Source organism: Plecotus auritus (genome assembly GCF_963455305.1).
Source record: "Plecotus auritus genome assembly, chromosome: 1".
In the NCBI taxonomy this organism is placed as follows: Eukaryota; Metazoa; Chordata; class Mammalia; order Chiroptera; family Vespertilionidae; genus Plecotus; species Plecotus auritus.
Window position 1 is genome coordinate 225,738,301 of NC_137770.1, and position 288,358 is coordinate 226,026,658.

Consider the following 288,358-nt stretch of genomic DNA (forward strand, 5'->3'; position numbering starts at 1 on the left):
ATTACTCTACCCAGCAAAGCTATCATTCAGAATTGAAGGTCAGATAAAGAGCTTCACAGATAAGAAAAAGCTAAAGGAGTTCATCAACACCAAACCAGTATTATATGAAATGCTGAAAGGAGAGTATTATATGAAATGCTTTAAGAAGAGGAAGAAGAAGAAAAAGGTAAAGATAAAAATTATGAACAACAAATACATATCTATCAACAAGTGAATCTAAAACTCAAGTGAATAAAAAATCTGATGAACAGAATAAACTGGTGAATATAATAGAATCAGGGGCATAGAAAGGGAGTGGACTGACAATTCTCAGGGGGAAAGGGGTGTGGGGGTTGCGGGAAGAGACTGGACAAAAATCGTACACCTATGGATGAGGACAGTGTGGGAGAGGTAAGGGCAGTGGGTGGGGTGGGAACCGGTTGGAGGGGAGCTATGGGGAGAAAAAAAGAGGAACAATTGTAATAATCTGAACAATAAAGATTTATTAAATTAAAAAGAAGACATTGCAAAAATAAATAAAATAAAATACAAGGAGGCAAAGCTATTTAAAACAGATTAAGTAATTATTATTGTGTTATCACCCACAATTTTTAGTGTTCCATGTTAGTGCAAGCCTTCTCTCTCTCTCTCTCTCTCTCTCTCTCTCTCTCTCTCTCTCTCTTTCAATCTCTCTCTCTCTCTCTCTTTCTCTCTCTCTCTCTCAAAGGTGGGGAGGAGGGGGACAGAGACAGAGGAGAGAGAAAGAGAAACATCGATGTACACATTATTGATTGGTTGCCTCCCGCATGGTCTCCTCCTAGGCAGGAATCAAACCTGTAACTCAGGTACGTGCTCTTGACTGTGAATCGAACCCGAGACCCTTCAGTGTGCAGGTCGATGCTCTATCTGTAGTGGGCATTTAGATAGACACGAGCAGAACAAGGAGAATGGGCCAGGTACAGAAGATCACTATGGCAGAACATCCCAGACACCTAGGAATGAAAAACACCCATTAGAGTAAATATTGGAGATATCCAATTCAAGACCTTGATCCTAGAACTTCTATCCACCCTACAATGCCTCCGGTCATGCAGGTGAGATTCTCCTGACCGTTTCTCTTCTGGCATGTGGTTAGTCACGTGGTAGACCACCCCTTAGAGGAGAACATAGGGGCTGGAGGAAACCCCCATCTAACATCCATGCAAAAACGGACGACAACAGCACAGGCCCTGATAGGTCAGTTAGAAGAAGAAAGCAGTTAACTCCCCTCCGAGGGTTTCATAGGAATCTTAGCCCACTCCCTCTTCGAGCTGTCAGCTTGAAATTTCTCTTCGAGTATACTTTCTCTTTACTTGCTCAAAAGATTTTCTCTAGTGAGTTTGAGTCTTGATTGAATTACTTTCTTAGCCAGAACTCAAGTACCGAGGTTGCTGAACCCAAGTTTGGTCTGATCCCACTGGTCTGACACCTGGTGCTATTCCTGCTGCCTACAACATATCCACTAAGCCATGCTGGCCAGAACAGTGTAAGCATTCTTTTAAAAATCATTCGAAAGCTGACCAGTGTAGCTCGGTGGTTGAGCATCGACCTATGAACCAGGAGGTCACAGTTCGATTCCTAGGCAGGGTACATGCCCAGGTTGCAGGCCCCTTCCCCAGTAGGGGGCATGCAGAAGGCTGCTGATCAATGATTCTCTCTCATCATTGATGTTTCTATCTCTCTATCCCTTTCTCTTCCTCTCTGAAATCAATAAAAATATATTTTAAAAATCATTCAAATAACCAAAAAACTGGTGGAGATAACTCATTTACACATTTAGGGTGAATGAGAAAAAAACAACTTCTTAATATGAAGCAAGTGGAAATATGGTTTGTGATAAAATTCCCGGTGACAGAATCATAAAAGGATTCAGGAAGTTAGATAGTCAAAAATATAGACAGATGTGAAGAAAATATGCTCTGAAAAAAACCCACTGATGATTCAAAATGTGGCTTTCATGATGAAGTCACTGATGTCAAGCTGCATGTTATAATTTGAATAAAACTTTAAAAAATATAAATGGAAAAGGCAGTCTTTATACATTAATGTATAATTTTACTTTTATATTTGTTTACCTAAAATGACAAATTAAGTATTAAGTAAATAATTAAATAAGTAGACAGGACCATTTTATCTATATCCCTAAAATTTTATATTTGGCAAAAATAATAGTAGGTTTTCTTTTGAGAACAATGAAGAGATTACTTTAAATTCTGTTGTGTAAATAATTCTGGGTATCAGTGACTCAGGCTTGAGTGGGAAGTGGGATTTGAACCAATCTTGAAGAATCATTGGAAAAAAGAGAAGTAACTATATTAAGGGACTTGACTTTTCTAGGGCCTTAGATATGTAATCATATTGAATTCTCATAGATATTATTATTCCCAGTTTACAGATGGGGAAGTTGAGGCTCAGAGAAATTAATGAGTTTGCTCCCAATGCCACAACCCACACAATTAACTTTCAATTCCAGCACTGGGCTTTCCCCGGGAGGCAATCTCCAGCACAGGGTGTATCTAGAAGACTGTGTTGGACTTCTCTCTCCCTTACCATCCTAATTGGTGTAAATTGCTCAACCTCTCTTAAGTTTCTTATCACAGGGATAATAACATCATCTCTTCAAGGAGCTGTTGAGATAATTAAATGAGCTTTTACAAGTAAAGTGCTGGGAATAGCAACTGGCTCTTAAATGCTCTGTGGGTGTTAGCTTCCATGATGCAAGGAAAAGGTGAAGGAGAAAAAGGAGGGAGGGAAGGAGAGAAGCAGGAGGACTTTTAATCTCTCAGATCGCCTCTGTCAGAAGCACAGGGCATTCTGGGTAGGAGGGGTGGGAGGAGCAGAGATGCCAAGTCTGGCCAGGACAGAGCTCTACCTGCTGCTTACTCAAAATGGAGGAGCCGGTGGGAGTGGGCATTTTGGGGTAAATCCAGCTTAGATGAAGATGGCTGGGTATACATACTCCAATTTGGCAGTAAACAGATTTTCATACCTCAATTCTTAATTTTCCTATTTTGTTCCCTGAATGCCCCACTATGAAGGCTGCTACATAAATAATTTACAGCCTAGTTATGTTCAATTTATCTATTATTTATTATTTAACCTCTTTAAGTCTCAATGAAGCCTATATTTAAAAAATGGCGAAAAAATTTCCAACTCATAGAGTTGTTGTATCATAGAACATATATGTTAGATATTTGCCTAGAATCTGGTATGATTAATAAAAGGTTGTTTTGCCATATTTCCTTTACCTTTTATTTTCTCCATATACTAAGGTTCTTTTTTTAAAAAAATGTATGTGGACAATTGGACTCTTTTAAAAAAAATGTTTTTATTGATTTTAGAGAGAGTAAGGGAGAAGGGTAGAGGTAGAAACATCAGTCGGCTGCCTCCTGCATGCCCCCTCCTGGGGATTGAGCCTGCAACCTAAGAATGTACTCTGCCCAGGAATTGAGCATGACCTGTTGGTTCATGGGTCCACTCTCAAAACACGGAGTCACACAGGCTGGGCATACTAAGGTTCTTAAAACCAGAATACATCTTATAACCAATGTATACATTCAATAGGGAGCTTTTTTATTTTTATTTTTTTCACTTCCCAGAGCTATTATTAAATCATCGCTGTGCCTCACACAGCTCTGAACTTTATTTCCCCTCAGAGAAGACTAAATACAGAAGTTGTATTGTATGTACTAAGCACTGTATTCTCAAACTATTAAAAAGTAAGTGTTCAATAAATTTTTTAAACAATAAATGACTGAATGATAATCAAGGAACTAAGATATTGTTACAAAGAGGCACAAAGTCCAAATTAGTTTACAAATTTTACTAAGAGAAGTAACTTGATAAGACAATGCTTGATATTCTGAGACATATAACTGATGTAAGAGTTTTTGTTTATTTATAACCCACCTTATTCAGAAAGGGATTTAAGATGGCTTACACAGATAGAAATAAATGAAAAAGCATGTGAGAACTCTGAGAGGGAGAAAAAAACACACCACCCAAACAAAACAAAACAAAAACACAAAAACAAGGATACGGACTTAAAATGAATATGGGCTTAAAATGAAGCCAGGAAAGAGGCAAATAAGTAAAATTCTACAGGAATCCAAAGAAAAGAGAATTCCTGAGGTTTAGAAAATGTCAAGAACACTTCCCTGGTGGAACTTGGATTTGCTCTGAAGTATTGGTTCCAGCTCAGCCCCACCTGGGGCTTGGTGTCTCTGGAGCTGCCAGCCGTTTCAGAGCCTGGGGAGCAGGAGGGTGCTTTCTGGTGCCCAGGAATTTTTATGAAGATGAGCCTCCCAAGGGCCTGGGCTCCTGGGAAGCCTTCCACACGCTGGATCTCACCAATTATCTCATTTTCATAATAAGTTCACCACTTTCCCTAATGGCTCCACTTCCATCGACAGGTACAGGGGAAAGATCAGGACACTGCATCTTTCAAGGGAGATAAATTCAGGTAAGTCTGTGAAGAGATGATTATTTTAAAAATAAAGCCCAGCCAGTGTGGCTCAGTGGTTGAGCCTCCACCTATGAACCAGGAGGTCACTGTTGGATTCCTGGTCAGAGCACCTGCCTGGTTACAGGCTCCTTCCCCAGTGTGGGGCATGCGGCAGGCAGCCAATCAATGATTCTCTCTCATCAGAGTTCTTTCTCTCTCTCTCTCTCTCTCTCCTCCCTTCCTCTCTGAAGTCAATAAAAATATAATAGCAAATAAATAAATAAAAATGAGGAGTTGGCCTTTGAACTCATGGCAAACTCTGGTACTGGGGGGTGGGGTGCACAGATTTTTGTTTTGTTTTTTTATCCCTTATTTTCTTTTGCTGCCTCCTTATGATCACTTCAAGAGCACAGTGTCAACTCCAAGGGGAAATGTCTTTCCAGGCTCTAACAATCTCAGGTGCAGGCAGGACTGGGGCATGGTGGTCTCTCCTCTCCAGCGGAAAAGTCAAGAAAGGGGAATTTAGAATTTAGAGGCTCTGTTTCTCAGGGGACAGAGTTTAAATCTAAACTGAAAACCACGTTCAGTCTTTAATGCTCTGTCTGCTCTGGCAAGTTGCTCTGCGTTCTCAAGACGCACTCACTAGAAAATGGGGATAATCACCCCTTCCTGACAGGGCTGACTTGCAGGAGAATCCAATATAATGGGCTCGGCTTAACAGTTGGCACGGGGCGTGGTGAACAGATTCCCGGGCCCACGGAATGCAACTCGACTAGAAGCAGCCTGGGAAAGTGAGCGGCTTAGGTGAGTCTCCAGTTTGGGGAACGCTGAGGCCACCTGGAAAGTACAGTAACACTAATAATCAGTGGTGGTGAGGTTCCGCGCAACTGACAAGAAACCCCCAGCAGGGCGTATGAATAAACCCACTGGCTGGCAGGAGCGGGGGAGCGGTCACGGGCATCCTCCTCCCGGGCGGGGACTACCCTTGCGCTCTCCACGCCGGGACGCGCCCTCGCAGCCTCCCCGGCCCCGCGGGTCGGGAGCTCCGAGCCGAGGTGCGCCAGGTGCGCGGGTGCCAGGCGCGGCCAAGTCGCTGCGCACTGAGTCAGCCGCCCAGCTATGCTGCGGAACCAGGACGGCCGGCTCGGCCGCCCCCGCCGCTGAGCCCGCGCTGCCCCCGCGCGGGGCGCCGGCTCCCCGCCCCCGCCGGCCGGGAGGAAGCGGCCGAGGCGCGGCGCCGAGCGGAGCACCTGGGCTGGGCGCCGAGGCGGGCGCGGCGCTTCCGGAGCTGCGCGCTCCCCGCGCTCCCGCCTCCAGGTGCGGCGGCCGCGGCGCCGGCGAGTGACAGCGCCGCCCGCGTGGCCGCCGTCCGGGCTGCAGACGCCGCGCGGGCAGCCGGCGGGACCGGAGGAGGCCCTGCGCCTGGGACCGACGGGTGAGGACCCTGCGAGCCGGCGGGGAGAGGCGCGGCCCCCGGGCTCCCCCTCCGCCCGCCTCGCCTCCCGAGCCTGGCGGCTCTCGCGCAAGGCGAGTGCCGGGGGCCACGGGGTGGGCTGGGCGGCGTGGACCGGGCCGAGGTGGGAGGACCGTCTCGGGTTGGGTCTGGGCTTTTCGGTACTTTTTTCGGGTAAATTTCCAGAACGCCAAGTGCTGGACTCTGGTTTCAGCCCCTTGGATTTCGTTCCCGCGTGTGGGCGTCTAAAAGGAAACCAGAAGCGGGTAAGTGATACAAAAAACCCACTTACTGAGGCGCGTTGGCCCGGGAGGGTGACAATCCGGACAGTTAGAACCGTCCTTCATCCCCCCGCCTCCAAAGGAAAATAAACGGAAAGGAGTCGCCCTGTAGCGAGTTTCAGGCACCAAGTTATTTTCTCGGTCGAGATAATGAGTTTGCTCTGATCTTCGAGCTCCCCCGCATCCTGCTCCTTGTGCACGGGGGACGACAGGCCTGTAAATACACGTTAATTGCTGTCATCTGACTTCCACCTGCCTCCGCTGTACACCTTGCGCGGGCGACCTGTGGACAGTGAGTTGACCAGATTGCTCTTTCTCCTCTCCTATTGGAGACAGGTCTCTTGCAGGGGGATGGGTGCCCATCTCATTTAGAAAAGTAAGTTCGTCCTGGTTTGTTTCTTGAACACTTCCCCTCTCCTCCTTGCAGCGATCTGGAGCTATTTTGCTGTTTTGCTGTGGGGGAAAGCGTCGTGAAGTTATATTGTGAACTATAACCTTTGATAATTAGAGGAAAATGGAAGCTGGTGTGTGTGGAATAGTGTGTTAGGCTCTTGCAAGTTTGTGTGGTGATAGCAACACTTTTAAATTTTATTTTCTGCACGTTTGCCCTTGAAGTAGACTCCTTTTGGTTTAAAAAAGTGTACTGAAACAGGAACTATTTTTAAAATTACTTTTAATCGGATGTCATTGTGATTACCAATAATAGTATTGTACTTACAAGCTCAGTATTGATTTTCCCGCACTTAAGCACTCTACACCCCAGAGAATTTGTGGAACGTTGCCCACAAGTAATTGGAAGATGAAGTTATGGCTTTTTTTTTTTTTTTTTTTTTTTTTTTTAAGGAAGCTAACTTTTTTAGAAAAAAAAAATAAAAGAGAAAAATACCCTTAAACTTTTAGTGATGACTTTCATGCACGTACAAGAGAAATATTGAGGGAAAATTCTCAGGACATTCCACTGTTTAACTATGTTTTAAAAAGAAAGAAAAAATAAAATGGGTCATGGAACTAGGCTAGAGCTTTAAAGTGGAAATATCTCCTTGGCTCCTTTTTAAACATACGGGGTGGGGCTGAAGTAGGTTTACAGTTGTTTGTATGGAAATTATGACAAGAATTAATAAACAATAATACAAAAGTGAATTGTGTTTCCCAAACTCAAAACTGTAAACCTACTTTTGCCCACCCCTGTATACTATTAAATACACACGTAATATATCTTAACACCAGGAGTGTTTTATATGGAGTTGAGTTGTCATTAGTACTCAAAGATTTATTTTAAATACCTGGAGCGTCAATCAAAGGATTTAAACTTATGTATGAGGGCCTATATGTGGTTGTGTTTTTTCCTTCTTCTGTAAGCCTGTTAAATTTTATATGTTGTCCATGAAAGGAGAAGCTGGTGGTACATTTAAAAATATATATATTTCTGTTGATTTCAGAGAGGAAGTGAAGAGAGAGAGAGAGAGAGAGAGAGAGAGAGAGAGGGAGAGAGAGAGAGAGAGAGAAACATCAATGATCAGAGAGAATCATTGATCAGCTGCCTCCTGCATGCCCCCTACTGAGGATTGAGTCTACAACCTGGGCATGTGCCCTAACCTGGAATCAAACCGTGGCCTCCTGGTTTACATAGGTCAATGTTCAAGCACTGAACCACACCAGCTGGGCTGATGGTACATTTGAAAACAAATTTGTAATCATCTACCACTAAAACTTCCTAGCAGTGTGAGGCTTACAGATAATTCAGTTAATAATTTTCAATTTCACTACTCTTAGTTACTGTGGTTAAATATAGGATTCATTTTATAATAAATTGCTATTTTCTTGTAAACTCTGAGACTATGAAGGTTTAAAAACCTGCTTAGACGGAAAACAGTATGGAGTTTCCTTAAAAAATTAAATATGGAACTGCTGTTTGACCCAGTCATCCCACTTGTAAGAATATATCCTAAGAAACCCAAAACACCAATCAGAAAGAATGTATACACCCCATGTTCGTAGCATTCCTATTTACAATAGCGAAGATCTGGAAACCGCCCAAGTGCCCATCAGTAGATGAGAGGATAAAAAAGTTGTAGTACATTTACACCATGGAATACTATGTTGCAGTAAAAAAAAAAAAAAAAAAGGATCTGTCCTCCTTTGAGGCAGCATAGAGGGACCTGCAGAGTAGTAATGCTAAGTGAAATAAACCAGTCATAGAAAGACAAGTATCACATGATCTCATTCATATGTAGAATCTAATGAACAAAATAAACTGATGAACAAAGTAGTTCCAGAGGCAGAATCATGGAACAGACTGTCCAATCTCAGAGGGAAGGTGGGGGTGGATGGTGGGAAGTGGTCAACCAAAGAACTTGTATGCATATATGTATGACGCATGGACAGAGACAATAGGGTGGTGAAGGCCTGGGGCGGGGCATGGGGGTAGGCTAGAAGGGGTCAATGGGGGAAAGAAGGGGACATATATAATACTTTTAACAATAAAGGTTTTTAAAAAAATAGAAGCCTGCTTAGGATTCTGGGTTATAGACCTCATGATATCAAAGAAGGTATTTCTTCTTTTGTACTTTCTACTCCATGTCCCTGCAACTTGGAGAAAGTTTGGTGAAAGATGCTATGAAAATGTTAAAATGGAAATTGCTGTTAAAATCTTATTTTAACAAAGGTTCCCCCCCCCCCCCCAATTCATTTACTGACTCATAGGATCCAGTATTTTCATTACTCTAAACAGAGGGATTTAAAAAAATTCTCTGTGAAATATTAATTAGGTAGGGAGAACTTGTTATTAATGTTGGAGATATTTCTTAGCTTTGACAAGAAGTGATTGATGAGAGATTGGAGGCTAGGAGATGACTTATTCACCTTTTTTGTGAAGTCCTAGACCCCTGTGGTTGATTATTTTAGGTTTCTTTTAAGCATTAGCCAGATTAAATATTTAATGATAGGTAAACCATTTTGCTTGCTTATTTCCTTAATTTACTAACAGTTAATGATACTGTCTTCACATGATCTTTTCTAGTTAGAAATTTGATCTGTTAATTTTGTACAGTTTTGACTCAGCATAAACTTACTTCCTTACTCATGCCATGGAGGAAACAAAGGAGTCCTGATCTGGGTTGAAGAAATCATTTTGAGCAGCTTCAGGGATAAAACTACCGGAGAAGTAGGAAGAATTATGTTTCTGTATTATACCATTTGTGTACAGAGGTGCATGGGTAGGTGAGGGAATACTCAGGGAAGGAATACTCAAGATAGTGCATCTGCCTTCATAGTTCTCACAAAAATGGGATGCAGAAAGGATTGTTATATTACATAGCTTTAGGAAGAGAATGGTTTAATCCTTTGGAGTTGGAGAGATAATCAAGAAAGAGCAAAAGAGAAGTATTGTCTCCATGCTGATTACCAGGAGACTTGGACTTGCTGGGGTGGTGATGGTGAAAGTGGTTGCCAAGATGCTTTCACAGTATCTTGATGAAGTTGAGAATTTTTAGTCTGCCCTTGAAGGCCCTGCATCACCAAGTCCAGCTTCCTTTTCTGGCATCACCTTTTATTATTAGACTATTGGTCCCTCCCAGGACTCTCATCTTGCTATTGCCTGCAGACATCTTCTCCCTCATTGCTCCCTTTATGGCATTCCTTCTACTTAAGATGCTTTTGTCTCCTTTTTGCTACATTTCTTCTTCACATCCTCTACAGCTCCTTCATTGAGCACTCCATCCTCAAGGATCAAATTACTGCATCTTTCATTTATATTCATGAAGCTGATTGGAGATTTTGAGAGTTCCCCTGGCATTCATGAAAGATGTTGGTGCTACTTCTCTCTGTACTAAAAAAAAACCAAAAAACAAAACTTAAAATATAAACCATGTGAAAGTCAAGGTCACACAATTTGATTTTTCTTATTATTTAAGTGCTATTTTGGGTACACCAGAGTCTTCCAATTTTTGGTGCTCCTTCTGTATTGGTACTTCTTGCTGTAGCAAGGAACTGACTGTTCATAGGCATGCTGTTTTCCTTCGGTTGTAGTCATGTCCAATCTACCCTTTTTGTTTAAACTCTTTGAGAGAAGACATTGCATCTTTACTTTCTTTGTAGCACTTTAACACACTGTTCTCAAATGAGATAAATAGGTGCTGCTATCTTGAACTGCAAATATTTCCCACTATTATCTTGGAGAGAGTAAATTGTGTGCCTTAAATATTTAGGGAATGAATAATTATAAATAAATGAATCAATAAGTTGGGAGATACTTGCAGAGATATCCTCTTTTCCTAAGAAAAAAGAGGCTTTGACAATTACAGAACCCCTAGGAATAAGCCCTCAAATTCAGTTGGAAAAGAGGTCAGGGTGCTATTTATAAATGCAGAGAGAGGAAACAGTTCACAGTAGGCTATTTTGAAACATCTGGTTGTTAGACTAAAAATGCAGCTCAAATTCAGAGGAATGGTGGGGCACACATTTGTATTATATTTTCAGATTGAAAATAGAATGTATGTATGAAAAATGCACATATTCTAAGTGAACATTTTAAAATCTTTTTATTGAACTATAATGATCATGCTAGTTTTGATCTGAGTAAATCAAACATTACAGCTATGTTCATTGTAGCATGCACTGGAATAGAGTCCCGAAGAATATGTGCCTATGTTCATATCAAGGGTTCTCAGGGGTCTGATTTTTCTTCTTCCTGTTGGATGTGGCCAGATTGCAGAGGGGGTGGGAGGGGGCTGGTACTGGGCAGAGGAAGCTGTCCAGGTGTTAGGGGCACACAGCTGGAAGGCCTCCATAGTGATGCAGGCTTCCACTTATTATTACTTTTAATTATCCCCACTTCTGCTCTTGTAGGAACTTAGGAAGATGAAATCTTTCTCTGGTTGCCCAAGATTTATGGCTCTACTTTAAAGATTTCTAATGGAAAACAAGTCTCAAACATTAGCCAATTAACTTAAAATGTAGGTGGACAGCTTGAAAGAGAAGCTGCGTGAAGCTGAGGAGATTATCAACCATGTAACTATTGAGATAATACCTAAAAACTCTAACCTAGATACTACTTAAGCCACTAGTAGCTTCTCATAACAAGTAAAGGAATTGCCATTTCTGGCCTTCGCCGGATGTGGAAGTGGGTATTAAGTTTTAGATTTTGAAAGAGTTGTATTTTTCAGGTAACAGTAAATAAAATAATCAAAACATAATGTAGAACAGTCGTTTTCCTTTGATCCAAGCCATGAATGCTTTTGCCCAGAGCCTGGCTGTTTCAAACCTCAGCAATGCTTGTTAGTTGCCAGGGTCTGTTCTAAGATCTCTATGTATATTTACTCATTTCATTCTCAAAACAGTCTTGTGTTGTAGGCGCTATTGTCATCACTGCTTACACATGACAACAGTGAGGCTCAGAAAAATACAGGAACTTTCCCAAGGTCCTGCAGCTGGTACACGGCAGAGCTGGGATCACTGATAATCACTGTGCTCTGTGTCCCAAGTCTAAAGTCTTCAGTAAGATCATCGTTTTCACTACTCTAACCACATCTGCATTTTGCTAAATTAATAAAACTGTGTTTACTGCTGTGATAGGTGCTTTGTAGGTTTATTAGGAGAATAATTTACAGTGTTATTTAAAAGAAATGTAATTTTGCTAGGCAGGCAGTAATCTATTATGAATATGACCAAGTGCAGTATTGTATACAACAGATGAAGTAATAATAATAATAGCCGACTTTCTAATTCATGTCAGGTACTGTTGTATATACCCTATAGTTTTCACTTGTTTAATCCTAATAGAAATCCTGTTAGGTCTGAGGAATATTGTCCTCATTTGACAGACAAGGAAACCGAGCTCCCAGGAAGATAAATGGTGTAATCAAGGTGCACGGTTAACAAGCGGGAAGGCCAGCTTGGAATTCAGGCAGCCTGACTCCAGAGCATTTTGCTCTCTTCCTGTACTGCGGACGAGGTAGAATTAATGAGGAATCGATAAGGGGGAATGGAATAGGTAGGGAAGATTCATGGATGTGGCGGAACACACTTGTGAGACTTGAATTGCCCCCAAAGGAAAGGAAAAAGCCAAAGTAGGTACGGGGAGTTCCTTTTGAATGAAAGCTGAAATGTTGGCCAGAATCTTCTAGTCAATCTCCCTATCTCCTTATTGTGGTAAAAACACACATAGTAGTGAACTATTTTTAGGTGTATAGTTCAGTGGTGTTACGTATGTTTACACAGTGGTGGAAAGGATCTCCAGAACTTTTTCATCTTACAGAACTGACCCTCTCTATCCATTAAACACCTGCCCCTCCACTCCCAGCCCCTGGTAAACACCATCGACTTTCTACTTCTATGAATTTGACCAATTTATATATCTCATGTAAGTAGAATCAAACAGTATTTGTCCTTTTTAGACTGCCTTTGTTTATTTAGCATAATGTCCTCAAGGTTCATCCACGTTGGTAGCATATTGCAGAATTTCCGTCCTGGTTAAGGGTGCATGGTATTCAGTTGTGTATATAGCACATTTTGTTTATCCGTTCATCCATCAACACTTCCATTCCCTGACTTCCTTTGTATCACGTTTCCAGTTAAACCTTTACAACCATGGTTAAGTACCTTTTGAAACAATGCTTTAATACTTTTTGCTCTAGTCAAGCAGTTGTTTTGTTTTTTCACCCCATCACCATTGACTACTCTGGTGAGCAGTGAAATCTTTGGCTGTATTTGAAGATTTTATTTTGCCTTCATATTGTTTACTTACTGTATCAGTTGTCCTACATAGTTCTTTCTGCAGTCATAGATGCAAAATAAATTTTAATAAACTAAATTCTGTATTAACATTTCTTTATATAGTAACTAGAGGCCCGGTGCATGAAATTCATGCATGATAGGATCGGGCCTAAATGGGCAGTCGGACATCCCTCTCACAATCCAGGACTGTTGGCTCCCAACTGCTTGCCTGCCTGCCTTCCTGATTGCCCCTAACCGCTTCTGCCTGCCAGCCTGATCACCCCCTAATCACTCCCCTGCCAGCCTGATTGATGCCTAACTGCTCCCCTGCCAGCCTGTTTGCCCCCAACTTCCCTCCTATGATGGCCTGGTCACCCCTAATTGCCCTCCCCTGCAGGCCTGGTCCCCCCCAACTGCCCTCCCCTGCAGGCCTGGTCCCCCCTCAACTGCTCTCCCCTGCAGGCCTGGGTCCCCCTCAACTGCCCTTCCCTGCAGGCCGGTCACCCCCAACTTCCCTCCTCTGCCAGCCTGGTCACCCCTAACTCGCCCCCCTGCAGGCTTGATCACCCCCAACTGCCCTCCCTTGCAGGTCTGGTCCCTCCCTACTGCCCTCCCCTGCTGGCCATCTTGTGGTGGCCGTCTTGTGTCCACATGGGGGCAGCCATCTTGTGTGTTGGAGTGATGGTCATTTTGCATATTACTCTTTTATTAGATAGGATTTCAAAGATGTTCTCCCTTAATGTGTCATTGGCTCTTAGATCTCAAACAATTAAATGTAAATGAATGTAGGCTCCCATATTTAAACACTTACATGTACATATATACCCACAATCAAATTGAAAAAGTATATAAAATTTTGGCTTGTACCCTTGCTGGTTTGGCTCAGTGGGTAGAGCGTCAGCCCCTGGGCTAAAAGATTGTGGGTTCAATTCTGGTCAAGGGAACCTACCTCAGTTGCAGGCTTGATCCCCAGCCTCCCATGTGTGAGGCAACCAATCAATGTCTCTCTCTCACAACGATAATTCTTTCTGTCATTTCCCTTCCTTTCCACTCTCTCTAAAAATCATTGGGAAAATACCCTTAGGTGAGCATAATTAACAGCAACAATAAAAACAAACAAAGAAAAAACTAGGTCTTGCAAGGCCTACTATATTTAAGTAGCATTTCTTTAGTGACTATACGTACTTAGCTAGACAGAGGAGATAGAAAATATGAAGTCCTTCATATCCCTCTACTGTTAAGTAAGTTGTATAGTCTTAGGCAGCATGGGCGGTGGAGTCTGACCCTTAGAATTCTGGCTCCATTGTGTGGCTTTTGCCATAAGACTCCACCCAAGGGAGCTATGAGGATTATGGGAGATCCTCCACAGAGAGTTTGTTAACACTCCACAAATATGGCTATTATTATTAGCAATAAAATTCTGAGCGAGAATGAAAGAGGGTGGATGTGTTTTGAGGGTGGAAAGTAGTAGTGATTAAGGTAGAGAAATTGGAGGCGGAGGAGGTCAGAGCACAGGAAGTGGAGGTGGCCACAGTGAAGAGTGATGGCCAGATTGAGGAAACTGGGCTTCCTGTAAGGGGTTTAATGAGGGTAGTGTTGCCCCAAGGTAATGTAGGTGAATGGATGGCAGAGAAGAGGGATACTAAATGGCCAGTTTTACCGTGTTCTGGGGACTGAGTACTCTGGGTAGAACAACAATAAGTTATGATCCTTGACCTGTGACCTTTTGCAATTCACTCTATACTGTGGGATGGAGTAATATGACAAGTATATTTTCCTCAAAACCACTTCCTGTTCTGCATGGCTGTGGGGAACAAAGTAGAACATGTTGTTTTTATGAATATTTAGAGTTTAATATGTTGATATTAAACAGTGTTTTGCTTGATGTGCAAATACCATGATACCTATTTCTCGTGATTATATTCTGTGCTAATGCAAAGGTGGAATTCTGTTAAGATCTGTTAAGCCTGAACTAGTTCAGCAAGTTATCCATATGGAGTGAGCCCCCTAATTTTTTTTTAAAGGATTAGCTCTTTTCCACAGTAAGTTTATTAGCAATTTAAAGGCAGGGGTACATCTCTTACCTATAGCACCAGGCACCCTCCAGGGGTGATTAGTTGTAGAGAATTGGAGGAGTAAAAATGGTACCTGTAGGATGTCATAAATCACCTTTCCTATCTACTGGTGCCACTCAGCCATTATGACCAGCAAAAGCATTTTTTTTTCACGTTTCTGGATTTCTCCCGGGAGGTGGTTCCACTCTATTGAGAACCATCTCATTGTATTCTGGAATACAGTAAACTCCCATTGTTCTTGTAATCTGTAAGACTTGTATTGATAACATTATAAAGTTTCACTATTCATGTGGCCATTTAATATATTTTATTTGTGTTTTTTCCCCCTGAGGTTCCTTTCAGTCCTGTGATTCTGTGATTGTTAAACCTATTATTTTAACACATTTGCACTTTTGAAAGTCTCTAAGGTTATACTTCTGATTTTAAAATGGTGTGCTTTTTAAAAAATGGATTGAAGTTAGCAGCTAATTCAATTGTACTGTGTTAATTTTTCCTTCCCATAAGATATTGGAGTCAGGCACAGGTGATTCCAGAAGTTATCAGCACTGAATAATTAATGACCTTCTGGTAAGCACCCAAGGTTTTACATGTTTTCTTTCCTAGCTCAACTAAGGGAAATGACAAAAACCCACTGGTAATGGCTGGGGGTTAGGGGCTGGGGGTGGGGAGTAGATCGTTGTGGTGGTTTTCCTTACTTTGGGGCATTGGGACAGGGAAGGCTCTCCCAACCTATGAGATTTTTAAAATCCCATGAGTGGTTTGTATGTTTCCAGCTGCCCCCCTGCCAACCCCTAACTCCTGATTTGATCTCTTTTTTGTGGTTAGATGGATTGGAGAAATCTGTCTTTGGATCCTGTCCCTGCTCCTGAGAATTTTGTTTATCTTAACAGACAAAACTTTAAAACTATGCATGTTTTCCACATTTCGTCTTAAATCTCCTCAAAGCGGGCAAGCAGTTATTCAGCAAACATCTATTGAGCACCTGCTATATGCCTGATAGTGTTCAAACTTAAGGGCTAGAGCAGAGAACAGTAGACAAGATCCCTGCCCTCTTGCAACAGTCCACATATGTCAGGTATTAACAAATGCCACGGATATAGGTAAAGCAGGGGTAAGGAGCAGTGAGGCACAGGCATGCTTATATACATAGGGAGATTAGGGGAGGCTGCTCTAAAGGGGCCCATTTGAGCAGAGACCTGCTAAGGTGATGTAGTGAACCATGAGTTGTGAGTAAATGTTGGGGAAACAGATTTGAAAGAGATGCAAGGACGAGAGGTAAGGTCATGAGGTGGGAACAGGACTGAGACCAACCTGAGTGATAGAGGGGGAAAGCCAGAGAAAGTTGGGAAATCTCAGGGAGTGACTTTTATTATCAAATATGTCATCTGGCTGCTATATTGAGATATGCTGTGGGGAAGGAGTAGGGGTAGGAGACCAGGGTAGAATCAGGGCTATCAGTCAGGAGGTTATTGCAATGGTATGAGATAGAGAAGATAATGGTGTGGACTAGGATGTGAGCAGGGCAGGTGGTGAGAAGTAGCTGGTTCAGGATATAGTTCAGAGGTAGAGCTCAATAAGGTAATAAGATCATGTTTATTAGTGATGTTGCAAGCCAGGCATGTAGCAGGTGCTTCTAAATGCTACTTCCCTTCTACTTAGGATAGGATGGGCAAATGCACAACCACATCTGTCACGCCCACTCTTTGTATACTCTCTAAACATGTTCTGCATGTACATCACGCACTAAGTTTATAAACAAATAATTTGACTAGAATTTATTGGGCAGTTTATAAGGGCTGGTCATCATCTTGGAAGAGTCATTAGTTTATAATAGGCTAAGAAAAAGTAATTACAATGGCAAACAGTTACTTAGCATTTGTTGTGTGCAGTTGGTGTTCTAAATCCTTTACGACAGCCCTGTGAAATAGAACTATTATTCTTCTCATTTTCCTGATGAGGAAACTGAGGCACAGAGAAGTCAAACACTTGTTCAAGTTCACAGAACTTAAAACTGGAGAAACTGGGATTTGACCCAGGTTTTCCAGTTCCATCACCTTGGCGTTTGTATTGTGCCACTTCTGTAGGTTACTATTAAATGAATAAAATATAATTTAATCCTCTGAAGTAAGTGCTGTGGGGAGTATAAAGGAGAGGGTTTATTTCTTGTTCAGTAGAAACCTTGTGAAGGAAATAGCATTTGAGTTAGACTTCAAAGAATGGGAAAGATTTCAATTGTGGGAAGATAATGACTGTAGTGATGAAAAGAAATAATTATAATGATGGAAATGAATGTTTGTTAAGCACTTATCATATGCCAGTGATTTTCAACCTTTTTCATCTCACGTTACACATAAACTAATTACTAAAATTCTGTGGCACACCAAAAAAAACACATTTTTTTTGGCTGATCTGACAAAGTATAGGTATTCTTTTGATTGATTTATAAAAATAATAATAATAGTAATTACCTACCTTTTTTTCTCCATAGTGACTTTCTAAAAAGTCAGTTGCCGCCTTAGCTGGTTTGGTTCAGTGAATAGAATGTGGGCCTGAGGACTAAAGGGTCCTGGGTTCTTTTCCGGTCAAGGGCACATCTCTGGGTTGTTGGCTCGGTCCCCAGTAGGCGGTGTGCAGGAGGCATCCAATCAATGATTCTCTTATCATTGATGTTTCTGTCTCTCCTTCTTCTTTCCTCTCTGAAATATCCTTTATAATCCTATATAATAAGAGAGGAATATGCTAATTATCTGTTACACCCTGAGGCGTGACAACCCGCATAACGACTGGATCATGGACCTGCAGGAGTTGGGGCAGCGAACCGAACTACAAGCTACAGGGGCGGCAGAGAGCTACAGGAGGGGCAGGGCAGAAAGCTATGAGGGGGAGAGAGGGGAGGGGGATGGGGGAGCTACAAGAGGGTGGGGAGCTACAGGAGGGCAGCAGTGACCTACTGGCGCACGGATTTGTGCGCAGGGCTACATACATACGTATATATACATATATATATGTATGTATGTACACCCTATCTAATAAAAGAGTAACATGCAAATTAACCACCACTCTGCTACACCACAAGCCATGCCCACCTGCCAATCAGGAGCAAGTATGCAAATTAACCCAATCAAGATGGCTGCAGCCACGGAGAGAGCAGGAGGGAAGCTTAGGTTTCCCCGGCGATGGATGAAGCCAAGCTTTCTGCACACTCTGGCGGGCCCAGGCCTCCGCTTAAGGCTACAAAGTTTCAATTATAGAAGATAAATTAATCCCAACAAAAATGGCAGCAGCCACGGAGCTGGAGAGAGCAGGAGACTAGGGTTGCCCCTGGCAATGGAAGAAGCCAAGTTTCTGCAGCCCTGGCCTGCTTTGGCCTCCGCTTAAGGCTACAAAGTTTCAATTGTAGCCGATAAATAAATCCCAGATACCACTGCCTCTGCTTGGGTCACCAGGGGGCGTGACTGGCCTGAAAACCACCACAGGCCCCTCGCCCAGGCTGCCCCACGCCCCAAGAGAACCCCCACCCTGATCTGGGACACCCTTCAGGGCAAACCAACTGGCCTGCACCCGTGCACCAGGCCTCTATCCTAATAAAAGAGTAATATGCAGATTGACCATCACTCAGACATACAAGATGGCTGCCCCCATGTGGTCAAAGATCCTGCCCCCATGTGGACACAAGATGGTTGCCACAAGATGGCCAGCAGGGGAGGGCAGTTGGGAGGGACCAGGCCTGCAAGGGAGGGCAGTTGTGGGCAATCAGGCCAGCAGGGGAGGGCAGTTGGGAGGGACAAGACCTGCAAGGGAGGGCAGTTGGGGGTGATCAAGCCTGCAGGGGAGGGCAGTTAGGGGAGACTAGGCCGTCATAGGAGGGAAGTTGGGGCAAACAGGCTGGCAGGGGAGCAGTTAGGCATCAATCAGGCTGGCAGGGGAGTGGTTAGGGGGTGATCAGGCTGGCAGGCAGAAGTGGTTAGGGACAATCAGGAAGGCAGGCAGGCGAGCATTTGGGAGCCAGCAGTCCTGGATTGTGAGAGGGATGTCCCACTGAGATCGGGCCTAAACGGGCAGTCAGACATCCCTCGAGGGGTCCCAGATTGGAGAGGGTGCAGGCTGGGCTGAGGGACACCCCCCCGTGCACGAATTTTGTGCACCAGGCCTCAGTATATAATGAAAGCATAATATGCTAATTAGACAGGACAGCTAAACAACCTTCCAGATGTCCTTCTGGATGACCTTCCAGACTATGCCAGAGCCGCGAGGGCCAGCCGAGGCTGCGAGGGCTGGCCGAGGCTGCGCGGGTCTGCGAGGGCCAAGCCCCTTGCACAAATTCCATGCATAGGGCCTCTAGTATATATAAATCCTAATATATTAAAAGTCAAGGGCCGTCATGACCTAAATGACCGGACGGATGACCGGACAGCAGGCTGCTGGTGGGAGGGAGCTCTGGGCCCCTGCTGGGACACAGTGGCAGGAGGGAGCCCTGGTCCCTGGCCGGGGCTTGGCGGAACTCTGAGTCTCGCGTGATCGGGGGCATGGCCAGCCTTCAAACTGGACCCTGACAGGCGGGAGGAGGGAGCCCCATTCCTCACAGAATCGGCCGTTGGTCAGCTTGCTGTCAGCAGCCTGCCAACTAAGAATCCCATTCCCCTGCACCCCAGACCCTGACAAGAGGGAGAAGGGAGCCCCATTTCTTGTGGATACGGCCATTGGTCAGCTTGCTGTCAGTGGCCTGCCAACCAGGAATCCCATTACCTTGTACCCCGGACCCTAAAATATTTCCTCTAATTAATTCCCTTTTAATGTGCATGAATTTCATGCACTGGGCCACTAGACTAGTGTGTGTCTGTGTACACACACACACATACACACACAGAGTTGCCTATACTTGTATATAAAGTTTTCTGGTACCAAGATTTAACCAATCACATGCAAACTTGTTATGCAATGTGACCAATAAAATGGTGGAACTCTATTAAATGACCTATATACTTATGGTCCAATACAGGGCATTCACACTAGATGGCTATTGTGTTCACTCTTGTCATTTTTTTATTCGATAGTCTAAGGGAAAAGAGCTCAGTGCCCATGACAAAATAGTCAGTTATTGCATGCTTTAAAAATTCTTGTGGCACACTGGTTGAACATCGCTGCCATATACTAAGCACTATTTTAACACTTACAGATGGATTATCGCATTTAATCTTTACCAGTGCTGAGGTACCTGTGAGTGTTTCCATTTTATGGTTAAGGAAACTGACATACAGATATGTGCCTGTGTTACCACTGGTAGAAAGTGCGGGAGGTAGGATTTGCGTTGGACTCCGGACTCCTGGGCAGAGTGTTGGGGAGGGGGTGGTTCCAGCCTAGGGGAGGAGAGTGATGAGCTTAGTCTCAGGTGAGATGGCATAAGGCACATTGGGGAGCATGAGGAATTTAAAACTGTAATTACCCAATTTTGTTGCGCATCCCAGTCATCAAATTCAGATTCCTGGGCCTGTTATCAGCACTTGTTGCTGTACAGCAGATCCACAGACTAGCACCTGCAGGGCTACTGACCTAGAGCATGGCACACATGCCATTGTGCCCAAATGGAGGTCAGAACATGGAAGGCTTCTATTTCATATTAAGCATACGTTTATAGTTAGGCGCGTCCATCCCTTGGCCTCTGATGAGTGCATATGGATTTTCAGAAGCCTCTAAAGAGCAAGTGGTTCTATGAACATCCTGGGGTGGTAAGACAGCTAAAGAGTCAGGTGACTGGGGGATGAGCTGATATTCAAGTACACAGGATTGTGGGGCCTTTGGAAGGGAGCCTCTTCTGGGCCAGGAAAAGGAATCGGGTTCACTAGCCATATTCAGCATGTTGACTGAGAGTGGAGAAAGGTGTATAGGGGTAGAATATTTGATGTATCCATCCCCGAGTCTGCCACTGAGGAAGTATATGTACATACTGCAAGAGAAGGAAAGTATTAAAACACTTACACACCAAAAAACTAATGAAGTGGACTCAAGCAATTCTGCCACCCCACCAACCTCTCATCTCATCTCTTAAACATGTTCCAAGCACTTCAAGGATCCTACTTATATATTGAAAAAGGAGCTATTCTATCTAAGGTCAATAGGAAGCCTTCACAGAGGAGGTAATACCTGCCTACTCAGAATTTTAAATAGGCATAGAACTTTGCAAAATGTGTAGATCTGCAGGTAGATAGAGCATATGAAAGAGGTATGGGGCTATTAAACAGTTGTTTGCCTTGGGAACAATAATTAACAGTGAGCTAAAGTGCGTGAAGGATGTGGGTAGAATGTTTGGCACAGGTTGAACTTGAGCCTGGAGTGAGTACATAGGAACACCTACGTTGCAGGAAATATATATGAGGTATGTTGTCTGGTACATAATTGCTGTTTACATCACTAGTACTGTTATTATTGTTAGACCAAGACCGGACTGTGTTTATGCCACCATAAGAAACTTAGACTTTATCCTGTTGAGGATGTGGCTTTATATACCAAATTTGGATTTCACTGCTACATGGAGACTGGGCTGAGAGATTTGTTTAGAGTGTTGCAGTAATCCAGGCAAGAAATATTATAATGAAGGTCTGAACCAGGGCAAAGGCAGTGAGGATGGAAGAGTGTATTAGTCAGTTCTGGCTGCTGCAACAAAATAACACAGACTGCCTAGCTTAAACAAGACATTTATTTTCTCACGGTTCAGGAGGATGGGAAGCCCAAGATCAGGGTGCCAGCAGATTTGGCAATAATGATTCCCCTTTTGTGACATGCCAAAAAATTGGAAAATATGTTCATTTACAAAATAAATGTGTATAACAAGAGTGGTATATCAGAGATCTAGGTTTGTATGTGGTGTTGAGGTTAAACTTTCTACTTTTTTTTTTTACTGACATTTTGTCATTTTGAGTGTGATAGAGGGATGTCTTATTGATAAAGGCATTTCCTGCCTTTCATCTCGTTGTATTTTTATTTCTCTGCTTCTGCAGTGCTGCCTAAATATATGTACCTGCCCTCTTATCTGATACCTGCTTGTCAATATTTGCTGATATTTTAAATAGTTGGGGCAATAGTTTCTGGGTTGTTGGCATGTAAGACATGCAGTGTCTGAGAGGTGCCTTTTGGAGAGCTATTTTGAGACGTGATCTCCAGAAACATTGCATCAACACTTGTTCAGATAAATTTCCCTTGTTTGGGTGTGTCTCATTTTACTCCTTCGTTATATGGGTGTTATGCGTATTCTGTACTTTTTCCTTTTTATTAAAGCGTAATATTCAGAAATTTGCAATATGCATTTTCACAAAGTGAACATAGCTATAAAAACAGAACCTAGATCACTAGACTTTTTAAAAAGTTTATTGATGTCATTTGGGAGAAAAAAGAAGCCATGCGAATCTGCTGTGTATAAAGGAAAATGTGACCTTTAAACGTTTTCCTTTTACTTTCATATGAACTTACTTCCTGTTATATAATGATTTAAGAATTAATCATTCAACTAGTCTTATCTTACATGTCAGTGTTGTACATATCATGCTGATGCTTTTTTGAAATGAAAATTATTGACCTGAAAAATAGGTTCTAACTGTGCTTGTTAAGAAAGTCTTTGAAGAAAGTGTAGTAAAGGAGGAAGTTGTTCATATCTGGTTGCTGTTAAGAGAAATTATCTAAAACTTGGTAATAAAAAAAATATATACAGCATGTTCATTCAATGCATTGTTAGGGGTACTGTTTAACCAGCCCACCCTCAGGGTATTAATTCTATTTCTTGTGTTCCACTTTCTGGTTAAAGCCCAGGACTGGCAAGCTACCTATTATTCACTTACAGATTTTTCTCCAGTAGATAGACAACTCTAAAGCCTGTGATTTTTATTACCCTGTAGGACATTAACCAGTTTGTTTTCAGTTTGTTTTTTTAAGTAACCTACCAGTCTTACTCTACGACAGAGAGAGAGAGAGAGAGAGAGAGAGAGAGAGAGAGAGAGAGAGAGAAACATTTTTGACACAAGTTCATTTTGTAGTCCTGTGAGAGTCATTTTTTGCCTTGTTAAAAATCATTATTTGATGCTTCCATAGCATTTCTGTCCTGTCCCTTCATGCTCTACCTAGGAATTGACTTTCCAGGGCATCACAGTAAATGCACAGAGATTCCAAACTCTCACTGGGTGAAAGTAATTATAAAAATAATGTTATAGTTTATAATGTAAAACTAGGTTTTAATTACTAAAATTTCCTAATAAATTAATTTGTTTTTCTAGGCTGAAGCACATAAAGCATTCACTATGGAGCAAATACCATTTTGAGACATTTTTCCGCTGCCGGTGAGAGAGGAAGAACCAATACAGAAGCGCACCCTCCTGTGTGTGTGTCTCATTGTACTGCTTTTTGTAAAGCAGCTTAGTGATGAAGCCACCATTATGTCCTCAGTCAGTGAAGTAAATGTCGATATCAAAGATTTCCTAATGAGCATTAATTTGGAGCAGTATGTCTCACACTTCCGTGAGTTTGGTTTTAATACCGTGAAGGACTGTGCAGCTATAGATGACAGCGTGCTACACAAAATTGGAATATCACCTACAGGACATCGGAGGAGGATCATTAAACAGTTACAGATAATCTTGTCAAAAATGCAAGATATCCCAATATATGCAAATATTCATAAAATAAATAAGAATGATGAGACTTCAAAGGGTCACCCCGCTCCATCTTCTGGCCAGGATACTTGTGTAGAACGTTCAGGTTCATCTAGTGTTCAGACACCTAGCCCAGCGCAGTTGGAGTCTGTTACAAAAAATCTTGATCAAAGTGACATTAGTGTGGAAAACAGCCAGTTTCTTAAATCAGATGATGAGCTGTCTCTTCCTAGACACAACTTCCCCATTCCAGAAGAAGGACACCATCTGAAATTAGGTTCTTTTCAAGATTCTTTATTGGGTAGTGAAAATATTAAAATAGAACCTTTGATTACAAAGGAGACTGTGGATTGTACAACTGAAGAACAACAAACAGGGAAAGTTGGTTTGAACGCAGAAGACGTGAACACGCTTCCGCATGTAGACCCTGACGGCCTTTCTTCCCTTGGCTGTTCAGTATCGGAAGCCAATTCTGGACATGGAACGAATGGTTTATTAGAAGGATCACCACCATCCCCTCTCTTTAACTTTCAAGGACAAATGGTTCTAAATGATTTGTATGTTCCATCATCACCATTCCTGACACCTATGAGAAGTCGTAGCAAGTTGGTTTCAAGGCCATCTCGATCTTTTCTGCTAAGACATCGGCCTGTACCTGAGATTCCAGGGTCGACAAAAGGAATTTCAGGGAGGTAAGAACTTTTATGATAAGTTGTAAGTGTATTCAATTTGGAGGGATTTAGTTATTTTAAACAATTATATTTTCAGTGTTTAATTCTTCCTAAATTTGACTTCTATTAATTTACCTGTTTAACTAACCTTTTCTTCTCTTTTAAAACTTTTTTTGTTATGCCATGTCTCTTGAACACTATTTCCCAGAGTCTGTGTCCAACTTGTAACTAACTGCCTGGAACTCTTTAGCTTTTGACAACTTAATCTCTTTATTTTATCTGGATATTCCTTCCCATACCTTTCCTCCACCCCTGGTTTTACATTTTTCCATGAGTGCTGTTTTCGTATTTGAATTGCTGACTCTGTCTCCCCACTAAATTATTTGTTCTTTGGCAGGGGCCATGTTTCTAATGTTTGTACTTCTACTTCCTGGTACAATACTTGGCATGAATTAATAATTCAACAGACATCTGATGAATATCTACTTGGTACTCTTGGTCATTGTGCTAGGTGTGAAGGAGGTAGTATTTAAAAACAAAATTCAGCCAAGTAAATTTGAAGATCTAATTGGCTTTGCTCAATGATTAATGAATTGGGCGGCACCCCATTTAGCAAATAGAAAGGAGCTCTAAGGAGGTGTACACAATGGAAGACTTTTCTAGGCAGATGGAGGCAGGGCGAGGACTTATTCTAGCAAAGAATGGATTGTTTCAGGCAAGGTCACGTTCCTTGGGGAGTGAAATCGGGGCTGTCTTACAGATTGCCTTACTAGCGTCGCACAGTTAATTCTATATTATCTAGCTAAAGGTTTCATTCCAGGGAGAGACTGAAATTGCAGTTGGGTTAGGTCTGTGGTCGGCAAACTCATTAGTCAACAGAGCCAAATATCAACAGTACAACGATTGACATTTCTTTTGAGAGCCAAGTTTTTTAAACTTAAACTTCTTCTAACGCCACTTCTTCAAAATAGATTCGCCCAGGCCGTGGTATTTTGTGGAAGAGCCACACTCAAGGGGCCAAAGAGCCGCATGTGGCTCGCGAGCCGCAGTTTGCCGACCATGGGGTTAGGTTTTTTGGAGCTTAGCATGGGTGACTCCATTTTGAGTCTGTTGTTTCTTTTCTTTTTTCTTTTTTTAACGATATAGAGGAATAATGGAGTTTGAAGTGTGGTGTAGGAGACAGATGTAAAATGATGGTAACAGTACATACAGTATGAAACCAGGTTCACTAGAGATGGAAACTCTAAAGAGGGGTCTGACCAGAGTGTCTGGTCATTGGTAGCATGAGGTAATTGCGGAGTCTGAGTTGAGCCGACTTGCAGCAGAGAGAGCTTTTATCTGTTTCTCAAAGTTACGCCTAAAATAGTCGTGGTTTTTCTCTAGTATTGCGGTGGAATATTTTTTTCACTAAAAGCTAACACTTGTCTCTCTGCTGGGAGCCATGAGGCTGTTCAAGTTTGGCTGTTGCTGATGTGATACTGAAAGCTATTACAGATTTATTGCACTGGCTGGAGGCTGGCATTTCTGCAAGATTCCCCCTCCCACATACCCTCCCCACCCACCACCATCTACTCTGAGCTCTTGCTCTTAGGTACCTTTGGTAATTACAGCCTGAAATGGTGGTTGTATTTTCAAGAGAAAACATGGAGATTTAATATTTGCAAGAGAAAACATGGCAATTTATAAGACTATTAATTTCAGTAACTCCCATCAGAGCAGCCACTCTTTGAGGGCAGAGGCCCTAATTTGTTTGTCTACCTTGGTATCCCTAGTGCCAATCGCAGTGTGTAGTATTTATTGGGAAATCAATAATCATAGTGTCATTTATTAAGTGCTACATTGGATTATAATTTTCCGTGGGTTATCTAATTCTCACAATGGCCCTGTGAGGTAGGTAATATTCGTCCATCTTCTTACGAGGTAACTGAGTCTTACGAGGTTAATTTTCCTAGGATCCCAAGGGTAGTGAACTGGATTTCATTCCAGTAAATCTGACTTGTATATAGAGGTATACCTTAGGGATATTGCAAGTTAATTTCCAGACCACCCCAATATAGGGAGTCAAATTCTTTTTGTTGCTGGAGGGTCTTGCCTTCAATCTGTAAAAAGAAAAAGAAAGGCAACATCTATGGAGCAGAAAAAGCTAAGTGCCTGTATAAGAACTGGGATATAATTTAAGAACGTAGAAGGGGACTAATTTTGGTATGACCCGTTAGCTTTAAAAATATTTTGCTAATTTTAAACAAAGTAATCTGAGAAGGGCCTACTGTGAGTTACGCACATTAAAATTGCATCTTTGCCAGAACAAAATCCTTTTGGGAGCCATAAGGGTAACTTCAGATAAGAAACATTTGGCTTAAGTTTTAAGTAAGATGTGCTAGTTTTCATAAATTGAGAGGCTTGTTATTCCCATTATGACCATGAGTCCTTGAAAATGAGAATTGAAATAATGTTAAAATTGGTAGAAAATAACTTGGTAGCTGCATTACAGCCAGATTACCTGTTGTAACCTTTCTTTTCTTTGATTACAGCAGTAATGGTAGTTACTCATTCGTGGTGCTTAAAACATAAAAGAGAAAGTAATTAAGTTATTTTAAGAGTTTACTGTTTATTTTTACTTGTGGTCCTCACCAGAATTGCAAATAATAATTGCAAATTTTAAAAAAATATTACAATTTGATATTTAAAATAAAATTGTGAATTCTGTAAACTGAGATTCTCTCCAATCAAATAACATCTAAATGATATTTAGTACATTCCTTGATGTATCAAAAAATATTTTTTGTGACCAGTGCTTTCAGCTAATTTCTTTACAAATTAAACTTTTCATATAACTGTTGAAAGGAATATGATGCTAGAAGTGCTTTTCTGAGGTGAAGCCCTTGGTGTTCCCCCTTTATCTACACAACTGAATCTCCAGTCACAATGATTGTTTTCCTCGGCCTTGGGCATTTTCCATCACTTCCATTCCTTTTCTCTGGACAGTTGGGCGGGGTGGTGCTGTGCTGAATAAGGAATCTCAAGATCTCTTTTAAACTTCTGCCTCTTGAGGGAGAGGTTAGGACTAGGCTGGGAGAGCCAGTTTCTTCCTTATTACCTTCACTTGGAGCTCTTCCTAATGCTGTGGAAACCTCCAAGCAGAAGCCAGTCCAACCAGCTGTCATTTCCTTGGGAGCCATAGGTGTGTCCTGTGATCCTTACGGGAAGATCCTCCATAGTGCTCGAGGCAAGAAGGAACAGGTATCTTTCTTATTCTCCCCAGTTGAATGATTTTATACATCTTGCATGCAATTATTTTTTCCTTGGCACAACTCAAAGAGCCCTCTCTCTTTTTTTTAAAATATATTTTATTGATTTTCTTACAGAGAGGAAGGGAGAGGGATAGAAAGTTTGAAACATCAGTGAGAGAAAAACATCGATCAGCTGCCTCCTGCACACCTGCTTCTAGGGATGTGCCTGCAACCAAGGTACATGCCCTTGACCGGAATCGAACCTGGGACCCTTGAGTCCGCAGGTCGACGCTCTATCCACTAAGCCAAACCAGTTAGGGCGAGCCCTTTCTTTTTTTTAGGTGTTTTGCCTCTGAATTTTTGGGGGGACAGAAAAGGACGCAGAGAGAGGTCTTTGGGGAGAAGGATAGCATGCAAGGCAGCATGATGATTGGAGTATATCTATTACAACTTACCCTAAGACCGAGGTACTATATTGGCTGTTTGAGGGCTTTTCAAAAGTTTGAAATTTAGCCCTAGCTGGTTTGGCTCAGTGGATAGAGCGTCGGCCTATGGACTGAAGGGTCCCGGATTCTATTCTGGTCAAGGGCACATGCCCAGGTTGTGGGCTCAATCCCTAGTGTGGGGTGTACAGGAGGCAGCCCATCATTGATTCTCTCTCATCATTGATGTTTCTCTCTCCCTTTCTCCCTCTCCCTTCCTTTCTGAAATCAGTAAAAATATATTTTAAAAAAGGTTTGAAACCTAAACCTGAATTCTCCAGTCTTCTTTGAACTTTTTAAAAAAATAAAAATCTTAGATATTTTTCTCTAGATGTACATAGACATGATACAGACATTAGAAATGAGTAGCAATATTTTAGACTTTAATGTCAAAATGTATATGAGCAAAAATGTACAGGAAATAGCAATTGTTGGCTGCATTGAATTTTTAAAAAGTACAGAAACTCATCACATCTTTTTCATGCTTAAGAAAAACTTCACATTTCATGTTATACCAGAAACATGCTTAGCAATCTAAAATTCAGATTTTTTTTTCTTTAAAATGCCCTTTTAGAAAAATATATATTTTTTATTGATTTCAGAGAGGAAGGGAAAGAGAGAGATTGAAACATCAATGATGAGAGAGAATCACTGATCAGCTGCCTCCTGCACACCCACACTGGGGATCCAGCCTGCAACCCAGGCATGTACCCGACCAGGAATCTAACTGTGACTTCTGGTTTGTAGGTTGACACTCAAGCACTGAGCCACGCAGGCTGGGTTTTACAATGAATTTTTATAAATTCTATGAAAAAATAGGCTGTGAAATTTTGACTTGAACATCTAAATAAATCAAAGTTTAGATAATAGTTTGATTTATTGTTAGAGGATAAAGATACCTTTCTGCTTGTTAATTTTTACAAGAACACATTATGCTTATACTTATTTTTCATAATTAAAAAAGGCCCACTTTGTTTGAAAAAATATATTTTTGTAAACTAAAAATAACTTCACACTGTAATAAAAAATAAAAAGCATTAATTTGAGCAAAAGAAGTTGCAGCTCTGGAGAGACTGATTTAGGTAGTAACCTCAATTGTATTCCACCCCGAGAAAGGGGAGGCAGTCTTTTACATACAAAGTTTTCAACCAATTAGGTCCATTTTATGTAAATGAGATATTCAAATTTAGACACTTATATTTGTCCAAATCTCAAAATCCTTTTGGTTGGTACTATGCGTTCTGATTGGTTATTATGGAATAGTTCTGATTGGACTTGGTAGGTCTTTGTCCATTGGTCCAAAGATAAAACTAGGAACTCCTTTTTAGTTCAGTTCTGTAATGACCTGTACTCAGCCTTTTATAGTTAGTCTGTTATGAATTGTAAGCACTGAAATTTCTTTTTAGACAAACATTCTGTGAAATGACAGACGCTTTATGGTCCATAAATGATTATTTTTTGTTGTATCTGCCTCACTTAAGTAATAGGTAAGTGTAAATCATAAAGAGAGATTTTTGACATTAATTAAGCTGTGTGCCACTGCTTTTCTTGGCAATTTTAGTGATTAAAAATATGTGAAAAAATAGCATCAGTAGGTATGATGGGGATTCTCTTTGATGATCAGTTATTCTTTTGCAGTTATTCTATATTGGTGTTTCATTTAGTATTATTTTTAAGATTTGTCTGCATTGATGCACATTATTTTGTGCAATAACTCCTGTGTAGTATTTTATTAAAAGAAATAAACATATTTTCCTACTAGGTTGTTTACACTTTTTCACTATTACAGATGAAGAGTGTTCATTCTCTTAAGGGCTTTAAAAGTTTACCAGGAGGATCAACCATTATTTTCTCTAATCTATAATAATAAAAACATAATATGCAAATTAGACCGGACAGCCAAATGACCTTCTGGACGTCATTCCGGACGTGCTTCTGGATGATCTTCTGGATGACCTTCCAGATGAAGCTGTGGTGTTGGGAGCTGAGGCAGAGGCGGCCACAGCAGTGTGCGGGGGCCAAGGCAGAGGCGATTAGGGGTGATCAGGCAGGCAGGCGAGCATTTAGGGGCGATCAAGTGGGTAGGCAGAGTGGTTAGGGATGATCAGGCAGGAAGGCAAGCAGTTAGGGGCGATCAGACAGGCAGGTGAGTGGTTAGGGGCGATCAGGCAGGCAGGCAGAGGCAGTTAGGGGTGGTCAGGCAGGCAGGCGAGTGGTTAGGGGCAATCAGATAGTCAGGTGAGCAGTTAGGGGCGATCAGGCAGTTAGGCAGAGTGGTTAGGGGTGATTAGGCAGGCAGGCAGAGGAGTTAGGGCAATCAGATAGTCAGGTGAGCAGTTAGGGGCAATCAGGCAGGCAGGCAGGCAGAGGGGTTAGGGGTGATCAGGCATGCAGGCAGGTGAGAGGGATGTCCGACTGCCTGTTTATTTTTTTTATTATTTTTTTAAATATATTTTATTGAGTTTTTACAGAGAGGAAGGGAGAGGAATAGAGATACAGAAATGTCAGTGAGAGAGAAACATCGACCAGCTGCCTCCTGCACAACCCCTACTGGGGATGTGCCTGCAACCAGGGTACATGCCCTTGACTGGAATTGAACCCGGGACTGCCTGTTTAAATTGGCAGTCAGATATATCCCCCAAGGGGTCCTGGATTGGAGAGGGTGCAGGCCGGGCTAAGGGACTCTCCCCACCGTGCACGAATTTTATGCACCAGGCCTCTAATCCTATGTAATAAAATGCTAATATGCAAATTGACCGAACGGTGGAACAACTGGTTGCTGTGACGTACACTGACTACCAGGGGCAGACGCTCAACACAGGTGGTGTGCTGCTTATCCAGAAGCTGGGTTCATGGCTGGTGAGTGCAGCAGCAGTGGCGGGAGCCTCACCCGCCTACGCGGCAGGACTAAAGACCCCTTGGGGGATGTCCGACTGCCGGCTTAGGCCCGCTCCCATGGAGTAAGCGGGCAGTCAGACATCCCCCAAGGGCTCCTGGACTGTGAAGAGGGCACAGTCCGGGTTGAGGGAACCCCCTCCCCCCGAGTGCAGAATTTTGTGCACTGGGCCTCTAATAAAAATAATAATGATTGGGTCATTCTGCTGCGTGTTTGCATTGTACTTGAATAGGGCACAACTTACGCCCTTTAAATGCATTAATTCATTAATTCTCATAATATTCGTAGACTGCAGTATTTATTCTCCTTCAATAAATGGGGAAACCAGGCTCCAAGCTGTTAGGTAACTTGACCAAGATGACAAAAGCATAATAATAAGGATGATGACTCCTGCTTTTCTGTATGGGTTTTTAAATTTCACAGATTAACCATGCTTTATATTTAAAATTTAAAAGCTATCTGCAGTTTTCAGGCTAACTGGTGGGAAAATAATAAGGCAGAAAGGAATAAAGAACATGGGTTTTGTTCTCATCACAGACTTGACCTTGACTTCTGGCTTTGCCTCTTATTAGCTGTGGGACTGGGCAAGGAGAGCCTCCTTTTTCATTATTGGTACGATTAGGACACCAGGTCCTACCTTATAGGGCTGTTGTGAGAATGAAATGTGAGATGTAGATATGTAAACCCCTAACATAATGCTTTGGGCATAATAGGTTTTAGAATATAGAATCGCTTGTGATAATTTATTCATAGATAAATAAGAATATAAATTGCTAATCACCAGTTTTCAAAACAACTTGCTTCCTATATTGAGTGAATCTTTGAGCTGCAGTAGATCAAATGAACTTGTTTGGTAGAGTTGGTAATCACTTGCAGGTGGATATTGAATATCGAAATAAAAAATGATCACAACTATTTTTACAATTTATGACTAATAGTAAAACCAACAAAATATGCTTTAAAATACCACTAATGGATGTACTTAAAATAGTTCAAAATCTTTTTCTTTAATTTGTGTATTTTTTACAGGTAAGGTGGCACTTATTAAGCACTGTAGTTTAGAATAGAGGTTATGGAGCTGAGCTGACTGGGTTTGAATCCTGCTGGTTACTTATCAGCTGTAAAAGTTACTTAACTGCTTTATATGCCAGTTTTCTTATTTAAAATGCAGATAAAAATAGTTTTTACTTCTTTGGGTATTTGTGACTATATGTATGTACAAATATATCTGTGAAATTTTACATATGTATGTAAAATTCTGATACCTATTTCTGGCATATAGTAAGTGGTCATAAGAATTACCAATATTTATTATCAGAGAAAGTTACCAAATATGTAGAAAATTTGAGTGCTGCTCTACGAAAGGATTCAAATCATTAATATGTGCATGTGCCAGAAACATACAAATTTTAGGAAACAATTATAGCTGTATAACAGTATAAAAAAGATAACTTTTATCTTTTTTAAAAATATGTATGTATTTTATTGATTTCAGAGAGGAAGGGAGAGAGATAGATAGAAACAGCAATGATGAGAGAGAATCATTAATTGGCTGCCTTCTGCACGCCCTGGGACCTTTTAGTCTGCAGGCCAACACTCTATCCACCGAGCCAAACTGTCGAGGGCCAGCTTTTATCTTGACTTTAAATATCAATTACTTTCTTTATTGAAAAAAAAAGTTTACCTCTTAAGTATGCCTCAAACAATTTCTATATCTAATTTCCATATAAAATAGACTCATTTTAAGTATACTTGTTGATGAGTTTTGGAAAATACATATATACCTGTATGACCACTACCACATCAAGATACAGGACATTCAGTCACTCATCCACTCCGCCCTAAAAAATCTCCTTTGTCCACTTGAGGTAAATTACTCCCTGTATCCGGCAACCACTGATCTCCCTATGCCAGTTTTGCCTGTTCTAGAATTCCATATACATGGAATCATATAGCAAGTAATATTTTGTATCTGGTGTCTTACTCAGCATGGTGTTTTTGAGACACATCCATATTGTTGCATGTCAGTTTGTTACTTCTATTGTTGATTTGTGTGAGTGTCCCATAACTTGTTTATTCATTCACATGAGGACATACACTGGGTGGTTTTATTGATTTATTTATTTTGGAGCATATCTATAGGTGCATGTCTGTGGAGTATATTCTTAGGAGTAAAATTGCTCCTAAGTGTTATTGGATATGATTGTCTTCCACTTTGGTGGGCAATGCAAAACTGTTCCTATAAAGTGGTTGTGCGTTCCTTTTGTTTCAGACCCTCTACCACATTTGGCTGTGTATATAGGTGGGTGTATAGTGATATTTTATTGGGATTTTAATTTGTACTTTCTGAGGACTAACAAAATTGAGCACCTTTTAATGTTTTTATTGGTTAATGACCATGCTTATATCTTCTTTTGTGTGGGCCTTTTCAAGGATTTTACCCATTTTTTTTTTTTTCTGTTCGTTGTTTTGAATTACATTTTCTTCCTTTCATAATGATTTTTAAAAGTTATTTATGGACTGTGGTTATGAGCCTTTTGTTGAATATATCTTCTCCCTTTCTACCTCTTGCTTTTTTTACTCCTTGATGGTGACTTATGAATAAAAGTTTGTAATTTTAATTTATTCAGATTATCAATACTTTCCCTTAGGGTTGAACATTTTGTGTCTTAAGTCACATGAGGATATTCTATTTTACCCTCTAGCTTTGCCTGGCCTGTCACTCTGGGATTTATAATCTGCCATTGAATTGGTTTCCATATATAGTTTGAGATAGGCATGAAGTGTTGTTTATACAGTGTGGATATCTGAGTGATCTACTTATTAAGAAGACCATGCTTTCCTCATTGCTCAAGATTGACATATTTGTCTTAAATGAAAATTGGGTCTGTTTATGGACTCTATTCTACTTTATACCTGTCTTTATAGCTATCTACTACTTATTTATCCTTTTATCAGGAACACTAGAAGCCCGATCGATGCACGAAGATTCCTGCTAGAATGGGCTTTCCTTTCCCTGGCTGCCGGCACCGCCATTCCACTCCGGCCCAGCCCCTTTCCGCTCAGGCCCGGAGCCGCCTCTTTCTGCTCTGGGAGCCTCCTCTTTCCGCTTCGGCACCGCCTTCCCACGCTGCCCAGAGGCCCTGAGAGACCGGGGGTGGGGCAGGACGCCTGCGTCATTGCCATGGCGACAACGCAAGTGTCCTACCCCAGTCACTCGGCACCTGTGTATGCAAATTAACCTCCATCTTTGTTGGGTTAATTTGCATATAACCCCTGATTGGCTGGTGGTGTAGCGGAGGTACGGTCAATTTACATGTTTGTCTATTATTAGGTAAGATAGTGTATAATTACTGTAACTTTATAATAAATCCTGATACCTGGTGGAGCAAGCCTTCTCGTCTGGTCTTCAAAAGTTTCTCAGTTATTCTTGGTATGTTGCCTTTTCATATAAATTTTAGAATTGACTTGTCAAATTACATACATATGCGCACAAACACACTCACATGCACACACACATTCACTCACCTCTGTAACTTTTTTGCATTGGCTCTATAGATTAACATAGAAAGTATTGGTGTCTTTGTAATATTCAGTTTCCCATATATTCTTCCATTTGATTAGATTTTCTTCAATTTTTCTCAGCAATGTTTATAGCTTTCAATGTGCAGATCTTGCTCATATTTTAACAAATTTATCCCTTAGTATTTTACAATGAAAATTGTCTCTTCAAACTATTTTTCAATTGTTCACCGCTAATATTTAGAAACTAGAGGCCCGGTGCACAAAATTTGTGCACGGGGGGGTGGGGGGTGTCCCTTAGCCCAGCCTGCACACTCTCCAATCTGGGACCCCTCAAGGGATGTCCAACTGCCCGTTTAGGCCCGATCCTGGTGGGACAGTCGGACACCCTTCTCACAATCCAGGACTGCTGGCTCCCAACTGCTCGCCTACTTGCCTTCCTGATTGCCCCTAACCGCTTCTGCCTGCCAGCCTGATCACCCCCTAACCACTCCCCTGCCAGCCTGTTTGCCCCTAACTGATTAATGCTTAACTGCTTCCCTGCCAGCCTGTTTGCCCCTACCTGCCTTCCCCTGCAGGCCTGGTCACCCCTAACTGCCCTCCCCTGCAGGCCTGGTCACCCCTAACTGCCCTCCCCTGCAGGCCTGGTCACTCCTAACTGCCCTCCCCTGCAGGCCTAGTACCCCCCAACTGCTCTCCCCTGCAGGCCTGGGTCCCCACCCACTGCCTTTCCCTGCAGACCCAGTCACCCCCAACTTCCCTCCTCTGCCGGCCAGGTCACCCCTAACTTCCCTCCCCAGCAGGCTTGATTGTCTCCAACTGCCATCCCTTGCAGGCCTGGTCCCTCCCAGCTGCCCTCCCCTGCTGGCCTGATTGCCCACAACTGCCCTCCCTTTCAGGCCTGGTTCCTCCCAACTGTCTTCCCCTGCTGGCTATATTGTGGTGGCCATCTTGTGTCCACATGGCGGCAGGGTCTTTGACCACATGGGGGCAGCCATCTTGTGTGTTAGAGTGATGGTCAATCTGCATATTACTCTTTTATTAGATAGGATAGAGGCCTGGTGCATGGGTGGGGGCCAGCTGGTTTGCCCTGAAGGGTGTCCCGGATCAGGGTGGGGGTTCCCTTGGGGCGTGGGGCGGCCTGAGCGAGGGACCTGTGTTGGTTTGCAGGCCGGCCATGCCCCCCGGTGACTCAAGCAGAGGCCCTGGTATCTGGGGTTTATTTATCTTCTATAATTGAAACTTTGTAGCCTGGAGTGGAGCCAAGCCTTCTGCTTGCTCCGTGGCAGCAGCCATTTCTGTTGTGATTTATGTATCTTCTATAATTGAAACTTTGTAGCCTTAAGCGGAGGCCAAGGCAGGCCAGGGCTGCAGAAGCTTGGCTTCCTCCATCGGCGCGGGCAACCCTAGCCTGCTGCTTTCTCCAGCTCCGTGGCTGCCGCCATTTCTGTTGGAATTTATTTACCTTCTATAATTGAAACTTTGTAGCCTGGAGTGGGCCAGCCAGGGTGTGCGGAAAGCTTGGCTTCCTCCATTGCCGGGGAAACCCAAGCCTCCCTCCTGCTCTCTCCGTGGCCGCAGCCACCTTGGTTGCGTTAATTTGCATACTCCTGATTGGCTGGTGGGCGTGGCTTGTGGATGTAGCAGAGTGATGGTTAATTTGCATATCACTCTTTTACTAGGTAGGATATTATTGAACTTTAAAAGTATTTACCGTTTATCCTTGGGCCTTGCTAGACTTACTTTTTTGAGAAGCTTTTTAGTATATTTAGAATTTTTGGCTTACCTGGATATCTTTTTATTGTAAGATATCTTCCAATCTGCATACCTTTTATTTCTTTCTCTTGTCTTATTGTACTGGTCTGGACCTCTGAAATGAGGAGAATATAGGTGGGAGAGCAGACCTTCTTGCCTTACTCCCAATCTTAGGTGAAGCCATTCAGACTTGAGCCATTAATTATGATGTAGGTTTTTCATATATGCCCTTTATTAGGTTGCAGAAGTTTCCTTCTATTCCTGTTTGCTGAGAGTCTTTTTCATGAGTGGATGTTGAATTTTGTCAAGTGTTTTTTTTCTGGATCTATGGTCATGAGCATGTGATTTATCTCCCATATTTTCTTAATTTGGTGACTTACATAGATTTTTCCATGTTAAACATATTTTATTTCCTGCCATGTGCTTATATTATTCTTTTTTGTTTATTTAATCCTCACCTGAGGATATGATATATTTATTGATTTGAGAGAAAGAGAGAGAAAATATCGAACCACAACCTTACTTGGTAGAAGAGATGACAGGCCAACCAACTAAGCCACCCAGTCGGGGCTGTCCTTTTTACATATCTCATTGGATTTGATTTGCTTTTTCTTAATTATTTTTGCACTCATGTTCATGGGGAGTATTTAACATTTATATGTCGTTTTGTTTTTTACTCGTTTTGGTATCAGTAATACTGGACTTAAGAATGAGTTGGGAAGTACCCCTCCTCTATTTTCTGAAACAGAATTTGTGTCATTTTTTTCCTTAAATGTTTGGTGGAATTCCTCAATGAAATATCTGGACATAGAGTTTTTTGTGGGTAGGTGATTAATTACTAAACTCAATTTCTCTAATAGATATAGGGATATCAAGATTTTCTATGTATTCTTGTGTCATATTTGCTAATTTGTATCTCAAGGAATTTTTCAACTTTATCTTATTTATTGGCATAAAGTTTTGTTAGTAATCTGTAGTTATCCCTTTCATGTCCATAGGATTTGTAGTGATGCTCCCTCTTTCATTCCAGATATTGGTAATTTATGTCTTCTGTCTCTTATTTTTCCTTCTCTGAGGTTGATCAATTTTACTGATCATTTCAAAGAACTAGATTTCAGTTACAGTCACTTAAATTTTGTTCATATTCTATTTTAATGATTTCTGTTCTTTTTTTTTATTATTTACTTTCTTGTAGTTACTTGGACAGATAAGTGTATAAGGACAGTGTCCAGACCTTTACATTTAGAGGGAAAACTAGATAGAAGTCTTTCATATTGTGGTGGGTATTCTTTATCACCTGCTTCCATGATGTTTTCCTCTGGCTTGCTGTTAGGTTGTATACTAACGAATTGCTTGTAAAGTCTCTCCTCCAAGACTATCAGATCTTTGAGAAAAAAAAGTCTTGTGTATTTTGATATTGTGCTCATGGAGCCAGGCAGGCTTTTTATTCCGTGTGATAAAACTAATGACTACATATATACTGAAATCTAGTTAGAAAAATTGTTTCTCAGATGGGTATGGATGGGGTTTTGAAATTGCTTTATGTTCATACCAGCATTGGGCAAATATGTTTGCTTTTGTGAGTTATGAATATGAGAAACACTTGTAAAATTCTTTGAAATATCTTCCTTTACGCTATTCAGAAAAACACATTTGTGGAATTTGCCCATTCTGTTTATTTAAAATCAGATTTACTTTTGAATATTTGTTTTGCTAACTAAAAGAATGTATGTCTCTATAATTAATCCTTTTACATATCTATTTTAACCTATTTTTTCCTTTCCTTTAAGCTATTTCCGTGAGAGAAGAAATGGTGCTACCTCAACTGGAAAATCTGTGACACAGCACAGTGAGTCTTAGCATTTCAAGTCTCTGTAAATCATTAGCACTCACTTGATGGATTTAAATGTGTTTAAATCATGATGGAGAAGGCAGCCCACCTGGAGAATAGGGACTAATGGGAACACTCTCTGCTAGGGTTCATACTACTTTGGACACCTTTAAAAGTGAGTGAATGAAAGACAGTAATACACACACAGACACCTGGAAATTTGCACATGGTGATGTAAAAAGATCTTTTTTAATACAGGCTTCATTTATCATTAGCCACAGTTGAAGGCATTTAACTGAATTAAGTGGTTTCTGACAGTTTGAGCTACAGAACATAGATTATGGAAAGTAATTTTTGCCATGGTAACAGGAAAGGGCTGACATCGCTCTGGTGAATTGACCATTGACAAGGGCTTTTCTTTCTTTCTGAAAATTCTGTTTTCACAAGTTCAGGAACATTCAAAAACAAGATGGCAAACAAATACTTGCTACTGAGCCTTTAAAAATCGTTTTGCCCTATCAGAAAATGAAAGTGTTGAGAATTCTTTCTTGTAGATTGGTGTAATTCAAAGATGGTGGCAGTGCTTTTGAAATGATTTATTTACAGATGTATTAGTAGCTATGGAATCAGAAGGATTATATTAAGTGGATTCTGGTATTTTGAATCCTATAACATCTAGTTGTTCTGTTAGTGAATTTTTAATAATTACTTATTGAAAGTTATAATAGAATTAAGATTAATTTTCTGCTGTTAATACCATTCTCTTATTTAGGCCTGGTGCACGAAAATTCATGCACTTGTGGGGTGGGTCCCTCAGCCCGGCCTGTGCCCTTTTGCAATCCGGGACCCATCGGAGGATATCCACCTGCTGGCTTAGGCCTGCTCCTTGGGGGATCGGGCCTAAGCTGGCAGTCAGACATCCCTCTGGCAGCCCTGTTGGACATCCTTAGCCCTGCTGAGGAGGCAGGAGAGGCTCCCGCCACTGCTGCTGCTCTTGCAGCTGTCAGCCCTGCTTATGGCTGAACGGAGCTCCCCCTGTGGGAGCGCACTGACCACCACAGAGCAGCTTCTGTGTTGAGCATCTTCCCCCTGGTGGTCAGTGCGTGTCATAGCGACTGGTCGTTCCTGTTAGTTCCACAGTTAGGGTCAATTTGCATATTATCCTTTTATTATATAGGATTGACATTAAAAATGGCATCATACTGTGGGGAGGTGTGGGTGGAGGTGGAAGAGGTATGGGGGAAACAATGATGGGAAAAATAAAATAAAGGAAAAAAATGGCACCATGACAATTTCCATTGTATACAGTGGGAAATGTGCTTGGTTATATTAATGTAGATCTTAGAGGTTAGCAAGGACATATAGATCTGACACATCATACTTTAAGAAATAGTAAATTTTTACTATTGTACAAGTGAGGGGTATATATAGTGAGTGCTACATCATGAAGACCATGGGGTGAGTTTATTGGGGGGTAAGAATTATGAGCATAATTTTGGACTCTCAGAGAATAAAACTTAACTTGTGATATTGCTTTAACATAAACACATGCCTTTTAAAAAAAACAATAATTCCCATTATTTACATATTTTCATTTTCATCTTATAATTTCCCCAAAAGATTCAAATGAGGAGAATTCATCTTCCATCTTTCCTTATGGAGAGACCTTTCTCTTCCAGAGACTAGAAACTTCCAAGGTTTGTTCCAATCATTTTATTTTTTTTCATATTATTTACTCTTCTGTTTATATTTGCTGCTTCATTTTCCTATATGCTGTTTGAAGACTGTTATGTTGAAGAATGAAATTATCAGTCAGTAAAATTCTATTCTGTAAAATCATGATAAAATTTTATCTTTAAATATATATTACAAAAACAAAATTTCAGTTTGATTTCAGAAATAAGGGTTAGTGTGTGTTCATAGTTTTGTGCAAGAGAAGTTACTTTAAAAAAAAAATAAAAAATCATAACAAGCTAAAGCAAACAACCCCTCCCCACCCTTCCCGATTGCTTTGCATTATACCCAAATACAGACTTCTAGTTAGTTACATATCTTAATTACTCAGTTTCAGTCTTTTCTCTTCAGTATATATGCTCTTTGCTATTTTATTTCTTGGTCATGATAAAAAAGAAATTAGAAGACAAAAAATATTGGGAAAGTAAAAGTAAATAAATTTTATTCTTGGTTAGCATATTCTGTTTTTTCTTGAAATGATGAGTTATTAATGATTGAAATTAGTTCTTGAAAAAGGCATCCAAATGCTATTGTTTAATGTAGTCTTCCTAATTAGATTGTTTTTACTGAAAATTGAACTAAGCAATTAGATATTTGGTTTATAAAATTCAACCCAGATATTGTGGATCTTTGTAGAATATTGAAACCCTAAAAAAACTGTATGTATTTTTTTAATAGAAAAAGTCTATAAGGAATGAATTTTGGGCCCATGAAGAAACACTCAAAGGGAAAGCAACAACTGAAAGAAACTCTTTTTTTGTCAAATCAAGGTATGAAGTCATGACTAATGATGATTAATTCTTTTGAATTAAATGTTACACAGTGTTGACTTCTTGCTCATATTATGTTTCTAAGAAAATAGTTTACATTGGTAAGTTCAAATCTTTTTTGATATTTTTTTCCATTAATTTTTAGAGATTGGAAGAGAGGGAGGAGAGAGAGAGAAACATCGTTATGAGAGAGAGACATCGATTGGTTGCCTTCTGCTCGTGCTCTGACTGGGGCCAAGGATCAAACCTGTAACCCAGGTATGTGCCCTTGACCAGGAACTGATCCTTCGACCCTTTTGTGCAGGGCCCAGTGCTCTAGCCAGTGAGCCACACCAGCTAGCGCATCAAATCTTTTCTTTTTTAATGCGTCAATAGCAGAACTTGATTTAATAATTGCATTTAGAGTCTGTAAATCAAGTGTGTTCTGTGACAGATTACTTTGGTCTTCCTCTAATTTGAAACCACTCTCCCCTTCCCAGTGTGGCAAATATGTGGTGACTCTGATTGCAGTTTAAGGATTAGAAGAAGTTAGTTAATATGAAGGAGAAAGGAGCAGTGCAAAAAAACTCTACGTGAGTTTTCACAAATGTAACTTAGTATCTTTTTATTGGAAGGTCATCATTGACAAGTGGCTTGACAATTATCCACTTATTTGGATCACCCATGAAACTAATCAGAATTTCTAAAGCTCCAACATAAATGTTATTTTTCATCTCTATTAGGACTTGGTATACTGGTTCATTACTTAACATTCGTTTTATCTTCTATTTTATCCTTCTTTTTTCAAAGGCTAACACTGTTGTGGGTTTCCCTTCTATAGTTGAAACTAAACTTAAGGAAAATACTAAAACTTAAGGAAGATACCGAAATACTAGTTCAGGAAGCACTTGATATGACCCTATTATAATGCATAAAGTGCAAGGGGCCAGGCTAAATCATTCTTTAAGGAAGTGTACTGGTTTTTAGAACACTGTATCCAGAAGAATGTAATTGGACCCCCTGAACATATGTTTTATTGATTAGAAAAAAACCCTTCTTTATAGGTTATGGGTTTTATTATACATAAATTACTCAGTGACTCTGTTTTGTCATTCCTAAAATGTATAGCAATATGCTTAGCTATTATGAATGTGTTCCAGTAAATATTAGATGCTACACAGCTCTTCTTAGTGTAACCCTGACCCTTTCTCATTTTCTAGCTAGCAGTGTGGTCTGCTTCTTCCTCATTAGTGTTGCAAAATCATACTAAAGCTGTCATCAGTCAGAAGTACTCCCTGTCCTATTACATTGTAATGGAACATGAGGTCCTGGGAGTGGAGAGTCAAAGAAGAGTCAACGAGTTTAGAAGAAAGATCTCCAAAAACATAAGTTAGTCATTCATGATGTTGCCCAGGGACTAGAGGTTGGGCTGGCCAGTTAATGGTGCTGGTGCAGATGTTTAAATTGTGTTGCAAAGAATACAGCCAGTCTCCATCCTTACCACCTGTACCCAACCCCCCAAATAAACAGATAGGATTAAATGATTCGCAAGAAAAAATATACTACTTCTAGTAGTGTTCAAATAGGTCTTAGGATAATGAGAGATTTGTATTTAATTTTCTTGGAAGAATTTTAAAAATTATCAGGTGGATTAATTGAATGCTAAGATTTTCCTGGTCTTAAATTTCTGTGATGGGTTGTTTATAAATGTAAAAAATAACCGATGGCTTAAATGACATAAGCACTTTGAAATGTTTACACTATTCTTTTCCCTTTAGCATATATGATAACAGGAAGGAGAATGTAAGTGAAGACAAAGTGGAAGATATTTGGATACCTCGAGAAGACAAAAACAATTTTCCGACTGGCTGTGCTGCAGATTCAGAATATTCAACAGTAGAAGAATGCTTTCAGAGTTTAAAAAGAAAAAATTCAAAGGCATCTAAAGCCAGGACTCAAAAAGTATTGAACTTGGACCCTGTTAATAGGCACAGTTATCCCTTAAGCTCAACAAGTGGAAATGCTGATTCATCAGTCATTTCCTCAAGTCCAATATCTCCTTATGCCTGCTTTTATGGATCATCTGCAAGGAAGGTTAAATCGGGATGGCTAGACAAACTCTCTCCTCAAGGGTATGTACTTATTCATTTATTTTAATAAGTAGCATATTTTCAAAAATTCAAGTTTATCCATTTCTAAACCTGCTAGGTTGCTAGTAGCCCCCTCGTTTACCCCTCCTGGCCATGCATATATATAGTTTTTCTGGACTTTCAACATGCTTTTGCAAAAGCTGTTGTTTAGACATAAGAGAAGCCTGTGGAATGTGCTAAATGGAATGAGGGGTTAAGGTGCTGAAAAGCAGATTAAAACTGGAAGTTATGATTTAACCTCTAGAACCTTAGGGTTAGTTTCTAACTTTGCACCAAAATTCACTATTGTGTCCCAATTTGTAGCAAAGAAAAACAACACAGATTGAGTTGGTATTACTCAGGCCACACTGTTTGGCTTTTGCTCATCTCATAACAGTGTTCTGTGTGGGAATACAAAGCTTATTGTAGTTAAGGGAAAAAACGTCATTGTTAGATTTCGGGCCTCACTGTTATTGATATATTGTTTTGATTTTTGTATGTTGCACAGGAGGTCAGAGTCCCTTGAATATTATACTTTTAAAACAGACTTGTCGTTTCTGTTTACGAAGAAACTTCTGTCCCTTAAGCATTTTATGAGTAATGAGAAATCTTTGGGGAGGGATTACGTTTAATTAGAATGGTTTTCTGGCATCTTGATTTTGGATGTCTTTTTGCAATATTTATTTGAAATGTTCCTCATGAATCATTATTTTTGGATTATACCTCTACTGTTTAAGTAATTAATGTGGTGGATCTCTACAATGTGCTGGTTTTCTCTGCTATTTCCCCCCTCCCCCCGCAAATGTTCATCATTTCTCGAAGGCCTTGGTTTGACCCGAAATAAATTTTATTAGCAAATAATTACCAGAAGAATGACCAGTTGCCTAGTGGGAGCAGGTGTGGCCTGTTTTAAGAAAGCCAAAAGACCCCCAATGCTTTTGTGGCTTTTAATTATATGGTTAACATTTCATATGATTGCATCCTTTTTAGCAAACTCGATGTTGAGTAAACCGAAGCCCAGTACTTCTTGTACCAATTACTTTGTCTCTCTTCTTCCCGGTTGCATTAGGATGATAAAGTAGTCAGCTGTGTCTACTTTTCATCAGTTACCAGTGTTTTTGGTAAATAGCAAACGTATGAGTCAGCACTCAGATCATACACACTGGTGGAATGAAACAGTGAGCTCGCATATTCTCAGACCTTTCATTTCTGTAAAATTAAGTGTTCAGGGAGATCCGAGTGGGCTTTCCAAATATCGCCGGAAGGTTTTGCAGACTCTGGGTACAGAGCCCTCAGCAGCCGTGGTTTCCTGCGTAATCTCTGGCGGCACCTAGCTCTTTTCAGGGTTGGCATGTTTATGCTCCAGGCACAATGAGAACGCGTTACCATTATTGGCCACCCCTGGGACAGGTAGAACATTTCCTCCCTTCTCTTTGTCAGAACTCTGGCATTTCATTCTTTCTCTTCTGAATCTGCCTAAGGTTAGGTGCTGTAAGGTTTCTAGATGTATATCTCTCCATTTTAGGAGAAATAATTGAGTTTTCTGGCTTAAATTGTATTCTCCCGAATACCAGGAGGAATGGATATAGGAAAGTAGACAAAGGAGCTTGTTATATCACCAAGGCATTTTTAAAAAATTTCTCCATGATTATATTGCCATGACTGGAAAGAAACAATGTGTAGCTGACCAAGAAGCATGTATCAGACCAGAAGTAGAATCTGAATTTTTCCTTTTCCTAATTAGACTCCGGCCATTGGGAGGGTGTTTAAGATGCTCATTAGTTAGACAATGGATACCTGCCCATTCCTTATGCAGAGGTTACTGAGCTGTGCTTAACTCATGGTCACATGTTGCTTTGGTGCAGGTTGCACTGATTTAGATGACATTCTGAATCCAAGAGAGAAGGTATTAGCAAACTTTTTTCTGTAAATGGTCAGATAATACATATTTTAATCTTTACAGCCACAGTGATCTTTATGGGATATCAGCAACTCAGCAGCTGTAGCGTGAAAGCAGCCATAGAGAATATGGAAGCCAATGAATGAGGCTTTTTCAATGAAACTTTATTTATAAACACAGACAATGGGCCAGATTTGGCCTGTGAGCCATAGAGGCACAAAACAGATTAGATGGTTGGCTAAAATCTTACACCATCTTCTTCAATCTCCCCTGGGCCCCAAATAGAAAATTATAACCTGACAGATCACAAAATAGAGAAACCCCTTTCTATGACTCTGTAGAACTAGAAGTAATGAGAAGCAGGAGCCCCCTCATGACCTTTGCACTTGTTCTTTCTGCCTGGAATGCTCTTACCCGGAGACTAATAGGGCTTGTACCCTACCCCCCTTAAGTGCTTGCTGTAATGTCTGTCTCCTTTGCTTTGAGGCCCTGAGCACCCAAATTTCAAGTTATCACTGCCCCTCCCCCACCACCCAATTACTCCCTTAGTTACTTTCGTTTTCTCTGGGCGACTCTGTACTAGATGACTTACTTATTTCTTACACGTTCCCTGGGGACAGCATCTAGCTTGGCTTTTGTTTACTGCGGTATCCTCAGTAACCACAATGTGGCACGTGATAGATTCTTTAATATTTATTGTCGACAGAATCAGTAAAAAAAACTAGCATTAGACATAATTTTTTCTCTGCATTTTTCTAAGGATTTTGTAAAACTGAACTCTGAACACTGTTGAAAATCTGCAGGTGCCATTGGTGGTGCTGGTGTACATTTCCAGAGCAGTGGCCTCTCAGTGTTCTCCTTATAATTCTGTTTGCTCCCTGAAGACACTTACATGTGTTGTCAAAACACAGTTTAAAAATAAATAGCCACACTCAGTTATCCTTCTCCAAATATTGTTTGAAACGGTTCTCAGTCATGAGTGACATTAAACAAAATAAATTCATAGTCTGGATTTAATTCACATGGTTGAGTATCTATTTGCTTTTGAAATGGAAATGCCAGTTCTGAATTAATGAACAGTATGTAAAAAAACCCACCAAATATTTAGTAAGAAAATAATTCTGTAACATTATGCAACTAAAGAAACCTGAGCGCGACTGGCCTGGCTCAGTGGTTGAGCATCAGCCTATGAACCGGGAGGTCACGGTTCGATTCCTGGTCAGGGCACATGCCCAGGTTGCAGCTCTATGCCCAGTGTGAGGTGTGCAGGGGGTGGGGTGGAGGGTTGATCGATGATTCTCTCTCATCTTTGATGTTTCTGTCTCTCTCTTCCTCTCCCTTCCTCTCTGAAATCAATAAAAAAATATATTTTTAAAAAGAAATACTGAAACATTTCCAGGTGAGCTTAACATATGAAGTTTATTTAAAATTTGAATGATACTATATAATAAAAGGCTAATGTGCAAATTGACCAAATGGCGGAACGATCAGTCGCTATAACATGCATTGAGCAGCAGGGGGCAGATGCTCAACGCAGGATCTGCCCCCTGGTGGTCAATGCGCTCCCACAGGGGGAGCGCCGCTCAGCCAGAAGCCAGGCTTACAGCTGGCGAGCGCAGTGGTGGGGGCGGGACCCTCTCCCTCCTCCGCAGCAGGGCTGAGCAGTCAGTGGGAAATCCCCCGAGGGCTCCCGGACTGCGAGAGGGTGCAGGCTGGGCTGAGGGCTGAATTTTGTCCACCAGGCCTCTAGTCTAATTATAATGTAGCTTGATACTATTGGTTTACAAACTTTTATGGAAGAAACTTGATAGAATGTTGAACTGGAGTCTGTTATTACAACTAGGGCAAGCAGATGATAAACTTAATAAATGGTACCTGTTTTAAAATACTGAGTTTAGAGGATATAAAACAAATATGCCCCACTCACCTTTTCTAGCTGTAATTAATAAGCTCAAGCATTTAAGCAAATCTGAAAAGATGCAAAAATGAACAATTGGATATAATTTATTCTAGCATTTTCCAAGTATGTAATTCAGAGGAAGAATCCTGTGAGCTCTGTAAAGAGGAGAACGTGGTGTAACGTCTGTAACCTTTATGGGAGATGCACATATCGAAATAGCCAAGAATGTCTGCAATAAGGAGACTCTTTTGTCTTTAGTTTGCTGTTTTCTACTGATGTTTGTTGCTCAGCATAATACACTGAGCATAGTTATAAAAACTACAGTGTATCTCCAAGAACTCATAGTTTACTTCATAAGTTGCTTTGGACTTCCTTACTTAGATAAATTCTCTTTTTTTAAAAAAAATTATTAATTTTTGAATCATGGAGAAGCATCGTGTGGTTATGTTAATCTGGGGCAGCAGAAGCTGAACGCATGAGGCTCATTCAGCAATTTGAATGTACGCTAGCTTAAGAATTTATGGAGGAATGCAAAGATAAGTGAGATGTGTGCGGTCCTTTTGTGTGTCTTCCATTTAGGAAATTAAAAATAAAACCGAAAGGCAGAGTATACTAATAATAGCACAGACAGGTCAGGTTCATAGAGTACAGAATTGTGGGCTTACAAAGGGATTGTTGAGAAAACATATCTTCCAAGACCTTGTCCGGAGAAGTAGCAGTTCAGTTGGTCTTTGGAAAATGGATACATTTTGAACTGGCATTTTCAGATGAAATACTTTCTGGCTAGAAGGAGGAGAGGAAGGACACTGATTTGGGGCGATACCTGGAGGATCCGCAGTATGTGAGATGGATAGCAGGGGTAAGCTGGGGTTATTTTATGGGAGATGCAAGGTTGGGCACTCGGATGAGGAGGGAGAGACTGCCAGTGTCTTGCATGTTCTGGTTGGACAGAGGACTAGGGCAAAGCCAATGGCCAAATACCAAGACAAAGTCAAAGCCCAGACAGTGGCTAGGCATCAGGTCACCCAGAAGCCAGTGGCCCATGTTAAATATAGGGATTCTAGAATTCGTGGTACTTTGGTATTGGACTTCCTGTGCCAAAATGCTGATAAAATATATAGCTTTTTCATTTCTGGGAAGTTTCTTCAATTATACTTTTGAACCTACTTTTGTGTTTTGTCATCCTATATTTAACATGGAAAGCAGTTTCTCACTTTAGACTGTTCTTTCTATAGTATGCTATTATTGTTCCATGAATACAATGTACTCTCTTCATCTCTTTGAGGATATTCATATGTTGTTGTTTTTCAAGTTTTCTTCTCCACTTGAGTCTGTTTCTTTTTTGGGAGGGAGGGGGTCATTCCCATCTTTTACCTTAGAGATGTTTTCCTCAAATGTTTTGTTCATCTTGGGCTATTCCTTTTTAAAGTGAGATATTACAAAGCTTATTGGAACAGCCTCTGATGGGTATGGCTGTCTGTTTTTCATGAGATGATGTTCCTAGCTCTTTACTAACATGTTTCCTTGGAGACTCCTCATGCCACATCGTTTAAATGAATTCCCTTCTTGAGGGTGATAAAGCGATAAACAACTTTTTGGGAACTTAATACGGAAATTGGACTTTGAGTATAAATATTTATGACACAGACTTTCATTTTTTTTCTTTTTTTATTTATCCAGGTGACATTGGTTAATAAAATCATATAGATTTCAAGTGGACAGTTGTATGTATGATACATCGTCTGTAAATTACATTATGTGTTTACCACTAAAGTCAACTTCCTTCTGCCACCATATATTTCACCCCTTTTACTCTTTATTACTTCCCGTCTTCCTTCCATCTGGTAACCAGCGTACTGTTATCTGTGTCTGAGTGTTTGTTTGTCTTTGTTCATTTTTTGCTTTTAGTTTTGTATCCTGCTTACGCGTGAGATCATAGGGTTCTTGACTTTTTCTGCCCGACTTATTTTGCTTAGTGTGATATTCTCAAGATCCATCCATGCCGTCACAAATGACAGGATTTCATATCTTCTTATGATGAGTAGTGTTCCCTTGTATATAGGGACCACATCTTCTTTATCTAATTATCTACTGAAGAACACTTCAGTTGTTTCTGTGCCGTGGCCTCCGTGAAGAATGCTGTGATTCTGCTGTTCTTAACGTTGTCCCCTACCTTCCTTCCTGTCTCAGTCTCCCCGTGCAGAGCCCTGAGTGATATTCCACGTCGAAGAAACTTCCTTTCTGTTGAGGAAGGACAGTTTTCCAGCCCTGCACAGCGAGGGAGGGATACTGGGATGCAGTGAGAAGGGCACACGCCTCTTTAAATGGCCTTTCAACAAATGTTTCTATCCTCAGCACCCCTTCATAGTCGCTTCCACAAGTGTCTCCACCTCCTGAGATTTTTCTGAGATTTTGTGGGTAAATTGGTTTTCCTCTTGCTGTGATCACTCGCAGGCTTAGCAGTCAGCTCTCTGAAACCTCCTAAGGCAGTTCCTGTCCTTTCTTCTGCTTCCCAATTTCTAAGTATTGCTGCTATCATCTACTCTGGTCAGTGTTGGTTTGTAGATATTTTTATTTGCTCTTTTAATTGTTTGAAATTTTGGGAGAAGTAGAGGTAAACAAGCTTTTAAGTGATCATCTTAACTAGAAACTGGTTAAATGTTGGATTTAAAAAAAAATAAAGGATGAGGCCACAAAATAAAGAGGTGTGAATCTTTTAACATAGCTTTTCATATGCCATATCATGTAAACACTAAGTTCTTTGTAAATATTGTAAAAGTTGATTTTCACACACACATATTCATGCTTTTTTATTGACTTTCCAGGGTCCTTTTAGCACATATTCATGTTTTATTGGCCCCAATTCAATTTTGGCTTTATAATCTTAGAAACTCTCATTTGGGTTTGCTTAAAAGTGAGGAAATGCATTATTCTGTTCTAATAGAAAAGTGCTGGTGTTTTAGGGAAATATAGCTCCTTGGATTTCTATCTATAAAATACTTTATAACTAATACTGCATCATTAAAAGCCTCAGACTTAAAATAAAATTAGGTAAAATAATAATTAGCTAAGTAAAAATGAGTGAATATATCAATAAAAGTCTATATTTTGGGTAATTATAGTAGTCTCAAAACATATTCAGTCTAGTTAGGGTTAGAGCAGAGAATAAGATACAATGTGCACATAATTCTATAGGATTATGTAAACAAAGCCCATGAATCTGGTAAAGCATATTAGTATCTTTGTTCTTAGACATTTTGTAGAATGAGCGAGAAGTACTTTTGTGATGATTTAAGTATCATGAGTAATAAAAAAGCTATCAGATGTAATCTTAAAAAATTCTGCTGGTACTTAGGAGAGATATTAAATAGAAGTGCCTCTGTGTGAGCACTTAATAAATACAGTTTTAATTGTATATGCACTGTTGTTAAAAAAGAATTTTAAGATACATAATTTTGAGACAACAAAAACTGACACCAGGTGGTAAGGAGTGTTTGTTTATGAAAGCCGCTGAAACTTTACACCCCCTGCCCTCCCAGAGCTCCAGGGAAGAGTTTGTAGAAATCCGTTCAATAACACTGCACAAGCCTTCGAAACTATTGTAAGAAATGCTTCTTAAAGAAATGTTTCCCTTTAGAACCCTAAAAACAAAGTAGGATAAAACCTAGGCTAATATGTTTTTTGTCTGCTTTACCTTTTTTTCCTAAAGGAATTCTGAAGGGCTTCGTAAAATTAAACTCACATATAAAAGGGTAGAGGTCAAATGTTATTGCTGCCCAAAGGGAGGTTCAGGATTTCTTGCTATAAATTGTACTACAGTCAAGCTTAAGTAGTGGCTAAGAGCACAGCTTGCCTGGGTTTTGACTCCCAGTTACTCTTTACTTATGTGATGTAGGCAAATTATTAAACCTAGCAGGGCCTCTGTGCCTTCATCTGTAAAATGAGAATAATAATAGTTCTTATCTGGTTATGTGGAGGATTAAATGAATGAATAGTTGTGTATGGCTTGCAACGGTGCCTTGAACAAGTGTGTTTGTTGTTTGTTCTTACCAAGATTATTGTGCCAAATAAATTGCTAATTGACTAAGGCTTTAATATCTCTTCTCTGTGTAATAATTCATCACTATTTCAGATCTAATTGGTGTTGTGTGATGATTGGTGATGTTGCATTTTATACCTTGTCTTTTTTTTTTTTAAACATTTACTAGCTGTTAAAATATATTTAAGGGAAAGACATAACTTATATCAGAAAAAATGTTTAAAGTACTTTAGCAGCCTCTAATTGTGTGTAGTAGATTAATTTTACATAATTCCAGTGGAATTAGTTACCTGATATCTAAAAGACTTTTATAAATACGTGAGAGAAATATTTAACCGTTGCTCAGAAAAGATAATTCTTAAAACTTTAGTATTTACCAATATATTTATTGATTTAAAATTGTACATTGACATTTAGAAACAATCCTTCTTAAGCTATTTCTTTTAATATTTAGTTGAAATTTTGATTAATTTGTAGGGTTTAGCAAATCAAAATTTCATTAGATAAAAGGGGGAATAATGTCAAAAAGGATCTAAGTGTAAGTTCTTTAATTAACCAGTTATTAGAATTCACTATTAAAGTTCACATGCAGAAAATAACTAATTGAATGTTGACACATTTAATGAGCAAAATAGGTTGTGTATATAAATTTAGTTTTAGAAACATCTTAAATTGACTAACTTGCATTTTAAATAGGAAAGTATCAAATGAATACATTTTAAAGAACGTATTTTTAAAATGTTTAACTCTAAAATATATTTTAACATCGCATGGAAATTAAAATGATCATTTTTTTTCATGTTTTCTGTAGCGTCTAATTTTTCTTTAATAACGAGGTAGTTTTACAGAGCTTTTATATGGTCATTTCAGGACCTGGTCTTTAGTATTTGAAAAAATAAAAAAAATAAGGAAATTAAAGATAAAGTGTTTTAGTAATGTTTATTTTCTCTATATGAAAGCAAATTGGAATATTTTTCACTGAAAAATACATTTGTTAAATATTTGTTAAGCACATTTTATATGCTAGGAACTGTGGCAATTGCTAGTTTTACATTGATAAACAAAACAAATCTTTTCTATATTCAAGTGTCTAAAGATCTGTCATGGGAGATGGATAAAGCAAAACAGATATATAATTACAAAATCTGTGTAGTCTGATTCAAGAAATGGAGCAGGAGACCCAGGGGACCTGAAGGATCCATCTGGTGGTCAGGGGTGGCTACTCGGAGGGAGTTACTTTCAAGTTGAGATCTCACGGATAAGGAGCCAGCTACATAATCATGTCACTCATTCATTCCACAGATTATTATTATTATTTTTTTTAGTGCCCTATTTCTCTCTGGGTTAGTTGCTGGTCCTACAGTAGAGAATGAAACGTTCATGAACTTTGTCCTTGTAACACATGAGGGCTGGTGTTACAAGGAGAAAAGACGTTAAGCACGTAGACAAATATACAGTATGTTTATAATGGGAGATTGTATTCAGAGCTATGAGGAAAAAGAGGGAGAATAATTTTGTGATCTGCTCTGAATTGGCTTATCAGGGGAGGAATGTCTGTGTAGGCGGTATAGGTGAAATTCTGAAAGATAAGGAGTAGTTATTTAGCAAAGGGAATGGAGCGTTAGTGGAAGGTTCTAAGGCCTTTATTGCCCATAAATGTTGATTACTTTTATAAACGGAATATTTTATGTTACAGAGTTTGTTTTTTTTACCACCATTCTCAATGTAAGGCCGGCAGGGCTCAAACAAATCTTGTTTTACAGAATAATGTGTGTTTACCTGCCTTTAAGTATGACAGAGAGCAGCATGAAAGGAATGCGCAGTGATCTTGTTCAATGTATTATTATTGTGTTTGCTTAATGTTCTTTACTTTTTAATTTTAATGCTGGGAATTTGGAGAACCCTTGGGTTGCTGAAGGAAGTGAAAACCTGGTGGATGTTGCAATGTTAAGAAAACCAACTGCAGACCATTAGAAGTTAAGAAGCCGAAAGAAGAGGGAATAAGATAGAAAGAGGGCTGGCCAGTTAGTTGTGGTTCTATGATCGTAAGGTCTTTACACGTTCTTAAGATGTCATAATTCAGTGCTTATATGTGAGAATGTTGTCTGCACTGATGAACTTTGAAACTTTTCTCCATTTGATCTGATTTTCTCTAATTTTATTTTAAGCGGAATAAATTGGCTAAGGATGAGTGTGGGAGGCATAATGGATGTGTGGTACTCAGGGAAAAGCCCAGAAGGAAAATTCTCTACACATTCTGAATTTTTTTTCTATCTTTAAATCTTCTAGAAAACCACATAAAGTCATTCCAATTCCTTATCTTAAACACACCAGAACAGTGCAAAAGGAAAAGATAGACAGTGGTTTTTCCCTCTTTGTGTAGAGGTGAATTTTTTCAAAAAGTTAGTTTTCATATCTGTGTTAAAAGCTAAAAGTATCTGGATTGTGTCAGTCCACACTGAGAGGTCATGTAGAAAGTAGGATCTTCAAAGCCTTCAGGATTGTCTGTCTTCAGGAAAGGAGACGAAAACAAGACAGAACAGAAAAAAGACCAAGTAGAAATGTTTTTTTACTTTTCCCTTGTAGCTAGAAAAAGTTGTTTTTTTTTTTCTTCTTTTAAGCTTAACTTGGAAACCCGTGATGCCATTATTTTGCTTTGTTCCTCATCTTAATATCCGTTTTAAATGGCATTTGTCTTTCATATGATTCTTTTTCAAAACATGTTAATGAATTTTGGGTGATTGTAAATGATTCTCTATGTGGACAGGGCTTTTTCAGCTTATTAGATCATAATTAAATAGTTTATCTATATAAACCCAATTGACAAAGCTTTATTATTTTAGCAAAATATTATTCATTCTGCAAAGCAGAAATGGAGGTAAAATAAGTGTTTTAAGCTTAATGAGGGATGAAAGTTCTGTTATCTTTATGAAGGGGAATAGGTATGCTGATAGGGTGTCTGACAATACTTTGTTTTGCACTCTACCTTACAGATGTGGGTGACAACACTGTTAACAGTGGCAGTGCTTTAGACTCCTATATAGGTGCTTAGAAAGTGCCATCACACATATTTTTTCTCTTTGCGTACAATTGCCAAACTGTGCATTGTTATAGCCTATTGTTTTCTGCACTGTTTAACAGCAAGTGGGAATGCACTCAATGCAGTCACATTACAAACATATTTAAAATTCCAGTTCATGGTACTTAAATAACAATTTCATATGTTTTACAGAAAACGCATGTTTCAGAAGAGATGGGTGAAATTTGATGGCTTTAGCATTTCTTATTACAATAACGAGAAGGTAAGTACATTTTACAGTTTTCAAAGATTGCTTTACGCATCCTAGGCGTACTTCAGTGAACCAAGCAAGCGACATTTGTTTTTTTGAGAACATGAGTTGGATTATCGCATGAAAAGAATTATAATAGGGTAAAATACTCTTTATAATTTAACTTTTTCTTGAAACATAAAATTGGAATAAAAAACACACACCTTAGGTAAATAACAGTTATTTATGGACCATCTCGTATAGCCTACAGGAATTGCTACGAGTGATATACAGATGAACAAGGAAATGCCTTTATCCTAGAGAGCACCAAGCAGTGTTTGCAAAATTACATCACGGTAGGGGATGGCAAAGCAAGGAGAGTTACTCTGTATTCTGAAAGGGCTTGTGGAAGAAACAAAGGTCTCTTGCATGGGATTTCATTTGCTGTTTGTCTTGAAGAAAAGAATGTTTGTACATGGAGAAAACAGAGAAATGTTCGTGTAAAGAGAAATTAGTGGGAGCAGGACTTGATAGCAGAGAGAACAATGAGATGCTCAGATGGGAAATCCATTCTACTATGGATGTAGTTTTCTCCGATTGGGGGATAGTGTATGTTAAGGAAACTTTGGGAGATGAAACTGAGAAGGATGTTTGGAGTTAGAACTCACTGAAAATCTTGACAATTATGTTACAACTAGAGGCCTGGTGCACAAATTTATGCATGGGTGGGGTCCGGCTGGCCCACCCCGATGGGGGCCCATCGGGCCGAGCTGACAGGAGGGAGGGGCCGTGGGTGGTTGGCTGGCCGTCCCTGTCCCCGATTGGGGTGGGCGGACTGATTGGGGGCAGGACTGGCTGGGGGGAGGGGCCGTGGGTGGTTCGGTCCTGCTCGATTGGAGTATTAGGGGCTGATCCGGGTCTGGGCCAGCCAGGGTGGGGGGCGGGGGGGCGATCAGGGCCCGGATCAGGCTGGTTGGCTGCTGCAGTGCATGTCATAGCCACTGGTCATTCCGGTTGTTGTGGTTGTTGCGCCGTTCCGGTCGCTGGGCTTTTATATATGTAGACTAGAGGCCCGGTGCATGAAATTCATGCACAGCGGGGGGGGGTCCCTTAGCCCGCCCTACACCCTCTTGCAGTCTGGGACCCCTCAGGGGATGTCCGCCTGCTGGCTTAGGAATGGGCCTAGGCTGATAGTTGGAAATCTCTCTCGCAGTCTGGGACCCCTTGTTCCTTACCTCCCACCTGCTCGCTGCTCCTTACCAATCGGCTTGCTGCTCCTTAGCGCTGCCACGGAGGCAGAAGATGCTCCCGCCACCGCCACTGTGCTAGCCAGCCATGAGCCCTATCTTTTTGTGTAGTTGTCTGTGGGCCAACTGCTCTCTTCCTTCTCATTTAGGGCGAGCAGCATGTGAGGGCAGAGTACGCTGTTGTGGAACGCAGAGGGCTTCCCGGAGCTGTGGGGAGTGGCCGAGCATACAGGGTGAGAGGTGGACACAGAGGACACTATCTCACCCAGTTGTGGGGCAGGCTGGCCGGCCTTCATCTGCCTGACCCCACCCAGGGAGGGACCAAGCAGGGTGTCCGCTTCTCCATTCTCCATCCTTCTATCTGTGACACCTGTCACCCTGGCCAGGCCTCCCCCAGAGTGAGTTCAGCTCAATCCCTGAATGTAAAAGGGCGGCAGGGAGCACCTCCACTCCAATGCCTCCTGATTCCCGTCGACAGGACCTGGTCTCAGAACGGTGGCCACAGCTGCAGAACATAGATCTGTTTCAAGAAAAGTTGGGAATGCAGACTCTGGTATGAGCCCCTATTTCAAAAGGTGGCAGTTTATTCACATTGTGGCAAAGACACCTTCAAGAGTAACATAAGTGGGTAAAGTCAGGGCCAAACTGGGCCAATTCCTCATCCAATCTCTCTGAGGTACGTGGACAGAACCAAGTCTCAGCTCTTCGCAGGACACTTCCAGGGTTTTTTTAAGCCTAAAGGACAGTAGTCTGTCTCCATTATTATTCTTTGGGATTTTTTCATCGTCAGACAAAAGGATACATACATTGGGGCAATCCTCTCGAGATACAATATTCCAGTTGCACCCATGTGACAACAAGCGCCTCTCAGAGGGAGGGAGCCAGCAGATGGGGAGCAGGGAATTCTGAAAACCAGAGCAAAGGTTCAGAACACGGAAGAAGTCCTGGTGTTCTGCTGAGAAACTTGGACTCCTTCCTCTGTGGTCACACAACTGTCACACGCCAGGCAGTCACTCAGAAATATCTTGGCATCAGCCAACTTATGGAATTCTCCCTTCTCTCCATTCTCCTGAGCTGGACTCCGGACGTTACTGCGCCATTCTCTTGGTCATTCTTTTTTTTCCCCAAAATGTTACAAAGTTTATATGAATTTAACATACAAAGATGCAGCCTTCTTTGTAGGAACAGGGAAGGAAGGGGTGGTTAAGTAAGGCACATGGAGCTGCAGCAAGCACCAGCTGTGGGGAGGGCCAAGGGGGAGAGGAAGTTGGTACTGGGGAAGTAGGGATCCCCTCGGAGTGCCATGTTCTAAGGGTGAACTAATTGGTCAGACTGAGGCAGAGGTGGGTGGCCATATCAGCCATCTTTGGTGCTGTTTACCCTTTCTCATACCAGCTCTGTTGTAAAACCCTAGAGCCCTGGATTCCAGAGGGCCCATCCAGAGCAGAGGCCCTGGAAGGGGGTGAGAGGAAGTGAGTAGGGCAAGTTTGAAAGCCGATATGCCAGTGTGCTGAGGGATGGTGGAGACAGAGGTGAGAGGTAGCAGGGGAAGGGCTCTTACACATACCCTTCTGTGGGGGCCACAGGTGAAGGAGGCCAGGGAGTAGGGTAGGGATGGAGCACCATGGCCCCAGCCTCTTAGGCATCCCTGTCTGTCCTCTGCAGTGTACATGGGGGAAAGGAGCTGCCTCTGAGGAGGGGCCAGGCCAGGTGACCATCTTGAGTTCTGGCTGAGGTGATGGTCCTCACCCTAAGATGCCGTCTAACTGGTGATGGACCCAGGACTGACTCCCACCGCCGCTGCGGCCAGGACCCAGGATTGACTCCCGCTGCCGCTGCAGCCAGGACCCAGGACTGACTCCTGCCCATGTAGCCTGCTGTTCAGTCATCCATCTGGTCGTTTAGGTCATGACGGACCCTGGCTCTTTATATATTAGGATATTTGCACAAATGCATAGTTAGATAAAACAAAAATTACAATTGTCAGATCTAAGTGGAGGATACGTGGGTATTCATTGTACTGATCCTTCAACTTCTTTGTGTTTAAAAATTAATTTCCTTAATCAAAAGTTGGAACCTAATAAGTATACCATATTTTAGTTAAATGAAATCGGATAATTTTATAGTCTTAACTGTATCCATTATTTTAACATACTCATTTAACACTTATCCACATCCTCTTATTTGTAATATAACATTATTTTTCCATTCTTTAGAGATTTCCACTGTCTAATATTGGTGATATTTGTGGCTTGACTAGAGATTTATATTCCCTTCCATATATTGGTTCTTCAGTGCTGCAGGGCAGAAGGTAATATGGCTTTGGACAGAAGATAGCACAGGGCACAGTACAACACTAAGAATGATAGAGGGCAAAGGGCAACCCGCAGGGAGCTTTTCTGTAATAAAACTTTGTTTTTGCTTAAAAAAAAAAAGAAGAATAGTCTAGAGAAGTGCTAATTGCTTGGTTTTCACTTTGCAGTGATCCAGATAAAACATCAAATAGGTTTCAGTACCCTTGGAAATTTGCAAGATAGATGAATATTTTTTAATGGCTGGTTTCCTGCTTTACGGTTTTTAGTTTATTTTTGTATTTAATTATTTTTATTTTTTAAATATGTTTTTATTGATTTTTAGAGAGAGAGGAATAGAGAGATAGAATCATAGATGAGAGAGGAACATCATCCATTGGCTGCCTCCTGCATACCCCCTACTGGGGATGGGGCCTGCAACCTGGGCATGTGCCCTGATCAGAAATTGAACCCGTGACCTCTTGGTTCCTGGGTCAATGCTCAACCATTGAGCCACACCTATGGGGCTATTTGTGTGTTTGAATGTTGAGACAGTTTCTTTGCCTGAGGAGGTACAATGTGGTCTCTGTATCTGATGGAATATGACCCCTAGTTTTCTTCAGTACCTCTGCCCTTCTCTGGTCTCATTGGAATGAGGAGGAAAACTATTCAGGAATGAGACAGGCTTCCATGCCATGAAGCTCTGTTGATGGTGGTGTCATTATGGCCATTTCGGTGAGAGACTTCCTAGTATCTATGTCCAGCTGGACTCACTCTGTCCTTTTGAAAACTCATTTCCAGTGCAGTGAGGCGATGAGGGCCTGTCACATTTTTAAATATTGATGTAATAAAATTGATGCAACTTCAGTTTAAAATTGAGGACAAAAGTTCACATTAAGCCCCAGCTAGTTTGGCTCCATGGATAAAGCATTGGCCTGCGGACTGAAGGGTCCCAGGTTCTATTCCAGTCAAGGGCACATGCCTGGGTTGTAGGCTCAATCCCCGGCGCGGGGTGTGCAGGAGGCACCAATCGATGATTCTCTCTCATCATTGATGTTTCTCTCTCTCTCTCTCTCTCTCTCTCTCTCTCTCTCTCTCTCTTTCCCTTCCTCTTTGAAATCAATGAAAATATATTTTAAAAAAGTTTGCATTAAAATGAATTATTATAAATCCTTTAGCTTAACATCAAATTTTTAAAAATTCAAATTGTTGTTCTCTGTGATATTTTCCCCCTTTACTTTTCAGATGATTTGGTTTATCTTGGTGAAAAACAAAACACTGGGATGGGTCTTTCTAAAAGGAGACAGTTTTCTTTCCCTCTTTTTATATGGTTAAAAAAAATATGTATATTTAATTTTTTTCTTTATTGATTAAAGTATTACATATGTGGCCTTATCCCTCCATTGCCCCCCGCCCCACTCATGCCTGAACAAAAGCAGATCCAGAGACAGAGAAGCATCTATCAGATTGTAAAATCTCAGAGGGAAGGTAGGGGAGGGTGGGGTAAGGGGGAGAGATTAACCAGAGGATTTGTATGCATGCATATAAGCCTAACCAATGGACACAGACACCAGGGGGGTGAGAGTAAAATATATTTTTATTGATTTCAGAGAGGAAGGGAGAGGGGGAGAGAGATAAAACATCAGTGATGAGAGAATCATTGATCAGCTGCCTCCTGCATGCCCCCTACCGGTGATCGAGCCCACAACCTGGGCATGTGCCCTGACCAGGAATTGAACCATGACCTTGTTCAATAGGTCAATGCTCAACTGCTGAGCAACATCAGGCAGGCAGGAGACACAGTTTTTGTTGTGACCTTTCTGGCAGAAGAGATGAATTGGGAAGAGGGTATTTCAAGACCAGGGAGTAGAAGGCATGGATGCAGTCTTAGCTCCTGCGTCAGTAGGTGTGCAGTTTCAGTGGTCATGTGCACATCTTTCCATGTTTACATGTGTACTTGGGGAGCATGTATTGGGCTTTCAGGAGGCAGTGTGCAGAGTTGCCTGTTTCCCTGGTTTCCTTCCACTTTTCTCAGCACTGCTCAATCATGTCTCCGCAAGGACTTTTCATTGTGTTGCTGAAAATGGCAACATCCCCATAGCCTTGATATCTTATCACCTGCCAAGAAATGGAGCTCACCCCCATTCTCACTCAGCTGTGGGCAGAATTGCCCTGTGGTCGTTTCATTGTCTGAAAGTGGTAGATAAATGACAAACTTGACCTACATATCTGTGTGTTACAGGCTCAAGGGATGCTTTAAAATTTCTTCTTTTAAGGAAAATTTCACACTCTGAAAAACATAGTCATTTTGAGTCTGTTGTCATTGAGTTGTTATTTCTAAATTGTCTTTAGTCTTTAGTGTGTGTTGTTTGGAGAGAAACATAAATGCAACTCCACAGTGTTAAAAATTATGAGATTTATCTTGTAATCTTCCCATGACAGATTATAAATAAGCCATTAGAGAAACTACAACTTCCTGAGGTTAAAGTGACACAGTATTTAGCATGTTAAGTACATTTTGATCATTTATGGATAATTGTTCTTCTATTACTCTTCTATAGATACTTGTTAGGTATAATTTCATTATTACAGGCATGTAGGGCAGTTGTTACTTTTTTAATGACTTGTTTTTTTAATCACTTTAAAGATATCTAGAGGAAGGAAAAAAATCTCCTTTTTAAAATTCCTGTTTCTTTTTTTATAATGCTACTTGATTTTTTTTCTACTGAAAAATGAGTTAATAGTAATATTTTATTCAATAAATAATCATTTTACTGGAAATATCCTATCTAATAAAGAGGGAATATGCTAATTGATCATCACTCCATCACAAAGATGGCTGCACCCACAGCTGAGGCCAAGTTCCCATAAGGAGCCTTAATGAGCAATCAGCAGAGACCTGAGGCCGCTACACCCTCCCCCGCTCCTGTGGGGCTTGACAGGGGACCTCAGGCCATGTCCCCCACCTGGCAGGGCTTGACAGGGAACCTCAAGGTGTGCTTCCCATCCTGGAGCTGGGCTAGGGGACCTCAGGCTGCTTCCTTCCCCCCCCAGCGCCAGGATGGGGGACCTCAGGCCGTGCCCCCCACCAGGTGGGGCTTGACAGGGGACTTCAGGCTGTGCCTCCCACCTGGTAGGGCTTTACAGGGGACTTCAGGCCGTGCCCCCCCACCCTGGCACCAGGCCGGGGGACCTCATGCTGCACCCCCCCCCCCCCAGCGGGGCTTGACAGGGGGCCTCAGGCCGTGCCCCCCACCCAGCGGGGCTTGACGGAGGACCTCAAGGTGCACCCTCAGTACTGGGTCGGGGGAACTCAGGCCGCACTCCCGCCCAGTGGGGCTTGACTGGGGACCTGAGGCTGCGCCCCCCTCCTGGTGCTGGGCTGGGGGACCTGAGGCTGTGCCCCTCCACCTGGCAGGGCTTGACGGGGGACCTCAGGCCATGCCCCCCACCCAGCGGGGCTTGACAGGGGATCTCAGGCTGTGTCCCTCACCTGGCGGGGCTTGACGAAGGACCTCAAGGCATGCCCCCCGCCCCGGTCTGGGCTGGGGGACCTCAGGCCACACCCCCTGCCCTGGCGCTGGGCCAGGGGACCTGAGGCTATGCCCCCTGCCCGTCAGGGCTTGACAAGAGTGGGACTGGCCGGGTCTGGATCTCGCCCAATGTGGGGGCCTGGCCGGGTCTGGGTCTCACGCGATTTTGAGGTGCATGTGGGTGGGCAGGGACTTGACTCTGGGTCCTGTGGTGAGCCCAAGACTCTGACAGGAGGAAGGTTTTCATATACATTTTACTAATTTTCTTTCATCTCTGACACTTCTATTATAGAGAAAGGGCAAATAGCAATATTAAATTATTTCCTCTAATCCCCTTTTAATGTGCACGAATTTCGTGCCCTGGGTCACTAGTACCTTTATAAGCTCCTATACCTAATTCTTAGGCAAACTGAAATTGGAGAATGGATCACCTAAAGGATAGAGAACAAATGTTTTGGACATTCTAGATTTTTGACTGTTTAGTCTCAACCACTTGCAGCCAAGAGAGGCCCTCACACTGTCCACAGGGGTGCTGTGCCCTTTCCCAGGCCTTAGCTTGCCTCACAACAGGGAGACATCCCCCAGAACCCGTCATTCCTGGAGCACTTAGTGATCTAGTATTGCCTGGTATTGCCATTGTAACCCACAGTTACTGGATTTCCTTTGTTAAAGCCGGTCATTTCATTTATTTCTTGGCAATGGCCTTTTCAATAATATCTGGACACACTGTGGGAACCTGGCGCATGTCTTCTCCTCTCCATGTTTTTGCTCTTTCCTCTCAACTTTCCTGTCCATTGCCATCCATGAAAACCCTGTACAGACTTCTGGACCCACCTTTTTACCCTTCTCTGTGAACCTGTTCTTTTCTCCAACTGTGACAAACGAACAAGATGCACGAAATGTTAGAGGGAAGACAAGCTGAAAGTGAGGAGGCAGACCAGGAGGTGTGCAGTAACTCAGGTGCTCCTTAACCAGGTGTGGGCTGTATAGGCCAGTGGAAACATATTAAACACTAGAGGCCCAGTACATGAAAAGTCATGCACTGGAGGGGTGGTCCCTCAGCCCAGCCTGCCCCCTCTCACAATCTGGGAGCCCTCAGGGGCGGGAGGCGACCCGGCAACCAGGGGAAGGTGATGCCCCATCACACCTCTGCTGCTGCCACTGCCGGCAGCACAAGCCTCGGCCGGCCCTGGTTACCTGCGCCTCGGGCGGCCCTGGGCGGCTGGGCAGCCACCATCCGAGACTTGCCTGTGCCTCGGGCCAGCCCTGGGGGGCTGGAGGGCTGAGGGGACTGGGGAAATCCGGAGGCAGAGGCAGTTGCACTGAGTGGCTGAGCACCTGCCACCCCGGCAGTGCTGAGGGGACTGGGCGCTGCCATCTTGTGACTGTGGGTGCTGCTATCTGCCATCTTTGAGGGCGTGGCAGTCAATTAGCATATTCCCTCCTTATTGGCTGAGGGTGCTGCCATTTCTGAGGGTGGGGCAGTCAATTAGCATATTCCTCCTTATTGGCTGTGGGCACTGCCATCTTTGTGATGGCCTGAGGATCAATTAGCATATTACCTCTTTATTAGATAGGATGAGCTGTCAGAGTTTGATTGGACATAGAATTCATTCATTCAGAAAATATTTATACAAAACTGATTTGTGAAAGGTGGTGAGGAAAAGAGACGTGTGACCACAGTCTGTTTGGGGAGACTGTATTAATCAAATGGTCACACAGTAAGTATAAAAACCATCATTTGAATTTTATTTAGTACTTTTTATAAAGGAAAGGTACCGGTTGCTATTAGCTTAAATTAGGGTTACCTGCCTGGGCGAGGATGAAGGACTGAGAGAGGAGGCTGGTCAGAAAGGCTTTCTGCAGGAGCATGTAATATGCTGAAATGCGAAAAGTCATAGGGGCATCTTTAGTTGTGTGAAGTTGGGTATGAAAACCATTCCTCGAGAAAGAAGTCAGACAGAAAAAGTTACGAACCGTATGATTTCACTGATGTGGCATATAAAACTGACAGCAACTAATGAACAAATAAGACAAAAACTCATAGACACAGGCTGCAGCATGGTGGTTATCAGAGAGAGTGGGTGGGTGGGCAGGGTGGTAAAGGGTGTAAAGGGGGTCAAATATATGGAGATGGAAGAAGATTTGACTTTGGCTGGTGGGCACACAATGCACTATACAAATGATGTATCATAGAACTGTACACTTGAAAACTATATAACTTCATTAACCCAATAAATTTAATTTTAAAAATACTTTAAAACCATTCCTTGAAGAATAAACAGAGTATGCAAAAGGTATGTTTAAGGGACCTCAGGACGGTCACTGTGACTGGACAGAGTGGAGTCAGGGAGAAGTAGGGAACAAGTTGACACTGTAGCTGAAGGGAGAGTCCCAAGTTATGTGGGTCAAAAGGTCAGCACAGGTCAAAGACTGTTCTGTTGAAGACTGATGGACTAGAAGAGTAATATTTTAATGGACAGATATAGAGGCACAATATATTTTGAGGAGATAGTTGAGTTTTAAAGTTTGAGGTGCTGACGGTACAGTTATATGATGACATATGGGAGTGAAGTTGACTGAAATGGATAAGGAAGGAAGGAGCAGATTTTGGAATACTCTGCATGAAATTGGTAGTTGAAATAGCAAGAAGGGAAGATAGAAAAAGGAAAATAACAAGAAGAAGATACTTTGTAAGGGAAGATACTCATTTCCCTCTTCTTTTTTCTGAGAAGTTGCCTACACATCTTTCTAAATCACAGTTCAAATAGCACATTCAGTTTTTAAAAAATGTTTTTATTGATTTTTAGAGAGAGAGGAAGGGAGAGGGATAAAGAGATAGAAACCTCGATGAGAGAGGAACTTCATCGATAGGCTGCCTCCTGCATGGCCCCTACTGGAGATTGTGCCTGCAACCTGGGCATATGCTCTGACCTAGAATCAGTCTCTTGGTTCATGGGTTGATGCTTAGCCACTGATCCACACCAGCCAGGCTCACATTCAGTTTTGGTAGGATTTTGATGGATCCATAAAGGGATGGGAGATTGGAACAGAGGCTCTGGAGAAGAAGAAACTGTCAAAGAACTAAGGAAATGCCACGGTAGTACAATATATCCTCTCCACTAGCAGAGGATAAAGCTCCCAGAGGACTGCCGTGTTGTTGACAGTGACGGTCCCTTGCCTGACTGTCCCTTGCTGTCTGCTAGGTACAGCAGTTTACCCCTGGGGGAATATGAACTTGGCTTTTGTTCTCTGCGTGGAATGGTTGAGTACATTATTCTCCTAGATTTTTCTTTCCAACACAGGGCCCATTAAACACTGTACCCTTCAAACAATAAAATATATATATATATATGTATCACTGAAAAAGAGAAAAAACAAACAAACAAACAAAAAACACTGTACCCTTAGTAAACAGCGGACTTTATGTGGCAGTCATTATGCCAAATGGTTTAGGATGGTCCAGGTAAATGAAGACAGAGTTACCAAGAGCCTTAAGAATGATGCTCTTGAGCAAAATTAGGATCTGTATGTATATATCGATTGCAAACAGCCACATCCATATTTTTTCTTTTTTCTTTTGTCATTGGAGAATAAGAAGTGAAGTGATGCAGTTATGAGATTAAGATCATCATCATCAGAGCATTGAGGAATATGAGTAATTGATATAATCCAACAGTCTTGTTTCTTAGATATATTATTGTTGTTCATAATAAGTAAGAGCAGTCATTTTGAAATGGTTCAGTTACAGTACCTGTTATGGCCAGCAGATGCCTGCAAACACCATAAAATCATTTTGACCAGATTGTTTTAAAGACCAAACCACTGTTCTTTGGAGCTATATATATATTGCTGGTCTAGTATGATTGTTTGTATCTCATTCTTTGACTTTTAATTCCAGATGTAGAGATTGCTGAAGACATTTTACTTGAAAGGAACATTTTATATTTTCTTTTCTGGGAGTATTAAGTGTATATAAGGAGATCTACTATTTGTATGTCATTTAAACAATGTAGATGAAACGGTGAAAGAGAAGCACTTGTAAATGTTGTGCCATTCTCCCCCCCCCCCCCAATTAAGATCAAAAGAATTTTAATGTCTTCTTTTGTGTATCTTTTTCTCTAACCAATATAGGAGAAGTATTCAAAAGGAATAATTCCCCTTTCTGCTGTATCTACAGTACGAGTTCAAGGAGACAACAAATTTGAGGTTGTTACAACACAAAGAACTTTTGTTTTTAGAGTAGAAAAAGAAGGTAAGATTATTTCTTTGTCCCTATGAAAAGACTCGCAGATATTCAAGAAATCTTTAAATATGTTGCTTTTAAATAATTTACATTTTATGTTAATTTTTTGAATGCCATAAGCAAGTTGACAAGTATTTATTCACTGTTCTTGCATGCAGCTAACACTTAGTGAGGATCTACTAAGGGTCAAGGACTCTTCTAAATTCTGAGTATACAGCAATGAAAAAAAGTAGACAAACATCTCTGCTCTTATGGGTAGTAATGCAAAATAATTATTTAATATGCAAAAATTCGTTTTTCTTACCATCCCAAGGTTGGTTTTACAGCAGGCTTTAACTGAACGCACAGGCACAGTAGTCGTTCTAACATACATTTTGCAGCATCTTTTCTTTTTCTTGAATATTTTCACCTGCATCAGCTGCTACAGGTCACTTGATGGTGAAAATTGATGTAAAGGTGGTTTGGGGATATAATCTAAACCTTTAAACCTTCTCTGACTTTTTGGGTGGAAGAGAAGGAGCTAGAGCCAGGGGAATTAAGATTTTCTGTTGTGTATTTTGATTGACTGCCAATAGCATCATTACTTTAAACACCACTACTTTTAAATATAGATAAGGTTCTATTCATTAATTAAATAGGATTTTAACTTATTTTAAAGCTCATTTTTAGGATAGATTATAACTCAACTAGATTTTTAAAAGTACTTTTACTTGTTGGTACTTAGTTATTTGAATAATGGTGATATGGAAAACTTACTCATTTTCACAATAGTTTTGTGATATATGTAGTTATTGCAATTATTATTCCATTTTACACATATGAGCATTCATTTTTTATAAACTACAACAATATTAACTGTTACAGAGCAATGTTTATTTATTTTTAAACTGCTAGATTCCTAGAACATGCGCTTGGGCATGGCGCATAGAAAACATTCCATAAATATTATTTCTAGAAAGCTTCCTATATTGCTTGGGATAGTCAGTAAATGAGTAAGTCCCAGCCGCTGTTTTTACTGGAGCAGCTTTTGTCCACCAGTGACTCACTCACCACTTGAGAGAGCAACTTAGTGGTTTCTAATGGTATAACAAAAACAAACAAACAAACAAACAAAAATACCCAAACAAAACAAAATACCAAACAAACATAAAAAAGAGTAAGAAATACCAAAGTACATCGCTTCTGGTGCGTCTAAATAATTTATTGTGAAACATACCGACGCATATATTGTACCCATGCAATGTGAAAGTGTTTCTTACTTGCTATTAGACAAATGTTGAGCGCTTTAGCCGGGGTTGACACAACATGTCCAGGTGCCTAAGTGTGGCTCACAGCTTGTTTCCGTGCACACAGCCTTGTTAGATCCCAGCCACCGTCATTCACTGACATCTCATCTTGCAGCTGTCTGTGCCTCAGTGGCAGTGTTGAGCTGTTGCAGCACAGCCTGTATGGCCAGGAGAGCCTGAGATATTTACGGTCGGCCTCTTTATGGAAAGAAAGCTCACCAACCCCTGTCCTGTCCTAGAACACTTTATATAGACCTGCTGCTTATGTGAGAAGCCACTTTTTGTGATTCATTGCCTAAAATTCAGAAAGTTATCCACAGTTGTGATACTCGATATGGAACTTGTCTCTGAAATCATGGTTTTCTCTTAGGTTATTTCTTCAAACACCTGGCGTCGCTGCTCTTGGCTGGCTCTCAGGGTGATCTTTCCTTCTGCTTTGGTTTCCAGGGCCCCGAAGGTGACTGCCTGTGTCTTTGAAGTGCTTATCACCTTCCCCTTGGCCTGTCAGAGTGAATTCCACATTTGCCACGTGGCCTGCATTTTAAGATAGACATGCCAAGTAAAGTTTCCACATTGGTTAGCCATAGTTACTTGCTGCAGTTAAAAGTTAAACAGGCACATTTTCTTTAAGTGGAATTTGTCAACCCACACATTTAAAAGTTACGTGTTTATAGTTGACCCTTGAATCATCTGTGATACATAGTTCATCTTTGTGATAGGAACTTAGTATAACAATTTCATTAACTTTGATATAAATTATTTGTTAAATAAGTTTAGGTCTTTAATTTTTGAAAGCGTGAAAATACTGCTTTAGTGAAAATGGAGACTCTATTCACATAGAATTACTGAAGGTAATTTTCAAGTTATTTTCATTGAAAGTCATTTTTACAGAGGAACAAGTCACGTTTTTAAAGGTGAGTGGATGTAGCCGGTCACAGTGGCTCAGTGGTTGAGCATCGACCTATGAACCAGGAGGTCATGGTTCGATTCCTGATCAGGGCATATGCCTGGGTTGCGGGCCCCAGTGGGAAGGTGTGGGAGGCAGCTGATCAACGATTTTCTCTCATCATTGATGTTTCTATCTCTCTCTCCCTCTCCATTCCTCTCTGAAATCAATAAAAATATATTAAAAAAATAAAATAAAGATAAGTGGATATAGCGATGTGTGTGGTGTGTGTGTGTGTGTGTGTGTGTGTACGTACGTGTACATGTACATATACATAAATGCTATCTGAGTGTCCATATCTTTAGTATGGAACCTTCAACAAGATACTAAATATGTTTCATTAAGTGTTGTTTTCCTTCCATGTATACAAATGATTACTTTTTATTTTGTGGGAACTGAGAAATCAATCAAATGAAATATGGTTTAGGAAAGATTTGACTTAATGAATTTTAAGCCAAATTAAACTTTGCTTCCATCTATTCATCATTCAAGACCAACATTTGGAACAAAAAGAGGAAATGGTTTCCTCTCCTAACAGAGATGAATTCTGCATTTCGGGCAGGAAGGTTCTGAGTGACCTACGTACAGCAGCTCCCCGTCTCCCCTGAAACCAGTGTCACTCCTTCCAAAGTGCTGCGTAGCCTCCTGCTAATACCAGGTTACAATTTGGCCTCTTTTCCCCACACATTTTCAAAGGCTCAATTCCCCCCGGTTGCCTAGTGCAATACTGTCATTCTCTTAGTTGAAATAATAACATTTTAAAAGTGCTCTTCCTCATACGGAAAATGTAGTCTGATTCTTTTTGTCCTCAAGCAGAGCCATGGGCACTGGTCATAGAAGCTAATGATCTCTTCATTTAGTCTGTATCCTCTCGGCATCTGTGGACACATGCAGATGTGTTACTGCACACACTCAAAACGCAGGTGATGTTTGAGTGCACAGTTCTCAGCGTTAAAGCGGGGCTTGAGAATTCCACGGGGTCCTTCCCCTTCCCAGGCCACTTGCAGCACCGGCTCTCAGCGGGAGGTCCCGTGTTCCTATCCATCTTCGCCCGTTCTGGACTCCTGGGGGACAGGAAGTGTCATTCTCCCAGCCATGTTTAGTCTGGAAATCTAGACTATGCCACACAGCCCTCCAGTGGCCACTGCAATACCGCAAGGCTTCCCTCTCCCCCCCTTCTTTTCTTTTTAAAGAACACGGGCTAAAAAACATAAATTCCCCTTGTTTTGGGCAAGCAGACTTACCTGTTTTGAAATCGCCAGTGTTTCAGAAGCAAGGCATGGAACATTTTCTCCCTGGAGGGAGAGCCGGGTGATAAACAGTTCTCTGTTGCATCCTTTGATAGGTTTTTCATGATATAGTTGGCCACACACTGTGAGTCATTTTCCTATCTTTTTCTCTCTCCTATATCACATCCAGTCCATCAGCAAATCTTATCAGTTTGAGTTTGGAAATATGTCTGTATTCAGGCCAATACTCAACAGCTCCGCCACTTCCACTCTGCTAGTAGTACAAGCCACCACGTGTGTCTGGATCATTATATGAACCGCCCTTGATTGACGACAGTCATATTCTCACTACAGCTGTCAGAGCAGTCACTTAACAAGAAAGTCCGATCGTGGCAGTCCACTCCAGGTGGTCTGTGTCTTTCCATCTCACTGAGAGTAAAGCCCTTAGGATGCCCAGAAGCCCCATGTGGGTGGTCCTGGTCCCTCTGTCCTTACCTCCTGTGCTCTCCTTAACCGGCCAAACCTGCTGTTGCTTTGGGGTCTTAACACTTGCTGCTTTTTTGTGTGTTTTTTTGTTTTTTATTCCAGAATGCTCCTCCTGCAGCCTTCCTCCTGACACGATCTATTACTCCCACTTCCTTTCGGCTTTTGCTCCACCATCACCTTCCTAGGCCTTTTCTATTAGTCTATACAAAATTGCACTTCCCTGTATCCCTCATCTTATTCTTTATTTTATCCTGTTGCACTCCTCACTGTGTAACAGACTTCTCTATATTTTATTGCCTTCCTTTTTGCACAGAGTGTGGTGAACTCCAGCAGAGTGAGGCCATGATCTGTCTTGTTCCGTCTTCCATTCCCGGCGTTCAGAATAGGTCTTGGACTGTAGTGGGCACTCAATAAATATTTGTGTGAATGATTGGTTATTGATTTCAAGAACAAGCCCGGTGTGCAATACTTCCTTCCCTAAAATTGATCATGGGTTACTTGGAGGGATTTAAAAAAACAGTGTTATCATATCAGATTATATCAAAAGTAAGGGTTCATTTAAACTTGGTTAGATTCTATTATTAATCTGTCACACATCCCTTGCATAGTAATACCTAGTGTAATATATCCTTTGTTGCTAATATTTATGCCTACTACTAAATCCAGTAGTCTGAAGAATATTAAGTCTCTGCTGTTGAATTTTTTTAAAATTTCCTTTTTTGAGTAGTATACCACAGTTGGCATTCCTGAACACCTCAAGTACTAATTTGAGGTTTGAGGGAATTCCTGTTATCTTATACTTACATTCTAGCATAATTTCAAGAAAGTGGCAATTTGTTTCCTCTACTCTACCCCCCACCCCTTTTTTTTCTTTCTCCCATCTGAAATATTCTACTTTGAGCAGGGTCATATCTAGGTATGATATTCTCAGAAGGAATGGTGCATAGACACTCAATATCTGTTATTGGAAAGAATAAAAGTACCTTGGTGTGAAGAGCCGGCAAAAGCTTGGATAACATCTAGCTTTGCCCAAGACACTTTGCCCCAAAGAAAAAAAAAATCATTATTTGTTTTGGAATATTGTGACTTACCAAGCATATTTACCATGTCTAAGGAAGCACACATCATACAGCCACATACCAAGTGAAATTTGTAATCCATTTTGTTGTGTTTGAATTATCTGCATCATTGTTTATCTCTATTGGCGTAGGTTATTAGAATAAACTGAATATCACTATTAATTCCTAGTCTTCTTCCTGGCTGTATCCTTCCTATTAGTAGATGAGGCCTTTAGGAGCGAGGTGATTCTTATAGGCTGTAAGGGAACTATTTGTTGAGATGCAGCCATAATTTGCTTAAGTCCAACAGGTGCAATTGCCTGTTTCAAATTATTTCCAGACACTGAGACCTATGCTAATAGTAATCCAGAAGCCACAACATAAAATTATAACCAACATTTCAAACTCAGTGACTTAGGTGGATGAACACAACCAAAACTTATATTCTATTTACTTAGCAGGGATATCATGTGTGAAACTAATGATCATGAGTAATAACCAAGTTAAATGGAAGGTCTGTTGTCATAACTGAAAATATAATAAATTATTACTATAGAATCAAATACAAATGTAGAATAGACACCTGTCAAACATATTCAAATGTAGAATAGCTGCTGCCTGTTGACATTGACCTAGTTACTGGAAGGTTTCACATCTTTCAGTTTATAATGATGCTGGGGAAATTCAGTAAATATTTTGTCCTGATATATAGGAACAAGCACTGTTACCTGGGGATTATGTAACACTTACAATACACATTGTTGAGTGAGTGTTTAATAAATATTTTGGTTTTGGCAATTAAAGACACAACTGTTCAGTAGTCTTGAAGATGGGCAAGAAGGAAGATAATTTTAAAATTAAAACATATTATGAAATAACTGTTTTTAGTGGTTTCCAAGGTGAGCAAATACAAAGATAATTTAGAATTAAGGGTTCTATTATGAAATAACTTTGGGCTCATGTTTTAATGTGAGCAAGTCTAATATGGAAACTATGTAATAATTCAATTTACAATGGAGTTATTCTGGCAAAACCTGTCTTAGAAGTCTCTGAGACATTGCCCAGTTTCCCAAGCTTTGGTACAGAGTATCTTTCTCCTTCAAAAATTTTTCTTCTGGGAATTTTGTTTTGCCTTGATATTCATCTCTCACTCTCTCCTTTTTTTTTTTTTTTTTGCTAACCAATTTTCCAGTCTCATAGATACAGTTGTAATTGAAGGTTTGTCCATTTCTTCTTCTTTTACATTAAACATTTATCCACATTCCTGGGTCTGTCTGCTCTGGTATAAATTGCATTCATTTGCATGTTGCTCTCAGTCTTTCTAGAAGCTCATGGACACTGAGAACCTGAGGAAGTCTGTTAATAAAATGGAATTTTCAATTCATGACACCAAGGCACCTGTTATTCCGAGTAACTTAATTTTTGTGGACACCTGTCAAACATATTCAAAGCCTCAGCTACTTTTTACTCCTTTTAATGTGTTATTTTGTTTCCAGTTTCATTGTACTTTTAAATCTCTCTTGCCTTATTCCTGAATCTCCAAGCTTCCTTTTGGTCTACCTGTCATCATCCTAATCATGCCCCTTCCTTGTTAAGAATCCTGAATTTCCTTTGCCTCTGTAATAAAGACAAGATTTCTTGCATAGACACTGGAGAGAATCTATAGCCCTTTTTCCCATTATTTCCTTGTGTGTTTAAAAATTATAAATATGTTCATCTATAAGTTGGTCCTTGAATAGATGTTGGTTTGTTTTGCCTTTTTTCTTGTGTTTTCCTCTGTTTAGAGTTATAATAATCTGCTCTTCTGTCTCCTATCCCAAACCTGTTTTGTCTTTTCAATTGCTCTTCATTCTCAAGACCTATCACAAACCCCCCTTCTTTCATAGTGCCAGCAACAATGGTCTGACAGTGAAAACATTTGATTCTCTTTATTTTAACCCTAACTTGCTGTATGACCTTCAGTAAATCACTTACCTTCATTAAATTGACATTTATTATTTGATACTATTCGATTGACATTTATAGTAACTAGAGGCCCGGTGCACGAAATTCCTGCACAGGCCGGCGATCAGGGCCCATTGGGGCCTTCCTTCAGGCTGCCAGCCAGGTCCTTCCTTCGTTCTGTGCTGCCCCCTGGTGGTCAGCGCACGTCATAGTGAGCGATCGAACTCCCAGTCTTCCGGTTGAACTGCTGAGGGGATACTTTGCATATTAGCCTTTTATATATGTAGATTTTGTGTTTCATTATGTGTTTATATCTAACTTGCCTTATAGCTTTGTTTGCTCTTTGGGGAGTAGATCAAATTCTTGTGCCTGTAACAGTGTGTTGCACATAGATGAAGGTCACTTAGCTTTTGTGGAAAAAGTGAGAAACCCAAATTTCAATTTACCAAATGTGGTGAGATGGAATGGGTGAGAGAATATCAGGCAACATACCCTTTAGGTATACATTCTCAGTGACAGAAAATAAAAATTTTCTGGGCATTTGAGTAACTTCATTGCGCAGACCAGTGGTTGGCAAACTGTGGCTCGCGAGCCACATGCGGTTTGCTGCTCTGTTGACTAATGAGTTTGCCGACCACTGGCCCAGACAATATGTTAACTCTTTGGTCACATTATGACTTTCTTCTATTAAAAGAAGAAAAATCAATCTCACAAATAATCTAAAAGAGTGCTTCTTAAACATGAACATGTCACCTGGGGACCTTGTTTGAAGGAAGATTATTTTTTTTACAAATATATTTTTATTGATTTCAGAGAGGGAGGGAGAGGGAGAGAGAGATAGAAGCATCAATGGTGAGAGAGAATCATTGATTGGCTGCCTCCTGCCTGCTCCCACACTGGGGATTGAGCCCGCAACCTGGGCATGTGCCCTGACTGGGAATTGAACCGTGACCTCCTGGTTCATAGGTTGACGCTCAACCACTGAACCACACCGGCTGGGCTGAAAGGAAGATTCTTATTCATCATGTCTGGGGGCGGATCTGAGAGTGTGCATTTCTGATCAACTCCAAGGGGGAGCCAGTGTCACTTGTACAGGACAACTGAGTTGTGTTTTTTATTTGCTTTTCCTTACAGAATTGAGTATTGGCCCAGCATGCACAGTGTACTGGTGGGAAAGAATCTTGGCATTATCTGTTGTAGAGAGAGTAGGTTCCTGGTCCCTGTTCCTGTGTGTGTATAATGTATGTAAGTACGGATACATGTATTTTGTTCCCCTCTTTATTTTCAGAGGAGAGAAATGACTGGGTCAGCATACTACTAAATGCACTGAAATCGCAGTCCCCCTCCTCGCAGTCTCAAGCAGTTGCTGCACCTGAGAAATGCGGATATCTTGAATTGAGAGGGTATAAAGCCAAAATTTTTACTGTGTTAAGTGGAAACAGCGTGTGGCTCTGCAAAAACGAACAGGTAAGCTGTGTTACAGCAATTGCGGATCGCAGTCCCTGCTTACATTAGCAGCTGTGCTCTGTTGGCTGGTTAGTGTTTTTACTTACAGTCCTGCTTGTGCCTTGAGTATTCCACTAAATGTAACAAAGCTGTTTTGTTGAATTTTCTCAGTTCATTCAGCAGCAAAAAATGTCATCTATATTAGAGTTGAGACTAGACTTCACCTTTCTAAGGGACTGAGGAATAGAATCTTTGAAAATAAAGTTTAAAAAGTATTCCTTAGTGGAAGTAACGTTATAAAACTACATGAGAAAGTAATTAAGAACAAATTACACATTACAACTGTTGATGAAATAGGCACCTGTTGTGTTTCTTTTGTTTTTGTGACAAAATTATAAAGCACATATTTTCTTGAGTTTACAGAAAATATGTGCTTTATAATTTTGGCTTTTGTTTTGAGCTTTTGTTTTGAGCAGATAAGTTGCTAGCAGAGGAAATAATTTACTAGAAACAAGTGATTGATATACACGCATTCACACATATGCACATAAATACATATCACATATATGTAAATAAAATAGGCTTAACTTGTTATTGAATTTGGTTAATATGGAAGGACTCAATAGAAAATGTCAGTGTTATGAGAGACTGATGTTAAAATAAAGTTTTAATAAATTTCATTAACTTCATTTGATTCTGTAGACCAGTAGTCGGCAATCTCATTCGTCAACAGAGCGGCAAACCACGGCTCGCGAGCCGCAGTTTGCCGACCACTGCTGTAGACTTCTCTTTCTCTAACATATCTTGGTTTTAATATGTATAAGAAAATTCCTTATCCCTTTTTGGGAATTAATTCTTCCTTAATCTTTCAGCTTAGAATATATTAAATGCTTAGTAATTATTTGTGGAATTAAAGGTGTGTTTTGGATAGCTGATCTAAAATGAACTCATTGTATGATACAGTATAATGGGTTATGATATTGTGAACTATGAATGCTGACTGTTTTCATAACAAAAATAGTGAAATAAGCTCAAAACAAATAGTTTCAAAAAACATTAACCCTAGATCTTTATCCAAGGCATCCTCTGGAACTTCAGTGCGAACTTAATCATTACATTTTTTGGGATAAGATTTCTTAGCCAATTAACTGTGGACAGCATTGATTGAACACTCTTGGCATATTAATAACTTGGATAGTTAGCCTATTTCTCAAGAATAGTGATGTGCAGCTTAATAACGTGTATGAACTCAATATGAACATTTTCCGTTTGTGAAGTTAGATGATTAAAACTTTTCTTATTGGAATGGTGGTTAAAAATGCATAATTTGCATATATCAGTATGGTAGTTCCTTTGTTAAATGAATTCCACAAAATAATTGAGGTATTCATCTTTAGTTGCATAGACCTGATGGGCTTCAAATTATTAGTTTAATTGCTTACATTCGTTAGACTGAGTTTGTTATTCTCTAGAAGTAAAGTATAATGCTTTTAAGGTTTTACTAATATTTTCTGATTAGCAAGAAATATTTGAAATTTTTGCTTTAACATTAGTATTTGAGTATAAAAAAGGATAATAATGACTACCATTTGTTGAGTACCAGCTACTGTGCTAATTAATTTATACACATTCCCTTTAATCTTACCCACAAATATGGGAGGAAGATATTCTTATTCATGTTTTATAGCTGAGGAAAATGAGGATTAAGTAACTTGTTGAGTATTTCAGTTCATTATGCAGAGTTTAATTTAAAACCAGAACTTTGTAACTCTAAGTCTAGCTTCTTAGCCGCTTTAGCAAACTATCTTTTTAAACTGTATGTTGAAAAGAAAATTTGTGGCCTGTGACCTTTTAGAAATAGACGGAGATTCTTTCCTTGAATAATTTAGTTGCCTGGAAGGTTCACAGTGTGCATTCAATAAGCATTATACCATGCCAGGCACTCGAAAAATGATGCGCTGGCTGGAGGACACAAGTCTTCCAGGAGGAAAAGTCAGAGAAGACCAGTGTCCGTGATAGATGGTGAGCTCAGGGCTCTGTCAGGCTTGTGTAGGAGTTACAGGGAGGTGCAGAAAAGGGCATCTAATAAAGTCTGAGAATTAGAACACTTCCATGTACACAAATAATGAGTATATTCTCCATAAAATTAAAGCATAAATACTGGACCCCTCCTCATCTTTTCAGAAATAAACCTCTTTTTAAAAAAGTATGTTTTTTATTGATTTTAGAGAGAGAAGAAGGGAGAGGGAGAAAGAGAGACAAACATCAATGAGAGAGAAACATTGATTGGCTGCCTCCTGCAGGGATTGAGCCCACAACCTGGGCATGTGCCCTGACCCCGGAATCGAACTGCTGACTTCTTGGTGCATGGGGCGATGCTCAACCAACTGAGCTACACTGGCAGGACAATAAACCTATTTTTGATGGATGTATATTTCAAGACCTTTTTAATGCATTAACATATGTGTATGCTACACACACACACACACTCACATAGACACACACGCTTGCAAAGTGCGTATTATTGTTTGTATGTGTGCTCTTAAAAACTTATATCAGATTCATCATGTTGTATGGAGCCAGGTCTTAAGGGACTTAGTCTAAAGAACTAGTTGGCTAAAGACTGGATGAATAAATCAAGGATGGCCCTTTATGTTTAGGCCCTGACATACTCTTCCAATTGTATTTATTTTTACATCCCAGGGCAGTGGTCGGTAAACTGCGGCTCGCGAGCCACATGCGGCTCTTTGGCCCCTCGAGTGTGGCTCTTCCACAAAATACCACGGCCTGGGCGAGTCTATTTTGAAGAAGTGGCGTTAGAAGAAGTTTAAGTTTAAAAAATTTGGCTCTCAAAAGAAATTTCAATCGTTGTACTGCTGATATTTGGCTCTGTTGACTAATGAGTTTGCTGACCACGGCCCCAGAGGAAAGTTGCCCATTGGTTTGCTCACATGGTTTAGCAAATTGTGCGAAGAATTTGGGTGACATGCTAAATAAGGAGTCTTTCTTCTGAATGGGCAGGGCTTTAAGCTAGTGTTTTAGGAAAAGTACTAAAAGATAATAAAATATTTTGATGTAACTTCTAAAAGTTTTATACACACACGACACAAAGTAATCTTGTGGTTTTTTAAAAAAAGATGATGGAAAAATCTCATCAGAAAAAGGGGTGTTTGATTTGAACCTCTGTATCTTAATTTATATTGGCTCTCATTTAGTTCCATGTATCAAAGCTTAATTATTTTCATTTAAAAAATTTAAGACTGAATTTATTGCTCACATATCTTATAATTGGACTAGAATAAAAAAAAATAAAGAACATCGACTTAACACCACCCTAACATGAACAGTTTTCACTCTCCTTTTCTCTGTTTGTACATAGTCTTACTAATTCACTTGGAGGTGACTAGCGTAAACAGAGGATAGAGGTGGAAGGTAGCTCTTGCAGCATCTGTGGAAGGGCTATTATAAAAGAAGCTTGGGAGCGCATTTAGAACAAAGACGACTGGACTGCACAGGGCCAGATCGGGGTTTTCATTCTTGATCTGCTGTTAACTTGGTGCAGGTAATTAAGTTAATCTCCTTAGATTTAAATGGCATCATGTGAAGAAGAGAGAGAGAGATTACTGTTTCCAAGGCCATTATTAAAATTCAGCTATCTGAACTCATTAGACACATTGACTTAGGATTTCTGGAGATGGTGTGTTGGAATCTGTATTTGTAGAAAGTATCCTAGGCGAGTCAGTGACAGGTGATCCAAGACCACACCCAGTAAAACACTGCTCTAAGCTCTCTCTTCTGCAGAACTAGAAGCATCCATAGTAAGTGAACAAGATATTTCTGGAGTTGGAAAATGTGTAAAAACAGCCTTCCAGAACTTTGAGTGGTTCTTTAGTTCATCATTCATTAACTTGAGGTTGCTAAACTTCTTTTTGTGATTGTTGCATTTGTAAGCATATCATTTTCTTGATTGGACATTTTGAAATGTGCAACATTTAAGTGGAAGGTTGCTAGAATCATTGTTAGTGGTAATATTTTTTTAAGTTTGAAGAACTGTTGCTAATAAGTTATATATGGTTCTAAACTATAGCTACTGGGTTTTTTTTGTGTTCTATTTTTTTTTTTGCTAAAAAATGTCAATAATATTATATAAATTTTAATTTTTCAGCTTAAAGTCCTATTATTATTTTCTTCACATAGACTTCTATTAACAGGAGAATGCTTTATTGGAGAAATTAAAACTCCATTTGCAAAGTCAGCATAAAAGAAAGTGTTTGAAAAACAATTTGAAACTGTTATATCCCATATGTTCCTATAACTCTGTGTATATCCGGAAATTGACTCTAATTTTGTTGATTATTGCTCATCTTTTCTAAAGCTGTTTCTCTGCTTCTAATAGGTGTCCCTAAGATTCCATGTGAAGCATCCCTACAAATATATTTTTAGTAATTCACTTTTTCTGGATCTGTCCCTTCTGCTGAATCAAGAACTTGCATTTTCTAAGTTTAAATAGAAATTTCTTTTCTCTCTCTCTCTCTAATTGACTTCAGACCTAGAGGAAAAATAGGGAGAGAGAGAATCATCTATGTGAAAGCGAAACATTGAACAGTTGCCTCCTGTATGCGCCTCAACTGGGGATTAAACCTGCAACCTGGGTTTGTGCCCTGACTGGGAATCAAATCTGAGACCCTTCAGTGCCCTGGAAGATGCTCCAACCGAGCCAAACCACCAGGGCAAAACTTCTTCTAAGAGAAGTGGCATTATAATAGCAAAGGGGATGCCAGTCTTCACATTCTCTTGTTTCACTGACAAGTCTAAACTCTGGAATCAGCACGGATTTTTCTTTTTCTCAGATGGACAGTTCCAACATTTACTTTTTTCATCTTTTTCTTTCACCTTCAATACTTAGCAGATTGTAAGAACTGAAACTTGAAGTAGATCTTGGCTAAGTAGGAGAAATGCCTATAGGGAATGTTACTTGTTTGTTTTTTTTCCAGATAGGCTGTAAAAGTAGAAAAGAACCACATGGAGATATCAAAACATTTGTTAGAGAGTAAGATAGCAAAGTAGACACTGATACTAAAATTATCTTTTAAAGTTATTTTTCATTAAAATTGATATACAGTATTATATTAGTTTCAGGTGTACAGCATAGAAATTCCTCATTTATATACCTTACTATGTGATCACCATAAGAAGTCTAGTGACCATCTGTCACCTTTAGTTATTACAGTATTATTTACTGTATTCCCTATGCTGTGCATTATATCCTTGTGATGTATTTTTTAACTGGAAGTTTTGTGTTTCTTAATCCCTAACCCCTTTTCCACCCATTTCCTCCCCTCTGTCAAGCATCAGTTTGTTCTTTGTACCTATCAGTTTGTTTCTCTTTTTTTCTGTTTTTTTTTTTTTTCTGTTTTGTTTTGTTTTTCTTTTAGATTCCACATACAAGTGAAATCATATTTGTCTTTTTCTGTTCAAATTATACTCTCTAGGTCAATTCACGTTGTCACGAATGGCAAGCTTTCATTTTTTATGGCTGAATAGTATTTCATTGTACACATGCACCACTTTATCCACTCAGCTATTGATGGACACCTAGGTTGCTTCCATATCTTGACTTTTGTGAACAGTGCTGCAGTGAGCATAGGGATGCACATATCTTTTTGAATTATTGCTCTCATTTTCTTCAGATACACACCCAGCAGTAGAATTGCTGGGTCACATAGTAGTTCTATTTTTAATTTATTTTGGAATCTCCATACTGTTTTCTGTAGTATAAAATGATTTCTATTTACTCATTTTCAAAACACTATGGTGCTATCATCACAGAAATTAAATATCAACCCGTTAAATATTTAGCACCATCTCACAGCACTACCCTCCAAAGTGTTTAATTTTTGCACATTTCGTTCTGTTTCTTGTCTTGGCTTACATTTTATGTGCCTGTAATGTAGTTTAATTATGATAGTTTTTCTCTATTGTTACTTCATCTTTGTATAAAATGAGTTGTGTGATTGAGTTTGTATAGGTTATACTACAGTTCACTCTGCTTCTGTATTTATTCATCTATTTTACAAATTTTTATTGGGCACCTTCTCATTTTTGGGGACTGCTCTAGGCACTAGGGGTCCAGTGGGAACCCAAAATATCCCTCCTGTTTATTATGTTGTGATAAGTCAATAAGATTTCTGGAGCCTTTTGTATGTAATCTTTGCCTTTTTGATTACTTTTTGGCAAGAATATTTATGACCTTTTTCTAAAGAATTGTTTATATTTAAAATGCTCTTAGCCATGTGAATAGGTCAGTTTCATTTTAACCTTAAAAGTGTTCTGTTATTTTCATATTCCCCAACTAATGGATAATACTTACTTTATTCACTGCTGTGTCCTGAGGAGTTTCACGCAGGTAGCCAGCAGTTAGCAAACATTTCGTAGAATGAACTTGTTGAATTCATGGTCATTTACAGCTGTTTTCTTGATTAGAGAGTTTAAAATATTTTTCTTTTAAAAATCTTCTCTATGAATTGTCTTTGTATTTTCTTTACTTATTTATTGGGATTTTGTCTTCTGTTAGAATTTCTTTAAACTCCTCATATAATATTAGTCCTCATTTTCTACAACTGTTTTTCTGAGCTATTGCTTACTTTTCATTCTTCAGTTATTTGTTGTATAGAAATTTTGTTTATGTGATTAAATTATTTTTGTATTAGTTCAAAGCCTATAGATTTTCTGTATTCTGGAAAAATAATTGTTTTTATAAATTTATTAATCTTGAAATAATATGGATGTTGAACGAAATTTCTGCCCATGAATATAAGACAAATGTAAGATATTGGGCTTTGGTTTCCATTTGTTATGTTGTCCTGAAAGCCAATCTGCCATCTTTTCCTAATGGGTGTTTTTGAATATCATGTTAATATTAGCGGAATCATAACAGCCAGATGTCTTGCTTGGTGGTTTTGCGTATCCATTTAGTGATAATTGTGGCATTGAGGTTTTAACTACATAAATTTACTCGATTAAACATTCTCAAATCAGGGTATAAAAAGAGGCTCATTCCCCCCCACTCCCCCAGCATAATGTTCCCTGGTGTCTGGCGTGGGCCTGAAACTCTGATAGAATTTAAATAGACCTCATAGGGCTACGGGTTGTGTGGTGCAGAAAGAAGCGGCAGGAAGTAGGTGGTGGCCTCCGATTCTCTGGGTTCTGTATCTGGCCAAACTATGCATCTGGTGTTTCCCAGGAAGCCTGGTGCCAATGTCATACAATGCCACATCTGTTTTCAACAAATGTCTAAGCATTAAGTTCTTAAATTCCTGGCATGGGGACCTGGCATCCAGTATGTCTCAAAATAGGCTTTGAGATTTCAGCATATTTGGGGTTAATAGACTCTTCTTTATTTTTTCTATTTAGGAATCAAACTTTTGTTTTGCAGTCTTCACTATATAGTTTTAAAATGTAGATTCAACCAGATTTTGTTGTTTCAGATTTGTACAAATAACCCAGTATCTCGGTAAATACTTAACCATTAATTCTAATGTGGATATTTAATATGGAGTCATTGGTGTGACTACTTTCAGTCATTCTAAATAAAATGGAAATGTTCTTATTGAAGACAAATTCTGGCTTTAGAACCCTCAAATGCAAGGATGATCTGGATATATTAGACCCTCAATTTTATATTCATCAATTTTTATAATAATGCATATATGGTAGATATTGCTGTATTTTCATAAATGAGAACATTGAGGTCTAGATAAACTAAATGACTCACCAGCAGCTAGTCGTACAGCGAGTGAGTGGCTCAGCCAAGGTTGTCCCTGAGGCCTGACCCCCAGTGCCTCCTGGTCATCACCACTTTTGCAGTCATCCAGGCCTGCACTGCCAACCACGGCATTGCTACAGCTGTCCCGCTGGGGGATTCGTGCTTTCTGAGATTCCACATTCTCTGACAGCAAATTAAATGTAAAATATCGGTTACTCCACAATCTGTGTTTAGCTTTATGTTTTCTAGAATAATATTCTAGGCATTTCATTTTTATGGTATTGTGTGTGTGTGTGTTTGTTTTTTTCAGTCCAGTTTATGGCATTTTAAGGGTTGGAAGTTTGGCTTGTTCCGGACTTGTGTCTGTTTTTCAAAATGAAAATAGTGCTGACAATCAGATTGCAGTTAGTGGGTAATTTATTTTAAATTTTCTTGAACGTCTAACATTCACATTCCATCACATTTGAAAAATCTACACATGCTTATTATTTTTATGCATGTATTCTCTGGTAATTAGCTTTTTAGTAGGTAATATCTTCAATTGGCTTTAAAGTTAAGCAGGTAGAAAATAACACTTGCTCCCCAGAACTGTGTAGCACCTACTCCGTACCAGGTGTGTATTCTTCTAAGCCAGTGGTCGGCAAACTCATTAGTCAACAGAGCCAAATATCAACAGTACAACGATTGAAATTTCTTTTGAGAGCCACATTTTTTAAGCTTAAACTTCTTCTAACGCCACTTCTTCAAAATAGACTCGCCCAGGCCGTGGTATTTTGTGGAAGAGCCACACTCAAGGGGCTAAAGAGCCGCATGTGGCTCGCGAGCCGCAGTTTGCCGACCACGGTGCAGCTAAGCATTTGTAATGGTGTGAATTTAATGCTCCCCACAGTGGTGCAATAGCTACTACTGTTATCTCCATTTTACAAATGAGTGGACTTCAGGAAGCAAGAGACGTATCACGTATCAAGCTGGTCCAGTCAAGTGTCACTGCCTCTGGAAAGCCTCCTATGAACACAGTTCCTCTCTGGGCTGGATTCGGCGCTTCCCGACAGGCGTCTACGCACTTTTCTTCCAGTGCCTTACTGCAGTTCCCTCTCATTCTCGCCTTAAACCGAAACTTCTCCGAGGCGGGCACCCTGCCTTAGGCTTTGGGGCTGACCCAGGACTTAGCACACTTTCGGGCACTTGCTAAGTACTTCATACACGCCGTTTTGCCAGGTCAAATTTTCCCATTTTAAAAAAGAGTATATCTGCTCTGCCTTCTTCACAGAATTCTTCAAGAAAGCAAATGAGGGTTCACAGCTGTCTGTCAGCTTCAGAGCACTACACAAATAGCTACGAAGCCGATGATGGAGTGCTCTGCATGTGCTCCGTGAAAACTGATGATTTCAGGCCTCTAGGTATTAGCACAGGGATTGGCTCCTAGGACAAAGAGGTTCTTGATAAAACCCAATGTGTCACTGAGTTCTGACCAGCCTCTTTTTACTATTCGTCCTAATGATTTCAAATGATTTTTGTATGATTTGATCTTGTGCTTTTTTGGCTTTACAGAAAGAAAACTGTTTATATCCTGATATGTGAATATTGCAGACTCATACTGTCTTGATTCCACCACTGGTTCCGCTCTCTCATTCAGTGTTTCTCAGTATTGGCGACATGTGAGAATCACAGGCTTGTAGTTTTGCTTTGCTTTTTAAAATTATTATTTTTTAAATATATTTTTTAATTGATTTCAGAGAGGAAGGGAGAGGGAGAGAGAGAGAAACATCAATGATGAGGGAGAATCATTGATGGGCTGCTGCCTGCACGCCCCACACTAGGAATCGAGCCTGCAACCCAGGCATGTGCCCTGACCAGGAATCAAACCGTGACCTCCTGGTTCATTGGTTAACGCTCAACCACTGAGCCACACCAGTCTGGAATTTTCTTTGTTTTTCAATGGAAGATTTTTAGACTCTACTTTCTGACTCGTGGAATCAGAATCTCAGGTGGGAGGGAGACATCTACATGGTTAACTTCGATGAGCATCAAGGAATGAGATCTATTCTAAATATGTTCTAAATACTGTCTGAAAAGATGGCTTAATGTCACCACAGATATTTTTAATAAGAAACACAGTTGTTTCTTATTTAATAGCTCTCGAGAGCACTGACATTTATCTTGTTCCTCTGCGGTACATTTCACAGTCCATTTGTGCTGGCGAGTTCAGTGGGTCCTCTAATTACTCCAAACCATGTGGCCGTAGCAAGCGGCTGATAAATGGGTTGTAATTTTTTTTTCCAGGCTAAAAAATCATCTTTGCCTTGCTCAGAAGAAGTGTGGGGCCTTGAGCCAATCCTCACGTATTTTGTTTTTAACAGAACTTTCAGCGTTGTGAGTAGACCTCTCATGACTTGCTTGTAGAAAGGAAGGGCATCTATTCAGGCTGGAGCCTTGAAGAGGCCCATCCGTTTCCATAAAGGCTGCAGTCTTCCCATCTGCTGGTCTGATGGCTGAGTGTGCACTCTGCCCTTAGTAACCCCCGGTGCCTGCAGGCCAGACCCCCCTCAGAAAACACAACCGGCAGCGATCTGATAGCCAGCTCTTGTCAAATGCTTCATTACTCACAACTGTTGGGAGGACATGCCGTTTAACAATTTTATTCTAGAGTTATCCCTGTATCAAGCTGAGCCATCAGAAACCCTTTTCAAAAATATCTTCTCTTCTTACTACCCCTGCTTTATTTCATTTTTTAAAAGAGAGGTACGTTTCCAATCCCATGCATTGGGGTTTCTCGAACAGTTGCATTATCCAGCTGGTCCTGTGCTATGATAATTGAGAATTTGATTTTAATTTAATTAGTAAGTATAACACTGAAACAATATGCTGAAACATTGATATGGAGCATGTTGGAAAAGTTTGATTCCCTTTCTTCTGTCTGTATAGGTCACGTTAAACACTAATTTTTGTTAAGTGGGTTTACTATACAAAGTAGAAGTATACCACATTCTTCTAATTATTTTACAACACTTGGCATATCTCTACATCTTTTATATTATCAACTCAATTTTTAGCTTGTTTCTCCTAGCAAAAGGAGTCATTTGTTCTTTCATCAGAAAAGTTTTTTAATTGATGATTTATTTTATGAGTAATTTTCTTATCCTAACTAAAAACTTTTAAATTAAAAAAATAATCCAAAGAACTTATATGCATATATCCATAATCCATGGACAGACAGTAGTGGGGTGAAGGCCACGGGAGGGGGCGTGAGAAGGGTGGAGGGGGTGAATGGGGAAAAAAGGGGAAATCTGTAATACTTTCAAAAATAAAGACAAATTTGAAAAATGAGACTTTCTGCAATTTGTGATGGAAAGTCTGAATACCTTTGCAAGCGGGAGGAAAATCTTTTATTTTATTTCACTTATTTTATGTCAGGCATGCATTAGTATCAAACTCCTGAAGGACAGCTCCGTTGTAGGGATTTATTTGTTTTAACAAATCTCTTGGTGTAGGCAGTGGCGAGCGGAGGCCACCAGGGAACAGGGTTCTTTCTGTTTGTTAACTCACTCCGACTCCTTAGAGTCCAGGAATCTGTCCTCGGGCTCAGGCTAAAGTGGCTTCTTGGATGTTATTTCCCAGGAAGATGGAAAGGCAAGCATTTCCCTCCACCTTCCTGCCCCAAGCCAGGAATTATTTATATTTATTGACTAGAACTATGAGATATGGCCCCTCCCACCTGCAAGCAAAATGGGAAAATAGTGCTTTTATTTTTGACCCTTGTGGCAGGAGAGACAAAGGGAAGAAGTCCCATGCATTGTTACTGTCACAGTCTGCCGGAGGTGCCCTTATGGGAACTGGGCCCGTGTTTTCTGCAGTCTGCCTTCATTATGGCTCCTTTTCCCAGCCATAATTTAATTTAGGAATTCAAATCACAGCTATTCTGCATCTGTTCACACAGATACTTTCTTTTCTTGAGGTACAGATTAATTATATTTTTAACGTGTTGAGCTTATTTATTTGATAAATCAAATTCCCAAGCCCTTCTGACTAGACAATATATTGCAACCTTTAATATTTTGAAAATGCAGACTGTGTAGCTTTTTGAGCAATTTCTAATCTTGGTGAGACAAACCAAACATAGTTGCCGTAAGTATTGAACAAAAGGCAGTTTTCAAACCAAAATAGCAATGGAAGAGCTTCTTCAGAATCTGACTGAAGAAAGAGGAATGTAATAAAATACTGAAAATGAGATAAAATTGTAAAATACACTGAGTGGCCAGATTATTATGATCTCTGAACACATAATAATCTGGCCACTCAGTGTATGTGTGTGTGTGTGTGTGTGTATATAATATATATGTACATATATATGTAAATATATATATATGTGTGTGTACATATATATGTAAATATATATCCTATATAATAAAAGAGTAATATGCAAATTAACCATCACTCCGCTACACCCACCAGCCACGCCCACCAGCCAGTCAGGAGCGAATATGCAAATAAACCCAACCAAGATGGCTACGGCCACAGAGAGCAGGAGGGAGGCTTGGGTTTCCCTGGCAATGGAGGAAGCCAAGCTTTCCGCCTGCCCTTGCCGGCCCAGGCCTCCACTCAAGGCTACAAAGTTTCAATGATAGAAGATACATGAATCCAAACAGAAATGGCAGCAGCCACAGAGCTGGAAAGAGCAGGAGGCTAGGGTTGCCCCCGGCGATGGAGGAAGCCAAGCTTTCTGCACACCCTGGCCAGCCCAGGCCTCTGCTTAAGGCTACAAAGTTTCAATTATAGAAGATACATAAATCCCCCCAAAAAATGGCTGTCGCCACGGAGCAAGCAGAAGGCTTGGCTCCACTCCAGGCTACAAAGTTTCAATCCCAGATACCAGGGCCTCCGCTTGGGTTGCCAGGGGGAGTGGCCAGCCTGCAAACCACCACAGGTCCCTCACCCAGGCCACCCCACGACCCAAGGGAACCCCCACCCTGATCCGGGATACCCTTCAGGGCAAACCAGCTGGCCCCCACCTGTGCACCAGGCCTCTATCCTATCTAATAAAAGAGTAATATGCAGATTGACCATCACTCCAACACACAAGATGGCTGCCCCAATCTGGTCAAAGATCCTGCCCCCATGTGGACACAAGATGGCCACCACAAGATGGCCAGCAAGGGAGGGAAGTTATGGGTGACCAGGCCTACAGGGGAGGGCAGTTAGGGGAAAACAGGTTGGCAGGGGAGCAGTTAGGCATCAATCAGGCTGGCAGGGGAGTGGTTAGGGGGTGATCAGGCTGGCAGGCAAAGCCCACTGGGATCAGGCTTAAACGGGTAGCTGGACATCCCTCGAGGGGTCCCAGATTGGAGAGGGTGCAGGCTGGGCTGAGGGACACCCCCTTCCCCCGTGCACGAATTTCATGCACCGGGCCTCTAGTATATATATATACTAGAGGCCCAGTGCATGAATTCATGCGTGTGTGGGGTCCAGCCAGCCTGGCCAGGGGGAGGGGACATAGGCGGTTGGCCAGCCTGCCTGCTGTCAAACCTCTGGTCAAGGGGACAATTTGCATATTAGCCTTTTATTATATAGGATATACACTGAGTGGCCAGATTATTATGCGTTCAGAGATCATAATAATCTGGCACTCAGTGTAAGTAACGCATACATTTGAGAGTAAATGAGAAACAATGTGACAGAACAGAGGTGACATACAATAAGCACAAAGGAAGAGCAAAGAGATGGCTTGGGTTTCAGCCTCTTTCCACCATGGACAACTGCACTTTCCATGGAACCATCTTTCTGTGCCTTGACCTCCCCTTCTTATTACATAAATAGTAACTATAGCAGCCTCACAGTGTCTTTGGCTCCCCCACCTAGAAAACTGCTGGGCACTTGGTAATAAAGCCAGGTGTGTGTAGCTCAAAGATGTATGTTCTACTCAACTTACGTTTCATGTGAAAGAAACCCATACTTGACTAATAGCCAGTTGTCAAGCTTAGAAGGGACCTTGTTATCATGTATTGAAAGTGACTACCTAAAATAAAACTATTCAATGCATTTTTTAAGTGAATTGTTTAATTCCATTCATATGTGTGTAGTCAAATTTAGTAAGATATATTGGGTTTTCGAGAATGTAATTGTACTTTTGAAATTCATATTTTTGTTTTATCATTTTTTTAATATTTTTCTTCAAACTAGGATTTTAAGGGTGGACTTGGTATTACCATAATCCCGATGAATGTAGCCAATGTAAAGCAAGTGGACCGGACTGTGAAACAATCTTTTGAAATTATCACTCCCTATAAGAGTTTTAGGTAAGCTGTACTTAAATATTTTGTGTCTGTACTACTGCAGGACAGCTTTGGGGAGCCACTTTTACATTGCTAGTGGCAATTTTATTTCTTGTAGGACATTTAGTAAAACAATGTTTTTACTTTGCATTCTGTTTAATTTCTTAGCCAGTCTCTGTAAACACCTGTGAAAATGATTTGAATAATCACAAGACCTGCAGATACTAATTTCATGAAATTTGAGTTGTTTTTTTTCTTAAAACATCTTTGTCTTAGTGGACTTAGTACGTTCATTTTTGTTACCGACAAATATATGAAAACTTCACATTTTGAAAGAATAAAGTAAAAAGGGAATATTATGTTGTCTTTAGGCTGTGTTGTTGTTTACCTTCTTTTAGCCTAATCAAGTATAGTCCCTCCTTTAAGATCAACCCCTAATTATAAATGTTCTGTAATGATTTCCTAAAAGGAGTTCCAGTTTAAAATGATGCTGAATTTAATGGATCTCCTAGCATTTGCTGATCAAATATTTTAGTGCTTTGTTATATATCTTGTATTATGGTATTCTAGTAATTGTTCATTATCATAGTGAAACTCAATATATGTTCTTCATATGTGTCAGAATACTTTATAATGACTCCTTAGCTTTAGTACACAGAAGAAGTCTAAGTCAATATCTGCTGAGTTCAACCACATTAATTCAATTGTCACAAATAATCAACATACCTCAGGGTAGTATAAAGGTCAGAGGCAATTGTCAAAGTTCGTTAAGGACTAACAATTACTTACCAATTTCAAAAATACAAGTTTAGTACTCAGTTTATCTGTCAAAATATGTCTGCTGGCTCCAATTTTAGGAACAATCAAAAGACGTAAGGAATAATAAGCTTTATTTTCACATATGCAAATTCATGCTTCAACTGAAAATGTAGACGTTGACTGAGCTGTTTTTACTCACAACACTCTGACACCAAATCTGTGGGGTTTTCCTCATACCAATCAGTTTTCCAACTCTCTGGACACCAATCGGGTGTTCTACAATTCAGTTCTATTCTGCCATACCAGAGTGAGCATCAGACCCCGCAGGCTTATGGCTCAGTCCCACAAGACTGTCCTCCAGATACCAGTTGCAAGTATTGGGTCTCTGGGTACCCACACTTTCCCTGACTCCCTTTCCCCCAGATTTGATAAACTGGTAGCATTGTTCACAGAACTTAGGGAAACAGTTTAATTACCGTTACCAGTTTATTATAAGGAATACAACCCTGGAAAGGCCAGATGGGTGAGCTGCAGAGGGCAGGGCACAAGGGATTAGTGGTACAGAGCTTCTGTGCCCTCTCTGGATGTACCACCCTCCTCAGAACCTTGTTGTTTAGGGATTTTTAATGGAGGTTTCATTCCAAAGGTATGATTGATCAAATCTTTGGCCATTGGTGATTAACTCAATTGCTGCTAGTCCTTCCTCCTTCCCAGAGGTCAGGGGGTGGGGCTGGTTGAAAGTTCCAGCTCGAATCAAACGTTGGTATTTCTGGTGTCCAGCTCTAGACTACCAGCCATAAGTTATCATATTAGCATATAAAAGACACATTTATCATTCCAATGGTTTTAGAGCTCTGTACCAGTAAAGGCCAAATGTCTATTTTCCATTGAACCTTATTGGCTGTGACCAATCTCTATATAGAAAGAGAAACCACTAAGGAATGTATAACTATTATAGTGATGATGGCATCATAAAGAACTTCAACAAAAATCCACACAGGCCACTCAGTTTTCTTCCTGATTGTGTAAAACATGCTAGTCGTCTGTATTTTCATTGTATTTCAGACCATTTTCTTCTTCAGAACAGAAAATAGTAATGCGAAGCATTGTTCTGTGGGTCATTGACTGAGTATGGCACATTTCTGGGCACATGATAGGTACTCAGTAAATATTTCTTAAAGGAGTTTAAGAAACTGATGTTTAATGTTTTTATTCTTTCACTGAGGCACCCAATAGACACTAAGATTTAGAATAAATCAAAACATGGCTAAAAATGAGTTAGAATTCTGTTGAATAGTAATCACTAAAAACTTTTGATTTCTCAGTTTCTTAAAGCCATCTGTATATTCTTTAAATGACATAAGAATCTATTTTTAGTACTAAAAATTTTAAAATTTCTGGTGGATAGTTTTGTAGTTTAGTTTCAGACTACCCTGGCATTCTTTCTTGGGGAAATAATCCTATAAATCTGAAACTCTGACAGTCTCTTGTTGATTATTATATAACCACTACTTAGGAAACAGGGCCTCTCATTTAATCTCTTGACCTAACAAGACAATTTTTATATCCTGGTCAGAAAAATATATGTGTTAATTTTGCTTCAAGATATATAAACGAAGTGATAAGCAATGTGAAAAATTAAAGAAAAAAATAGATTTCTAAATTAGATAATTAACAGAAGAAACTATCCAACTGCCTGTAAGGCATATTTTTCAGCTGCTGTTTAACGTGTGAGTGAAATGAATATGCAAACTGGACGTACCGCTTAATTGGCCTTTACCAGGGAGATCAATAATGCAGAAACGTTAATTGTTTCAGCTTTGTAGCCGAGTCTGAAAAGGAGAAACAAGAGTGGATTGAAGCTGTGCAGCAATCGATAGCAGAAACTCTCTCTGATTATGAAGTAGCTGAGAAGATTTGGTTCAATGAGTCCAACAGGAGCTGTGCAGATTGCAAAGCCCCGGATCCGGACTGGGCATCCATCAATCTCTGTGTCGTCATCTGCAAGAAGTGTGCAGGTAATTAGTGATAAGTTATGCTCATCACTGTCTGGTGGCAGAGTGGCACTGGATGCTCTTTATTTGTCATATATGATGTATCCCAGCTAATGGTTGTGGAAAATAAAAACACAGAAAGCTTATTACATTTAAATCAATTTTAGAAATGCAATTCTGAATTTCTCTTATGCATGGCTTAGGTATCAAAATTGATTTTTAAGCATGTAATTATTTTTTGTGCCTACTGGTCCACGTATGGATTATAAAAAGACAGCGTCAACATTTTTAGATTTTAGGTGAATGTGTTTCAGAACACACGGTGAACACCTTGCTCTTTGTATGATTTGTCCTTTTTTCTTTGGTCATATTTTATAAATCCTATTTTTCACATCAACGTTGTTCAGAGCTCTAAACTTGGTATACCAGGTCCGGTACCTCTTCTAGTGAGAATTTTCATACAGAAGCATTTTCCACGTGTAGTGAAATTTATGAAAGCAACCAGTGCCATGACTGGTTTTCCTGTTGTAGCCTTTCACCTTATAGACTGCTAGTTCATTGCATTGGGAGCTCACACAGTTGTCCAAGTGCATGCAGGCAGTGGACCCCAGCTTAGGTGTGAAATCATGGGGATCTTGGAGGAAGTTAGCCCCAACCCAAACTTGACTGCATCTTTTTGCTCTACCAGGTACTGTGCTGTGCCTAGGAATTAAAAAGATGTAGAAGGCATGGAATTTCCTGCAGCAGCATATCAATAGTGGTTATAATAGAGGAGGATAAGGGCAAGAGTAGAGTACAGGTTTCATTGAGTGACATGGAGGAGAAGCACCTAAGTCAGCTGGAGCCAAGACAAGAACAGTTGCTTTAAACCCTTAATACTCTCAGTGCTACCACATTTCTCATCACCACAGGATAGATTTCCCAAACAGCTAATTAACAACATTAATAGCAGCAACCAAGAGCATCCATTAATCCCCCTCTACTTTGCATATGTTCCTTTCCAGTCTCAGGAAGACATAGCCTTTGTGTTGTCCAAGGCTGTTCTTTCTACCTATGCTCCCTTTCTTTCCTTTCTTCTCACTCTCTATGTAGGTGTTCAACTATGGTTCCTTCTGTTTCCATATATAAACCAGCCTTAGTCTGTCCTGTTAACGCCAGCTTTCTGGAAATGTAACCATTCCCTTCTGTGTATCAATCTTTGTCCCTTTTTTCTGTAATAGACAAATGCTTTGAAGAGTAGTCATCTGCATGGGTTTTCTTCATTTCCTTAACTTGCTAGTTTTTCTTTAGCGTCTCTAATCAGTCTTCTTCTCTCTCTGCTCCAGTAAAAATATTCTCCCCCCTTTTACCAATGTATTCTACCTCTCCATGTCTGTGTGGTCAGTTCCAGTCTTTATTGTCTTCTGTGATATTTAACAATCTGACGCTTTATGACTTCCCATCCTCCCTCAACTTCCAGGAGACCATTTCCTTGTTGTGTGCTCTTTCTACTCTGTCATCCTTTCTTGGGCTACTTTTCCTCTGCCTGCTCCTGAAATAGGTGTGTTCCCTGGGGTTGCATGCTCTGCTGTCTTCTACTGGATGTTCCTGAGGGGTGATTTTTATCATTGGAATTCGGCACTCATTTTTATGCCGATGACTCTGTTGGAAACCACACTCTTATATCTACCTACTAGGACCTCTTCTTAGGTTTGCCCAAGATCCCTCAAAAATAACATCTTAAAAATGGAGCTCTCATTGATGGCCAGCTCATTACGTAAAACTGCACTTTCTCCTATATTCCAAATCCTGGTCGGAACAGTCATGCCCAATCTGTAAAGCTTAAAATCCCAGAGATCCTCCTGACCCATCCCCTTTCCTCACAGGCCACCGGGTCCCATCAGTTTCATGTTTGCAGTATTTCTAAATCTGTCCTCCACTTTGTTTCTCTTTCTGTTACCTTAACTCAGATTCTGTCATTTTTTGTCTAGGCTACTCTGTCCAATTCTTCCTACTTGGTTCTCAGTTTGACCCCAATTGCTTTTAGGTGTTCTTTATAAATGCAAACCTGTGCAAATTTCTGCCCTGGGAGTTCTAGGGCTTTATGTTCTGAGTAGTTTCCATCTCAAAGACCAGAGGAAAGGAACCTTTTTAAGGTAGAGAGAGGAACTCTTTCATGCTTTAAGGAAGAAGGTTCTTAAGATCAAAGGTAATGTCATGTGTCCCTTTTCCTTCTCAGGAGCTTAGACAGTAAAGCATCTGAATATGCCTGGGTGCCTAGTAATGACTGAATGTTGATTTATACAGCAGAATTGAACTGATAATAATAGAATGCTGGGCTGTTACTCTGTACCATGCATACAATAGTAGAATAAAGAATCCACTGAAGCCCGCTGGAGTGGCTAAGTGGTTGAGTGTAGGCCTTTGAACCAGGAGGTCACGGTTCAATTCCTGGTTAGGGTACATGTCTGGGTTGTGGGCTTGATCGCTAGTGTGGGGTGTGTGGGAGGCAGCGATGGATGATTCTCTCTCATCATTGATGTTTCTATCTTTCCCTTTCCCTTCCTCTCTGAAATTAATAGAAATATATATATATATTTTAAAGAATCCATTGAAGATTAAGTACCCATTTATTAGAGTTGTAGCTAGTTTTTTTGAGTAAAGGGATAATATCTGTTTTCACATACATGTAATTTACACAGACCCATTATAAAATATTTTCAGTGAACTACTATTTCTAGTTAATTACCAAACGATGCAAAAATTAGATATGTATGTATATCCATACATACATACATGCACACATATGTACACACATGCACATGCACATCCATACACACCTTTGAGAGTATAGTTTTATGCCAGTACAGGATGGTGATGAAGGTGATTACTGTTAACTTCGCTGTGGTTGGTTATGATTTCTGTATAAACACCATTACTACTTCTGGGTAGAAATAGACATCAGTGTGTTTTCAGTTGAAAAAATATATAAACACACACATCCATGCACACATGAACACTGTTTTAAAAAGGTAAATACATTTGCGTATGAATTAAAATAGAATGCAACTGTTTTGTTTTGTTTTTTTACTTTAGGACAACATAGATCTTTAGGACCAAAAGATTCCAAGGTTAGAAGTCTAAAGATGGATGCAAGCATTTGGAGTAATGAACTCATCGAGGTAAGCCCGGTCTTACTGTGGTGGTGGTGAGCAGAGGTCTGGGAGGAGAGATGCCAGTTAGGAGTTTACGTTAGGGACTCCTTGATCAACTTCTCACCACATTAGAGAAATGGCTTATAGCTTCTTTGATAGTAGCAACTTTCTACTTTAACTTTCATAATGCTTCCTAAGTGAGATAGTTGTTTTAAAAATAAAGAAGTACAAGGAGCTTTAATTGTAATAACTATTTTTAAGGGCTTGGCAGCTCTTCCATTAAGCCAGAATTTACTTTCTTTTTAACCCAGCATGGATATAATATTAGAAAAGTGATGAAAACATTGGGCAAAAGTTGCCATTCTTTATCTTGGCCATGCTGTGTCATTAACTGTGATTATGTCTAACTTGCTGTCTCCCAGTTTCATTTTCTGCTTCGTTTCAGCACCACTCTCAGCCACGTTAGTCCACCTACTCAGCCATTTTAAATGAATCTGTCTCAATGTGAGCTTCAAAAAATAATCATGCTTTGGCTGCAATTTGTGTGGCTTGCAATTTCCTTCCTCGCTAATCTTTTACTGTTATTAAGAGCAGCTAGACTGTATTTAAAATAGAAATCGTGTCTGCTTTCACACTCCATCTTCCTGAAAAAGTTGGATCTTTCTTGTGTTTTTGCATATTTTATACTAAGTTATGCTTTCATTTATCATGTGAGTCAGTTTTCTGCAGATTTAAGTAATATTTTAGGAACTGATATGTCTTGTAATTTTTTGATAATTCAGCTTTTTATTGTCATTGGAAACAAAAGAGCAAATGACTTTTGGGCTGGTAACCTTCAAAAAGATGAAGAATTACACATGGACGCGCCAGTAGAAAAGAGAAAAACCTTCATTACTCAGAAATACAAAGAAGGGAGATTCAGAAAAACCCTTTTGGCATCTCTCACCAAGGAAGAATTAAATAAGGTATCCAATAAAACATAACAATAGACATGCATTTTTAGTATCTTATTAAATATGTGCTAAGGATTTTGGAAAGAAAAAATATTTTGCTATTTGATGAAATTATTGTTTAATCTCATTTTATTTCCTTTTGTGAGACTGTATCCATGGTTTCTCATTGTTTCTCTTAAAAGAGTTGTCATCAATGGCAGATAAACTCTCTGTCCACAAGATTTCAGGCATATCCGATTATTCTTAAACCCCTGACAACTTTCCCTATTTTAGGTGACAGGTCACGCTTCAGCTCATACTTTGCTGACTTGCTGTCACCAGAATTAACATTATTTACTTCATTTATTGTTACAAGCAATGCTTTGCTTAGTGCTGCTGATTTGAACTGTCATTTGCTTTTGACTGAGTGATTCCAGGTCTTTTGTGACCATTTTATGCTACCCACTTGATCTTCACTCATTTAATGATGGACACTTAGGTTGTTTCCATAGCTTGGCTATTGTGAAAAATAATGCTGCATTGAACATCAGAATGCAGATATCTTTTCAATATTCTGTTTTTATTTCCTTTGAATATATATATATATATATATATATATATATATATATATATATATATTCAGAAGTGGGGTTGCTGTATCCTATGATAACTGTATTTTTCAGTCTATTGAGGAATACTTATGCTGTTTTCCAACGTGGCTGAACTAACTTGTATTCCCACCAGCAGTGCACAAGGGTTCCCTTTTCTCCACATCCTCATCAACACTTGTTATTTCTTGTCTTCTCCAACATAGCCATTCTGACAGGTGTGAGGTGATATCTCATTGTGGATTTCATTTACATTTCCCTGATGATTAGTGATGTTGAACATCTTTTCATGTACCTATTGGCCATTTGGATGTCTTCTTTGGAGAAATGTCTAATTTGTTTCTATGCCCATTACTGAATCAGATTTTTAAAAATTGAGTTGTATGTGCTCTTTATATATTTTGGATTTTGGATAGAAACCCTTTGGATAGTATATGGTTTGCAAATACTTTCTCCTATTCATTAGGTTGCCTTTTCATTTTGTTGATTGTTTTGCTGTGCTGAAGCTTTTAAGTTTGATGTAGTCTCACTTGCTGATTTTTGCTTTTGTTGCTTGTACTTTTGGTGTCATATTCAAAAATCATTGCCAAGACGATTACTGTATTACAATATCAGATTTTATTTTTAATTCTTTAGTACATTTTGAGTTTTTTAAATCCTTACCCAAGTATATATATTTTTATTGACTTTTAGAGAGAGAAAGAGAGAGAGAGAGAGAGAATCATCTGAGAGTGAAACATTGAGTGGTTGCCTCCTGTATGCACCCTGACTGGGAATTGAACCCACAACCTAGGTATGTGCTCTGACTTGGAATCGAACCCGCCACCCTTTTGGTGCATAGGATGACACACCAACTGAGCCACTCTGCCAGAGCTTGAGTTAATTTATGTGGAGTCCAATAAATTAAGATAGGGTCCAATTTCATTTTTCTGTATGTGGTTATCCAGGTTCCCAGCCTCATTTGTTGAAGAGAATATCCTTTCCCCATGGAGTGTTCTTGGTAAATAGATATTTATTGCATACTTAAAACTTGCTGGATTATCTTTTAGTGTCGAGGATACAATTTGTAGATGAGCTTATTTCATTCATGAGAGTGAACTTCAGTAGGAAAGACTGACCATAAACAGATGAACTTCAATAAATAGGCCATAACAAATCTAGTGTTGTGAAGGATAAGACTAGGATGATGAAAGAGACAAGACGAAGAAATACATATGATTACAGTGAAAAGCAGTAAGAGTGGAAGGGACATTAGCTGTTACATGTTCTAACACCCTCATTTTTCAGGTGTGAAAATACTAAGACCCAGAGAGTTTGGAGAAAGGATTGTCCAAGGTCATCTAGATAATTAGTGCCAGGTCAAGAATTTAGGCTTCTTGATTCTGAAGCGAAGGAAATTCTGGAGGTCAGCTAGACCATGGTGGGAAAGAGAAGTACTTTTTAACTAGTAGACAGGAACTGTGAATACATTCTGAGACTCCTTGGCTGCACACTCTGAGCTGCCCATTGGGGTAGCTAATGAGCAATTATCCTGAGGTTGCAGTGTGGAGGGCAAGTTAATTAGTGATCTGTCCAGATGCACCACGTCAGAGAGAAGGTAAATGGTGAGGCTGAAGTCAGATGGAATCAGGGTGCAAAATCAGAGGACTTGGAAGAAAATGGGAGGCCAGTGCCTATTGTTCAATTCAGGGCACACATATAATGATATCTTTTAGTTAAGGAATACAAGCTTCATATCGTACATGGACAGACTTTCTCTCATTTTAGTAGCTGGAATTGCGTTTTCTTCCTTTAAGAGCTGTGTTTTCTTTCCATGGCCAGGCTCTGTGTGCTGCTGTGGTGAAATCGGATGTTCTGGAAACAATGGCTTTGCTGTTCAGTGGAGCAGATGTCATGTGTGCAACCGGAGACCCCGTGCACAGCACCCCCTACCTGCTGGCCAAGAAGGCCGGGCAGAGTCTGCAGATGGAATTTCTCTACCACAACAAATTCTCAGGTTAGCCCCCATCCCTTCATTATCCTGGTTTCTTCTGATGTGTCCCTAAATGGACAGAAGCCCAAATCTGTTTATTTCTAACATGAGAAAAGCCATCAGAATGAGGGAAAATGTGAGTACAAAAAGATGGAAGATGCGTCAGAGTACGTTTTATTTAAAGAAAAAGTTTAGGAAATCTTTTATGTTTCTCTAATCTTACAAATGGAAGATTAAAACAGTTAATCCTACATTATCATTTGCACCAAAATCAAATCCGATTTTCATATATGAATAATAAACAGAACCTAAGTGCTTATTTTTGCAAGTTTTATGCAAAGTAAAATAAATATTTCTGTGTATTTATGCTGTGGTATATTTGAAGTAGTTTTTCTTCTAGCTCCAACCTCACCTACATATTCATAAGCAAAGGGAAAGTTGTTTACCTTTTAGATGTCAAATGCATTATTTCTGTAATTTCTCTAGATTTTCCTCAACACGACGTTCATTTCGAAGGTGGATTAAGTCAAGAGTCCCCCCAGTGCACGTTCCTCTGTGACTTTTTGTACCAGGCTCCTTCTGCTGCTTCCAAACTCTCTGCAGAGAAAAAACTGCTGGAAGGTATCTTTCCTGCTGCTGTTAGATTTGGTTACCTGATAAAACTGTCTTTCATTATCGGAACAATTAGGTTTACATTTTGATATTTTTTCCCCTTAAGATATTAGATTTGATCTTGTAGTAGAAAAATAATGTGGTTTTTTTTAGGATTTATAAATGCTTCCAGGCACAGATAATATTTCATGAGCTGCAACAGGGATTTACCACTGGGTTGGGATGCTGAGGGAATTCTCAACAGAATTCACTGATGTCTACCATAGGGCCACCCAATTCTGTTTCAGGATTTAAAGGTTATTCCAAAGAAACATGAAACTCAGCCCCTTCCCTTAGGGACTGACACCCTAACAGGGGAGATAACGTAGGTAAATGTGAACACACAGGAATAAGTGACAAGTTTTCAGTGCTTATTTTATCAGCATACTAAGGAATATTAGGTAGTTCAGTTTGTTCTGGTGGTAACTGTGTGTGTGTGTGTGTGTGTGTGTGTGTGTGTGGTGTGTGTAAAATAAAGCTTAAGCATGATTTCCAAATACTGATGGGAATTAATTTGATTTGGCAACCTACATTCTAGGTTTGGGAATTACCTGAGCCAAGACCCTGTAGGCATTTATCCGTCAGCTCCTTGTGTCAGGCGTGTGCTAGGCAGGCATTGGAAATACCAAAATGAAGCCCTAGGCGGTTTGGCTCAGTGGATAGAGCATCGGCCTATGGACTGAAAGGTCCCAGGTTTGATTCCGGTCAAGGGCATGTACCTTGGTTGCAGGCACATCCCCAGTAGGAGGTGTGCAGGAGGCAGCTGATTGATGTTTCTCTCTCATCGATGATTCTAACTCTCTATCCCTCTCCCTTCCTTTCTGTAAAAAAATCAATAAAATATATTAAAGAAAAAAAGAAAGAAATACCAAAATGAAAAAGACACAGGCTTCATGCTCATGTGACAAATATTTGAGCTAATTTTAGAAATATATCAGGAAACTATGAGATCTGTCTTCCTGGAACAAAGAGAATTTAAGAGATTAAGCTCCACAGGCCCATTGATGGTGGGCGTTCCGAGGACCTGGAACCTGACGTTAGTTCCCTGGGTGCTGTAATCCAGCTCTATTATTCCAACAACGTGTTCATCTGGATTCTTGTGCACTTGAGGTGATTATTTCAGTGTAAATGCTTTATTTCCAAAAAAGTATTTCCCCAAGCAGAATTCTATTGGGATTAACTGGACTTCATTAGATTTTTCTGAAAACAGTAGCAGCCCTTTAGTAAGGCTTTAGGTATTTACATACATTAATTGTAATCCTCATAAAAACTCGGTAAGACAGTTGATATTATGCTGATTTGCACATGAAGAAATGGAGAAATTCAGCAAGCAGCAGTGTTTTCCATCTGAGCTGTGTTATAATTGTTATTGTAGCAATTTGGCCAGTGGCAGAGCATTTTTATCCTTTAAATTTAGAAGTTTTTGCTTCTTTCAACAATTGGTTTTTAATGTCTTCCTTAACTCACCCTAACTCAATAATCAATGATGAATTTTACAGAGATTTTCTCATCTTCTGTTCCTCCTTACCAGTGTTTAACCCTTAAATAGTCCAAACTTGACTGATCAGAAAGGAGAAAGTACCTGAATGATCTGTAAATTGACTACAGCAGTTATCTATAATAATAAAAGCATAATATGCTAATTAGATTGGACAGCTGAACAATCTTCTGGATGTCATTTCGGACACCCTTTTGGATGAAGCCGCCATGGCGGGGGCAGAGCTGGTTAGGGGTGATCAGGCAGGCAGGTCAGTGGTTAGGGGTGATCAGGCAGGCAGAGTAGTTGGGGTGATCAGGCAGGTAGGCAAGCGGTTAAGGGTAATCAGGCAGGCAGGTAGGCAAGCGGTTATGGGTGATGAGGCAGGCAGGTGAGTGGTTAGGGGTGATGAAGCAGGCAGGCAGGCAGGCAGGCGAGCAGTTAGGAGGTAGATGTCCCGTACGGGATCAGGCCTAGACTGGCAGTCGGACATCTCCCAAGGGGTCCTGGATTGTGAGAGGGTGCAGGCTGGGCTGAGGGACACCCCCCCCCCGCACGAATTTTGTGCACTGGACCTCTAGTTAAGTAATAATTGAATAATAAGGCAATAAATATACTTGCAAGTAAGTTTACAACTTTTCTAGAATGTTTCCTCTAAATGGTAGGAGATCCTAGACATACTCTTCAAACCATTGTAGGAGGTTGAAGTAGGGATTTGAAATAGAAGACTTTCTTCCTGAAGCTTTCCAATAAAGCATGAGCACCCTGCAGGCTGAAAATAAGATTAGTTATTTTTTGACAATTGTGGTTATACTATTTATAGACTTCCTTGAAATATGGTTTGGTTTTTTTCTTAATCACTTGAGGACTGATGTTGTAAACTATAACTAAATCATTGTTTCCTTTTTATCTTTTAAAAATTAACTATAGAATTTTTTTTTTTTTGGTTAAAGTTTATTTTAAAAAATAGAAACTGCTGCATTCTCTTAGCAATTTAATTAGGGATGTTTTCTCATTTTGGAAAAATCTTTTTTTAAATGATATGAAATTGAACTTTTATACTTTGGCTTTATAACACACATAAATTATTTTATTAGATATAATCTCCTGGCAGGCTATTCTTTGATGGTCTTCATTTCTTCCATCCAATATTTCAGCAAGGTCTATTATTTCAAACTCAAAATGGGTTATGAATCAGTTGGCTACTCTCCATCTCCCCTCATAGTCTAGCCCCGGCACCATCATATCCTACCTGGGCTGTTACAGCTCCCCTATTTGTCTGCCAATACTTACTCTACCTCCCTCCTAACCATTCTCCAAAAATCAGACTCTGATTATTAAAAATGTAAAGCAGATCATGTACTTTCATTGTTCAAGTACATTTAGCATCTTCCCATCCCAGAATATATTCCTTCCTTTGCTGCATCATGCCTGGCCATACCGGTTTCCTGTCTATTTCTACAATATGCCATGTTCTTTTCTGCCTCCCTTTGCAATTGCTGTTCACTCCGTAAGGAGGCCCCTCCCCATTTTGACTCCTTGTCCTCTTTCAGGGATCAGTTCAGGGCCACCTACTCAGAGAGGCCACTTTGGCACTTTGTTAAAGTTTGTGCCCACTGCCAGTTGCCACTTATTTCCATCGTAGCACTTAGCGCTTGAAGGTGATCCTCCTTCATTGATTTGTTTCTCTTTCCCTCTGGAGTGAAAGCCCAATGAAGTATCAGCATTTTCTGGTTTACTTGGGATTATCAAATCTTTGGTGCCTAAAACTGTGTCAACACATAGTAATCATGTGATAACTACTTGTCCAGTAAATGACCATTTCTCTAGTCACAGTACTGCCAGTGTAAAAGTGTAAGTGACTTGTTAATATTTTGTTTTTCCCCTGCGTATAAAAATGTATAGTTGCTGGCAAAAAAAGCATATTTTGTTCAGAAAGAGCCTACTTAAAAATGAAGCAGAAAAAGTTGGACTACCAAGAAGCATAAAGTTCTAGTGTCTTTGTCTTTTCCTTTCTCGCTTTGCCCTCAAGATCCTGTAGTGGTGTTACTCCTATTGAGGGCCAGCTTTATGGGAAGATTAATTATTTGGACAGATTTAGAGATTAAAGTGTGGTTGTCACCTTGGCCTCTGAATGGCAAGCGCCTGGGCCGCACACTCCATCAGTGCTTGTCCGGAAGCCATGGGGCAAAATGATTAAAAACCAAGAAAAAGCCAGGGAATAAAGTGCATGCGGTCCTTCAGAGAGTTACAGAGGCTTCAAACTGTCAAGCTCAGGTTTCCAGGGTTTGAAGTTCTTTCAGCCTCTGGTTATGAAGACTGATCTGTATTTTTCTTTTCCTTTTCAATTTAGTGTTCATGGAAAGAAAGATGGATAGCTCGTGTTAAACCTAAGTACAGAGCTGAAGAATAGCATCCTGCCTTTGTTTTTTGTTTTCTCCCCTCAACCGTATTTTTCCCTTTTAGTATCTTACTTTGATTTGTTGACACAGTGTTTGATTTCTTTTTATTTAAATCCTCACCTGAGGATATTTTTCCATTGATTTCTAGAGAGAGAAAGTGGAAGGAACATTCTCTCTTTAAAGAGAGAGACAGAGAGAGAAACATTGATGTGAGAGAGATTCATTGATTGGCTGTCTCCCACATATGCCCGGACCAGGGCCGGAGTCTAGCCTGCAACTGAGGTACAAGCCCTTGACCAGAATTGAATTTGAGGCCCTTCAGTCTGCAGGCCAATGCTCTATCCACTGAGCCACACTGACCAGGGCCAGTGTTGGATTTTTAAAAAGAAAGTCATTGATAGGGTTTACTACTAGAAACTATATCATTTACTTATATTTAATTTCATAGATTAGCATTGAGGATTTTTGATGATCTGTTAAGTGCCTAGCTTGTATAGTTTTTAAAAGTTTCTTCAAGCCCTAACCAGTTTGTCTCAGTGGATAGAGCATCGGCCTGCGGACTGAAAGGTCCCAGGTTCGATTCCGGTCAAGGGCATGTACCTTGGTTGTGAGCACATCCCCAGTGGAGGGGGGTGTACAGGAGGCAGCTGATCGATGTTTCTCTCTCATCGATGTTTCTAACTATCTCTCTCCCTTCCTCTCTGTAAAAAAATCAATAACATATTTTTAAAAAAAGTTTCTTCAAGGCTAAAACACATTTATTTAAAATGAAAAGGATATGTAGTGTATATTCTTAGTTTCAGTAGAAGCTGAATACGATCAGGTTAGGAAATTCTTCATCAGGAAATGACTTATTTATGCTTTCTACAAATAATAGTTTTACCTGAATTATCTCAGACTTATTGTGCACATAGGTATTAGAAGGTATGACCTCCACTCTACCCTAACACATTGAAAATTGGGCATATGTGCTTCAGATGTGTAACAGGCTCAGAGAGGTAGTATGTGGAGTAGTTACGACCATAGCTTCACGAACTGACTGCCTGGTTCTACCTCCAGCCCTGATGCTAAGCCCTTGTGTGACCTGAGGAAAGTCAGTGGGCCTGTCTACAAGATACAAGGAAGGGGTTTGTCATAACAGGAATGACCTAATAGGGTTGTTCTAGGACTCAGTGAGTTAATGTACATCAAGTGTTAGAAGAATGCCTGGCACATAAATGTGATGAGGGGACCATGAGGAGGAGGAGCAGCAGCAGAGGGCCTGCTTCCAGTTCCAGTTGGCCCTTGAGTTTAGATACGTTCTTCCGGCTGTAGGTAACAGCCCAGGTGTCAAACTATGGTATCATATCACTCCACAGTCCAGTTTCAATAGGTCACCTCTGGAGTCCTTTACCTGTGCTTGAGCACATTCTAGTAATGTTTGTCTTCCCTGGTCTAAACATTAAGATAGAATAGAAGGAGTGAACAGCCCCTCTAGTCAGTCCACCACCGTACCCATGGCCTCTTATCCATTAAACAGTTTACATTCTTAGGGTTATTCGTTGAGAGTGGCCCCTATTTTGTTTTTGGTGGATATATTTGAGTAACTGAGTAATAGTAAGGCTACTTCCGTAGCCAACAAGGTGTCATGGATGGTATTGACATTTCTCAAGGTCAGAGTCTGCAGACCATGTCCAAATGGGCCTACGCAGACCAATGCAATCCGACATAATTTTGTTAAAGCTTTTCCTTGCTTCCCACATGAATAGGAGTGTCAAGATTTGCTGTCCCAGATTTGTTATTATAAATCCTCAAAGGTAATATCTCTGCCTCCCTTGTCTGACCTCTGGCCCGTTTTCACTTATAAAATGAAGCTAATCAAGGGTAGTAGTGATGATAATGCAATAGGACTAGATCTTCTTAAGCCCATATTTCTAACTGGAAATGAGTTTGTACTCACCTTTTTAAAGAGTTCTGTCATTTGCTTCCCATTAGAATTTGCATAATTAGATTCCGCATTTACATTTATTTTATGCATCATGTATCTGGCACTTTTTGTTTAAGACTGTCCAAGGGCTCCCACTTGTCTGCTGAGAAAGGCATGAACTCCTGAACACCTGTCATGTGAGGCTCCAGGGGCCTGGCCTCTGCCTTGAGCCTGCAATTTTGCTTCCCTTTCCCAATTTCACGTGTAACCTGAGTCTCCTGCCAAATCAGCTTTCAGCACTTTCCCCTTCCTGTGACTTTCCTCACGCTGTTTCCTCCCAGAATTATGGAATGACTGCAGTTCAGAATGCAATTTTTGCTACTTTAGAAACATGCCTTTCCGTCATAAATGCCTATTTCAAAAGCTGTGTTTTTCTATGAAATTCTTCTTTTCAGACTGAGGGTGGCTTCCCTCCATGAATGATTCTCACCTGAAAGGGCCCACCTGATGGTTGTTATTCCAAACACAGTTCCCCTTAGATTGGATTACAGACACCTGAGAACCGGGTGGAATTCCTAAAATGTGCCAGTGATCAGCTGTGTACTGAATAAATGTACATTTTGTGCTTTATTCTCTATGAATTTATTCTAGGCATCTGAGTACATTGTTTTGAAATCATTTCATAACTCCAATTGATAAATTCTTTAACTTTCGTTTTTCTTATATTTTAGAAATCTGCAATAAATATTCATTTAAACATAATGGCCTTTTGTGACTTCCATGTAAGTGTGCAGAGTATATATTCTCTGTGACTCAATTTGAGGCCCCGGAACGGTCTATCAGGAATCGATTGGGTCTTGGTTAGCTTCTTTCCCAGGACCCATAAAGCAGTTCTTGGTGCTGTCTTCTTCTGCCAGTTTTCTTAGGTTGGTTATGATTCAGCTCTTCATTTGGCTGTCAGTTTCTCAGAATTCAGAGACCCTACAGCTCTCAGGGGTCTACCTTTGGAGTGTTTCTCCTTGTTGCCGGTGTTTGAGGCTAAACGCTTCATCTTATTTTTCTTTTTGTTCTGCTTCTCAAAACTACCTATGATAAAGGGAAATTTAAAGAATGACAATACATATTTCTTTAACTTTTAATTTTTAATCATTGTAACATAATTTCAGACCTACAGAAAAGGTGCAAGTATAGTACAAAGAATTCCCATATAGCTTTCACCAGACATCGCAAACATTAGCATTTTACCTGTTATTCATGGGTATACATATTCTCAGAATTACTCAGAATTACTTGATGCCCCTTTCGTCCTAGGTACCTCAGTCTGTATTTCTTCAAAATAAGGACATTCCTCTGAAATATCCAAAGTATGACGATCAAAATTAGGAAATTTTCAGATCTACAGACAGATCCTCTCTATTACCTCATTATTTTGAATACCAACTGACATTTTTTTCAGCCCTTATTTTATTAGATTTCCTTGCTTTATGTAATAGCAGCAATCATTCCTTTTTTAAATACTCTACCCCTTTTCTTTTTTATATACTGTCTCTTCTCATTTGCTTTATTGCTTTCATGGAACCCTCTACATCTGTTAATATGTATATAATTATTAATATATATTTATATATAATATAATTTTTATATAATATAAATATAATTATTAATTTTAATTAAAGTATAATTGACAACTCCTTACAATTTTAATTTCCCTAAGAGAGTCTCCTTGGTTACTTATATTTTCAAATAATACCTACATTCTATAGACTTTCTAGGTATCAAGACCTTTGTTTGCTCCAAGATGCAAATCCACATGGTAATCACCTAATATATATCTCTACTTGGATTTCCAGGATATCTCTAATTCAGTGTTCTAAAAGGAAATTCATATTACATGCACTAAAACTCTATTTTCTTTTAAATAAAGGTAGATATCACTGTCTGTTTTGTAATCAAAGCTAAGTAGCGTCACCATTAATTAGTTCCCCCTACTGCATCCAATCAATATATGTTTATGTCCTTAGAACACATGCATGTACTCATTTCTCTCTCCCTCCTCCCCTTCTCTCTTTCTCTTTTCTTCTCCCTACTACACTCCCACTGGCCTGCTTTGGGCTGTTTTCATCTCGCAGATAGACTTCTGTCAACAGTATCCTAACTAGTTTCCTGCCTCTGGCTTCATCTTCTCAAGTTCATTTTCACAGTGAGCAGAGTGTGTAAGACTCAAATCTGATGATAATCCTCTGCTGAAACATTTTAATGGCTCACCATCAACTGCATATCAAAACTCAGCAGACTTCTGAAAAGTAATATTTTGAGCTTTGTGGGTCAGGTAGTCTGTGCCAGGACTCAGATCTGCCCCTGTAGCGGGAGAGCAGCCACAGATAGTCTGTAAATGAATGGGCCTGGCTGCATTTCAGTGAAACTTATTCACAGAAGCAAGTGATGGCCTGGATTTGGCCTTTGGCCTCCAGGTCATAGTGACGAATTTAAGTTTCTAATTAAGGCGTTAGGGAACTGCCTGTTCAGACCCCTTCTTCCTTTGCACACCTGAGGTCAGCCATAGTCCTACTTTTCAAGTCTATATGGATCTCTGTCTTTGCTGTTTCAGTGTTTTCTGCAGCTGTCCTTTTTGGTTCTGCCTGATTCACTGGTCATCAATGTCATAGCTATTTTTGTCTTGTATACCCTGTGCTCCTAGATTATAAATTTTTTGAGAGCAGAGTATGACAACTTTATAAGCCATGAAGCAATAGCATGCTCTTTACACAAAATAGAAAATTAGTAGATTTATTTGAATCCACTCATTATTTAAACCGTGTATTTTTTAAAAATTAGAGTTGTGATGCAGTTCAGTTGATTATTTGTTTTGTTTTAAATTCTTAGAGACAAATAAAAAGTGGTGTGTTTTGGAAGGAGGCTTCTTGAGTTACTATGAAAATGACAAGTCTACCACTCCCAGTGGCACCATTAATATCAGTGAAGTCATCTGCCTGGCTGTGCACAAAGAGGACTTCTATATAAACACCGGGTAGGTCTATCCCTCCACGGGCAGGAGGTGAAAGCATGTCTGTTATCTGTCATACCAGGTAATAAGAGTTTCGTTATGTGGTTCTTCCATTGCTTATTGTGGAAGGGTTGAATGGTTTCTTGAAGCCCACTCATTTTGCAGCTTCTTAAAGTTCCTTAGGGAATTCACTAAAAAGTGAAAATTAAAATATTGCATTAGGTAATATGAAAGGCTGACGTGTTTGCATCTAATCTTAAGTAAATTTATAGTAATTCATTCATGACATGTAGTCCTATAACTTTTATGACTTACTCATTATTTAAAATAGTGGAGTAAGGGCAAAATTTATGCATCCGTTTAAGGCACCATGGTTCAAATAGATGACATACGAAAATATTTGTTGATGATTTATTCACATTAATATCAACAAAATACTAAGTATATTTAGTAACATATGGAAGTGCTAAATTTCTTAAAGATCTACTTTGACATTTTAATTGTCTCAAAAAGGTTGCAATTCAAAGAATACGCATTATTTAATATATCGTCTCACAGCACAGTTAAACAGAAATTTCTATGAGGACTTTTAGAAACAGAGCATCAAAGATTTTTGTTGTAGAAGTTACTCATCACATTTTGTGATGAAATTAATGAGAAAATTCAAAGACCAAATCTGCAAAAGTTAACTCTAAAGGAGCATAGTATTTAATGAAAATTCTATATTAAAAAGAGGAGAGATTTGCACAGCTTTTTCATTACATGAAACATTATTAAGTAATGCTCAATATATTCTAGTTGTGGTGACTGTTATTTTCTAATAAATCTAGTTTGATTTTTTATGTAAACAAAATTGATTATTAGTTGTTTTTATTTTAATTTAACAGAGCTTTTATGCTAAATGAATTATCAGTTTACTGTGTCTTACTGTGGAATGTTAAAATAAGTGCATTCAATGCATTGAGATACTTAATTAGTAAATAAAATATAATTTAAAATAATATGAGTTTATGTCAGCATATAGTTATTTAAAAATGAAACATTCTTGGTAGAATGATACTGATACAAATAGATATTCAGGAGAAAGCATCTACAGTATAATTGTTGCAGCCATATTCTGAATTGCCTTAAGTAGCATATTACAGAGTTTGAACTCAGTAATGTAGGCACTGAGGAGAAAGCTGGCTATAGTGGTAAGGAAGAGTTTGGAGGAAGAGAGATCCTAATTACCGAGATTTAGCTAGAGAAAGAGATTATTTAAAAAAGTGGGTTGAAAGAATACGACGTTTGATCTAATAAGATTAAACATCTGACTAACTAGATAAAAAACTGACTGACGGTAAAGGGAAGAATAAATTAAAGGAGATGGTTTTGAGCTTATTGATGAGGTCAGTTGGAACATGAAGGCTATGTAACAGGCTTTGGGTAAAAAAGAGGAAAAAGGAAGGTACTACAAGATACAGGGTATTTTATTGTCTTGAGTTAGCAGCAGCATATGTCCTTAGCATGTTCCATGAAATAGTTTAAATTGTGGATAAGAAACCAAGGGAAGAATTCAGGACAAGGGATGTTACTCTGTTTATCTATAGCAGTGGTCGGCAAACTCATTAGTCAACAGAGCCAAATATCAACAGTACAACGATTGAAATTTCTTTTGAGAACCGAATTTTTTAAACTTAAACTTCTTCTAATGCCACTTCTTCAAAATAGACTCACCCAGGCCGTGGTGTTTTGTGGAAGAGCCACACTCAGGGGGCCAAAGAGCCGCATGTGGCTCGCGAGCCGCAGTTTGCCGACCACGGATCTGTAGGAAGGAGCTGACAAACACATTTATTCATTTGAATAAAATACATACCATCAGCAGAAAACTGAGAGATTGATTTCACAGCATTATCCAGTTTTCAGAATGCATGTAATGAAAAACTTGACATTCATGTGATTTGTTTTCATAAGAGCCAAACATAACCGTTGGTATCGTTTTATTCGTGTGTGCCATAGGCCCATCTTTACCTTTGAGATCTATTTGCCCTCAGAACGTGCATTTTTATTTGGAGCTGAAACATTTCAAGCCCAAAGAAGATGGACAGAGGCAATAGCTAAGGTATTTAAAGATTGCATTATTCTCCTAAATCCAGAGACGTTTCTCAACTTGGGGACTATGGTTGAGCTTTAGAGGTCCATGCAAATTTTATACAAGATTCTGGGAAGAATGTCCATACTTCATTAAGTTTTCAAAGGTTATAATCAAAGAGGTTAAGAGCTACCTTCCTAGAGCTCTAAGCAGAGAAGAAATTAATATAGGACCCTGGGGAAATTATTCTTCAAATAAAGGTCATGTTTTGATGATTAAGGTTTTTTTCAATATTGTAAAGTCATTTCTGTGAATGTCTTTTTATTAGTAGTTATCTTACTCATGATATACACAAAGGGGAAATGGCAGATTCAGCAAAAGATGCAAGTGAAGACAGTGAAGGCTGACATTTTGGAAAATACCACACATCAACAGAAAGAATGTCTTCTTCTTTCAATTGTATATATATATATATATATATATATATATATGGAGAAAAATGGTTTAAGATGTTGCCACTTGAAAATGCGTTAATAGCTGTTCACTTTTAAGATAGAGAGCAAGTTTAAAAAATTATTCTGAAATTTAGGTTACTTCTAAATCTTTAAAATATAAAATCAAAGATAATTTTCCTACCTTCCCTTCATATCTGCAGATAAGGGAGGGATTTCCTATATTCACTGTCTTTCTTACTTTTCTGTATTTGTCTTAACAGCATTTTGTTCCCTTTGTTGCTGAAAACTTAACTCAAGCTAATTACGATTTGATTGGTCAACTCTACTACAAAGACTGCCATGCCCTGGATCAGTGGAAAAAAGGCTGGTTTGCTATGGGCAAGTCTAGTTTGCGTTTTTGCCTTCAAACGCAGGAAGTTCAGGAAGATAGAATGAACTTAAGAAGACTGCAAGAGCTAAGTAAGATTTTTTTGCCCTCTTCTTATATTTTGGACACAATTTTTTATTGCATATGGTAATGGTAGCTTTTACATAAAATTATGAGGACTCACTCCAAAACATATGACCAAGCAGTATTAATAATTGTTTCTTTATGGGTATTTAGTAAAATGTTCCTAAGAAATATGTTGATGTTTTTCTTTTCTCCCTCTAGCTATTAGCACAATGGTTCAAAATGGGGAAAAAGTGGATATTTTGCTCTTGGTAGAGAAAGGGAGGTAAGTGCATTTTTGTCTTTGACTCTTTAATAATTAGGGAGTGGAATATTCTGTTTATCTTCTTGGGAGAGAGCGCATGATTTTATAGCCTGCTAGACATTTCCTGAATTTTATGTGTGTGTCTGTATGTGTGTACACGTATATTTATATACTCTTCAGTAGAAAGAGTATATGAGTGAAACTTACATATTGTTTGTATTTGCTATGAGAAACTCAGTACCATTAATTATTGTAATTTTCTATAGACCTAGATGCCTTTGGGACATTCACATTTAAGCATTCAGAAGCACTTTGTTAGTGGTAAATATATTTTCTGTGTAGATATATGAGGAATAAATAATACCCTGAGGTATTTTTGCATGTGATTCATGCATAGCTAATTTATTCACTTTTTTCAATAAATACAAAGCATCTACTGTGCATCAGGTTACTGTTGAGGATGTGGTGATGAATAAAATAGACATGGTCCCTGCCTTCATGAAGCATGCACACTAATGGGGGGAACAGAAGAAAAGCAGAAAAGAAAATTACATTTTACTGTGTCCATCAATTTTAACTGCCTTAAAGCAAACAAGTAAAGAGAGAGCGGCTGATGGAGAGTGTTCTGTTTTAGGTAGGGGCAAGGGCAGGCATCTTCTGCGTAAAGTGAAGAAGCAAACGATGCAGCAGTCTTCATAGTGTTCCAGGCATCAGGTCAAGGTTATTTTGAAGACCCTACCCTAGTGCATTGTGCTTGGCATGTTCATGGTCCACAAGGAAGCTGCTGGGGAGATTTGAATGAATAGGAGAGTGGGAAGTAATGATTTCAGAGATACTCCTGGGCCAGATCCGATAGGGCCTTACAGGTCATTAAATGTAATGTGATGGAGCCTTGGTGAATGCACATCATTTTGGAGGTGGGGCAGTTGTCAGGAGGAGTAGCTATCTTGGAATATTAAGCTAGTTTACCCAGGGAGTGAATCCAGAAACCAGGAGAGAGTGTCACAAAACCTAGAAAGAGCATATCAAGAAGGAAGGAATAGTCAGAAGCGTCAGGTGCTGCCTGATGAGGACAGATACTCCATGAGTAAGTGGTGCGGACTGAGCCTGCTGACTTAGAGAAGCGCAGAAGTGAGAGAGCAGAAACCGGATTAGGTACAGGCTAGGCACCGAGTATACTGAAACAGTTAGTGAGAACAGTTTGTCAAGGACACTGGAGCTTACTTAGTAGGATTATCGAAGTAGAAGGGATTTGACCTAGAAAGGGAATGTGTGTGCAGTTTGTTTTTAGATGGCTTGGACTTGTAGAGCTTTAAATTTGGATGGGAAAGAGACACAAAGGAGGAGAGATGGAGTCAACAATTTAGGATTTCAAGCATATAAAAATTTTAATTCAGGAAGGTCCAGGTTTATTCAGTAGTGTGCCATTTTTGTTATGGGATTACATATACATTTGTTAGCCACCTAAGAACATAGATTTTTTTTCCCCCAAATAGCAGTCCCAACAAGTTAAATCAACTTTCACAAAAACACCCACCACATTGTGTGTATTTAGCTTTGAGTCATGATGGTTTTCACTTTAAAAGTAAGAAAAGGGCCCAGATAGTCATAACCCAAAATTTCAAAATAGTTTGTGATTCAAATATTTGTCTGAAGATAAATGATTTCTAATATTGTGACCTTCACCTCGAATTCCAATGGGTCCTCTCTTACATGGCCATAAGAGAATTTATTTTTTTGTCTCGACCAATCTTTGAAACCATAGAGATAAGACTGATGTTTAATAATTATAGTTTCAGAAATACAGCTTATTCTATGTTGGTTAAAGTTTTATGATCCTTTTCTGAAAGAAAAGAAGAAAGATGGAAGGTATGAGAGAGAGGACAAGAGAACAATTATAACAGAAAGAGAAGAAGAATTGATGAGTGGTTTTGATGTGGGTAGCTTTCTAGATTTGGTGGTAGGATGGTGAGAGAGACACCAGTTTGATGGTGTTCAGTTCTTTGTAAACTAGGAGGTAAGGTGACTCCTAAGCCTTTGGCCTGGGTGACTTATGAATGGTTGTGTCATTAGTGAATAGACACTTCTCTTTCAGCACTCAAACAAGCCCATTAATTATAGGCGTGATTGGTTAAGAGCTGTTTTAATGTCATGTCCAAATAAGAGAATTTCATTGCTGTGCCCTCTCTCTCATCTCTCTTGTGATCTATTAGCCCCTTGGGGAATAACGAGTGTTAAAGTAGATTGTGTTAGACTTGTCAGTGACAGATAAAATTGTGGCTTTAGGAAATAAAACAACTTCCAATTACTCATGTTGATGACATAGAGAGATAATGAATAATTGGAAAAGCGAGAAACCGACCAGCTGTAAGTTTTAAACTTTTTCTTTTTTTGCTAGTAACTGCTAGAACCAGAATAGGAAATCATAAGTAAATTTAATGAATTAATTTCACATTTTCCCCTTGTCCTTGTCTACCTTTGATTAAAGTGATAAAATATATTAATGTTCCTTAAAGGCAAGGAGGAGAAAGAACCCTCTGAACTGGAACAGTTCATAAATTGATAATCATGCACTGAATATAGTCACTATTTAGATATATATTGTAATCTTCATGGTAATTTTCTCTGTATGCAGAGCATGAATGCCTTTAGACAGAAAAATATTGCAATAATATTTTCCACATACAGAGCATTTTTGCTCTAAAAAGCTCTAAACAGAAGGTGTTCCAGATGGTGTCGCTTTAATATGTATTCTTTGTATACTTTAAAAATTACTATTTTGGAAAAATAAAGCTTTCTTGATTACACTTAGGGTTTTCTGGCATGCTATTTGGTGCTGTTACCAGGACTGGATCCTGTGCTTCTTTTTTACGCCTCAGTCAGAATTGCTGTATGGAAAAAAAAAAATCATTTTTCTAAATATTGTTTTTCAGTGAATGTTCTAGATCACAAGGTCAGAAGGCATTTTCCTGGACAGTAGGTTATATATTCACTTTATGTTCAATCTTTAATAGATTACAGCATCCTTTTCTTAAAATTTAGAAATTTTTTTGTACTTTAGCCCACACTTCTGCATACCCCTTTCTGATAAATAAGCTACTATGCTCACCATCTTCACATTTCATAACTGTGCAACCATTTGTCAAAGACACCTATAATTAAGCTTTTACTGAAAGGTTGTTGGTTGCAATAAATACAGTAAACATGAATGAGTAACTCATCTGTGTTATCAGAAATAGAAAAGACTGGTATCTTTTTAGTTTCATTTTGCTGTTTTTTGTTTGTTTTTAATCCTCACCTGAGGATATTTTTTCATTGCTTTTCAAAGAGAATGAAAGGGAAGTGGGAGGGATGGAGGGAGAGAAACATCTCTGTGACAGAGACTCATGGACTGGTTGCCTCCCACATCCATGGGGGGTGGGAGGGTGGCGGGTGCTGGGAGCAAACTGCAACCCATGTACATGCTCCTGACTGGGAATTGAGACGTTCTAACCATGGAGCGCACCGACCAGGGCGGTTTTGTTTTTTGTTTTTTAAGATTCCTTGGTTGACCTGTAGTAGAGCATAAAGCACTTAATGGTTCCAAAGCCTGACTGCATTCACTTTTAATTGCAAATTCCAGACATAGAGAAGGTATCACCGGGGAAAACACATTTTACCTATATGTTCCACAATTATGAAACAGACTACTTCTCTCAATTCAGGAGATTAACAGCCTAAGTTGAAGGCTCTTATTTCATATCAACTTACTCCATGTTATATTTTTCCCTCCTTGAGTTCTGTTTTCTGGAAGCTATGTTAGCAATACTCCAGAGGGTGAATTATCTTAAAGTGGTTTCTAAATTGTGCATGTAATTGCAAATTAAACAGTAGCCGATTGCCCACAATATCAGCTTGACTGCTTTTATAACTTTCTGATGATTTAATTCAAAGAGATGCTTTAATTTGAATGTTGCCAAGGTAAACAAGAGATTCTCTTCTCTTACTACCCCCCACAGGTTTTGAAAAAAGGAAGAGTATTCAAATTTACATTATGAAGTGATTTTCTTTTTGTTTTGTTAAAGGGAATATAGGACTAACAAAAGGTGAATTTTAAAGTATATATTTGCTTGAAAATTTATTTCAATCAATTCAAAGCCCCTTCTATTACTAAAATGTAAGCATACAAACATGAGATACATGAAAAACAAAAGGATTTGAAGATCCCTTCGGGATAGATAAATAGGATCAGGGTAATGTGGTGCTTTTTGTTTATTTGTTTGTTTGTTTAGAGTAGTATTTTTAACTGGATCTCGAATTTCTAGGTAGAATTTCAGTAAGAATAATTGAGATGGCTGAGAGACTAAGGTATTCCAGGAGGTGGAAACAGTAGATTCAGAGAAATAGGATGGGCTAGGGAACAACTTCAGTTCAGGTTGTCCTGAACCTTAATGTCTTGAGGAGGATGCATGAACCAAAGGGCCTAGAACCGTGGTCAGCAAACTGGCTCGTGAGCCACATGCAGCTCTTTGGCCCCTTGAGTGTGGCTCTTCCACAAAATACCACGGCCTGGGAGAGTCTATTTTGAAGAAGTGGCGTTAGAAGAAGTTTAAATTTTAAAAATTTGGCTCTCAAAAGAAATTTCAATCGTTGTACTGTTGATATTTGGCTCTGTTGATTAATGAGTTTGCCGACCGCTGGCCTAGAAGATAGATTGGTATTCTATTAGTATTGCCAGTTAAAGTTAATGAACAAGTTGCCCTGTTCTGGAAAGGATTGCAGGCCCTTTACAGGGGTATAGAAGACTTTTTTGAAAGGGTGTTTATTTTAAAACTATTTTAAAAATTATTTTTAAGAATGAGGATTAGGATTCATTCAGCAGCCAGCAGAACACTATGAAAGGTTTTGAGCAGCCCCAAAACAGGGCTGTTTCTCTCATTCCTATAGGTAGTTGCCTAATAATGTGTAGAGATGAGACTGAAAAACTGGAGACCTTGCCTTTCTCAGGAAATCAGGTGCCCTGACACTTTTTATTGTACTGTGGGCTTCAAAAGCAACAAGCTACTTAGGGTAACATTTTCTACCATATTATTCTTGTGACACAGTTTCCGCATCTGCAGATTTTCTTAATAATGTTTCGCCTGTTTCCGGCCAAAATTCGACCTCTATGCAAAAAATAAAAAATAAAAAAATAAATAGTGTATCTTTATAAACTAAAATTAGGGTGATTTGTAGATGCAATGACTAAATAAAATTTGCCAGACTCTGATTTCTGGCCATGAATAAATAGCTTTTTTCCTGGTACATGTCTTTTCAGTTCAAACAAACTAAAAAACTGGACAAAATAAATGAATCCATCTTTTTTCAGGCTTTGGGACGACAGGCATTCCAGGATTGTGAGGAGGGAGAGGAGGGAAACCAGTGAAGGGAGCATTAAGATCAGCTTGGCTTCCTATCGGTAGGCACTTTCCAGTCCATGGAACAGGCAATGGGGAGACTCAAGCAGAATGTGGCGGTTTTGCTCCACAGAAGAGGTAGAATGGGGAGTTCAGGGGATCCATAGTCACTGAAATTTGCAGGATGGAGTAGCAGAACAGAGGGAGACATGTAGAGAAGTGTTTCAGAAATCTCCATAGGAGTTCACTTCCGTCTGGGCTCCATGCTCATCTGCATATTTTCAGGGTGAAACTCCAGAAGGCAGCTCCCAGGGGTGTGCTGTGGGTTGAACAATGCCCAGAGCATAGGGAGTGTTGGGATATGTGTGGAGATTCCATCCATCCGTGCTAGACAGACCTCATTAAACACAGAGGGCATTAGTAAAGACCCCAGAGAAGTGACCACATAGCGTAAAGGCCAAGCCAGCCTCAGAGTAAAAGCTGCTGTATTTCTACCCGACTAAGCTTCAGGGGTCCTCAAACTACGGCCCACGGGCCACATGCGGCCCGCTGAGGACATTTATCCGGCCCGCCGGGTGCCGCTGCCTGTCCTGCTGAGCAGCTGACTCGTCCCGGGCCTGCAGTGCGCATAGGAATTTGTTCATAGTTTTTTTTAAAACTGTAGTCCGGCCCTCCCAACGGTCTGAGGGACAGTGAACTGGCCCCCTGTTTAAAAAGTTTGAGGACCCCTGCTTAGACCTCTGAAGGATCAGGTGCTCTACAAGCAGTGCAGTGGCCAGGGTCAAACAGGCACATGATGTCCACACAGGCATCAACATCTTGAAAGGAAGACAACACAATCCTGACACTCCAGTTAACATTCCTAATGTCTGGCATTTGATTAAAATTACTAGCGATGTGAAAAAGCTGCAAATCAGTTGGTAGGAATTGACCCAGAAATGAGAAAGGTAATGGAATTAGCAAATACTCTAAGCAGTGATTTTTACATATTGTAAGTCACAAATATTTTCAAAGATGTAAAGGAAAATATAAACAATAGCAAGAAAAATATGGGTAACTAAAAAACAAACAAATGGAACTTATAAAGCCAAAGAATATGGTATCTGAAAAACTTTCACTAGATTGCCTTGACATTAGATTGGACTCTATAAGATTAATGAACATGAGGGCATGACAATAGAAATGATCAAAATTTAAGCACAAAGACATAAGACTAAAATCACCAGAGCCTCAGTGACCTGTGGGACAATAACAAGCAGTCTCAGTATAATTAGAATACAAAAATGAGACAAGAGAAAGATGGCTAAAAAAATCTTTGAAGAAGTGTGACCAAACATTTTCTGAATTTGATGAAAACTCTAAACCCACATGTACTAAAATCATATCTCAAGCATGATAAAGCAGACCACATCAAGACACATGGTAATCAAATTCCAGAAAACCAGTGTGAGGAAAAAAAGTCCCAGAGGAAAATACACATTAAACATAGGGCAAAAGATGAGAATGTCTTGTTAGAAACTGTAAACCAGAAGGTAATGAAATTTTTTAAATTGCTGGCAAAAAAAATTAAATAAATAAAGGAAAGAAAAAAAACAAAACACAAAACCAGCAGCTCTTAATCTAAAATACTCCAATCAGCAAAAATATCTTTAAGAAATGAAAGAAAAAGAAAGTGTTTGTAGACCAAATAAATGCTGTTACACTAGAAGATTTGGTGTTTTTATTTTTGTTTAAATGCTTAGGATATTATCTGTTCAGTCACGTTTGTGCAGTCTGTTATTCACTTTTTAGAATTTTTTATACAAATTTATTGATTCTGTTATTTGTGAAGACACTTCTGGTTCTTGTCAGTAGACGAGGCTCAAATATGATAGCCTGCACTTTGTGGTTATTATATTGCAGTTTTGAGAAAATAGTTTTATTCATCCTGGCACTTGGTTTCTGGGTCTTACTGAACTGATTTGATTTGTTATAGGATATAGGGATGTTTCTCTATATGACTTTGAAGTACCCTTTAACATTTATGCTTGGGAAATGGACAATTAGAATAATTCTCTCTGTACTTAGAGTTCTTCAGATGTTCGCATTTTCAGATGTTAGGGATATAAATGAATGTTTCTTTGGAATTCTCATCCAGAAAGGTAGCGTGGTTGTTTGGTAACACTTGGAATCACAAACTCCACCAGCATTTGTGCTGAAAATACCTTTGATGTTTTGTTCAGTGTGCACAGAGTTTAGATAAGCATCAGAGAGGAAAGTTGTTGGATTGATGCAGTTAAATGTCAAGCATCCGCTGCACTAGATGATATATTTAAGGATTCAGTCCTTGACAGGTTGACTCAGGAGTTGTCATTTGTTCTAACCCTCACTAGTTCACAAGGAGACAGCTAAACCTGTCATCATGGGATTTCTTCTTACTACAGAGGAAGTTTGACGTTTGGAACATTCACAGTTGATGGCAGAATTACAGTGGTATTGTAGGAGGGCCATTGCATTTTGGATTTGTTTCACTGCTTGCTGAAATACGCACCCATTAAAGTACTTTGTTTAAAAGCAAACAGTTTTAAATATTTTATGGTAAACTTAGAGCTTAATCATGAGATTAAAACTCAAAAAATAAAGGCACAATTTTCTCTTTACCTAAACTCCTGAATTTAGCAAGATGTTATTTTAGTTAGGTCTAACAGTGTAGGGGCTTGATATTTCTCAGGAAGATTAGCTGAGTGATACAATTTCATTTAGATAAATATACCAAGCAATAGAATGCTTTCAAGCTAAAGATAATGTAAGGTAAACGAAAAGGCAAAAGCATGTCAGGAATCTTAGAGTGGCAGAATTCTTCAAAAAGAAAATTACAAAACCTGGAGGTCACGGCTGCTATAGTGATGTGGAAAAATAAAAACAATATAGAAAGAAAGCAAGAGATGAAGATGCAGACATGACTGAAGTACCTGTAGTTACTGCGAGTTCAGAAGATGTGGATGTAAGCGTGGTGAGGTGCCAGTCTTAGAGGAGCATTTCAAGAAAAGAAACGAAAGGAAAAAAGGCCTTTTATTTTCGCTTTAAATTAAATTAGGGCCCATCTATTATCAGGGAAGTAAAAGATTACCTTCCCCCAGAAAAAGAACAACAACAACAAACCACAGCAACCCAGAGTTTGTGCAGGTCATGCCTTTCTCTTTGTTTGAATCCAAAGTAGCCCTCTCTTAGTTTGAAATGGAGATTAAATCATTATACTTTCGTGTAAATATACTTAAGTGGTACATCAGTGAATACACTTAAATTAATTTTTATATCTAGTGTTAGGACTTTAAAACTATTATGTACCTACTAAATGTCAGACACTCTGCTAATGACAACAGATACAGAAATTCTTTCCTTGGTCGCCTGGGTGATGTTTGGATCTAGCAACTAAAATATTCTCAGACACGGAGCTGGAGGTATACTGCAGGGCAGGGGGGCTGCTCAGGATTAAGAGGGACACCTGTTACCACTAAGCGTCGGAGGGATATCAGGGTAGAGTGTCAAGGAGGATCACCTGGAGTAAACCTTGGGGAAGACTTGGAGTGGCCAGAGAGCAGGAAATATTTATTATCAAGATAAGGCAGTGTGATTGTTTAGTGTGTCTTGAGTGTAGGGCAATGGCAAAGTTGAAGGGGAATTATGGGCCAGACCACGAAGGCCTTTTAATCTTGAAAACTCCAGGGTTATAGACGAACAATGACCAAGAAGTGACATCATTAGCTTGGCATTTTAGAAAGATCCTTCTGGCAGTCCCAAGGAGCAGGGGCTAGGGAGGTGGAGCACTGGGAAAGGAGTTCCATGCAGAGGGGTGTATCAGCTCAGGAGTAATAAGACCTGAAATAAGGCCCTCTTGGAACAAAGGGGGCAAAGCGAGTGTGTCAGAGAACCAGAACCAACAGCATTTTGTGACTGAATGCATGTGGCAGTGACGAGGTGGGGGCGGGGACTAAATCTACCGTTAATCCTAAGTTTCTGGTGGGATAAATGGAGAATTGTAGCACTAGTTTGTTGTGAGGAAGTAGGATGGTTTGAGATGCTTGTGGCACATTTTGGTGAAAGTGTCCAAAAATTGATATCACTTAGTATTACGGTTTACTACTTAGTTTTTCATATACATTTATCCAGCGCTGAGGCAGGTACTATTCCCTTCATTGGGCCAGTGAGGAACCTGAGGCCCAAAGAAGGTTGATAACTTCTCCCGGGTCACAAAAGAAGTAAGTGCAGAGCTAAAATTTGAGTTCTAGAAGTGATTGGATTCCCCACTCAGCTGTTTTAAGCTTCTAAATATATATATATATATATATATTGATTTCAGAGGGAGAGGGAGAGAGAGATAGAAACATCAATGATGAGAGTGAATCATGGATTGTCTGCCTCCTGCATGCCCCATACTGGGGGATCAAGCCCACAACACCGGCATGTGCCCTCACTGGGAATCAAATCCTGACCTCCTGGTTCATAGGTCAACGCTCAACCACTGAGCCACACCAGCCAGGCTGTTTTAAGCTTTTACTTTCTGATTACATATAGATCTGGTTTGTAAGACAAAATTATAGCCTGGAGATAGGGATTTGGGAGTTAACCAGTTTACATACCGGGATTGACACCACTGTCCCAGGAGAGGCCTGGGAGTTCATGTGAGTTCACCAAGGTTACAGCTTCATTCTCAGAAGGTGTAGGTGGGCTTGGAAAAAAGAAACTGACCAGAAAGATAGGAATAGCCAGAAAGAATTGTGCTACAATGCCAAATTAGGTAGAATTTTTTCCCCTCTCTTTTTTTTTTTAAAGAAATGAAATCATAAACAGTTCTAAAATCTTGGAAAATACAGCCACATATATCCAATAGAAGTCACTGGTGATGCTTACGAGAACAGTTCCAGTTCATTTACTCAGAAAGAGAATAAGAGGGGCTGGGGAATGAAAGGTGAGACCACCAATTCAGAGAACTGCCTCCCCTCTGTGCAGGAAAAAGAGGCATTTGGGGTGAAAGATGGAGGGTATTTCTTCTCATGGGTGAGATAAGATCACCTGTATATGGATTTAAGGATCATCTGTCTAGAAGTAAGAGTTTTTTTAAGCAAAACTATAATGTGGAATGCTCTTTAAACTTCACAGAACATTGTACATCCACGGGCACACCAAGTTGGATTTCACAGTCTGGCATGCTGCAATTGAGAAAGCAGCAGGTACAGATGGAAATGCTTTGCAGGATCAGCAGCTCAGCCAAAACGACGTTCCCATCATCGTGAACAGCTGTATAGCATTTGTTACGCAGTATGGTACGTATCGCGGAGTTTTTATTCAACCCCCAAACTCATGGTATCACTCTTACAGTTTTTAAATGGTACCCATTGGACTGAATGAGAGCCTTTTATATTTGTTAAGTATATCAGTGAAAATATAAATGTAGTCACTGTTCAGTTAAATGCCATTCCTTTGCCCAGTAAAACTCATTTAAATGGTATAACGTACTTTAACTATTTTCTGCTTCCTTTACATGCATAAACATTTAAATAACATATTGAAAGAATATATGTTGTGAAATGTATATTAAAAATAGATTAAAGACTATTTTTCAGATTTTACAAGCCCACAGTGAAACCTAGGGGAATGCAGTGTGCTGCCACAGCATGCTTTTAGAAGTGGTAAATGATGGGACAGCATGGGAAAGAATTTTTTTAGCATGCATACCAGTGTGTATGTGTTTATTTTAGTTACCGTATGCTCGGTCACCTGGATATTGATTTGTTAACAGTTTTGACTTAATTATAACATTTCCTTTGAATAGTGTACAGGTAAAAATAAACAAACAGCTCGATACCTACATGGTCCAGTTTTATTCTGATGTGCTGCAGTAGTATTTTAGATATGCCTGAGGAGTGAAAGTATGCCTTTATTCTTCATGTTCAGTTTCAAATTCCTATGTATTCTTCAAATTCCTTTTTTCTGTTACAGATTTCCTTAATACTCTAGAACAGCCGTGGGCAAACTACGGTCCGCGGGCCGGATCCGGCTGTTCTATCCGGTTCTCTTGCTCTCCCCTCCGCTCCTTTACTTTGAATTTATATTAGTTCACACAAACACTCCATCCATGCTTTTGTTCCGGCCCTCCGGTCCAGTTTAAGAAACCATTGTGGCCCTTGAGTCAAAAAGTTTGCCCACCCCTGCTCTAGAAGATAGAAAAGTCTTAACTACATTTTTAGTATAAAAAATGTTTCTACTTTTAATTTGCAGATAAATGCCATTGAGTTACATTATAAAGGTAGAAAAGGGTAAAATGATTGATCTGGTATTTTGGAAGGTGTAGTAAATTTTTTTGTTCTCCTAAAATTAGAAATGTGCTTGGGAGTTTTTAATTTGAAAGAGAGTATCTCAGGGAGAGAGCTGCAGTGAAACGCTGTGTTACTGGCTCCTTACTTCCTTATTGGGTGTCTGTTGTGTGCCAGCCGCTGACCTTGGTCCTGGAAATGCAACATAGGAGTAGGAAGTGAAAGACAAATCCACGAATCACGTGTTTCTGCATGAGAACTGACAATAAATTGATTGATATGTACCAAAATACCAGAAATAAAAAGAAAAGAATTTCTGAAAATTTATAATATGTCTATATTAATCTACTTTCTTCTAAGAAGAACACTATCTTAACGTGTTTTTACTTATTTCATATGTAATCCAAGAAGAGTTGTCATTAATATTCAGATTTGTTGTGTTTAAATTATACGTCTACTGTGACTATGTATTTAATCACATTACGTGGGCATTATTGTGAGGTTTCTTCCCATGATGATAACATGTGTATGTATCTTATCAGCTATAATCATCTGTTTAGTTGGAAATGGGGGAGAAAGGCGGTCATCATCTTCATTTTATTCGTTACTCAGTATTAGTGCGCTTGCATTTTGCAGGTATGAATGAAATGCACACATTATGTTTTGGCATGAGCATAACCTCACTGGGAATTTTTACATCGTGTTAGTTTCATAATGGCATAGAGTCTCTCGTAAGCTGACAAATGATTAAAATAACTCTAACTCGACTACCTCCAGTGTATACAATTTCATGTTTCTCTAGGGAAATCAGAAGCTACTTTGTGATGTTTGTTTGAGTTTAAAATCATTAAGCACTAGATTGTTTTCAACTAAATTTCATACATTATGTCTACTTTGTAACTCTAACACAAGGTACATTAACTTGCATATTAAAGTAATAGAGCCAGTAAAAGACGATTTTTTTAATGTTTTTAATGAGCAAAACATGGGGAAAAACCCAATCTTATTAGAAAACGTCTAGTGATTTTAGGATGTAGGTGGTCAGCCCAGAGCCTTTTAAGTCACACTTATTTTGAACTTTCTGACTTTTGGGTTAAAATTTAAAGGCCACTTTGTGTGTGTGTGTGTGTGTGTGTGTGTGTGTGTGTGTGTGTGTGTTTTCATTGTGTCAAGATTTGAACTTGACAGAGTTCACAGTATAACTTTTAGAATTTTAATTTTTTAAAATGAGTTGCAATACTTAGTGCTTGGGGGAAATTAATTTATGTAATTCACATTCAGTTAACTTATTATTTGATTACCAGCTATTAGAAATTCACTTAACTAGGATTATAGTATCTTAGAAACTTAGTCATTATTGTTTTTTGTAGAATTTTTGCTTATTCTTGCATTAAGGGGTCACTCATTGAATATCTGCTGAGTTCTTCTAGGCACTATGTAACTACTATCTACAGAGAATAACCAGGACTCTGCCTTGTAGGACGTTACAGATTTGTGGATCAAAGACAAACAAGTGGGCAGTTATATCTCAAGTGTACAAACCCCTGTGGCAGAGCGGGTCTGGGGTTGGTACAGGAGTGAGTAAATCGCACCCAGAGTAGGGGTGGTCATGGAGGGCTGCTTGGGTGAGGCGGTGCCTACCCTGAGTCTTAAGAGAAAATAGGAGCTTATTAGAAGGTAGAGGAGGAAACGGTGTGCCCATGTGTGGAGTCATGAGGGGCATTGTCCGTTCAGGGAACTTTGTGTCATTAACTGTGCCCAGAATTTGGTGTGAGAAGAGGGAAAGATAAAAGAGGCGGGAGGGTAAGGAAAATTCACGTAGGGACTTACATATTGTAATTAAACCCTCACATTTGCCTCGTAGGCCTTGGGAGGGCATTATGCAGGTTTTTAGTCATGTGGTGACACTGGTGGACCTACATCTTCGATCACACTGGCATTGTCGAGACAGACTGGGGCTGCACAAGGATGTGGGCAGGGAGTTGTAAAAACCTAGTAAGGAACGGAAAGCACAGAATAGCAGCCTGGAGGATGGAAAGAAGGGGGGTCATAATGAAAAACCTATGTGACATAGTTGTTCGTTTGTTTTTGGTTTTTTAAATCTGGAATTGAGAAAGAAAGGTTCTGCGTTGGAAAGTATTGGGGAGAAGGCGATGCCATATATCAAGATAGAGGAACAAATAAAGAACAGGTAGAGGTTGGGAGGTGAGGTCGTGAATGGGGCAGGGAAATTAATTTCTTTATTTTGATTGGTCCATATGTGTAAGTATGGTATGTGTGTGTTGTGTGTGTGTGTGTGTGTGTGTGTGTGTGTTGCAAGTATATGGTACATGTTTCTTAAAATATATCTGTGTGTGTTTGGAATCTTAGAAATTAAAACCTGGGTGAAAAAGTATATGTAAGCGGTTAAAGTAATGAGGCTAGGTGGGTTTACCCAGATAATTTTGTGGGGAGTGGGGAGTGAAGAGCATTGAGTCTGGCTTCCGGGAATTACCAGTAAGTACTAGAGCAGAAGTAAATGGAAGGGTGGAAGAGTAGCCATGGAGCAGTGGTTCTCAGCCTTCCTAACGCCGCGACCCTTTACTACGTGCCTCATGTTGTGGGGACCCCCAACCACAAAATCATTTTCGTTGCTACTTCATAACTGTAATTTTGCTACTGTTAATGAATCGTAATGTCAATAATCGTAATGTAATAATCGTAATGTAATAATCGTAATGTACATCGTCATGACCCATAGGTTGAGAACCACTAGCAGGGTCGCCTAAGACCGTCGGAAAACACAGATATTTACATTACGATTCATAACAGTAGCAAAATTACAGTTATGAAGTAGCAACGAAAATAATTTTATGGTTGGGGGTCACCCCAACATGAGGAACTGTATTAAAGGGTCGCGGCATTAGAAAGGTTGAGAACCACTGCCATAGAGGAAGAGTTGGGGAATATGGTATCATTATGCCATGAAGGCCATGAGATTAACATAATTTTAATGCCATTCATTTGGAGCGTCAAACACTGCAGGGGATTCTCATTAGATAAAAACCAAATAGCATCTAGAAAATAGGTTTGTCATTGATATTCTTGAGGAAGATTGTCCTGACAGAGTGGGAATTGGGCCTTTGATGAATCAATGACTTTGTAAAAAAGAAGACCAAACTCTTTATCTAGAAGAAGGTGAAGGTGGGAACAGGCAGACATTAATATGCAAATATGAGGGCAGAGGATTGAGGAAATTTATACTAGGGAGCCGCACTTTTGTCAGTGAAATTGGAGGCAAGTTTGTATCCCAGGGACTAAGCGAAGATAGAGCACTGGATGTAAAAGAACAATTTAAAAAGATACTATGAACAGCTGGGGAAAGGGCTGACCAGAGTCTTATTAAAGGCCAAGGATGGAATATTTCATCAGGCTTACCCTGTAAATACTAAAATTGGGGGGACAAGCCTTTCCCCCTCAGACATGTTTATATTAACTCAGGTAACCATTTCTTCTTGCTCATCATCCCAGCACAAAAATGTGTTCAAATTTTTAAGGTATCAAGGTGGATTTTGATTTTAGACTTTTTTTCATATAATCTTTTTTCCTTTTAAACAAAGGTTTAGGGTGCAAATATATCTATCAAAACAATGGCGATCCTTTGCATGTAAGTGAACTCCTGGAGAGTTTCAAAAAAGATGCAAGAAGCTTTAAATTGAGGGCTGGAAAGCATCAGCTTGAAGACGTGACGGGCGTGCTGAAAAGGTTTCTGTCTGACATCGACGATGCGCTTCTCACTAAGGAGCTCTATCCATATTGGATCTCTGCTTTAGGTAATACACATAATGTCTATAATCATAAAGGCTTGTCTTTTAATTGGCTAGCTAGGTTTTTAAACTCTTCTTTGATGATCTGAAGTTTTAATTGAAGGCAAAAATGTACATATGTCTCAGAAGAAAAATTGTGTAAATATCAGCAGTTGTTTATATTTACCTAAAAAGAAATTTATAGTAATAATTGCTAAATAAAGTTTTATATACTTAGTTTTGTGTGGGTTTCTTAGTTCTTACTCTGCTTGAAGTTGTGAAGTGTTATAAGCAAGTTCATGTATGCTGTTCATTTCTCATTAAGGTTAAAAAGAAAGTTTCAATACAAGGTTGGTTTTCTAAGGTTTTCCTATATGGCTCTTTTGGCTTTTCTCTGTCATTTATTCTTCCTCTTTGGAGTACATAATGACAATTTTTTACTCCATTATTTTCTCTAGATTCTGTTTAATGAAATTAAAAAACTTTGCTACAGTGTAAGAGAACCTATGTAAGAAATTACTCTAGAAAAGTAGTTCATTAAATGACTAATTTGGCCAAAATGATTTCTGTATTTATATCTAGTAATTCAAAACAACTCCTTTTATAGGAACATTATAACAATACTTTCAAATACAGTGTCTTTAATCCTATCTTTCTACTAGAACTATTTTTACATTTTATTTTATAGTTTTTGCCCCACACCTATAACCTATATATAAATCTTCATTTTATTAACAAATCACAAGCATTTTCCATATATTTACAATGCTTTCAAAATGATTTTCAATATTTTTTCAATTTTTAAAATTTATAATTGAATTATACCATAATTTACTAATATATTTATTTCTTACACATTAATCTGTTTTAAAATTTGATAATATATTCCTTTATTAAGGAACGGGTATTTTTTCTTTGAAAATATTTGTTTATTCTAAAACATAAATGTGATATTTGAAGGGATTAATTTTGAAATAATCTTACAAAACATTCACAATTTGAAAAATTATCCTAAGAATGACCCTTACTAGTGCCAGCAGGAAGAGTAGTATTATTAAAATAAAGCTTTCCAAATTTTACATAATTCAGAAGTCTTTTATTTGCTTTCTAGTATTTCTCAAATCAATAGGTTTTTAACTCGAATCACAAGAAGAGTTGATTGTATAATTCTCTGGGATATAAAATACGGAATTAGATGATGCATCTCTGTAAGCCCTGTTAACATGCCATCCTCAGTTTTGTTTTAAAAAGATTTTATTCTAACTTATAACCATGAAATTATTTATAGTATCTGTCTTATAAATACTTACAGTGTGTCTTTATTATAAAATTAGTGATAAAAAATCTGTGACAAATATGTTTTTGCTGAAGTTTCAGATTCCCTGACAAAGATGTCTTTGATGTCAGTCTGTCAGGAGGAGGGAGGTAGGAAATGACAGCGTGTGTCAGAGGAGAAAGCATTCACCTTTCACTTGGATGTGAATTATTTGAGAATTGACTTGGAGAAGGCTTTGACTACTGAGTCAGATAGCCTTAAAGTCCTTTTCGTTTAAATCCAATATAGCTCTCACCCTGACCTTTCAGAAGGGCCCTGTGCTGGATCTGACCAGGCTCAACCAGACTCTCTGGGTGACCTCCTAGGAGAGCTCTCTTGGGTCCCGTGCAGCCAAGGCCAAGAATGCCTTACAGTGACGTCGCACCTGTTTATATGACCTACGATCTATTCTTCTAAGAACGCTATTAAATTGTCTGATATCTGTGGCTAGTTGGGTAGTTCATTATATGTTCTCTGTGACCTGAATCTATCTTAAGCTTTGCATTCTACTTTTTAAGCTTTATTTTGAAAATGCCGTTTATTTTATTTTTATAAGATTTATGAAAATTTACTATACTTGCCTGACTTCTTATTATAAGTGTAGTAATATTAATTACTTTGTACTGAATAATACACTTACTCCTGCAGTTAAAAACTGGATGACATGAGGGTAAAATGTTTGATTATATTAGGGATGATAGTTAAATCTTAATCTATTATAATCTCTGAATGTAATTCGGGCGTTTGCCCCGCTTGTTTTTAGAGAGGCATTCACCTACCAGCGCAGGTAAGACGGTGTTTACTTGCATAGATCTCTGCAGGCTAACTCGGTACAAAGGAGCTCTCAGGTGCAGTTTTGAATAGGAGTGCATTTCAAAAACATGTCACAGAGTTTCTTACCTCCCCAAGGATCCCAATGCCCTTTACAGATGACCATGTACTTTGAAAGATTCATTAATGTGCTGCTGACTCTCTGTGAATAGAATAGGCAGGGCTAAACGGAAAATGAAGAAGTCTTGTTTCTAAAGGTAGCTGGGAATTGAGAGGGAGTATGCAAGTGCAATCCCCTTGAGTTACGAAGTCAGCATAAGTTATTTATTTGGAGAAAGGTCTTTTATTTCCCCTGTGAGCTAGTAGGTTAGACCAAACCACCACTACATACCTTCTTCAGACGAGAACTTTGGGGGTTCCTGTGTCTAATTTTTCCAAGTATTTGACTTCCTGGAGTTGGGAGAACAGAGAGAAATTTGTTCCTGCCCTCTTTTCCATGATTAGCCAAGTCTGTCCATGCTTTAGGCACAGGGTCCATCCTGCTCTAAGTTAATATCATAGTTATCTAGTCTATTGTCTGCTTTCCTTTTCCAACAAATTGAAGGTACTGGGGCTGCTGGGTAATTCACAGTTCATAGTTCTTGGATGATTTTAGTTTGGGGAAGATTTTTATGATTTCACAAGAGAAAAACAGAACAGAAATGTCATTCTAACATACAAATAGTGAAATCTTTCCATAGCCAGAGTTAAACTTTTTAAAAAATATATATTTTTATTGATATCAGAGAGGAAGGGAGAGAATCATTGACTGGCTGCCTCCTACACCCCCCCTACTAGGGATTGAGCCTTCAATCCAGGCAGGTGCCCTAACAGGGATTCGAACCATGACCTCCTGGTCCATGGGTTGACGCTCAACCACTGAGCAACACTGGCCCGTCACAGAGTTAAAATACGTTTTGCTTATCTCTTCAATTTTCACTCCACTCTGAGTTATTGACTATATTTCTATTAGGTGAAGTTCAGTAGTCCAAACAGTAGAAGATAAAATACAGCCCTGGGTTTTGAAAGTACTATATTTTTAATTAACAAAGTATAAGAAGTATAGCATATAGCCATGGAATGTTTATGTAAGTCCCTTTCCAGAATTATAGAAGTTTACATATTTTTATTGAAACGTGCTTATATCACTTAGTGAAATACAATTGTAATATTGTTTTATAATACTGTTAAAAGGCAAATTTGTAACACAGATTAGTATTTTAGGCCTAAAGATTTTTTTTTAACCTCTAGATACCCAAGATGACAAGGAAAGAATTAAAAAATATGGAGCATTTATAAGTACTCTTTCAGGGGTCAACCGAGCAACATTGGCAGCTATAATTGAACACCTTTACAGGTGGGTGGACTCATGAATTTTCTAATTTATTTTGAACATGGCACTTGATAAGTCATTATTTCTGAATTTAAAGTACTGTGGTTAACTTTCTACATGTGACTGCAAATCGTTCACTATATCTTAAGAATGGTTTCAAAGTGAAATTCCCACTAAATATCACTTTAGTGTCTCTGTAATTAAGGTGCATTTCAAATAAATAGCACTAGAGAGTTTTTTAAAATAAGTTAAAAGAGATCATGTATAGCATCCTCAAGTGCGAGAATTTGGAAACTCATTTAAGAGGGAAGTCGGAGAAGAGAAGGAAGTCCAGGGGCCAGACTTCTTTAGCAGGACTCTGTGTGAGTCCTCCTCTCATGGTGGACTCTTCCTAAACTCTTATTTCTTCACCATCAGTTGGCATCTAACCTGCCTCTAATATGTTGGTGTCAGACTGTGGATCAGATGAGGGCACTGTAAGAGCCAAACTCATTTTCCATGTCAAGGCATGTAGTCCTCTGCATTTGGGAGGGTAGGAGGAGGGTATAATGGTAGCTTGAGAAATGATACCTGAAGGAAGAGGATGTTTGAAAATAACCTTCCAGGTTAAAACCAAAGGTTTGTTTTGCTATCAGCGAAAATTAATTACAAAAACCTCACTAAGTATAAATATTGCTTAAGGAATATATTCCTGCATGGATGCAACACCCCCTTGAATAAATTTCTGTGAAGCTGAATTCTGCTCAAAGTACTTTGTTTGGAGTCTGTATTCAGAAATCCTCCACAATTTTTTGTCTCTTCACTTTTTCCAGCTACCGCTTCTCATGCACATAAACTCTATTACTGTAAAACTAATTTTCTTACTGTGCCATATAAATATAGTCCTTGTAGTCCTATCTTTGTGCCTGTGAGACATTGGGGCAGATTATTTTTTCTTCAAAAATTTTAATAGTGATCAGGCTCCTACAGTTTATTAATGAGTTACATATCATTATATTTATCATTCTTAATTCAGATTTGAATTTGAGATAATGAATTCCTTCCCATCTTTCTTCTTGCTCTCCTTTCTTCAACTAACATATATTTTACCTTCTATTGTGTACAAGTCAATGCCTATTCAGAGTCCATGTGAACAGAAATATTTGATAATCTATAACAATAAAAGGGTAATATGCTAATTAGACTGGACATCCTTCTGGATGACTTTCTGAATGAAGACACGGTGGCAGGGCTGAGGCAGAAGCAGTGTGTGGCGGCGGCGGCGGCAGGGGCCGAGCCGCTTGCACGAATTTCGTGCATCTGGCCTCTAGTAATATATAAATGACAAATAAAATCCTAAGTCTGCTATTCCCAAACTGAGCACCAAGGAGCCCTGGGACTTCACAGTGAACTCGCGGGGTGCTGCAGGGTATTTTATATTTCCTAAGGAAGCACAGCAACATCAGGACAGATTTTAATACAGAGAATTTACATGAGGCATGGGCTTACAGAGGAGGGGTTGAGGCATTCATTGTGTGTTGAGGTCCAGATATGCTTCTGATTTAAAGAGATACGAACTGGGCATGAAATACTAAGACATGAGCAAAGGGTGTTTTCTAGGAAATAGGTGTGCTGGGAGACAAGATGGTTTGTAGTTGTCGGGCAGGAGGTTGTGAAAGGCTCTATCCATCATGGAAAACATGTTGGATTTTATTCCTTTAAGTGATCAGGAGTGACTGATTAAATCCGCTTTAGGATAATAACCCCTGTAATGGGATGGGTTGGGAAGAGGTTAGAGTAGAGGCAGAGAAACTAATTAGGAAACAGTTTCCTTGGGCTTCTGATGAGAAGGCCTGAGTGAGAAGACACTGAGCAAATAGAATAGGAAACACTGGGGGATGCTAACCTGTGGGAGCTGGGACATAAAGGAAAATACTATATTGTACACACTCTTGCCAGAATGAAGGCAGCTTCAGAAAGTAGAGAGAGATGAAGAGTACCAAAGGAGAATGCTTTTGCGGAGGGAAATCTCGAGAAAGGTGGTTATGTCTGTTAGTGTCGTCAGAAGTTTGAGGTCAGTTCGGATAGGGTCAGGTTGATTTAGCACTTAATTCCATCTTTGCCCTAGAAAAAAGATCACTTCCCCATGACTAACATCTCCTTAAATCCATTCACAAGATATTGATTGTGCACTGTAGTGTGGTTCAAGCAGCAGTCTCCGACTATGAGATGCCTGGATTCTAGGAACAGAGGCAGACATGCAGATAAACTTTCCAGATGTTCACACCATAGTGTGGTAAGAGTACAGAAGTAGTTGTGAGAGGGGTGTCCACAGTTACTATATTCTTCTCTATCAACTTGTAATTCTTTGTGCATCTTGTAAATCCTGTAGGAGGGAGGCACTTGCTTCATCTCTGCTATGCAATTTGGCATTTTTTTGTTTCTTACATTTTCATATGTATTGTTGTCATGTTTACTCACTTCTTGTACCTGCTAGAATCTCTGTTCTTACAGGCAGGTGTACCTTCCTTAGCCTTGCTTATTCTTTTGATGGAGTTGGTCTCCCTTGTTTAGTATGTGTCCTTAAAGTTTGCAAATGTCATTAGGCTATTAAGCAGCTGCTATATGTACAGCCAGTGTCAAATAGAGAGCATTAGTAGATACTTTCCTGTGCACGACTTTGTGTTCTCATCTCATGCACTTTTATCAGTGCAAATGTTCTTTTATTATGCTGATAACTATATATATTTTTTCTTCATCTTTTTGAACTTACATTTGTGACTACTTTAAATAATCTTTATAGGACTCAAGTATGGTCTACTGATTGAGAGATTTGACTCCTATTCAATTCTGTTCCTTAGAAGACATTCTTGGTTATAGTCAAGAAAAGTGTAGTTGTATTTTTAAATTAGGTATTTGTTTTTTGAGAGCTAATATCCTATTTTGAATAACCATATAGACATAGCTGCCAGGTATATTTCTCACTTAATAATACACTTTCTGGGACATTCGGCCCAGCCCTGAACACTGAATTTGGAACTCTCTACTCTATGCCTCCTGATTCACCTTTCTTGCCTTGTTTCCTTCTTACCTGCCACCCCCTTTTCCCTCTTTCATTTGTGCTTCAGGCCCACGGGTCTTTTCACACTATTCTGCAAGCATACCTTGATGCCTTAGCCATAGGTTGTCCCACTATCTGGAGTTATTTGGATACTCTAAATCAGGCATCCTCAAACTACGGCCCGCGGGCCACATGCGGCCCGCTGAGGACATTTATCCAGCCCGCCGGGTGCCACTACCTGTCCTGCTTAGCAGCCGACTCGTCCCGGGCCTGCAGTGCGCATAGGAATTTGTTCATAGTTTTTTTTTAAAACTATAGTCCGGCCCTCCAGCTGTCTGAGGGACAGTGAACTGGCACCCTGTTTAAAAAGTTTGAGGACCCCTGCTCTAAATCAATACTCAAGTACTACTTTTTAACTTGTAGTGATATTCTTGAACAGTAGTTTTTTCTTATGTTCTTAGCTACTTAGAAGAAAGAACTGTTTTTGTTTTTGTTTTCTCTTTATATCACCACTGTGCCTTTTATATCTGAGACCTTCAATATCTGTTAAAAATGATAAATGAGTATTATGACTTATAGTTCTGTGAAATTTTAAAATAGAAGTGTGTCATAATGAGCTATGCTTTTCTTCAACAGGGTTCAGAAATGCTCAGAAATCAATCACATGAACGCCCATAATTTGGCCTTAGTCTTTTCATCCTGTTTGTTTCAAACGAGGGGACAAACTAGTGAGGAAGTGAATGTAATCGAGGACTTAATTAATAATTACGTTGAAATATTTGAGGTAAATATTTTATATCTTGTTCTCATTAAAATAGTTTCCTTGTTACTGCTTGCAAGCAAAAATACTTATTTTAGGATGTTTTTATTCAGATCTTTATGAATATTTAAAAATAAAGACAAAGTATTAGTTATCTTTGATCTTTAATTTTTTTAGATACAACTAGCTTTTTAAAGTATAGTCATTGACTTAAACATTGATTTAAACTTTTAAAGCTGTTTTACCATCTGGTGTCTGTTGGACAGAATATTTCTATTTACAGTGTTTTTATGTGTGTTTTTTTTCCTACTCAGTATGTGTGTGTGCACTAAGTATGTATACTTGCAGGTGTGAAATTATGAATGTACAAATGCAGTAATAAGCGCCAGGCTGTTCCATTCTGCAGTTGAAAGTGTTTCCATGTTTTCTTTTCACTGTGCACTGAATTGGAAAAAATGGAAATTCTGAAATATTGCTCTGTGGGTTTTACTAAGTCATCTCTGTTCTAATAATTTGACTTTTCAATTTGCTATTTTATGAAGTTAATATTTTCATGTTTCATTAGAAAACTGTTAGTATGGGGAAGGTTTCTTAGATCAAAGACATACAAATAGAGGAAGCAAACCCAGGTTTTGGAACTGTAGGATATACCGGGATCTAGTGCCATTATTATTTCTGGCAACTCAGTTTTTTCATTTAACCTTTTTGAGCATTCCATTAAATGGTGCTTTATAAGATGCCTTGTTTTCCAGGGCTATAGATACACCAATGAAATGAAACGGGTTAATCTAATAGGTTACGACTTGTAAAGTTCTTACATTCTTATAATAACTGATCACAAGATTCCTTAGCAAAGGGAAGGAAACTGTGTTTTAATGAAGGAAAATAACCATTTGTATCTTAATTTATATAGGAATGGACACCAGAGCTGTCGGATTCTCTTTGTTCTTGGATCTTCTTTTTATTTCTTTCTATATGTGTTCACTGTTTTTGATCAACAGCAACCTCTGTGCAATAATTCTGATACTGAGAAATGAAAGAATTAGGAAAAAGTGTGTGGCTTTTGCATGCTTTCTTTATTTTTTATGTGTGTACTGTTTCATTGATTAAAAAAATAAATGGCTATCTTCATGGTTTTGTTAAATCCAACTTTAAATGGTGGAAATTTCAAAAGCTCTTAATAAATAGTTTGAGAAATGAGTCTTGTCTCTCAACCTACATTGACTCCACAAACCAGTCGTCTGCCCCTTTGCTTATTAAACTTCCTCAGCAAAGGGGCTTCCATTGATGGGCTCTGTAACCTGAAGTAGTATCACCGTAAAATGTTCTGACCTTGATGGAGCCCTGTCTGGTTGGCTTTAAGTCTGCCCTTGCTGTGCGGGCCTGCACGGATTGAGATGGCCATTCTCATTTATTTTCACTTGTTGGTCTTTAAATTCCTGAAGAAGCTTATGTGAGGATGAGTACCATCACTCCATGTGTTTTATTAGACTGTCCCAAATTATATTTTAAACAGGTTAAAGAAGACCAAGTCAAACAAATGGACATAGAAAATAGCTTTATTACCAAGTGGAAAGACACTCAAGTGAGTAGTAATAGTTAGATCTCCAGAGAATAAAAAGAATTTTTCAAAAAAAATCCCAAAAACTTCCATTGTAAGTAGATACATTTGTTGTGTTTATTTTCAAGTTTCTATTTGAAGCAAAGTAAAATTAATGGGCAAGAAGACCCAACATAAAAATAGTTACGTAATTCAGCAGCATGATGCATAGGTGCAAAATGCCAAAGTTCATTCATGTAAATTTTTCAAAATATAAAAGGGAAAAAAAATCAGCGTTAATCTTATCAGAATATCCTTTAACAAAATCAGTTTTCATTTATAAAAGCACTATTGAAAATGTCAGTGGATTTCACAGGAAGCGTTTAAAGCCAAAAATACTACAGGAAATTGGAAATTCAGACTCCCTAGTGATTCCATCCATTCCGATTTTGAACATATAAATTACTTCTTATATGCTTTTGCTTTGCCTGCACTTGGATGATTGTATCAGTGGGAATGTTTCCATGTGATCTCTGTAACATATGCTAATTCATGTCTTAAGTCGACTTTTCTAGATCTCCTCTCGTTTTCCTCACTCCCGTTATATGGGCTTTGTGTGTTCAGGCTGCCCTACACTTTTTCAGGATGCCTCTCTCTCCTTCTTTGAAGACTGTTCATTGGCCTTGCTTACCATTGATCTTTAATCCTCTTCACTGGAAATTGTAGAGGATTCAGGGTACCAGTGTAAATAATAGAAATGGGTCAAATATATTCTGTTTATTAGATGCGCTCAGAGAACGAGGCAAATGCTGCCTTATTAGTCAAACCTTAAATCCACCTAATGAGAGAGGCCACCTGAGCTATCATTCTGTATGAAGGAGATGAGGAAAGGCCTTCATTCTAGTGCCTAGATCCCTGAGTACCAACGCTCTGAAACTGATTTCTTAAAGGAGTGTTTCCTCCCTTTTGACCCAAAGTAATTAATGCAGCCTGCAAGGGAGTTAGCTGTAACACTAAAAATCTGGCTCATTATTAGCTACTTCTCTTGGGCTCTTGCTTGTTGAAGAAGAGTTTCATTCATGAACTAAGGGATTGTGTGAGCCCAAGAGATCTTCTTTGACAGCATTATCTATGCTGTTTTACATAAAGCACAAGGAACCCTGTGCATTTTTATCTTCCATATTCATAATACAATAAAGAAATGAGTCTGGAATGTTTTTCTACTTCCATATAAGACAGAAGAATAAAATAATTATCTATAAAATAGAATAATTGGGGGAGGAAAGTAGGAGTGTTTGGAAACACTGTTATTTGCTTGCGTTTTTCTCTGTTCCATCCAGCTCTCCTCTGGAGTATTTTTCTGACAGTCTCTATGTCTTGTCCCTGCTCGACTTTCTTAGCTAGGCTTGTTTTTGGCTTCACTCTATGAGTTTGTGGTGTTTGCTTTTTTAATTTTTAAAAATGTATCCTTCCTGGAGAGTTGTTTATGCAAACACAATGAAAAGTAAAAATGTCACCTGTATTTTCTCTTACCTAGGATTTTTGTTCAGCATCAAAAGTGAGAAATAAAAATGGGAAATCAGCTTTTCTAAACCTACAATGTCAAAATAATTAGGAACTCTTTTCGAAAGTACATGTTTAATGTTTTCCCCACAAATTTACTCAGCAGGTTTTACTCTGGGGTAAATTTAACTTCAGAATGATCCTTTCTCCATTAAAGATTGGAGGATGGATATTATGTCCAAGTGGTCACACATTTAAGGGAACTTCTGGAAAAAGCTACTCAAAATATGTTTCAGAGATTTGTGTGGTTCTTTGTTAACTATCACATTATACTGTCAATCCATGCTTTTTATATTCTGGCTTGTATCTTCCTCACTTAGAATGTCTTCTCAGGTAGAATAGTGACCCCAAATGCCACTAATGCTTGGCTACAGAGAATTAAAAACTTATCTTTATTATCTACCTTATTACTTCACTTCTATTTTTTCTTTCTAAATATGCTTTTTCTCTTTGTAGTTTTAATACAACTCTAACCTAATTTACTCTCAGATTTCAGTTTTTGGACATATTATCTCTGAAAATTTAGCAGGACATATTTTCCCTTTTAATTGTTAGTTTTAGACCCATACTATAGCTTAAGAGCAGAATTATATATGGCTCATTTTAAGTTCTTATTTTGTTGAACAACTTCTGTTTTTTTTTTAGCAAACATAATTTTGTTCTAGCCAGATTCATTATTTCTGTAAGAATATAAGGGTATTTGAGGACTAAAAACTCTTCAGTAAGAGAGAAAAAGCCCCACTGTGACTTGTGGCTGATTGTAACATTTCTGTACATTCCTTGTCCTTAATCCACCATATCTGGTGAATGGGTATCATCATGCTCTTACTGGACATTGGCTTCTTGTATTATTATTAAATATCTGGAAATAGGCCTGGGACTTTGTCATAAGTGCCGGGTGTGTGTTCTGGCAACAGACTTACACTTGCTCTCTTCACATCTTTTCCAGGTTTCCCAGGCTGGAGATTTGCTAACTGAAGTGTACGTGGAGAGGAAGGAGCCCGACTGCAGTATTATAATCCGGGTGAGTCCAAGGGATGGAGCTCAAGAGCAGTGTTGGAAACTGCAGTGTTAGAATGAATTTACACGTTCTGACTTCTTCATTGTTTCTTAATAATGTTTCTCATTTTACTGGTCCATTTCAAACCATGGCTGATACAGGATGGACTTTGTAAACCAGTTTCCTCTGGGAATTCCATGTTTTAGTCATTTGGAAAGGGCACATCTCATGTGCTTTCAGTTAAGGTTGGGATTTTTTGTAGGTGCTAGCAAACAACCTTAGCTTACGTTTTTGCTCCTTTCCTTCTTAGGTTCTTAACATCAGGCAAGTTATTTATTCTATTTGAGCCTCTATCTTCTCACCTGTAAAGTGAGGAAAAATTACCATATTTACATTGTAGCATTGATATGAGGACTCAATAAACTAATACATGTAGAACACTTAGCAAATTGCTTTATACACAGTGTTTCTATTACTGTTATTATTATTATTCTCCCGCCATTGCACCCTATACTTTGGCTTTTAGTCTACCAATTTTCTTGAGTATTGGATAACTCTGTTGTTTCCTAAGACTGTTATTCATTTTTTTAGGGATTAAGAAGATCCTTATTATGCTATCATAACTAATACTTGGTCTGCCTTGGGAAGAATAACCATGATATTTCAAATTCCTACTCAGTAGGAATACATTCTCTGTCTAAGGAATAGACATTCCGCCATGTAGCAGGAGAAATTCAGCTTTATCTTCTTACCTTTTTTTTAAAAGTTAAAGATTAACTTAATATTAGATATTTCTGGACTTTAGTTTTGTTAAACATGTATCGTATTTGTTTGTATGTTTAATAATTACGTGTTCTGACTATGTAGCACTGGTAGCCTTCCTTTGATCATGGAGCTGATCTGTGATCAGAGTCTTTGGTCACGTCATATTTCTTATGCTGTTGCGAGGTGGTGAAAATCAGGAACTTGAGGAACCATTACAGGTTAATCAGCACAATTCCAGTGTTAGAGTTGGTATTCACAGCCCATGACTTAATTCCACCCACACCTGAACTCTTTAGTAAGCTCACTTTAATCTTACCTTGCTAATGGAAGCCATAACGGAAGGTAGTACAACTGAGCACAATTTTTGTTATTTTTAAGTACAGTATTTAGACAAAGGACTGTCCAGTTTCACCTTGCAAATTGTCTTTAAAAACATTGCAAAAAAACTATACAAAAATAAACATTAACATTTGCTTAATGCTAAAGCCTTTGCCAAAAATCTTTTAAGTTGCATTCATCTCAGCTGACCATTACCTCCTCCCAAGCAGGTAATGTCCCAAGTTTATAAGAATAAAAACTGGGAATTAATAAGCATTAACTCCAGGATACAAACCTGGATCATCATATTCCAAGCCTGATGTTCATTCCACTGACTTGTATGTTACAGAAAACCGAAGAGAAGAACCAAGCAACGCTTAGAGAGATGGAGTTACATTTATTATTATTATTATTATAAGCGGGCCCAGAGGAAAATGTCTCTCAAATTTTGGGCCCCAACATAGAGGAACTTTCCGTATTTATATGTTTTTACCTTCTTTGTCTCCCAAATATGGGGTGTTTTTGGCCCCCTTTGCAAGTTCTTAAAGAGCCCCTATGTGCTGGGGCCTTGAGACCTCAACCAAAGGCCTGGCCTGGTGCCAGCACTGATAACTTCGTCCGGGGAAGGTTTAATGGCCTCTCTGAAGTGGGAGTAGTCTTATTTTCCTTATTATTTAAGCAAGCAAGCATTTACAGAAGCCAAATAGCAGGGTTAAAATTTCAAACAGCAGTTTTTATATAAGATGGATGCTTCCTGTATGTTCTTTAGGATAACGATTTCCCATGTGCCCTTCCTGGAGTTCTAGGTGTTCTGATGAGGGGCCTTTGGGTTTTCCCTGAGACAAGGAGTGGAGTTGAGGCACATGTTTTGTTGATGATTTGGCAAGTTTGGTTTCTCAGTAATTTATTATTTTAAGAAAAGGCTATACTGAAAAAAAAATTTAAAGCTATTCAGATGAACAACATCATTGAAGAGATTAACCTAATGTTTTTACTGCTTAAAGTTCTCTGCTTTCCCCAGATGCTGTTGTTTTTTTTTTTGTTTTGTTTTTTGTTTTTTGTTTTTTTGTTTGTTTTTTTTTGGTTTTTGCCTTTAAGTTTATACTGTATTGGGCTTTTCTAAGTGGAAAACAGTGGGTGGACTTCATATATAATTAATGTATTCCAAAGAAAGTACTGGATTCCAAGAAGTCCAAAAGATAGACCATAGAAGTTGCCTGTAATGAAAAATATTTATATTGTTTATATATGTGCAATATGCTTATAATCCATAATGAACTGGAGAAATGGGAGTGAGTACATTTCTAAGAAATTTTAAAATAGTTACATATTTTACTGAAAATGAGCAGTTAGAATATTCCAACTCTTAAAACATCTTTTATTTGTTTAACATTGGAACTAAATTCTCATTGAAGAAAGCCGGCTTGCTTTTGGCCAGTATGAATTTCAGATTAGCAAAAACAAAAACGGGAAGAAACAAATCAGAAATCCCCAAAGTTCCTGAAGAAGGCGGTGTGCTGTGCAGTTGCCTGAGGCTTGGGGGTCTTGTAGAGCTGGCCCCAGGCTGGCACTGCAGACCCTGCCCTGTGCCCGGAAATCCTGGCTCCACACTTTGGTATCCCACCATCTGTCACTTGCGGGACAGGGCACACCACAGACCACTACAACCCTGGGGCTCTTTGGCATGGCAGACTGCAGTCGACTGTGTATAATTTAGGTTTCAGCCTGAATAATAAACGAAGCCACTGTGAACTCTTGATTATAGAGCTGACGAGTGAAAAGTCTTACTCCTGGGAGGCCATTGGATTTGCTGCCTTGTGACATGCATGTGTGACTAGGTATAGTCTTCTCTCCTGAGTAATGTAACCGCTCACTCAGTTAGAAAAAAACAAAACAAAACAAATTCTTTCTGATTATGTCTATGTTGTAATAACTTTTTAAAAATATGTGTTTTCTTTTTTATTTTGGAGAGAAGAACGGAGAGAGAGAGAATCATTGATCGGCCTTCTGCACATCCCCTACTGGGGATCAAGCCGGCAACCAGGGCCTGTGCCCTGACCTGGAATTGATGGGTCGATGCTCATGGTTCATGGGTCAATGCTCAACCGCTGAGACAAATCAGCCGGGCCAAAGTTGCAATAACTTTTTGCACTCACATTCAAATGTATTTTATGAGAAGATCTGAATAGGCTACCTTTTCTGTGTGCTTAGAGCAGCTAGTTAAACATGCAAAGAAGAAACTTGGGGTATCATAAGATGTGCATGGCGAGTCTTAGCATCCTAGCATCAGGCTGTGTCTGGGTCTGACATATATTCTAAAGGGGTTTTGCCTCTTTTACAGATATCTCCTGTGATGGAAGCAGAAGAATTAACTAATGATATGTTAGCATTAAAAAATATTATTCCTACACCAGGTGATCTCTGGGCCACATTTGAAGTCATTGAAAATGAAGAGCTAGGTAAGTGATTTTCATTCCAGTTATTCTTAAACTCTTTAAGGATGGAGAAATACTATTTTTGTGACATCATTGCTAATGTTTTATGTGATTCTGAAGATTAACATTATGAATCCCCATATACTTCAGTGCATGTGCCGATATGTGTAATTGTCACTTGAGGTTGCCCTCCTCTGCTTTTACTCATCAAAATAATTTGATTTTTTTATTGACTCTAAAAATATAGTCAAAGCATTAGGCATGTATGTTAGGAAATAAGGCTTTTGCTTATAAGGAAAAACAATTTCATTTGTAACAATATTCTAAATGTCCCCACCACCATCTACATTATTCCTCTATGCTACTAACTGAACAAAAAGAATGTTGATTTAAAAGATTATTTATGATTTTAAAAATGATTTGCTTTAAGCCTATCAGGACCCAATTTTGTCAACATTTTTCTTTTCATATATCTCTTTAGTGGAGTGGATAGATGTTTTATCATCTCTTATCTCAAATGTGGAAGTATGAGGAGAGCTTTTAAAACTCCTCGACTACTCCAGTAGTAAAGTGCTGAATAAGCCTAATGTTCTAATGACACAATTTGCTTTCAAAGACCTCTGGGAAAATAAAAAATAAGATGCAGAATGTCTTTGTCTAGCTGATACCTACTGTCTAGCTGATACCATCTGTCTAGCTGATACCTACTAAGGTCTTGGGACCCTTTCAAGCATAGCTGTCAAATTGCCAACAGTAAAATCTTGCCACTGCAAGCTCAAGCTAAAAATGACAATTCAATGTTGAAATACCCCATCGGGTATTATGAGGAATGCTGTAATCAAATTAGAATGAAATGAGATTATCAAATAGTTTCTTTCATTACTCCATTCTTGATGTTTTTATGCCATCCTTTTTTTTTTTTTTTTTTTTATCATGCACAGTTCTTTAAAAATCTTATTTGTAGCTCTGGCTGGTATTTCTCAGTGGTAAGAGTATCAACCCACGCACCAAAAGATTGAGGGTTCAATTCCTGGTTGAGGGTTTGATTCCTGGTCAAGGGCACGTACCTGGGTTGCAAGTTCTCTCCTTGGCCCTGGTTGGAGGAGGCAACAGATCGATGTGTCTCTCTCACATCTGTGTTCTTCTCTCTTTCTCTCTCTCTCTCTCCCCACTCCCTTCCTCCCTTCTATTCTCTCCAAAAACCATTGGAAAAAATATCCTCAGATGAGGATTAACAACAAAAATATCTCATTTGTATTAAAATGTTATTTTGCAACTACAGGCCCAATGCATGAAGATTCGTGCAAGAATGGGCCTTCCTTACCCTGGCTGCCAACACTACCTTCGCTCTGGCCAGAGCCGCCTTTCTGCTCTGGCCCAGAGCTGCCTTTCCACCTTCCCATGCTGCCCAGAGGCCCGGAGTGGCTGGGGTGGTGCGGAATGCCTGTGTCGTCACCCCGCCCCTGGCCACTCAGTGCCTGCTTATGCAAATTAACCCACCATCTTTGTTGGGTTAATTTGCATACTCACTCCTAATTGGCGGGTGGGCGTCGCGAAGGTACGGTCAATTCGCATGTTACTTTTATTAGTGTAGATATTCACTGTCAAGAGTCAGTGACTGGTACTTTGGTGTCGGTCCATACGTGTCTCCTCGCCAGGCAGGCTCAGCCTTTCCCTCTCACAGAAAGTGTTCTGGCAGATGACTCCCGTGACCACCCCCCCTCCAACCCCCAATGCCAAGTCTGATGGCTTTGCTTCAGGCTTCACAGCACTTGTCCTTTTTGTGGCATTTATTGTTAATGACCATTCCCTTTTTTCTGGCCCTTATTTATTGTCAATTCTTCTTCCTTTGTCTCCTAAATGGTGGGTTTCTGCTGCTCCAATCTCCTTGGCCATCTTTTCTCATTTGACATGTTCTTTATAGATAAAGTTCTTCTATTCTTTGTGTTTGACTAACACGTGTGAGTGGGTGTTCCCCGAATGTTCTTTACTCTTTCTCCATCTGACCTTTAATATGCAGACTAAGAGTTTTAGTACACTTTGTCCTATCTTCTTTATAGAGCCCATCACATGGTCTCATCTCTCTCAATGGGAGCTCGTCAGAAGGAAGGAGGAACTCTCTTTTTCTATCTCTAGTATTTGGCACAGTGCCTAATATGTAGTTGCAATACAATTAAAATCTCTTGCACAAGCGAAGCACAATTTTGTATCACTATATGGTTTAATGGCGGTAGAGTCTTTTGGTTTTTGATGTTTAATTTTAAGGAGAGGGGCTAGGTTATCAACTTCATCATATTTGTGAAAAAAAGGGGACTGTCGGCATTATTGCCAGAATTATCTTTCTAAATCACAAATAGGATCATATTGTTCCATCATTTAAAATTGTTCCTTTTATTATTTACTCATTGCCCATCCTTTCTGCAAGATCCAGCTCAAATGCCTGTTCTCCATGATGACACTTAGATAAACATAGTTCTCACTGATCTTTTTCTGATTATTTGTTTATCCTATATAAAAAAGCCTAATATGCTGTGTCCAGTCAGCCATTCAACCAATCAAAGCGTAATATGCTAATGATATGCTAAAGCTGCTCAACCGCTCACTATGACATGCACTGACCACCAGGAGGCAGACACTCCAACTGATAGGTTAGCTTGCTGCTGGGGTCTGGCCAGTCAGGACTGAGCAAGACACTCCCTCGAGCCCTCCCTCAGTCCCTCCCTGGCTGGCCAACCTCCCGCATCTCTCCCCGGCCCTGATCGTGCACCAGTGGAGTCCCTCAGCCTGGTTTGCGCCCTCTTGCAATCTGGGACCCCTCAGGGGATGTCAGAGAGCCAGTTTTGGCCCGATCCCACAGAGGGAGTGCCTCTCAGCCAGAAGCTGGGCTTACGGCTGGAAGCGCAGTGGCAGTGGCAGGAGCTTCTCCCACCTCTGTGGCAGTGCTAAGGATGTCCAACTGACAGCTTAGGCCCACTCCCCTGTGGACATCCCCCGAGGGCTCCCGGAGTGCGAAAGGGTGCAGGCCAGGCTGAGGGACACCCCCCACCCCAAGTACATGAATTTCGTGCACTGGGCCTCTAGTAGATCTATAGTACTGTGTACTGTCTGATTATTGAATAGTAGTATGTATACATCTGGCTCTAGGACCTTAATATCTCACTGCCTCTAGCATAGTGCATTGATGTGGAACACATCCAGCAAATATCTTGTTAACTGAGGTGGAACCTAAAATAGATGTATTCTGAATCTGAGTGACCTGGATTGTTGCTTCTTGGACAAATGTATCGAAATGTGGCAGGCACGTGAAAAATGATTTCTGCTTGTAGATTAGTAACTCCTAGGATATCTCAAGGCCCTGGTGAGGCCTGAGACAGCAGATTGTCTCCTGCTTGCCTCTGTATCTGTTGTGTTTTTCGGCGATCCACCTGCACGATAAGGAATCACGGATTTGGGGGTAGGCATCGTCTCCCTACCACCCTGTCCTCTCAAGGGTTGAGTCAAAGCATATCCCTCTGTCACAGCATGGGGGCTCTGTGCCTTTGGGCATCAGTCCACCCGACTAATAGGAGCAAGCAGAACGCATGAGGGTAGCTAGGAGATGTAATAAACTTAGAAATATTGTCTTTAAATTTCATCTTGGAAAACGAAGGGATTGCTTACCCTGAAAATGACTGAGCATTGACTTGCATGTGACAATGAGTACATCACAAATGGTACAGATGGGTTGGGCTGGGGTGGCTGTTGTTATTTTGTTGCTCTTTTGGCTACTTGTCTCTAATTTAGAAAGAAAGGAAGTCATCTTGTTGGAGCTATAAAAAGACGAGGAGTCCTCAAGTTGTTTTGATTTGTGCGTGTCCAAATATATAATCAAAGGAACACCCCATGTACCTCAAGAAAGAATACATTTGATGGAGTGAACAATTCAGATTTGGCATGGTTTTAATGTTTGGTCAGCTGTTCAAGTAGAAACACCCGCCGAGAAAACGAAGATGGTTTTCACAGCTTTTAGAGGAACAAAGTGAGGCGCGCCACAAAGGGGCCTGTGATTACGTTGGCTTCCTGAAGCAGACGGAGCCGTAGCGCCACCTGACCTTCCGAAATGTTAAAAGCTTTATTGCTAGAAACATGCAGGGAGGATAAAGCGAAATATGAAAAGAAGATGAAAGTGAAGGCGTTGGTAGTCACAAGATTGTAGCTGATAGGAGGAGTGTCAGCAGGGAATCGGTACCTTTTCCAATGTAAATATAAATCCTGCAAGTAAGCAAGTAACTGAAGGTAAATGAATAAACGGATAAATAAGTGAACCAGAAGGGCTGTGTTTTATTGTAGGTGTCTGTAAATTTTAAAGCAACAGTCTCTGCCCTGTCCTATCCAGTGCCTGCTTTGTATAATAATTATTCTGTGAGATTCCCTTGACTCCCTTGAGATAATCTATTATACTTATTTTTTAAAATAATACAGTGCCCTGATTGTAATATAAAATGAGAAAGGAAAATGTGTAGTATAACATGTAACTGCCGACACACTCCTGTATGGTCAAAGGTAATGAAAATAGATTCCCCACCTGTGCGAACTTCTCAGGGATGTGCCGGCTCCAGTGCAGACTGATGTAAGCATGTCAGTTTGTGGCTCACACAGCACTGGAAGCATTGCTGTTGTTGGTGAAATGGTGTCTCAGTCCATTTGGGCTGTTATAACAGAATTACACAGCCCGTGTGGCTTACAAACAACAGACAATTATTTCTCACAGCTCCGGAGGCTGAGAAGTCCAAGATCAAGGTGCTGGCAGATTTGGTGTCTGGAGAGAGAAATCAGTTTCCCAGGTTGCAGAGGGCTGTCTTTTCTCTCATTTCTCAGGTGGTGGGAGGAAGCTTTGTAAGTCTCGTTCATAAGGACACCTATCCCATTCATGAGGACTCTGCCTCCCAAAGGTGCTGCCTCCTAATACCATCACATTGGGGATTCGTTGTCAACCTAGCAATTTTATTTGGGTGAGGGGTGGAGGGTGGAGAGGAACAGACATTCAGATGCTCACAAATGGTGAACAGTTTCTACAGAGTTCTGACAAAGCATGATCTTTTTCTTCCTATATGGTAGTCAGATTCATGGACAAAATATATCAGGTTAAAACCGTAGAAAATATTTTGAGAATTTATATGCATAAAGCTGAGTTAGATTCTAGGCTCAGTTAATTTATAAGTAGGTTTTCACTCTAACTGCCTGGTGGGACACTTGAAATTACAACATCATTAATGCCACTGAATTGTACATGTAAAATGTGTACGTAAAATTGTACATGTGAAAAGGGCAAATTTTATGTTCTCTATGTCTTACTACACTTAACAAATTGTCGAAAGAACAAAAAAATAATTTTTTAAAAGAACTGTTAAAAAATTTTTGTATTGAATAGAGAAAAGGGTCTTCCTTCGTCCCATCTTTTGAAAGATGCCAAGCATCCTTGACCCACTGCTGCCTATCATTAGGACAAGCTGAAACCCACCCTGGGAGAGGCTGTTACCTTCATCAAGAGCTACTCTTCTAAAGGGTGCTTTTATTTCAGTGCTTCACCTTGAAACGGAGCCTGTCCTCTGCTGGGATAGCCCCATCTTCTGTAGGTCCTGGACTTGCTGAAGAACAGTAACTTACATTGAGAAGGGCCTCATTTAAGTGGGCCTTTTCACCGAGCAGATCCGGCTTGTGAAACACTTTCTGTGCAGCAGTATCACAATGAAATGTTTTATTAATCCTCCTAAGAGCACTCTGACACAGAAGATCTGTTCATTGTTCACCAGGGTCCTTTCCAGCCCTCCTCTGGATTGACACAAAGTGCTGTCGCCCTCTAATTATATGGACAGGACAGGGACAGACTTGCACCACTCGAAGTTTGGTGCCAAGACTTTAATTACTGGGGAAGTCATAGTTATCTAGGGAAATCCTGTGTTATTATCACCAGAAATTTAACCACAATACCTATAATTTTTGTAAACAAGGTTTTAAACTATTAATAATGTGATTTACCTAACTAACCTCTTCCATAACCTGTTCTTTTCACGTACCTACACTGAGTTTTCAGCAATTTTTATGCTATGGATAATACACAAATGTGTTATTTCTAATAATGGCTTAATGCCAGATCACTTACACACCATATAATCTATTATGACAGATGATTGTAAATGTAACTATGCATAAAAATTATTTGTAGAAATTCATGTATTCAAATAGTTTTTTGGTGGAGTCTAGGTTTTTCTTTGTAAAGTTTTATGTCATCTGGCAATAATGACAGTTTTACTTCTTATTTTCCAATTTGGATACCTTTTTATTTCTTTTTCTCATCTGATTGCTGTGGCTATGACTTCAAATTATAATTAGTTTTATTTTTAAATACAGTTCAATTGAATTATAACCTCTATTAATAGAAGACTACCAATTAATTATAGCTTTGGCAAATTATGGGCAATTATGATCTTTGCTAACCTACTGCAAAATTATTTGAAGAAAAGCAGGATTGATATAGCATAAAATATTTTCTTTAGTTTTACAAAGAGTTATATTCTGCCTGTTGATCCACTTACAAATATTTTCCATTAATTATAGGCCATCATAGAAATTCATAAGGTATTTCATTACTCAAATATTTATTGAACATCTGTTATATACATACTCAGCACTCTACTGTGTACAGGGATATATTTGTAAACAAGAGGGAGATATATCTTCAAGATGTATGGCCTAGTAGCTCTTCTTTCTTTCTCCTTCTTCCCTTCCTCCCTTCTTCCTCCCTTCCTTCCTCCCTCCCTCCCTTCCCACCTCCCTTCTTTCCTTCCTTCCTTCCTTCCATCCATCATTTCTTCCTTATTTGAATTGCCATCATTATTGGCTTGCTCCAATAAATGCAGAATGCAGAACTGCATTACATTGTACTGAATAGTAAGCAAAAATCTGGTTATTTACATTGGAAGCAGAAAATTTGTTTTCTTCTTCTGTGGACCTGATAAGTTATGGCTGTGGTCATAGCAGGGCAGACTAGTAACTACTTTGAATTTTCAGCAATTTGTATGCTATGGAATATGTTAAGAGGGATATGATCTACCGTATTTGGTTGTCATTACTTGTGATTTTATCACCAATTAAAATATCATGGTTCATATGTGATTATGATACTATCTACAGATTCTTGTTTGTCATTGCCATTCCTACTTTAACCAAAATGAAACTCTCATGCTATGTGCTTTACATTTAGAAGGGTGTGAAAGAGTTGAATTGACTTATATTTGGTGATTTATTGGGGAAGCTACATCAACATCTTCCTGTTAGAGCATATATTCTTGCTGTTTCAATTATACTATTTTTAGTGTACTGTGAAAGGGTTGAATTTTCCCCCCAATATATGCTTCTATTGTAACTTTTTATTAAATGATTGGCATATTTTGATGAGCAAAAAACTTTTCTATGAGGCTTTGAATGTAATTGTAAAATCTATTTAACTCTGTGCTAAGAACTTCTCATGCATTAAAAAATATGATTTCCTAAAACAAAATGTATATGGATGAGTGTTTATTATGGAGAAGTCTTTAAGAGGTCATTAAGTTCTGGTTTTTGGTTCTTTATATCAACAGTGAATGTATAATACTGTCACATAATGTTTCTGATTGATGCTTTCACCAATAGTTAAACATAGATTAACTATTAGAATATTGATTGTTTTCATATGATCTCTGTTGAAGTTATATTTTATGATTTTATATTAATCGACTATAAGAATATCAGCTATATCATTATTGATCAGAAATTATAATATGCTAATCTCTAGAATTAAATTATATTATCACTTGCTACTGGACAAGAGTAATTTTGCTAGTCCTTTCACAATTATTTAATTGCATGTGAAAAATAGTCAGATTTCCAAAAGTAAACTAGAATGTTATTTTAAATCAAAAGCAGGTACTGTAAGCCCGGCCAGTGTTGCTCAGTAGTTGAGCATCAACCTATGAACCAGGAGGTCATGGTTTGATTCCCGGTCAGGGCACATGCCCTGGTTGCAGGCTCGATCCCCAGTGGGAGGCATGCAGGAGGCAGCCAGTCAATGATTCCCTCTTGTCATTGATGCTCCTATTTCTCTCTTCCTCTCCCTTCCTCTCTGAAATCAGTAAACATATATTTAAAATATAAAAAAGAAGATAGTGTAAGATACTGATTTGTTATATATAAGGTTAGCATTATTTCTGAAATGTTATCTAAAGGATAGCATCTGTGATTTTTTAAAAATCATTGAGCAAACCACAAATGTTCCTGTATAGATTCATTTACACAGTAAATTTTATTATATACTTACTGGTGTTCTAGGTGTTAACAGTCTCTTTTATGTAGTCTTAATGCTATTTTTATGTAACATAAGATATGATTATGCTTATTGTTGAATACAGATTTTTTAAAGGATTTAAAAACTGTATAATTATAAAAGATGATACTTTAATTTGATCTGGTTTTATTTTGCAGAGCGCCCTCTTCACTACACAGAAAATGTGTTGGAGCAGGTGCTTCGGTGGAGCTCATTAGCTGAACCTGGCTCTGCTTATCTTGTGGTGAAGAGGTTCTTAACCGCTGACACCATCAGACACTATAATGGTAGGTGCTGCTATTATCCCACTTTGCAACACCGACGGAAAGTTCAAGTGGTTGAAGGATACTACGGCACAAGTGGCATTTGCAAATGTCAAAAGTAAAAATGAGTAGCTAAATACAGACCTACTGACTTAGTATTGTCCAAGAGGAAGAAGAACAGGTATGTGCACAGGAGTGACATGTGCCAGAGTCAGGTTTCCTGGAGCCTAGCCCTATGGTAATAGTTGGCTCATCTGATGGTACCAAGTTAACGTTTTTGGAAGGAATGGTTTATGCTGGAAGGGCTTCTTGCCATGCTTCAGTGTTTTTCTAATGTTCATAGCTGGTGAACCTTCTTCCTGAATTATGAAAGTTCTCTGGGTATTCAAGAGTGCAAATTATACCAGCAGTGGCCCTCAGGTGTGGGGCAGTGTTGTCTCCCAGGGGACATTTGGCAATGTTTGCAGACATTTCTGACTGTCACAGCTGGATGGAGTGGTGCTTCAGGTCTTTAGTGGACAGATAAAAGCTATGCCACTAAGCATCCTACAATACACAGCACAGCTCTTTCCAACTAAGGATTATCTGGCCCCAAATGCCAGTGGTGCCCATGCTGAGAATTTCTGATGTAGATAATCTATGAAATCTGTTCTAGTTCTTAAATTCTGTATTTTTCATTGTAACATTGAGATAAAGAACAATTGTGGAGCTTAGGAATCAAGTCCTGTCAACATTATGCAACGTATGTAATAAGTTCTTGTGGTTTCTTTTCTTTTAGAAAATAAGTCATCTTTTCAGGTAAATGTATAGTGTTTTCTGGTGAGAATTTTCCTTTTCCTTTTTCTAGTATTCCTCTAAATGTCTAATTCTTCCATGTTGCGAAATACTTGAAACCCACACTTAGACATAATACCTCAGTTCTTGTTTGAATGTTAGTGGGCTGGCTATGTGAATACAAATAGACAAAACTAAGATCTTAAAAGGCTATGGTGTAAAGTGAGGTTTTGTGCAAGTGGAGTGAAGAATAATCCAAATAAGGATACCATTAAGTTCTGTTGGTCTTGGGGGACCGGGGGGGGGGGGGGGGGGGAGGGGCGGGCGGGGGAAGAGATAGAGCAGGTTGAGAGCAATGACATTTGAATTAAACTCTTCATGCTGATTAAAGACAAGAAGAATGAACATGGGCTCTGCCCACAAGCTGGGTAGGAACACTGGGCAGTATAATGATGCCTCCCATACTCCTGTGCCTTCCTGAGGTTGTGAGTGTGTCCTTCTGTTGTGAAAACCATCACGCCTCGGTAAGGTCTAGACAAGCACCTTGCGTAAGAGCTGGAGAACCCCAGAGTGGAAGGCAGGCTTAAGTGACAGTTTCAGGATTTGGATGAAACATTCTGTAACTTTGGTGTTAATCTCATGTCCCGCTCCTTGCTCAAACAGGGTGGAGCTGAAGCACATCCCGTCCTTGCACTATTCCTACCTCATTTTGCCAAACCAGTATGCGCTTGTTATCATATCTACTAGAGGCCCGGTGCACAAATTTGTGCATGTATGGGGCCCGATAGGGCCAGGTCGGCTGGGGAAGGGGACGGACCTGGCTGGCCAGGGGGAGGGGCCACCACAGGCAGTTGGCTGGCCAGCCCCACTCCCTGGTCAAACTCCCAGTCGAACTCCTGGTTGAGGGGTCAATTTGCATATTAGACTTTTATTATATAGGATAGTTCTTCCTACCAGGAAACTGTCTCATTTCATGAACAACATCAGGTTTTAGTGTAACACTGTCAGCAAATACATTAATTGGACCGTTTCACATTAGTAGTTATGTATTTTGGGTCAAATATAGAAGGAACTACGAAGTAAATTTTTAAAATACTTTTTATAGTTTTCTAGCCAATAAAATGTTTATAAATGTTTTTCATTAGAGCTTGATTTATATTGAGATTGTCAAAGCAAAACCATCGCTTTCACTATGGTGGTTCCACATCTGTGTGAGTTTAGGTTGACCCTTTTAAATCGGCTCTGGCTTGTTGTTTGTGTGTGTGTGTGTTTAAATCAATTTCTTTAATCATAATTTTTTCCCTATACTTGTGTATTACAGCAGCCTGGCATTTAGAAGTACATTTTATGGGCTATACTTGGTGATAGATTTTAGGGGGGTTAGATGTTCATTCTGCTTGTCTCTGACTTGGCAAATGTCTCCTAAATCAGTCACAATGACCACCAACTCCAGAATCATTGCTCCGTTCCATACATCCACTACTTCTTAAACTTGGGATCTAAAAGGAAAATAATGGAAGTAAATGGAATGTGATGTCTCTGTCAATTTGTTAGAAATATTTGTGTCATCTCAGAAATACATTGCTCTTCACAGCAAGATGGAATAAGGTTAAATATTTCTCTCACTGAAGATTTTCTTTTTCTAATCGGGGGCCCAAGTAGAAATCGGCTAAGTTTGAAACTAGGGTAGTTGGTTGCAACCACATTTTCTCTCAGGAAAACAATAACTATTGCGTTAACATTTTTTGAAGCATTAGTAGTAATAACCGTTGCACTCTGTCCCCGCAAACTTGACACCTAGTTGCCACAAATTTTACTCTCTGTCCACCTAACTCTATTCCAACTCCATATTTACACACAAAAATATCTGTGTGACTTGCATTTTATTAATTGTTTTGTTACAGGAGAATTAAACTCTCCTGTCGCTTGTAGGAGCAAGGTATAGGTTCTTGGGAAACAGCTGAAAGAATTTTCAGAAGCCCCCACGGGCGGATGGGAGGTGGAAGAAGGCTTTATTTGCGTGAAGTTACATCTCTTGGGTTCCAAAGTCCCCTGTCCCTGGAGCCAGTCCTGGAAAAGGTGCAGCTGGGGTTCTAGCAGAGCCAGAAACAAGGCCAGTATCCAGAGCGTCCCTTCCACGGGTGTGGCTCAGCACCCACGCTAATTGAAGTCCACTAGTCCATTGTGTGGAGCAGCCTCAGATGGCTGTTAGCCTTATGGATGCACGGGAGCCCAGCCCCTGCCACAGGACTCACAGGACCCAGCATGTGAGAGAGAGGAGAGAGAAAACTTCCATTGTTTGAAGGGCACTCAGGTTTCACGTGCTTGCAGTGGCCATGCCCATTCTGACCACTAATTTGTTTTGGGGTGTGACTGGCAGACAGGCAGGCACCTTTCCACAACACTCAGACCTTTCTGGGCAGCGTCCTTTCCCCCATCAGTCAGTGGGGCACAGACTTGGAGAGTGTTAGTTGCAGCTTTTTGGCAAAGCTGTGTAAATGGCATGCCTGCATCTAGTCTTCCCGTTCCTCCTTTCCTGTGAAATTATAACCAGGTTATTACAATGGCACCCATATGATGGTTGTTTTTTAATGTAATAAATTCTAAACATATACTTTCGATTGACATTATGTTTTCACCACCTTCATGCTAAATGAAGAGGTTTTATCATTTGGAGGTTTATGGGTGTTAGTTTTCTGAGTTTCCTCACTTTATCTGAACAGTTTAAAATGTAGACATAACAGTTGGAATAGATTTAGAATCAGCCAACACTTAATTTCTGCTCATTCATTTAAGGTAATGAGGTAACATACTTTACTTTTATAGAAGTATACTAGAGTAAATGAATTTTCTGTTGCCTCTACTTAAAAATCAATTCTGTGCTTTTCAAAAGCGGCATTTGATTTCTTAGAAACAGTTTGCGCCATTGTCATTATTGTAATGAGGAGTTAACTAACTTGAAAAGAAAGATAATAGTCCTCAAATTTCTTTTGTACCCCATGGATTATGACTGAGACATTGAGATAGGGAGTATAAAACTTCATTAAAATAGCTAAATAGACTTCGTCATAGCTAATCTTACTAGACAATCTTTTATCATCTCTCATATTGAGTTGTTTGAACATCTCTATCACAAGTAAGGCATATATTTATAGCTTCTGTAAGGTTCCAGAATAAATAATTTTATATTGCTGAAGTCTTATTTTAAGTGCTAAAGTTCTTTAAAAATTACCTCGATAGAATGTAATGCATGGGAGTCGAGTTTTAATGATCTCAATGGGGAAGAAATACTTTAAGATATAAGATGTAACTCAAATGCAGATCCCCGTGGGTTTCTAAATTTAGATTGCTGCATAGGACAGATGCTTTGGAATTAAATTTGCATTAGAATAGAATAGTTTAAAATGCAGCTGCTTCTGGCAAGTTCAGACCTGGAAAGCTGAGCCATCCACTATCAACTGACTTAAGAAAATAAAAAGAAAATGTCAGCAGAAATAGTATGAGTCTATAAATCATAGTCGAGCTAAAATAATTTACATTGCGCTTCCATCCAGTCTTTTTAAATCCGAAGGTAAGACCTAGCCCACTTCAAGTGGAAGTGTTTTCTTGGGACTTGATGATAGTCTTTGATACCCACTGTAGATAGAGTAGGCATGTCCTGACTTCCTCTTGTGTTATTATTTGGTACCGAGAAAACCAATTGATAAGTTTCTGTTAGCTCTCTGTTTTATGCAGGAATCTGGAAAACGTAAAGGATTGTCTTTTCCCACAAGGAATAGAAAATCTAAATGCATGAAGACTATTTAAATATAAATGTAAATACAAACACAAGATGCTATAAATGACTGCTGTAGGCCAGGATGCTTATGTTTATGGAGAGCTTTCAGGCACAGAAAGGTGATGCAGCTCCATGGTCACTGACATCTTTTCTCACACTGAATGTCTCCCGGTCAAGGAAATACCTCCTGTGTCATTTTTCCTGTATGTCTTGATCTTCCATTATGAGACTCTATCCCATTCCTTTGCTCACTACAAGTACCCGTAGAGTAAACTTTTTAAAAATATAAATGAATAAAACACTTTGTAATTGAGGAAATTATGGACAAAATTTCACTGGACTGCTATCTCACTTTTCTCTAGGTAGTAAGGGAATGTTTTCTAAAGGAAATTAGCAGTGTCTTATTACAGAGACCACTGTGTGTACTTCTCAGTTTCTTGCTTTGGATGCTTCCTGAGCCATTCAGAAAGGGAGCCTAGAAGAGGTTACTATTTGGGTTGACACAGGGGTAGGGTCATTGACTTCTGTTTTGGATGTGTTGGGTTTTACTTGTCTGTGAAGTGTGTCCTGGGGTAGATGTCTAGAAGGGACCTACGGAAGCAATGGAGCGCATTGCATGGGACGTAGTTTTAGCCTTGGGAGAACACAAGATCATTCCACTTACTTATTAAAGAACATTAGAAAGCTGAGTATAGAGTTACCATCATTTGCTTGTAAGGGATGGGTGTATCAAGAGAGGCCCATGGTGTATGAAGGAACAATTAGAAAGCTTTCAAGAAAACAAAGACAGAGAAGTGTCACGGAAATCATCAAAGGAGTAAGTTGGTAGATAAAGAGCACAGTGTAAAATGGCACATGAGTTCAAGAAAGGCACCCAGACATTTATTATTGTGGTAATGGTCATGATCATAATTGTGATGATTACTTAGAAGTGTCTCAGTATAAAAGACAGGATTCTGTGTTAGATATTAAGAGAGCTGAACTGTCATTCTAGTACAGTTGCCTTCTAACCTACATAACCTTTGTGAGCCACAATTTTCTCATTTATAAAATGAGATTGTTTGGCTCAGTGGATAGAGCATTGGCCTGTGGACTGAAGGGTGCCAGGGTCAATTCTGGTCAAGGCACATGCCCAGGTTGCTGGCATGATCCCCAGTAGGCAGCGTGCAGGAGGCAGCCGATCAGTGATTCTCATCACTGATGTTTCTATCTCTCTCTCTCCCTCTCCCTTCCTCTCTGAAATCAATAAAAATATATTTAAATGAAAATAAAATGAGATTGTGTTACCTCTACTTCAGAAAGTTGCATGCAAATCACATGACATAAAATACATGAACATTTTGAAAAGTCTAAAATGTATACTAGTTTTATAATGTTTATTTTTTTCTTGATCTTCCAGTTATAGTAAAACATGTCTTCAAGTCTTTTAACTGGAAACTATGCATGAATATTTTAAAATTGTATAACCTTAACACTAAGAAATTGCTAAAGGTCCAAGTCCTGATATGGTGTCCCTCTCTGAATCTTTTGTGGACACCATCTAATATGTGGGCCACAGCAACCTGCAGGACAAGTGTGATTTTTCCTGTTTTATAGGAAAAGCAGGAGTTGACACCATAATAACAGCATCATGGCTACTTGGCTTCAATGTTCTTTCTGTCCACTGTACTTCAGGTCTCAGGCAGGCAGCTGATCATTGTCTGAATTTCCAGTAGAAAGTTTTAGATTGGAAATATACTGATACACTTATACATGATAAATTTATGGAGATAGATTGATAAATTTATGCAAATACAAATTTGGTGTTCTTACCAAAAAGTGTTTTCTTAATAAAATTAATTGAAAAGACTCCTATGTGTGGGACAATCACAGTATTGCATATGAAATATAGTCGATGTTAAATACTCTACCTTAGCCATTTTGCCTTGTTACTCTTACCTATTTCATGTTGGCAGGAATTTCTTGAACAACTTGGATTCCTGTGTCAGAATTATGGTAGAGGTTTCCTTCTTTACCTGTGTGTTTGCATTCTTATATGAGTGCTGTTGAAAAAAATATGAGGCAAGCTGATGATATAATTTTAAGTGGCTTAGTATCCACATTAATATATATATATATATATATATATATATATATATATATATATATTGACATTAATTTGCTAGTATATTTCATTTAAACTCACATATACAAAATATTATCATTTCAACATGTAATTAATATTACAAAATTGGGAGATTTTTTTTAACTTTTTTGAACTGTCTTCACAATCTGTAAGTATATTTTATATTTACAGCACATCCCGATTGAGACTCACCATGTTTTAAGTGCTAATGGGACAGCATAGGCAGGCCTATCTATGGTAGATATAAATAGATCCAGGCAGTGGATCTGCGACTTATCGTACACACCCCTGACATGTGCTATTCCCAGAAATTAACCATAGGCTTCTTAATGATAGGAGACAAGTTATTACTTTATAATAATCAAAACAAAGTACAAAAATGTTTTCTGTTCTGTTCCAAATAAATGAAAATGTACCTCACTTACAAAAATAATGTACTTTACAGAGAGAAATGCCCTGGAAAGTATCAAAGAGGGATCCCTGAAAATCAAAGAAGAACCATCTAAAATACTGTCTGGAAATAAATTTCAAGATCGGCACTGTGTTTTGCGAGATGGATATCTCATTCTTTACAAGGACCTGAAGGTATTTGCATATGTAGTATTTGACTATGTACACATTTCTGTGTGGGTATTAACATTCTTATCTTAAACCTTTCTCAGCCCTCTCTCTTGGAAGTCAAGGCCAGTAGGAAATAAAATAAAATAAAATAAAATGCAGAGTGAGCTGAGGATTCCTCTCAGCCTCTGGGCTATGACATTAATGCACCGAGTAGCACAGTGAAGAGCTCCATATTTGGCCTTTATGAGCACCTCACATTTTTTAGGGCAGGGAATGACTTAAGTCCTAAGGAAAAGTCTAATATGCGTTACATAAACAAGCGTATTAGCATCTCAGTCAATAAAATGACTGGGAGAGTGTGTCATTCCCTTTGGCAAAAGTGGCTTGAGTTTAGCTAATGGAGGTTAATAAATGCAAATTAAAACTCTGATGTACTATTTTACTCTTTAAATTGACTACAATAACTCAAATTGTAAGAGTGACAACACCTAATGTGGACAGGGATGTTGATTAAACTAAAACTCTCATAAATTGCTGATGGAAGGGTACAGTCACAATCACTGTGTAGAAATGTTGGGCAGTTGTTAGATAAGTTTATTAGAACATCTACCCCTGGACCCAGCAATTCTGTTCCTGGCTATTATGTCCATAAAAGTGTTTGTTCAGGAATGTTCATAAGCGGCTTTATTCATAAAAGCTGCATCCTGGAAACATTCCAAGTGACTGTCAATATAAGAATGATAAATTCACACAATGGAATCCTACTCAGCAATAAAATAAGTGAATACTCATGCATGCAGCAACATGGATGCATCTTGAAATCCTTGTGGAGCAGAAGAAGCTTGACACAAAATACTACCATCTGAGTCTGTCTGTAAGAAGTCTAAGATCGGGCAAAACCATGAATGGTGATAGAAAGTAGAAAGTGTTTGCTGAGGTGTCAGGAAAGATTGTAGGTTCGAAGCCAGGTCAGGGCACATTTCTGGGTTGTGGGCACAATTCCCAGTAGGGGGAGTGCAGAAGGCAGCCGATCAATGTTTCACTTTCATATCAATGTCTCCCATTTCTTTCTCTCTCGCCTTCTCCCTTCCTCTCTCTCTAAACATCAATTAAAAATACTTTAAAAAAACATTCTCTATCCAGTTTTCAGCAGTGGTCACATGGGTATTTGCAATATCATCTCTACTTCCTTGAGATTCTGGCAATACCCATGCAATTTTTTTAAATGCTGAATGACAGCAGGACCTGGAGATACTTTTTTATTTTGAATTATACAATTCACTTGAGTTAAACACTGCTTGCATACTGTAAGTGTGTGGCACTTCACTATTTTGTTTTGGTAATGCACAAAGAAAGAACAGCGTAGTAATATCTGTTAATATGTTATGAAGAGAGGATAGTTAGCCCTATTTTGGGAAGTATCTTTTGAGCTCTCCACACCTTTAACACCTTTCCCTGTTTGTTTCTCCAGGGAAGCCTCCATGTGTGGCCTTAAATAAATCTTAGCATTCCAACTTTGTGTAGACATCTCATATTCACTTTTAAAGACAGTGGAATGTCCAGGCATGGGGGCTTGTAGGACAGCACTGAAGTCTGCAGCCCTTACCCCTCCATTCAGAGGTCTGGATTATCTACCCTACTTGAACTCCCACTTTGCCATTCCACCTGATAGGCCCAGCAGGGAGTCTGTGCAGGTTCCAAGATATTGTTTGTTATTCTAATTCAGGTGTTTTTTTTTGTTTGTTTTTTTTTTTTCAGTAGAGGGAGGGTGGAGTTTGCAGAAGTAAGCCACATAAGAATTTGGGGTTAGTGAACCGAACTCCAGATGCCAAGGTTCATGAACTTAGGTTTATATTCACGAAAGTAAATGTTAAACATCGCAGCTGACAAATATTAAGTCTTCTAGGTTGAATTTTATTTGGTTTTCTTCAGTGGGTCACCCACCTTGGTCTTTATTAGATGGAGTTCCTTCATCCTTGTCCTTCTGTATAGATAATATGTTGATTAAGAGTCATTTTTGTAGTTGGATGGCAGCTTAGCGTATTTAAAAATCAACCTGAAGTTTTTAGCCCCAATAAAGAATTGGTACTTCCATTTCTAGAAATCTAGCCATAAAGGAAAAAATATCCAAAATATATATGTTATTAAATTATCTACTATGATTATACTAGCAAACATTAATAATAGTGACTAGGAGCATATCCACCGTGTAAATTCCAGGCCTTATCATCGCTGCCACGGAGGCCATTGGTCACCAAAGCATAATTCCTGATCTTCCTGCTTACTCTTCTATATTCTCCTAACCTGTGTTCTCCATGGAAACCAAGTTTTTATTTTATAAACATACTAGAGGTCCAGTGCATGAATTTGTGCATGGGTGGAGTCCAGCCAGCCTGCCCCAGTTGGGGTGATCCAGCTGGGTAGGCCAGGGGGAGGGACCGTGGGAGGTTGGCCAGCCAGCCCTGCCTCTGATGGGGGTGGGAGGGGCTGATCAGGGGAGTGGCCAGCTGTGGGGAGGGGCCCGAAGAAGACCCACTGAGCTGGAACTGAGCATGGGCCCCAGGCTTTCCAGGGAGGACGGCCTCAGCAAGGGAACAGAAACCACCAGAAGGCTCTGCAAATAGGCCCTGAGCTCCCTCTGGCCAGGCAGAGCTGGTGTCTCTGTATGTACATTAGACACAGCTCAGCACTTGCCTTTGTCTGTTGGTCAAATCCATTGCATGGAAAAACTTGTTCCCCTTCTTCTCTTTGGGGCCTTACAACAAATACAGGCCAATTGGAAGACACGGGCCCCAGTGGCAGAGCCAGGCCCCACAATCACGCTGAATTTAGGCCTGAGACAACTAGGTAGCAATCTCCATGGAACAGAACACACTGTTTTAGAGTCTTAATTCTCCCCTAAAATGTGCCCAGCTGTTCCTCTTTAGCTGGGATAGACTGAAGTAAGGAACCAAAGACCGAGTTTCCTTTGAGGTGGGACCCACCAGGATCCAGCTGGTGGCAAGGCCCTTCACAGGTGCCTGCCTTCCCCCTCAAAGTTCGGCATGCTCTGAGCCAGTCCATTTCTGGTGGTGCCAGGTCCTGGGCTGCTGGTCAGGCGGCAGGTCCACAGGGTTTCTCTCTGCTGCCTTCCTGGCCTCCAGAGCAGTACCCTCCGGCCCAGCGCACCAGGCAGCTGTCACTAGAGCTGGGAACCAAAGAGCGAAGGAGCCGGCCCGCGCAGAGAGGGACCCCCACAGGTGGCTAGGCAGTGCCCCCCATCCCGCTTCTGGGTCTCGCTCGTGTGGATTTGGCCAAAGCCTGCTGCCCGATACTGGCGCCACATGGGGAGGGTCGCAGCAGGGAGAGGGGTGCCTTGACCTGCCAGCCTTGGTGACGATCATCTCGGTGCCCAGCTGATTGAATTCATCCCACAGAGCCTTCATCTCAAGCTGCATGCTCACACTGGCCACCTTCGTGTTCTTCTTTACCAGCACCTTGGTGGTGGCTGCTGGCCCCGGGGCCCTCGGGCTCCACAGCGGTGCTGGTGGTGGCCCCTGCGGCCAGTAGGTCATAGCAACCAGTCGTTCCGCCTTAATGGTCACTGGGCTTTTATTATATGGGTTTTCCACCCTTTTCCAAAGTGGCTGCTTTCATCAAGAGCAGATTTCATAGGAAGAGTTTAAGTTTTATAGAACTTGTACTGATTTGAGCTACATATTTGTCAAGTGGGCCTTTGTGCATTGTCTTAGGATCCTAAGAACTTGTTTATATTGCTATTTCTGTGAGGCAGGGTGTTCTAAATTTATAATAATAGCTATCATTTCCTGCGTGCTTTCTATATGCCAGTTACTAGACCAAAACCTTTATAGGCATTTTTCTCATTTAATCTGTACGATAACCCTTGATAGTAACTCTTTACTTTCTCATTTAATCATCATAATGACCCTATGAGATAGTCAATATTGTTATTATCCCTGTTTACAAACAAGAAGTAAGGCCTTAGCCAGTTTGGCTCAGGGATAGAGAGTGCCGGCCCTGAGACTGAGGGTCCTGGGTTAGATTCCAGTCAAGAGCATGTATCTCAGTTGCAGGCTAGATCCCTGGCCCTGTTTGGGGTTCCTGCGGGGAGGCCGCTAGTCTATGTGTCTGTCTCTCCATCACATCGATGTTTCTCTCTGTCTCCCCCCTGCCCCCTTCCACTCTCTCTAAAAATCAATAGAAAAATATCCTCAGGTGAGGATTAAAGAAAAAAGAGCTGAGAGAAGCACATGAGGTCTCAAACTAATAAGTAGCAAGGCCAATTTGCACCTAGGTCTCTGTGACCCTCACACTCTTATTCTCAGTTATAAATGTTGTCTGCCTACAGTTTGAAACAAGAGATTTCCTTAGGATATAGGGACTACTTGTGCTAATAATTAATTCCATGGCTATTATCTGTATAAAATCTATTGCAGGGTATGCAAGGATAAATCATAAAATTTGTGTAATTTGATATTAAGGTTTTAAATTAAAGTATAAGGATTCAAGTTTTGCTTCTGTCAGACAACTTTCCTGATGTTCTGTGTTCAAGGATTAACATTTTAAAAATATTAATCACAAATAAATATGCCAGAATGTGTACGGAGAATGTGTAATTGATCCAAAGCAAATGTTTATAAATTCTTTTTTCACAGTCTATTTTCGTGAATTTAATTTTCATTAATATGGATATTTGAGATAGTTCAGTATGTGCCCATATAGGTTCACAATATGTTTTCTATAATTCTAAATATAGACAGCAGGCATTCGTTTCTCACAGTTCTGGAGGCTGGATGTGAATCGGGGGCCAGCCGGGTCAGGGTCTAGTGAGGCCCTTGTCCAGGTTGTAGACTGCCAACTTGGATCCCCACTTGGTGGAAAGAGTGAGAGCCAGCTCTCTGGCCTCTTTTATTAAGGGCACTTGATACATTCATGTGCTCTACCTTCATGACTTAATTACCTCCCAAGGGCCCCCCCTTCAAATACTATCACATTGGGGATTAGATTTCAACATAGGAAGTTGGGGGTAGAGGGGGTTACAAACATGGTCTATAACAATATTTATAGCCTTTATTTATCTCACACTGTATGAAATATCATGCATTTTAATGTAGAAATATGAATATATTTGAATAAAGGGTGCTGCCCCAAGCAACACTGGTAGTGTGGTGGAGTTATATAACATATTGCATATGCATTGTATTTTTAAAACATGAAAAATTATCAATTCGGATACACATCTGGTTCCAACTGTTTTAAATAAGGGATCATTATGTGTGTGCTTAAATATACATATATAAACAGACATATAAATCCAAAATTATTTATTTAAATTTACAACATTGTAATCAAAACGGTCTTCATTTACTAAGAGCTGGTATTACATTCATAAAACATTGGAGAAACTAAGCAATTCTAAAGCCAGTCATTAACATTCAAGGCAAATCGCAAGGATATTTGTGAAGTCTGTTCAGTTACATGCTGTTTTGTTTTCCTTGCAGAGTAGCAAACATGACAAAATGCTTCCTCTCAGTTCAGTGACGTTTTATCTTGGAGTGAGAAAGAAAGTGAAGCCTCCAACAAGGTAAAGCTTGAAAGGGGAGGGTGGCTGAAAAGTTATGGGAACATATGTCTGTTCAAGGAATTAGGATCGGAGGCATTAGTCTAGCTTTATTTATAAACTACGCTGTAGACAAGTTTCTTAAGATGCCAGATCCAGAGAACGTGTGTGGGTAGCTGAGGAGGGAGGCCGTTCCCCTAAAGGCAGCTCCTGGGTGAGTGCATGTCCCCTTCGTAGAACAAGAAATCCCAGGAGCCCTGTCTGCTGGGAAACACCTGGGTTTGCCCGCATCCTGTCCCTTGCTCTGTCCAAGCCTGGGGACACAAGGAATGTTCCAGGCAAGTCTGCCCACAAGAAGACAGCCTGGCTCTCTAATGTGCCCTTTTTGCTTTGCCGAATTTCGTAGTAAATCCACAGCACATAGATGGACCCCTCTTAAACATTCTGTTCCTCTTTAGCACTTGAATCAGCCCAGCATTCCGTTTACACTGTACTTACTTTCTTTTAATCCTCACCTGAGGATATGTTCAGTGATTTTAGGAAAAGGGACGGAGAGAGAGGAACATTGATGTGAGAGAGAAACATCAATCGGTTGCCTCCTGCACATGCCCCTACCCGAGATCGAACCAGCAACCTACATATGTGATGGGATTGGGAATTGAACTGCAGCCTTTTGTGGTGTAAGGGACGACGCTCCAACCAACTGAGCCACCTGGCTGGGGCCATACTGTACTTTCTTATCAGAAATTACTTGGACTTAGCTAATTAATGTTTCTACTTATACACCTAATCTCATGAAACTTCATTTTAATGAACTCTCTATGGTTTGTGAGTCTGAAAACATTCTCACTATTGCCTCCATGCTTAATTTATAAGCCCAACACAAATACCTGCATTGCAGTTGGCACATTTTTTCAAATTCTCACACTATCAGCTGGTCAATATGAATATTATCTTATTTTGGCCATTTTTCTAGACATCTGCTTTTACTCAGCCAAGACTCTCTTCTGAGAGATTTCCCCCACTGCCCCATGACATCACGAGGCCCCTTCCCTCTGTCTCCCTCCGATATTTAAATGTGTAGCCACATCCCTCAACAGTTATCATTCACCTCTAGATAAATCACACCTGTGGAATCTTCACTGTGGGTACCAATTCTGTTATGCATTTCCACTGTTAAATGTCACCTCCTTAGCACCCCATCCTGTTTCCAGTCTGGTAAGGTTTATCATTTTGAATATGTTTGTGTTTTCTCCTCATGTGGCGCAGTTGGGGATTGACAGCATTTTCTGAAAAACATCAGTGGTAAGTACCAGCTGGCAGTTTGGGGATCTGGTGTGTTGATAGTAATTTCAGTAAATGGATAATGTTGTGACTTGGCAGATAGATCTATAGACAGGAAGCGAAGGTAAAATCTTTACTAAACACTTAAGAGTCTAGGAAGAGGAAAATATATTTGGTTTCAGAATTTAGGTCCATTCCAGTCCCATGTATCCTAATTGCCAGTATCTCTTAAGAGCAACTATATCTGATTTCTTCCTAGTTACTATGAGTGTGGGATCCTAGCTCTTAGGTGATATGCAGGCAACATTCAGTTTTAAATAAGGGATAAGAACTAGCTAAAACTCAGCTAAAAAGGAAAATCTTGGTTTCAAAACTGTTCTTTACATATACTAGTATGTACTTGATTCCACTGATGTCATCGGATCGAGCCACTTTCCCGAAAGATTATACTAGAAGTGTCCTTCTCTTACCTTCCTCTGTCTGATGAATCCAAGCCATACCAGGCATGCCTCTTCCTGTCTCTCTGACCCACCATACCCCGTACCCTAAAGCCCTGCTTCATTCATCTGCCAGGATTAGTGTTGGAGTTCTAAGTGCTCTTCCTGCCTCGGACCTTGCCTCTGTCTTCTCGGCCATTCTCCACCCAGCCCCAAAGAGACTTTCTAAAATGTATCATGTTTCTTTACTGCTTTAACACTCTTCTGTGGCTCCTGTCACCTTGCAGGACAAAGCACAGAAGTGTTGGCCCGGCGTGCAAGGCCCTGAACTATGGGCTCCATCAGCTTCATCGCCATTGACTTTCCCTGTTCACTTAGTGACGAAACAGTTATGTCTTGAATTCACTGCACATGCCTTGCTGTCTCACATCTCCGTGCGTAATAGATGTGGTCCCCTTACGGAGCCTTCATCCGTTCCATGTGCTGCCCCCTTTCCTCACACTGTCCTCTCCCTGCCCCGCTGGCAGACTCAGCTGTCCTTCATTCAAGCCATAGCTCAGATGCCCCTAAGTCCTGTAACTCTCACCTTTAATCTTTATGTCTTCTTTGTAGCTACAGTATTTTGTACACATTGGTGTGTAATTAAAAGGATCTGTAATTAAAACCTTGAGAAAGGTTCTCTTGGATATGGTAAATGGAAAAGGACAGTGTCTCTGTGATAATTTTTCAATGAAGCAAGAATATTTCAGAAATTTTAACATTTTTAAAAATTATTTTTATTATACAGGAATATAAAAAAAATATGGTTGTATCGAATGCCCATTTTCTCATTTTGCTATCCGTCACAACATTTTCCTCTTATAGGAAACAACCTCCATCTCATCCCCAAGCGTGCTGTTTCTCTTTGCGCTTCTCTCGCTGTTTTAATTTATTTGTTTACATTCCCGGCTCCCCTAATGGACTGTGTGAATCTTGAGGGCAAGCGCTCTGTATATATAGGTTTTCAATAAAAGGTGTTATTGGACAGGCAGCAGTTTTTTCATTTAGCTTCTTTTTCATGAGTCTTGTGGGTATTAATGTTTATAATCATAATGATGGAAACTGTCTAAGCCTTTTTAAAAATCTGCTATTAAGAAAATATGCACACATTTTTCTTCTTAAGCTGGTAGTTTCTAGGGGAAAAAATGTTTTACCATCTTGCACCTGAAAAAGCAAATGAGGTTGACCTCTCTGCCTTTCCAAAAATATTGCTGATTGTTTTTCAGCAATTATCAAAACCTTAGCTATGTTTTGTTTAAAATAGCATTTGTACACTATTATTCTGACATCAGATACTAAGCAACCGGTACTGAAATACTCCCATTTTGATTGCAGTAAGCCATCAGAGAAACCAAAGGGATTTCTGATCATTTAATTACCAAATACACTGGAGAATGGATGTTTTGATTTATATAGTCATACATTTTGCATTGCAGGCACCTGTGTTGTGACAGTTTACAAACTCAGATGGAGTGGATGGCCAGTGTCTTCCTTGCCCAGGTAAGGTATCTATCTGTTTCCAGTTGTCCAGGAAAGTGTAACGATGGTATATGGGAAATGGCAGTGATTTTCCAGTAACGTTTGAGTTTTATGCGTATACTTTTACTTACTCATTTATATATTTTTAATATATAAGCATCAGGATTTATCATTTACTCTTTGAAAGATAATTACTCTCTTCATAGAGGCTTTTTGCCAGCCCAGCAGCTCCGCAGCCTAGGAGAGGTGTGTTGCTTCAAGATGGCAGGATAAGAAAGAGGGCTTTGTCTAAGCTGCCACCCTACCAGAGCCCCACATGATCCTACTCTCCCCACCCCTGCCTATCCACAAATAAGGACGGGAACCTACATTTCTTTAATATATGTTATTTGCTAGAAACTTCAAAAAGAGTTAATACGTGTGTTCCTTGCAACAAACTATGCATGATAATTCTTAATGATGAGGAAATAGAGATGAACAAAGGTTCCATCATTTGCTTAGGACCATATATTTAGTTACTGGTTTAAACCCAGAGACAAACACATGTACCCCATTCCCCATTCAGTCTCCTTCTGGGAGGAGGGCTCACTTTTGGGGGAAGGTTTCAGTAGTCCCATTAGTAGAGTTGTTTTCCCCCCAGCCTTGTCTGGCTGAATTCAGCATTGCTTCGCACAAGAGCATTGAAATTCACAGTCACAATTAAGTTGCCACTCTTTATTACTGAGGATGTACTTCCCCATTTCTCTTATAAGAGAAGTTAATTCACCCCCCAAATCTGGTCATTTTCTCTGTTCCTTTAATTTAGTATCTTCTCCAGTGGTTAATAAACACTGTTCTCAGCCTGACGCTATTACTACCTGGGAATACATTTGCAGAAAAAGACTGGTTGCTAACTTTTTTTTAGAGACTTTTCTTCTTTTTTTGGGACTTTTTAATAATTCAGATGTTCAAGTCCTACTTTAAAAAACTGGATTTGAAGTATTTTACTAAAATTGGAACTATAGAGTCAAAAACTATTACACTATCTCTTTGTGGTGCAACTAAGTTGATTTTTTGTTTTTATAATTGAAGTCAGTCCATCCTGTAGTTTGAAAATCAAAGTATAAACAGCCAGGAAGCAGATGCCGCTCTCAGGGCGAAGATATTTCCCCTGCCTCGCCTATCCTGTGTGGTCTCAGCCCAATTACCTTTGTTTGTCCATTCCACGGTTCAGGATTAATGTTAACACAAAGTTGCTTTGGGGTTTAAGGATTTAACGGGTCACCTCCATTGAGAAACAGACAAGAACGTAGCAGATGTTAAAAATACACACATGCGCACACACACAATAGTAAGTGTCCCTCCCTTACAATTAGTCCTTCTAGTGCACAGAATACTTTTCTGATATCCATCTCCATCCTCACCCCGCCTCAGATTTCAGCTTACAGGTCACATTCTCAGAGAAACTTCCTCATTCTCCATTTAGACCTTCCTATAGGAGCACTTCACTGCTGTACTTCGAGGTAGCACTCAGTACGAAACAGTTGTGCATTTAGATTTTCCATTTCTGTCCTTCCTACTAAAACGTAAATTTCATGAGAGGAAGGACTCTGTCAATCGTTTTTTTCTAATTTTATTTTTCAGTTACAGCTTACATTTATTATTTTTAGTCTCAGGTGTACAGCGCATAGTGGTTAGACATTCATATATTTTAAAGCGATTCCCCCCAATATGTCAAGTAACCCCCTGGCACCATACATAGTTATTACAATGTTATTGACTATATTCTCTATGCTGTAGTTTATATCCCTGTGACTATTGTATAACTTTTTAATCCCTTCAACCTTTTTCACTCGGTCCCCCAACCCACCTCCCCTTGGCAACCACCCGTTCGCTCTGTCATTTGAGCCTTTCAGTTTTGTTTACTTTATTCTTTAGATTCCACATATAGTGAGATGATATGGTATATGTGTTTCTCTGACTGACTTACTTCACTTAGCATAATACCCTCTCTGTCTATCCATGCTTTTTGGTAAGATTTCATTCTTCCTTTATGACTGAGTAATATTCTATTGTGTAAATGTACCACCACATTTTTATCCACTCCTCTATTGATGGGTACTTGGATTGCTTCCAGATCTTGGCTGTTGTAATGGACATAGGAGTGCATATGTTTCTTTCAAGTTAGTATTTTGGGATTCTTCGGATATATTCCCAGAAGTAGAATCTCTGCGTCATAAGGAAGTCTATTTTTAATTTTTTGAAGAACGTCCATACTCTTCTACAGAGCCTGCACCAGTCTGCATGCCCACCAGCAGTGCATGAGAGTTCCCTTTTCTCCACACGCTTGCCAATACTTGTTTGTTGATTTATTGCTGATAGCCATACAGACAGGTGATTTCTTGTTGTTTTAATTCATATTTCTCTGACAGTTAGTGACATTGAGCATCTTTTCATGTATCTATTGGCCATCTCTATGTCCTCTTTGGAGAAGGACACTTTATTATGTATATCTGTATCACAGAACCCAATGCCTTTTACAAAGTACATTCTCAGTATTTACAAAATAGGAAAAAGAGAAAATAAATAATCAGATCAAATTTCAAATAGATATTAGTGTGATAAAATAAAATAATGAATAAATAAAATAAGTGAGGGAAAGGAAAACCAGTGTGACTGAGGTAAGGAAGGGTATTAACTGAGAAAAGTTCTCAGGGAAGAGTTTTTTGAATGACTGACAGATGTGTCTGAAATGAGGGTGAGGTGTACAGGTATGTAGTAGCAGGGGAAGATGCCAGGGATGGGGACCAGCAAGTTCCCTAGATGTCATAATCTTGGCTTATTCTGGGACCATCACAAAGGCCTACGAGAGACAGGTGGTAAGAGATGAAGAATACAGAGAACAGATCATGTAGTCCCCTTTTAGAGTTTGAGAGGGAAATAAGGAAAAGATACCAAATTTACATTAACTAAAAAAATAACGTTGGTTACTTTGTTAAAGCCATACTTTCAAGGGTCAGAGATGGAAGCAGGAGGAAAACCTGTGTGGGAGAGGATGGCAGCTCAGACTAGGGTGGATCTGCTAAGACAGTGGTCGGCAAACTCATTAGTCAACAGAGCCAAATATCAACAGTACAATGATTGAAATTTCTTTTGAGAGCCAAATTTTTTAAGCTTAAACTTCTTCTAACGCCACTTCTTCAAAATAGACTCGCCCAGGCCGTGGTATTTTGTGGAAGAGCTACACTCAAGGGGCCAAAGAGCCGCATGTGGCTCGCAAGCCGCAGTTTGCCAACCACGGTGCTAAGACATTCAGATTCAAGAATAATGGAAGGTAGAGCCAATTAAGGCTTTCACATTAATTGGTTATACCAGTTTGAGAGGATTAGAACTTAGTTTTTTGGCCTTGGATAACAGGCAGATTTAAGTGACATTATCAGAGACAAAGGGGCGGGGGGAGGGAGAGTTCTGTTCTGGCCACATGAATTTTGAGATACCTTTTAGACATACACGTGGGTGTGCTGGGTAGTAGGTTGGATGTTGGGATGAAAAACTCAGGCAAAAGGTTGGGGCTGAAATGTAAATTTTGGCGAAGTCAGTATTTAGATGGTTTTGAAAACCATGAGTTTGGGTGAGATCTGAGAGAGAATGAGAGAAGGGGTTGTATATGAGAGAGAGAGAGATGGCAGACAGATGGCAGACAAGCCCTGGAACAATCTAAATTTGAAGGCCTAGTATATTAAAAAAAAAAAAGAAAGAAACAAAAAAAAAAACAGGAAAAGAAATGAGGAGGGTTGAGGAAGGAGGAAAATGTAGGTGATTGCTACAGAATATTCTATCAAGGAATTTGCTATGTAGATAAATGAGGCTGTGACTAGATAGAAACAAGAAGTCAAGGTAGATTTGGGGCTCTTGATTTGTCTTTAAAATGGGAGAGTGTATACTTTGCCTCTATGCTGATGAAGACAATCCAGTAATTGGAAGAAAAATGTATTTTTTGAGGAAGAGGGTGATTATGAAATCAGCAGAGGCCCTGGGCAGACGTGAAGCAATGTAAGTGCCCATTGGTTCATCATTGCTGGAAAAATCAGTAGCAGCAGAGTGTGGCACGTTTGTTCTCAAATTCCTGACTATGTATTCTGGCCACTGAGCAATTATAGATATGACTGGAGAAAAGTTATTTAATCAGAGCAATACTGATTGAAGAGAAGGGAGACTCGCTTGTATGGCTATGAACGCAGAGGAGATTGGTACATTTCATGATAAGAAAATGAACATCTTGAATGATTATTAATAATTTTAAAAATTAAATCAGCATGGTCACTCCACTGGGGGATATTAGAAATGCGGGGAAGAGTAAAAGATGAGATTCTTCAGAGAGGGAGGAAGCCAGTTGCACTGTAGTAGAAAATTAGGTAATGATGCAAGCTCACTTGAAATTTAAAGTTAATTTAAGATATAGTGCATCTCCAGAGTGATCTATTGTATTTTCCTCCATCAGTCTGTAGGTACCCTTAGCGTAAGCAGAATTGGGGTTAGGTTCAGGGCTTAGCCAGGCACATGTAATGGGGGGAGAAAGAGCATAGGACTTGAAGAAGTTGACAAGGAGGTGAGTATACTCTTTGACCATGAAACCGAGGCCAGGCTGTGAAGGAAGTGGGAAAAATGAGCAAAGTGTAATGGATTGAAGGTCTTAAGGAGCCTAAGAATGCTTCAAGTGAATGAAACGAAATGAAGTGAGCTAGATAGATACAAGGTCAAGATCAGAAGTGATAGGCAAACCTGGTGTTCACTGCAGCATCATTCACCCTAGCCAAGGTGTGAAAACAGCCAAAGTGTCTGTTGGCAGATGAATGAGTGGTCAAGAAAATGTGGTATACATGCACAATGGAATATTACTCAACTTTTTAAAAAAGAGAAATCCCATCCTGTGCAACAACATGGATTAACCTGGAGGGCTTCATGCCAAGTGAAATAAGCCACTGAGAAAGACAAGTACTGAATGATATCACTTACATGTAGAATCTTAAAAAAAAACACACCACACAACTCAAACTCAAAAACAGAGAGCAGAGAGTGGAAAAGTGGTTGCTGGAGTGAAGGGAGGGGTATAGAGAGGTTGGTCAAAGGATACAAATCTTGGAGTTATAGGACGAATAAGGCCTGATGATTTAATGTATAACATGGTTACAATAGTTGATAACACGGTATTCTATCTAATAAAAGAGTAATATGCAAATTGACCGTCACTTCAACACAAGATGGCTGCCCCATGTGGACACACAAACCACAAGATGGCCAGCAGGGGAGGGCAGTTGGGGGGACCAGGCCTGCAGGGGAGGGCAGTTGGGGGAGACCAGGCCTGCAGGGGAGGGCAGTTGGGGAGGACCAGGCCTGCAGGGGAGGGCAGTTGGGGGAGACCAGGCCTGCAGGGGAGGGCAGTTGGGGGGGACCAGGACAGCAGGGGAGGGCAGTTGGGGGAGACCAGGCCTGCAGGGGAGGGCAGTTGGGGGAGACCAGGCCTACAGGGGAGGACAGTTAGGGAGGACCCAGGACTGCAGGGGAGGGTAGTTGGGGGGGACCAGGCCTGCAGGGGAGAGCAGTTGGGCAGTTGGGGGGAACCAGGCCTGCAGGGGAGGGAAGTTGGGGGCAACCAGGCCAGCAGGGGAGGGCAGTTAGGGGTGACCAGGCCTGCAGGGGCGGACAGTTAGGGGCAACCAGGTTGGCAGGGGTGGGCAGTTAGGGGTGACCAAGCCGGCAGGGGAGGGAAGTTAGGGGCAATCGGGCTGGCAGGGGAGCAGTTAGGCATTGATCAGGCTGGCAGGCAGAAGCGGTTAGGGGCAATCAGGCAGGAAGACAGGCGAATGGTTGGGAGCCAGCAGTCCTGGATTGTGAGAGGGATGTCTGACTGCCCTCGAGGGGTCCCATATTGGAGAGAGTGCAGGCTGGGCTGAGGGACACCCCCACCCCAGGGCATCTAGTTGTATAATATTTGCTTATAGAGTAGAACTTAGATTTCCTTACACACACACACACACACACACACACACACACACACACACACACGGTAAATATGTGAGGTGATGGATGTATTAATTAACTCAGTGGGGGGAATCCTTTCACAACACATGCTTGTATCAGATCATCATGTTTACTTTAAATATTTTACTATTTTATTTGTCAGTTATACCTCAGTAAAGCTGTGGGGAAAGAAACTAGAGAGTGGAAAACAAATGAAGATTTTGGAATGTGATCATCCTTCCTATATAATAAAAGGCTAATATGCAAATTGCCCCCTCGGGAGTTTGACCGACCGGGAGTTCCACAGCTCACTATGACATGCGCTGACCACCCAGGGGGCGGCATGGAATGAAGGAAGGCCCCGGCCGGCAGCCGGGGAAGGAAGGCCCCAATCAGCCCTGATCACCGGCCAGGCCTAGGGACCCTACCCGTGCATGAATTTCGTGTACCGGGCCTCTAGTTGGTTATAATAATGGAAGTATGATCTCAGCTATATGATCTATGCAGGAGAACTTTTGAAGTCACTTATACATAACTCTGAGTATCGAAACATATTACTTAGATCTAATGATTTCTGCTATTGGGAAAAATACCTCTTGGGTCCATTCAGTGAGACCCAATTAGGCAGTATCCAGAGCATTGTTTATCATGTCAGGAAAAGAAATCGTGTTTGAAAACTGCATTTCTCTTAGGTTCCTCAGAATGTCATTTAATGCATGCACTATACTAGTACATCAATGAGTAAAAGCATAAGCATAATTCATAGGATTGCCTACTTCCTTCCCAGCCAGTTTTCTCCCAGCTTTACATGTTGGGAACATCCCACGTATATAACATCAAAATTATTTTATCCAGTGTGGGGCCATGACATAAAATTGTTATGAAGCTTGTCACTTTCCCTCTGATTAAAATATTGCAGACATCTACTGTGTTTCGGTAAATACTTCTTTAACACATTGCAGACGGATCACGAGAATTCTCGCTTCATATTACACAGTGTCTTACGAAGTATCATACTTGAAAAAGATATTAGCTTGTAAGAACATGTAATAAATAACTTCAAAATGTGATAGGTATTTAATTTTAAAGTGCACCTTTAACATTTATGTAAAACGTTTTTTGTACTCCTTCAATAGAAACTTACCTGGCCACTGGGTAAAGCTAGCAATAAGACTACTGGTCCGCAATGTGTTAAAATTCAAGGGCAGACCTTATGCATATACACTAAGTCTAGTAATAAGTAGGACCTAAACTATAGGGTCGCTGAGGATGAAAGGCAATAATACATGTATATTGATAAGCCCAAAGTCTAGCAGTATGCCCCTCCATATAAATCAGCTATTCTACAATGGGTATGCAGTCAGCCTTTGTGGAAATGAATTCTGTGCTATAATACCCTACATTAAAATACTAATTGCAACATAAGAACAAGACTCTGTTGAGTCTTAAGAGTAGTGGAAAATAAGAGTAGGCATTCAGCTATATAGCTTACCAAATGTTTTTCATTTCACCGTAACACCTGTAAGCTTCTCCTTTTATAGTTGGTGTTCTGTATTTCTTTCATAGATTGTTGTCTGAAATCAATTTGCTTTTCCCAACATCTGACAAGTGAATGTACCCTGTGGAGTGGAAAAATCTTTAAAGATTTTTCTTTTATTAGCATATCTCAAGGATTTATCAGTCAAGAGCTTATATTTTTACCTGTGGATATTTTTCCCAGTTGCAAAATTAACTTTTTCCCAGTCATATCTACAACAGCTCAGTGGCAAGAATATGTAGTCAATAATTGGAGAACAAATGTGCCATACTCTCTGTTGTACAATGATTTTCAGTATAAATGTATGTGTACAAGGTAACATTTCTCTGGAACTCAATTAGATGAAAAAGTAACATTTTAAAAAGGTCATAAATTAGGGCTAATTTTTCTGATGATGTGCCTAAGGTTGACTTGGGCTACATAAGGCCAATTTATTATGTTTACACTGAAGTCCTCTTTGGCGGAGAGAACAAACGTGAATGATAGTTACTTTGATTACAGGGCCGAGAAGTGTAGACAAGTATATTCATTTTCTCCCACAAAGAGATGTGCCAGTTTTTAAAATATTTCACCCCTTTTGGTTTGGTAAGTAATACAGAACGCATGTATTTGAGACTTAAAAATTGAACTGAGACCTCAGAGCTCAGTTCATTTAAGAGTTTTACATCCTCCAGCGATGCTGCCTCCAGGGTCAGCACCATAATGACGGATGGCATTCTCATAGAAAGCAGGTCACCAGATGTGTGTGTGTGTGAAAAGTGAGCCAGTGGCTCTGTAACAGGGTGTACACACATAATAACGTCACACACCAACGGCAAGAAATTGTGTTTCCACAGCATGAAAATGATATACGGCCACCCGCTGGAAAGCAACGAAAACGCTCTATAACCAAAAACCCCAAAATCGGAGGTTTGCCTCTCATTCCCATCCAGCATGAGAAAAATGCCACCCAAGCCTGGAGAAATATCGAGGTAGGTTAGGATTTTATTCCGTTTATGTTAATTCTAGCATTTGTTTTCTTCGGTGTTACTGTGATTGAGTGCACTCATTAATTCATTGGCTTCAAAAAATCAGGAATAATCACTTTGAAAAGCATAAGAAAAATCACATCTGTCAAGAAAACATGAGAAATTCTATGGCATGTTTTTAAAATTGTTTATTATTTTTAACTTCTTTGAAATGATTAGTTTAATGATGCCATTGACTGTTAAATTTGCACAATACCTTGCTTATCTCTAAAGTAGCCGAGCTATTTGAAATATGTGTACAGAAGCTCTGATGGTAAAAATCAGTCTCAAATTATTCTTAGAGGTTTATTTCTGAAAATCTGAGAATGAGCCCATGGCAGCAGATGTCTGCTGAAGCCCTGGTCACTAGACTTTCTAGTGACATATTCAAGTTCCAGTGGTTTGGGAACCGATGGGGTGTCCCAGTTAATTTAAGGAACTACAAGATGACCTCTGAGCATCAAGAAAGAAGATTTGGCATTTTTTTCCTGAAAGCCGTGATTTGTTTCTCTTCTCACCTTGAGGGGCAGGGAGAGCAAAAGTGGCATCAACCTGGGCTTGAAGTGCAGGCTCTTCAGGAAAGGGTGGAGGCTGTTTACACTCAAAACTCCCTGCTCTGGGGCTAATGCACATTTCAGTGCCTCCATTGAGTCTCTCAGAGCAGAAAGAAACACATGTAAAAGATGGCCTTTCTTCTAGAAGCTAGGTTTGGAATTAAGCTGTTTGAATTTATTGCTTTCCAAACAGAAATATCTTTTGAAAGACTAAAGCTATTTTAATTTAGTGATCAGATTTTTAAAAATATTTGTCCATGCCTATCTTCCTGTGAACACTAATCACATTATAATATTATTCTTCTCTAAAAGATAGAAGCTTTGGAAATATTGGTTTATTACCTTTGTTGCCTACTTGGTCCTTTTGCACTAATGTAATCAAAGAGAAGAATAAGCCTCCAAGAAACCATGAGCTTGTTTCTCCTGCCATTCTGGGTAATAAACTGCCCTACAAAACTATGGATTCCTTAGCTAATCTAGAAGCTTAAAATTCCAAGGGTCACATTTCCCAGAAACCCTGGTTGGGAGACACAGGTTGAACAAGTGAAGTCAACATAGGGAGTGTATATGCCCTATAGTGACCCCAGCTTTTCCTGACATTGTCTTAGGATCAATATGGCCCAAAGCAAAAGCTATAGTATTGGTATTAAAATACATTAATCAGTACCAGTTAAGAATTTGGATGATAATCCTATCTAATAAAAGGGCAATATGCAAATTAACCATCACTCCATCACAAAAATGGCAGTGCCCATAGTGGCCGGGGCGCTGGATGCTGGTGGTGTCACCCCGGCGACGAGCCCCAGCGTCCCGTGCGCCCCGGCCCGCAGAGGGAGGGCGGGCGGACCTCTGGCCAGAGGCCGGCTTGGGCACGGGATGTTGGCATCATTGCAGGCCGGGCTGAGGGACCCTCCCCCCTGCCATGCACTAATTTTGTGCACCGGGCCTCTAGTTGAATATATAATTGTTACCTAATACAAAAATCTAAATTTCAGAGACAGTGTTTTTAGACATTGGGAGCTGAACTAAAACACTAAAGATATTGTTAAAAGCTTTTAAAACAACTCCATGAAATATTAATAGAAAATTAATGAGTAGTTAAACCCAAGATTTTTTTGTAAATTTAAGTGTGGTGATTTGGTGATTTAACGTATAGGCAAAGAGTGTTTAAAAATATTCCAACGTTGGGGGGAAAGTTGAAAGTTTAAAAAGCATTAAAACAAAATCAGTGAAAATTGAAAAATTTTCCTATGAACTATAAACCTCCCAGAAAAATAACAACCATAGGCAGTTAACTCTGACATTGGTCTTAGTAATATTTTTTTGAAATATCTCCTTGGGCAAGGGAAATGAAAGAGAAAAATAAACAAATGGGACTACATCAAACTAAAAAGGTTTTCACAGCAAAGGAAACAAATGAATAAAACAACCTATTGAATAGAAGATATTTGCCAGTGATACATCCAATTAGGGATTATTGTCCAAACTCATACAATTTAACACCAAAAAAACAATCCAATTAAAAAATGGGCATAGGGCCCGCTGCTGTTGCTCAGTGGCTGAGCATCTTCCCATGAACCAAGAGGTCTGGTCTGGGCACATGCCTGGGTGGTAGGGGCTCAATCTCCAGTAGGGGGCGTGCAGAGGCAGCCAATCAATGGTGTTTCTCATCTATGTTTCTATCTCTTAATCCCTCTCCCTTCCGATCTCTCTAAAAATTTTTTAAAAAAAAATCAATAAAACATTGAAAAAAAGAAATACTTAAAAACCATAAAATGGTCATAGAACCTGTATAGACATTTCTGCGAAGAAAACATACAGAAAGGTAATAGACATATGAAAAGATGCTAAACATCACTAATCATCAAGGAAATGCAAATTAAAGTCATGAGATATCATCTCACACTTGCCAGAATGGCTATCGTCAATAAGTCAACAAGTGTTGGCGAGGTTGTAGAGAAAAGGGAACCCTTGTGCACTGTTGGTGGGATTGTAAATTGGTGCAGCCACTATGGAAAACAGTATAGAGGTTTCTCAAAAAAAATTAAAAATAGAACCTATAAGCCAATGATTCCACTTCTGGACATTTATCTGAAGAAATCCAAAACACTAATTTGAAAGATATACACTGAGTGGCCAGATAATTATGATCTCTGAACACATAATAATCTGGCCACTTTTATTATATATTATCCTATATAATAAAAGGCTAATATGCAAATTGTCCCCTCGACCAGGAGTTCGACCAGCAGGCAGCTGGCCAACCGCCCATGTCCCCTCCCCCTGGCCAGGCTGGCCGGACCCCACCCATGCACAAGTTCATGCACCAGGCCTCTAATATATATATATATATATATATATATATGTGTATATATATATATATATATATATATATATATATATATATATATAATTTATTCACACTGAGTGGCCAGATTATTATGCGTTCAGAGATCATAATTGGCCACTCAGTGTATATATCCCTGTATTTGTTGCAGCGTTATTTACAATAGCCAAGATATTGAAGCAACCTGTGTGTCCATCAGCAGACAAAAGGATAAAGAAGATGCAGTACATATATATAATGGAACACTTATTAGTATTGAACACTATTACTCAGCCATAAAAAATAAGATCTTGTTTGCTACAATATGGATGGGCTTGGAGGGTATGCTAAGGGAAATAAGTCAGAGAAAGACAATACCATATGATGTCACTTATACGTGGACTCTGAAAGATACCTCACAAAATAAATGAACAAACAAAACAGAAGCAAGCTCATAGATACAGAGAACAAATTGATGGTTGCCAGACAGGAAGGGTGCTGGGAAGATAGGTGGAAAAGAAGGGATTAGAAGTGTGAAGTTGCCAGTTGATAAAAGCAGTCACAGGAATGTAAAGCACAGCAGAGGAAATATACTCAACACTTATAATAACTGCATGGTGCCAGGTGGGACTAGACTTACCGGGGTGATCACTTCATAAGGTATATAAATGTCTAATCACCATGTGCACCTGAAACAGTAATTGAGGGGAGGAAATTAAAAAGAAAGTGTACCTCTATATCATCGCAGGTATTGTGACAATGGATTTCCCGTGCCTGTAGGTCCTTATAGTTTACTGAATGAATGTGTACTCTAATCTACTGGTGTTTTTAAAAATATTTCTGTGGAATTCTAATATGTGGGAGGAAAGACTTCCCTTAATATTTTGGGAGGAGAGTAAAAACAACAACACAGAAAGAAGTTAGATTTCTCTGTCCTAATACTCCTCAGTGTCTTTAATGTGCTGTTATCTCGAAGAGGGGCTGAGGTACAGAGAGCATTTCCCCAACTCAGGGTCACAGAGATTTCCTTTTCTCTGGGTGCTGTGAGTATAACTGCAGATACACAGACGTGTCACATCCAAGCAGAAGGGAATCGTAAGAGGCAAGTTTGAAAAGACACTCGAATTAAATAACTACCCTGAAAGGCATCTTTGAAGTTCTGCGTTAAATGCACGTTCAAATGAATTTCCATGGTCTACATTTTAGTCCACATTGTAGCTCTCAGATCAGCATTTAAATTTAGGCAAGCCACTTGTGTCAAAATTAGACCCTAAATCCTAGAAATAAGCTGTAATATAAGAAGCATCAGCTTTTCTATGGAATGCATTTTTCAAACGTAAATTGCCAAGTCTGGCTTTTCCATGCAGTGTTTCATTTTACTCTAGAGTGCCAGGGGGGAGCTGGAGAAGCTGCGGCTCCATGAGAAGCGCGACCTGGAGCCTGGGGACAGCACCTTGAAGGACAGAGCCTCCATGGTGGCCCACTGCCTGGAGCACAGGGACGATAAACTGCGGCATCGAACCCGGAAGCATCGCAGTCTCTACTGCCTGGAGGACACAGAGGCTGAGGCTGAGTCCTTTCATGGGCCGCAGAAAGGCCCTAAAGGCTCAAAGATCCTGGGGAAGACCGAGGACAGGAACGGCAGAGCCACTCTGGACGCTGATAATAAGTTGCCGTCCCAGGTCATCAAAGAACTTAGCGTGGTTCTACAACGGTCAAGAACCCTTCCGAAAGAGTTACAGGGCGAGCAGATCTTGCAGAAAGAAATAAAATGACTTGGGGTTTTAAAAAATATATATATTGCGTACAATGTTTGTGTACAAATCAGAAAGCAAACCATAAGGTGGTTCATGGTTTGTGCCATTTGTCTAGCTGTATGTACGCATTTGAAGAGCATTTGGAAATATATATGTATATATGTGATAAGTGTAAGATTAACTTTATTTTGGTCTGAACAAAGCTTGTACAGCTCAACTGTATTAACCGTGTGTAAAAAAATCCTTGGGTTACTTTGAGTGGCCAACCTTTTAAAGTAGGTGTCTTTTAAGTGGCGTAATTTATGAACACAAAGATCCAACTGTACTGTATTGTATAAAATGCTGTTTAAATGAAGCTATGAAACTATGTGTAACACATTTTGCACTTTGAGGAACTTTGTATGTTAAGTTAGCACATGTTTTTAGGTTTACAGAGGGCCTACCTTAGGGGAAAGAAAGGGAAGTAAGTTGAAAATGGAGAGGGTTAATTTTAGTGGCTGCCTGTCAAACAGCACTGGGGTTTTAAAAAGAGGCAAGAAGTTACCAAGCACCCTAAAAACCGAGGAGGTTAAGATGTGTTGTGGTTCACTTTTGAGAAACGGCTTGTTAAGAAAATGTCTAGTGACTGAGTATTTCCCAAGAGTCTGGCTCAGCCAACACGCGTGTCTGATGGCACTGGCCACTCTTCGTCCGGGTGTGAGGGGACCAGCCACAGTCTGCACGCACTACATTCAGGTCTCTGTAGGTGGCTGCTGAGAGGAAACTTATGCTGCACAGGTGGCCTGGGCACAGGGCCTGGCGTGGACGCCATTTGCACTGTTGCTGTGGACAGGAACGCGGTTCTCAAAAGAGTTCCTGGCCATGGTTTTGGTACGAACACAGTTCATCATCGCAGTGTTTTGTTATTGTGGTTTTTTGTTATTGTACTATGTTTGCCCCCTTCTTGTTATTTTTAAGTGAGGTTGTAACGCGGTTCTCTCACTGTCAGAATTAACTGGAAGTATACAGCATGCGGCCGTCTGCGGTGGGAAGTAGGTGAACACAGCCCTATCTTTACATCCACTTCGGATCAGCTACTGAGTCGGTGATTCCCCCAGGGCCTGCAGTACTCATTATAGTTCATGGAAGGGGCAGCACTTAGAAGCAGTATCTTTAGAATTTTTCAGATCTGGCAAGTTTCCATGAAAACTTATTTTATGTAGTGATGCTTTATCCCTAGCATTTCTTTTTACTCCCCTCTACTTTTCAGGTGTCTTTACCAGAATTTGTATACAAAGGACCATACTTTGGTTCGTCTGATCACAGTACAGTAATATGCTGCCAAATGCTATGAGGTTCTTCACTGTAAAACACTGATCACTTATATTGGGTGGGGATACAATTGTTTGCCCTGGATATATATTTATTCTTTTAACCCAAATAGATTGGAATTTTTTTAAAGAAGAGAAAACTGCAGGTCAGTTTATAAAATAGATGGGCACCGCTGGGGAGCCTTTTGGTATTTTAGAAAAAAAAATCCAAACTAAACAATGATTCCTAATAAGTGATATTTATGTTATAAAGTAAGGAGGCATATGAAAATTAATGTTGGACAACGTTGGACAATGGGAACAATATCTGGAGTGTACTTGTCTTATCTGAATATTTTTGAAACTTGAGCTTCAAATCTAATAGCTTCTGTTTCATGTACAATGCTCTCCGTTTTTCCAAGTGTAAGATAAGGGCTAATGATATCTCATATATTTTGAGTAAAAATTAAAATTGTTTTACAAGTCCACCTGAGTGTGACTGTCTCTATTTTCAGAGTTGAAGGTTGTCATGAATTAAATAGATTGTCTTTCCTTTTTTCCCTCTTAAAAAAAATTGAATTTCATATATATTTAAAACTAGCTCATTCATTTTTTCATGTACATCAATACAAATATTGTTCTATTTTTAAATGATGAATATATGCAGACCTGACACAAACAGAATGATGGTACTCTAACTTTCATTTCTGTAGCCCTAAAAGTAATTACTAGACATTGGAATGGCCATATGATCCAGCAATTCCACTTTTGGTTATTCACCTGAAGAATATGAACACTACGCAAAAAGATATATGGACCCCTGTGTTAATTGCAGCATTCTTTATAATAGGATATGGAAACTACCTCGGTGTCCATTGAAGGGTGAGACAAACACATATACATACAGTATACATACAACGGAATGCTATTCAGACATAAAAAAAAATAAAATCCTGCCATTTGCAACAACATGGATGGACATTGAGGACAGGCTAAGTGAAATAAGACAGAGAAAGAGAAATACCATATGATATCACTTATGTGAGGTATCTACAAACAAACAAACCAAATTCATAGATATTGAGAATATATTGCTGGTTCCCAGAGGCAAGGGTTGGGAGTGGGCAAAATGGTGAAGAGGGTCAAAAGGTTGTAAAATAAATAAAGTAAGGGGATGTAATATAAAGCATGATGACTATCAATAATATTGTATTGCATATTTGAAAATTGCTAAGAGTAAATCATTAAAGTCATTGCAAGAGAAATTTTTGTAAATGTATAGAGACAGATATTAACTAGACTATTGTGGCATTTTGCAACATATACAAATATTGAATCATTATGTTGTATACCTGAAGCTAACATAATGTTATATGTCACTTATCTCTCAGTGAAAACAAAACATACATACATACATAAATGTAACCTTCCCCAATTCAGCTCAGTCGCTGATTGGATCAATGTCATCAGCCTCTTCTCTGCCAAAAGATAAAAAAGTGCATCCTTTCTAGGGAAAGATAAAATTATCTAGAATTTCAGCAAGTTTTTTTCACTATGGCATTTTTAAAAAAATCATTTAAAGAGACAGGAACCTGTGAAGAACAACAACAAAAAACAAAGAGAAAAAATATAAAATGAAAGAGATCTACAAGTGAACATGCTATTAGAATTATCAAACAAGGACTCAATGGCAGCTATGGTTAATATAATCAAGAAAAATAGAGGAAAAAGAAAATACAGGAAAAGTTGGATAATTCTGCCAGAGTATTAGAATCTAAAAATAAAATGGAAATTCTAGAGTTGAAAAATAAAATAACCTAAAAGTAAAAGGGTTTAATAAAATAATATACATGTGCCAATTAATGAATTAGAAGAAAGGATAAAACATATTAATTGTATATCTCCAACCAAACACAAGAAAACAAATAGATGATATGGCAGAAAGAGAATGTGGGACACTGAAAAGGTCTAACGTGATTTGATATCCAGGAGAGGAGAGAATAAATAGGGAGGAGGCAACATTAGGAGAGAGAATGATGAATTTTCCAAAACTGATAAGGGAGGTCAACCAACAGATACAGTAAGCTATCTAAACTCTGAGCAAGGGAAATCAAAGGGAACTGCTCATAGTAACACCAGAGGAAAACTGGAAAGGTGAAGAAGGAACTTTTAAAATTGGAGAATAAAGAAACACTAAATTTAAAGTAACAATATAATGATAGTGGCCTCTCACCATGGAGAAAAGTAAGGTGGCTGGTATAAGGCCGAATATATCAAATGCAAAATAACTAAACTCTTAAGTTAAAAGCAAACAACAACAAAACCTTATGTGTTTGCTGCTTCTAAGGACTCATCTATATATATAAAAAGCCAGTGACTGGAACGCCGTGATGACCGGAACAACTGGTCACTATGATGCCCACTGTGGCCAGTGAACCGGCCTGATCGTGGGTGGGGCTGGCTGGCCAACCTCCCTCAGCCCCTCCCCCCAGCCGGCCCCGCCCCCAACCGCCCCCCCCACCTCAATAGGGGGTGGGGCTGGCTGGCCAACCACCCATGGCCCTTCTCCCAAACCGCTGGCCCTTGATCAGCCCCCCCCACTGCATTTGGGGGTGAGGCTGGCTGGCCCCCTGCCCACAGACCCTCCCCACGGCTGGCCCCACCCCTGATCAGCCCCCCACAAACTCAGTCAGTCCGCAGCCCCTTCCCCAGCCAGCTCTCCCCCCGATTGGCCAACTCACACCAATCGGGGGTGAGGCTGGCTGGCCCTGTCCCCAAATGGCCTCCTCACCCCAACCAAGGGTGGGAACCACTGGCCAATCACCTGTGGCAGCCCCTCCCCCCAGCTGGCCTGGCTCTGATCAGGCCCTGATTGGGGCAGGCTGGCCAACCTCCCACCATCTCCTCCTCCCAACAGGCCCGGCCCCGATCTGCCCCGATTGGGGCCGGGTCAGCCGGACTCCACATGTGCATGAATTCGTGCACTGGGCCTCTAGCTAAATATAAAGATAGATGTTGAAAGCAAAAAGTTGAAGAAAAGATATACTATGAAGACAATTATCTCAAGAAAGCTAGTATCACAATACTAATATAAAGCAAAGTTGACTTGAAGGTAGGAAACATTGTATCATACAGAAGCATTTCTTATAAAGGAAGATATTATTAAATAAGATCCTTATATCTCCCATGAAAATTGCAATTCAAATATCAAAGACCGGGATCCAACTCACCGGGTAAGAAGATGTCATCTAAATAGGTGAGAACTCCATACACCATATTTCCTGGAACTGTTACGTGGATGACTACATTGCAGTCAGTCTGTAAGTCCTCTGCCGGCTACAATTTTTCCTTTTGGTGCTTGCTCTCACAAATAGAACCTACTTGGTCCAAGTCATGAGCAAGGATAAGAGATTATTACAATGATAAAGAGCCGTTGCACTGTTAACTTGTCCACTGACAGAAAATGCCTTAAACACCCTTTCTAATGGTTGTGCAAGATCTAGCTTGGGACCACCTGAACAAAGAGAATAATTAAGCTGGTTAACTCTTTTGAGGAAAAGCTTTGCCACCTAACAACTATTGAGACCATCTGAATGTAGAAATAAGCAATCACATTGGTGGTTGATGCTCTCTTCTTCCTGGACACTGAAGTGCTGTCATTGCCTTTAGAGAGTAAACACAGGTGATGCCCCAGTCCAGAAAGGTAAAAATTTCCATTTCAAAGATGGAGAAGACTGGATGCAACACAGAGCTATCAGCCATCACCAAAATCAGGAACTTTCATCTCATTTCTGTTGAATTCCTTTTATTTACAAGTCCCAGCAACATAAGGCAACACTTGCTTGAACAGTGCATCTGGACTTGATTCTAAATGTTGGATCCACTTACAGGTTCCCCATAGCTACCATTGGCGTGTACCCAGGGCTGTTTGATTTTGGAAGTGCTGACTACAACATAGATCAAACTCTGCAAGTGAACCTGGATCGAGTAAATTTGAATTAATCCTAATATTTTTTCATCATGTTCTGCCCAACTGCTCAATTACCTAATAGGAACAGGAATCCTTAATCCTTTTGTGAGATATATTTCTTCCTTGGCAAATGAACTTATTAATCTTTGCTTCCAAGGAATTGGTCTGGCTTGTGTTTTCATGTATATACTAGAGGCCTGGTGCATGAGATTTGTGCACTTGGGGTCCCTCAGCCTGGCCTGCGCCCTCTTGCAGTCCGGGAGCTGTCAGTCAGACATCCTTAGGGCTGCTACAGCGGAGGCGGGAGAGGCTCCTGTCACTGCCACTGCACTTGCCAGCTGTGAGCCTGGCTAAGGGCTTCTAGCTGAGCGGCACTCCCCCTGTGGGAGCACACTGACCACCAGGGGGCAGCTCCTGCATTGAGCGTCTGCCCCCTGGTGGTCAGTGCACGTCATGGTGACCAGTTGTTCCGCCGATCAGTCGACTTGCATATTAGCCTTTTATTATATAGGATTATTCTAAATATACACCAATTCTTTTTTAAAATATGTTTTCATTGTTTGTTGTTGTTTTATAGATAGCAGAAGGGAGATGGAGAAAGAAATAGAAAGAAAGATATGAGAGAGAAACCTCGATCGATTGAACCCATAACCTGGGCATGTGTCCTGACCAGGAATTGAACCAGTAACCTTTGCATGCACAGGATGATATTCAACCAACTGAGCCACACTAGCTAGGGCTATACACCAATTCTTGTCTCTCCATGAAATAAAATTATAAAATTACTTTACACAAGTAACCAGTAGAATGGTTTAGTCAGTAGTCTTATAACTGTATAGAGTTACCCAGTTGAATGAGGAAAGTAGACATCTAACTAATATTTAAGAACAAATTAAAAATTACACATTTGACATGCTAGATTAAATTTCTAGAAATGTGATGGTTTTATTAATATTTTACAAACAATGACTTTTTATTTTACTCTATCTCATGAAGAATGATGTGTGCACATAAGACAAACAATGCTACACACTCATTCCGGATAAGTCAGACGTCATCTAAAATTTTATAATTGTATTACAAAATTACCAGGATTGAGGCTTCTTTAGTGAAATAACTGAACCTAACATAGGGACAGATGGACATACGTCTATAGAGGTATTCAGTCACTTTTTAAAATATTTTAAATGTGCTCCCTTATACAACCAATATAATTCAAATACTAGAAAAATTTAAATCATTTCTATCAGTGGACTGTTCAAATGACAACACCAGACGTTACTGCATATTTTAAAAGATAATCTGCTCATCAAAGTCATTAAACTTTACTAATAAATTCCCGGTAATACACATTTTAAATTGTTACTGCAAAACAAATTCCTGGCCTCACATGTAATCAGTCATAAAACACCCTAGAAGTAGCCCACAGGCCCTTAGGGGATTTTCTCTCATGCCTCAGAGAGAAGTGGGTAATAAGTATTTCTTGGATGACTGCATAGATATGAGCAGTCACCCCCTACACTTAGTTCAAATTATTTCCAAATCTTGATGTTTATCTGATAGTTTGTGGTAATGGTGTAATAGTTTCTGTTTAGTGTTATTTTGTATATTCATTAGTGTATTTTGCCTTTTCACCTTTTTTATTTGCTTTTTTTATCCCTTTGTTACTGGTACTTAAATGTCAAATTGGGACTCTTTCATTTTTTCTATTATAAACATAATTTTATAGCAGAAGTCCAGTTCTGGTGTCCCTCAATTCTGATAAAATTCATTTTCAATCATTGTTTGTGAGAGGCATATTTTTATAAATTCCCTACTGTACTTCCCAAATAATTAGATTATTATTTAACTGCTTCTAGGAAGGAGTACTTGAAACATACATCCTGTGTAGCAAAAATTCTATTGCTTTTTCTACTTACTAATAATAGAAAACAAAAAGTCTGACACTGCAATAATGTTGCTAATGTGTCCCATTTTTAGAATAATAGAGCAATAAGTTATTATTAAATGCCAATCGCTTGTAGTCATAAAATATTTCCCAGGCTCCTCCTCTCTGGTCCAGACATAGAGAATTTGGAGATATAAAACAGTAAATATTAAGCCTATTGCAGATGAGTATTTCAGTTGCTGCTGTGAAGTTCTGGAGGATTAAAACCCTTTAGGAAGTTAGAGCCTACACGTTTCAATAGTCATAGTGATGTGTTTTACTGGTGAAAGTGATATATTGAGCATTTACAATGTACAGGCATGAGCAAAGCATACGTAACTTGAAGGACAGTTTCAAGGAAAAGAATGACAGATGATTTATTCAAAACATGTGGCATTCTGCTAGTCATACTCCTGAACAGTTAGTGAAGGTGAGTTCCTTCCTCAATCATTCTGTTGTTCTTCTATTCACTCTTATTCCACTTAACACATATGTACCTTGTACCTACTATATACCTTGTACCTACTATATACCTGGTATTGAGCTGGTTAGTAATTTCATAGTTGAATCTAAATTTGTTAGATACTCAACTAGGTGAAGAACAAGCAACGTGACTGTGGTTCATCCACAATGCAGATAACTTGCCAGCTCTCTGCAATTTGATGGACGTTGCCTAACGTTCCACTCATTCTCCAAGTAGACACAGCCTTCCTTTAAATAATTTTTACCTTAAAAACTCTTTAGTTTTTACTCAACTATGTGAGAGATGCATACGTATTTTACAACTACAATTAGAAATAGTTTCTTTTAACCACAGAAACATTATTTATTTATTTTAATATATTTTATTGATTTTTTTACAGAGAGGAAGGGAGAGGGATAGAGAGCCAGAAACATTGATGAGAGAGAAACATCAATCAGCTGCCTCCTGCACACCCCCTACTGGGTATGTGCCCGCAACCAAGGTACATGCCCTTGATCGGAATCGAACCTGGGACCCTTCAGTCCGCAGGCAGACGCTCTATCTGCTGAGCCAAACCAGTTAGGGCCCAGAGAAACATTATTAATGTCTTTGGAAAATAGATGCCCAGCAGTTGAATATATGATAATTCCTTTTTCCTTAGTCAATCACATTAAGAAATGTGCCGCATTATAGTGGGAAAATAGCATAAGAGTTGATAAAGACTAACTGGAACATTAAGCAAACATAATTAGTCTGGAAGGTCTATGATAGGCATGGAAGTTCTCGCTAAATAATTGGGAGAACACTACATGGAGAACCCCACAGGAAGAACTTTATGTCTATAATAAAGCTCTAAGGTTCTAACTTCCCCTTCCCTTTTCTTCCTTTTCCCTTCTATAAATCCCCCCACCCCCCAGCACAGAGGCTAGAGTGTGCACGTGGCTTGCCATGTCTGCATGCACAGGGTTGTAACCCTTTTTCACCAATTATTCCTTCTTGGTGATAAAACACCTAGTCCATATTAATTTTCAGTTAACAGAGTAGTTAAAGGGTTCTGAACATCAATTTCCAATGTGTGTGGAAGCGGAGGGCATTCCACACCCTCAAGAAGTTCTCAGACACCAGCTGGGTGTCCTACAATTCAGCTCATTTTTGACACTGTCTACTCACAGATAGCACCATACCCCACAGGTTGACCACAAACTGTCCCCACCTCTCTCTTCAGATGCCAGTTGCAAGCCCAGGTTATCTCCTGTGTTTCTGATGGACCAGTTATAGAGAGGAGGTTCCAACAACCCCCTTCCTTGGGTATGACTTGCTACAGCAGCTCACAATACTCAGAGGCATTTTTTACTTACTGGTTACCCATCCTATATAATAAAAGGCTAATATGCAAATTGACCAAACAGCAGAACAACCGGTCGCTCTGACATGCACTGACCACCAGGGGGCAGATGCTCAAGCAGGAGCTGCCCCCTGGTAGTCAGTGCACTCCCACAGGAGGAGCACTGCTCAGCCAGAAGCCGGGCTCACGGCTGGTGAGCACAGCGGTGGTGGTGGGAGCCTCTCCCGCCTCCGTAGCAGCACTAAGTATGTCTGACTGACGGCTCACGGGAGTGGGCCTAAGCCATCAGTCGGACATCCCCCAATGGCTCCCGGACTGCAAGAGGGTGCAGGCCGGGCTGAGGGACCCTCTGAGTGCACGAATTTCGTACACCGGGCCTCTAGTTTATTACAAAAGGATATATCTGAGGAACCACCAGATGGAAGAGATGCACAGGGCGAGGTATGGGCAAAGAGCAGGAGCTTCCATGCCCACTCCCAGTGGCCACTCTCACCAAAGCTGCATATTGAATCGTGTTTACTGACCCAGAAGCTCTCCTTTGGGGCTTTTATAGAGGCTCATTGCATAGGCATGATTGGTTACATCATTGGCTGCTGGTGACCGAACTCACCCTCCAGCCCTCTCCCTTCCCAGGGGTGAGACCTGAAAGTTCCAACTCTAATCACATGGTTGGTTCCACTACCATCCAGCCCCCAACCTTAGGGGCTTCCCAAAAGTCCCCTCATGGATAACAACAATAATATGACAAAAAAATACCATTATAGCTCTCGTCACAGGAAATTTCAAAGGTTTTAGGAGCGCTGTTTCAGAAACAAGGACCAAGACCAACTATATACTTTTATTATCAATCACAGTATCAAAGCTGTTGTCTTAAGTGGGGACTGAGATAGACTGGGATGATAATGGGAAAAGTTTATGGAGTGAATGAATGGATGTATCTTAATAGAGGTCTAGGCCAGGAGTCCTCAAACTTTTTAAACAGGGGGCCAGGCCAGTTCACTGTCCCTCAGACCGTTGGAGGGCCGGACTATAGTTTTAAAAAAAAAACTATGAACAAATTCCTATGCGCACTGCAGGCCCGGGACGAGTCGGCTGCTAAGCAGGACAGGCAGCGGCACCGGGCGGGCTGGATAAATGTCCTCGGCGGGCCGCATGTGGCCCGCGGGCCATAGTTTGAGGACGCCTGGTCTGGGCTATTGAGAGGATGCTCCAACATAGCTAGTTTATGTTCTGTATCTTGATAGAGGCTACTAAGACGTATGTGTTTATCAAAACTTGGGGAATGTACACTTAAAATATGTGCTTTTTATTTTACATAATTTTATATAAAAACTGCATGCTAAAGTATTTAAGGAAGTTGTTGAGAGGTTTGCAGTTTACTTCTGAAAGGTAGAAAAAAGGATTAATTCATGGATGAACAGAAAGAAGAACAGATAGCATGACAGCAAAATGTTAATGGTGGAATCTAGGTGAGGGATTTAGGGGTATTCACTAAAAAGTTTTCGAATTTTTGTCATGTTCCAATGTTTGCATAATAAAGCATTGGAAGGAAAAAATACAGCATTAAGGATGCGTGTAATTTATTCACTGTCTAGCATTTTTAATGATTACAAAAGTATTCAGGGCTGAATTAAATTATATTTAATTTCAATACTGCTTTTTTATATGTACCTAATGTTCATAATAGTGAATGCTGTTCCCTGCATATGTTCCTTTTAGAACTCAATTAACATTGATTTGTCCACTGTTACAGACTACATTAACACTAACAACTTAGAATAAATTAGTGTTTGCTCTTTATGAATAAGTTCAATAACTTGCTTTCATTCTGACTTCCTTTCCAATGTGTTCTAATTAAAAGCTAGCAACGTTTGTGTTTTCTGGCAATTTTATTTTTACATTCATATTCAAATTACTACAATTCTGAAATGTATATTTTTCCTAATAAATGTCAGATTTTATTGTTATTTCTATTTAAGTGTTCAATGAGTATTTAGATGTTCAACATTCAACTTTTTAAAAAATTTAATAGTTCAAGCTTTAACATGCCCTATTTTGTCATGTATAAACTTTTCTAGTAGGTAGCATTGGGTAGTAGTCCAGACCATGCTTAGATTAATTGAAAGTATCGTAAGAGTGTATAAAAACTATCTGAATTTATTCTTACTCCAAAAATCTTTATTCACATTTAACATGTAGATTGGCCAGGATATGCTCACCTGGTCTTCATTAGTCCTATATCACATGCAGTATTTGAATTTCCTGAAGAAAAGAGGAGAGGCCCTGGCCAGGTAGCTCAGTCGGTTAGAACATTGTCCCTATACACCAAGGTTGTGGGTTTCATCCCTGGTCAGGGCACATGCAAGAAATAACCAATGAATGCAAAAAGAAGTGGAGTAACAAATCTCTCTCTCTCTCTCTCTCTCTCTCTCTCTCTCTCTCTCTCTCTCAATTGATAAATAAAACAATTTTTAAAAGGAAAAGAGGAGAGTTTTACAATGTGGAAGAGTCAGCAGTTAAGCTTGTATTATATTGCAGTTCATACTTGATCTGTTTAAGTAGATTTATAAGTACTCATTTTAACTAAATAAACTCTTAGAAAAGGACACTTTGTTTAAGAGATTTCTAAAAGAGCAGGCAAGGAAGGAGGAAGAAAGAAAAAAGAAACGATGAACTGTATAGAATGAAAGCAGTTACTAATAATGTGAACATAAGAGAAAATGACAAAACCAGCTTACCTTCCTGACTACAAAATTGGAGCCCTTCACAGCCTCATTATCCAATAAAGATGACCCTCTAAAGTGATTTGACCAAAAGTCACCCAGATTGTCGTCATTAAGGAGCCTATTTGAAATTGCACCCACTGTCATCAATGGTGAACTCCGCCGTAAAGGAATTACATGGACTGTGATGGTAACTAATACCATGGAACCGTCATGACAGCGAGACTTTCCAAACATGGAGAAAATGAAGACAAATCTCTGCAATGTTTCAAAGGGATTTTAAAGTAATTTGATACTGATTGTACTTTACAAGATCTTACCAACCTAAATGATAAATGTTTAGAAGTCTTTTTTGAGTGAAAGACATTAAAAAAAGAATTGAACAAAGATTTGTTCTTTCTGTAGTACAGGGGTGGAGTATCACATGAAAAATGAATGTAACTTCATTTAATTAATAATTGTCAGAAGAGTTAAACAAGTGAATTAGGGGAGGCATAGTATTTAATTAGATAAAAATCCCCATATTTGAACTATGTCCCAATTTATGGTATTTTCTAGATGTTACATCAGCAATGAAATTCATAAAGAACTACTTTTTTGTGTGATCCACTAAAGTCATGGTCGGCAAACTGCGGCTTGCGAGCCACATGTGGCTCTTTGGCCCCTTGAGTGTGGCTCTTCCACAAAAATACCACGGCCTGGGCGAATCTATTTTGAAGAAGTGGCGTTAGAAGAAGTTTAAGTTTAAAAAATTTGGCTCTCAAAAGAAATTTCAATTGTTGTACTGTTGATATTTGGCTCTGTTGACTAATGAGTTTGCTGACCACTGCACTAAAGAAAAGTACGGGGGAGAAAACAGATTTTCAATGAAGTCTATCATGAAATCAATGTTTATTTGAAACACCTGCTGAAGTGATGCTGCTCCTTGGTTAGAGGGAAGAGAGAATTCCAGGGTGAGAAATCCATTCCATCCCACTCGGAGACAAGTTTGGGCGGCAGAATGTGTTGTTTTAAGCTAATTGTCTCATTTTATGAGAGAATTCCAAAGAACTAGTGCAATGTTACCTTTACACTAATTTTATACTAACTGGCTAAACCTGAAAGTGAACATTTCTGACTAACTTTACCAGATGTGAGTTTCAAGTGATATGATTTTGACTATCTGATGCAAGCACACTACCTAGAGACTGGCTTCAGATATCCTATGATAGAACCTACAGGACCCCAGGCAGGGACTTCTGAAATATATCAATGTCTTGTCAATCTCCAGAACCAAGTGCAAGGGGGTCCTTTCTAGGCATGGAAACAAGTCTCAGGTCATCTGCTCTGCAGCTTCCATGAAGTACACCCTGGATAAATCGGGTTAATAAGTAAATGAATAAATGAATTAACAATTGAATAACTTACAATTTCAGATACAATCCAAAAATGCTACTGCCTCCTCTCCACTAACTTTGTTTTTAACATGCATGTTAATTCTAAGAAGAGCAATGTAACTGTGAAGAAAATGTCAAAGATAAACCCTATACTAAGGTAACATATTTATGTATATACTAGAGGCCTGATGCATGAAATTTGTGCAAGGGGCTGGGTCCTTGCGACCCTGGCTGCCTCACGGCCCTGTGGCCCTGCGGCCCTGCCCACTGGTCGTTCCAGAAGGTCATTCTGCTGTCTGGTCTAATTAGCATATTAGCTCTTTATTATATGGGATCTGTCTCAACTCAAATAAAATAGCAAGCATTATATTCTCCATCCAGTGGCTTCTTGTAAATCTCTCTACACTGAAAAGTGTTCCTTTTCTTTTCAACTCTCTTTAATGGGCATTTCTTGAGCTCCTAGCATCTCCAAGGTTATGCATTAGTTTCATACATCCGACCTCGTCATTTCAATTACAGCCGAATACCAGTCCGTGAGGCCAAGCCAAAGCTTTGAAATATTAAGATTTAATCCTTAAAGTATTTCTAAATAGCTGAATGCATAAATCCTGAAATAGGACATGCACCCTTAAAACAATTGCAGGAAGTTGTAGCAGTTTTACTCCCTAAGAAAAGGCCTAATCGGGGACACAAGTGCAGCCTCTCCTTAGATGCCTGTGGCCATGGTTTTCAACAAGGCCTGGGATTCATTAGGAAGTCTGTTTCCAGAATAAGGATAGCAGTTTGCCAGCCGCTTTTGTGTTCTTCAGAAGGATTTTCCCCAGAGGACTTACTTTCATAAAAAATGATGGAACAGCTCGGGCAGTGTGGCTCAGTGGTTGAGCATCAGCCTATGAACCAGAAGGTCACACAATCCCATTCCTGGTCAGGGCACATGCCAGGGTTTCAGGCTTGATCCCCAATGTGGGGTGTGCAGGAGGCAGTCAATTGATGATTCTCATCATTGATGGTTCTATCCCTTTCTCCCTCTTCCTTCCTCTCTGAAATCAATAAAAATATATTTTAAAAAATGATGAAACACACTGTTTTTAGAAAAGCAAATATTTTAGTTAATAGGAAGAGTCAGGGAAAAATGTTTAATTTTAAGTAAATTTAAGATTACTTTATCACTATTGAAAACAAGGGTGACTATAGTTAATACCTCATAGAATATTTGAAAGTTGCTAAGAGAATAGACCTTAAATGTCCTCATCACAAAGTAAAATAATTTGGAACAGTTTGTGGTGGATGTTAACTACACTTACTGTGGTGAGCATTTTGCAATATGCACAGATATTGAATCTTTATGCTATACACCTGAAATTAATGTGATATGTCAATTATACCTCAATTTAAAAATTAAAATAAATTTTAAAAAGCTATAATATGCAAAGGATCAAAACATTTAAAAAATCTGTTTTATAATTGTGTTTTCTTGGGTATATTTTCCACTGTGCATTACCCTCATGTGCCCAGGTAACTATTTTTGCAAAAGGAAAGTTGAATAGCACAGTTTATTCTGTGTGAAAGGGTAAGACCATGAGAGAACTGGTTACAGGTCAAACATGTCTACACTAATAAAAGAGAAAGATGCAAATTGACCGTACCATCACAACACCCACCAGCCAATCAGGAGTGAGTATACAAATTAACCCAACAAAGATGGCGGGTTAATTTGCATGTGCAGGCATTGAAGAGAAGGTATAGAAAGCTTATGACAGAGGGACCAAATTTTAGTGGGAAGTTTCCATTTTCTATAAATGATACCAGAAGAATCATGAGCAATTTGTTAGCTTGAGCAAAGAATGTTCCAGTAACACATTTGAAATCTCAGAGGTGATAAACAGTTTCATCATTACAGTAGTACTCTTCAATTCTTTATTTTTTTATTTTACACTTCTAGCAGTAAAAACCTTGTGAACATGCAGTGCCAATAGCTAGTTAACTCTTCTCCCCCTCTCTAGTTTATTGCCTATATACATTTATTATTTACATTATAAAACATGTATTATGCTTCAACAAAAATAGGCATTAATAAAAGATGAGATAAAAATATGATTCTAGGGCTCTAGTGTTTTCTTTTCACATAGCAATATATTAGCTGGCACACCCCAAAGATTAATGCATCTTGAAAGGAAAATCATTGCAATAGAGAATCCGAAAGATTGATGTGTCTGAAGCTTAGTAAGCAATGATGGGAGGATAAAGCTGAGGGACAGGTAGGCAGCGGCATGCAGGGTCCTGACACACAATTAAATCTTTTCAGTTTTTTTCTCTAGTTCACTTAGACAATAATGAAAGGTTTAGAGCAACCCATTTCCAAACATATCGAGCTACCAGGTGGAGGATGAATTGGATAGGGACAAGAGTCAAATGAAAGAATATTATGATAATTTAGGAAAAAATGTTGCAGACTTAGATTAGACAGTTAGGAGCTGAGGTGGAAAAAATGTGATTAGACATATATTTTAAAGGTAGATTTGTCTGGCCTTAATTATGATGTGAATAAAAATGTGTCATTTATCTAATAAGGAATGTGTGAGTCAAAGCAGGGATTAGACCAGGGGTGGGCAAACTTTTTGACTCGAGGGCCACAATGGGTTCTTAAACTGGACTGGAGGGCCGGAACAAAAGCATGGATGGAGTGTTTGTGTGAACTAATATAAATTCAAAGTAAAGGAGCAGAGGGGAGAGCAAGAGAACCGGATAGAACAGCCGGATCCGGCCCGCGGGCCGTAGTTTGCCCACGACTGGATTAGACTGTGATAGCAGTAGAGAAACAGGGAGAGGCAAGACCTGGCCAAAGAACCTAACTCCTATTTTGGAAATGGATGCTTTCCTAGTATGATATATTCAAGCTCATAGATATATAGTAATATGGTGGTTGCCTGAGGCAGGAGGCTAGGGATTGAGCCATATGGATGAAGGGGGTCAAAGGTACAAATTTCCAGTCATAAAATAAGTCATGGGCATGTTATGTACAGCATGGTGACTATACTTAATACTATTGTATTTCATATTTGAAAGTAGTTAGAATAGTGGATCTTGAAAATTCTCATCATAAGAAAAATACTTGTAAAGGCGTATGTTGGAGATATTATGTGTTTTGTTCTAGACATTCACAGTAAAGGAGTATCTCAATAAAACAAATTGTAGTATTTTTGCTGCTGGTGGTGCTGGTGGTGGGGGGGGGGGGTGGCCGGGGGAGTCCTGCCTTCAATTTGTAAAAAATAATGCAATATCTGTGAAACACAAAAAAGCAAAGCACAGGGAAAGGAGGTATGTCTGTAACTATGTATGGTGATAATTTAAACTGGACTTGTGATCATTTTGCAATATTGAGTCATTACATTGTTTTCCTGAAACTAATACTATATTATGTCAATTATACCTCAATTGAAAAAAGAGTATGGGTATGATGTCAGCCTGGAAATAGGAATAAGGTTTTCAGGCTCAGCACTTAGGCCAGAGATTACTTCCAAAAGTCTGAGCCCATCAAGGTGCATAAGCAGATGTAGACAAAGGTTGCACAGGCCAGCATGGCACAGACCCAAGGGGGTCAACCTGCAGAGACCCACGTCAGCAAGGAAGGCGTAAGCGGAAACAATCCAATCACACAGGCAGCTGCCCAGCGTTCAGGAGACGTCTGAGGAAACTAGGAAGCAGACTTTTTAAGGAGTGGACTAGAAGCAGCTGTTCACAATCTGGAAGAGATGTGCAGATTTATACAAACAGTGGGGGGCTGGTAACTCCAGAATGGGAAATAGTTTATTCTTTTAAAGAAAATACATATTTTTATTGATTTCAGAGAGGAAGGGAGAGGGAGAGAGATAGAAACATCAATGAGAATCATTGATCAGCTGCCTCCTGCATGCCCCCTACTAGGGCAGGAAGTAGTTTATTCTTTGCCATTGTTTTAGTCCCTTTTCTGGGTGTGTGTTGGAGGGGTGGATGAATAAGAGATGGAAGGCTCATGATTCTTCCAGAGAGGGGCAGAGCTTTGCTGTTTGTAGCAGAGGGGGAATTCCTCACTGAACTTCTTCCTTTTATCTTTCTGTCCTTAACAAATATCTTGTGCCCATCCCTTTTACGCCTTCATCTGATTTTCCTTTGTCTGTATCTATGCTGAAAAAGACAGTGATAATTATTTAAATAATATGACACTAGTTGTCAAAGGCATTTAGCCATATTGTTTCCCCCCCTTTAATGAAGTAGGACTGATATTGGGGAAATTTTTCATTTAGTTGGCATAAATGTTCTCAGAAAATTAAAATAAATGCAAAAGATGACATTTTACAAGATTGCTTTCCATTCTGAACACAATGAGCAATTCAGTCACTGTTGAATAGCCCAATCTATTTTATTTCTTTGAAAAATTCCATTGTAAGAGCCAACATCATCCATGTGCTTCTAAAGCAGAAAGTAATTATCATTACAATTAGCTTTTAGAAAGATACGCATCTTCCTTATGGCATTGCTTCTCATCTTCACCTTCCTCTCTGATTTGTATTCATATCTCCAAAGTGGCTGTATAAAAAAAGATTATTCCTTCTGCGTCTACTTATATAGCTCAGTTGAGAAATTCCGCAGAGATATTAAAGTATAGATAACTGTTGCCTGAGTCAGTGAAAGCAAGTTAGCCAATATGTATGTCTAGACATATTGTCAGGGTCTTCTGAGATTCTGAAAGAACCTCAGAAATATAGATGTTATCTTACACGGAGAAAAAATAGTCAAAATAATTTATTTTTGAATATTTATGGAAAACACAAGGTGTTTAAACTGCCTTTCTGAACTCCATTAGTCCCTGATCCTTCATAGTCTTTTGTAGGAGCCAAGTGCCTTAACTATAATTGGCTATGGGAAGCCAATGGGAGGTTGGGCAGAGGAGACCTCCTGCCATCACTATAAAGTTGTATGGGCAGGGAGGGTCCAATCAGAGATATTACTGGCCTCTAAATATGCTAGGAAGGCCCAGCTGGTGTGGCTCATGGGTTCAATTCCCCATCAGGAGACAATCTGGAGTTGCAGGCTCCATTTCCAGTAGGGGGTGTGCAGGAGGCAGCTGATCAATTATTTTCTCTCATCATTGATTTCTCTCTCTCTCTCTCTCTCTCTCTCTCTCTCTCTCTCTCTCATCCCTTCCTAACTCTGAAATCAATTTAAAATAACATATTTTTAAAAATAAATAAAATAAAATATGCCAGGAAGATTGATATCTCAAGGCCTAATGCTAATCACAACTCCCATGGTCAAATTGTCCAGAAGTCACTATAGCACCCATTAAATGGCACCAAAGAAGGCAAAAAAGACCTTACATATGTGTGTAGCCACACAGTCAAATTTTTGTAAGACTATGTACTTGGCCATATAAATTCATGTGAGTGATAGTTTCTCAGAATTTGGAAAACTGAGAAATGAGATTGTTCTCTGAGAATTAAATTATCAAATCCACGCTAAATCATAAAAGAGACTCAAAGTCACCTGGAAGAGACAAGTTGACCCCTTGAGCAGAGAAAGATGAGAGAAGATATTAATGAGTCTGAAAAGAATTATTTATTAGAAACATAGATTAATTAGCATAAAACATAGAAAAAGCAAGACCATTAGGCAATCAATGATAGTTGTCTCTCCCCCTAATCCTATTGTGGGGAGAGAGCACATTAATAAAATATTCACCCTACTTGGTTTTGGTAGCAGGTTATCTCTCTATTCTAATGAGGGATGTATTTGATTATCCCGGATAAAGTTAAATATTGACATGCTGAACTAATTCTCCTTACTCTCATTCTATGTTCATCAGTCAATTGTATGATTATAATTTTATTTTGCAAGAGGCTTTTTTCATTCAGGGAGAGAACACCACCTAGAGTACATGCCTGGCTAATCCTCTCTTTCAAGCTTAGTTAGTGTGATCACATCCCTGAAGTATATACATGTAAGTTCCTACTGCTGCCAAAGTCACCGAGCAGGCAAAGCTAAGGAGTGACAATGGTGGAATGAATAAGGTCAATGCCAGTTGGGAAGGCTTCTCTGATGACACCATAACTTCAGTGCACTGACAGAAGTAGAGAACCTAGTTCAAAGTGAGAAGATATTCCTAGTTATGTTCATTTTCCAGACCACACCCAGAATAATGGGCCACACTGCAGAGGGCAAAGAGTACTTGAAAGAATTGAGTGAATTCAGGGAAGAGTAATGTTTCTCTTTCTCTCCCTTCCTCTCTCTCTAAAATCAATAAACAATTTAATCCTCATTGGTGAGGATTAAAAAAATAAAAAGAGTGGGTAATTCTCATTAAACTGACTGAGCAAGATTCTTACTAAAGTCAGACCAAGGACAGGCTTAGTTGAGAAGAGGGCAGTCGGACATCCCCCAAGGGGTCCCAGATTGGAGAGGGTGTAGGCTGGGCTGAGGGACACCCTCCATCCTGTGCATGAATTTTGATCACCAGGCCACTAATCCTATCTAATAAAGAGGGAATATGCTAATGGACCCTCACACCGTCGCAAAGATGGTGGCACCCACAGCCAATAAGGAGGGAATATGCTAATTAACTGCCATGCCCTCAAAGATGGCAGCATCCACAGCCACAAGATGGCGGATCCCAGTCCCCTCAGCCCCACTGGGGCGGCAGGCGTGTGGCACGGCCAGACCTGCCTGGGGGTGGGCCTGGCCTTGCCGCACACCTGCCTCCGGAGTCCCCCAGGCCCCTCAGCCCCCCGGCCGCCAGGGCTGGCCCGAGGCACAGGCAAGCCTTGGATGGCAGCTGCCCAGCCGCCCAGGGCCACCCAAGGCTCAGGTAACCAGGGCCGGCTGAGGCTTGTGCTGCCAGCAGTGGCAGCAGCAGAGGTGTGATGTGGGGGGGCCCTCGCCTTCCCCTGATTGCCCAGTTGCCTCCCACCCCTGAGGGCTCCTGGACTGTGAGAGGGGGCAGGCCAGGCTGAGGAACCCCCACTCCAGTGCATGAATTTTCATGCACCAGCCTCTAGTATATATATAAAAGGCTAATATGCAAAGTGTCCCCTCAGGATTTCGACCAGGGGAACAGGAGTTTGATCGCTCGCTATGACGTGCGCTGACCACCAGAGGGCGGTGTGGAACATGGCGGGGGATCAGCAGCAGTGGGATCAAGGGAAGGAGGTGGGGACTCAGGGAGGCAGGGGACCTGATTGGCCCTGATCACTGGCCAGGCCCAGGGACCCTACCCGTGCACAAATTTTGTGTATTGGGCCTCTAGTATTATATTTTTGAAAGTTGCTAAGAGACTAGACCTTAATGTTCTGAACACAAAAAAGGAAACCAATTATTTGATGTGATGGAGGTTTTAGCTAACACTATGATAGTAATAATTTTAATAATTTTGCAATATATAAGTATATGAAATCAACATAGGTACACCTTAATACAGTGTTATGTGTCAATTATGCCTCAACAAAGCTGGAAAAAATAAAGTTTGGTCAAGGTGAAAGTTTTTGTCAATACCATCAAAACAATTTCTACTCTTTAAGACAATGTCACTTTTTTATTATACCCAGTATATAATCAAAACAAAAAAAATGCCCTCTGGGTCTTTAAAAAAACTGAATATTTTCAAAAGAACAAAAAGTTTTAGATAACATCTGTACAAGGGAAACATAAGAAGAATTTATAAAATGAGAAGAAATTCTTTTAGGTAAAATTTGACTTTAAAATCACAGAGAAAGACAAGTATCACATGATATCATTCATATGTAAAATCTAATGAACAATATGAACTGATGAATACAATAGATCCAGAGAAGCATGCAACAGACTGATGAGTCTCAGAGGGAAGGTGGGGGTGGGGCAGTGGGTGGGGAGAGATCAGCCAAAGAACTTATATACATATATGCATAACCCATGGACACACACAACAGTTGGGGAAGGCCTCCATGGAGGGGGTCAATGGGGAATAAAAGGGGACCTCTGTAAGGAGGAGGAAACTGGTCTTGCAAGGCGTGTCAGGCCATAAAAACTGTGAACAATGCACTGCCCTGGGGGGGGGAGGGTCGTTATCGCTGGCCCCAGGACAGATCATCGGATATGGCCTTGGGACCCCCAACACCTGGGGGCCTTCCTGTAAGCCCACGAGAGGGGGCGGAACCATATCTGCAAGACAAAGATCCCAGAAGGTTATAAAAAGCGAAGCCCTCTGCGTGTTTCTTCACTCTGATTTGGAAATTATTCCCAGAGTCCACTAGTGTTAATAAACGGGGTCCCTCCCTTTCTCTAGGAAGCGTGCTTGGTATTTCTTTGGTCTTCTGCAACAGCAATACTCTCAACAATAAACATAAATTTTTAAAAAATCACTATCATGCAGATGAAAACACCTTCACTCTGATAGTCACACTCAGAATAAAAATACTAGCTCCCTGGGATCACTGCGGCCAGAAGTGTGTCCCCAGTGGCCAGACTGTAAAGACCTCTTCTGAAGGGGACTCAGTGCTCAGAAGGGCACTGCCTCAGCAGTGGGAATGAATCATCCACAGACTGAATCCCATTCCAGTGCCAACTGTCAGAGATTCTAAACAAACCATAGGCAGGGGTCCTCAAACTTTTTAAACAGGGGGCCAGTTCACTGTTCCTCAGACCGTTGGAGGGCCGGACTATAGTTTAAAAAAACAACTATGAACAAATTTCTATGCGCACTGCAGGCCCGGGACGAGTTGGCTGCTACGCAGGACAGGCAGCGGCACCGGCGGGCCGGATAAATGTCCTCGGCGGGCCGCATGTGGCCCGCGGACCGTAGTTTGAGGACCCCTGCCATAGAGAGTCTAAAGTATCAATATGACTCCAAGTAACTTACGGGCATGGCAGAACCAAGGCCAGCATTATTTAAAGGAACACAAAATACCCAGCACCCAACCATGTAAAATGCAAGGTGCTGGTCTCCTAGCTAGAATGACCAGGTGTGCAGTGAAACAGAGAACTATCATCCACCACTCACAGGGAAATCCATCACAGACCCAGACATGACAGACGGTGGAACTGGTACAGAAGGACTTCAACACATCCGTGATAAATGGACTTCCTGTGGTCAAACATGGAGAGGAGGCAGAGCATAAGGAGGTAACACACAAACACCTAAATGGGATTTCCAGAGAGAAGAAACGCAATAACGAAAATAAAATATGGAAGCAGACACACAATCCCGTTAATGTCAGGGGTTTGTGGAGAGATATACCATCAAGCAGTGAAGAGGCAGCACAGAGCGGCTGTTAAGGTCATGGACAAGGAGCTGCAGTGCTGGGTTCCCATTCCCGGCTCTGAGGTGACAACTGTGGATCCCTGTTCAACGTAGTTACTCTGCTGTTCCTCAGTTTCCTTCTTTGTAACATGAATATAGTGATGGATGGTAAATGGGGACATGGCCCCTTCGGAGCTCCAACTCCCCCTCCCACCCTGTGGGAATATGATGACTGCATTCAGTAAGCGGACTGTGGGACCCACCTCAGGAGCCTGGCCAGAAATGGCCAAACACAAACTGTTCTGGAATGTGAGCCTGGACTGCAAACAGCTGCCTTTTGCTCTCACACAGCTTGGGCACGAGCTCACACCCTCCCCGTTCGCTTTGTTTTCTGTACTCTCTGTAACCTGGCCCTGGGAAAGGCTGGGTTGCAGTCAACTTTCACCTGTCGGCTGCCCCTGGTGTGGCCCGTCCTCAGGCCACTTGGACTTGGTGGAAAACACCTGTCAGCCATCACCCGTGGGCACAGAAGTCCTAATAAACCCGTGTCTTTCATGGCCAGTCCTCCCGGTTAGTTCTTTGAAATCAACAAACAATATGCTAAGGCCCGCTCTTCGGATAAAAAGTAACAACTTCTTCCTTCGGGCTTGCTGTGAGGAATTAAACTAGTTTATAAAAGAACGGAGAAGTTTACCGGCACACATTTTCATGGCGGTAAAAATGCTTATGAAAGACAAATAACCCAGCTACCATCCCACAAACACAGGAAGCAGGCTCCCGCCCTATTTCCCTCCACTTTTCTTCTTGAGTGTTCTTAGCCAGAGGGCCTAATCTGGGCCCTGCAGAGAGCTGGCACTGTCTGCCCGGCTGGAGCTCCAGAGGGGCAGGCGGTCCTGGCGTGTGAGAAACCTGTTTGCTCCCCTCTGCTTCTGGCAATCTGAAGCCCGTGGGAGTTCTAGGATGTGATGGCTCCTCTCACATTCCCCACTAATGCCCTTCATCATGCTGCTTTGTGCTCCTCACACAAGTTCTCAGGGAGTCACGGAGCACAGAGTCCTTCCCAGAGGGCAATACCCACAGAGGTGTTGCCCTGTTATTCTGCCCTTGACCTTGATGAACACTTTGTACAGTTCTACATAACTTCAGTTTAAGTGGATCTCTTCCACTATCCTAGAAGCTCAGCAATACCATGTACACGGTCTACAAGTGAATTCAGCAGTAAAAGAGCTTCCTCACCCTGATGCTACAGTGGAATCAGCTGGAAGGCATTTCAAAGGCCAACCCAGGTGATTCAGGCTTAATGATCTGGGGCTGGGTCCCAGCACTTGTGTTTGTGTTGGCGATGCTAAGGTGCAGCCACATTGAGATCTGCCGCCTTAGAAGAATGCTCTGCCCTCTGCTCTGAGTGCACCTGAGTGCAGGGGCCTCCTTGGTCCATTCCCACTCATTGTGTTCCAGAGAGGTGAGGCCTTTAGTAACTGGCAGGCACACCCAGGTTTCAAGGGTAGAACTCTCCTGATGAGGATCGCTTGCCAGAGGTTCTCACTTAATGATAAACATTGGGGCCCAAGCATCAGGAGTTCTGAAGGTCTAATGTACCAGCATGAGGGAGAAGCTCCTCTTTAAAAGGGTCTGCTAGTGAGGGCCTTTGTTTTGTCTCCTGACACAGGATGGTAGCTCTTAGAGTCTCTCGGGCCTGAGGCAGAAGACCAGGGCCTGCTCTAGGAAAGACTTCCGGAGATTTGGTATTTATTCACGAGAGGCATGTGGATTTAAAGAAAAAGATTTCACACAAGTTTAGAGCTGGTTGTCTTTCTGAGGTTGGAGAAACTGTGTGGATTAAGTTTTAAAGCTTTCTCTGACTGGCTTATTTCACTTAGCATAATAATCTCCACATCCATCCATGTTGTTGCAAACGGTAAGATTTCTTTCTATTTTTATGGCCTTGTAGTATTTCATTGTGTAAATGTACCACAGCTTTTTTATCCACTCATCTACAGATGGGCACTTGGGCTGTTTCCAGATTTTGGCTATTGCAAATAATGCTGCAATGAACATAGTGGTGCCTTTTTTTGAATTCCTGTTTCAGGATTTTTAGGATATATTTCCAGCAGTGGGATCACTGGGTCAAAAAGCAGTTCCATTTTTAATTTTTTGAGGAAATTCCATACTATTTTTCACAGTGGCTACCAGTCTGCATTCCCACCAGCAGTGCAAGAGAGTTCCCTACATCCTTGCCAGCACTTTTGTTTGTTGATTTGTTAGTGATAGTCATTATGACGGTGTGAGGTGATATCTCATTATGGTTTTAATTTACATCTCTCTGAAGATTAATAACATTGAGCATTTTTTTCATATGTCTATTGGCCATTTGTATGTCCTCTTTGGAGAAGTGTCTGTTCAGGTTATATGCCCATTTTTTAAATTGGATTGTTTCGTCTTTCTGGTGGTGACTTGTATAAGTTCTTTACAGATTTTGGAAATTAACCTATTATCAGATGTACCACTGGTGAATATGTTCTTCCATACAGTGGGTTCCCTTTTCATTTTGTTGATGGTTCCTTTTGCTGTACAAAGGTTCTTAGTTTGATGTAGTTCCATTTGTTTATTTTTTTCTTTGTTTCCAATGCCCTAAGGCAGTGGTTGGCAAACTCATTAGTCAACAGAGCTGCAGTTTGCCGACCACTGCCCTAAGGGATATATTGGCAAAAATCCTATATAATAAAGGGGTAATATGCAAATTGACAATCACTCCAACACACAAGATGGCCACCCCCATGTGGTCAAAGATGACTGCCCCCATGTGGACACAAGATGGTCACCACAAGATGGCCAGCAGGGGAGTGCAGTTGTGGGTGATCAGGCCAGCAGGGGAGGGTCCAGGCCTACAAGGGAGGGCAGATGAGGGACCAGGCCTGCAAGGGAGGGCAGTTGGGAGGAACCAGGCCTGCAGGGGAGGGCAGTTGGGGGCGACCAGGCCAGCAAGAGAGGGCAATTAGAGGTGACCAGGCTGGCAGGGGAGAGCAGTTAGGGGCAAAAGGGCCTGCAGGGGAGGGCAGTTGGGAGCGACCAGGCCTGCAGGGGAGGGCAGTTGGGGTGACCAGGCCTGCAGGGGAGGGCAGTTGGGGGCGACCAGGCCGGCAGGGGCAGGCAGTTGGGGGTGACCAGGCCTGCAGGGGAGGACAGTAGGGGCAACCAGGCCGGCAGGGGAGGGCAGTTAGGGGTGACTGGGCCAGCAGGGGAGGGCAGTTGGGGGCAATCAGGCCTGCAGAAGAGGACAGTTAGAGGTGACCAGGCCAGCAGGGGAGGGCAGTTACAGGTGACCAGGCTGACAGGGGAGGGCAGTTAGGGGCGATTGGGCTGGCAGGGGAGCAGTTAGGCATTGATCAGGCTGGCAGGGAAGTGGTTAGGGGGTTAGGGGGTGATCAGCCTGGCAGGCAGAAGTCGTTAGGGGCAATCAGGCAGGCAGGCAGGTGAGCAGTTGGGAGCCAGCAGTCCTGGATTGTGAGAGTGATGTCTGACTAAACGGGCAGTCGGACATCCCTCAACGGGTCCCAGCTGGGCTGAGGGACACACACACCCCATGCACGAATTTCATGCACCGGGCCTCTGGTCTTGCTATAAGAGATGTCTGAGATTTTACAGCCTATGTTTTCTTCTAGGATTTTTATGGTTTCATGACTTACACGTAAGACTTTTAGTCATTTTGAGTTTATTCTTATGTATGGTATAAGTTGGTGGTCCAGTTTCATTTTTTGTATGTGTATCTGTCCAAGTTTCCCAGCACCATTTATTGAGGAGACTGTCTATTCTATTGTATGCCCTTGCCTCCTTTGTTGAAAGAGAAATACCATACGATCTCACTTATATGTGGAATCTAATGAACAAAACACACTGATGAACAAAATAGAAACAGAGGCTTGAATACTTGGAACAGACTGACAGCTCTCACAGGCTGAAGGGGGAAGGGAGGGCCTGTGTTAAAGCAGGTGAAAGGATTAGCCTAAAACCATGTGTATATTTATAACATAGACACAGGCAACATTGTGGTGGAACTGGGGCCTGGGGCTAGGTGGAGGTGAGCAAAGGGTGGGAAATGGGAACACCCTCTCGGTCTCCCTCCTTCTCCTACCTTCCCTCCCTCCCTCTTTTTCCCTCTCTAAAAATCAATGAAGAAATTTTAAAATAATGTAATTAATAAAGTAGGCTTTATTCATGTGTTAGCATGAGTTAACATAAAATTTTATGTGCTTATAACACTGAATATACTTTATTCTCAAGCACTCATTTAGTTTTCACAAATATTGATTATATATTAAGTATCAAAGAATACCTCTTTAAGTTCCTTAAAGTAAAAATGATGCAAAAATATTATTTGATCACAATACAATGACACTAGAATTAATAATAATAAAAAGAACCCTTCTATCTGGTGGGAAATCTGTTAGACGACTATAGGGGGAAAATAAAATTAATATTGTAAAATATTGAAAAAATAAAAATGAAAATAATCAAGGAGATATCTAGCATGAAATAAATTCAAACTTAAAAGCCAGTAAGAAAAAAAAAATAAATGTAAGGATTTAAGAAAAATTACAAGATTAGTAAGAGAGAAAACAGGACAAAATTAGATTAATAAATTAAAGACTGATTCTCTAGAACAAAAGACAAAAATAGACTAATACTAGGTAATCTAAAACAAACAAAATGCAGGAAGTACAAACTTATAAGTTAAAAAATAATAAAGGGACCCAGCTGATATGGCACAGTGGTTGAGCATTGACTCATGAACCAAGAGTTCACGGGTTCGATTCCAGTTTGGGGCACATACTGGGGTTGTGGGCTAGATCCCCAGTAGGGGTCATGCAGGAGGCAGCTGGTGAGTCTCTCTCATCGATGTTTCTATCTCTCCCTCTCCATTCCTCTCTCTCTAAAATCAATAAAAACAAAAATAATAAAGGGAAATAACTATTGAAACAGAAAAACTTCAGAAAAATCATGATAGATTACTCTATATAAATCCAAACAAATATATTTGAAAACCTAGATGAGAGAAAAATAAAGTTAATGAAAATAAAATTTATGAAATTTTATTAGAGTAGAAATAGAATGATGAAACCAAGATATTTTTATAAAAGAAATAATGTTTTTAAAGAAACACTACTTAAAATAGCACCATGTCTGGATGCTTTCCTGGAGGAAGTCTTACCACATTGAAGAAACTAGGTAATCAAAATCATAATCTATAATAATAAAAGCGTAATATGCTAATTAGACTGGGGCATCCTTCTGGACGAAGCTGGGGCTGTGAGGGAAGCCTGGGTCCTGGGTGTCAGAGGGAAGCCGGTGCTGGCAGCCGGGGGGAGGAAGGCCTACTCTTGCACAAATTTCGTGCATCGGGCCTCTAGTGTTACATAAATTCTTGAATGTTTTTTATGAAGCATATATCTACTTGATAACAATAGCACTTAGAAATATAGATGTAAAATTATAAGTAAAACATTGTCAAGTAAAATCCAGTACCACCTTAAAAATATACATCAGGGACATTTATTCTGGATATGCTAGAATAGTTTGGTATTGGCATATGCATTTGCATATCTCAGTTCTAAAGCCAGTAACAAACCCAGTAATTAAATGAGTAAATACTTAGTTGTATTCCCATTGTGCTCTGCCAGGGATGGCTTCGTGGGTATACATTCAATGCAGTCACGTAGGTACTTGTGCTTAAAAGAGCACACACTTGTTTTAATGCTCTTAATTTTTTCACAGGTGGTCTCAAATTTGACATCGGCAGACCTGGATTTGGATCCCGGTTGTCACTCATTACCTACCTGTTCTTGGGCAAGTCGCTAAACTTCTCTGTACCATGCTATCGTGCAGTGCTATGGTGGAGACTGAAGTTGGTATATGACCTTGCCAACTACATAGTAACTGATGATGCATGGCAATTATTGTTGCTACTGTGGTGGTGGTGGTGGTGGTGGTGGTGGTAGCTATTGTTGTGACTACTTTTTCTCTTAGTGTTGGTTAAAAAAAAAAAAGAGAGATTAGGCAACTCTGATTTCAAGTATCAGAGATTACAAGGAAATAATTTCTTTAGCTGAGTTTTGATGGCTGAGCCCAGAATTGAGTTTACATAGAAGGGCACCTAACAAATTGTAAATGTCAAAAAGGTGATATATTATAATCTGAGGAAATCTGAGTCAGACACGAAATGGAAAAGAAGTTGGCAAGGGCCACTTTACGGAGGATTCGATTAGTCTGTCATGCTAAAGACCCCGGATGTGATCTTGCAGGCCGTGAAAAGTCATTAAAGGGTGGAATTATAATTGTGACGGGAGCTGACCTGCCTTCTAGAAATTGCTCTGACAGCATTAAAGAGACATGAAGAACTGTGGAATAAAAGCTGACTTCCTGTTACCATTGCTTTCCCTGCTGGCACACCTGACAAAGACAATTTCCATTTCTTCCATAAGTCATAGTCAGCACTGAGCAGCTACATTCTCAGCTAAAGGAAGTGCCTTCGGGCCACAGCCTCTGTCCCGGGAGGCATCCTGGTGAAGAGTCAGCCATAATTCACAGCCTAAACACCGCTTACACCCTGCACCCAAGCCGGAGTCTCAGGATGCTCTAGGTTGCCACTGCTCCAGCTGTCCTTTCCAAACCCACTCCAGGCTTGGCGTCAGAGCCAGGCCCCTGCTGAGTGCTGTAGCACTTCCTGTCTCGTGACACCCAGTGGATGTCCTCACCACGGGCTAGAGCCCCCAGAAGACCCTTGGTTGCACTCATTGTCCTTCTCAGTTGGTGTAGTGGCAGCCCATAAACAATGCTTATTCTGCACCCGCAGTGCTTAGAGCTAAGGAATAGGGCTGCAGATAACTGCCTCAGCAAAGAAAGCAGTGGGAGCAGGTAGCATTTCTAGTGCTGTGTGAGACACGTGTCAATAGCATTAGCTTTCCCATGCCATTAAGAATTGCTCAACACAACTAAAAATGTGACTCAGACTGCCCTGCCCCTCTGCCAATTCCTAAGGTGTCTGACAGCTAAAGATTCACCAGGCATTGGACAAACTATTCTTAGAGAATATTTTGAATTTCTCTTTATGAATCACAGAAAATGTCAATTTGTCATGCATGATCAATTGGCTCTGGGTTTCAATTTGATTTTTTACTCTGTTTTGAACAACAACAATTATTTAAAATGGTGAGAAACAATTTCTTTGAGTATTATATTTCATTTTTAAATTTTCAATAGCATCAATGCTAAATATGTTATTTCCTCTTGCTGTTTGGGAGATTTAATTTGTTTTGTGAGATAAACTGTTTTGAGCTTTCAGAGAAGCTTCATACAATTAAATTGCATTTTGCAAGTTCATTTCTCTAAAATGTATCCCAGTACCAGAGTCCATTATTTAAGATATTCTTAGGCAAAAATAGTCATTAACATTTAAAACCATGTTTCTTTGTTATATGTAGAAGTATAATTATCTTTTCCTGGGTTATATAAAAACCATTTTATAGAATACTATTATCTCATTGTCAGTCACTTAAGTAATATTGAGCTGTTGTGTGTGGTTACTTTCTGCATTTCCTGTTTTCTTTTTCCTGCAAAACATAATTCCCCACAGCTATTTCATAATTATATTTACAAAGCTAGATGAAGTGTTATGGAGCGGACATGACAGAATGACCACTGGAGTCCAAGCCAATTGAAATTTAGGGAGCCTTTATTAGCCGGCCGGTGACTGCTCAGCCTTCCTCCACGCAGGGAGTCCAGAGAGCAGCCCCCACCTCAGGTGCAAGGTAGCTTTTAAGCCCTGAAACCACATCCTTGTTGGCAGGCTAAGTGGAACAATGGCAACCTCCAACAAAGCAGTTTTCTTAGCTATATCGGCACACTGTCAAGGTATTAAACCCACATCCTAGGCACTCGGGCTAGCAATATCCTTTCAGCTAAGCTACTGGCATCCTGTTCTGCAAGGTGGAGCAGGGTTTCACCGTCAGGGCAGTCACAGGGAAGTACAGTTAGAATTTTTCCACTCTCTAACAGAAGGACCTTGTTAAAGATCTCAGCATCATCCAAGATTGAACGGGGTGTCAGATTGTTCAAATCTTCTGAAATAAAAACATTCTGGAGATCCAGTTTGTGTGACAACAACATGCATTTAACAAAACAAAAAAATAATCAATTCCATGCCAGTGACAGGAGGTGATTCAGCTAGCTGGCTGGCAGTGAAGGTTGTGGAGCAGGTTTCAGATTCCTAATTGGGTGTCTAGCTTCCTAAGTAGCAGCTGGTCTTTAATTAGTTGAAAAATTATTACCACTAAGAGTTGCTTTAAAAAGAAAAAGAACAAAATAATTAAAATGTTAGAATCCATATGGTGGGTGCTTGTCCTCACTTGTCAATAGCTGTTTTCTTTCATTATCACTAAGAAGTTTAAAAATATTCCTATGCCACTTACTTTTTAAAACATAACTCATGTAAATGTAAAATCCCCAAAGATTCCCAGAATAGAATAGTAAGAAAACTGCTGCTTGCCATTTAATTATTCCTTTTGAACATAAAATTATCTCCAATGCTCCCCACCCCCTGGGTTGAATATGTAGTTGATAAGTGAATCTTATAACAGGTCTCATTATTATAATTATTATTTTGTTAATCCTCACCGGATGATATTTTTTCCATTTATTTTTAGAGAGTGGAAGGGAGGGAGGGGGTGGAAGAGAGAGAGAGAAACATCAATGTGAGAGAGACACATTGAGTGGTTGCCTCCCCCCACACTCCCCAACCAGAGAGGGAGGATCGAACCTTCCACCCCGCAGTGTGTGGGCCAGTGCTCTAACCACTTAGACACACTGGCATCATTATTGAAGGGATTTGTAAATTCCCTGACTTGATTTGTTATAAATATAAGGACACGGGTGAAAATACCAGTATCTTACAGATAACAGGAAAATTGCCTTTGCACACAGACTCCCTTTCATGATTACTAGGAAATCCCAAGTTTGACATGATTTTCTAATTATATTTGCACCCTTTTTAAGGAGAACGTTTTGTAAAAATATAATACATTACTTAGAGATAAACAGTCTACACACAGTCTACATGAATACAGCATGAAACTCTAGTTAATTAACACACATAACAACGCTCTTACCTCCCATATTGACAAAACTGTGCCACTTTAGACCAAATAATTTTTTAAAAATTTTTCTTTCTATATTTTTTAGTTGGAGGTGGTGGTATAATAGAAAGTGAATGATTCTTGTCATAGTACAGATAACAGAATGATGGTTGCCAGAGAGGACAGGGGGAAGGTGAAGTGAATAAGGGGTCAGACACAAGGAAACTAGACTTCAGGTGGCAAGCACACAGGTGTCAAATTACAGTCATGTATATCTGAAATGTATATAATGTTGTTAACCAGTGTTACCCCAGTAATTCAGTTTTTAAAAAGAGTGTACTATTTTTGATTCTAGTATAACTGGATCCAAATGTAATCTTCCTTTTTTTACTACCCTAATGTTCCTTAACTAACCTTTGGCTCTATTTTTTTCTTCTATGATGTAATAACAAAATCCAACTTTTTATATTGTATTGCACTCTACAAAGTAACTAGATTGGCTATTTCTGGCATGTATTATCCCATATATTCTTTCATTCTTTTCTTATACTTACTTTAATATACATGAGATGTTTCAGTTACCCGGAAAATTCTTGTATGGGGCCTCTCTCATACTCTTATGGTATCCATGGGCAATGATTTATATATATATATACATATATATATATCCAATATAATTTTGAGTAAATATATCATTTATTAACAAATGTTTGAGCTTTGACCACTTCTGGAATGTGAAGATCATGTGATTGAAACATCAATGAGAGAGAAATATCGATCAGCTGCCTCCTGCACACCTCCTGCTGGGGATCGAGCCCACAAACCAGGCATGTGCCCTGACCAGGAATTGAACTGGTAATCTTTTGGTGCATGGGCTGATGCTCAACCACTGAGCCACACAGGCTCGGCTGAATGAAAATTTGATATAATATTTACCTTGCATCCTCCAGAAGTTGCTAACTCAACTGAGGAGGAAAATTTCTTAGATACTAGTAGGTATCCAAGTCAACTCTTTAATTGAATGCATGTCTTAAGGTGCATACACTTAATGAACAGAATCCTAGTTTTGCCCAACACTGTGGTCCTTTGTGGCTGCTCTAGGACACCATGCCTTCTCCCTTGACAGAATTAGAAGCTCATCCTTTCTTTTTTCCAACTGTTAAGTTCTTCTTTAAACCATTTTTTGGTATCTTGTTTTAAAATTAGTATTTCAAATGCACTGCAGGATAATAAAGGGACTCATTTTCAATTAAATGTTTTGTATCAATATTGGTCCCTACTTTTGTGCTTATATTTCAGCACTATCTAAAGTCTCTGCCCATGGGAAATGTTTCCATCATTATGTTCTGCATGTTTCCGAGTTCACTGCTGATGTTCAGTAAATATCAAATTATCATGATCAGGCATTGCCAACTGGGAGAAGCACTAACATGTCTTCCAGTAAGAAGCCAATCAGGCGATATAGATTAATTAAACATTTGGTCGACATGTCTAATTTCACTTGGGTTGAACAATTTATTGTACTTCTGTGGTCTGCCATACCACCAGCTGACTTTTCTACAGATGTTCTCAACATATGAAGGGGAGGCTGAGCATTAACCTCCTGCATATCAGCACGATGTAGAGGATGCAACAATGTTCTCCCTTTTCCAGACCTGTTGATATGACAGGATAGAAAACCTCATTGTTCTACACTGTCACAAATGTCTGTAATTACTGCTGCTACACAAGTAAATGATTCAGCTTCTCCATTCCCGTCACTCTCAGAAGATACCCCAGTGACATTTTACTTTGCCCTGCCCTGGGTTTTCCCCAATTCACTGAGCCAGGACCTACATGGCTTGTTCAATCTCTACAGTCAATGTGATAGTAACCCAGCATTAAGAGACTTCAATATAAAACTACATTGCGTTCCTGGCACATTCCTCTTTGAGAAACCATTTTTCATTTTTAATTTGACACTAAATTGAATTTATATTTAAAATTATGTTCATTTTTTTTCTTTAGGTTTGTAACTGTCACTTTATATCCTGGGCTTCAGGCTTTTCAGGCTTGTATGGTAAATAGCATATGGTAAAACAAATGAGCATGGGTTTGACACATCCTGACCTTTAAGTGACAGTGAGAGCAAAAGGGCAGAATGAATATGGCCTTGTCAGACGCCTATAAAAATAGAAAATTTCCAGCAGCCCCGGAGAAGGTCAATAAAAAAGTTCCATAAATGGAATGGGGAATCAACTGTAAGTTTTTCATCGAGTGAGGGTGACAGACAGAGGTCTCTCCAAGAATATATAAGGAGAATCACCCAAGTCATTCAAACTAAAGATCGGCCAAGAGGTTGTGTGATTTATCTCACATTTTCAAGCAAGGCATGACCATTGCAGAGAAATAATATATTTTAAATGTAGCACGTGATCATGTTATAAAAATTCAAAGAGTATAAAAAAGTATAAAGTGCCAAGTGGTCCTTACTCTACATACCCCTTAGCTCTCTGATTCCCTTCCTCAGAAACACACATGATACTAATCCTATGATGGGGTCTCTCTTTTCCGCGTCCAGCACGGGAAGAGAGATGATCCGGTTCTTCGAGTAGAAGGCTGGGGATTGAGGAAATAATGAAAGAGATAAGACACAAAATGGGAGGGAAAAGCTGGGAACCGGGTGGACCGCTGTCCTCTTCTGAGGGAGAGCCAGTGACCCAGAGCAGATGCAGCGTGTTTATTTATATCCCAAATACCAGGGGGTTTCACCAAAACTTAGGATCAAAGGAGCTTGGGTGGGCCCAGGTTCTATTCATTCCCTCATTCCTGGTGCTAGACTGGATTTACATATCAAAGCCCACTCCCCGACACCTGGGCAAAGGTAAGAGTCAGTGCTGATAACACATCCGCCTTTTTGGTAAATGTGTATCCAAGATGCAGCTTTGCCTGTCGCCGCCTTGGGTTCAGCTGACAATAATTAAAGAATGCCCATGTGCCTTCCCAGGGGGCCCTCTACAAATCCTACATAATAAAAGTACAGCAACCAAAACAGCAGAATGACCAGAATGATCAGAGACCAGAACCACTGTGTCCCTTGCCCAGGCTGGCCCCGCCCCCCAGTGGGGACCCCCACCCCAATTGGGGGTGTGGCCCCTTGCCCAGGCCAGCTCCCCCCCAGCAGGGACCCCCACCCCAATTGGGCATGGCTGGCCTGCAAACTGCCCGCAGCCCCTTGCCCTAGCCGGTCCCGCCCCCCAGTGGGGACCCCCACCCAGATTCAGGGCCCCCATTGGGGCAGGCCAGCTGACCCCTACCGGTGAACCAGGCCTCTATCCTCCTATATAATAAAAGGGTAATATGCAAATTTACCCTAAAGGTGGAACTACCAGAATGATCGCTGGACCAGTCACACTGAGGCGCACTGACCACCTCTTGGTCCCTTTCCCCTGCTCTGATCTCCTGATGGCAAACGGGGAACTGGGGCTGGGTGGCAGGGGACGTGGGAGGTGCCAAGCCAAGGCCAGTCACCCCACACACAGAGGGCAACCCACAGTGGAGGCAGGGCCAGCGTGTGGGTAGGAACAGTCAATCTCTCAGTCCCTTCCCCTGGCCATCAGGCACCGATCACCCCATGGCAAACGGGGAACCACGGGTGGGGGGGGCGGGACCCACTGTGGGCAGCCGGGGAAGACGGCCCTGATCGCAGGCCAGGCCCAGGGACCATATCCGCACAATAATTTTGTGCACTGGGCCTCTAGTTAGTTTTATAAGTTCACAAATGTGTTCTATGCTAACACAATTTGGAATATATACATACATATATATATTATTGAAACTAGTACAGATGTCCCCTATTACCCCCTCCTTTACTTTTCACCCAGCTCCTGCTTCCCCCTGGCATTCACCCACACGTTGTCTGTGTCCGTGGGCTAAGCATATATGTTCTTTGGATTGTTTTTAAAGTTCTCTTAACTCTGAAAGATTTCAGGCAACAATTATAGAGGATATTAGAAGAGCACCAGTTTGCACACTAAACAGATTTTATGACTATTAATTAATATATCCAAATTGCTATCCTATATAATAAAAGTGTAATATTCTAAGTGTCCGACCATTCATTCGACCGTTCGTTCAACCTTTCTACCAGCCGCTATAATGCACACTGACCCCCTGCTGCTGGGATCTGGCCGATCAGGACTGGGTGAGCTGGACATGCCCTGGAACCCTCCCATTGTCTATCCCCAGATGGCCAGCCCCCATCAGCCCTGATTGGAACTGAGCAAGATAACCCCAATGGGTCCTGATCACCGGCCAGGCCAAGGGACCCCACTGGTGCATGAATTCGTGCACCGAGCCTCTAGTATATATATATAAACAAATGTTACAGGTACAGTTGAAACCAGCACTGCATTCTTATTTACTCATTCCCAGAGATAAACACAATCCTGAGGCTGATTTGCATCTTTCCTATTTTTTTTCAATATTCTACTAACATATATATTTATAACAATACATAGTTTTATATTACTTCTTAATTTATATTTATCATATACCTTTTGTAACTTGCTTTTTCATTTGATATTATGATTTTAAAATTAATACATATTGGCACATAAAACTCTAGTTCATTCATTTTAACTATCATATCATTTCCCATTTATGAATCTATTCTTATGTACCCAAATCTTATACATTAAATTGATTTCTAACTTTTTTATTTATGGACAGTTCTCTTTTCTGCATCCTTATACTTCTTTTCCTGTATACATATGTCAGATTTTCTTAGTAATCACACATCCATATAAGTGTGATTACTAGTTTGGAAGATAAGTGCATATTTAATTGATAGGTATTGTCAAACTCTTTTTGAAATTTATCAAACTTTTTACACCAGCAGCAATTTCTGAGTATTTACACATATTCTTGTCATATCTTGGATAGAGATTGAAAACATAGCCACAGCATTTTGTGGCTACTCCCTTCAAGAAATAGTCTATTATCCCACCTACTGAATTTAAGCTTTGACCTATAGAATATGGTACAAATTACATATGTGAATTCCAAAGCTTAGGCATCAAGAGATGTTGAAGATTCTGCTTTCTCCTCTTTTGAGCATATAAACAATTGTGTGAAGAAGCCCAGTCTATTTTACTAGAAAAAGATAGAACATGTGAAAAAAAAGATGCCACAGCCAATAGCCAGACATCTGAGTGAGGCCATCGGTGACTATAACTGCAGGAGAGATCCCCCAAGGAACAGGGATATTTCCTCTTTGTTCATGTCCACTTTAATGTCTTTTTGAGTTTTCAATAATTGCCTCATATATGTTTTAAATAGTTCTTATTAAATTTATTTCTAGATATTTTATCTTTATTAAGCCACTGTATACAGCTTTTTTATTTTCCATTATAGCTTCTAAATTGTTGCTTGAAAAAAATAAAAGCTATTTTTTTAATCTTTATTGTTCAGGTTATTACAGATGTCCCTGTTTTATTTTCCCATAGCTCCCCTCCACCGAGTTCCCACCCCACCCCAGGCCCTCACCACCCCACTGTCCACATCTATAGGCACTGCATACATGCATATAATATCTTTGTCCAATCTCTTCCCACACCCCCCTCACTCTCTTCCCTCCAAGAATTGTCAGATCACTCCATTTCCATGCCCCTGATTCTATTACATTCACCAGTTTATTCTGTTCATCAGATTTTTTATTCATTTGATTTTTAGATTCACTTGTTGATAGATATGTATTTGTTGTCACTTTGTTGTTCATAATTTTTTATCTTTACCTTTTTCCTCTTCTTCCTCTTCTTAAAGAATACCCTTCAGCATTCATAATACTGGTTTGGTTGTGATGAACTCCTTTAGCTTTTTCTTGTCTGTGAAGCTCTTTATCTGACCTTCAATTCTAAATGATAGCTTTGCTGGATAGAGTAATCTTGGTTGTAGATTCTTGCTGTTCATCACTTTGAATATTTCTTGCCACTCCCTTCTGGCCTGCATAGTTTCTGTTGAGAAATCAGCTGACAGTCGTATGGGTACTCCCTTATAGTTAACTAACTGTTTTTGTCTTGCTGCTTTTAAGATTCTCTCTTTGTCTTTTCCCCTTGTATTATAATTATGATGTGTCTTGGTGTGGTCCTCTTTGGGTTCATCTTGTTTGGGCTTCTCTGTGCTTCCTGGACTTGTAAGTCTATTTCTTTCACCAGGTAGGGGAAGTATTCTGTCATTACTTTTCCAAATAGGTTTTCAATATCTTGCTCTCTCTCTTGTTCTGGCACCCCCATAATTTGGATGTTGGTACGCTTGATGTCCCAGAGGCTCCTTACACTATCTTCATATTTTTGGATTCTTTTTTCTTTTTGCTCTTCTAGTTGTGTTTTTTTGTTTTGTTTTGTTTTGTTTTTTTTGCTTTCTCATATTTCAAATTTTTTACTTGATTCTTGGGATCCTCTAGTCTACTGCTGAATCCCTGTATATTATTCTTTATTTCAGTCAGTGTATGCTTAATTTCTGACTGGTCCTTTTCCTTTTTTTTTTTTTTTTTTTTTTTTTGCATTCTCACTAAGATCCTTGAAGGTTGCACTAAGTTCCTCAGAGGTTTCTAGAAGATTCATGAATAACCTTATAACTGTGGTTTTAAACTCTATATCCAGTAGTTTGCTTTCTTCCATTTCTTTCATTTGTGACATGTTTCTTTGTCTCCGCATGTTGGCTGCTTCCCTGTGTTTGTTTCTATGTATTGGGTAGCTACTAAGTCTCCTTGAGTTGAGAGTGGCCTTATGTAGTAGGTGTCCTATAAGGCCCAGTGGCTCAGCCTCCCAAATCACCTGAGGTGGACACTCTTGGTGCACCCATTTGTGGGCTGTGTGCACAGTCCTATTGTAGTTGAGTCTTGATTGCTGTTGGTATCAATGAGAGGAATTGACCTCCAGGCCAATTGGCTGTGAGAACCAGCTATGTCTACAATGGAAGAGCTACTGTGCAGGACACACCCTTATGGGTCAGGACTTGCTTCAGTGGGACTTTTGTGCTCACTGAGTCTGCCCCTTGAGTGTGTCACTTATGGATGTGAAGAGTTGTAATCTGGTATGTTCTCGCACTGACCACTGGGTGCACTGGCTCTTGGATCTCCAAGGAGGTGTAAAGTCAGCCACTGCATAGGGACACCCAGCAGGAGCTACAGAGAGATCTGCATATTCCTCCTCTTTGTATCGGATTTGGAAGTGCCCAGATGAGGCCCAGCTGTGAAGCAAGGCAGGCTGGTGCTGATGGGGCCTTGGGCCTTCTTTTGATAGCTTTGGGGCTCCCTGACCCAGCTGTGGCTTGTTTGTCAGGTTTTAGGCTGAGAAAGGACAGACCATTCATATGCAAAGGCCACAGTGCACAGCTTGTGGGGGGGTTGTAAATTGGGTAGGACTGGGTCTCAGGGAATCTCCAGGGCAGAGCAAACAGCAATGGCTGCCAGTAAGCCCTGCACTGGGGAGGTCCCAGCACAAGAACAATGACCATTGTGAACACCTCTCTCTGGAAGAAACCCGCCCCCGTGTTCCTGCCTCAATGCCAGACAGTCCATTTTCTCCCCGTCCGGGTCCCCTCGAGTCTTGCCTGGCACTGGAGCTCAGAGCAAGTGGGAGCTTGTATCTCCCTCCAAATTAAAAAAGTGGTACACCTGGGTGCCAGCCCGTTCTGCACCTCCTACCAGTCTCAGTGCGCTTTCTTCTTAACCTCTCTAGTTGTAGTACTTCCACTCAGCCAGCTTTCCTGTGGTTCTGGATGATAGTTGTTATGTATTTTAGTTGTAATTTTGATATGGTTGTGGGAGGCAGCAAGTACAAGTGCTAGGTGTTTACCTATGCCGCCGTCTTGGTTCTCTCCAAAAGCCATTTATTTTTAATATTAATTTTGTATTTTGCTAGTTCTAATTTTTTTACTTATTGTTGATTCATGTAAGAATTAATATCCAATCACCAGCTAGCTAATAGAAAAAATTTACTTTTTAAAAAAATGTATTTTTATTGATTTTAGAGAGGAAGGGAGAGAAAGAGAGAGATAGAAACATCAATGATGAGAGAGAATAATTGATCAGCTGCCTCCTGCACACCCCCTATTGGGGATAAAACCCAGGCATGTGCCCTGACCAAGAATTGAACCGTGTGACTTGGTTCATAGATTGATGCTCAACCACTGAGCCACACCAGCCAGGGAAAACATTTTTAGTTTTACTTTTTATCAATTCTTACACCTTGATATTCTTGTCTAATTTCATTTGACTAAGATCTCCAACACAATGTTAAGTGACGATGGAAAAGGAGGGGGGCATTCTTGCCTTACTCCTGATTATTGTGGGAAGACTTTAAACTTTATGTTCTTTGCACACAGTAGGTGCTCACTATTTGACTTTGAGTAGGTCATTTGTGAAAATATGATTTGTTTGAGAGTTATGCTTCTCTTTATCCTTTAAGTTGTGGGGAAGATAAAGTGTGTAGCAAACTTGCTGAAGCAATCATTGAAAGATCTGTAAATGAGAACTGCATTCTTCAGCATTTTGCATTTTCTTTTATGGTGATAATATCATGAGCAGATTTTATATTACAAAAGTGTTCGATATTAGAAAAAGAGCACCCTGCAGAGAGTACTTTTCACTAAAAATGCTTTTCTGTCCTTTAAAACCTAATGCTGATAATTGAACAAAAATATCATTTGTGGAAAATAAAGCTTTGTTAAAAACTACAAATACATCAATTGTAACATACTGTGTATGTGTTAACTCTTCCAAAATCTTTGCAAGTGCAACCTACATTTTCTTGTTTTGAAAGTTATTGCATTCATAGAACTTTAGACTGTAATTTTGTTTATTTATTTTGATGCATATTTCTTGCATGAAGTTTGGTAATGCAAGCAAGACAATGCCAAAGTTTCATAATGATTTTACTAAGCTATACAGTCATGAGTTTTTGAGAGAATACTCCATGTCCTCCACAGGGAAAGCTGAGGTTGAAATGAGACACCACCCCCCACCCAAGCGAGTTCTGACTATCAGTCACATGAGCATGCACAGCTTCACAACCCTAGAATCTCTTTTCTCCTTGGAGAGGAACCAGATGTACAACATGAAGAGGCGTACATACAGTTAAGGACTACACAGTCCTTTGAGATATTTTTTCTGATTTTTTGGAGCTGAGCATTTTGAAAAAATTGGGTGGGTGAGAAATTCAAAGTTGATTACATGGGCTGCTGCTAAAGAGTTTATGAAATTATACAGGCAGGCTAAATCAGAAAATGTATGTCATTTTTATATTCAAACTAGAGGCCTGGTGCACGAAATTTGTGCACTGGTGGCATGGGTTGTCCCTCAGCCCAGCATGCACCCTTTCCAATCCAGGACTCCTTGGGGGATGTCCGACTGCCGGCAATCGGACATCCCTCTCACAATCTAGGACTGATGGCTCCCAACCGCTTGCCTGCATGCCCGCCTGATCACTGCCTAACCACTCCCCTGCCAGCCTGATCGATGCATAACTGCTCCCCTGCTGGCCTGATTACCCCTAATTGCCCTCCCCTGCTGGCCTGGTAACCCCCAACTGACCCATTTGCCCCCAACTGCCCTCCCCTGCAGGCCTAGTTGCCCCCAACTGCCCTCCCCTGCTGGCCCTGTAAACCCCAACTGCTTTCCCCTGCCAGCCTGGTTGCCCCTAACTGCCCTCCCCTGCCGGCCCAGTCACCCCAACTGCCCTTCCCTCCCCGCCTGGTCACCCCTAACTGCCCTACCCTGCTGGCCTGATCATCCACAACTACCCTGCCCTGCTGGCCATCTTGTGGTGGCCATCTTTGACCACATGGGGGGAAGCCATCTTGTGTGAGGGTGTGAGGGTCAATTTGCATATTACCTCTTATTATATAGGACTAGAGGCCTGGTGTAGAAATTCATGCACAGGTGCAGGGCTGGGCCTGGCCAGCTATGGAAGCGCGAGTGTCTGGCATGGAAAGGCAGGTCCCAGCTGACCTCTGGGCCCTGGGAAGCATCTGGACCCCCAGGACCCTGTGCGTCCCCCTCTGCCTGAGTCATCGGGCCCCTGCCCGGCTTCTTCAGCTCCTGGGAACCGAGCAGCAGCCCTGCCGCTAGCTGCCATCTACAGGGCAATCAAATCAGGCCCCACTCGCACCCGCCTTGGCCTGGCGCCGTCCATTCACCTGCTCCACCATCCCACTTGGGTCCAGCTGCCAGCGCCTCCACTTCCACCTGCTGCCAGAGCCACATTGCCGATGCCTGCCATGTTCCGTGCTGCCCTCTGGTGGTCAGTGCACGTCATAGCGAGCTGTAGAATTCCCAGTAAAACTCTAGGTCGAAGGGACAATTTGCATATTAGGCTTTTATTATATAGGACAAACAGACCCACTTACATGCATATTGATAAAGCAAGGGCATATTCAAAACCAAATAAGATGAAACAGTCAATATTATAAAGACACCAGTGAAATAGCTGCCTGGATGGAGTATTTAAAATAATAGGTTTAACAATGAAGAAATGGCATATTTTATTAAATTATGTATACCTTAGTGACCTCAGCTCAAGTTGTTCCTGACAAAAATGATATGTCCTGAGGTCATGGAGCTAACACTTCTTGGCTCAGCAAAATTTTATATCCACAGACGTAGTAGCTTCAAGTGAAAACCACAGCCTTTTCTAAAAAGACTGCTTACCACATTTTCTGAATAATCATAGAAGATCGTTCACACACTCTAAAAGTTACAAATTAAGCATCCTCTGTAAGTTATTTAAAAATTAAAAATGTACTCAGAGACCACTTCACTTATAATCATTCCACCACGCTTTGGATATTTTGGAATTATTGACACATCTAACACATTATTGATTTAAATTATGAAATACTGCTGATTAGTATCACTTGTAAGTTAAAAAGTATTTTCACTCTCATTAGTTTATTTAGGAAATATTCTCAACATGCCATCATGTCTTCTTCCCTGTGAATGTCTGTTTTGTGTTTGAGATTTCCCTAATTCTGCTAATGTATTTACTTAAAACTTTAAAATTGTAACATATGCCATGTATTCAAAGGGTATATGTAGTTGATATATTCAGTTTAAGTAATAGTAATGGGAACATATGTATGTACAACTTCCAACATAAGAAATGGTGGTACATTTAAATAAACTTTTCAATTACAGTTGACATTCAATATTATATTAATTTCGGGTGTACAGCATAGTGGGTACACTTTTATATCACTTGCAAAGTGACCCCCCAATAAGTCCATTACCCCCTGTGATGCCATACATAGTTATTATAATATTATTGATTATATTCCCTATGTTGTACTTTACATCCCTATGACTATTTTGTAACTGCCCATTTGCACTTATTAATCCCTTCACCTTTTTCACCCAGCTCCCCAACCCCTCTCCCCTCTGGCAGCCATCAATTTGTTCTCTGTATCTATGAGTCTGTTTGTTTTGTTTGCTCATTTATTTATTTATTTGGATTCCACATATAAGTGAAATCATATGGTATTTGTCTTTCTATGTCTGACTTACTTCACTTAGCATAATACACTCTAAGTCCATCCCTGTTGTCACAAATGGTAAGAGCTCATTCTTTTCTGTGACTAATATTCTGGGAAGCTGGTGCATTTAAAGACTCTCTGTGTGTTCCCCCAATTGTATTCCTTATCTCCCTGCCAGAGGTGACTGTTGATAACAGACATTGATATTCTGCCAATCAGTGTGCTCTGTGGGTGTTTCTGAGTGGCTTTGGCAAAAAGGTTCTGTGGTAAAATAGGCTTGGAAAAATTAATGTGAAAGCCAGATGTTAAAGCAGAGTTTGTTTCCTGTGGGAATTCACAGAACCCTATTGTGCTAATGAACTTTGAAATCTATATGCAATTTTATTTTCTGTGAACTTGCCATGGATCATATTTTAAAAATTATACGTCTAGGAATTCTTCTAAACTTTTATGTGGTTTATAATGAACTAAAGATCAGACAAATACAGACATGCTATATAATAAAAGGCTAATATGCAAATCGACCGATCAGCGGAACAACTGGTTGCTATCATGTGCACTGCCCACCAGGGGGCAGACTGTTCAATGCAGGAGCTGCCCCCTGGTGGTCAGCGCACTCCCACAGGTGGAGCGCCACTCAGCCAGAAGCCCTGGGCTGGCTCACGGCTGGCGAGTGTGGTGGCGGGAGCCTCTCCCGCCTCCGCAGCAGCGCTAAGGATGTCTGACTGCTGGCTAAGCCATCAGTCGGACATCCCCTGAGGGCTCCCAGATTGCAAGAGCGTGCAGGCTGGGCTGAGTGACCCCCAGAGTGCACGAATTTCATGCACTGGGCCTCTAGTTTTTTAATAAGATTTCAATGTACGTATAATGGAAACTGAATCTGTAAGGCAGATGAGCAATGCAGAACCTCAGCTCAAGATCTCGGTGGCACAAAAGAGCGAATATTTATTTCTCATGCACACTAGATGTCTACCATTGGTTTGCTGGGGCTCTGCCCTGAGCAATCTTCCCTTGGAGCCATTCCCTCTTGGACATTGCTGATCAAGACTTTTGCTCACAATTCGCCTGGCAGAACTTGCCAAATGGCTCTAATATTTGGGGAACAGAATTAAGAATTGTTATAGATAATCAATTAGTTTCCTAGGATTTCTATAACAAATTACCATAAACTTGGTTGCTTAAAACAGCAGAAATTTATTCTCTCACAGTTCTAGAAAGCATAAATTCTAAATCAAAGTCTAGCAAGCCTTCTACTCCCTCTGTGGAATCTAGGAGACCCTTCTATCTTGCCTCTTCTAGTTCCTGGTGGTTCCAGACATTTCTTGTCCTGGTGCCACAGAATCCAAATCTCTGATATTATCTAACGTGGACTTCTGTTCTTCCTGGCTGTGTCTTCTCATCTTGTGTGGACACTTGTTATTGGATTGAAGTTCTACAGGGATAACCCAAGGTACTTAACTTGATTGCATCTGCAAAGACTCTTTTCAAATAAGGTCACATTCACGGGTTCCAGGTGGATATATCTTTTGGGGGGCCACTAGCCAACCCATTGCAGGTACCAAGCTAAGTGCATTGTACTTTGGCATTGGCCTAGCATGTTTAGATATTCCATTCAGATTTGTATGGGTATATTGCCAACTTTCATTTATATCATCCTTCCTCTGAAAAATTCCATCTGCTAGTCTTTTCTTTGAATTTTAATTCTATACATGCATATATAAACAATTAATATATTTTCTTGTATAATTTCATAAGTAGATAGACAAAGTCACTTGTCTATCTACATTCCAGTATGTAGCAGTTTTGCTCAGACACATACAAATAATTCCAAGTTACACTTTTTTTCTTTTCCAAAAGGAAACGTTTGATGTCTTTTTTAAAAAAAGTAAAACAAATGCTATAAAATATTCAAATTTTTACAAAGAACACTTCATTCTAACCCCCTGTGATTCATGCTAGCAATGAAAATTCTAGACATTGGAGCAAAAAATCCTGACTTCAATTGCTGGTTCCACTAACCACGTGATCTGAGGCTAATTTCTTACCTATAAAATCGAATAATAATTCTTCAACCCATGAATCAATACCCTTCAAGTGTTTAGAAGCCTGGTTAACATTCAGTAGGTATTTACTAAATGCTCATTACAATGATAATTAGAGGCCTGGTGCACAAAATTCATGCAGGGGATGGGGGGGCGGGGCCTCAGTCCATCCTGCACCCTCTTGCAATCTGGAACCCCTCGGTGGATGTCCGACTGCCAGATTATGTCCAATACCTGCAGTCAGACATCCGGCAGTTGGACATCCCTCTCGTAATCGGGGACTGCTCGCCCCTAACCACTCGCCTGCCTGCCTGCTCACCCCTAACTGCTTGCCTTCCTGCCTGCTCAGGGCATGTTATAGTGACTGGTCATTCCAGTCATTCTGGTCCTTCTCTGTAATGGTTGCTTAGGCTTTTATATATATAGACTAGAGGCCCGGTGCACAAAATTCGTGCATGGAGGGGGGTTCCCTCAACTCAGCCTGGACCCTCTCTAATTGGGGACCCCTTGGAGGATGTCCAACTGCCATTTTAGGCCCGACCCTAGGGATCAGGCCTAAACCGGCAGTCAGACATCCCTCTCACAATCTGGGACCACTGGTTCCTAACTACTCACCAGCCTGCTTGCCCCTAACTGCCTCTGCCTGCCAGCATGATCACCCCTAACTGCCCTCTCCTGCAGGCCTGATGTTGCCCCCAACTGCCCTCCTCTGCTGGCCAATTTGGTTCTGATTGGTTGGTTTCAATGCCAGTCAGCGTCAAAAGCTCCACCTTCTAGGCAGCCATTGGCTCTCTTCAGCACCCAGATTTGTTTCTCATTGGTCAGTTCCTATGCCAGTCAGCATCAAAAGCTCTGCCTCCTAGACAGCCATTGGTTCCCCATAGCACCCACCTTTGGTTCTGATTGGTCAGTTCCTATGCCAGTCAGCATCTCCAGGCCTATCTCTGGGCCTGATCAAAGAGGCGGGGCTTAACAGCAGCCCCCGGGGAGGCTGGGAGAGAAAGAAAAGCCTGGTTGCTAGCGATCAGAAAGAAAGAGGGAGAGAAAGAGAGAGGTAAGTACACTGATCAACAGCTTCCACTGAGGCTGCAGATCAGACCCTGACTCACTTTCTGGGTCTCAGCCACCTGGGCAGTCAGTGCTGGGTCGCCAGGCTGCAGCTGGGCAACCCAGCGCTGACTTCCTGATGGTCTGCGTTTGGTTGCAGGCTCGGCCCCTTCCCAAGCCTAAAGCCTCTGCCCCAGGCTTTAGGCTTGGGAAGGTTCCCCCCCCCCCCCTCTCCGGCTGGGAGTGACCTGGGTGCCAAGGAGGTTCCCAGGACCCAGGTATGTATGCAAATTAACCGCCATCTTTGTTGGGTTAATTTGCATACTCACTCTGATTGGCTGTGGGTATAGCAGAGGTACGGTCAATTTACATGTTTCTCCATTATTAGGTAAGATGATTGTATTTTAATAATATTATTATTAAAGATGCTGTTTCCTAAAATCAACAGAGTCCAAACTTCTTAATACTCCAGTTTTCTGTAAGAGTGCATTCCGAATCATTTTGTAAGGGACCCCTAACCCTGCAAAGTATTCATTCACCTGACTTCCCTCTCAGAGGAGCTGGGATAGTCTTATTCAGAATACCATCCTTGTTGGGCTCCTCAGTGCCCTAACCATTCTTCATTCTTAGTTTACTTTTTTTTTTTTTTTTTTATATATTTTATTGATATTTTACAGAGAGGAAGGGAGAGGGACAGAGAGCTAGAAACATCGATGAGAGAGAAACATCGATCAGCCGCCTCCTGCACACCTCCCACTGAGGATGTGCCCGCAACCACGGCACATGCCCTTGACCGGAATCGAACCCGGGACCCTTCAGTCCGCAGGCCGACGCTCCATCCACTGAGCCAAACCGGTTTTGGCCTTAGTTTACTTTTTTTTTTCTCATTTGCATTTAACTACTAACAGGAGAAGAGCTACGCCAGTAAGAGCCCACAAGTGATACAGAATCAAACTCCCTGCTATATTCTATTTCTCAAAAGGTATGGAAGAGAAATAACAGCTGAAAGGATTGCCTGGATGCTGTTGCATCAAATGGTTACTTTTTAAGGAATTTTTGTAGGAATTGCACTTACGTTTCATGCCACCAGTTTACCTAGGGAGACTCTCCGAGGTAAAATGGAGCCCTAAGCTGTTCACGCCATTACACAGGTCTTCATTTTTAGAATCTTAGGAGACATTTTTTTCTGGTATTAATATCAGGAATAATTGGTGTTTATCTTAAGGAAAGCTTGAAAAATGTAACATATTAGATCTTCCTCCTTGTCTCTTAAATAGTGGAATATTTGTGGTCAGCTTATGGCAAATGTATGGAACTTGATGGTATAAAAATCTGATTAGCCTCATTGATGGGTTGATTTTTATGTTTTGCTTTGTCTTGTATTTACCTATATTCTCACTCTACTAAATTTATTCTTTTTCACTGCATTGGGTAATTGTTTTAAAGCCACCTGAAATTCTTAAGCCCTCTTCATAACTTTATAGATCCTTTAAGAACCATTATATGTGACTGATATTTAAAACAGAAATATTTAAATAACAAGCAGAGAAAGTTTAAAGTATGTTGGGGACTGATGCAACTCTAATGTACTAGTATAGCTTTATTATAAAAACAGTGAAAAATGCAACTTTTCTGTTTATCAAATGTTAGTTTTTTTTAAAAAATATATTTTATTGATATTTTACAGAGAGGAAGGGAGAGGGATAGAGAGTTAGAAACATCGATGAGAGAGAAACATCGATCAGCTGCCTCCTGCACACCTCCCACTGGGGATGTGCCTGCAACCAAGGTACATGCCCCTGACCGGAATCGAACCCGGGACCCCTCAGTCCGCAGGCCGACGCTCTATCCACTGAGCCAAACCGGTTTCGGCTCAAATGTTAGTTTTAACACCTATTAGATGTTAAAAATTCTTTACACAAAACATTTTAAACTGCTTTGAAATAAAATTTTATATATTCGGAACACATATATTTTTGCCACACATCTAAAACTTTTTCTATAGAAGTTCACTTAAGAAAAAATTTTACATGACAAATTGTTATAATATATGGGGTAAGACAAACAGTCTATTAGGAAAATTGATTTTGCTTAATAAGGTACATCTCTTCAATTAAATGTTGTAGTGTAGAATTTAGATTTATACCAGGTGAAAGATTAAAATTCCATGTTTATAAGAATATTTTATGAAAAATATGAGAACATAATGTTATGTTTTTTTTCATATCCATTTTGGCAAAAATGCTAAATTAAGAAACAAGGAGATATGCCTCATCAGAAATATAATTATATAAAGTAGCCATCATATTTTTTCTCCATATATTATGGGTATATTTTAATTTAAAAAGACATGACAAGAAAATCATTAGAGAATAAGGTAGTTTCTTGTGTGAACATACATTTGTCAAGAGAAATGATCTCTCTTAGATCTTGCTCTTTGAGCACTGGGAAGTGACAAGCATTTGTTACTTATGCTCAGCTGACAATGAGGCTGTCTCTCATGAAAGACAAATGAAAAGAATTGGATTAATTTAGTGATAAAGAGATTTACATTTTGCTCTTTTTAGCATGTCTTTTGGAGATTGATGAATAAGAAATGAGATAAGAAAGCCCTTCAGAAGCTACTATTGCTGAATATGGTAGAAAAATTGCTCTTGCTGGAAGATGAATCAAGTTTCTGTCAGGTAAAGCCAAGGAAAATTCTCTTGTGTTATCAACTAATCTTACCAGAGAGGGACTATTATGCAAGATGTATGACATTGCTTTCCCCCTCTCCCAGAAGCCAGGTGTATGTGCACTGTGCCAATTTTAACAAGTTTCTTTACCTTCACTTAATTTATTTACCAGCTTAGTCATGTTTCTAAAATATTGTCAGCCCGGCTGCTGTGGCCCAGGGGTTGAGCATCTACCTAAGAACCAGAAGGTCATGGTTCGATTCCCGTCAGGATGCATACCTGGGTGGCAGGCTCCATCCCCAGTAGGGGGCGTGCAAGGGGCAGCCCATCAATGATTCTCTCTCATCATGGATGTTTCTATCTCTCCCTCTCCCTCCCTCTCTTGAAATCAATAAAAATGTATTTAAAAAATAAGACAAATATTATCTGATCTTGTATATCCACTAAGCCTCATCTAGTCTTCACTATTTAACATAAGTTATTAAATCTTTTATGATAACTATAAAATTCAATTTACTGAAGTTATTTGTTTTGCTCTATTTTTCTAAAAATTTTATACTGGTGAACAAAATATAAACTAAATTCAAGGAATATATATTATGTTATTTTTCCTGCTTACAATCTTTTAAGTACATGCTCCCCTGTTAACCAGAATCCTAATTTCTTTTTCTTCAACTCAGTATACATAATAGCACAAAGTTACAAAGCTGTTGTTGTGTATAGTTCTAATGCTATATTGGGATTACACTAGTGTTTTGCCAAGCACAACATTTGCAATAAAAACTAACTTAGTGTGAAAACTCATTCCAAGAAAAAAACAAGTAGCCTAGTATTTTAGGATGAAGAAGCATAAGAAAGCAAGTGCCCATTTCAATCAGCTAGGCTATTTTTCAACCCTTCTAAGAGCTGTTTAATCCAGTACTGCGGGGTTCTGAAATAACACGGAGAAAACTGGGAAGACCTTTGGCTCCTGGTAATAATAGCTGATCCAATAGAGGTGCCTCAGGGGGAGAAAAAGAGGAGATGCATGATTCAAGCACCTTTTACAGTTAAAACTGATACAATGGCTTACAATTTAGGTCATGTCATTCCTTGCTTAAAACCCTGGAATGGCATTCTACTGCTCTGCAAATTGAATCCCTGTTCTTTACAAGGCTTTCCATCCTGCCACCGCCCTGCATGAGGCTGCCACTCATTCCTCTCCCTTACCCTGTCAGGCCTCACCAGGGCTCTCTATCTCTCTGATATGCCCAATCCCTGCCTGTAGGCATGGCACTGGCTGTTCTCCCTGCCTGGAATGTTCTGCCTTGAGATTCCTGATCTGATGCTCCTTTCAATATTGAATTCTCAGTTTAAGTTTTACCTCTTAAATTTTAGCGAACCTTCCTTGATTATCGAGACTAAAGCTGACCTTCAAGTCCTTTCCAACACATTACTCTGTTTTTGTTTTTTAATGCATGTATGGACTACCTGATATCTTCATTCAGTTGAGGGCTCCATAACCATGTTTCTGTCAAAAATGGACTGTACAGCCCTGCCAGCTGGCTCAGTTGGTTGGAGCGTCCTGTACACCAAAAGGTTTCAGGTTGGATTCCCAGTCAGGGCACTTACCTATGTTGCAGGTTTGATCCCAGGTTGGGGCATGTATGGGAGGCAACCAATAGATGTTTGTCTCTCACATTTATGTTTCTCTTTGTCTCTCTCTCTCTCCCCCTTCCTCTCTCCCTAAAAAATCAATTAAAAGAAAACCACATATCCTCAGGTGAGGATTAAAAAACAAACAAACAAAAAAATGGACTGCATATACCACGGCGATACCATAGGTTATAAAGGAGCTGACATCCTAGCCCTTAGAGCATCATAGCCCTCAGAACATCACAGTTAGGGAAAGGTTACAGCCATCCTAACATCGTAGCGGTCCTAACCTGGTAGTTATCCAAACATCATAGTGCAACACTATGCTAATTAAAAAAAAGTGTAGCCTAAATGCATAATGGAAAAAAGGGCTACAGTAGTACACATTAATATCCTAGGCCTTCACATTCACGTGTACTCATACACTCACCTGCAACAGCTTCCAGTCCTGCTTCACTCATAGTAAGTGTCCTATATAGGTGTACCGTTTCTTATCTTTTACACTTTATTTTTAGTGTACCTTTCCTGTGTTTAGATATGTTAGGTACACAATTGCCTATGGTATTCAGTACAGTAACATGCTACCTATATATATAAAAGCCTAAGCGACTGAAAGACCGAACGGCTGAATGACCCAACAACTGAACGACCAGTCGACTGGTCACTATGATGCACACTGACCACCAGGGTGCAGGCACTCAACGCAGGAGCTGCCCCCTGGTGGTCAGTGTGTTCCCACAGTGGGAGCACTGCTCAGCTGACTGACCTGTCCTGGTGGCCCACCAACCCGGTGGCAGCCACTCCCTCCCTCAGTGGTCCAATCTCTGGAGAACAGGCCAGGCACCGATGGACCAGCATTGCTGGCCTCCTGGAAGTTGGGCTCGGGCACTGCGGCTGCTTCCCCTCCCTAGATGCTCCACAAGGAAGAAATAATATAACAGTGGCTGCCAGGTGGCTCTCAACAACCGACACAAATGTCAGTGGATGGATCCAGATCCCAGGCCAGCAAGGAAAGGACTGATTGCATCCCAGCCCTCCCTCCCTGGGTGCCCCACCCTGGCATGAATTCGTGCACCAGGCCTCCAGTACTGTATAACTTAGGTGTGTAGTGGGCTATCCCCATCTAGGTTTGTGTAAGTGCACTCTGTGATGTGCCCACAATGATGAAGTTACCCAGTGATGCATTTCTCAGAATATATTCCTATTGATAAGCAATGGATGACTGTTCATACTTATTGCTCATCTCCTATTATAACATACTAGAGGCCCCGTGCACAAATTCGTGCACCAGTGGGGTCCCTCGGCCTGGCCTGCGGGATCAGGCCAAAACCAGCTCTCTGACATCTGAGGGGTCCCAGATTGTGAGAGGGCACAAGCCAGGCTGAGGGACCCCACCAGTGCATGATCGGGGCCAGGGAGAAACACGGGAGGTTGGCCAGCTGGGAAGGGACCGCAGGAGGCTCCAGGGCATGTCTAGCCCATCTCGCTCAGTCCCAATCGGCCGGATCCCAGCAGCAAACTAAACTACTGGTTGGAGTGTCTGCCCCCTGGTGGTCAGTGCACGTCATAGCGAGCGGTTGAGCAACCTTAGCATATCATTAGCATATTGTGCTTTGATTGGTTGAATGGCTGACTGGACGACTGGATACTTAGCATATTAGGCTTTTATTATATAGGACTAGAGGCCCGATGCACGAAATTCATGCAAGAGTAGGCCTTCCTTCCCCCGGCTGCCGGCACCAGCTTCCCTCTGGCACTGGGACCCGGGCTTCCCTCTTGCGCCAGCTTCATCTGGAAGGACGTCAGGAATGATGCTGGTCTAGTTAGCATATTACCCTTTTATTATTATAGATGCCTTCTAATAGCAAAGTCATTATCGGTATTATTTGTTGCCCAGCATATTGTTTCTGCTTACTAAGTATCTGTTTAATAAATAAATACAATCCCCAAATTATCAGAGAGAGAGAGAGCATCCTGATATTTCAAGGTTTGCATGCCAACCTCACTGTCTATTTTTAATAAACGTAGTTAATGGATGAAATTACTGAAATTTATCAGTTACTGAGTATAAAAATGCATTCAAGTCTCTGTATATTGCTGGACTTACATTGTATGGACACTATAAGTGGTAGTGGAATAGAATCACACTTTTGTTGTCTCCTGATTAAAACTTGGAGTACATTTAGTATGTCCTATATATTTCAGATTCTGATACTCTTTTTTTTTTGAGTTTCTCCTACATGGCAGCTATTGGTCTATGGAAGTTTACACATTTTAGTTGTGCACATTAGTTAATATCCTCATTTTACAAATAAATAAAATCTTGGTCCAAGAAAATCAAATGTATATCTTCTGATTTCAATGTTAAGGCAGTTTCCACCATATCACTCACTCTTTCTTAAAATTAAGGTACAATAAACATATACTTTTTCTGTATGCCCTCATGACACTGAATGTAAAAGTAGTAAAATTTTTAAAATTACTGATATGAATTAAAATGCATACTAATGTACATACTTCCTAAAGTTAAAAATTGAGGTGATGGGACAATATTGAATAAAATATTATTAGAGTTTAACTAGATAGGACATATTGGTTTTCTATCAGGAGATAATAAGGTAAACTTGTTTACTGGAAATAGAATTGGATTGATGGGAAAAGCTTAGGCCAAACAAGCCTGGCCAGTGTTGCTCAGTGGTTGAGTGTGAACCCATGAACCAAGAGGTCACTGGTTCGAATCCTGGTCAGAGCACATGCATAATCCTCAGTAGGGGGTTTGGTTTGCAGGAGGCAGCCAATCAGTGATGTTTTTCTCTCATTGATGTTTCTATCTCTTTATCCCTCTCCCTTCCTCTTTCTCTAAAAGTCAACAAAAAAACATATTTAAAGAACAAACAAACAAAAATGAAATCTAACCGAACAACATAGGAAAAATAAAACCCTATAGCTTTTGTTTTGGGTCTGAAATTAGTGTTGTGATGCTAGATGTATGATTACATTTTTATAGCTTGGTTTCCTCATTTTTGAGATAAGGATCATCCAATTCTTCATAATCTCTTAGTACTGCTAAAGGCAAAGTGTGAAGTAATGTGAAATTTGCCTTGATAAGGCAGAGTGTGACTCCATTAGAATGACAATGACAGAGATGCAAAGGAATGTATTGCATCAGAAGTCTGTGGTCCCCACTGGTGCAAGTCAGAGTTCTCATTTTGGAAATGGTGAGATTTGCTTCTTTGTTTGGGGAAGAAGTTTGGAGTGTCTACTGCAAGTGAATTCTAAATCAAATTTCAATTTTGTTTTAGAAGTGCAGAGCCTTAGAGTGAGGACTATTTTAATGCCAATCTGTTACTTCCTTTCTCCTGGCATTCCATATGTACTTATTTAATATGAAATAATTAAATTTAATGTAAAGAAGTACATATGTGCTTAAACAATGTGAATTAAGGACTAAAGTGGGAGGTACCATGGCTGAGACCTAGTCCCTACTATTTATGCTCTAAAGCTGAACTTATGGGCATGAGTTTTCTTTTGTTTCAGGAGGTAGCTGGTAGGGACCCAGATGCTTTTCTTGGAACTGTTTATGGTCATGGCAACCACTGTGATATTTTTCCTTCTCTTCCCTCATAAATCACAGTCACCCATGCCTTCTTTCCTACTGATGCTGTTGTAGTTAGTTTTTCTTAATAGAGCGACTTCTTCCTTGAGTATAAAAAAAGTATTTGAAACCATAAAAACAAGCATTCAGTGTGTAAATACTGAATTAACTATGTTGGATAGGACCCCACAAAAACTATAGTTTATTATTCTCCCTGCAGTGGGCAACATCATTATAGAAAAAGTCTTTCTCCCCAATATTAAAAATGTCCAATTGCCTCCAAGAATACTTAAAGCATGGAAAAGGAGATGATGGTTCCTACAGAGTTATTAGAACATTTCATGCTAATAAAATTAAAATATAACTGGATTTATCACCAGCCTGTGTGGCTCAGTTGGTTGAGCGTTGTTCCATGCACCAGGAAGTCGAGGTTCAGTTCCCGGTCAGAGCACATGCCTGGGTTGTGGCTCGATCCACAGTAGGAAACATCTCATCGATGTTTCTCTCACACTCTCCCTACCTCTCTCTGAAATCAATAAAAGCATATTTTAAAAAATGCTGACTTAACAAAATAAAAATAAATAAAATATAACTGGATTCAGTAAGATTACAGATGCATAGTGTAAAGTGATTTGCTTATGGAAATGAGATGCCTCATTTGTCAAGGAATAAACTCAGTATTTGAGTTGATCATTTCACTTTATATTTAAGTATCTGATAAAGACACAGTTTATGTATCCGGAGAGGTAACATTAAATAGGACAGTATAAAAATGGATTTGTTCCACATGAACAATCAAGTTAGAAAGATTTATTCTACCATTGGATCCCTTTTTTACATATAGCATGTTATAATTCAATATGAATTTCTTAGATCATTTCAAAGATCTAATTTTGCCTATTTCATACTAGCATGCTACCTTTGAGCAGTAGCTCGCAAACTTGAATGTCCATGGGAATCACCAGGCAGCGTCCCCCCCTCCGCCCCCCCCCCACCGCCTGAGTGTCAGGGCCTCTGGGTCTGGTCTAGGGCCCAAGATTTCACATTTCTAACACGTTCGCAGGAGCTGCTGACGCTGCTTGTCCAGGGACAAGTTTGAGCAGCTTGTCTTGCATGAACCATTGCATTTTTTTTGTTTCTCAACTATTTTATCTGTGAAATAATAGTGTGAAGTGACTTATATGTATCTATTTCTGTGTTAGTCATGTTCCCTGCCTTTGAGAAAATCATGGAGGAAAAGACGTGACTGATTCTGCCTGTGGTAGATGAATCTGGAAACCCTTTAGAGAAGAGAAGAGTTTGAAACCAAGAAAGGCTGTTGTAAAAGTTAAAACATACAAATGGCTGGGGGGGGGGGGGGGGGCGGCGGTGGGGGAGTGATCAATCAGGGAAAACGGAGACATACGTAAAACTTTAGACAATAAATAAGAAAAATAAGAAAAAAGTTAAAACATACAGAAATACCTTAATTTAGAAAAATTGTTATCTCTTGTCCTTCATTCCCCCACCACAAATCCACCTTATAATTCTCACTTGAGAGATATAACAATCTTAATAATTTCAAGTGAAATCTGCCAAAATGTCTCCACATTCAGACCTTGGAGTGATTCACTAAATATCCAAACAGAATAACCGGTGCTCCGTGTCTCATGCACATAAGAAAGTTGAGAAAATATATACAAATATTTTCTAGGATTCTCTATTATGCAGGAAAGGTTTTACTGTGACTTCCAGCTCCAAATTGCTGGTATTGACTCTATTCTTATTCCTCACTCTTGGTTTCTGCTCCTTTGGTGCCTTTTCTCTCTCCATCCTGCATCTCTTAAGGCAGGGACCCCTTTAAACCTTTATTCCCCAATGCAGCACACATCAAAGACTGTTATGTACAACAGACTTTACTAAATATAGTGAGTTCACGGAGGGTAATTATAGTACTGAGAAGGAAATGATTTTTCAAGTATTACAAATGTCAAGTGTTACAGTTTCAAAAGCCTGCCAGACCGTCTTCGCCACAGGAAAGCTATTGCTGGCTGTGGATCTGTCCTTAAAACCAGATCCCCTGCCTTGCTGTCCACGTTCTTTGCTTTCTTCCCAAGAGATTTCAAAAAATGTCCATGACACCTGCCTCTCATTTAGGGGCAGCTGGAGGTAACCCCAAAGTTCCATTTATTCTTTCACGCTAAGCATAATTTTTCTTAATTATGCTTAAGCATCATCCTCTTCTCCACAAGCTGAATTCTCACCTTACCTGTTATAACTAAAATCAAATGATTTCCTACATGGGGCCTACATCTTTAGAAACACAAAGCAGAAACTTTAAAAACATCTATTGAGTCAACAAGAAATATTTCCAAGTTTATTTATATATTGCAGCTCCAATTCATTTGCAGTTTTTTGGATTGTAAACAATTCTATGTAATGTTGGAACAACTTCTGAGCTTATTATTATTTTAAATTATATTTTAAACTGATGGTTCAGGCAGCAAAGGTAAATATTTGTGGCAGGTGAGGCAATATTATCTGTTTAGGCCATGTATAATCTTTGGGTAAGCAGCTGGGAAACGATGTCAGTGGTCTGTCTGAGGAGTTATGAATGAAAGGAGTGAAAGCAAACATGAGCTTTAGGGCTATATGAAATCTCTATAATAATAAAAGTAATAAAAGCTTAATATGCTAATTAGACTGGACGTCCTTCCAGGATGACCTTCCGGATGAAGCTGGGGCTGTGAGGGCCGAGGCAGCTGCTGCAGTGGTGGGGGCTGAGCCCCTTGAACAATATTCATGCATCAGCCTCTAATCCTATCTAATAAAAGAGTAATATGCAAATTAACCACCACTCTGCTACACCCAAAAGCCACACCTACCAGCCAATCAGGAGTGAGTATGCAAATTAACCCAACCAAGATGGCTGCGGCCACGGAGCAAGCAGGAGGCTTGGGTTTCCCTGGAAATGGAGGAAGCCAAGCTTTCCACACACCCTGGTGGGTCCAGGCCTCCACTCAAGGCTACAAAGTTTCAATTATAGAAGATAAATAAATCCCAACAAAAATGGCTGTGCCACAGAGCAAGCAGGAGGCTTGGCTCCGTTCAAGGCTACCAAGTTTCAATTATAGAAGATAAATAAATCCCAGATACCAGAGCCTCCATTTGGGTCACTGGGGGGCGTGGCTGGCCTGCAAACCACCACAGGCCCCTCATCCAGGCTGCCCCATGCCCCAAGAAAACCCCCACCCTGATCTGGGACACCATTCAGGGAAAACCAGCTGGCCCCCATCCATGTACCAGGCCTCTATCCTAACTTATCTAATAAAAGAGTAATATGCTAATTGACCATCACTCCAATACACAAGATGGCTGCCCCGATGTGGACACAAGATGGCCACCACAAGATGGCCAGCAGGGGAGGGCAGATGGGAGGGACCAGGCCTGCAAGGGAGGGCAGTTGGGGGCAATCAAGCCTGCAGGGGAGGGCAGTTGGGGGGGACCAGGCCTGCAGCGGAGGGCACTTAGGGGTGACCAGGTCTGCAGGGGCAGGTAGTTCGGGGCAAACAGGCTGGCAGGGGAGCAGTTAGGCATCAATCAGGCTGGCAGGGGAGAGGTTAGGGGGTGATCAGGCTGGCAGGCAGAGTGGTTTGGGGCAATCTGGAAGGCAGGCAGGTGAGCAGTTGGGAGCCAGCAGTCTCTCTTTTTTTTTGTAGTTACTAGGTCAATGATTGTCATACATATTTTTCTCTCTTATTTCATATTTCCAGCTTTGATTTTATGTCCATTATATGGTGCTTTAACAAGGCTTATTTCTGACCACATATACTAAGTAGTACGCCACATAAATGATTTGGCATTGAAGCATCATAGAAATAATTATAAACTACACCGAAGGTGGTTACTCACAGTGAATTTTGCAAGGCAGATTTTGGTTATAAAATATATATAATATTTATATATTAGAAACTGTAGAAACTGCCAAATTGTAGGATTGTTAGACCATATAACAATGCTATGTTTAAGCTTTGTAGAAACTGCCAATATTTTCCAACACCTATCTATAATAATAAAAGCGTAATATGATAATTAGACTGGATGTCCTTCCGGGCAACCTTTTGGATGAAGCCGGGGCTGTGAGGGAAGTCCGGGTCTGGGTGTCAGAGGGAAGCCCGTGCTGGCAGCTGGGGAACGGAAGGCCTACTCTTGCACAAATTTAATGTATCGGGCCTCTAGTCCTATTTAATAAAAGGGTAATATGCAAATTGATCCTAATGGCAGAAAGACCAGGAACGACTGGTCACTATGACACACACTGACCACCAGGTGGCAGATGCTCAACACAGGAGCTGCCCTCTAGTGGTCAGTGCGCTCCCAGAGGGGGAGCTCCGCTCAGCCACAAGCCCGGCTGATGGCTGTGAGCACACTGGTGGTGGTGGAAGCCTCTCCCGCCTCCCAGGCAGCACTAAGGCTGTCTGACACCTCCCGCGGGAGCGGGCCTAAGCTGGCAGTTGAACATTCCCCGAGGCTCCCGGGCTGCCAGAGGGATGTCTGACTGCAAGCTTAGGCCCAATTTCCTGGGGAGTGGGCCTAAGCCGGCAGGTGGACATCCCCCGAAGGGTCCTGGACTGTGAGAGGGTGTGGGCCAGGCTGAGGGACCTCCTGAGTGCATGAATTTTCATGGACCAGGCCTCTAGTACATAATATAATGAGAAGATTGCTATGCTTTGGGGTAAGTCTCCATAGATTCAAATGTTTCAAAAAGGTTTGGGATTCTCTGGATTTAATTTTATGCTCCAAAATCCAATCTCTTTAGAATATGTCCCATTTTATGAGATTGACCTCTCAAAGTTGCTGCTAGTCTTAAAGAATCTATAGTAATTTTGTAAAAATTGACTTCACTTTTTCTAGCATAATTACATTTCTTTTAAGGTGTTAGGCTAATAAATTACTTCCTTTGCCAAAAATACATATTGTTTGTCTTTGTTATTATTATTATTATTATTTGTCATTTGTGTAAAAGTACTTATGAAAATAAAAGCTTGTTTACCCTAAGGTCTTATTTCTCCTGATGATATTACATTTCATTCCACTTTTAAAACATCTTTATTAAAATACAATTCACATGCCATAATATTTCCAAAGTGTATAATAATTCAGTGGATTTTAGTATATTCAGAGTTGAGCAATCATCAACATAATTTAAGACATTTATCACCCAAAAATGAGACCCTATAATCCTTACCTGTCACTCCCCATCATGACCCTCCCTCTATCCCCCAGCCATAAACAACCACTAACCTACACTCTGTCACTATAGATTTGCCTATTATGGACATTTAGTATAAATGCAAGCATACAATATGTGACTGGCTTTTTGCATTTAGCATAGTATTTCCATGTTTCATTAATGTTGTAGCATGTATCAGTATTTCATTCCTTTTTATTGCAGATACTATTTTGTTTATCCATTCTTTAGTTGATGGGCAATTGAATTGTTTCTCCTTTTTGGCATTTATGAATAAGGCTGCTATAAATATTTTTGTACAAGTTTTAGTGTGAAAATATCTTTATTTCTTTTGAACGTGTACCTAAAGGTAGGATTGTTAGACCATATAACAATGCTATGTTTAAGCTTTGTAGAAACTGCCAAATTGTTTTGCAAAGTGATTGCACAATTTTACATTCCCATGAACTGCATGAAGGTTCGGATTTACCCACATCCTCACCAACACTTGTTACTGTGCGTCTTCTTGATTATGGCCATTTTGGTGGTTGTGAAGTGGTATATAATTGTGGTTTCGATTAGTATTTCCTTATTGGCCATTTGTGTATCTTTTTTGGAGAAAATTCTAGTCAGATTCTGGGATGTTTGTCTTTTTAGTGCTGATTTGTAACAGTCTCCATATAAGTCCTTTATCACATACATGGCTTATTAAAATTTTCTCTCATTCTGTGGATTTTCTTTTTACTTTATTGATGATATCCCTTGCAGGACAATATTTTTCTTAGTTCTGAAGCAGTCAAATTTATTTTTTTCTTTTGTTTCTTATGCTTTGGTATCTAAGATGCCATTGTGTAATTCAGCACCATGAACGTTCACTCATATGTCTTTATTTACGAGTTTTATAGTTTTCAGCTATTATAATTAGGTTTATGATGCATTTTGACTTAATACTTTTGTATTTTTTATGGTGTCAGATAGAAGTTTAACCTCGTTGCATGTGGATATTCAGTTGTCTCAGCAACATTTGTTCAAAACATTTCATTCCCTATTAAATTGTCTTGACACTGTATGAAAAATCTATTGCCCATTAATTTATGCATTTATTTCTAGACTCTCAATTTTATTGTGTGGATATATACTTTTATTATTATACAAGTACCATGCTGTATTTATTAATATAGTTGTGTAGCAAGTTTTAAAATTATAAAGTGTGAGTCCTTAAAATGCATTTTCTCAAGGTGTTTTCTATTTATTTGTTTGGTATTCTAGATACTTTGCACTTCCATGTGAATTTTAGTATCACTTTGTTAATTTCTGCAAAAAAAAAAGGCAGTTGCTAATATGAAGGGGGTTGTGCTGAATTTGTAAATTAATTTACAGAGTATTGTCATCATAACAATATGTGCCAAGTTTTAAATTAGTAACAATATTTACTTAGTGTAGTCTATTTATATTTTTCAATTCTTCCATGGTCAGTTTTGGTAATTTGTGTGTTTCCAGGAAATGGAAATTTTCTACTTTATGTAGGTTATCTAATTTATTGGCATACATTTTTTTCTCATTCAAGATTTGTCCGTGCTATGCCTGGGTATGGGTCTCTCTGTGTTTGTCCTACTTATTGATTATTAGGTTTCTTGGATATGTAGCTTAATGTTGTTGCTTTTTAAAAATCAGTTTTAGGAAGTTTTCGGTCATTATTTCTTTATATGTATATTTTCTTCCCCTTTCTCCTCTCCTAGTAATTCTGGTTACATTTATGATGGTGCATGTACTATGCACTACGTTTTTCTGAGGCTCTCTTCATTTTATTTACTATTTTTTCTCACTGTTCTTCAGATTGCATCCTTTCTATTTATCTGAAAGTTTGCTGATTCTTTTGACACTTTAAATCTTCTACTGAATTCCTCTAATAATTTTTTAATTTTGCTTGTTATACTTTTCCACTTTAGAACTTCTGTATGAGTGGATGTTGCCTAACTAAAAACTTAACATTATATATTTATTACCATTCAGAAAATTATTTACATTTGATGAGAAATGATATTTTAATTTACATGATCATATATAGAGAAAATGTTTTCAGTTAAACAAAAATATTTGGAATAATGAAACAGTTTATTTATATTAATTGCCGTTGTTATGTTTATGTTTGGGTGTGTGTGTGTGCATGTGTGTGTGTGTGTAAAACAAATATCTGGATGTTTTAACATTAGTTGGCTATAGCAGTTCCTAAATTTGATAGTCATTAGGAATGACTTAACCTTAATAAACTTTAAAGATGTTTTCCATTACTGTAAATGCTTCATGGCATATATATTTCTTCCTAATTTGTTAATATTATTCAGTAAAATTGCAAGTCTTCTGCAATATTAATTTGTTTTTATTAAGTGCAAATATTCCTATTTTAATTAAAAATCTGAAGCAAAAGTTTTGAAGAAAAACTTCATGTCACCACAAATAGAATCAGGATCAGGTAAAAAAATAAAATTCCATATACAAGCACATATAACTCATATCTACTACAATAGAATCTTCCTATGTAATCATATATTATCTTTATAAATCTTAATATCAACATACAGGAATTTTATAACAACATTTCAAGATCCATTGCTTCCTATGGTTACAAAATCTGCTGTGCAGAATTCTTAAGAGAAGACATTGTTATGTATAGACTAGGTATCTAGTGGGTGAAAGTATTTATTAAAAACTGAGAAATTACATTCCTTTAAAGTTGCAGTTTGTACTCTAATTTCTAATGGTACTATCTTCTGAGTTGTTTATAATTTCTGCTGAAATACATAAAGTATTCAACTAATATTATAGGGTAATGTTAATAGCTAATTGGATAATTTATAATACACTGTAAAAATCACAACTATCATATATTAATGGTTTTACTGGCAATTTCATATACTGAAAATATAAATGTTTACAATTAAGTTTTTTCAAAGCCTTAATATATACTAAATGAACCTTTTCTTTAAGCTGAAAAAAAATCACCTTTTCATATTCTTAATATACTTCTCTTTTATTCAGCTTACTACAATATCTGAAATTTTTAAAATCCCCAAATAAATGTTCATTAGCAGCTAATTCCTTAATTAACATCAAAGAATTGCTACAAAATCAAGAGGAAGATTTTTACAGCTCTCTTCCTTGAAGCCATATAATAGGTGGTGAATGGAATAAAAAATGGCTATCAGAAGGTCAGTTTCATGCTTGTAACCATATCAGTGACAGCAGTGTGACCTTGAAAACCATCACTCTCTGCAGAATTCTCTTAACCTCACCTGCTAAAGAAAGGAGAGCTCTTGATTTGATAATCCCTATAGTCTCTTCTCAAAGAAAAGGTGCCTCAATAAACTACTCGGTTTTGAGTGCGCATGTGTGTCTCTCTCTGTGCCTGCCTGGGTACCAGTATGTGTGTTTGTGTTACACATTTGCATAAGCATTCAATAAAATCACAGATTACTGTCAAAGCACCTCCATTCAAAATTGCTACCTTTGTCCTTGTTTCTATGCGAGCATTTATTAAAACCCTATCATAAGGGGTTTGAAGGAAAGGGAAAGACCATACTTCTGGAGACAGAGGTAAATGTACCTTAAATTCTCTACACTGAGGGCCAGCACTGTGTAGGTACTGTACTGTGTCACACGTTGCTGAATATCAGAGAAACCCCAAGAGCTCGTTTTGCTGATCCCCATTTTACAGATGAGGGAACTGAGTTTTAGAGAGATCAGATAACTTGACCAAGGTCACATGATTAAATGGTAGAGAACAAGTGAGGAGGGAACAAAAGATGATTGATAAGAGCGGTGTCTCAAGAACGTCCAAGAGGTGATGGGAAAATAGAAGGAAACATGTCAGTTACCAATTCAGATTTTTAACGTGATTCTTGGAAAGTTAAATCCATCAAAAAGAAAGTGGTGAGTCTACAACTTTCCCAATGGGAACTGCAAATCAAATGGTGTTGACATGCACACACAAACGGAAAAAAATCTGAATCAGAAAGAAAATAAAAAGGATACTGATGTTCTGGCCGCAGTTCTGCACTTACTAAAAGCATTCACTAATTCTTATGAACTTTGAGTACGCCTGGCACTGCTCTGTATTCTTAAATACTAACTCATTTAATCCAGTAACAACTAGTTGAGGTAGGAACTATTATCATTATCCCTACTTTGTATATCAGGAAACGAATCACAGGTTTTGGGGAGCTTGCTCACAGTTGCACTGCCAATTAGTGATGGAGCTGAGATAAGAATTCTGGCATTTTCTCTCTAGAGATGAATGCACTGTGCAATGTGACATGATAATCTCATGTGCCCACTGAGTGCTTAAAACAGGGCGAGTCCAAAATACAGTGTGCTGTGGGAGACCCCGGATGAGAACGAGACTGAGAGTAAAGAGAGCTGTGTGTTCGCTCTCCAATGTGAGGACCACTGCAGCATCAGCAGGGGGAGGAGGAGCGGGCATCACTCAAGATACTAAGAGTCTGTCCTGCACGTGTCCCTGGATGGCGGTGTGAATAAATGGCAGGAAGAAGCAGGGGCAAGAAGTGAACCCATCAGCTCTGAGCGCTCTCCCTGATCCACTCTGGGACTCAGTCCCTGAGGCTTCTGTTATTTTTGAAGGGGAGGCCTCAGCGGGTGTAGTGAACACACCTGTTCACCCTGTTGGTGAGGGAGGGATCCCACAGCCAATATGGCTGAACACACACACCTGACTTACGACAGATGAGAGAGAAAGCAATGTATTCGTCACATATACTCCCACCGAGGGGAAGGTACTGCACCCCACACAGGGACCACGTGGGGAATGCACTCAGAACAGAGTGAACAAACAGCAGCATTGAGAGGCAGGTTTCACAGTAACAGAATGAAATGCCTTTTGGTACCTCCAGGAGGATGCAATTGGCCTGTTTGAATAATTGCTACCGCTGGCAGGAACGTGAAACCTATTAAGTTGAGGACCAAGTGGGTGCAGCTGATCCAGCTGATAAAGGAGCTGACATTTCCCTCTGGCTGGGCAACATATCAGGCCAGAGCTGCGGAATTCACAGTTAGACCTTTGGGGTCCTGTGAGGTTCAAGGCTTTCAGAGCAGCAACTGAAAATTTAGGCTTCATTACAGAGCTGGGAAGTTTTGGACTTCTGTGATTGGCCAGGTGAGTACCTGAGCAGTGAATGGGCAGATGTGCCGAGTTGTGACTGTGTTTATATTCTTGAAGGTAAATACTCGGGAAAGGTAGTTTTAAATTCTACAGTAGGATGCAATTTTCCTTCTGCACACCAGTACACGAAAGAGCTTCAGAAACTAGAATGTGCTGAACAATTGTATTTTTGTGGAGAAACGTGCTGAAATGCCATTTTGGATTTTTTTTCCCCCATTGGAATTGTTCAAGCTTGAAATGGCATTTCAGAATCTCATTTTAAAATAAAACTAATTCTGATGTGTTATAAAGAAATACATGCTATCTAAAAATGAAGGTTATTATTGGAACCAAACACAATATTTATATGCATTTGCAAAGCTTATTTTCCTCATTTACTTAGGGAGCAAGCACTTGGTTCCCATAATACAATATTTACTCCAATGACTATATATAAAAGAAATCATTTCATTGGAAACAAAGGGGGTGTTTTAGAAAAGTGATGAGTAAGCAGCAGCATGAAGCCCAGTGAGTGAATGGAACTGGGAACTGATAATAGACGAACCTCAGATAAAGTGACAGTTTTGCAGAAACTTGAAGAAAGTGAAAGGGAATTAAGATTTATTCCTTAATTGTTGACTCCCACGATAATGTGTGCTTTCCATTTTAAACAAGGGAGTTAGTTATTTAATTATTTGAACCAAAAAGTCTGTTTTAGTGCAGAGTTGAAGCTCCAGGAGCACAAGAATCATGCTTATCTTTCCGTATAACTCCAGCAGCTCTACTGTCTAGCCTGGGGCCAGGCATAGGTCAAGCTCATCCTGTGTTGCTTGCTGTTTTTATTTTTATTATTATTTCTTACAGGCGCTAATTTCATGGTTTTATGTTTTATTTGGTAAGAAATGATAGATCCAATGTTGTATTGTTAGGGAATAGGCTAGCATGTTCTATTAGAAACCTAAACATTCAGTGGCTTACACAGGATCTATGTGTACTTTCAGGAAGACAGGGGGCTTAGTACAGGGAGGACATTCTGGGATGCTCTCTGCCTGGCTGGTTCTGAAGTTCTTGCGATACCGTCTCTACCTCTGGGTGTAGGGTGGCTATTCACGTTGTCAAGACTACTCAGCTAGTGGGAAAGGGAAAAGGAAGTGTCACTGTAACGGCCTTCCTTTTAAGGATGACCTGGAAGTCACCTACTTTACTTTCTTCACAGCCTATTAGCCCAGACTTAGTCATGTGGCAACATCCACAGCACAGAGGGCTGGGGACTGTGCCCATCTCTTGGGTTTGTGATGTTAAAGGGATGAAGCATAGCAGGGACACTGAGAGGCAATGTATACACACATACATGTATATACAAAGGTATAGCTATTGCTTGTGTTAAAATGTAGGCCAGGATATTCTAACACACACACACACACACACACACACACACACACACACTCTCTCTCTCTTATATACAGGGGTGAGAAAAAGTAGGTTTACAGTTGTGAGTACATGAAACAGAGTTTATTCTTGTATTGTTATTTATTAGTTATTGTATTAACTTCCAATTGATCAACTATAAACTGTGTTTATACATGTATTCTCCACTGTCCCATATTTGGAGATGCAATGATTTGTTTATTCATCTCCCTACAGGTGGATGTTTTATTGTGACTTGTGTTTTCTGAAAGTTCCCAGGTGATTTCTAAGCAGCCAATCTGACATATTTTCGTGAAATAGCAGTTGCGAGGCATTTATAGGATAATTGGGACTAGAGACAGGGAAAGAAGGAGGCGATGCAAAGGCAATTAAGGGATCAGATGTAGGTGACTTAGTTACATCTTTGTATATCCTAGTGCAGTGTTAAAAGCATGGTCCTCATACACTTATGAAGTGCTGACTCTTTATCAAGCCAAGTGCTAGGGGTAAGGATAAGAGATGGTGTCTCCTTTGGAACACAGAGTATTTTGTTTGTTTGTTGTGGTTCTGCTGACTTCACAGAAGGGTGGTCAAAGCAGGTATATGTATTGCTATTTTACATGTGAAAAAAATTGACACATAATAACAAGTGAGCAAGTTTCAAATCCAGCCCTCTGGAATCCTACTACTGGGTTTTCTTTATGTGACTGCCTCGCAGGGGACTGCAAATGAGGAGCATCACTTATATGCACACAGTCAACTACATGTTTAACCTTCAGAGCAATGAATCCCAGTGACTATCATTAACAATGTATTTGATAGTATAAAAGTGCCTATCAAATATGACTCCTTGGATATCCCTCCTTTTGTAGCAACTGTTTTATTTATTTTTATTTATTTATTTTAATTTTTAACAAATCTTTATTGTTCAGATTATTACAGGTATTCCTCTTTTTTCCCCCCATAGCTCCCCTCCACCTGATTCCCCACCCCACCCTACCCCATGCCCTTACCCCCCGCCACTGTCTTCATCCATAGGAGTAAGATTTTTGTCCAATCTCTTCCCGCACCCCTCACACCCCCTTCCCCCTGAGAATTGTCAGTGCACTCCTTTTCTATGTCCCTGATTCTATTATATTCACCAGTCCATTCTGTTCTTCAGATTTTTTTATTCACTTGATTTTTAGATTCACTTGTTGGTAGGTATGTATTTGATGTCATTTTGTTGTTCATAATTTTTATCTTTACCTTTTTCTTCTTCTTCCTCTTCTTAAAGAACACCCTTCAGCATTTCATGTAATCCTGGTTTGGTGGTGATGAACTCCTTTAGCTTTTTCTTGTCTGTGAAGCTCTTTATCTGACCTTCAACTCTGAATGATAGCTTTGCTGGGTAGAGTAATCTTGGTTGTAGGTTCTTGCTGTTCATCACTTTGAATATTTCTTGCCACTCCCTTCTGGCCTGCATAGTTTCTGTTGAGAAATCAGCTGACAGTCATATGGGTACTCCCTTGTAGGTAACTAACCGTTTTTCTCTTGCTGCTTTCAAGATTCTCTCTTTGTCTTTTGCCCTTGGCATTTTAATTATGATGTGTCTTGGTGTGGTCCTCTTTGGATTCCTCTTGTATGGGGTTCTGTGTGCTTCCTGGACTTGTAAGTCTATTTCTTTCACCAGGTAGGGAAAGTTTTCTGTCATTATTTCTTCTAATAGGTTTTCAATATTTTGCTCTCTCTCTTCTTCTGGCACCCCCAAAATTCAGATGTTGGTATGCTTAAAGTTGTCCCAGAGATTCCTTACACTATCTTCATATTTTTGGATTCTTTTTTCTTTTTATTTTTCTGGTTGGGTGTTTTTTGTTTCCTCATATTTCAGATCTTTGGTTTGATTCTTGGGGTACGTTGATCTACAGTTGAATTTCTGTATATTCTTTATTTCAGACAGTGTATGCTTAATTTCTGACTGGTCCTTTTCCATTTTTTTGGCATTCTCATTAAGGTCCTTGAAGGTCTCACTAAGCTCCTCAGAGGTCTCATCAAGTTTCTCGGTGGTTTTTAGAAGATTCTTGAGTAACCTTATAAATGTGGTTCTGAACTCTATGTCGTCCAGTAGTTTGCTTTCCTCCATTTCTTTCATTCGTGGCAAACCGCGATGGCTGACAGTAATCCGGCTCTGTGTCTCAGACCGCGTCCCCACGTCTCACGCCCCAGTGCAGTAAACAATTATTCCTGCGTGCAGCCCTGCAAGCAAGCCACACTCACTTTCCGACCCCACGGCAGACAGTCCAGCTTCTCCCCTTAGGAGTTTGGGTCCTCCGTGTCTCCCCAGAAACTGGAGTTTGGAGTAATTGGGAGCTTGTTTCTCTTTGGGTTGAAAAAAGCAGCGCTCCCAGTCGCCCACCGCCAGCCCGGATCGGCATCTCCGTACCTCAGCTTTTCAGCACTTGTGCACATCTCAATGCTCTTTTCTCTTTCCTTCTATTTGTAGAACTCCCACTCAGCCAGCTTTCCCGTGGTTCTGGGTGATAGACGTTTTGTCTTTTAGTTGTAGTTTTGAAATTGTTGTGCGAGGCAGCAGTTTAGGTGTTTACCTACGCTGCCATCTTGGATCCTCCGTGTTCATGAGTGATGTTTCTATTTCTCTCCCTCTCTCTTTCTCTCTCCAATTCTCTGTGAGCTTTTCTCTTTCCTTCTAGTTGTAGAATTTCCACTCAGCCAGCTTTCCTGTGGTTCTGGATGGTGTCCGTTCTGTCTTTTAGTTGTAATTTTGAAATTGTTGTGCGAGGCAGCAGTTTAGGTGCTTACCTATGCCGCCATCTTGGTTTCTCTTTCTGTCTGTAGCAACTGTTTTAATCCTGATAACATAATATGGATGAAATTGCAAGTGACAGCAGCTGGGAGTTCCATGCAGGGATGTTTCCTGTGTTTATTGCTAACATTAGGTGATGGCCCCCAGGGAACAGATCCACTTGTCTGAGCCCTGAAAAATTTCTTCCTCTTCATCAAATTATTTGAGAATTCATTTCAAAGTCTAAGGTCATTGCTAAGATGAGAGAGCTTTGGAGAAACTGAGGAAAGACTCAATACTGAAGTTATATATATATATATTTTTTTAAATATATTTTATTGATTTTTTACAGAGAGGAAGGGAGAGGGATAGAGAGTTAGAAACATCGATGAGAGAGAAACATCGATCAGCTGCCTCCTGCACACCCCCTACTGGGGATGTGCCCGCAACCAAGGTACGTGCCCTTGACCGGAATCGAACCTGGGACCTTTCAGTCCGCAGGCTGACGCTCTATCCACTGAGCCAAACCGGTTTCGGCTGAAGTTATATATTTTTTAATGTCATATAAGCTCACTGGTCTATTCAGTGGTTTATCTAGCTCAGCATGATACCATTCTCAAGATATTGAAAAAAAAATAGGTTGCTTTTATCTAGATTTATCTCTACTAAAACGTGCCAGCTGTTATAAGACAATGCCTTTTTCTTCTGTGAATCATTCAGTAAGAACAGTTTTCCCTTTCCTATTAATAGGCTATATTCTTTCATATGGTTTTCATTGATTTCTATCTTAAGTTAGTCTCACACTTTTCCCCCAGTGGTTGATTACACAGGCATTGTCATCCAGGTGGAGTAAGTGGGAACCCACCAGAGCAGTTGAAACAATGCAAATAAGTGGCACAACTGTAGGAGTGGAGAAGGTAAGAGACAAACCGTGGGCTCCATGGACCCTTGCTCTCCCCTTCTCTCTCCTACTGTTGTATGGTAATGGAGTGCAGGTGTTTGAAATTCCACTTGCTAAGAGAGATACTAGGTGTATACTAGCATAGTATCAAGCACATGGAAGTATAGTTAATGCTCAGACACCCTGTAACTTACATGGACGTGTCCCCATTTTACAGGTAAAGGAAAATGGTGCTTGGAGAAGTGAAGTCACTGGCCCAAGGCTACATGGCTACCCTAGTAGAATACTAGAAATGAGTACTAGAAATGGATACTAGAAAATGTCCAGTTTCTCTGGTAAGATAAAGACCTCACTCTACTTTTAAGTGTGGGATTAATTTTTTTAAATGTCTTTATTGATTAAGGTATTACATATGTGTCCTCATCCCCTCATTACCCCCCCAACCTCCCCCTACTCATGCCCTCACTCCCCTGTTGTCTGAGTCCATTGGTTAGGCTTATATGCATGCATACAAGTCCTTTGGTTGATCTCTCCCCCTTACCCCCACCCTCCCCTACCTTCCCTCTGAGGTTTGACAGTCTGATCCATGCTTCTCTGTCTCTGGATCTGTTTTTGTTCATCAGTTTATGTTGTTCATTATATGAGTGAGATCATGTGATATTTATCTTTCTCTGACTGGCCTATTTCACTTAGCATAATGCTCTCCAGTTCCTTCCATGCTGTTGCAAATGGTAAGAATTCCTCCTTTTTTACCACAGCATAGTATTCCATTGTGTAGATGTACCACAGTTTTTTAATCCACTCATCTGCTGATGGCCACTTAAGCTGTTTCCAAATCTTAGCTATAGTAAATTGTGCTGCTATGAACATAGGGGTGCATATATCCTTTCTGATTGGTGTTTCTAGTTTCTTGGGATATATTCCTAGAAGTGGGTCAAATGGGAATTCCATTTTTAGTTTTTTGAGGAAATTCCATACTGTTCTCCACAGTGGCTGCACCAGTCTGCATTCCCACCAGCAGTGAAAAAGAGTTCCTTTTTCTCTTCATCCTTGCCAACACTTGTCGTTTGTTGATTTGTTGATGATAGCCATTCTGACAGGTGTGAGATGGTACCACATTGTCATTTTGATTTGCATCTCTCGGATAATTAGTGACAAGTGTGGGGTTAATTTTTGATACTTTTGAATTTTGGAGGAAGGGAATTATGGAGAGGAAGGAGGAAAGGAAGACATCTGAGAGTTAAAGCAGTTTGGTAGCTTTTTGAATGGAAAAGCCATGCCTGAGTCATCTTTCAATTTTTATGAAGTCTAATGGTTTGAGCAGACTTGAGACTTAATGAGCATTTACTATGTGCAAAACCTAAATCTTTTATATCTTGCAATCCTATCAGCTATATACTACTTAATATTGCCATTTTACAAATGAGAATTTTGAGACAAAGAAATTAAGGAGCATGCTCAAAATCACAACTATTAATGATCAACATTAAAATTGCAACTCAGTAACCCAGCCAGCTTTTCCATGTTTGAAAAGCTTTTGCCCTGATCATGACAAAACATAATTGAGTTCCCATCAGAATGCTTACTGAAGATAAGACTTCAGAGATTTGATTATACACTTTTGCTTAAATGGTGCAAATATGTGCATTTATTATTCAAAATGTATGATTGTAACATTTATTATTAAGGCAACTGGTGTGTAGGTGTGCTGCCAAATAACTGGTAAACCTGGACTATGAACGACTAGTTTATACCTTGGGTGGTATGGCTTAGTTGGTTGAGTGTTGTACAGTGCACCAAAAGGTCATAGGTTTGATTTCCAGTCAGGGCACATGCCTGGGTTATGGGCTCAATCCCCAGTAGGGGCCATGCAGGGGACAGCAGGTCGATGTTTCTATTTCCCCCTCTCCCTTCCTCTCTCTCTCAAATCAATTTTTTTTTTATAAAAAAAAGAACTAGTTCCTGTAGTTTTGGCTTCTGAAAAATCACATCAAAGCATGGATATTATATGTGACTCCCTCTATCTTTATCTCCTACTCCCTTTATCTTTATTTCCGAAATTCGTGCAAGGGGCTTGAGCCCCCGCCTCAGCGGTGGCTGCCTCCACCCCCGCTGCTGCAGCGGCCGCCTTCGCCTCGGCTTCGTCCAGAAGGTTGTCTGGAAGGATGTCTGGTCTAATTAGCATATTACACTTTTATTAATATAGATAGTATTTTCAGTTCTATAGTAACCAGTTTTCTTCCTTTTCTTTCTTTTTCTCTTATTTTTATCCTGTTTCTCATTGTTCCCTCATTTTCTTTTTCTTCTCCTATTCTTTATCCTCCTTCTTGTCTCTATTTTGCTTTGATTTTGTAAGGGCCTTACCCTTCCTTCTTTTCTTCCTTTCTCCTTTCCTTCCTTCCTTTCTTCCTTCCTCCCTTACTTCCCTCCTTCACCCTCCCTCTGTCTTTCTTTTCTTTAATTTAAAGCATTCCCATTTTGATAATTAACATCTAACAGTTACAAAACCAAGGAAAGAATTAGATAGCTATTAATCACCAGTGATTCAGATTACAAAAAGAACTTCAGAACCCATTACATTTTAATGAACGATGTGCCTGAGTTGGCTTTTCTTTTATTTTGCCAAGTAGAAAGAAAATGCATCATTAGCTACAAGAAAATCATATAAGCACAAAATAGTAAACTAGCCAACTGTGGACAAACACTGCACATTTAAAATATTACATTTTCAGAGCCAGTGGGAGAGATGTTTTTGTAAATGCCAGAAAGTCAAATGTGAGTATTAGCCAACTAAGTGTAAAAAATGGAGGGCTGGAAGCAGGAGAGGGAGGAAAGCACTCCTAAAATAGTGACTATGTATTCCTAGAATCAAATGTTTTAAAACTTGGATGAGTGTACCATTAAATGAAAAATTATTAATTGAAAATAGTAGCTATTTAAATATGCTAAATAATTTTTAAAAAGAGGCGATGAAAACATTAGTTTATTCCTAGATTTAAATAGATCTACTTCAGAATTAAAATGTAACCCACTGTAAAATTTTAGAAACATAATTCATGATTTCAATCTGGACTATTGAAATATATAAGCATAATTAAAAAGTACGTATTTCTTCACTGTTCCTCCATCCAATACTGCTCTTATGTTAATAAAATGGCGAGGTTTTTTTTTTTTTTTTCCTTTTTAAATTCAATAGCATTTTACAAGAAATTTATTCTAGCATAAAGTAAAATTACATAAGTAAATGTTTATGGAAACTCAAGATTAATTTGCAGCCACATATGTATTTGGAAGAATGTTTCTATTTATCTGTCTATATTGCTTTTTGTAGCACTGATATATCACACTTTGGATTTTGTAGGGAATCCAGATTCACCCTTGTAGTGTTTTAGTCTTCTTGGTTAAGTTTCTTTGAGGATAGAGTAGGTCGGCTTAAAATATATCTTTTAATTACAAAAGAGAAAAATAACATCCCACCACATAATTAAGTGTGGTTGCTGTCCTAGAAATCCTCCCTGGAAAATTGACTCTTAGATTTCTCATTGAGGTTTGGCTTAGAAACGGATAATGTGTTTACAAAGTATATTCTACACACACATTAAGGAACATACTGTATTACTGCATGTCTGGAGAAATACAGTCTGTTCGTTTTCATTCAGAGGTTGCTTTGTGGAGTCTGCCATGCTTTCAGCTTGTATAAGCTTGCAAACAGTTTCCAACAGGTTCATTCCTCTCTGCCTTTATCAGAATACTGTCCAGGAAACATGAGAGTTTGATTGGCATCAACCATAATCTTTACAATATTTAGATCAGGGCTAGCAGGCTGTAACATAAAGCACTTGTATTTTTGTCACCTATTATCTCTTTAAGTTAATTTAGAGGACTGCATTTTCTCTCGTCCTTGGGTTGGGAAGCCCTGTGAGTTTTTATGCTTATTCTGTCATTATACAAAGCTATTTAGTCAGCACTGAAAAAGCTCAGACCACCTCCCCCACTCCAGCTTGCTTGGTGTAGACAAGGAAGCATCAAACTCAATAAAGGGCACGTACATGGCTTCTTCTTTCTCCATCTTGATATTTTACACTTTTCCCCCATCTTATAAATGTTCTTTTTTCCTCCCATCCTAGAGAGATTCTAAGCAGCACTCTCTCCTCTCTGAAGATGAAGTGGGGGTGGAAGAAGAAATAAAAAGAAGAGGGAACGTTCTTTTGTTACTCCTGTTTTGTGCTGGTCTTAGTCTATCGACTGTAATGCTGTCTGCTAGGAATGTCTTGGGTGCACTCACCTGGTCACCTGTAACATCTCTCTTTTCTAAACCAACGTTACAAATGGACCGGCCTTTGTGGTTCTTATTATGATTGTGAGACAGACACCCTTCAGCAACAACTATTAAGGAACTTTGAAGAAGAAACAGAATTTACTTTTTATGGGTCCTGGAGCTTACAAAGTAAGACAGGATGCACCTGGCAAGAATGTCACAAGTAAGCGGGGAAGCGCAGGCACGTGGCCCTGGGGTCCTGCTTTCATCAGGGTTCAGGGCAGGGGCATAGGTTTCCACAGGTTCACTTTTTAGTGGTGAATTAAAACATCAGAGCAAGAATGTAAAGCATTGGAAGAGAAAAAAACAGGTAGCCCAAATGGTCAGTTATAGAAATCAATATATAAAACAAAGGATCCTCAGTGGGGGGTGCAAGGTGGGGGTGGTGGGGTGGGTGTGTGGCTCATTATCTAACTGTGTGGCTGGCAATGTGTTTTTTCTTTTCCTTTTTTTTCCCCCCACAAAGGAAATCTTGATATATTTCACAATATAAAACAATTTGAGATTTTAACAGAAAAGCACCATAAACAATGAAAAAGCAAACACTAGTTTTGGAGAAACAATTTTTTTTTTTTTACAAATATGACAGACATAGACAAAGGGTTTTTATCTGTAACATATAAAGCTCACACAAATCAGTAAGAACCAAGTAAAAAGTAGGAAAAGGGTAGGAACAGACAATCCCCAGAAGAGAATATAACTAAAGAAGCAATAAACATCCCAGCCAGTGTGGCTTAGTGGTTGAGTATTGATCTATGAACCAGAAGGTCATGGTTTGATTCCAGGTCATGGCACATGCCCGGGTTGTGGGCTCGATCCCAGTAAAGGGTGTGTAGGGGATAGCCAATCCATGATTCTCTCGCATCACTGCCGTTTCTCTCTTCCCCTCTCCCTTCCTCTCTGAAATCAATAAAAATATATTTTAAAAATCAATAGAAGAATTTACCTAAGTGGTAACTAAATAAATACAAATGAAAACAATGATTAGATAAGTGTCATATGTGCTTTTTCAAAATAGCCTCTTTGACGTGGATGCCTTGGCAATCGAAGCTTAAGTCAGGAACTTGTATTACAAAAATAAAAGACAACTATCAGGGCTTATGCAGCAATTACTGATGAGTTTGAGGTGACGCTGGTGTAAACAAACCTATTGTGCTGCTAGTCCTGTAAATGTATAGCAAATACAATTCCAGCCATGGGCTATGCCATCTAGGATAGTGTGCGTCTAACAACACATTTCTCATAATAGATCCTGGTCCTTAAATGGCTCATGACTGTATTCTCTCTTGAGAGTGGCTGTGGGTTCTTTGCCAGCACCAGCCCCACCACCATTGCTGAACATTTCTCCCCTGTGGTTGCATTGATAATGGCCAATACTCTGTTACTACTGGTTGCTTATTCTCCCACAGCCCCTAGTTACCTGTTGATATGGTCTGTTCTACTAAAAAGAATGTTTCTGCAACACATCCTATCTAATAAAAGAGTAATATGCAAATTAACCATCACTCCGCTACACCCACAAGCCACGCCTACCAGCCAATCAGGAGCGAGTATGCAAACTAACCCAACCAAGATGGCTGCAGCCATGGAGCCAGCAGGAGGCTTGAGTTTCCCTGGCAATGGAGGAAGCCAAGCTCCCACAGCCCTGGCCTGCCTTGGCCTCCAATACAAAGTTTCAATTATAGAAGATAAAGAAATTCCAACAAAAATGGCTGCGGCCAAGGAGCAAGCAGGAGGCTTGGCTCCCCTCAAGGCTGAAAAGTTTCAATTATAGAAGATAAATAAATCCCAGATACCAGGGCCTCCGCTTGGGTCACTGGGGGGCATGGCTGGCCTGCAAACCACCACAGGCCCCTCACCCAGGCCACCCCACGCCCCAAGGGAACCCCACCCTGATCTGGGACACCATTCAGGGAAAACCAGCTGGCCCCAACCTGTGCACCAGGCCACTATCCTATCTAATAAAAGAGTAATATGCAAATTGACCATCACTCCAACACACAAGATGGCTGCCCCCATGTAGTCAAAGATAGCTGCCACAAGATGGCCAGCAGGGAAGGGCAGTTGAAAGGGACCAGGCCTGCAGGGGAGAGCAGTTAGGAGTGTCCAGGCTGGTAGAGGAGGGAAGTTGGGGGGCGATCGGGCCTTCAGGGAAGGGCAGTTGGGGGGGACCCAGGCCTTCAGGGGAGAGCAGTTTGGGGGGACAAGGCCTGCAGGGGAGGGCAGTTAGGGGTGACCAGGCCTGCAGAGGAGGGCAGTTAGGGACAATCAGGCTGGCAGGGGAGTAGTTAGGCATCAATCAGACTGGCAGGGGAGAGGTTAGGGGCAATCAGGAAGGCAGGCAGGTGAACAGTTGGGAGCCAGCAGTCCTGGATTGTGAGAGGGATGTCCAACTGCCCATTTAGGCCTGATCCTGGTAGGATCGGGCCTAAACGGGCAGTCGGACATCCTTCGAGGGGTCCCAGATTGGAGAGGGTGCAGGCTGGGCTGAGGGACACCCCCACCTCCCCCGTGCACGAATTTCATGCATCGGGTCTCTAGTACTAGATAATACATGAATGGCAAACAGCGAGAGGATATTTATAAGGTAGAAATGCCAGGAGATCATATGTGACTTTGTTTTCTAGCATGCTAATATTTTGGAACACTTTTACCTGCAGTTGAATATAAAGTACATGAATAGAACTAATCACAGCAAGCTCCATAAATATGCAATCCTGAACATGATACTCAATTATCTCACATTTTCCCTTTTGGCCCAGCTTGGCCATACACTCTGCCTACAAAGTTCTTATTGCATTACTAGTGTCCCAGTGCATGGATTTGTGCATATTGAAAGAAAATTAATTAGAAAAAATATTTTAATATCGCTATTTGCCTTTTCTCAATAACAGAAGCATCAACCAAATTCACGATTGACAATGACAGATTGAAACATACGCGTGTGATTGGTGCCAGTGAATGCTTTATATGTATCGTGCACGCGTGAGTCATTTATCCTTTTATATATATACTAGAGGCCCAGTGAACAAAATTCGTGCACTCAGAGCCGGGGGCGGGGGGGTCCCTCAGCCCGGCCTGCACACTCTCACAGTCTGGGAGCCCTTGTGGAATGTCCTACTGATGGCTTAGGCCCACTTCCTGTGGGGAGCGGGCTTAAGCTAGCAGTCAGATATCCTTAGCGCTGCTATGGATGTGGGAGAGACTGCCACCGCTGCTACACTCGCCAGCTGTGAGCCTGGCTCAGGACTTCTGGCTGAGTGGCACTCCCCCTGTGGGAGCACACTGACCACCAGGAGGCAGCTCCTGAGTTGAGCTTCTGCCCCCTGGTGGTCATTGCGCATCATAGCAACCAGTCGTTCTGCTGTTCAGTCGATTTGCATATTAGCCTTTTATTATATAGGACTAGGGGCCCAGTGCACGAATATATGCACCTTGAAAGAAACTGTGGGCTGCGAGGCTGTGGTAGGCACAGGGACGGGTCTCGGCCCATCCTCTGTGCCACTGACTGGCCCCTCCCACCATGGCCCCTGGTCCCCTGTCTGCTGGAAGCCCCACTCCTGCCACCACCACTCCCACATGCTGAAAATGCTGGCCCCACACACACCCGCTGAAGGCGCGGAGCGATTGGGGCTGGCACCAGCAGTGGGTGCGAGCGGGGCCGGAGCCATCAGCGGGTGTGAGCAGCAGCTGCTGCCCCGATTGCCCCTCAGAAAAAGGGGGAGGTGGAGAAGCCCTCAGGGGCAATCAGGGCCAGCAGCTGCTGCTCACACCCGCTCATCGCGCCAAGCAATTGGGACCAGCGCCGGGACCAGTGCTGGCAGTGGGTGTGAGCCGCGGCTCTGGCACCAGCAGCAGGTGTGAGCAGGGCCGTCACCGGCAGTGGGTGAGGGCAGCTGCTCCGGCACCAGCAGGAGGTGCGAGCACCAGGTGGGACCACGGCATGCGGGAGCAAAGAATTTTCAGTAACAACCAGAGGCTTGCCCCAATGACAGTGACTGGTACCCCACCTTGGTCTGGAGCCCCTTCTCACCTGCTCCACCATCCCGCTGTGGCCAACGCCTGCCATGTTCTGCACACGCCCCCTGGTGGTCAGTGTACGTTATAGCAACCAGTTGTTTGCTTGTTCGGTTCTTCTGCCATTCGGTCTCTTTGCATATTAGCCTTTAATTATATTGGATATAGATAAACTTGCTTAATTAGACCTGCTTTCTGATTTAGCTAAACTTTTCCCAGCCCAATGAAGCACCCCAACTTCTCTTTCAGGTAATTGTCAGCAACACAGCAGTATATATCAACACGAAGCACATTATTATTATAGATCACGCAGGGAGAAAAAAAGGTAAAATATTTAACAGTAGCAATGTTTGACTATATTCTGCGCAGTGAGAAAACCTGAAGTCATTTTCAAGGTCCACCATTTCTTCTTTTTAGTCAGGTCAAGTTTCTAAACTTTCTAAATCTCCACTGTCTTGCTAATGAAAAGAAAATAGGATCCCCCTGAGTCCCCTCTCTACCTACTCCAGGACTTCCGTGAGTATCAAATGAGATGAGGCACAGGAAAATGCTCCACAAACATTTGGTTGAACTGTAAAATGTTTTCACCTGGCTATAAAGCAAATTGTGTTCCTGGGCTGAAGAAACTCCAAGGAGGCTAGTCGCTAGGGAGAGGAAGCCAGGCATTGCTATGCGACATCATTACCTGGCGCCCACAGCCACTGTTTCTGGGCTGGGCTGGGCTATGGGCTGCATTTTATGCCATGGGTTCTTGGCAGCATTGGCTCTGATTTGGTGAGGTGTAGCTCCGGGGTGGTGGCAGGGCCTGTGTCCCACTTGGGGGAAGCCAAGTGTTGGTTTGTTGGGGCCAGATCCTTGGTGCCATTTATTTTTAAACTAGTGGCCCGGTGCACGAAATCCATGCACATTAAAAGGGGATTAATTAGAGGAAATAATTTAATATTGTTATTTGCCCTTTCTCTATAATAGAAGTGTCAGAGATGAAAGAAAATTAGTAAAATTTATATGAAAACCTTCCTCCTGTCAGAGTCTGGGGCTCACCATGGGACCCAGAGTCAAGTCCCCGCCTACCCACATGCACCTCAAAATCGCATGAGACCCAGTCCCGGCTGCAACCCCTCCGCCGCTAGATCCAGACTTGGCCAGTTCCACCCTTGTCAAGCCCTTCCAGGCAGGGGGCATAGCCTCAGGTCCCCTGGCCTGGCACCAGGACAGGGGGCATGGCCTGAGGTCCCTCAGCCCAGACCAGGGCGGGGGGCATGCTTTGAGGTCCTCCATCAAGCCACGCCAGGTGGGGGACATGGCCTGAGATCCCCTGTAAAGCCCCACCAGGCGGGGGGGGGGGGGCAGGCGTAGCCTCAGGTCCCCCAGCCCAGCACCGGGAGAGGGGCACTGCCTCAGGTCCCCTGTCAAGCCCCACCAGCAGGGGGGCGCAGCCTCAGGTCCCTTGTCAAGCCCTGCTAGGTGGGGGTGTGGCCTCAGTTCCCCTGACCCAGCACTGTGGGTACACCTTGAGGTCCCCTGTCAAGCCCTGCCAAGTGGGGGGCATGGCTTGAGGTCCCCTGTCAAGCCCATCCAGGCAGGGAGGTACAGTCTCAGGTCCCTAGGCCTGGTGCTGGGGCGGGGGGCTGAGGCCTGAGGTACCCTGTCAAGCCCTGCTGAGCGGGGGTAGGGAGGGGGTGCAGTCTGAGGTCCCCTGGCCTGTTGCCAGGGTGTGGGGCACTGCCTGAAGTCTCCTGTCAAGCCCAACCTGGTGGGGGGTGCGGTCTGAGGTCCCCCAGCCTGGCGCTGGGGCGGGGGGAGCAGCCTGAGGTCCCCTAGCCCAGCACCAGGATGGGAAGTGCACCTTGAGGTCCCCTGTCAAGCCCTGCCGGGTGGGGGACATGGCCTGAGATCCTCTTGTCAAGCCCCACGGGGGAGGGGGAGGGCATAGCCTCAGGTCCCTGCTGATTGTTCGTTAAGGCTCCTTATGGGAACTTGGCCTCAGCTGTGGGTGCAGCCATTTTTGTGATGGAGTGATGGTCAATTTGCATATTCCCTCTTTATTAGATAGGATGGCCAGTGTGCATCATGGCAACTCCTGTGTTGAGCGTCTGCCCCCTGGTGGTCAGTGCGCATCATAGCTACTGGTCGGAGGGAAGGATGGACACTTAGCCTTTTATATATAGAGATTACCTCTATGCTTTGTTCATTTTTACTTTTCCTCTATTTCCTAACAGGTTCAACTCTTTCGTGTGTGTGTGTGTGTGTGTGTGTGTGTGTGTGTGCCCTTCCTTTGTTCAATCTATTTTTTCAGATAGATTCTTCATTTACTATGGGATTTATTCTGAATTTAAAATGTATTTTGGCATGTTAGAATTAATTTGCTTTTTTGGAATTGTGTGTGTGTGTATGTGTGTATTTTTTAATGATGAGATTATGAAGTTGTCCAGGTTTTGGATGGTCTTCCCTAACATTATTATCCCATAAGCTCAGGTTATTTCTGCAGATTGTGCAGCATCATGTGTATCATTACTTGAAAATGCCTTCATTGTGGCTTTGGTCCTATGAGCCCTGTTCCACCTTCCAGGTGACCCTTTTGGATAGGACTCAAGAAGAGTTCATGTTGATTCTCTTCCCTCCTACATCTCATCCACAGGAATGGTGATGGCTTTCTTTTCTCTGCAAAACTTTGAGAGTATGAATAGAAATATATTTGGAAATCTGTTTTTTGCTTTGCCAGCAAAGTGTCCAGGATTCCTTTATCTTGCCTATATACTTCCTGGTAGGTGGCAGACACAAGTCCATTATATTTTCCAATGGGGATGCATGTTAAGCACCACAAGAGGTATTTTCAAGCCACTTCCTCTTTTTACTGGAAGTTAGGAAGTAGTACCACTGATGTATCCTCCTTGGGGTATGTATCTCTCAGCACAGTTCTCTCCAAAGAATCATCCCCACTAGCCATTGTGGGTCAGTGGTTGAGCGTCAACCTATGAACCAGGAAGTCATGGTTTGATTCCCGGTCAGGGCACATGCCCAAGTTGCAGGTTTAATCTCTAGTGTGGGGTGTGCAGGAGTCAGCTGATCAATGATTTTCTCTTGTCATTGATGTGTCTGTCTGTCTCTCTCTCTCCCTTCCTCTCTGAAATCAATAATAATAATAAAAAAAGAATCATCCCCAACATTACTTTCTTCTGCTCTCTGATATTGTTACTGTTACATTCCTGATGTGGCATGGGATTTAAAAGTCCTCTAATCCACTTTGGAAATTGTTGGCCATTGTGTATTCTGTAGTTTCCATTTTAATTTCCTGTTGCATATGTCTCTTTCTCTATCTGCACATATCTATAAGTATTTTGAAACATATTGCAGAACAAGATGGTAAACTAGTACATCTTATTTAACTCCAGAAACATGCAAAGCCTGCATTTCTTTCCATTTTAGAATTGCTTGTATTTTTAAAATATAGAGTGATTTAATTTAAACAGCCAGACTTTTAATTTATTTGAGAAAGTGTGATTGCTTTGAAAACAAATGGAGATGCCTTATACGGCTCCATGAGTTATGAAAACATGACAGAATATTGTAGAGGGGTTAGAAAAGGATGAATCTCAGAGTGTTCATACTTCTTGATCAGCTGGATCAGAATAAATGTTGTCTGATATCCTAAATACTAGGTGTACCGGTTAATAATGGTGGATTTTGTAATCAAAGAAAATACGATAATTTCAAGAGAAACATGAAAAAATGCTGTATTCAAAGTAATGTCTATTGCTAGCTACACATTTCCCCCATCTTTCAGGTAATTTGTGGATACCGTCCCAATAGAACTTTTCTTGTTTTGAGGCAAACCATTCAGAGACCCAATTTTCCACTTCTTTGTACATTTTGAAGTGCTGCTCAGAAAGTGCGTGTGCCATCAATCTGAACAAGTGGTAATGTGGAGGAGCAAGGTCTGGTGAATACGGCGGGTGGGTTAATACTTCCCAGGCAAGATCTTTTAACGTGTCTTTAACTGGTTCTGAAATGTGTGATGGTGCGTCATCATGAAGCAAAATTACTTTGCAGTGTCTTCTGGCACATTCTGGTCATTTCACGATCAAAGCATGGTTTGTTGTTGGTAGCAATCAGTATTAACAGTTTCACCTGGTTTTAGAAGCTCATAATACACCACACCTTCCTGATCGCACCAAATGCAGGGCATTGTCTTCTTTCCAAAGCGATTTGGCCTTGCAGTCGATGTTGATGGTTGATCTGGATCAACCCATGATTTTGTGCATTTGGGATTCTCAAAATAAATCCACTTTCATTGCCAGTCACAATTTGATGCAAAAAAGACTTTCTTTCGCGCCACTGAAGCAACATTTTACTGATGACTTTTCAGTTTTCCATTTGTCTTTTGTTCAGTTGATGTGGCACCCATTTTCCTTCCTTTAAAATATTTCCCATTGCTTGTAAACGATCAGAAATTGTTTGCTGAGCAATGTTTAATCTTTCTGCAAGTTGTTTTTGAGGTTGACACGCATCTTCATCCAATAATCTTGTAATTGTTGGTTTTCAAACTTTTTCGGTTGACCTGGACGTTTTTTGTCTTTCACATCGAAATCATCACTTTTAAAGTGTTTAAACCAGTGTTCACAAGTATCTTCAGATGGAGCATGTTCACCATAAGCTTCCCAAAGTATATGATAATATTCAGCATCACTTTTCTTCAAACTAAAGTAGTGAATTAAAACTTCCCACAAATGCTCTTTTTTTTTTTGGCACAAAATTTGACATTTTTAAGTGTAAAAATATCAATGATGTTAACACCTTCAGCAAATTTGACATAGAAGTTTGGAAGCTTGCTGTCAATACAACAAAATAGCATACATATCAAATCACATATATATCAACATATGTGTAACTGCATCTATTGAAAAAAATCTGCATTAATAACTGGTACACCTAATATTTACCATGCAATGGTTTGTTTACATTTTTCTTTTTGCCAGAATATACTTCTGGAATCCATGGTTTCAACTCATCATTCTTAGTTTTTGAAGGAGTAAATGCTAAAATGCTCAATCTATAATAGCATATGAACCCTTCTATAATAGCAGATCCCCTTATATTTTGGGATCAGAAATATAAATAACATTGGTAGGTAGAAAGACTTTACCTGATCTAAAGTTTCTTTATTCACTTGTTAAATAATAATTAGAAAAACGATAAAATCATGATTCTTATACAGATATAAAATGAACACATATCAAATAATTTATTTGACTCATTATTTAATGAGGAACCCAGTGGCTTAAAAGATAACTCAGAGAGCCCCACATTTATAGTCAAATAAGGAATTCTGACAGAAACTTACAAGTGAAATCAAAATGGCAAAATTCTTGAAACCTATAGGGCCATAATCAATTGCACTCCAATAGACATAATTTGAATATACATGGATGGAAATTATTTACATTAGTATCAGTTTATAGTAAGTTAACTTCTATATGTACAGAGTAGTAAAATAGCCTCATAGGAGACAAAGATAATCTTCATCTTTGATGAATGAGCTAACCAGCAGAAACACTAAGTTCCAAAACCTTTTAACAAGTTTTCCTCAGTAAAGTGTATCTTAGATCCCTTTAGGCACCGCTTCATGTATTTTGTGGGAATGCTAAATGCTTCCTATCCTATGTTTGCACAATTAGTCAAAGCTTTATGGTAAATTACTACCTCTGCAGGGGATCTTCTGAACGGGCCCAATAGCTTGCTTTGTATGTGTAACTGAGTTCTGATGGTCTTCCTGTGGAGTCCCCCCTAGAGTAAGGGTTCTTGGAGACCAATGACTGTGCTTTGTACATATCATCTGATCTAATCCCTGATTCATATTATGTGTTTAGTTAATGTCAAGTGAAGGCATGAATAGTGTGAGAGACAATTATTCTAAGGTCACTTGGTTAACTCCAAAGGAAAATTTCTTTCTCCCTCCCTAGAAAAATTTAATTATTCAAATATACCAACTGAAAAATAAGAGCCGCATAATACACTATGCTTATTTCTAGGACAAGTAAGTATTCAGTTCATTTTTTAGTTTCATGAACATTTTTGCTTAGGAAAACATTATTTGCAGACAATTGTGCATACTTCCAGTTACTTGTCACATTTCTTCTAGGTTCAAAGTATTCTTTGTCCTTACCTTGAAGCCTTTGGCATTTAAGTTGCAGGGAGAGGCTCTGGTAATAAGAGAATATGTTTTGTGCACTCTTGGTGCTGCCAGTAATGTTTTCAAACGAAAAATTAATTTTTAAATAGTAGACTTCTGTGACCATGACACTATTATTAAAACCCCTTTTTGGCACAATATCCAGCTTTCTTTAGTCATTGTTGATGCTTTTATTTTTAAAAAGCTATATTTTATGTTATGTTGGTACCTTTACCTCAAAATTAATATTTAATCCAAAGTATATTAGAAAATAAAATAGAAATGCATTAACATTACATAAGCCTGAAGCCAGTAGGGTCTTAAACTTTCATTTAGCATGTTGGAACAGGGCAAATTTTTGTTTTTGTTTTTCTCTTCTGGAAACAATAAAAAGTATGAGGAATGATTATGCTAAGGGTAAATAGATTAGAATAGGCTACAATATTTGGAGCCAAAGGTAAAATAATAATTAGAAATAATTATCCATATATTTCCATAGTCAAAATAGACTGAATATCTTAGGAATTTGCACTTGTATTATTTTCATACATAAATATAATTTTTGCTTTAGAAATATTGTGGTTTTGAAAGAAAGGACAATATCATAATTGTTCCTGAGAGTTTCCTTGAACTTATTCTTCATTGAAATGCTCTCCCTCTTTCTCATTTTTTAGTTTTAGAATAGTAATACTTGGTTTTAAAAAAGCAATAGCAAGAACATTTAGTTGTAGATGGTAAGTTCCTTTTAATAATAAACTCAGGCTGTCAAGGGCATTTGCTGTACTTCTCTGAATTAATCTCACAGAGCCTCCAAATGGATTCATTCCCTTTTGGGGAAAATAGCACCTCTAATCTAAATATGCTTCTTCCAGAGAAATAATTGCTGGCCAGTTCGGTTCAGGTCAGTTTATTAAGTACTTTTTGACCATCTGTCAGGTATAGGACCTCAGTTTTAATTATAGGGATACAAAAATGAATAGCACTTTCAGACCAGTGGAAGAGATAAACAAAAATATAATTTATTGTTCAAGGGTATAGTATGAGAAGGAATCCCTTAAAATCCTCATAAGTTCAAAGAAATCTCCTTGGAGTATATGGACCCCGGGGCTGAGGGTTGAATACTAAATAAGTTAACATGGTAAAAAGGTGTGTGCATATATGTGTGTGTATTTTCTATTTTTTTCTAGTTACAAAAGTTGGTGAAGTGGGATGGGGTAAGGAGATGTGATATGAGAAGCTTTTGCTGCTTCTCATCTGGGCTTCTTGGTAAGGAAGCATGTACTGTGTACGGCATGGGGGCATTTTATTGCCTCTCCTCTGGGCAAGCCTGATCAGTTCTGGATGCTAAGAGACCTCCAGCGGTCCTTGGCCTGGTCTCTGAGCCCTTAGTCTTACCCACTCTGGGACGAGAGACATTGCTCTGCTTCAGTGTTTTTTTGTTTGTTTTTGTGCTGAGCATTCTGAATTTTCTGTGGCTAGATAGGCAAAGAGCATGGTGTGAAGCTCTTGTCTGCAGGTTGTGTGCACCTGTAAATATCTAATACAAGGGTAATATGCTAATTAGACTGGACATCTTCCGGATATCCTTCTGGACATCCTTCTGGACAAAGCCATGGTGGCGGGGGCCAAGGCAGAGGCAGTTAGGGGCAATCAGGCTGGCAGGGGAGAGCAGTTAGGGGGATCAGGCCAGCAGAGGAGAGCAGTTAGGGGTGACCAGGCCAGCAGGGGAGAGCAGTTAGGGGGATAGACTGGCAAGGGAGAGCAGTTAGGGGGATCAGACTGGTAGGAGAGAGCAGTTAGGGGTGACAAGGCCAGCAGGCAAGAGCAGTTAGGGGCGACCAGGCCGGCAGAGGGGGTTATCAGGCAGGCAGGCAGAGTGGTTAGGCGTGATCAGGCAGGCAGGCAGGTGAGTGGTTAGGAGCCAGTGGTTCTGGATTGCCGAGGGTGTAGGTTAGGCTGAAGTACCCCCCCCACTCGATGCACAAATTTTGTGCACTGGGCCTCTAGTTGTACATAAGAGTGTTTCTATTGATTGTTGCTTTGTGTCTCTTTGTTTAATTTGTTTAAGGATGGGGCATATCCCACTTTGCTGGGGGGCCAGCTACTTGTGACAGACTAAATCCATGATAGGGATTGCAGGCACTTCTCAGAAAATGCTGAGGTTTCTTAATCTTGGGGACCCTCCCTGCTCTCCCTCTCAAGGCATCAGCCACCAGAAACTCTTAGCTAGTGAGAGTTTTTATCTGTCTGTCTGTCTGTCTGTAATGTAACTTTGATTACTGATGTACTTTGCTTGCTTTCTATCTTTTGGTAAATTATATGGTTTTGTTTTCCCTACCTTATCCCTCCAGAATTTGGCAGTTCTTAATGAGTGAGTCATAGCAATATGTTTCTTTGCATGAATTCAATAAGACCAGTTTCCAACTGGGGTTTTATTAACAAAGACTTTGGAATGTCACGTCTAACATGCCTGGACTCTGGCAGCCTTTCCATGTAAGGAATGAAGATTGCTTTCCTGAGAGATGGCAAGGAAGGAACCTTAAGACATCCTTGGGGACCTCAAATTGAGGAATTCACCCAAGTCTATAGGTATTGCATAAAAACCTGATAGCAGCTAGGTGGCTCAGCTTCTTTGCCTTGTGGGGCTAATTAAATCTCGATCATGAGATTCCAGCAAAGCATATCTTAAAAACAAAAACAAAAACAACAACACACCTATATGATCAATTGTTATTCTTATTGTGTTCATGAAAACAATTAGGCCAAATTGTAACTAGTCTTAATACAGAAAATTAATTGATCTTACTTAGCTCTTTAATAAAAATGAGGATGATTTTAGGGGGAAACTTAATAGGGAATTATTAGAACTGAAGTGTTTTTTTCCTTCCACCAGAGCATTTGTTGTAATTCTTACTGTTCTAAGATTTACCCAGTAATACAAAATTTTATAACACAGCTTGTCTCCACTGGGTTACAAGCCCTACTTACACTTAGGGAATGCCATCTCTAGACACCATTGCCATCTCCTTCTGTGCCCAGGCCTCATTGTCCCTCTGACAGAGAGCAAGGATCTCTTGCCTCTAAAAGAAAACTTAACCCTCCTCAGCATGAACTAGTTTCAGGAGAGACTCTGCACCCCTTTTTCCATGAGAGAATTCAGAGCTAAATTCCTTGAGAAGATGTGGTAGACAGACATAAGCAGAGCAAGGAGGATGGGCCAACCAGAGGAAATATGGACAGGACCCTTAGTCATTCTTTTCACCACTCCAACTGTTCTGAAGCTGGTAATGGAGGAACCTATGTAGAACAGACCTTTATACTTTGCCTAGCAGGAGTTGTGACACCTATTGCTAATATATAGAACTAGAAGCCTGGTGCATGAAATTCATGCATGGGTAGGGTCCCTAGGCCTGGCCAGCAATCAGGGCCAATCGGGGCCTTCCAGCTGCCACCAGGGCCTTCCTTCTCCAGCTGCCCACAATAATTCATAGACCCATTGATTGTCTGGGTACAATTTTAGAATAATTACTGTTGCACCCCCTTCTTCCCCTCTCTACCAGGACCAAAAGCAATCTTTCTACATTGTCACTGTGAGAACCTGGTGAAGTTCCTGAAGGTAGGTCCCCATGAAAGTGTTGGGGCCTGCCCATACTGTGGCTGTAATTTCTCATGCTGCTCCACACTCAGCCTCTAGCAAGTGGTCAAAATTGCTGTTTAAATCCTTCACCAGTTCCTGGTCCCACCTGCTCTGTTTGTAGGTGATCAGGATTCGCCTGTCTCTTCAGAGTTTCGGGGTAGTGTTTGCTCTGAAAACAGTTCTCTAATGGCTTCAAGTAAAGTTGTTGACTTTTAGTTTATCCAGCCTTTTGTTATTGTACAACTGGAAGTAATGATTGCTGAGATCTTTTTGTATTGGAGCTAGAACTGAACATCTTCAAACATACTTTAAAATATTCTTTCATTCAGCTCAGCCAGCATGGCTCAGTGATTGAACTAGGAGGTCATGGTTTGATTCTCAGTCAGGGCACATGCTGGGCAGACAATTAATGATTCTCTCTCATTATTGATGTTTCTGTCTCCCTCCCTCTCCCTTCCTCTCTAGAATCAATAAAAATATATTTTTAAAAATTTGCCTTCATTCAAATTCACTCTTGACTCTACCATTCCACTGGAATGGAGGAATCTTTACTGTGGCTTGTATTCCCCAGAGTGAGAGAAATAATTCATGACTCACATGGTGCCGGAGCATGGGACGGATCTCTCGGGTGTGGGTGTTGCTCCCACAGGCCTTCCTGCTGAGGAGCTCACCATGCTGTCCTAGAGGAGGTTTGGAGGACTGCCCCTCTGCTGCTTCTGTTCAACTTGGGGCAGAAATCTTAGGAAGGTGGTAGTCTCTGTACTCCAGGTCCAGCCATTTCTTTAGGTTGCATTGCTATCCCTCCCAGGCATTGCTGGAGGGTGGCAAACAGGTGCTAGGTTGCGGATCCTTCTTGATCACAGGACACATGGATCTCCATCTTTTCGTCATCTCTGCCCAGCTCATCCAACCTGCTTTTTCTGGCTGTTCTTTTTTCTTGCCTTCCCTCTCCCTTTTCTCTTAGGATATACACTTCATTATGGCTTCACTATATTAAATGTTTAAATATCTCTTTCAGAATATTAAATATATTTAAGAAAATGAAAGCCAGAAAGAGACGTGTCTTCCTGAAGAAAATCTAAATTTCCCCTGGGCTGTATCTTTAAATTCAACAGATTTGATATTTTCTCAATATAATATGCACAACACTTGTAGCTTTGTGAGCATGTGTGTGAACACATCCTTGAAAATACACATGTACAGGAAGAGAAGTAATGAAAACAGGAAGAATATTGGGAAATACTTACATATAACAACAGTCAGGGCTGTTTTTTCCCTTATTACACTAGCGTCTTTCCTCTACGTTTTAAAAGTGGGAATCACGCCCCGGCTGGTGTGGCTCAATTGGCTGAGCGTCATCCTGTGCACCACAAGGTTGCTGGTTCAATTCCTGGTCAGGGCACATGCCCAGGTTGTGGGTTTGGTCCCCATTGGAGTGAGTATGGGAGGCAACTGATCGGTGTTTCTTTCATATTGATGTTTCTCTCTCCCTCTCCCTCCCTCTCTTTCTAAAATCAGTAAAAACATTGCTTTTTAAAAATGGTAATGTTCATTTTTATATTTGAGCACACAGAGACTTGTTATCACTGCACTTGTAATGTATTCTGGGAATTCAAAATCCAATTCAGTTTGGTATTTAGATTAAAATGCCTACATTTCAATGTTCTCCCCTCATTATTTCCTGTATGTGGACTTCTGAAATGAAACTTCTACAATTGTGCTAAATAATAAATACATTCTTAAAGCTTTATCTTACTGCTATAGTATTTAAAATAGACAAAGACATTTAAACAAGTGTTCTGGTTAAGAGTGCAATATAGGATCCAAAATAATTGAGAGAGATTTATCTGTAATCTCTGAAGCATATGGATACTTTATTTCTAGAACATAGAAACATTAACTGCAAAAAAATTGGGAAGGAGAGTATCAGAAAGCCCCTACAAATTTAACACACTGGTGGCTGCTGATGCTAGGAAATTAACCCCCATCTTCTGTTTATAGAAGCGATGTTCTTTTCATAATAATTCTTTGTTCCCAAATAATCCCCATGGCTCTTTTACTTGATATATGTGTGTGCAAATTTGGGGATGAGCTGGTTTGTCTCTAAGTATGTGTGCACACATACAATTGAAAAGCAAAATTTATTTAGTCAGTATAACATGCTTGGTGTGTTTTTAGTGCATTGCATATATTTCTGTCTTGTGTTTTTACAACAATCCTAGCAATATTACTATCATTATCATTCCATTTTTACAGATTGGGCACCTTAAATAAGTTGCTGAAGGCAATTTAGAAATAAATAACTCAACCCTCGTGAAATCCAGTGAGTCCGGTTCCAGAGTCCATGTTCTTAACCTGTGTGGCTGTCAGGCAGGGCTTCCTGCAGTCCTGTGTGAATATCTGTATGAGTAGCAGCACAAAGTAGATATAATATTTCAAGTTTTCAATCCATGAATGTTTTTTGTTTTTTTTTAGTGAAGCAGTGGTTTTAAGATAGAATGACAGAAGATTATTTTTGCTTCCTTTCCAAAATACTTTTCTATGCTCTGTTTCACTTTCAGTTTCTCAAATATATGCTAACCCTAGCCCTCCAAGTTCATTGGAGGCAATGCTGATTAGCTATGTACTATGATTTAATTATTGATGTCTAGTTAATGTTTAGTAAAAACTCAAGTTTGGTCACTCGATATATTATATCGTGTGTGTGTGTGTATGTGTATTGTGTGTAAGGCACCCCTGAGATTTTCTGTTAGTAAAGTACATAGCCATTAAACTACAAATAAGAAATGCTTATGTTTATTTTGCCCAAGACAAGTTCAGGTATATGCTATAATGATACCAAAATAAAACATTTTTATAACGCTAATATTCAGTTTAAGTAATATATTATTTAATAGTATGCATTATATTACATATAATATATTTTTTGTAAAATATAATGAATATAATATACTAGTTGCTGTTGAGAGAAAACATACAGGGATAAAAGGATTTGCTTAATAACATGGTGGGCTGATTTGAGTTACCCATCATCATGCTTCAGGCACCTGTGTTCACCTGTGCAACCTCTAGACGCCTTCCCAGAGTTTGGTTAATTTGTCATTCCGATTGAATCAAAAAACTAAACTCCAAAGTAGTCAACGGTTATTCACAATGGATGTGATGTGAGAAGGGAGCATATTTCTTAATTCCAGGATGTCCTTGTGCCTTCTGGGATAAGTGGGACTTTGAATACACTCGCTATTAACTCTCCCTCCGATACACAGATTGCGTTTGTTATCAGTTATGTTGACGGCTTGTCCTCACATGGTTGAAGGCGGCTGCGGGGATGATGGAAATCTGTGGGCGGAGGAGACAACTGCTGTGCCCGGAGGTGTTAGAAGTCTGCGGTGCTGGGAGGTCTGGTGCTGCCTTTTATATTTCTCCTCCCTGGAAATCTTCCTTCCTAACAGATTTTGAACTAAAAATAAAGAAAATCTTCCATGCTCTGCTAGAAGTTTAATTTTTCAAAGAAATCTTGCCATCTCCTTTGAAAAAACTTCTAATGAATTTTACATCTTTTCCTCCTCTTATTAGTTCAACAATCTGGCCACATTTTTCTTTTAAAATAGGAACATGAAGGTCAACATTACCTTTTATTTTCACAACCTGTTTGCTTTCTTTCTAACAATTCTTTAGAAAGTGGAATTCTTGGAGGCAATGTTTATTAGCTATGTATTCTGATTTAATTCTTGATTTCTAGTAAATATTTAGTAAAAACTCAAGTTTAAGCACTCAATATATTATAGCCTGCCTATATGTACATGTATTGGGTGTAAGGCACTCCTGAGATTTTCTGTTTGTAAATTATATAAGCCTTTCTTCTTCTAGCATTCAAAAAATTACTGCAGGGCTGGTGTGGCTCAGCAGTTGTGTCCACCCAGGAATGAAGAGGTTGCTGGTTCCATTCCCGATCATGGCACATGCCTGGGTTGTGGGCTTGATCCCCAGTGTGGGGCATGCATAAGGCAGCCCAGCCATATGCTTATGTTTATGCTTATGTTTATTTTGCCTGAGACAAGTTCAGATATTTTTTGATGGATCTATATTTACTCAATGAAAGTGCATATCTCATACCTGAAGAATAATGTTCAAATATATATTCCTAGTCAATCTTTAGCACACTATATACCGAAAAAGACTCTCTGAAGGGTGGAATTATATATGCTTTTTCAGAAAGAGGGTCAACCTATATTAAAACTGCATCTGAGAATCTATCAGGTTATATGCAGAAATCATTTAATTGTAAAATATCCATATTATCAGATTCATTTTGATTATATGTGAATAATATGTAGTTATAATCCAAGTCCACAGGGAGTGTTCCCAGAACTTCTGCAGTTGGAACTTAATACTAACAAGCAGAGGAGCTGGATTAAAAACATGCGAATGAAATATGCCCTGCTTTGGATTTAAATGGATGATTTCTAGTGTGAGTGTCCCCCCACGTCCTGCATAGTTCAGGGTTCAGGTTCAGGGTTTGGGTTCTGGAGGAGGCCACACACAAATGAGAGAGACTAGACAAGAAAATATAAATTTGTGAATTGGGGGCCCGGCGGGAGCCCAGCTCAAGAGGAAGGACTCTGCTTTGCTCTGGCCTTGCTATCCCTTTTATACAGGTTTTGGGATACACCCATAGCCCTTAGGCAGGCAATTCCAATAATAGCCAATCAGCAAGGATTTACATAAAACTAAAAGGTGGAAGTTGCTTCAGCTACCATTGTTTCAACTAAACAGTGGGTGGAGGCTCTGACCTTTCAGAGCTCAAGGTCTCCAGCCTTCCGGGTTCCTTGTCAACACCTCTCTGCTAGTGAAGACAATGGGCGGCTTCCAACATTCTAGATTAATTTGGGCATTTTGAAAGTTAATTTTTTTTATTGATAGTTAGAGAGGAAGGGAGAGGGATAGAGAGATAGAAACATCAATGAGAGAGGAACATCATCAATTGGCTGCCTCATGCATGCCCCACACTGGGGATCAAGCCCACAACCTGGGCATGTGCCCTGACTGGGAATGGAATCAGCGACCTCTTCATTCCTGGGTGGACACTTAACTGCTGAGCCACAACAGACATGCAGTAATTTTTTTTTTAATGTTAGAATAATATCTCTTTTTTCCCTTATAGTTTACATTGAATATTATTTTGTATTAGTTTCAGGTGTACAGCATAGTGGCTAGACATATACTTTACAAAGTGTTTCCCTGATATTTCCAGTACCCAACTGGCACTACTGTATATATAGTTATTACAGTACTAGAGGTCCAGTGCATGAAATTTGTGCACTCATGGCAGGGGGGTCCCTCAGCCTGGCCTGTGCCCTCTCACAGTCCGGGAGCCCACAGGGAGCGGGCCTAAGCCATCAGTCGGACATCCTTAGCGCTGCAGTGGAGGCAGGAGAGGCTCCCACCACCACCACTGCTCTCGCCAGCCGTGAGCCTGGCTCAGGCCTTCTGGCTGAGCGGCACTCCCCCTGTAGGAGCGCACTGACCACCAGGGGGCAGCTCCTGTGTTAAGCATCTGCCCCGTGGTGGTCAATGCACGTCAGAGTGACCAGTCGTTCCATTGTTGGGTCGATTTGCATATTAGCCTTTTATTATGTAGGATTATTGACTATATTCCCAATGCTGTACTTTATATTCCCTGACTATGTTGTAACTCCCAATAGAATAATACATTTGAAAAAAAGAAGCATCTCTCACAACAGTTTCTGAGAAGGCTACGTTTGGGCTTTGGACATATTTCCTGGGAAAAATATTTTGAGAGAAGATTATATTACTGTCAAGAAGAATCTAGAGCAGCCGTGGGCAAACTACGGACTGCAGGCCGGATCCGGCCTGTTCGGCTGTTCTATCCGGCCCATGGAGCCGAAAGAGCAGAGGGTTCTCTTGCTCTCCCCTCCGCTCTTTTACATTGAATTTATATTAGTTCACACAAACACTCCATCCATGCTTTTGTTCTGGCCCTCTGGTCCAGTTTAAGAACCTATTGTGGCCCTCGAGTCAAAAAGTTTGCCCACCCCTGATCTAGAGGCATCACCAGAAAGGCGGGGGGGAACCAAGATGGTGGCATAGGTAAACACCTAAACTGCTACCTCGCACAACAATTTCAAAACTACAACTAAAAGACTAAACGGACATCATCCAGAACCACAGGAAGGCTGGCTGAGTGGAAACTCTGCAACTAGAAGGAAAGAGAAAAGCACACTGAGACTTAGAGGAGCTGCAGAAGGCAGAGGTACAGAGATGTGCGCAGAGAGTACTGGCAACTGAGTGCGCGGCTGGCTTTCTCAATCAGTAGGGAGACAAAAGCTCCCGACTGTGCTGAACTCCAGTTCTGGGTGAGACTCTGGGGACCCAGACTCATTCGTGGAGAAACTGGAGTGTCTGGCAGTGGGTGAAACTCGAGGGCGGCTTTCTCTCAGAGGTGCTTGCAGCGATTACCGCGGGACACTGAGACCCAGGGGCCTCTTAGGGCACGGCTGACAGGAAGCCAATGCTGTCTGCTCCATCCTGAGACTCCGCCCCATCCAAGCTGAGCACAGAGGCTTTTGCAAGTCTTGTCTCATAAGGGTTTCTCCAGCATAGAAGTTCTCCCAGCGTAGACACAGCTGATCCTCACAGCCAATTGGCCTGGAGGTCAATTCCTCCCAGTGATACCAACAACAATCAAGGCTTAACTACAACAAGACTGTGCACACAGCCCACAAAGGGGTGCACCAAGAGTGTCCACCTCAGGTTAACTGGGGAGGCTGAGCCACTGGGCCCTATAGGACACCTAGCACACAAAGCCACTCTATCAACTCAGGGAAGCAGCCAAAATGTGGAGACAAAGAAACAGGTCACAAATGAAAGAAATGGAGGAAAGCAAACAACTGGATATAGAGTTCAAAACCATGGTTATAAGATTTTTCAAGAATTTTCTAGAAAAGGCCGATAAATTTAGCGAGACCTTCGAGGATATGAAAAAGGACCAACTAGAAATTAAGCATACACTGACTGAAATAAAAAATAATATACAGAGATCCAACAGCAGACTAGAGGATCGCAAGAATCAAGTCAAAGATTTGAAATACAAAGAAGCAAAAAACACTCAACTGGAAAAGCAAAAAGCAAAAAGAATCCAAAAATATGAAGATAGTGTAAGGATCCTCTAGGACAACTTCAAGTGTACCAACACCTGAATTATGGGGGTGCCAGAAGAAGAGAGAGAGCAAGATACTGAAAACCTATCGGAAGAAATAATGACTGAAAACTTCCCCCACCTGGTGAAAGAAATAGACTTACAAGTCCAGGAAGCACAGAGAACCCCAAACAAAAGGAATCCAAAGAGGACCACACCAAGACACATCATAATTAAAATGCCAAGAGCAAAAGAGAAAGAGAGAATATTAAAAGCAGGAAGAGAAAAACAGTTAATTACCTACAAGGGAGCACCCATATGATTGTCAGCTGATTTCTCAACAGACTATGCAGGCCAGACGGGAGTGGCAAGAAATATTCAAAGTGATGAATAGCAAGAACCTACAACCAAGATTACTCTACCCATCAAAGCTATCATTCAGAGTTGAGGGTCAGATAAAGAGCTTCACAGACAAGAAAAAGCTAAAGGAGTTCATCTCCACCAGGCCAGTATTATATGAAATGCTGAAAGGTATTCTTTAAGAAGAGGAGGAAGAAGAAAAAGGTAAAGATAAAATTTATGAACAACAAATACATATCTATCAACAAGTGAATCTAAAAATCAAGTGAATAAAAAATCTGATGAACAGAATAAACTGGTGAATATAATAGAATCAGGGGCATAGAAAGGGAGTGGACTGACAATTCTCGGGGGGAAAGGGGTGTGGGAAGAGACTGGACAAAAATCGTACACCTATGGATGAGGACAGTGCGGGGGTGGGGGGGTAAGGGCAGGGCGGGTGGGAACCGGGTAGAGGGGAGCTATGGGGGGAAAAAAGAGGAACAATTGCAATAATCTGAACAATAAAGATTTATTAAATAAAAAATAAAAAAAAATAAAGGCATCACCAAAAAAAAAAAAAAAAAAAAGAATCTAAGTTTGAAAGGACCTTGGAAGTCACCTGGATAATTTTCTTTTTCTTTAATATATTTTATTGATATTTTACAGAGAGGAAGGGAGAGGGATAGAGAGCTAGAAACATCGATGAGAGAGAAACATTGATCAGCTGCCTCCTGCACACCTCCTACTGGGGATGTGCCTGCAACCAAGGTACATGCCCTTGACCGGAATCGAACCCGGGACCCCTCAGTCCGCAGGCCGACGCTCTATCCACTGAGCCAAACCGGTTTCGGCCACCTGGATAATTTTCAATCGATTTAGAAATTATCTTTGTTATATGTCTGACCACACTGTTGCTCTTTGGTCACATCTATGAAGGGTGTTTTGACCTCTCAGAGGGATTCTAATTGTTACAGATTTGAAACTTACCGTTCAGTAATTTCGTTAGATAAAAATTTCACTAAGTTCTGTTCTTCCTTTAGAATTTAACATAGTAAGTCTCATTCCTCGTTGACCTAAGCTCACTTTTTGGAGATAGCCATTCTGTTCACATTAGCCTTAGTTTTCTGTCCTGAATAAACTCAGATAAAAGGACACTGAAGAGACCATCAGTGTCTACTATTCAGAGTTCTGCTTCTCCCACTTCTCTCCTTCTTAGTTCCCTCTCTCCTTCATTTCCTCTGTTCCCTAAATTCTCTGAGTTGCTATGTCTTATTCTATAAGTTCCCTTTTCTGCTGAAATTAACTAGAATCGGAATTTGTTGTTTGGAACTTGATAGTAGAAGAGTTATTATGTGTAAAAAATGTGTGAACATTTATACACATTTTACTTCTCACTCTTTAATTTACTGAGTTTTGTCCTTTAAAAATTGTTTTGGATTCTTTACTTTGCAGATTGAGAGAAATGCCAGATTCCTCTCAATGTCTGACTACCCTATGGCTCACTCTTGGTACTCTTAGGAATAAAGATATTGTCATTCAATGAGCACAGTCATGGCCGCTATAGAAAGAAGCATGAGTGCAAAATTATATTTGAACAAGAAAAGAAGGTGGATTTGATTTAACTTCTCTTTTGGTTGAGATACACCATTTAATTGTCAGTAAAAGTAATGCCTTGTATTTTAGTAGTTAAGACAGGTCTGTTTTTGCCTTGTGTTTTCCTGAACTGGAAAACACATCACTAAGCTGAATGCTATTTAAGATACTCATCAGTAAAACTGATTAAGTAATTCACTCTGGCAGTGTACTTGACAGCTAACTTAGATGGACGTCAGCTCCAGTATTTATTATTATTGCCAGATCATCTCATCTTTAGAAAGGCCACATGCTGGTTTACACCTGAAGAGGGATGGTTTTCATTCATATACATCAACAGTTTTAACCCAATAACCTTTTCAGTATCCACTAAGACATATAAGAAATACTTAAGCCTGCCTGGCAGGCACATTCAACCTGGCAAGCCTGACTGAGCTCAGCTGGGTTCCAATGGAATGATTCAAAGCAAGATATTAAAAAGCAGGGAAAAAATGAAGATTTTGTTAGGAACAATATAACATGATCATGAACATTTGGGCACTGCCAAGTATAGACAATCCTTTTATCAGTGTTGCTCTTTATTTCCCAAAGAAAGGGCACAAGAAGCACCTAACAGTGAATATTTTGCCCATCTGCAAGGAGATATGAACAGCTCTGTCATTATAGCTCTGTGGCTTTTTTTTTCTTAACAAATTTCCTCACTTTAATGAAGCAAGTATAATTGTCCACGCAAATGCAGTTATCACTACCCTCAATTTTCTCTTCTAATTTTAATGTTGATGCAGATTATAGAGCAAACAGACATTTATTGTAATTATAGGTGTTTTATTTTCTCAATGAGCAAGTAAACGTATGCAATTTACTTTATGTTTTTGTTAAATGTTTTAAACTGATCAAAAAGAAAGGAGATGTTCTCTCAGGTAGACATGCATGTATGCATATACCTATGTATATATTATGTATATGTATACACATATATATTATATATATATATAGAATATAAATCTGGGAGAGATAGTATGCCAAAAGATATGGCAAAACATTGACCAATCGATGTTTTTATGCAAAGGGTATACAGAAGATCTCTGTATTATTCTTGTAACTTTTCTGAAAGTTTGAATTATTTAAAATAAATAATTAAAATAAAACAATGTATTTCAGATATGTGCCAAAAAGAAGCATTAATTCTCATCATTAAAGAAAAATCACCCTGAATTCAAGAGTTTCAAACAACTTAATTCTTTAAAGAAGACACATTTGAGAACAATTTGCACTCATTTTGGCCCTTTGTCTCCTAACGTTTTAATTTGCATTTCCTAGGAGCAAGGATATTCTCTTATGTAACCACTGAACACAGTTATCTAGTGCTAATATTTTAACATTGATACTTTATTCTAGGAATCACATTTTAATGTTGTCCCCATAATTCCCTTTTTGGTCCGCTTTGAGGATGGGGCTTAGGATCCACACTCTTTCTTTTAAGACGTGGACATGTTTGAAGAATCCAGGCCAGTTATTTTACAGAATGTTTCTCAACTTGGGTTTGTCTGGTGTTTCCTCATGATTTGATTCAAGTTATTTATTTCAGACTAAAGGATAAAAATGATGAGTCCTTCTCAGGATATCAGACCTAGTTGAAACACTATCAAATACTTGGTTTTATTTTTATTTTTTTTTTCTACTGGGGTGCATACATTTTTCTCCCCCAAACCAAGTGGAATTTTAAACACTAAACACAAGTGGTGAGGCAGCTAGAACTGCCTCATAAAAAGTATTCTCAGTGGAAGAGGCGTTTTCAGCCTGGATCCTGATTGTGAATCACTTCCTGCAGAGAATATTGAAACACCTCACTTGCATGCCTTTTTCCTAGCAGTGACAGAACACTGATCAAATAAAAAACCTTACCATTGAGACAGCTGACCAGCCTGTTCAGTGCAGAGGGAGATCATAAGGGTCCAGGGCTGGGCCATCAGAAAGATGCACTTTCCTACAGTGGACAGTGATCAGCATCAAGCATGTTTGTGAGAAATAAATATATTGATGGTTAAAATCTGCTGAACAGAGTAGATAGAACTTTTTTTGTAGTTACAATCTATGAAGAGATATAATTTTGACTTGATCTAAACTATATTGACTAGCAGCTGGGTGCTTCCGACTTGCGGTATTCCCTGATCTCTGGCATCTGAAAGTAAACTGAAGCAGGTCAGATTTGACCTAGAACTCTAACTCATGTGGCTTAACAGAAATCAGGATAATATTTAAAGAGATCTGTTTAACCTCCTGTGTATATTGTAAGCACTGTGAATTTAGCTCTTAGCTCAAACTAGAATGAAATCTAACTCATATTCCCTCTAATTCTTCACTCTTCTTGCACTTCTGATTAAAATATTGCAAGTGAATCCATACTTCTTGATTTCTCTCTATTTCTCCAGAGTTCTGGATGACTTGTAAAATTTTTTCCCTAACTTTTTTTCTACTTAACTCTTTTATGCCTCAGTGTCTCCTTTGCTAGATTTCACCATTATTACTTCCCACTAAACATATCATTAACTACTTTTTTTTTTCTGCCATGCTTGAAAAATACCCTTCATTAATTCCTTCATGAGTTGGTAATTAAAAATACATTACCAGAAAATATTCTGCTCAACATCTTTAGTTTGTGGTAAATAGTTCTGTGGTGTGCCAATCCTTTATGGTAACTTCCTAAAATCTCTAGATGAAGAATGTGCTAGAGTTAGATGCCTGAAATGATATGGATTTTCTAGTGCTTACAATATACTATCCAGGAGGTTAAACAGACCTCTTTAAATATTATCCTGATTTCTGTTAAGCCACATGTTGTAGTTAAATGTGGGGGCATTAAAACAAGAACAACAACAACAACAACAACTCATATTTATGGGTCAAGTGCTTAAAATATACTGGGCAGAAATATGAATTATTAAACACCTACAAGACCAGATAGTTAAGTCACACTACATTTCTATGGCCATTAGGCTGTCAAGCCTTTTTGGGGTTGAGATATCACCCTTTGCTATTACTATTACTACTTATCCTCCCCAATTTCACTCTATCAAAGAGGCTTTAGCATAAGGCACAGAAGCAGAGTAATTAGGAATGTAAGGGACTTTACAAGAAATGGAAGATTATGATAACTTGAAATCAGCCTCTAAAGAAAGTTGTCAGCATTGGTGACTGTTGGGTTATTTATTATTGAACGAAATGTTGTCATATATATTTTAGGGCATAAGCTATAGGCAAAGGATCAGGTGACCTGGAGAAGAGTCAAGGTGTGACCCACATGATGATCTTGTCTTTAATGCCAGAACTTGGAAAGCAGTGTACATCCTTTCAAGATGCAATGAGAAAGTTTACCACACTCATCCTTGCTTTCAATAGCTTCAACATTTAATTTCCATTCATTTACTTTGTTTACTTCACATATGTGTGTGTGTGTATATATATATACAGATATATATATATATAAATGTATTTGTTTTTTTGTTTTTAATATATTGATTTTTTTTTTTTTTTTTTTTTTTTTACAGAGAGGAAGGGAGAAGGATAGAGAGATAGAAAAATCGATGAGAGAGAAAATTTGATCAGCCGCTTCCTGCACACCCCCCACTGGGGATGTGCCCGCAACTAAGGTACATGCCCTTGACCGGAATCGAACTGGGGACGCTTCAATCTGCAGGCCGACGCTCTATCCACTGAGAAAAACCGGCCAGGGCTTGTATATATGTTTTTATTGATTTTAGAAAAAGAGGAAGGGAGAGGGAGAGAAACATCAATCAGTTGCCTTTACTGTGGATTGAGCCCATGACATGGGCATGTGCCCTGACCAAGAATTGAATGACCAGGAATTGAACCAGGGGCCTCTTGGTGGATGGGATGTCGCTCAACCAACCCAGCCACACCAGCAGGGCAAGTGTCAATGACCTTAGAGGGAACAGTATAGGAGAGTGGTTTACCTGTTACTGACATCATGCATTGTCCTGATGATCAGGCATTAGACTTGGAATAAGAAAATTGTTTTTTGTTGCTACCGCCTGGGTGGCTTTGATGAAGGCATTTAAAAACACCAAAAAAATCTGTCCTTAAATTTACTCACCTGTAACCTAAGGAAGTTGGACTGGGAACACAAGCTCGCGAGGATGTGGTGCAGGGAGGCACTTTGCAAAAGCAGTTGCATATGTGCTCTTCCTTAGACTCTCTTATTGAGAAACTGACCATAGGTCAGCGAAAGTGGAAGAGTGATTTTTCTACTGAAGGATCATCATTTCAGTTACCTGATTTTTTGAATTTAGCTATTTTGTGAGGAATTCTGCCATACTCCTGCACTACAAAAAAAAAAAAAAAAAAAAAAAAAAAAAAGCAATTCTGGCAACCTATAAACTGAAAATGGAGCAATTGCTCCTAAAGACACTTCTATTTAATCCTACAATTCTGAGGCAATTTTCTCCTTTTCATCTATTGTACTCTACAAGGCTAATATGTTTAAAAAGATTTGCTGCCTGAGAATGTTAAGTGATATTTATGTCAGCTCTGAGCACTTTCCTGCCATTTGGGGGAGGTAATTACGCACATCAAGTCAGTGGTGACAGTGACAAGACTTGGGCACATTTCAAATGTTGCATCAAAGACTCATTTTGGTTCCTTATGAAGCCATATTTCTCATGTTGGACTATCAGTTGGGAAGAAGTAGTTGCACAGAGTGTGGACTTGCTGTATTTTCTGCAGATTGATCCTATGATGGAAACCTCAAGGGCTACCAAGGTGAGAAATACGGCCCAGCTGGAAAGAGCAAGGAGGACACATAAAATAAAAATAGTGTAAATGATTAATAAATGAGCCGGGGCAACTTTGAAGCAGAATCACTGGCATCAGAACTTCATTATTTATTCCCGTTTCTTATTGCTGCCTACTCTTATCATGGTTTCTTCCATCTTTCTCCATTTGAATTCCTTGAAATTAACAAGGACATCCTAGCATAAAGACTCATCAAACAATTTAATACTTAAAAGATACAACTGGCTGGTATGGCTCAGTTGGTAGGGTATAGTCCCATGCACCAAAAGGTTGCAGGTTTGATTCCTGGTCAGGGCACATGCCCCGGTTACAGACTCAATCCCCAGTAGAGGGCATGCATGAGGCAGCCAATTGATGTTGCACTCTCACATTGAAGTTTTTTTTCCTCTTTCCTTCTCTCTTCCACTCTCTAAAACAATCAATAAAAAATCTTTTTAAAAAGTACAATATATGTCATGATTATTGTATTAGTTTCCTAGGGTAGCTACAACAAAGAACAACAATTGGTATATTTTTAAAAACGAAATAAAATATTTTTTCACAGTTCTGTAGGCTCAAAGTTCAAGATTAAGGTGTTTACAGGTTAGTTGCTTGTAAGAGCTGTAGAAGAGAATTTGAATCTTGCCTGGTTCCTCCTGGTTTGCTGAGACATCTTTGGCTTTCTTTGGCTTCTACTGCAACACCGTGATCTAGCCTTCACATTCACATGGCATTCCTGTGTGTGTGTCCTACTTTTAAGGACACCGGTCATATAGGGTTAATATAGGATTAGTGGCTCAACCTACTCCAATATGACCTCATCTTAAATAATCACATCTGTACAATGATCCTATTTTTAAATAAGATCACCTTCTAAGGTACTGAGGTTTAGGACTAGAACATATACATTTTGGAGGGAACACAATTCAACCCCAGCAATTAGAAATTAAAAAATCATCACAAATTTGGCCTCCTGCTTTACTGTTTCTCATCTCTTAGGTAAAGTGACACCTCACATTGCTGATTGTCCTGTTCACTTTAGCTGTCCAAGTTTTTCTGGGTTACCTCGTTTTTTATTATCAATCTCTACTATCTAGTACATTTACTGATAACATATTATGCCTTTAAAACTGAACTGAAATAGGTCATACTATTGAAATATCTCTCTCCATTTCCTCTGTCTTCTCTATTTCAAATATTTTTCCTCCTTGTGCCCCATCTATGAATCCTTTGCCCCCCTTCCATGAGCCTCATTTTCATTTTGGTAAATGAAAAGCCCATATTATTTCTGGAAACAGCACCTAAATATTAAAAAGTTTCTGTAATTTTTAAAAAGCATGTGAAATCATTTCTATTTTGATATAATCCTCATTTCCCTAAACATTTAAAAATCAAGACTAAATATTTTTTCTGACACATTGATCACAGTAAATGGACTTAACCTTGATTTTAAAGTATTTTAAGCCTGCAATGGAGTTGTTTTCTAACTTTGAGATTTAGGTGAGCCATTTTATGGACTACTAGAGGCCCGGTACATGAAATTCGTGCGTGGGTAGGGTCCTGGGCTTGGCCAGCGATCAGGGCCAATCAGGGCCTTCCGACTGCTGGCCAGGGCCTTCCTTCTGGCTTCCAACCAGGGCCTTCCTTCATTCCGTGCCACCCCATGGTGGTCAGCGCACGTCATAGAAAGTGATAGAACTCCTGGTCTCCTGGTCAAACTCCTGTGGGGACACTTTGTATATTAGCCATATATATATATATATATTAGTTGTTTATGAATTACTGTAGCCAATCACTTATTTGGTGTGAAATAGCATAGAAATAATAGAATAATTGCATCCCTTATCTGGTTGTGAGGACCAGAAGTTTATATGACATCTCATATAAATCAATACACTATTGATGCTGTGTAATGTAATGGTTTGTAGAGATCCTAAACTGGAAGGTTAAATATAAAATCTGTTGACAATGACATTGAACTGAAGTCACTCTTTATTTATTGAGGCTATCAAAGCAATATAAAGACAATTTACCCTCTTAAAAATTCTCGACATTGTGATTAATAGCATGTTTTCTAATATAATTTCAAATGGTCAAAGCAATGTCAAAGACACTTTTGAATGGAATGAGGCTGCTCTGTCTTCCAAATGCCTTTACCACCCACAGCCAGTCCGTGGTGATTTAGACTTATCTTCTGTTGGCAGCAAACCAATGAGCCCGTGAACACCTCGACATTGAACCCACAGCATGGGTGCATGCTTGGTCTGTTAGATCACTCATGAGAGCAATGCTAGCTAGTACTATGTTTTTTTAAATTTTATTTTATTTATGCAGCAGCTTTTTATCCAAGAAACTGGGAAAAGATAAGGGTTTCAACGAATGAACTAAAATTGGGAAAGCTACTGTTCGTGCTCTTACACAAATCCAGAGACACTCTCTAATTTCTGATTATTATTTTGTATTTAATTTATATGCTAACCCCTTAATAAGGACTCTCTTGGTTTGAAAGATAGATGAATTTACCCTTTCCCCATTAGTACTTCGGTTAACTTATATCTATGTAAACAAACAAACCTAAAACAAAGTACTGAAATGAACTTGTAATTTTAGGATTTGAAGGTCATACTTAATTTATCTGATATTTATTCATGATTGGCATATGTTTTAATTTGTTCCACAAATAGTTCATAAATTTTCAGTTCTGTAGAAGATACACAGTTTCAAGTTATTTATATATCGACCTCATTTTTTTTTTTTTTTATCTTAACAATGGGAATCAGCCCTAACCAGTTTGGCTCAGTGGCTAGAGCGTTGGCCTGAGGACTGAAGGGTACCGGGTTCGATTCCGATCAAGGGCATGTACCTTGGTTGCGGACATGTCCCCAGTAGGGGGTGTGCAGGAGGCAGCTGATCGATGTTTCTCTCTCATCGATGTTTCTAACTCTCTATCCCTCTCCCTTCCTCTCTGTGAAAAATCAATAAAAAAAAAAAATGGGAATCACATTCCCTTTGTAATGTGGTTCTTAATGATAAAAAGTGCCCCAATATCTGCAAACATGTTTAAATACTTATACTTTTCTGAGCACCGTGGAGATAAAAATATGTTACTAATTATTTTATTTTCTGAAAAACAATTTATATGTAGCCCATGTATTTGGCGGGGGGGGGGGGGGGAAGAGGAGGGGGGAAAACACTGTTGAAATAAGTAAAGGACATTCTAATGTATTACTATGTAAATTGTAACCATTTCTAATTTCACAAGTGATTCACTTGAGCCATTTAATGGAACCAAAGGCTAGAAAGCAAGCAAGATTCATTTCTTCTCCCTCATTTTCTAGGTTATTAACACTGGCATTCAGAATTGCTCCCTGATTCATCAAAGCAGAACTGTTTGAAATGCTTTTAGTTCTTTCCCCAAAATTTATATTCTACATTATACTATAATACATTTTATGGGAATTAAAAAATTGACTATGTAATCAGAGGTCTCAATTCTAAATTTGTCTCTTAATTCTGGCTGTCATTCATACTTAATATTTTCTTCTGCCATGTAGGGTCATCAGCAAAATAAAAACAAACAAACATTAAACCTTTTTTTCTTTTTTGCAAAAGCATGGATGGACCTGGAGATTATTATGCTAAGTGAAATGAGTTAGAGAAAGACAAGTACCATATGCTCTCACTTATATGTGGAATCTAATGAACAAAATAAACTGACTAAAAAAATAGAAAGAGAGGCATGGGTACATGGCTGACAGCTGTCAGAGGGCAAGAGGAGCGGGGACTGGATGAAAGAAGGTGAAGGGATTAGCCATAAAACATATATGCATGACATATACGCCACCAGACAAAGGTGTGGTGATGGCCAGAGGGAAATGAGGGCAGGGGCTAGGTGGAAATGGGCAAAGGTGGTGGTGGAGGAGACATCTGTATAGTGTCAGCAATAAAAATAAAGGTAAAAAACACACATTAAATCTGAAAGACTTAAAAAATCATGCAGTCAACCAGCCTCATTAAAGGGGTAGCAACTCAGGCCCAAGAGAGGGTCAGTGAATTTCACAAGGCTATATTCTCAGAGATGACAAAGTCATGTCTGAAATCCATATTTCTTAAGTCCAGGCTCATTTTTCTTAATAGTTTTATAATTTTCAAAATGAAAAAAAAACCTTAATAGTTCTATTAAAATCAGCTAACAATATCATATCGTTTCAGACAAATTACAGAATGTCCAAGTTTTTTTGTTGACACACACAAAAAAATCCATTGGCCCCTAGTTAACCTTGGAATCGGATCATAAACCGGCCAGCATGTAGTGAACACTCTTCCTGGCACTGTGCTGGCCACAGAGTCCTCTTGTTCCTTCACCAAACAAGCTGGGAGGCCTCCTATAACCTCCACACCTCACCATGAGGTTGTTCCCGGGTCCATGGCATGTCCCTACACAGTCACTCTCTTCTTTCTTGGTGTCTGTTTATCCATGGGGGCACATGAACAAGTGTCAGAGGTAGCGCTAATATTCAGTTCTGGTGGCAAGATGCCACCTGATTGCAAATTCCACGAGGAGAGAAATTGTCAACCTTTACCCTTTCATGTCACCAGAGTCTGATAGTCAGAGGAGCTTAATCATTATTTTTAGAATGAATAAAAGAATTCTTTGTGCCAACAGTTCTTTTGAGTCCCAATTTCAATGTCAAACGCCCAGAAAGAAACTCACTACAGACTGATTCATTTGCCTCCCAGCATAACCATTATTGCTTGTCTAATTTTTGGTTCTTATAAGTGTATTTCTAGTATCACATGATCTCACTTATCTAGGGGAAATAATAACCAATATAAACTGATGAACAAAAACAGACCCGGACACAGGGAAGCATCGATGAGACTGTCAAACCTCAGAGGGAAGGTAGGGGAAGGTGGGGGTAAGGGGAAGAAATCAACCAAAAGACTTGTATGCATGCATATAAGCCTAACCAGTGGTCACGGACAACAGGGGGGTGGGGACATGCGTGGGGAGGGGTTTGGGATGGGAATGGGGGGCTGAGGACAAATATGTGATACCTTAATAAAGAAATTAATAAAAAAAATTTTTTTTGAATTGCTTTCTCACGGGACTTCTCAATGCCCCAAACCTGGAACAACCAGCTTCATTATTAATAGCTGAATAATAACCCTTCTTCAATAATTATAATGGATAATAATACTATATAATAAAAGGCTAATATGCAAATTGTCCCCTCGACCGGGAGTTTGACCAGGGGTCAGGGTCTGCTGGCCAACCTCCTGTGGCCCCTCGCCCCAGCCGGCCCTGCTCCCCATCAGCTTCCCCCCTCCCACTGATTTGGGATGAGGCCGGCTGGACCCCACCCATGCATGAATTCATGCACTGGGCCTCTAGTTCATTAATAATAGAACTGGACCACTGTCTTCAGAGGGATCCTGTGAAAATGATGAGTTATATGGGAAGAAGGTATATTAAGAACACTAGGACTCAATAGCAGTTATATTGTTGTTCTTTTATCTGAGGCTCACAAACACAGAGGAGATACTAAGATACTTGGACAGGGGGAAAGCACATCAGAGTGTAGGAGTGTGGAAGAGGGGGGAGTGAGTTTTAACATGAGCTCTTATTCAAGTCTAAGTTGAAGAAGACCAGATCTGCCCCTAACCACTTTAGCTCAGAGGATAGAGCATCTATCTGCGGACTGAAGGGTCCCAGGTTCGATTCCGGTCAAGGGCATGTACCTTGGTTGCGGGCACATCCCCAGTAGGGAGTGTGCAGGAGGCAGCTGATCGATGTTTCTCTCTCATCGATGTTTCTAACTCTCTATCCCTCTCCCTTCCTCTCTGTAAAAAAATCAATAAAATATATTTAAAATATATATATATATATATATATAAATAAATAAAAGAAGAACAGATCATCAGAAAGTATCACCAAATGGCAGCTCATCCTTTGGGGTCTCTCATGAAAGAAATTGGTTGTGGCTTTGTCTAATTCACTGAACAAATACATTTAAAGGGGCAGTTATTTAAATGATGAAGATGCGTGACTTCATACACGCTAGGAAGAAACTCCAAGAAATAGTAAGTGGCTGGCAATGAGGCAAGCAGAGAGAATGGTTTTCTATTTTGCCATTCAGACATTTTAATAGTTGATAGTTAATACATTTTCCTCTTGTATAGTATCCAAAATATATTTTTGTAAAGTAGCTATTAACTATGGCAATTATTCGTTGCATGTTCACTATGGATAGGGTAGTTACTAAGCACTGTCTGAAACATCATTAATTCCTCATAACCATCCATTGTGATATGTATTGTTATCCCCATTGGGAAGATGAGGAGACTGAGGCTTATTGAGGTAAAATAACTTGCCCCATGAGAGTCATAAAGGGACAGGATGAGTTAGGATTTTAATGTATGGGGTTGAGCCGTATGAAACCATTGATATTAACCTCTTTTGATTTATGAATAAAACAAACACCAGCCCTAGCCTGTTTTGTTTGGTTAGAGTGCTGGCCCTTGCACTGAAGGGTCCCAGGTTCTCTTCTGGTCAAGGGCAAGAATCTAGGTTGCAGGCTCAATCCCTGGCCCCATCAGGGCTTGTGCATGAGGCAACCAATTGATCTCTCTCTCTCTGTCTCCCTCCCTTCTGTCTCTAAAAATCAAAGGAAAAACTATCCTCCGGTGAGGATTAACAAACACCAACCAACCAACCAACCAACAACAAAAAGAGCATTCATTTCATATGATTCCACCTTACTAACTAGTATGACTATGAAACTCATGATTGTGATGACCATGTTAGATTCCCTCATTTGGAGGAAAATATAATGGGATTTCAGAATCACCAGAGTCTCAAATGCATTTCAATTCTTCTGAATCTCCCATGTTTCACTTCCCATTTTTCCCGAGGAAAGATCTAGATGCCAACAAGATTTTGGAAATTACTGAAAAATTCTGATTCTAAAAGTGCTCTTTATTTTTGTGATCTCTGAAGTAGTTTTTCACAATATAACTATTGTTTGAAATGTAGCATATTTCCTATATTTTTAATGGGAAAAAGCTGAAATTATGGGAAGTTCTTTGTAAACGGTTGTGAAATGTTATTTTTCCAATGCTTTTAAGTTGATCTATTTTAGAAATTGTTTCTCTTGTGTACTGTACACAATTTATTCATAAAAGTAAATTTGTAGGAAGTCAAAAAAGGATAGTTTAATTCTTTAAAACAGGCATTAAAGAGCTCATTTTTGCTGGCAAAACCACAAGGAAAAAGTGGATGGAGCTATAGAAAATAGAATTTTATGTCGGATAAATAAATGATTCCACTAGGTGGCACTGTTGATTCATCAACCTGTGTCATTTGGACACACATTTTTATCTTCCTGCAAGCAGTAAGAGTCTGTGAGTTTTTTACTTACTTTTTTTTTTTTTTTAATCTAATGAAAATTTCTGCATAGGAAAGAGCTGATTTGGGCAATTCTGAACTTGAAAAATGGGTCCTTCTTGCCATTAAAACCTTATAAATAAGCCTGTACCCAACAGGTTAGTTCTTTTGGCATATAAACAAGAAGGTTGATGACATATGTAACTTACCATCTGGATTTAATAGGTTTAGAAGCAAACTGTTTTCATCTCATCTATCTCTCACTATTCGGGGATTGTTTTAAATAGGACTTACGTTATTGAAATATCTTTCTCCATGTCATCTGCTTTCTTTGGAAATCAGAGTCTCTGGCTTGCCCAAGGAATTCAGGTTTTCAATGACTTTGCAGGGCATGTTGAGAGAGGCAATCCCATGGGCCCCGAATGTCCCTGAACATTCTTACTGGGTATTCCAAGAATGCAAGGCATTGACAATCTGGGCCATCGCTCAGGGTTGTGTTTGCAGAGAGCAGCAACCTTGTGGGATGCAGTAATATCTCCCTCTGGAACAAGAGTAGGCTTGCTTTTATTTACCATAAAAATGATTATTCCTCCAAGCTCAGTGTTCTTCCTCTGGAATGCAGGCATCCATCATGGCTCTTGGCATTGCCCTCATGGGATTGGGGGACATGGGGGATTGAGGCAAAAAAACAAGAAGTTCTGGCTACTGCTTTTGCAATGAATAATAAAGTCTTGTGTCTCTGATCCAGGAGTCACATCTTTTTTTCCTGCCAGCATCTATGAATCAGTAAACTCTAGATCCTACACAGTTTTTGACAGCACACACTGTTGTTCTCCATCCTCCGTGCAGCACAATAAATTTATTCAAATCTGATTCAGATGACTAACAAGTCATCTGGTGGAGTTCAGTCTTTTAATCTAATAAAATAAGACTTTCTAGAACTTTTCTGAGTAGTAAATGGCCCATCCTCAGGCTTAACCCTTCAGTGACAGGGATGTGGTAGCTTATTGCAGTTAATAATAGTACTGTTAAAAACTTACTCTTTGTGCTGAGCTTTCCTTTTAACCTATGTCTTTCTCCCAGTGGGACCACTTCTGTCTGTGAAAACTATTCAGATATGTGTTGGTTCTGAATTCTCTTTCTTGTGTGGTTGTTCTCCATGTGTGATGCACAAACATGTTGACTTTTATTTTAAACACATTCCTCAAATATGACAAAATACACATTTTTAGATATGATCTGGTTCCTCTGTTTCCCCAAGCATCTCTCCTTATCCGCTTTACTTCTGACCAAATTAAGTAAGTTAAATATTTATTTTAATTCATCTTTGAATCATGGGTGCCAAGCATAATCCCTAACACGTGGTCTGTTCTCACAAACATTTCTTGAAAGAATTAATGAACAAATGAGCTGTATACATTGGAATATCATCACCAGCATTCTGTTTGTTAGGCTTTTAGTAATGTGACCTCACATTTGTCTTTTATGAAATTTCATTACTCAATGGAGTTATGTCAAGGAGATAGGAAGGTAGGAAAACAAACCCATATCTTGATTGTGTTACTAGATATGTGATATTGGGCAAGTAATTATTCAACCTGCTTCAGTCTCTCCTCAGTTTTAAAATAGCAAAGAGCGTCTGCCTCATAGGGTTTCTGTGAAGACTAAATGAACTAATATAAATTATGTGAAGTGTGTAGACATGCGCATCATATGAAGTAGGTACTATGTAAGTGCTGGCTATATAATTATAAGTCAACATGGAGCAAGCACTATCTTATGTACACTTCAGTGGAGTAAGTAGAAGAAATGTGAAGAGCAGTGTGTACATGT

General features: G+C 40.0%; 1 protein-coding gene across 6 annotated transcripts; it reads left to right on the top strand.

Moving 5' to 3' along the window:
* The first annotated feature begins 5,761 nt into the window (after positions 1–5,761).
* ARAP2 (ArfGAP with RhoGAP domain, ankyrin repeat and PH domain 2) lies at positions 5,762–179,460 on the top strand. Of its 6 annotated transcripts, none has more exons than XM_080650295.1 (34): positions 5,762–5,897; positions 23,244–24,310; positions 37,965–38,023; positions 39,626–39,702; positions 40,418–40,509; positions 42,267–42,620; positions 53,689–53,758; positions 64,931–65,051; positions 66,699–66,785; positions 73,280–73,458; positions 87,380–87,495; positions 90,049–90,248; positions 93,300–93,385; positions 94,141–94,323; positions 96,720–96,894; positions 97,357–97,491; positions 106,190–106,334; positions 108,309–108,411; positions 109,097–109,295; positions 109,489–109,552; positions 120,046–120,209; positions 124,799–125,011; positions 128,361–128,466; positions 132,119–132,266; positions 133,759–133,827; positions 136,295–136,369; positions 139,770–139,887; positions 148,363–148,491; positions 155,590–155,729; positions 161,207–161,289; positions 162,535–162,570; positions 164,462–164,525; positions 172,878–173,012; positions 177,314–179,460. In XM_080650295.1, exons 2-34 carry the CDS (start codon positions 23,403–23,405, stop codon positions 177,701–177,703), a joined length of 5,223 nt encoding a protein of 1,740 aa, XP_080506421.1. In that variant the 5' UTR covers positions 5,762–5,897; positions 23,244–23,402; the 3' UTR covers positions 177,704–179,460. The 6 variants fall into 6 exon arrangements, with proteins under 6 accessions (XP_080506421.1, XP_080506426.1, XP_080506423.1 ...); XM_080650296.1 differs by having other exon boundaries at positions 5,841–5,989; XM_080650300.1 differs by lacking the exon at positions 172,878–173,012.
* Positions 179,461–288,358: the final 108,898 nt, after the last annotated feature.

Coding starts and splice junctions, on each gene's coding strand:
- ARAP2 (XM_080650295.1), top strand. CDS start 23,403: ATGTCCTCAGTCAGTGAAGTAAATGTCGATATCAAAGATTTCCTAATG. Junction 90,249..93,299: donor CATCTGCAAGAAGTGTGCAG/GTAATTAGTGAT, acceptor TTTTTACTTTAG/GACAACATAGATCTTTAGGA. Junction 109,553..120,045: donor CTCTTGGTAGAGAAAGGGAG/GTAAGTGCATTT, acceptor TAAACTTCACAG/AACATTGTACATCCACGGGC.